The following is a 288,358-nucleotide window of genomic DNA, read 5'->3' as shown; positions in this document are numbered from 1 at the left end:
AGGTGCAGGAGGGATAGGCTGTCGTGAGGTGGATGGCTGTTGGGTGGGTGGGTGGCTGCGTTTGTGTGGTGTGGAAGAGGGGGTGACAGACACAGTGGGAGAGGACACAGGGGACGTGTAAATGGCAGTGGGGGTGGTGACTGCACGTGTGCGGACTGGAGTGGAGGGTGTGCTGGTGATGGAAACACTGGCTGATGGTGAGGTGAATGGAGGTGTGAGTGTAGACGTCACAGGGAGGGAGGAGGGAGACGAGGAGGTGGGGGTCACAGAGGTGGTAGTGACTGTTGGCATGTCTGCATCGGAATGTTGCGTGTGTGAATGTCTGCGTGATCTGTGGTGCCTATGTTTGGATGAGCTTCTCTTGGGTGTTGAGGTGTGTGCAGGCTGGTCTGATGGTGTGGGTGGGACAGGCAGAGGAACAGGAGACTGGGAGGAGGGAGTTAGTAGAGGCAGGCAGGAGACAGGGACAATGGCTGCCGTCAGTGCTGAGGCCAGAGCCTGGAACGATCGCTGATGGGCAGCCTGACCCGAATGAATGCCCTCCAGGTACGCATTGCTGCGATGAACCTCCCTCTCCACCCCCTGGATGGCATTCAAAAGGGTAGTCTGCCCAACAATGAGCGTTCGGAGGAGGTCAATGACCTCCTCACTGAGGGCAGCGGGGGTAACAGGGGCAGGGCCTGAGGTGCCTGGGGCGAAGGAGATGCCCGGCTTCCTGGCAGAGCGGGCACGGGGCGAACGCGGAGGGGCTGCTGGGAGGGCGGAGATGGTGCGCTGGGTGGCGGCTGTACCTGTAATGGCGGGGGGCACGGATGGTGCCACCCCCGCAAGGGAGCCCCCTTCCGAGGACGTGTCCGTGTCGCTGCAGGCTCCAGTCGTCCCCGTCGTGGAGCTCCCCTCGCCCTCCGTCTCACTGGTCCAGTCTGACTCTGTGGCATGGCCCTCCTGGGCCATGTGAGATGCAGCTCCCTCCTGCCCCGATGCCACTTCTCCTCCGCCTGATGATGCTGATGCACACAAGCACAGAAAGACAAACAAAAAGGGGGGGGGGAGAGAGAAATAAAGGGATATTGAGTACATGGATCTCCGGTACAGTTAGCGGACATGACATACACAGATGCCCCCTGCACTAAGTTGCGCACTTGGGGTACGCTACGCATTCCGTGGAACATGGCCTACACGCCTAGAGTTGACAACTGCACCCATGGATGACACGGCCCAGGGATGGCTGTACTGACAAACTACTGAGGGTGGTGGCTGGGGACACAGGGGCTTACGGGGGTGCCCAGCCTACAGATATCGCCCTGGCCTAGGGGGACCCCCAGCCCTCCTCCCCCACCCAGACACCTCCACTGCGCGACAACAGAGTAGATAATGCTTGTACTCACCCCCTTGTGTCTGCTGTGCTGCCCTCACGCGCCCATCCAATTCAGGGTAGGCCACCGCCAGGATCCGGAACATCAGGGGGCTCAGTTGACGGCAGGCACCCCGCCTACGTTGGGAGGCCATCCCCAGCAGAGACTCGGCGGTCTTCTTGGTCCCGCGGCGGATGTCCTCCCACCTCTTGCGGCAGTGGGTGCCCCGTCGATGGTGGACCCCCAGGGCCCGGACTTCCTTGGCGATGGCACGCCAAATCCCGATCTTCTCATGGGCGCGGACCTATGTGACACGTACAGGGAGGGAGAAATACCACGTTCAAGTTTCTCAGCATTTTCCTTTCCAGTGGCCCAACGCCCCCCATCCCCGCCAGGCCCCCCGCCATGCCCCCCGCCATGCCCAACATGCCCCCCATCCCCGCCAGGCCCCCCGCCATGCCCAACATGCCCCCCATCCCCGCCAGGCCCCCCGCCATGCCCCCCGCCATGCCCAACATGCCCCCGCCATGCCCAACATGCCCCACATCCCCGCCAGGCCCCCCGCCATGCCCAACATGCCCCCCATCCCCGCCAGGCCCCCCGCCATGCCCCCCGCCATGCCCAACATGCCCCCCATCCCCGCCAGGCCCCCCGCCATGCCCCCCGCCATGCCCAACATGCCCCCCATCCCCGCCAGGCCCCCAAGCCAGCCAGTGGCCCCAAATCCATATTGAATTAAACTCACTTGTTGGTCTGGAGGACCGTAGAGTAGCGCATACTGGGGGAGGACCCCATCCACAAGTTTCTCCAACTCCTCTCCAGTGAAGGCAGGGGCCCTTTCCCCAGTCGCAGCAGCCATTGTCCCTTCCAGACCGAGGTCACAGCAACACTTGCAGTATACGTCCTCTCCTGTGAAAGTTCAAGTCGCAAGTGGATAAGTAGATAGAAAATGGCGGTCACGTCCGCGGCGGTGCGTACCGCGGCGGTGCGTCCCGCCACCGCCGGCGCCCTTCGCCATTGGCTCCTGAAACCCATAGGCTTCAATGTTAACCAATGCGGCTTCGCGCCGCGGTCTTCGCCCGCCGCCCGCCGCGGTGTGCCACGCCAGCGCATTGACCTCACATCCCATTGTCACACTTCACAGGTCAGGCAGCCGCCATTTCCAGGGCCCACATGGCTCAATTTCAACTGCGTCACACAGGCCTAGGCCTTGCATAGCCACTCAGACACGCCATTCACTGCATAGAGAATCGTATACTGTGCTAGCTGTGAGTACGTACCTGTGGGTTGCTTGACTGTGTGCTCCATGTTGTCCTTCCTAGGCACCGTCCGCTGGGTTGGGCGAGGAGACGGATGAATCCTCCCGTGTACCGACCGCTGGTGGACCTGTCGACAATGGAAGAACGCCACATTATCCTGACCTACCGTCTTAACCGTGCCACTATCCATGAACTGTGTGCCCGGCTGGAGCCCGACCTGATGTCCCCCATCCGCCAACCCACAGGGATTCCCCCTCTGGTGCAGGTCATGTCAGTACTACATTTCTTGGCAAGTGGGTCATTTCAGACAACCGTGGGAATTGCTTCCGGGATGTCTCAGCCCATGTTTTCGAAGGTGTTATCCAGAGTGTTGTCTGCCCTGATGAAATCAGTGAGGAACTACATCATTTTCCCTGAGGTGGGCGAATTGGCTACAGTGAAGGGTGATTTCTACGCCCTTGGACATATTCCCAACGTAATTGGTGCCATTGATGGGACCCATGTGGCTTTGGTTCCCCCAAGAGACAGGGAGCAGGTGTACAGGAACAGGAAAAATTACCATTCAATGAACATCCAGGTGGTGTGTTTGGCTGACCAGTACATCTCGCATGTAAATGCCAAATTCCCAGGGTCAGTGCATGACGCCTACATCCTCAGGAATAGCAGCATCCCTTACGTGATGGAACAGCTACAGAGACACCGTGTATGGCTAGTGGGGGACTCTGGGTACCCCAACCTGTCGTGGCTACTGACCCCAGTAAGGAATCCCCGGACCAGGGCAGAGGAACGGTACAATGAGGCCCATGGGCGTACTAGGAGGGTGATCGAACGCACCTTTGGCCTCCTAAAGGCCAGGTTTCGCTGCCTGCATATGACCGGTGGATCCCTAATGTACTCACCTAAGAAGGTGTGTCACATCATCGTGGCCTGCTGCATGCTTCACAACCTGGCTTTGCGCCGCCAGGTGCCTTTCCTGCAGGAGGATGGTCGAGACGGTGGTGTTGTGGCAGCGGTGGAACCTGAGGAGAGTGACGAGGAGGAAGACGACGGGGCTGAAACAGACAACAGGGACAGAATCATTGAACAGTACTTCCAATAGGACACAGGTAACATTTCAAAGATAATTTAGTAAATGTTAACTACTCTGCAGCATCTCTGCTGCCTGTCTATTTGCCCCAGTGTATGATGACTGAGTTTTGCCTTTTCCCTCCCTATTTCAGATCTGGGGTCCCCACTACGAGTCCTGTGCTTCGTTTCCCCATGGACTACAGCTTTGTGGCAGCTGTTTGTTGACTTCACCATGTACAAGGACATATTTGCACTGTCATGTCAATTACAATCTATTGAAATCACAGCCAGACTCCTGATATTTTGGTGCAAAATAGGTGTTTATTGAAGTGCTCAAAATGGGATGGGTGGTTTCAAGTGGGTGGGGGCTATGGTGAAGGAAAGTCCATGGCAGAGTCCAGAGTAACAGTCACACAGGTACATTGTCCAGAGGCCTGTGGAGAGATGGAGCATGGGCAGTTCAAGGATGGACAGGGTGACAATGTGGGACAGTGGGATGACATCAGGTGGTATCCATTGCTGGCGGGGGTCTTGACATCCTACTCTGTCTTCTTGCGAGATCTCAGGGCCCTCTTGCGGGGTGGTTCTTCTCCTGCAGGAGGTGGGGGTCTGGTGGGCTGCTGCTGTGCGGGGGCCTCCTGTCCACTAGCGCCGGCGGAGGTGGATGGCTGTTCTTGGTCCAGGCTAGTGGCAGGGGCCCTTGGGTGTTGTTCAGTGTCCGCCCTGCTGTTTACGAGGTCCTGCAGCAGCCCTACCATGGTAACCAGGGTGGTGTTGATGGCTCTGATGTCCTCCCTGTACCCCCGATAGTGTTCCTCCTGCAGCACCTGGATCTCCTGGAACCGGGCCAGTACCGTCGCCATGGTCTCCTGGGAGCGGTTGTATGCTCCCATGATGGTGGTGAGGACCTCGTGGAGAGTGGGTTCCCTGGGCCTCTCCTCCCCCCCCTGTCGCACAGCTGCCCGCCGAGTTGCCCTGTTTCCCTGGGCCTCTGCCCCCTGGCCGGTGTGCCCACTACCACTGCCCCCAGGTCCCTGTTGTTGTTGGGGTGGTGGGTTATCCTGGGTGCCCTGTAGTGGTAGACACACCGCAGATTGACGCGCCCTGGAGACAGAGGCATGGGCCCGCTGGGTGGGAGCTGTGCTGGTGTTCCCAGAGGGGTTAGGGTCTGTAGTGGCCTGTGCCTGTGTGAGGGGAACCGACTGTCCAGAGGTCCCCGATGGTCCGGGCTGGTCATCGGTGTCCAGATCGACAGAGCTGCTGTCATCGCTGACGGCCTCTTGGGTGGGGGGTGTGGATAATTCTGGCCCCTCCGCTGCGGTGTGTTGACGGTCGGGTCCTGCAGGGGTATAGAGGTATGGTTATAGTTTCAATGTGTGGCATATGGGTGTATCTGTGGGTTCTCGTGTCCCCAAGTGCTGGCATTCGTGTGTGGGGGCTTTGGTGAGGGTGGCTTGTGGGGGGGATGTGTATATGCATTGGGCATGCTTTGGTGATGGGTGTCCATGCTTAGTGGACGCATGCAGGCCTAGGTTTTGGGATGTGTGGGTTGTGATGGTGAGACATTGGCGGGAAATAGGTGTGCTGGGGGTGGGGGTGAGGATGGTGGTGGGGGTGAGGATGGTGGTGGGGGTGAGGGTGGGGGTGAGGATGGGGGTGGGGGTGAGGGTGGGGTTCGAGGATGGGGGTGAGGGTTGGGGTCTGATTTGGCATGCAGGTGGGGGGGAAGCAGTATTGGAGCTTCAACTTACCAGTATCCATTCCTCCGCCGACTCCTGCGAGGCCGTCAGGATGCAGGATGTTCAAGACTTCCTCCTCCCATGATGTGAATTGTGGGGGTTGAGGTGGGGGTCCTCCGCCAGTCTTCTGCACGGCGATGTTGTGCCTGGATACCATGGAACGCACCTTCCCCCGTAGGTCGTTCCATCGCTTCCTGATGTCTTCCCGATTTCTGGGGTGCTGTCCCACTGCGTTCACCCTGTCGACAATCCTCTGCCATAGCTCCGTCCTCCGGGCAATACTGGTGTATTGTATCTGTGTGCCGAACAGCTGGGGCTCTACCCGAACGATTTCCTCCACCATGACCCTGAGTTCTTCGTCTGTGAAGCGGGGTTGTCTTTGGGGTGCCATGGGGTGGTGTATATGATGTGTGGGGTGGAGTATGTGTATTTCAGTGAGTTGAGTGTGGTGGTGTGTGTTGTTTTGTGTGTGGATAGTGTGTGGGTGATGGTGTTGAGTGGCTGTGGCTGTTATGTTTCGGATGCTGGTGTCTCGCTCTTGTCTTCTTTACGAATTTTTAAGCGTAGGGGTTTGTGGGTGATGTGGGTGTGTGTTTTATATTGTATTGTGTGTGTGGGAGTGGTGTGTGTATGTGTATCAGGTGTGTGGGATTCAAATCGTCCAATGTGGCTGAGTTTTGTTTGTTTGTGTGTATTCTGACCGCGCCGGTGTGTCCCGCCAATGGAATACCGCGTTTGAATGACCGCCGCGTGGATTCGTGGGTCGTAATGGGATGGGCGTATTTCTGTTGGCGTGGCGGTGGAGGTTTGCTCACCTCCACCTTTCCGCCGACCGCTGGTCTGGCGGTCTGTTGTGGCGGTCGGATTTTCGGAGGTTTGCCTTCTGCGGGTCAGAATGACCGTGGCGGGTTTCCGCGACCGCGGCGGGATTATGGAGGATTTCTGACCGGCGGTAGGCGCCTTTTACCGCCGAGGTCAGAATGAGGGCCTGTATATGCTATTTTGATTATTCAAAGTTCCTGAAGTACCTACCTGCAATACCTTTCATTTAAAGTATTACATGTAAAATTTGAACCTGTGGTTCTTAAAATAAACTAAGAAAATATATTTTTCTATACAAAAACCTATTGGCCTGGAATTGTCTCTGAGTGTGTGTTCCTCATTTATTGCCTGTGTGTGTACAACAAATGCTTAACACTACTCCTTTGATAAGCCTACTGCTCGACCACACTACCACAAAATAGAGCATTAGAATTATCTCGTTTTGCCACTATCTTACCTCTAAGGGAAACCCTTGGACTCTGTGCATACTATTCCTTACTTTGAAATAGTGCATACAGAGCCAACTTCCTACAAGGACCATCCTGGCTGTGACTGATTCTGCATTCTCATAAAAAATAAAACTCTGTGTCAACCCTAAATCTATGTGTGTGCCACTTCCCAGTCCTGCAGTACCTCAGCATTAAGCCTCCAGCTCCCCACTCTACCAAGTCGGTCTCCAAGCCGCGAGAGTGGTCAGACAGCACCCCTGCCAGATATTCAGCTTGCGCCATAGTCCCAACTTCTCCAGCCAGGGTAAAAATGTAATCCAGGCAGCAAAATACAGTACGAGCCCCTGAAAAATAAGAGTACTATCCATTATTGGGTTGGGCTCGTTGCCAACGATCTGATAAGCCACGAGATGTGGCAAAGCAAGCAAGCTGGGTGGGGTGACCAGAAGCTACAGAGGTCCCAGACCTGTCCCGCTCTGGGGACATGTCATCACTGAAGTCCCCGCCTAAGACGTGTAGTGGGGAATCAGCTTCCAGCAGAATCCCTGCCAGCTTCTCCAACGTGGGAGATGGAACATAGGCGCTAACCAGCATAAGTTCTCTGCATTCCCAGAGTCAGTGTACTCCTGTGTATCTACTGCTGGGGTCAGTCCATTGCCTCACCACTCAGAAGGAAGGGTTTTTCTGAATCAAGATGCCACCCCTTAGATCCAGCGGTGAATCCGGCATGTGCCAGGGTGACAAAAGCTCCACTTCTCAGAAATTTACATTGGGTCTCTGTTATAAATGGGGTCTCTATTTGCAATGGTTTGTACTCTGTCCAAGTAGGGACCATCACTCTAGTCAGGGTAAGGGAGTCAAACAGCTAAGATAACACATGCTCACCCCCTTGATAGCTTTGCATGAGTAGTCAGGTTTATCTCAGAGGCAATGTGTAACGTATTTGTACACACACACACACACACACACAGTAACACAATGAAACATCACAAGAGTACCCCAAACTAGTTTAGAAAAATATCCAATATTTATCTGAGTAAAACAAGACCAAAACGATAAAAAATCCAACGTACACAAGCTAAGATACATATTTTTAAAGATTAAATATAGTGTAGCACTGAGAAACACAATAGCTCCAACTGGGGCTATCAGAACGTATTGACAGAGTAGTTTTCAACAGTCCGACTCTTCTTGATAGGGACTGTGGGCCGGTCATGGAGTTGCACGGACCCCAGGTACAGTACCTTGGAGAATGATGAGGAAAAAAAGATGTTGCACAGAGTCGAGGAGGTGAGGCATCACTGGAGCCAGTGTGGCGTCGGTTCATCACTGCTACCTGGGAGAAGTGGCATTGGTTCCTTACTGCAAGGGAGGTGAGACGTCGGTTCCCTACGGTTGCAGGGTAGGTCATGTGGCATCGGAGGTGAGGCGTTGGTGGTTCTTATGACAAGATGGGGTTCATGAATCCAGCGATCACACCACAGGGCCACAGGTGCTGCGCAGAGTTGGAGTGGGGTGCCTCGGATGTCAGTGATACAGCATTCTGGACTCTTGCTCTGACGGGAATTCAGATGCTCTGCAATGGCGTTGTGCCTGCGGCGTTGGTTGCAGTCATTGAACTCAGCGTGGATCATTGTTCTGGTGCAGGCAGCGACCAGGAGTCAGACACCGGTGCCGGTTCCGAAGTTGCTCTGGAGTCTATGTGCTTGGTTTCTTCTTGGCTGCACCAGAACTCATTCCGAAGGGCCCAGGAACTCGATTAGGCACCAGGTGGATAGTCAGGACTCTCAGGTGCTGGCAGATGAAGTCTCTGATGTCTCCGAGACTTCTTGACAGGACGAAAGCTCAGTCCAAGCCCTTGGAGAACCTTTGAAAGCAGGATGTATAAAGCAAAGTCCAGTCCTTTCACTCCCAGGACAGGATCAGCAGGCCAGCACAGCAAAGTAATAGGCAAAGTGGCAGTCCCTCCCATAGTATCAAGCTCTTGTTCCTGGCAGAATGTCCTCAGTCCAGAAGTATTTTAACTATGTGTTGTCAGAGGTCCATTACTTATACCCATTCCTGTCTTTGAAGTAGGCAAACTTCAAAGAGAAGTCTTTGTAGTGCAAAAGACCCTGCCTTTCCCTGCCCTAGCCCCAGACATATTCCAGGGGGTTGAAGATTGCTTTGTTCAAGGACAGGCACAGCCCTATTCAGGTGCTAGTGTCAGCTCCTCCCATCACTCTAGCTCAGGAAGACTCATCAGGAAATGCAGGGCACACCTCAGCTGCCTTTGTGTGACTGTCTAGAATGAATTCACAATCAGCCCAACTGCCATCCTGACCCAAACGTGAATTCCACAGATAGGCAGAGGCACAGATTGGTTAAGTGAGAAAATGCCCACTTTCTAGAAGTGGCATTTTAAAACCTACAATTCAAAAACTACACCAAAAGATGTTTATTTACATTGCCAGTTCAGAGACCCCAAACTCCAGATCTCCATCTGCCCTCAATGGCAGTTATGCTTAAAAGGTATTTCAAGGGAATCCCCGTGTTATCCCATGGGAGAGACAGGTCTTGCAATAGTGAAAACCAAATTTAGCAGTACTTCACTATCAGGTACATGTGAAACACACCAGTACATGCCCTACCTTTTAAATACACTGCACCCTGTCCATGGGCTGCCTTGCGCCTACCATAGGTGTGACTTACATGTAGTAAAAGGGAAAGTTTGGGCCTGGCAAGTGAGTGCACGTGCCAGGTCAAAATGGCAGTTTGAAACTGCCCACACAGACACTGCAGTGGCAGGTCTGAGACATGTTTACAGGGCTACTCAAGTGGGTAGCACAATCAGTGCTGCAGGCCCACTAGTAGCATTTGACTTACAGGCCCTGGGCACACATGGTGTACTATAGAAGGGACTTAGGGCTACATGTACAAAGCATTTTTCTAGTTACAAACGGGCCGACTCGCAGAAAGCCCAAACTGTGATTCTGTAGCTTGTTACTGAATCGCAGTTTGGGTTTTGCGATTCGCTATTAGGAAGGAGTGTGTCCAGGGTATTGCTTCTTAATACTGAATCTAAATTGTATGTATGATTGTTTTGTGACTGTAAATGTGGTCGCAAAACAATCGCAGTTAGCACCAATTTCAAATTGGTGCTAACCCATTCACAAAGGGGAAAGAGTCCCTAGGGGACCCCTTCCCCTTTGTGAATGCATGCAAAAACGTTTAAGAGCAGAAAGAGGTCCCACGGACCACTGCCTTCTCTTAAAAAATGAAACTGGAACATTTCATTTTTTTCTTTTTAAACACAGCCTGTTTTCCTTTAATGAAAAGGTAGCTGTGTTTAAAAAAAAAAAAAAAAAAAAGATTGCTTTATTGAAAAGCAGTCACAGTCATGGTAGTCTGCTGACACCAGGAGACCACCACCCCTGTGATTTTTGCGATTCCCGGTAGTTCGCAATTTGCGACCTACCTCATTAATACTGATGAGGCAGATCTATTTGCAACCCACTGGGAATCGCAAAAGGAACTCAATGGAGTTTCTTACATTTGGAACTGTGATTCCCTAATTGCGATTTGCATGGAATCGCAATTAGGGAATCGCAATTCCAAATATTCGTACTTGTGGCCCTAACTAGTGAATAAAATATGCCAATCATGGATAAACTAATCGCCAATACAATGTAGACAGAGAGCACAATCACTTTAGCACAGGTCAGCAATAGTAAAGTCCCCAGAGCCCTGAAGCCAGCCAAGATGAATTTCAGCACAGGATCAAAAACAGGAGGTCAAGGCAAAAAGACAGGGGAAACCACGCCAATAGCTGACAGGTCTAACAGTCCCTTTTAGGTGTGTTTCTCGCAGGAGCGCCACATCAGGATGAATTCTCTTAAGATATTGGTGTACCAGCCCCTCTTCACTTTATTCCTCAAGCCATTCACATTCCAATAAAGGACCATAAGAGGCCTAGTTTCCACAATGGGGGTGATCCCCTCATCTCTTGTAGTGGTCATTTAGAAATTGGGGAAGGAGGGTCTATCTGAGCCACTACTGAGAAAGGCACAGGTGCCCGTGGGAGGACATGGAGTTTACGGAGGACCCCTAATGAGGCTACCACAAATATCGGAGGGGAGGGGGAGTAGGGAACATGATGTCCAACAAAGGAATCCAACCTGACCTATTTGTCTGCTTTGTAACTCTCAAAACTATTAAACCAATACAAGCAAGAAACCTCCAAATATGCATTAGTCTCACCCAACCTCCCTCCACCCCCACCAAAGACCCTGTGAGCATGAAACCCCAAAACTCCTTGGCAGGGGGCCGAGAGGTCTGTAGCCCACCACCCTCACCCAATCCCTGAACTTTCCGATCAACAAAACACAGTCAGAGTCAAATGCTCCTGGTAGCAGAGACCCTTAGCACAGTAGCAAAGGGAAGTATTGCTCCAACACCACTAGTCTCCCATGAATGGACAAGGAGAACCTCTGCCCATTTTCTGTGGCCTCCGGATCAGAGTGCCTAACCCAGCCTTCCATTATCATCATCAAAATTGAAAGCTGTTGCCAATGGAGGGAATTAATCCTGTTCTTGCTCCAGGTGAGCAAGGGCAACTGTCAAAGGATGAGTTATTTCTGATTCAGTATCTCTGTCCTCGTCAGTGCCACCCTGTGTCGAGAATGACTTCCCTTGGAACGGCACTTTCAATTTGTCTGGGAAAAGAAGCATATATTGGAGTTTAACTTCCTGTGATTTGGCTTTGACCAAATCAAAGGTTCATTGATGCTTCTGAGCTTCCTGGTTGTAAACAGGAAAGACAAGAAATCTAGAGTTCTCGTAGCAAACTTCCGCTAGTATTAGTACCGCGCAATCACTGGTCTTGGGGGGTGCCGGTGGGGGCGTACCTTCTATGGCTCGATCGGCACGCTCAATTACAAATCAGGGTGACAGTTTCTCTGCTGGCATAATAAGGCGGAGCTGGAATTCTAGAAATCACAGCATATCTGTGCCCTCAACCCCGCAGGAAATCCAACAAAACGCAGATTGTTCCATCTGGCCCCGTTTTTTGCATCCTCAAGCTGCCAGAGCACATCCTTGGGGGTAGTCTCTACATCAGCGCATTACGGAGATCCCACCTCATGTCTTCCATGTCCGATATTCGAGATTCTGCCAAACATAACCCTTTCTGCCACATTATGGAGACCTTGTCTTAAAAGTGAGACCTCCAAGCACACCTTTCCCAGCTTCCCCTCCAGAGCTTCTCTGGAGGAGTGTATTGCCAAAAGGAGGGTGGTGTTGTCCAGCATCACTGGGGGGGCAGGCTCTGGCAGGGGTAGGGGTTACCTCCTTCATGTATCGCTCCATCTTGCCCTGACAAGGGGGCTTTAGATCTTTATCTTTTGCCATTGCACTGTCCCTGACCTCAACCCCTGTGTTCATGTCAGTTCAGTCAAGGGATATTAGAACCATGGCACTAACAAGCCGTAAGGTCCATGTCTCTGAGGTAAAAAGTGGCTCAGGGAGAGGCACTGTTCCAGATAATAATCGCCTTTCCCTCCCACAGCACCGGTGCCTTATCAACTATGTGAATAGCCAACTTCAGCAGCCGAAACACCTTCAGTGCACCAGTAGGCATGTCTATGCACTTTATCCACTTTTATGTGTGAAGAGCAGGGGGGCACTTCCACTCGTCTTTATTTACCAGGTGTTACATTTCCCTCTGGAGGGAACCCACTCAGCGTGACCTGATGTTGACTTGGGATACCCCACTGATCTGGTTTGCCGGACAGCTCCTCGCTTTAGTCACGCCAGAAGCTCTAAGAGGAGGCCTTGTGTCTCAATAATATACAGGTAGTGGTTTACGAGTCTGGCTGCAGTACTTCACTTGCTTACTTCATCCCCTGCTTTGTGACTCTCAGTTTTCTTGTGCAATCACCTGGCCAGGACCAGGGACAGAACCTCTCCTGGGATGGATGCGACTCCGCCCAGCAGCTGGTTGATCTCCTTGTTGGTGCAGGCGGTCAGCCTCAAATGCCAGGGCACAGTCCAGGCCCTAGAGTCATTTCAAACATGCCAGGGCCTGGCTTCCACCCGCACATCCTGCATGCTTTGGGAGTGTGGGAGAGGCAATGCACTCACTGTTACGGGGGGGGCACAGACCACCGCTTCTGGCGCAATGTCACCAGTGATCCTAAAGCAGTGAGCAGGCAGGATCACCAACATAAGCACAAGACCTTGATCACCTTCTCCGGCACCTATATCCTCTCCTAAGCTGCTCTCCCATCTGAGAACACAGCCCAGGCACCAGCCTGCAACCCCTACTTAGGCCCCAAGCATAAGCGGAGGCTGCTGTGTGGTTGGCATCCTAAATGGCAGTCGGACGCAATATGTGGGCCGTACTGGTCGAGTCACAGGCCTCCGCTCACAGTTCTTCCCCTGCGTGTCATCAGTTCATCCCAGCAAGGCAGCTCCTTTTTACAACAGGGGAGAAATCGCGTGTGTAGGTCAAGCATCCCTTTGCACCCGACCGGAGGCCCGCCATCTCCTCAGGCCAAGCGGCTGGCACTCTGTGGTGTTCCTTTCCTTTGAGGGGCAACAAATACCCCTGCAGCAGGAGTCTGGTAAGAAACAAGGACCTTTGGCAAGTGTCCAGCTGATTAATTATGAGTTAGGCGTGGATAAAAGTAGGATTTCAGAATGGGCCGACATGGAGCTCCCTCAAAGAGTGTCCAAGGCCACCTCCATCTTGGCTCGGCCCCGGACCACTCAGATTTTGCCCCTTTTTAAACAGATTTCTCAAAGGTTGCACAACAAGAGCATAATCATGTATAAAACTGAAATAATATTCGCACAGACCCAAAAAAGGAACGCAATGTGTTCTTACTCTGAGGAAGAACAGTGTCTTGAATGGCCTAAACTAAAGACAATTTTTGTTTTATGCCTTGTTCTGAAACACAGTGACCCAATAGTCTGTTTGACAATGAATTTACACTTCTATTTTCTTAAAGTGATACCAACTTTTTGAATACTGTAAGCACTCCTTCCAGAACAAACTTGTGTTCTTTTGGCAAATATACATACATCATCTTGAAAGACCTGCACCCCTGGAATGCCCATTAGTATGTTGTCCTAGAAGTTTTGAAACATGCATTCTGCAGAGGCTAATCCTAAAGGTATGCTCCAAAGGGAGTAATGAGTAATGAAAGTACCTGCGCATGCTCTGGTACCCCAGAAGTGTTGCAGAGTGGCACAGGACGGGATTCTGCTCAGCGAGGTGCTGAGAGCTTGCATTACAGAGACACAACAAGTGAGTGGCACACCCTGGCCAGCCTGGGCACCCCCCTGCACAGACACTGCCCTGACTGCAGAAACCAGGCCTCCTGCTGACCCACAACTCCCTGAGCAGCAGCTCTCCAGCAACCGTAGCACTGTGAATCACAGAGAGGCGCTACCAAGGCCGGACCTGGCTGTGCGGGTACGACCCGAGGGACCTGAAATATAGCGAGAAAGGAACCAGGTCAACAAAATTAACAGGATAAAAGGGAAAGTGCGTTTTTGGAGCTCGTTGGAGGAGGGGAAGGGCCGGGATCCCCTTTAAGACTACGCCCGCACTCCTGCTTCGTGGGAATCGCGTTTTTGGAGCTCATTGAAGGAGGAGCAGGGCCGGGAGCCCCTTTAAGACTACGCCCGCGCTCCCGCTTCCCGGGACGTGCGTTTTTGGAGCTCGCTGGAGGAGGGGCAGGGCTGGGAGCCCCTTTAAGACTACACCCGCGCTCCCGCTTCGCAGGACGCACGTGGGCAGTGCCCGAGCGAAGGGCGGGCCAGTCCTTCGCCCGTCATCGCCAGGAAGAGGCTGGGCTGGGCCCCCCCTGACATTTCCTCTGTGACTGGGGGACCTGGAAGTGGGTGGTCGTTAGGAATTTAGACAGGTTCTTTTATCCATCACTTTTTGTTGTTGAGTGAATACCTGTGTATTATTACAGGCATTCCTGCTAACAGACTCCTTGTACTTTGATAAGGTTATTTCATCCTTGTATTGCCATAAGATCATTATAGATTGTCCTATTCGTGCTAGCTTTCCCAATTCTAGTTATTAGCCAGAAGTGCTTTAGAGCAACATTGGCTGAATCTCTTAGCACAATATAATTAGTTAAAAATGGGCAAGAGGAAGCAACTAAGCGCAAAAGATATTATTTCTCATAAAGATCACTCTTCAATACTAAAATTTATTTCAGGAGCAATGGGTGCTATTGATAAACAGATTACTAACGTTGAGGAAAGGATATTAACTTAGAAGTTCCCGTCGGGATCTTCACTTGATCCTAATAATCCTCTTCTGCCAGCATCATCCTCCCCAAAATCGACAAAGTTGTTGGAAAGCGGGATTCAAATAAAAGGTTTAAATGGATGTATCCACTATCTAAATGAGTCTATCTCAGATGCTGATGAGAATTCACCTTCACCTAAATGCACAAGGAAACCTAAGCTAGTTAGAAAGGGTAGAACCCCCCGGAACAAGCTCAAACTAATTTTGACAACACAAAACTTGGCCATAAGCCTAAACAATCTATAGCTAAAGTAAAAACTAACACCTTAGACACTATTAATGCTTTGGAACATCTAGTTAGGTCTTCCTTTGAGTTAATGATAAAGCGTTTAACCCAAGTGGAGGAAAATGTAGAGTCAATGCTCAACTTAATGAAGGCTCAGTCTTTAGGTCCAACACCTGTAATTACTCAACATTGTGGTGACACAGACTTAACCCGAAATGTAAACTCCCCCAAAGAGCGTCAACATCCACCAATTATTCCCTAGGTCACCCGACATATAGATCCTTGTTTCTCCCCAACCAGTACTAGAAGTCTCCAACATTTAAAAGTGAACAGACTGAAACCTCCCCTGGATACTTCACCAACATTAAGAGATACATTGGATCTTCCTCCCGTGGCAACTCCTTACATGGTAGTTCTTGCAAACGTCCCTACCCTACCTGTGGATAATAGGGAAACATGGACAGCTCTGAGAAATAAATCCCTGAATTGGATAGGGACTCGTATGGAACCTGGTATGACAGATTTACTCTTTGAAGATATTAAAATGGCCAGAAGGGTAAAATGGGTGGGCAGGAACCACAAAACACTAAGAGGCGACTGTGTGGTACTTTCGTTTAAAGCCCCAAAATTGGTTGAAGACATTTTGAGAAATTTAAGTCTGTGACAGATCTCCGATCATGGTATTTCACTGCTCCCCCTAGGTTTTTTTTTAAACAATTTTAATGCAAGGCATGATCGACCTAGCCTTAATTTTGTAAAACAGCAAAGTAGATCTGAGAGAAATTACATGGTCCCTACTAAAACAGATTTCATGCACTTTCCCTGGAAGAAGTTGATTGACTGTCAAAAGATCAGGTTGCGGGCAGGACTAGGCTTATACTGACGAGCTGTGCGCCTGATCTACTGAAGGGTGGTGACGGTCTGGTGGGGAGTATGGGAGACGAAAGGATGGAAATTGAAAATTCACCTAGACAGGATGTTATTGATAAAACTCCAGTAGATGGAGTTCCTGTTCAACTGGCCACTTCCACATCAACTCCCATATTTCACATAGAGAGGGAGACTAATATCTCCTCACCAACAAGGAAAGTAACACAACATGCACCCGTGGGATCGGGCATAAACACATTGGGAGACAATCTTTTATTCTGGAATGTGGCGGGTTTGCGTACTAAAATCGAGAATGAGGATTGGCTAGAATTCATCAGATCTTTTTCATGTGTGTGTTTACAAGAGACTTGGTCCGTGGATCCCATCCACGTAAATGGTTTTAGGACATTTCATACCCCTGCAGTTTCTTGTTCACGGGGCAGGGCGAAATGTGGACTGTGCACATTTATCTCCAATAAGTTTGATTTAAGAAAGGATATTAGTTCAATTACTGAATTAAAAAATAAAGCACAATTGGTGATTATTAATTTTCATAATAATGCCCCCAACAAAGATTTTCATCTATACTTAGGCTATTGCAGGAAGATCTGGACTGTGTATGTAATTTCTCACATAAAGAGACCTTTATCGTGTGGGGGGTGATTTTAATACTCATCTGTGCCCTCAAACGAGAAACGCTGTTCTTTTGGCACAGGTAGAAATGATGACTTATTTCATTTTACACACAACCATTATGGTAATTTGCTGAACAACGTATTATTTAAATTTGACCTCTTTTTCTGTACTAGTCTAAATGATAGTAACTCACAGATAAAACCTACCTTTAATGGTAGATGCGCTAATACAATAATTGATTTTATATTGGTGTCTAATAATTGTGTTTTTTGCACATCTGAGTATAAAATTCACGACATCGTGCTCAGTGACCACTATCCCCAAAGGTTTAAGCCTTGTACTGCCTCAAGCTATAAATAAACATAAGGGTTCAGCAGAGAAGGTTGTGACTATTGAACTGGGCGCAAGGAATGGTTACACTATTCGGTGGTCACAGATTGAACCTATAGGCTTTATGAAACAACTGTGAGTAAATACACTAATGAGTTTGAAACTTGCCTCTCAGATAACACCAGATCACAGGGGTGTATTAAAACATTCACTGCAATCACTACTGGAATAAAACAGTCTCTCACAGCAAGCATGGGTAAACCTAGATCACAGGGGAGACAAAGGGTGGTTTGATAGGGAATGTACACAAGCCCATAAGAGACTTAAACAGTACCTACAAAGTCAAAATCCTGACAAACATGAAATTACTTTTCTCAGGAAAGAGTGTAAAAAGGCCATAAAAAAATAGGAAACAGAACTTAAAAAATGAGGCATGGCATTCTCTTTACAATGCAAGTCTTCAGAATGACAACGTCAAATTCTGGAGATTAGTGAACTCCCCCCTCCTGTGTGATGGAACGTCACCAACTATTGAAATAGCCATCACGGAAGAGGAGTGGGTTACTTATTTTTCCGGAATATACTCCTCAAAAAACCTAGTCCCAGACTCAAACGTCCATACATTGGCTTTTCACCCGATCACTCCACCATTTAGTTTAATTGAGGTCACTGATGCTATCAACGCTAGTAAGAGTGAGAAAGCACCAGGCCCAGATGGAGCCCCAATTGATATTTATAAGTCCAATGTCTTATTGTGGGGCCCATTATTGACACAGGTCCTACGAGCCTGTTGTGCCACAGCCTTTATTCCAACCTGGGCAGAGTCCATCATTGTCCCAATATTTAAAAAAGGAGATCGCCAAAATCCAGCATGTTATCGACCAATTTCACTGCTTGATACCCTCGCAAAGATTGCAGGACGCATTGTCCTAAATAGGTTGCAGGAATGGACGGAAGTCAATAATTCTCTTTCGGACCTACAATATGGCTTTAGGGCTGAGATAGGGACTGTGGAACAGGCCCTGAATTTAGATATTATAATTGGTAAATATACGAAGGCCAAGTCAGGAGCCCTATATCTTGTATTTGTGGATCTGACTTCAGCGTTTGACTGTGTAATTCACAGCAAACTTTGGTCCATTTTACTGGATATGGGGGTAGATACTACAATAGTTCATTTTATTAGGGAATTATATTCTGGAGCCAAAGCTAGGGTGCGCTATGGGTATCAGGGGGAATGCACCACAGCCTTTCCTTTAAAGCGGGGGGTACGTCAAGGCTGTGTTTTAGCTCCCCTATTGTTTGCTTTATATATTAATAAATTAGAGGATGTTCTATCTACTGCTTGTAGAGATCTCCCACAAGTTGGTCCCCGAAAGATCCCAGCACTCATGTACGCAGACAATGCTGTTTTGATGGCACGTACTCCAGTAGCTCTGCAGCGATTGTTAACAACTTTTGATAACTACATGGAAGACTTAGGTCTTAGAATTAATTACTCTAAAACCTTTTCAATGACCTGTGGCATAAAATCTACAAAACAATCTCAAGTCATTATAAAAAGGCATGAAACTAGATGACACAGAAACCTTTTCATATCTAGGTATTATGTTTGATAATACAGGTACTTGGTTGCAAGCCATGAAGTCTAGAAAACTACTATTTACGAAAACTATTATGGCTGTAAAAAAAAAAATCCAAAAAGGTCGGTAGGGCTACTCCTAAAGACATGATGGCAATCTATAACGCAAAATGTGTTTCTGTTGCATTGTATGGGGTAGGCCTCTGGGAATATAGGAAATGTAATGCCCTACAGCTAGGGGAAAATGATTTTCTAAAGTCTATCTTAAGTGTGCCAAAATCTACCTCAACTTTGGTGTGTCATACAGAAATGGGGGCAACATACATCACAGATTTAATAAGCATGCAACCAATTTTACTTTGGCACAACGTATTGACCTCTGACTCTGCTAAGCTGAATAGGGCTATCATAGAAGATGCTCAATTATTAACCCATGCGCCGCAAATCCCATGGCTGAACTATATAAAGAACTTTCTCACGGACCTGGGCCACCCTGAGCTATATTTTACTCCAGATAACATGGAAACATTCTCTAGGAAAGATTTGAAAAACATCTGTCTTACCTATCTGGCTGACTCGAGGGGGGCCATTGAGTCAAAGAAATCTAGTGTAAGGAGGAATCTCCTATTGCAGCAAGTAGATGGCATGGAACCATATTTATTTAAAATATGTATTGAACTCAAGGCATCGATATGTCCTGACACGCCTAAGACTAGAGAATTTTCATCGTCTCGTCAGTTTTCCGCTTACTAACGACTGGACTCCAGGTCTGAAAAAATGCCCTTGTGATTCAGTGTCTGACCAAAGTACAATGCATATAGGGGGTCATTACAACCCTGGCGGACGGTGTTAAAGCTGCGGAAATACCACAAACAGGCCGGTGGACAAAAAAAAGGAATTATGACCCTGGCGGAAACCGCCAACAAACACAGCCACTTTAACACACCACCCGCCACTGCGGTACAGACGAGCAGCGCAGCGGTTAGCGCCAACAGACAGACGGGAGACAATGTACCGCCCACAGTATTACAACCCGCCAATCCGCCACCTTTTCCGGGGCGGATACACTGTGGCTAAAAACACGGCGGAAACAGCTTTTGCTATGGGAAAACGCTCACCTGAACACATCCCACGAAGAAGAAGGCCACCATGGAGCCGGAATTACAAATACTCCCTGCCCTTGTCATTCTGCTCCTCTATGACCAACAGCTACGTAGGCGCCGAAGACACCGGTGAGTACTGCACCTACGACACGGGGGAGGGGGAGGCAAAAGTTAGGGGGACACCCACCAAACACCCCCACCCCTACCTTCGTATATTACAACATACACAGCAATGCATTCACAAAAATCACAAGAACAACCCACAATCCCCCCGGAAGAATGAATAGACAATGCGAAATTCGGTCAAACATTATAATGTGCCAATATACATGTCATAAAAAAATATACAGATATATATTTCAAAATCACTCATAATTATATATACAATACGAGAAGTAGTGCAGATATGTACACAACAATGTCCGTGCACCAACAGTCCAAAAATGCATGGGCGAGGCCCACAAACGATACCTGAGCACAATCGGAGAGAACACTGCCGGGGCATCAGATAGAAATACTACAGGCACCTCAAGGGGAAGGGAAGGGGGGGCACCTCAGCCAGATGAATGCGAAGCCAGATCCACAACGGGGCTCCATGCCCATTGATGTATCCTGGGGAGTGCAAAGCCACAGTCTCACAAGTCTCTACCGTGGGTGGTTTGCCCACTGTGCCATCCTGGGGAGTGCAAAGCCACAGTCTCACAAGTCTCTACAGTGGGTGGGTTGCCCACTGTGCCATCCTGGGGAGTGCAAAGCCACAGTCTCACAAGTCTCTACAGTGGGTGGGTTGCCCACTGTGCCATCCTGAGGAGTGCAAAGCCACAGTCTCACAAGTCTCTACAGTGGGTGGGTTGCCCACTGTGCCATCCTGGGGAGTGCAAAGCCACAGTATCACAAGTCTCTACACTGGGTGGGTTGCCTACTGTGCCATCCTGGGGAGTGCAAAGCCACAGTCTCACAAGTCTCTACAGTGGGTGGGTTGCCCACTGTGCCATCCTGGGGAGTGCAAAGCCACAGTCTCTCAAGTAGATGCAGTTCTCTACTGGTACTGGGTGGGACTGGTGCCCAGACTGGATGAGTCTCCCCGTGAAAGTTCATGTCCTGTCACTGTCCCAGCGGCACATGGGATAAGGATGCCTGATGTGGCGGCCTTTTCATTCCTACACGGTGCTTGCCCTGTTCAGCGGTCTTCACCATGGCGGTCTTTGCCCTGTTCAGCGGTCTTCACCATTGCGGTCTTTGCCCTGTTCAGCGGTGCTTTGCCATGGCGGTCTTTGCCCTGTTCAGCGGTGCTTTGCCATGGCGGTTCAGGACTGTTCAGCGGTGCTTTGCCATGGCGGTTCTGATACGGACATTGGTGTGTGGCATGACGATCTCTACACTGGGCATTGGTGTGTGGCATGACGTTCTCTACACTGGGCATTGGTGTGTGGCATGACGTTCCATCATTGCCCAGCGGGGCTGTGGCAGCCGGGGCCCTCCTGGGCTGTGACTCCGGCGGTGGTCTCCTGACCAGTGACGATACCTGGGGCCTCCTGGGCTGTGACTCTGGCGGTGGTCTCTGGACCAGTGACGATACTTGGGCCCTCCTGGGCACTGACTCTGGCGGTGGTCTCCTGACCAGTGACGATACTTGGGCCCTCCTGGGCTGTGACTCTGGCAGTGGTCTCCTGACCAGTGACGATACTTGGGCCTTCCTGGGCTGTGACTCTGGCGGTGGTCTCCTGACCAGTGACGATACTTGGGCCCTCCTGGGCTGTGACTCTGGCGGTGGTCTCCTGACCAGTGACGATACTTGGGTCCTCCTGGGCTGTGACTCTGGCGGTGGTCTCTGGACCAGTGACGATACTTGGGCCCTCCTGGGCTGTGACTCCGGCGGTGGTCTCCTGACCAGTGACGACGGTGCTGGCGGTTGTGTCTGGACCGCCGGAAATGATGGCGCACTTCTCCGCCGTGACACTCACAACAGGCTGGGCAGACTTCCTCTGGACCTTCCCCACCTTTGTTGGAGTCACAGCTGACTCACCAATCCCCTTCGAACCCATGTCAGTTGTTGTCCCACCAGGAGTCTTAACACGGTCCCGTCGTCCACTCTCCAATTTTAGAGCCTTTACAGGGGGTGGGCTGCCAGTGCCTTGGCTCCGGGTCCTACTGCCTGCCCTAGTAGCCGGTGCAAACCACAAGCCTTGAACACGCACCACTGGTATTGGAGGCTTTTTGGCTGAGGCGCTACGATGGGACTGATGAATTGGAGGGGGGGGTGGGGGCAAAAAGGTCAATTTTACAGAGGGACAGTTTCTGACGAACACTGGGATGGGTAGCTGGAGGGGGTCTGGGAGTGGAGGAAGAGGAGGTGGTTGTCAGAGGTGTCACTTTAGGTGTTTTGGGTGCAGGTGCAGGTGCAGGTACTGGAGGCTGTCGTGAGGTGGATGGATGTTGGATGAGTGATTGCCGGCGTTTGTGTACTTTGGGAGGGGGCGTCACAGACACACTGGGAGAGGACACAGGGGACGTGTAAATGGCAGTGGAGGTGGTGAGTGCAGGTGAGCGGCATGGGGTGCTGGGTCTCCTTGTGCGACTCATGGTGCCTGTAGATGTGGTGCATGCAGGTGTGTGTGTAGACGAGACTGGGAACAAGACTGGGAGGATGAGGGGGACACAGTGGAGACAGTGGATGTTGCTCTGTCTGTATGGGTGTGATGCTTGTGTGAGTGCCTGTGGGATGTGTGGTGCCTATGTTTGCTTGAGCTACTTTTGTGTGTTGACTTGTGTGCATGCTGGTCTGTAGGTGTGCTTGGGATGGGCTGGGGTACAGGGGAATGGGTCTGGTTGGAGGAAGTTGGAGGGGGGAGGCTAGACACAGGGACAATGGCTGTCATCAGTGCTGAGGCCAGAGATTGCAGGGTTCGCTGAAGGACAGCCTGACCAGAATGAATGCCCTCCAGGAATGCATTACCGTGTTGCAACTCTCGTTCTACACCCTGGATGGCATTCACAATGGTGGACTGCCCAACAGTGAGTGACCTGAGGAGGTCAATGGCCTCCTCACTGAGGGCAGCAGGGGTGACTGGGGCAGGGCCTGAGGTGCCTGCGGCGAAGGTGATGCCCACCCTCCTGGGTGAGCGGGCACGGGGCGAACGCTGAGGGGCTGCTGGGAGGGCGGTGCTGGTAGGGGAGGTGGCGGCTGTACCTGTTGAAGTGGGGGGCACAGATGGTGCCGCCACCACAGGGGAGCTCCCATCGGCGGACGAATCCGTGTCGCTGGTTGGTGATCCGGTGGCCGACGTGAAGCTCCCCTCGCCCTCCGTCCCACTGGTGCATTCAGAGTCCGTGGTGTGGCCCTCCATGGCCATGTGGGATGCAGCTCCCTCGTGCTCCGGTGCCACTGTACCTCCGCCTGTTGATGCTGATGTACAAAAGGACAGGGAGAGCAGGAAAAGGGGGGGGGGACAGAAGAAAGAGAGTTTTAGTGCATGGCATTCCGCTACCGTTGGCGGACAAGACAGACGCAGCAGCCCCCTGCATAACGCCGTGCTCCTGCACTCTGCACACACAATTTCTGGGTTATGGCCTACATGGCAATGGTGGACATCTGCGCACATGGATGCCACAGGGGCAACTATACCTCGACTTGGAATTCTGCTGAGGTGGGGTTGAGTGCCACATGGCCTACATTACGGAGGGGCCTTGCCTACCTAACTTGCCCTGGCCTAGGGACACCCACAGCCAACCTCCCTCACCTAGACACCTCCACTGCACGCAAAGTCCGCAGAATGAGGTTGTACTCACCCCCTTGTGTCTGCTGTGATGTCCTCAAGCACCCATCCATCTCCGGGTAGGCCACCGCCAGGATCCGGAACATCAGGGGGGTCATGGTGCGACGGGCACCCCTCCCACGTTGGGAGGCCATCCCCAGCTGAGCCTCCGCCGTCTTCTTGCTGCAGCGGCGAATGTCCTCCCATCTCTTCCGGCAGTGGGTGCCCCGTCTCTGGTGGGCCCCCAGGGTCCGGACCTCCTTGGCGATGGCATGCCAAATGTCCCTCTTCTGGTGGGCGCTGACCTACATGACATGCACAAGGGAAGAGGAACAGTCATTACCAACTGCACTGTCAATGTGAGTGGCCCCCTCCCTACTCTGGCCATGTGGCCCATTCATTCCCATGCATTATTGTTCTGTGAACTCTGCCCCCTTCCCTCTTCCACCCAGCCCTCTCCACCCAGGCCTAGCCCATACAACGTGCTCCCTGTGTACTAACCTGTTGGTCTGGAGGACCGTAGAGTAGCGTGTACTGGGGGAGGACCCCATCCACAAGTTTCTCCAACTCCTGTGCAGTGAAGGCAGGGGCCCTTTCCCCAGACGCAGCAGCCATCGTCGCTTCCAGACCGAGGTCACAGCAGTACTAGCAGTACTAGCAGTGTAGGTCCTCTCCTGTTGAAGGTCAGGTATCTAGTGATTGAACAGATAGAAAATGGTGGTGACGTCCGTGGCGGTGCGCATCATCACCGCCAGCGCACCTGTTCATTGGCTCCTGGGACCCATAGGGTCCAATGTTAACCAATGCAGCACTACGACCGCCTACCGCAACGGTGTGCAACGCCAGCGCAGTTACCCCACAATCCCATTGTCCCAGTTTAGAGGTCAGGCAGCCGCCATTTCAGGGGCCCACATGGCTTCATTTACGACTGCGTCACACATAGCTAGGCCTACACTCAACACACATACAGGAAGGGTTTTGTGTCCGGTGTAGTCTTGTGTGTAACTGTGGGTATATACCTGGAGGAATAGTGACTGGTTCTTCGCTGTTGTCCTTCGTAGGCACCGTCAGCTGGGACATATGAGAAGAGTGCGGAATCCTCCGGTGCACCAGCGGGTGGACCTGTTGACAATGGAAGAAAGACATGTCATCGTCACCTACCGGTTTGACTGTGCCACTATCCAGGAACTATGTACCCAGTTGGAGCCAGACCTGATGTCACCAATCCGCCATCCCACTGGAATCCCCCCTGACGTGCAGGTGCTGTCAGTGCTCCATTTCCTTGCAAGTGGGTCATTTCAGACTACTGTGGCCATGGCATCAGGGATGTCCCAGCCTATGTTTTCCAACGTCTTGTCCAGAGTGTTGTCTCCCCTGCTGAAACACGTAAGGAGATACATCATTTTCCCTCAGGTGGAGGATTTGCCTACAGTGAAAGGTGACTTTTATGCCCTTGGACATATCCCCAACGTCATAGGTGCCATTGATGGGACCCATGTAGCTCTGGTCCCCCCCCACAGGAGTGAACAGGTGTACAGGAACAGGAAGAGTTATCATTCCATGAATGTCCAGATGGTCTGTTTGGCAGACCAGTACATCTCGCAGGTAAATGCTATGTTCCCTGGCTCTGTGCATGACGCCTACGTCCTGCGGAATAGCAGCATCCCTGATATGATGGGTCAACTCCAGAGGCACCGTGTATGGCTATTGGGGGGCTCTGGTTGCCCCAACCTTTCCTGGCTATTGACCCCAGTGAGGAATCCCAGGACCAGGGCAGAGGAACGCTACAATGAGGCCCATGGGCCGACTAGGAGGGTGATCGAACGCACCTTTGGCCTCCTGAAGGCCAGGTTCAGGTGCCTCCATATGACAGGTGGATCCCTATTCTACTCACTGAAGAAGGTGTGCGACATCATCATCGCCTGCTCCATGCTCCATAATTTGGCTTTGCGACGCCAGGTGCCTTTTCTGCAGGAGGATGATCCAGATGACGGTGTTGTAGCAGCTGTGGAGCCTGTGGACAGTGATGAGGCTGAAGCTGAGGAAGAAGAAAACGACAACTGGGAGTCAGTCATACAGCAATATTTCCAGTGACACACAGGTGAGAACATTTTCTGGTTTAACATTACATTAACTTTCACACGTCTACCTCTATCCTGTTCCTCCATTTCAATCACTATTTGTTAACTGAGTTGTACCCTTCCATTTCAATTTCAGAGGTGTGGTAACCTACGTGTCAACTGTTTGCATCCTTCATGGGCTTGTGATGTGTGACATAGGTATGTTAGCCTCACAATGGCACAGCCATTATGACACTGTCATTGATAATACAAAGTACCAAATCATAGACTGACTCCAGATTGTTTTGTGTTTCAAGGGTGTTTATTTAAGTGCTCAAAAAATGAAGGGGGGTTGTAAAATGATAATGGTGGATGGTGGAGGAATGTCCATGGCAGAGTCCAGTCTATTAGTCTCACAGGTGCACTGCCCATCTGGGCATAGGAGGTGGAGGTGGGGCAGTTCGAATATGGACAGGGTAACAAAGTGGGACAGTGGGAGGACAATCAGGGTGGTCTTATTTCCTGGCGGGGGTCTTGCCATCTTGCTCTGTCCTGTTCCTGGATCTCAGGGACCGCTTGCGTGGTGGTTGTCCGTCTGCAGGGTATGGGGTGCTGGTGTGGTGGTCCTGTGGCGGGGCGTCCTGTCCACTAGCGCCGGCGGAGGTGGTGGGCAGTTCATCGTCGTGGCTAGTGTCAGGGGCCCCTTGGAGTGGCACGGTGTCCCTCAAGGTCTGCTGTATGTCCTTCAGCACCCCTACGATGGTGCCCAGGGTGGAGCCGATGGTCCTGAGCTCCTCCCCGAACCCCAAATACTGCTCCTCCAGGGTCTCCTGCAACTTGTCCAGAACCGTCGCCATCATCTCCTGGGAGTGGTGGTACGCTCCCATGATGGAGGATAGGGCCTCGTGGAGAGTGGGTTCCCTTGGCCTGTCCTCCCTCTGTCGCACAGCAGCCCTCCCAGTTCCCCTATGTTCCTGTGCCTCCGTCCCCTGGACCGTGTGCCCACTACCATTGCCCCCAGGTCCCTGTTGTTGGGGTGGTGGGTTACCCTGGGTGCCCTGTAGTGGTGGACACACCGCTGATTGACCTGTCCTGGGTAGGGAGGTTTGGGCCCGCTGGGTGGGTGCTATGCTGGTGTTACCAGAGGGTGGAAGGTCGGTGTTGGGCTGTGCCTGTGCAAGGGGAACCGACTGTACTGAGGCCCACGATGGTCTGGGCTGGTCATCAAGATCCAGTAGGGCAGAGCGGCTCTCGTCACTGTGGGCCTCTTCTGTGGGTGGAGTGGTGTTGTCTGAACCCTCTGGTGTGGTGACGGTCCTTCGGGTTCCTGCAGGGGCATAAGTGCATGATTATTGCATGTGTGTGTGTAATGGTGTGCAATGGGTGGGTGTGCGTGAACCCCAGTGCAAGCATTCCAGTGTGGGGGCTTGTGTGATGATGGTTGGGGGGGTGTTCTGGGTATGTGCAGTGATCATGCTTTAGTGAGGGGTGACCGTGCTTAGTTGTGTCATGCAGGGCTTGGTGTTGGAATGGGTGGTTTGTGTTATGGGTACATTAGTGAGGAGTTGGAGTGATAGGGGAGGGGGTGAGGGTGGGGGTGTGTGATAGCATGCAGGTAGGGTGGGGGATATGATAGTTAAGATTTGACTTACCAGTGTCCCATCCTCCACAGACTCCTCCGAGGCCCTCAGGATGCAAGATGGTCAAGACTTGCTCCTCCCATGTTGTTAGTTGTGGGGGAGGAGGTGGGGGTCCACCGCCAGTCCGCTGCACCGCGATGTTGTGCCTGGAGACCGTGGAACGCACCTTCCCCCGTAGGTCGTTCCACCTCTTCCTGATGTCCTCCCTATTTCTTGGGTGCTGTCCCACGGCGTTAACCCTGTCCACTATTCTGCGCCATAACTCCATCTTCCTGGCTATTGATGTGTGCTGTACCTGTGAGCCAAATAGCTGTGGCTCTACCCGGACGATTTCCTCCACCATGACCCTGAGCTCCTCCTCTGAGAAGCGGGGGTGTCTTTGGCGTGCCATGGGGTGGTGTGGGTGAGGTGTGGGTTGGTGTATGTGGTGATGAGTGTGGTGAGTGTAGTGGTGTGTGGTGTTTTGTGCGTGGATGTTGTGTGGGTGATGGTTTTGTGTGCCTCTGTGTGATGGGGTTGTCAATTGCTGTGCTGTCTCTCTGGCCTTCTTTCAAAATTTCTGGTCATAGGGGTTTGTGGGTGATGTGCGTGTGTATTTTATATTGTGTTGGGTGTGTGGGAGTGGTGTTTGTATGTGTATCAGGTGTGTGTATTTGGAATTGCCCAATGTGGTGGTGTTTTGTAGATGTATGTGTGTATTTTGAGCGCGGCGGTGTGTACTGCGTGGATTCGTGGGTCGTGATAGCATGGGCGTGTTTCTGTTGGCGAGGAGGTGGAGGATTTGTTTCCGCATTTTTATCACTGACCTTTGGTGTGGCGGTGTTGTGTGGGTGTCTGAATTTCGTCGGATTCCGAGATGTGTGTCATAATAGCTGTGGCGGTCTACCGCAGCTGCGGCAGTGTATTGGCGGTCTTCTGCACGGTGGTAAGCGCCTTTTACCGCCAATGTTGTAATGACCCCCATAGTCTTTTTTTGCAAATTTTATTGTGAGTTAAGGAAAGTGTTTGTGACTCCACTTTTAAATTCCATGCATTTTAAACAATGTCGCCCAGCTTTTATTTATTTGCTGTCCCTTCCATCAATCATGATTTGCAATGGATTAGCTCTATAATTATGTGCAGTAATGAAGGCCAGATCACACCATTAGGCAAATCAGGGAGGTCTCTTACTTCTATATCTTTTCAGTCAGGTTAATAGTTCTCGTTTTTAAATACACTATCTTATTGATTTTATATTGTTTTTTATAAATATATAAGAACTTAGCTTCTTGCAGTGAATTATATTATATGGTATCAATTGTTGTATGTTTTGATCTATTTTATTTATCTATTTTATGTGATTGCTGATTGGTGCTATTTGTATGTATTACCTGCTTTTATGATTGTGAGATACAATCGAATAAAGAATTTGATGAGTAATGAAAGTAGTGAGATCTTGAATCTCTACAGCAACCAATATCTGATGGTATGCAGATTTAAGATTCATTAAAGAGAACATTTTGGATCTGCAAAGATTTGCCAATGCCTATTGCACCTTAAGGTAAAGGATGATAATCAATGATAATGTTCTTATTTAAGGTGCGTAAGTCTACATACTCACCTGTTTTTTTAAGTACTATCACCATTAGACTTACCCATTCGGACGAGTCGGTGGTCTGAATCACACTTTCTGCACATAGTTTATCTAACAATTGTTTAAGCTCAGGCCTGACACTCAAGGATTCTGATCTGATTTTATGTACAACGGGGACTGTACCTTCCTTGAGTTTAAATGCTCAAATTTTTATATGTTCGCCATGTTGTTATTAAAAACTTCTGTAAACTTGTTGAGTACATTTTCTAGTTTCACATCTTTGCCATAGTCAACCAACAAAATTGAATTGTCAAGCAACACCACAGGGTCAGAGCCCAGGACTAACATCATGCCAAGCCTTGATGGATCTTGCTAACCAATGATGTTCCTGTTTTTACTGGCTACATACATTTTTGTTACAATTTATTTTCAAAAGCTGGTGAGTAAATCGATGAAGTAACCTAGCACTTCTATATCCTGGTCTCGAAAAGCTTTCGGATGGATGTCAATGCATCTTATTGAAATTCTGCTCCATTTCTCATTGCGTAGTATGTTTGAAATGATGCTAATAGGTGATCCGGAATCTGCTATAATAGTTATTGCCACATTTTCAATAAATGCTTTACACCAAGGACCTTTAACTTTTTCTATACTGTTGTAGCCTGAAATAATGGTTAGAACCACTCTAGACAAATCCTCGGATAAGTGTTCTGACTCTAACTCAATGTTGCTAACTCTTACTTGTGACTTCTTGATTTTGCATGGTCCTTGAAAATGACCAATTTTCCACATTTATTACAATGCTTGTTGGTCGATGGGCAATGTGGATTGTTGCCTAATTGTGACCTGGAACCACATCTATAACATGTATTAGAAAACTGTCTTTGAGCAGACTTAGCTTCCTTATTCTTGAGAGTTATTGGTTCTACTGCCTCAGATTCTGACTCCAAACACACAGCTGTCACTTCCTGTGTTAAAGAATCTGCTGCCATAAGTTCACTTGACACAATCAAGCTTTCAATACCTTTTGCAACGTGAACTACTTCAGTTAAAGTCGTGTCTCAATAGTCACTACCTTAACTGTAGTTAAAGTAGTGACTACACAATAGTCACTACTTTATTAGTAGTCTCTCATGTATATATTTAGAAGCGCAACTGTATACAAATTGGTCTCTTCTGTATGTCTCCAGATAGTTTCTGAAATTATATGAAGAAGCCAGATGTCTTCATTTTGATATGTACTCTTCAAATGATTTCTCAATACTCTGTTTGCATCTAAAAAAGTTAAAACACTCTAATAAGGCACTTGGGGCCACATGTACAAAGCTTTTTTTCTTGTTGCACACAGCCCGATTCGTAGAATCAGGCCGTTTGCAACAAGAAAAAAACATTTTGCGATGCACAACCCCAATTTTGTGATTAAGTAACCTCTTTACAGAATCGCAATAGGAGTTTGCAAATCACAATTAAGAAGGGGCATGCCCTTTATTTAAAAGCAGTCACAGACAAGGTGGTCTGCTGAACCCAGCAGGCCACCATCCCTTTGAGTGCTGCCATTCCCGATGGGGGTCACAAATTGTGACCTACCTCATGAATATTAATGAGGTGGGTCATTTGCGACCCCACTGGGAATCGCAAACACCGTCAGTTACACTGCTGTGCATTTGGTGCTGCGACTCGCAATGTTTCGCAAACTTGCAAGTCGCAATACAGAACGGCTCTACATCTGGCCCTTGGTTCCTCTAAAAACTTGTTGGCAAGCTTGGCAAAAGCTTCCACATACTAATTCCATTTATAAGAAAATGATCATTGGGTGAGTCAACCTCAGGGAGATTATCAAAAAGTTGCTGGCCTTCCTGACCTTGATTACCAAATAGAAGAGCCACTTTTATTTTTTAATCAAACTAGGTGGCATGAATCACAACCATGTGGTTTTCAAAAGTACAAAACCACTGTTTCCACTGTATTGTTTTTTTTTTTGCGGTTTTATACAGCGCAAACTCAACCCGGAAGTATTGGAGCACTTTACATAAGCACCAGTTACATTACACAAGGACACATTCATTTTTGGTATGCACTGGGAGATTATGGCCCTCATTACAACCCTGGCGATAAATGCCACCAACCACCGTGCTGACAGCCACCAACATACCGTGACCGCGGCGGAAATCCACTACGGGTATTATAACCCACACAGAGAAATCCAGCACTATACAGACACCCACACAAGACTGCCAGGCCAAAGGTCAGTGATAAACTGGCAGTACCAAAACCAAGACCGTTACGCCAACAGGAACACGCCCACAGTATCACAACGCACGAATCACCGCAGCAGTCTTTCAAATGTGGTAAACCATTGGCGGCACACACCGCCGCACTCAAAATACACACACATTTACAAAACACCACCACATTGGACAATTCAAACTACACACACTCACACCACTATAAAACACACACCCACTTTACCCACAACCCTTTCAAACAAGATAGCAAACAGAGAGAGGCAAACCACGAGCACCCACTCAATCAGAGGCACAGAACACCATCACCCATACACCATCCACGCACCTCACACCACATCACCCCAAACATCACTCCACACATCCTCACACCTACCACTCACACCACACCCATGGCACCCCAAAGACACCCCAGGTTTTTTGAGGAGGAGCTAAGGGTCATGGTGGAGGAAATCATCTGGGTAGAGCCACAGCTATTCGGATCACAGGTGCAGCAGACGTCCATTGCAAGGAAGATGGAGCTATGGCAGAGACTCGTGGACAGGGTCAACGCCGTGGGACAGCACCCCAGAACAAGGGATGACATCAGGAAGAGGTGGAACGACCTACAGGAGAAGGTGCGTTCCGTGGTTGCAAGATACCAGGTAGCAGTACAGAGAACTGGCGGTGGACCACCACCTCCTCCCCCGCAACTAACAACATGAGAGGACCAAGTCTTGGCAATCATGCATCCTGAGGGCTTTGCAGGAGTAGCAGGAGGACTGGACTCTGTTAAGTCAAATCTTCACTACTTTATCCCCCACCCTACCTGCATGCTATCACAAACCCCTACCCCTACCCTCACCCCATTTCTCCACCACCTTACATATACCCCACCATCACAACCCACCCATCCCAATACCAAGCCCTGCATGCAACACCTATGCATGGATACCCATCACAGACCTTCATGGACACCCATCACCACAGCATGTTCATCACAGAGATTCACCCAGCCCACAAAACCACCACGAACACAAGGCCAAGCTGACGGTGAAATCACAATCATACAGGGAAACACACCCATGCACAAGATGGCACACGCAGGTACACTAACACTGCATTCCATCCCCAAAGGACCTCTGCTCAATGTCACCGGAGAGGAGGTGCCAGCTACAACCAGTCCACCCCCTGAAGAGGCCCACATTGATGACAGCAGCTCTGCACGCCTGGATCACGATGACTAACCTGGCTGGACAGTTGGTTCCCCTTCCACAGTCCCAAACCCACCACAGAGCCTTCACCCTCAGGAAACACCAGCACAGCACCTACCCAGCGGGCCTAACCCTCTGTCCCCAGGACACGTCAATCAGCAGTGTCTCCACCACTACAGGGACCCCAGGCAACCCCACATACACAGGAAGATCAGGGACCTGGGGTCAGTGGCAGTGGGCACACAGTTCAGGGGACAGAGGCACAGGACAACAGGGAAGCTGGGAGGACTACTGTGCGACAGGGGGAGGACAGGCCCAGGGAACCCACTCTCCACGAGGCTATCTCGAACATTCTGGAAGCATACCACCATTCCCAGGAGACCATGGGCCAGATGCTGTCCAAGCTGCAGGAGACCCAGCTGCTGCAGGAGGGACAGTACCTAGGGCTCAGGGATGACCTAACAAACATCTACACCATCCTGGTCACCATTGCAGGGGTGCTGGGTGACATGGACAAGACCATGAGGGAGGCAGTGGCACAACAACGGGCCCCTGACACTAGCCACACAGATGAACAGCCCTCCACCTCCGCCGGCGCTAGTGGACAGGAGGCACCACCACAGGACCGACAGGCCACCAGCACCCCACTCCCTGCAGAAGGAGAACCACCCCGCAAACGGTCCCTGAGATCCAGGCAGAAGACAGAGAACATTGCCAAGACCCCCGCCAGGAAATAAGACTCTCCTGATTGTCACCCTTCTGTCCCACTATGTCACCCTGTCCACCTTGAACTGCCATTGCTCCCCTTCCTATGCCCCCTTGGACAATGCACCTGTGATAGCAAGAGACTGGACTCTAACTGCCACCATCACCCTTCCCATTGCACATCCCCCTCTACTTATGAGCAGTGAAATAAACACCCTTTGATCAAATACAAGTGCAGAGTCTGTTAATTGATTGGAATATGTATTAGATTAACAAGCTGTAAACATTTCAATCCATATGTCCAGTTATATATACATTGGTATGACCTGTAGTGCGCAGCAGTACACATAGCAGGAACCAGAGTGGGGCACAGGGATCTGAAAATAGACATGGCAAAGGGTAAAGTCAGTGGCCAGAAACATAGGGTAAGAGGCTGTCTTGTACAATGTCCAACAGTTAACTGAAATGTAACATGAACGTACAGTGCCTTACGTGTGTGTCACTGGAAGTATTGCAGAATAATGCTGCTCCTGTTGTCAATATTGTCTTCCTCTGCTTCCTCTTCCTCACTGTCCACAGGCTCCACCGCTGCCACAAGACCATCATCAGGCTCACTCTCCTGCAGAAAAGACACCTGGCGTCTCAAGGCCAGGTTGTGCAACATGCAACAGGCAACGATGATCTGGCACACCTTCTTGGGTGAGTATTACAGGGATCCAGCATTCAGATGGAGGCACCGGAATCTGGACTTCAGGAGGCCGAAGGTCCGTTCGATAATCCTCCTTGTACGCCCATGTGCCTCATTGTAACATTCCTCTGCCCTTGTCCTGGCATTCCTGTCTGAGGTCAGTAGTCATGAGAGGTTGAGGTAACCAGAGTCACCTGCAAATATCGAGGGATACCTGTTAGATACACACTAACCCAGTGGTTCCCAAACTTTTTCGACCGGCGGCTCCCTTCACCTACATTGGCCATTGCCCGCGGCTCCCCATTATGTAACTTTTTTTTTTCGGGTGGGCGATGTAAGCCCAGCCTCAGGAGTACTTCAAATTTTCTCCCTGCAAATAATTGGGATGTAGGCGATGAAGGTATTATCATATTGGTAACAAAATAAAAATACAAGTTGTTTACTCTTTTTTTTATTCAGTTAAGTCAGAAACAATACAATATCAAGAGCCAAAAATGTTTCCACGAATTAGCAACCTTTTTTGAACACATGTAAGATTAACCACACAACAAAGTTCTGTAGTAAATGTTCTTTAATTAACAAGAAAAACCAGGGAGTCTGAATGTGAACAAAATAGAAAGGCCTATGTTTGGAAAATCCTAGTGAGATGGATGTGCTTGTTTTTCTTTACAAAGCCCCTCAAATCTTGGTGTTATTTTTGAGATCGCAACACGCATTTCTTTTTCAAGGTGAATTTTTGCCCTATATTTTGACTTTATCACTGCAACTGCTGAGAAACCAGCTTCACAAAGGTAGGAAGTAGCAAACGGGATCAAAACACGCAGGGCAATCTTGCTAATCACTGGGTATTCATCTTGAGTTTAGCACCAAAACTCAAGCAGTGACAGAGACTGGAATTGTACTTTCAATGTTGAGTCACTTGAAATGTCAATGAGCTGTTCTGCTTCCTCGTTATTTAAATGTTGAGGTATCTCAGCATTGAAGGGATCTCTCACCCATTTTATTGGCTTCACTTCATCCTCTGGGAAATATTTCTGAAAATGCAGTTGTGACAAATACAGAATAAAAACTGTCCTCAGTTCCTCCTTTAATGCCATCTCATTGTCTTGCAGAAACTTGTCCAATGAAGGAAATCATTTATAGTCTCCTTTGCTTACACTGCCTTTCCAAAGGATTACTTTTTTCTTAAACCCTGAAACCTTGTCTGAGAGCTGCAAGATGTTAGTATTATTACCTTGCAAGGACTTGTTCAGTGTGTTCAGTTTTTCAAAAAGATCCGAAAGAAAAGCCATTTGTATTAGAAAGTGTGCATCAATAAATTTGTCAGCAAAACAATGTTCATCATCGTGTAGATATGAGTATATTTCATTCCTAAGCTCATACACCCTAAGCAGGGAGTTACCGAGAGACAGCCATCAAGAACTGCTGTAGAACAAGAGGCATGAGTGTTCGGCACCCATGTCTTCACACAGCTTAGCAAAAAATCTTGCTTTCATTGGTCTTGTTTTAATAAAATTTATCACTTTGGTGACTATTTTCAGAATATTATGCAGTTCTTCACTGAGGTTTCCTGCTGCTAGTGCTTCTCTGTGTATTATACAGTGTGTCCAAATAGCATTAGGTGCTTTAGACCGTGGTAGCATCCAGCCATTGAACGACCCCCGTCTGTACAAACTCCAACACATCTCTCCCAGTCAATCTGATTCTGTACCATAAAATCATCCACAACCGCAAACAAATCTTGACCGGTAGTTCCACCTTTCATTTCCTTACAGAACAACAAATCCTCAACTATTTTTTTTTTATTAACAAACCTGACATAGCAAATAAGATGGGTGTCTTTTTGGTTGTCTGTTGCCTCGTCCAGTTGGAGTGCAAAGTCTTTGCCTTTTAAGTTACAGATGAGCTGATCGTTAATATCGTCAGCCATATCGTTTATCCTCCGGCTGATAGTATTATTAGAAAGAGGCACTTTGAGCAGCTGTTTACCAGCATCTTCGCCAAGCATGATGGTTACCATATCAACAGCAGCAGGCAAAATCAGCTCTTCTGCAATTGTGTTTTTTACACTGTGCAACACAATAGGCCACTTTGTAAGAAGACAAGAGGGCGTTACTGGTAACTTTGGCTTGTTTTGAGAAAGTGGTCTTTTGTAACTTGGCTTCTGTTAGTTTTCTTTGGAAAAATTCCCTTGGCTTTCCAACCACATTTGGGTGAAGACTTTCAAGATGACGCTTTAGTTTACTTGGAAGCATGGATTCTAAAGCCAAAACTTTTAAACAGATTACACATTGAGGACGCTCCTCATTATTAACCTGTATACATGTGAAACCATAATCTAGATACCTGTCATCATACTTTCTGTACTTGGTTTTTCGCTTCCCATCCTCTTTTTTCTCTGAAGAACCTGAGACTTCACTTTGCTCAGACGAACTTGAACTCGGTATTAAAAATCTCTTCATTGTCAATCATAAAGATGCCAATCAGTTCACACGTAGAAGAGAAGAGAAGAAAGGGAAAGACTGAGGAAGAGAAAAACGAAATAGTGTCACAATGGTAGAAAACAGAAAGCTGCAAGAGTGAGCTGAAGGGGAAGGAAGTGGTTTTAAAATCATTGAAGAGGCCTGAGATGGATTTAGTATGACACTGCCTCAGTATTCCGTTTTCCCACATTTAATTTCAGCAGCCCATGTTTAAGAGGAGGACCTTGGGCACTGGCACATTCTATATTTACAAATTGAGCACTGAGGTTCACACTCCCATTCTGCAGTTTCTTGAGAAAAGGGGTGGTTTCTGCAGGGTGCAATTCTTAACATCAAGATAGGACAGATCGGGGAAGGCATTAACAACTATGGTGCAAGGCAAAGTTGTTACCCCCTTAACAACAAACGCAAAAAAACACAAACACAATACTAAAAATCACAGCATACTGCCCAATTACAAACTACAAACCATGTTTACCGCTCGAGCAGCTCCACTACTTATCCACCAACACCACCACCAGAATTAACTTAAAATGTAAGACTTAAATGAACGGCATTTAGTATTCTAAAATACGCTGCAGTATAAAGAGTGCAGCTATTTCTTCATGAAAAAATGTACATTTTGGAGTTTCAGAAATATAGTGAGGATCGAGCTTTTCTGCCATATAGTGGATCTCTCTGGAAGCCTCTTAAGGCCACTGTGCTCATACAGCACACCCACATATTGAGGTGCACTATGTATCTCAAATGCAGTCCTTATTTCAGTCAGCTATACATACTTCTGAAGTAAACATATTGGTATATCCTCAGCTCGGTAATAAAATAAGAGCTCTTGTTTCCTTAGCCTCCCTATAACAGAAACTATTGAAAATTATAGATATCCATTTTCATTGTGAAATGTATTATCTTCAAAGTTTCCTAGGAGCAGTCACCTTGTTTATATTCTGACCCGAGGCCAGGATTAGTGCTAATATGTGGTATTTGTACAGTGCCCGAGTTTAGAGAGATGGCCGCATTCTGAGAGTAGGCATAGATCGTGACCTTGATATAATCATTGTAATTCTTCAAATATGTGTGTCTTTAGCTGTTTCCTAATTTGAAGGAGGGTTCTAGTGCCGATACAGGAATGTTGTTCCACATTCTGTTTGCATTGGTGGAGAAAGTCTGTTTCCTTTCCTTTTTTCCTTTTTTAATGAATTTTTAACCAATTCACTCATTAATTTATTAATTTTACTGTATATTAACCTGCTTTTAATGTTAGACAGGAGTCATCAAGAAATGAAACTCAATATACATCAGCGATTCTGTGGCCACTCAGAAATTACAGAATTCTAGATGGTAAGGCGGTAATGAAGAAAAATAAGTTAGACGTTGAAGATCCTGTTAATGCCAATGAACAATAATAACACAAATTATTATACTTTGTGGAAAAAAGATTGCCGGTGATAATAATTACCTAACGAGCTGAAATTCAACAAGGAATGGCAACGCTGAGGATCGCAGGGGCAATAACACCCCAGTCCCAGTGCTCTCTTCTGAATTGCCGCGCAGTAAATGCCGAAGGTTCGAAGAACGTAATCACGCTGGGACCGGGTGAAACCATATGCAAGACGTTGGCAGGTGGGGCTCATGTAATCCCCCCCCACATGAAATGCTGCTAATCATGCTTTACTCGGGCGGAAAATAATTTTTATGCGCACGTAAGGTAACGTCCGCGCGCATAAATATTTTTTGAAGTGCGGCATTTCATGTTGTCCAAAATGCGTGTGGCGTCCCTGGCAACTTGTAACGGCGCACCGGGGTGCAGCGACGCACAGTTTGGGAACCACTGCACTAACCCTTAGGGACAACCCCATACCCAGACACCTACTCATAATGTGTGAGGACTTTGGGCTCACCTATTAGCCACACCCGGTGCCTCTGGAGTTGGCCCATCACACATGCTATTCATCAAAATAAAGGCGTCATGGACAGAGCCAGGGTATTTGGCATTCACATGAGATGTACTGGTCCGGCAAACACACCATCTACTCATTTAGAGAGTGATAGCTTTTTCTGTTCCTCAAAACTTACTCATTTCTGCGGGGGGGGCCAAATGCCACATGTGTACCATCAATGGCACCTATGATGTTGGGGATATGTCAAAGGGCATAAAAGTCAGCTTTCACTGTGGCCAAATCCTCCACCTGGGGGAACACGATGTAGCAGCGCATGCATTACAGCAGGGCTGACCACACTCTGGTCAACATGTTAGAGAACATTGGCTGAGACATCCCTGATGCCATGGCCACTGTTGTTTGGAAGGAACCACTTGCAAGGAAATGGAGCACTGACAGGACTTGAACTAGAGGGGGGATACTAGTGGGCTGCCGTATAGCTGAAATCAGGTCTGGCTCCAATTGGGCACAGAGTTCTTGGATTGTGGCACGATAAAGTCTGTAGTTAATGATAACGTGTCCTCCATTGTTGCAAGGTCCACCAGGGGTCTGTATACCGGAGGATGCCGCCATCTCATATGCAGGCTCAGCGGGTGGAGCCTATGGAAGAGAACGGTCAACAGAGGGTCACATTCCCACATCTATTACACTAATGCTGTTTTTTTTTACTTTACAGAAACAAAACTTGAATCCTAGAATCAGTTGCCGTGCCAATGTCTGCTGCGACGCAGTTAGGTGCCATGCCCTGTGGCCCCCTGAAATGGCGGGTGCCTGACCTGTGAGGAGGGACAAGTGGAAATGAGGTAATTGCGCTGGCGTTGTGCGCCATCACGGTAGGCGGTCGATGACCGCCGCGCAACTTTGCATTGGTTATCATTGGGCCCTATGGGTTCCAGGAGCCAAAGGCGATGTACGCCGGCAGTGACGGTACGCACCGCCATGGACATGACCGCCATTTTCTATCTCATCCCTCACTTGCTACCTGACCTTCAACAGGAGAGGACCTACACTGCAAGTGCTGCTGTGACCTGTGTCTGGAAGCGACAATGGCTCATGTGTCTGGGAAAAGTGGCCCTGCCTTCTCTGGGGAGGAGTTGGAGAAACTGGTGGATGGGGTCCTACCCCAGTTCACATTTCTCTACGGTCCTCCAGACAAACAGGTGAGTACACTGTGAGCATGATGCATGGGCCATGAATGTATGGAGTGCTGTGGATGTAAGCCACTTGTTGGGGGTGCTGAGGCGTCCTGGCCAGAGTGCAGCATATAAAGTGATCATTGTATGTGCATCAGGGGATAGGTGGGAACTGGTGGCCAATGAGTTTGACGGTCCGGACGGGTGAATTATTCCCTTTTCTGCTGTCTTTTCCATCCAGGTCAGCGCCCACCAGGAAAAGGGTATTTGGTGTGCCATCGCCAAGGAGCTGCGGACCCTGGGGGTCTTTCACAGAAGGAGCACCCAATGCGCAAGAGATGGGAGGACCTGCGCCGCTGATCAAAGAAGACGGTGAGGCACAGCTGGGGCTGGCCTCCCAACGAGGAAGGGGTGCCCGTCACACCATGACCCCCCTGATGTTCCGCATCCTGGCGGTGACCTATCCGGAGTTGGATGGACGCTTGAGGGTATCACAGCAGACACAAGGGGGTAAGTACAGATTCTGAAAGCTGACTTTGCGTGTGTTAGGAGGTACCTGGGTGGGGGATGTGGGCTATGGGTGCCCCTAGGCCAGGGCGAACATGGCAGGGTAGGTACCTTGTGGGGCAGGCTCTGGCGCACTCCTACCCCAATAGTGTAAGTGGCCATCTACTACTGGGCAGGGTCCTGTGGGTTTCTGGTGTGCAGATGCTGGCGTTAAGCATTGTACCCCATGGGCTGGTGACTGTCTTAGGAAATGGGTGGGCATGGCCTAGTGCATAGGGCTGCTCCCTGTGTGTCGTGTACGCCAACGGTAGTGGTGTTGCTGGCATTGACCAAGTGTATCCTCTTTCTCTTCCCCTCCATTTTGTTTTGTCACCCTGTCCTTGTGTGCATTAGCATCATCTGGCTGAGGAGCAGAGGCACCGGCGACGGAGGGAGCTGTATCCCACATGGGCCTAGTGGCCGAATGCACCGAGGGTGAGGGCACCAGTGGTACGGTGGGTGAGGGGGAGCACCACGACGGGGACAGGAGGGGAGACCACAGACAGCGACTCCTCCTCGGATGGAAGCTCCCTGGCGGTGGCGGACACCTCTGTGCCCACCCCAACAACAGTTACAGACACCACCCCACCCACCAGCACTGCTCTCCCAGCAGCCCCTCAGCGTGTTTCCCATGCCCACTCACCCAGGAGGGTGGGCATCTCCTTTGCCCAGGCACCACAGGCCCTGGCCCAGTTAGCCCTGCTGCCCTCAGTGAGGAGGCTAATGACCTCCAGAGATCCCTCACTGTTGGGCAGTCAACCATACTGAATGTCATCCACGGTGTAGCAGAGCATTTGCAACAAACAAATGCATACCTGCAGGGCATTCATTCTGGTGTGGCGGCACAACAGAGAGCATTTCAGGCTCTGGCCTCAGCACCAATGGCAGCCATTGTCCCTATGTCTAGCCTCCCCCCTCCAACTTCCTCTACCCAGACCCAATCCCCTCAACCCCAGCCCATCCCAAGCACACCTTCAGACCAGCATTCACCCAAATCACCACACAAAAGTGGCTCAGGAAAACATATGCACCACACTTCATCTCACAGGCACTCACACAAGCACCATACCCATGCAAACACACCAACATCCACTGCCTCCACTGTGCCCCCTCCTCCTCCTCATCCACCTCCCTCCCAGTAGCGTCTACACTCACACCTGAATGCACTACATCTTCCTCCACTACCTCCATCACCAGCACGCCCATCACAACACACCCCTCACGAGCAGTCACCACCCCCACAACCATGCACATGTCCCCTGTGTCCTCTCCCAGTGTATCTGTGACCCCTCCTCCCAAAGTACACAAATGCAAGCACCCACCCACCCAACAGCCATCCACCTCACAACAGCATCCAGCCCATGCACCTTCACCCAAACTCAGCAGACAGACACCTCCTACAATCACTCCCTCTTCCTCCACTCCCAAACCCTCTCCATCTTCCCGTCCCAGTGTGTCTAAAAACCTTTTCCTGGCAAACATTGACCTGTTCCCTACCCCTCCCCCCACCTTTCCCCTCAAACCAGGGTGTCCAGATCCCAGGCCAGGACCTCAGCCACCAAGTCGGCATCCGCTGTGGTACCTGCAACTCCCAGAGGATCAAAGGGGGCACCCGTCAGGCCAGGCAGTGTGCCACCGACCCCTGCAAAGGACTAAACCATTCCGCCACCTGCCAAGGTGAACAAGGGGCCAGCACGCAGCAAAGCCAAGGCGCAAGACCCATCCAGCAAGGCCTCCTCCAAAACTCCAGCTGCCAGAGCCAAGGTCCCAGCAGCATCTGCCAAGGTGAGGAAGGGGTAGAAAAGCCAAGGCAAGGCACTTCAGGCCTCGGAGGCTCCAGGTGAGGGTCTGGAGCCCACCATCAGAACCAACAGCCCCGCCACCTGTACCGTGGCCAGCACTGCCACAAGCACCACCACCTGCACCGCCACTGCCACCACTCCTGTCAGCAGCAGCATCCCCAGTGGGCAGCCATCCGAGGCTGCAGGAGACGGGCTGGTGCCTCCCTCCACCACTGGCAGCACCAGCACCTGCACCACGGACAGCACCACCAGCATCCTTGCCGCAAACACCGCCACAAGCACCGCCACCTGCACTGCTGACAGTAGGACCACTACCAGCAGCAGCAGCCCCAGTGTGCATCCGTCCGAGGCTACAGGAGATGGCCTGGAGCCACCCACCACCACTGGAAACACCCCCACCAGCACCAGCACTACCACCAGTTTGCACCCTTAGTTGCCACAGGATGGAGTCTGGTCCTGCCTCCATGGAGTATCATGCTACCTCGTCCATGCGAATCTCGTGCCTCAGACACCCAGGTGAGGGAAAGTGAACTGCCACACCCCAAGTGCTGCATCACTGGGCACAAAGCCACCTCCAGAACCAGTGGAGAACTGCATCCACTCACCCTATCCTTGGCAGGATGAAGCACACTGGGCACACGGCCTCCTCCAGAACCAGTAATGAACTGCATCCACTCACCCTATCCTTGGCAGGATGAAGCACACTGGGCACAAGGCCCCCTACAGAACCAGTGGAGAACTGAATCCACTCACCCTATCCTTGGCAGGATGCAGCATACTGGGCACAAGGCCCCCTCCTGAACGAGTGGAGAATTGTATCCACTTACCCTATCCTTGGCAGGATGAAGCACACTGGGCACAAGGCCCCCTCCAGTACCAGTGGGCAACCCACCCACTTGAGAGACTTGGGAGTCTGTGGCTTTGCACTCCCCAGGACCAAGCAGTGGGCAAACCACCCACTAGAGAGACTGTGGCCTTGCACTCCCCAGGACCAAGCAGTGGGCAAACCAACCACTAGAGAGACTGTGGCCTTGCACTCCCCAGGACCAAGCAGTGGGCAAACCACCCACTAGAGAGACTGTGGCCTTGCACTCCCCAGGACATCGCTGTGGGCATGGAGCCCCCTCGAGGAGCAGTGGCGTAGTACCATCTTCCGGCTGAGCCGCCTCCCCTTCCCTTTCCCCCTGAGGTGCCTGTGTGTTTACGCCATGATGCCCCTGCAGTGTTCTCTCTGTATTGAGGCAGGAGTCAAGTGTGGGCTTGGCCCATGATTTTTGACCCAATGGGCCATGGAAATTTGCAAAGGACAGTGTACTGCCTTCTGTACATAGTGTAAATATTTGCATATACTGCTTTTCTATTCGTTACGTGTATCTGCATATTTCAAAAATATCACTTATTTAACTCAATCCCTTTTGTCCTTGCGTTCTTCCAGGGGGTAACGGGGTGTAAATATACTGTTGTTGCATGTGTTTGTGTATGGTGTTGTGGGTGAGGGTAGGGGTGGGGGTGTTGCGTGTTGCGTGTGTGTCACTCTCTTTTTTTCCTCCTCCCATCCCCTGTGTGCTAGGTGCAGTACTCCATGTGGTGGTCGTCACCGCCTTTGATATTCCTCGTGTATGAGGAGGTAGACCAGCATCGGCAGGACCTGCAGCTTGGGCTCCATGGCGTCCTGGTTCTTCGTTTAGTGTCGAGCGGTGAGTGGTTTCCCTTCCGTAGACTGTTTCCGGCATGTTTTTGATGGCGTTTGTACCTCCCTGGAAAAGCTTGCAGATTGGCGGGTTGTGATGTGGTGGGCGGTACATTTTCCTCCGCCTGTCTGTTGGCAGTGACCTCTGCGGTGTTTGTTGCTACCGCCGTGGCGGTCGGAGTGTTAAAGTGGCTGTCTGTGTTGGCGGTTTCCGCCGTGGTCGTGATCCCATTTTTTTTCCTGCTGGCCTGTTGGCGGTATTACCTCCGCTTTAACACCGACCGCCAGGGTTGTAATGAGGGCCTAAGTGATTTGCCCAGAACCACAGGATGTTCACCTGATACCGAGGCTCAAGCCTGGTTCCCCAGCTCCAAGGTCGCATCTCTAGCTGTTACGCCATATCCTCTCCTCATGTTTGCCTGGTTTTTTTTTTCAAAGAAAGGTTTCATTTGTACCAGGTTGGGTGTTCATGCTCATTGGGAAAAAAATGAGTAAAACAGCACAAAACACTTAGGCCCATTTTTATACTCCCTTTGCACCGGATTAGCATCATTTTTTTTTTTTACGTTAATTCAGTGCAAACTTAACACCATATTTAAACTTTGACGGTAGACCCGTCTAACATCAAAATATCCCAGTGTGCGCCATTTTCAGGATATGTGAAACCACCTTGCGTCAATGAGTTGCAAGGCAGGCGTTCCCGTCTAACAAATGACTTAAACACCTGTGTGCCATATTTATCCAACCGCGCAAAAATGGTGCACGCCTGGTAGACGGAGCCGTAAAATGGCACAAATCCCGATTTGCGACAAAATTTAACGCCTGGGTCAGGCGTTAAAATGGGGCAAACACACCACTACTTAAGGAAAACTCACAGAAGCAACATCATAGCTCGAAAAGGAAGACATGGAGGTGCTATTCATTCAGCATGTACGAAGACGCAGAGCACAGGAGCAACAGCAGCAGCTACCATCACACCAACAGGGACCCCAAAGGCAACGCAGAAGGCAGGAGAGGATATTCAGAACCAGGACAGCTCTTCAGGGCCTCAGGTAACGTGACATCATTCAGAGGTACAGACTAAACTGGCAAGCCATACAGCATCTGCTGCGCCACATTGAGCCACAGTTGGCACCCAGCTTGCAGACACCCCACATCATTCCACCGGAGACCAAGCCGCTAGCTGTCCTGCACAAGTTGCAAAGTGGCTCTTTTCAAACCACAGGTGCCCTGGTTGCAGGAATCTCACAGCCCTCATTCTCTGCCTTCCTTCCCAAGGTACTAGATGCCATCATCTCCCTCACACCCCACCACATCAGCTTCCCCAACACACAGCAGAAGCAGCAGGAGACCAAACAAGAGTTTTATCAAATGAATGGCTTCCCGCACATGCTTGGTGCCATTGACTGCACACATGTACGGATTGTGCCACCTGCTGCAACAGAGCATCTATACTGCAACAGGAAGCACACACACTCCATCAATGTGCAGGCCATTGTGGATCACTGTTGTTTGTTCACCAACATCATGGCAAAGTATCCTGGGAGTGTACATGATTCATTCATCTTCCGCCACAGCACCACCAATCAGCACTTCCAGGATGGATGATACGGCAATGGCCTACTTTTTGGTAAGTACAGAAACCTGGTTATTTACACACAGCACAGCAACCCTGTAGGACCCACAACACATACACCACCACATTGACACGTGGCCTGGAAGACACTGAGGTGTGACACTGGTATTCATGTTTGATATCCTGACCCAATGGGATTCACACCTATGGACAAATGACAGATGCAAATAACAAGAGATACCACTCTAGAGCCACACAGGACCAATTTAAAACCACAAAGTGACAATGACATGCCCTAACTGGCTGTACAACTTGGAAGATGAACCTCTCGATATCACATCAATCCCACACCCTTCCAAGCAATACGTCCTGTGTAAGGGGTGTGTAATGTGTTTTGCTGCGGGTCAAACACCATGGGACACAAAGCATGATGACACTGACTCTAATGACGGTGACATGGAATCATTGAGGCAGTACCAAGATCTCACATCACTCCTGGGGTGACGTTGCCAGCTAGCAATAAGGAAGTGGACTGTGCTCTGAAAACATGCAGATGTGACCCTAATGCAAAGTGCATACTGCTACACATACGGATTGAGACAATTCCCCATATACATAACAGATGTACAGGCAGATGGACCTTCTGACAATAAAACCTTCATCCCCACAACCAAGTTAGCCAGCTTACCTGGAGCAACTACAGTAGTGTAGGTACACGTTTGCACATGAGCCAACTCGGTGAGGACACAAAAATAGGTTTGCATAGAACTTGTCACACATGGGATAATTGTGCATTGTCAATTGTGAAAACTTCAGTGCTGCCAACTTTTGGAGATGTGTTGTGCATTGCCACCTAGCCAAATCAAAGGGCCTCACTGTTGGATTTCACCTGCAATCATATATGTCAAATTGGATGGGATGTTCAGGCCATATAGTGCAATCGTGTTACCACACAGTGGAATTGATTGTGTGTGTGGAAGTATCATGTCACCTCCAGTGAAGGCACACTGACACATCCTTCACATTACATAGCACATGGGAGATACACACTGAACTGCAAGTTTCTAAATATACCACTGATATCATGTCATTCAGCCAAACATCAGTTTTGATAGTTAAACAAACAAATCGAACATCACAGAAGCCTAGGATCCCACACAATACCTCAAACACTGATGAGTCACAGACAACACAAGATAACAACTGCCATGCAAAGTGACAATCACTGTGCAACCAACAATAAAATACTTACCCTCATTTTCTCTTTCAGCTTAGCAGGGTTATGGGATCCAGCCATGGATCATGACCCCAATTGCCAAGCCAAGCACAGCAGCAGAGCTTGCCTACAATGAGGCACATCGTTGCTCATGCACCATAGTTGAGAGGACTTTTGGCATCCTAAATTCCAGATTCAGGTGTATGGACATCACCGGAGGCAGCTTCCTATATTCCCCTGAAATGGTCTGCAAGATCATTTTGACCTGTGCCATCCTGAACAACATGTGTGTGAGTAGGAACATTCCCCTCTATGAACCAGATCGTCAAATGCCTGAAGAGGAGGAAAAGGAGGATGCTGTCCATAAAAATGAGGTGGAACATCCAAACACAGCTGCAGGATTGCGTAGGAGACAACACATCTTCTAATTATAGTCACCATCGCCACTTTGTTAGCATATGTAATTAAACACCTCACTTCGTCACTCAATCGTGCTCTGGGTAATTATTTATGCATCACATGATCCCTAGGAATCATAATCAGATTTTAGCCTCATAGAGCACTGCAGAAATACAGATTAGGATACTGAAAAAGCCACATCACATTTGATGGGTATGAATGTACAGCAAACATCACACACAGTGTAAATGACATATATCCTGTCTATTTCACATTTCAAGGGCAATATCAGAGGACCACGGATATGAGACACATCCATGTTGCCAACATGGTCCATTGCAGCAAATGACACACAACTAAGACACCATCAATCATAAGGTAAAAAAGTGTTTCATACATGAGGCAGTGGATGTGCTATTGTTTTGGTTACAGGAATGTATGACCAGACCCTTGACAGCAGTACGTGTGACATCAGCTATCTCTGCAAGGAGCATGTGTGACAAGAAGTCCATCTAAGCTGAAAACGGATAGCACGAGTGCCCCAGGTATGACGAGCATTGCTCACAAGACATGCCCTGCGCAGTCCATCCCAGGTAATAAGTCCTGCCACTGCCATGTTTTCAGTCTCTGCCCACCCTTCTCTAGCGGGACCTGTAAATGGACTATCTGTACCCTGAGATTCTTCATCTACACACACCCAGACTCCCATTCTGGCCCCTGTGTGCTTCCCTCTTCAGTATGGCATGCCATAGACATAGTTCATCAGTCTGCATGGACTTCAGGTCCGATAATGCCCTGCCTGGTAGTCGCTAGGACCTGTAATCAGCTGTCCATTGCTTCCCATGTGAAAGGTCCAGTTGGCCCTTTGAACTTGATTCTCAACTCCAGGACTTGTGAGAGACTGAAGGTGCACACACCTGTGAGCACTTCATGCAGACCAGCCATCTGAACCTGCCCTGCCCTTGCTGCTGCCTGAAACTGGTTAGAAGCTGCCACTTTCTGAATCTCCTTGTTGTGCATTGGCGTACAAATCACTTGTGTACCAGAGCCCTTGGGGGATTGTGTAACATTGCAAACCACAGCACAAAAACAGTTTTTAGTTCCCACAGTGTTGCTCCTGCTTTTCCCAGTCAGAGTCTGCTCACTGTGTATTTGCCTTGTTCACGTTTGTTCCTGACAGAGCCTGCATCCTGTTAGCCTGACTGGTTCCTGTCTTTGTGTTAACCATAGAGGTTACCTGTGGCTACATTTGTCTCATAGTTGTTTTCCATGCCCTCTATTTTCTCCTGGGGTATTGTGTCTGGTAGGTCTACGATGAATCCTCAAATGTATAGTATAGTTTAATCAGTTTACTTATCGTATTCTGTACTGGAACATGTATTCAAATGGCCTAATCCAGCCCCCATCCCTTGTCTGGTTTTGCATGTATTTATTAGTGCCAAACAGTGACAGTGTGCTTTGGCTGTATGCATGGATTTGGTACTGTGCCTCCAGCACAACAAACAAGGGTTGCTAATGTGTATGTAAGGACAAAACATGTTTTTGCCCTGACGGTCCACACACAGATTCACTTCTGCCGCCACCTTTTGATGGGGCTTGCGTGGTGACTAGCTGTGAGATTAATCAGCACAGAGGCACTGATGTTCCCTGTTGCAGTAGGAGTTTTAGAGCCCACCCTGGGTACAAATGTTGTGATGAAACCTGCCTGTTTCCTATTACTGATCCATAAAGTTTTTGAGCACACCAAGGTTACCCTGTCGTCAGCCTTATAAAAGTTCAGCAGTGCCATAGATGGACTATCCCCATGTGTGTTGTTAGTTGACCTTTGGCTTTAGGTCAATTCTGCTTTGAAGGATTCTCTGTTAATTCAGGGATTGGCTCCACAGGCTCATAACTAGGCCTGAACGTAACTGTGACAACATGGAGGCCAATACTGTCACAGGGTACACATGGCCACACACTTGAACTGGACACCTTTGTGCAATGAACCACTAGAAATATGTGAACACATGCAGCATGGTCTGCTGGTCCTCCACAGCCACAGGAGAAACATATGTCATTTACATGACTCAAACTGTGGTGTACTTAACAATTTTAGGATTGGATTTGAGACTCTGTGTCATTAGCATGGTACCTACTTACCATGTTCAAATGCTAGACTCATGGGTGTAGTATACACACAAGTGACCATGAGGTGGTATTTAAGATTTCATTAAATGTGATGGGTTACAAGTCTGACATGGCCATTATCAACCGTCCTCTATCTATCCTGTGCATAGTTCGTCATGGGAAATGTTTTGTCCCCAAAGTCAAGGAAGAACACACAGCATAAGACGCAACAGATATGACACATATCATGACTGATGTATCTCAATGAATGGCATCTAATGGTTATACTCTATTATAATACATTCCTACATGCACATTACACCAAACTTTTCTTGTGATGTTCACACAGAGGCACAACAACAATTTAAAGAGCCAATTCATAGACATAAACACACAGGCCATGAGTCCATTTGTTTAGTTGCGTAGCCTTGCTATCCTCTATTGATGCAACACCTGCTCAAACTAGGAAATACCTATTTTATTTCAAATGTTTGTGTTGCTGTTGCGTCAGTTAAGAGAGCTAATCCGCCACAACAACATGAGTACTATGGTCTGCAGTAGTGTGGTCTGCCACATGTGCCCAAACACTAGAACACACACTGCAGGTCATACCATCCTACCTTTGTATAGTTATAGGCTGCATGCATGTAAAAAAATGAAAAATAACACAAACACTGTTTAAGACATATTTGTTGAAGCAAAAACATAAAAAAAGACACATATGTGGCAAAATATAACACATATGCATTAAAAAATGATGCTCACACCCATAATACATTGATTGGTCCCAACACCGCACCCCATGAAATCAGCTATCCATTAAAAATGTATTGATCCTTGAATGTGGGGGAATTTTCATGCATATGCGTCAAAAAATATTGATGCGAACCCCGTAAGCGTCATAAAATTTCAGGCAATACAAAAAAAATGCCCGCAATTGAGACAGGAAGTGATGTAATAGGATATCCTGTTTACAGAAATGGTACAGTGGGTGTACTTTCACTTTCACTTTGCAGTCTGTGATTATTCTAGACTATGTGGCTGTGTATTGAGTTGTTTCTGTGAATCTTGTGCTTTTGTCTCCTGTGTGCTATTGCTATTGTATTCTGTTTTTTTGTAAGTGTCTGTGTTAATCAGTGGAAGTGTGTTTTTGTCATTTATTGTGATTAGATTTGTCTTTGTACTGTTGGGAGTGTGTTAGTGGGTATTGTTAGTTGGGGTATTGTTGGGCTGTCTGTAGGTTATTTAAGTTTTCTTTCCATACCTCCTTTCCCATTTTTCCTGTTTTTCCCACTTTACCATTTCCTATCCTCATTTTTTTGAGATGTTGGGAAGGCCACGTCTTGGGAGAATGGGTGAGGAGGAGCTAGGAACTTTTGTGTGGCTGGTGTGCCACTTCTTCCCCCTGATGTTGGAGGCTGGGGGCCGGGTGATACAGGGGTATCGCACGGAGGCAAGGAGGCTCAGGTGGGCAAAGGTGCTATTCCACCTAAGAAGAATCTTCAACAGCCAGCGCAACGACCACCAATTGAAACATCGCTGGGCTGACCTGGTAGCCCGACAGCAGGACCTGAGGGACCACCTGGGTGGGGTGATTGGTGGCCCTGCTGGAGAGTACAAATTTGACTAATGGGTACACTACAGTGCTCTGGAGTGGCAGTAGCAGATTTTGTGACATGCTGCATGCAATCTTTGTGGACATGGGGAATGCAAGTTGGACAAACAGTGGCCATGATTTATAGCATTTTTGCAATGCTTTACCGTCATTTGTTGATGAAAAAGCTGCACAAACTTACAAAAGACAACTTTATTTTGTAAATTAGTGCTGCTTTGGCGTCAAGAGATGATGGTAATGCGGCACAAACCAATTTATGATTCAGGGCCTGTGAGTGTACCAGGAATGGGATGTATTTCACATGATAATACAAGGAATGAGGTACTGGGTTTTTCAGAACCGGTACTGATCCAGTAACCCAGCGGTGCCAGGGTACACCCAAAGACCTCGGGTACTTTCCTGATTCAGACCACAGAAACTCAGAGTCTTCTAGGTGAAGTCAAAGATCGAATTTATTGGCTGCAGCCAAGTGACAAGCGTCCTAGAAGTACAACAGCACGGTTTGTATGTTCTCAGGAGACTGTGTTTCAATGCAAAGTCAGGTTTCCTTATATACAGTTTTTTAAGCTTCAGGCAAACATTCTTGACATTTTGGTTGGTCATTCACATGTTTTCACTACAAAGGAAAAAACAGTGTCATGATGAAACCTCATATTTCATGTCATCCAACCCATAATAAATTACCCGGCAAGGCCTAGTATTTTACATCAGATAAGTGTGGACCCCCAATAAAAACGGGCACCTCCCCCTCCTAAAGTAAGAGGAAGAAAAGAGCAGGTGCAGGTGTGAGCAAGATTAGGTAGGGTGTGTGAGCGATAATAAGGGTTTTATGGCATGGTGTGCCTTGATGCTATCTGATTCGGCCACTGGGAGAGGGACTGACCAAACAGGTTTGGCCTGAGGCAATGGTTCCAGCTTGCCCAGGTCAGAGAAAAGTCAATCAAGGTGTACGTGTCCTTGGAATCAAATCTGACTGTATTATAAGCCTATGTGAGGGCAACTTTTAAAATGGCTGCCGTGTATAAAATGGGAGCCACGAGTGCAGGACGAAAATGGCGATTTAGAGGTGAAAACGCTGCTGGAATTGAGCGAAAATGCTCATGCTTAGTGTACTAGTCATTATCGGTCTTTTGATACTAAAATCGTACTGCTGTGGCAAAGTAAATTACATGGGTCCAGAATTTTTAGAACCACAAACCCTCCTTTTGCCCTTACATAGGCAATAAACCTATTCTCATGCTAATCTGAGTCCAGGTCTATGTTTATAAGGCCATGGAGATGTTGCTGGAGCAAAATTCTAGTACTTGGTAACTCTCTCTGGACAGGTCTCCTCGAACATGAAGTAGCACAAAAGGCCACATATGGCAGGACAAAATAAGGAATACCTCTATCTGCAGTAGGTGGCATAAGATCACACACCCAACAATTAGTGATGTTCACTACTAACTAGTGTTGATGCAGAAGCTGTACAAAAGAATTGCTTACAAATTCTAATCTTCTAACCTGCTCATGTTCAGGAAAAGGGTGAAAAGAGTGCAAAGAAACAATAGTAGGAAAAGACATAGGTTGGGAAGTGGGTGCAGAAGTCAATTGAGTAGAGAAAAACAATCCCACCCATAAATGACAACGTCATGTTTAACAGACACTAGAAAACACGTTATTAAGAACATATAGACAACGGGAGAAAGTAGTGACCACTATTTACAAATGAAATAATAATTTTTCACAACCCTAACCAAAAAGCAAATCCTAAAATTATCTAGTAACATTTTTAGGGCTCCTCTGCATTTCAGTAATTTTTGTATGTTCAGGTGGAACAGTGGTGACTCTCATCAATGCTCTAAGGTGAAAAGGGGGTACTCTTTCCACAGAAAATGGACTTTATTCTGCTTTTACTAAACAGAATAGTACTTTAAAACAATGCCAGCAAAACAATCAGTCTCCTAACACCTAGTCTATACAATCACACGGAAACCTCTTGTGAAACCAACTATGCCCAGAGTCCGTTCAAAAAGCCTCTCTGGCAGGCTTCTATTGTCCATCAAATTTTCTTTTGTTGTTTTCTTTCACATGGGCCTCTCAATTCAGGCCTCTTCGTGAGAAAAGTACTGCTTTAGTTGGAGTGCCCTCCTGGCAAACACCCACAGCTCACTCGAAAGTCTCAATGTCTTAAAGCAATGCACCAGTGTCTCTCCTCTGTGGCAGATACTACAAACAATGTGCTCTTCATTGATCAAGGGCACAAATCATCTCGTGCAGACCCAAGCACCATTAATTGGGAAATATCTCAAGCTCAGCAGCACTTTCAGACTCCAACACTCATTATTTAGTGTCAGAGGACGCTCAAGCTGCTCTTTCATGGGCACCAAAATATAGTGCCTTTTTCCAAACTTGAAATCTCCGGTGCACTGCCCTTCTTCCGTTGGAGCAAAGAAAAGGGGGGGTGTGGCCAAAACTCAGGCGAAGGGCCTCAAGGGATTGCACACTGTCAGAGGTTACCAGCACATGACAGGTAGAGAAATGAAACCTCAAAACAGCTCTGCCATCAACAACAGGAATCCTTCTCTTTAGCTCTTTTACACTGAAACTTTGGTTTTGTGATGTCCAACGCCGTCTGATGGAGCAAGTACGATACCATGCGCTGGCGATCGCTGTCCAGCTTTGCTACTTCCTGGGTGCTGAGACTGTAGGGCCAAGACGTCCGTCTTTCATCTGTAGCTGTCACTGATGGGAATTAGGCTTAAATCAATGTCCTGCAGGTTATTATGACTTGATACCCGCAGAATCTAGTGACGTAGGAAGTGTGCCACAGCTGTTAGTTTCCTTCAGTTTAGTACAAAAACAGTTCATGGTTTTTAACAAGGGGACTGCAAGCAGGTGGTCTGCAATCTTCAAAGGAGTAGCCATACACCATGGGCATAAAATACAAAGACAAAGGCAGAAGGGCAAAACAGGGTCTGTAGCATCTTTAATTCAGTTCTCTCCATTATTCTCTGCCATCTATAGCTACATGCGAATTCTATCTGAATGGATTTCCTCACACAGTGGCATTGTCTAATGGGGTAAACACATATTTTCCTCAATGATTAAGTCTAGGTGTTCCTCCTTACCTTAGAACATCTCAATAGAGAAATCACATGATACCGATTATCAGGGACATGTAGAAACCTTCCTTTAAAAACTGTGCATCAGGTGCACTATGCAATACACAGGCTAATAGTCAAATGTGCAAACAAAAAGACAAGAACTAGAGGGTCCTGATATTTGCATGATTAGGACACATCTGATCCCACCAAAAATTAAAGTAGCAGGAACAGAAGGGAACCGAAAACCAAATTAAAATAGACATTGAAAATTCGTCATGTTCAAAAAGGTAAACATAAGATATCTCCTATTGAAATGGAAAACTTGTCTTACTATAATATTGAGTAAGTTAACCAGTCTATCGCTACCCTGACAGTCAGGCTGGAAAACATTGAAGCAGGCAAATTCTTGAAAACCAGTCTGGTCATACCAAAGGGAATGATACATAACATGTGGGTCCTGGTACATCACTGCAGTCTGGAAATGTGAACCTGAACAATACATGAATAATAATAAAGGGGCTGACTGGTGAAAGGAATTAAAAAGAGAAATGGGACTAGGACATAGCTAAAATCTCAATAACTAAGCATGATGCGACATTGGTCAGGGGAAGTAACAAAAGAAAAAAAAATCCATAGGAAGAACAAAAAAAATTATTTGGGTGATAGTCAGGCATGTGACACAACACCGAGAGTACGGGTGATACACAAAGGCCAAAGTTACACAAATTTTAACTCTACCGTTGGCGACTACACCATATACGGTTCTCCTAGCTAATGTTTCAGTTAATTCTTCAGGAAAAAATGAAAACCTGGTTTTCTTTTAAGGAACGAAAGCCATATGCTACTTAGGAAACAGACCATCATTAACTAATGTAATATAGAAATTAGGCCACCTTGAGTCACAGATCTATAATTTCATCCTGAGGTCCAATCAAGGATACATAAATGTAGGGCTGCCTGTTCCTTTAAGGGAAGGGGCAGTAACGTGACTAACTGCAGGTGACACACTTTGATCCTGTATATCTCTTTTTATTTTCCTTCAATACCATTATAGCCAAATAGACATGCACTGGTGAAGTGTTATCTTTTATGTTCACAGCATGAAATATCATTATCTGTGGAATTTAGTAACCAGAACAAGTTCAACCAACTGTTGCGTAGCGATGGGCATCGTCATGACCATCCCCTCACAACACAGGGGAGCTTGTAATAGTATCAAAAGCAGCAACAAACATGCAAAAAACAAATAAAAAAAATAATAAAAACGCACAAAACGTCAAGCCATCAGATATACTTGCTGTGTATCAAGCACAAAAAGCATAGACAAAACAATAGCATGTGTGAATAAGCGGTGACACACAACACCATGTCATGTACTTTATGCACTGTAAACCTGCGGCCCAAAACCCAATATTTGGGCCTGTTTAATTTGTCAGGTTTAAAATCCTTACCCTCCTTTTGACAGTAGATCACCAGGCAATGGAAATCTGCTGTCAAATATAACTTTACTGTTTCTCTTCTATCATACAGGACCAGCAAGAACAATTCATGATAGGACCAAATACATGAAAATAAATGTCCATTACTTAACTGTTACCCTCTTGTCAGTTACTTCGCAACATCAAGCCACCTTAGTTTTACCTTTCTAAAAGTAAAAATTGTTACACTGACACTCCATATTAATTTGGCACCTACAATTTCCACTGTGAAAAATAAGTCTTAATTGGCAAATCGTTCTCATTAAGGCATGTAGCCTTCAAATTTTTAGAAAAGGGCTGCATCTTATTTTCTGTCTAAGACTTAATGCAACACTTCGTTTTCTGTCAAATAAAAGCAACTAGCAGGCATCATTTTATTTTTTTAGAGCGGAGACACAAATGTATCCGTTCTGCAGAGCATTTAACATGATGTTGGGACTTTCGAAGAAACCCCCTTTTTTTTATATTTTCCCTTTGGAATTAAGTTCTTTAATTATATTGATGTTCTTCTGGAGAAACCAGAAATCCCACTTTTAGAGGCCCGTAGGGTCATTCTGCATTTCACAGAGACAAGGCCCTAATTTAAAAGGTCACAAGTGTCAACACGACAGCCTCCTCCATTGTTTATGGGAAAACTAAAGATAGCATCTCAGCAGCATGACTTGAGCCAACCTCTGTAGCTCTCCTAGCTTCTGCCTCTCTGAATCTGTCAAAGACAGTAGGCCTTCCTATTTTCCTTCTAACCTGCAATAATTCACTCTATTTTAAAAAATTTTTTTTTTCCTTTTTAGGCGCTAAAAAAATGTATCTCTATTTCCAGATTATTAAACTACATTTACTGTGAATAATTCACAAACCTTAATAACACACATACCAGTTGTTAGAATAAATGCTTGTTGCAATCCCATGCAATGGTACATATTTCATCAACCTCGAATGAATGAACGTCTCAGTAGGCCCAGCTGAAGTTAGAACCTTCAACCTTGATATTAAAACAAGCCTTTGTACTGGCACATTGACTCATTGAATCATAAGAAGGCACAACCTGCAAATATATATCAAACCTAAATGTATGCATTTACTGAAGCCTGAGACACTTTAAAAAGTACTCTGAATGAAAGAAAATGCAGTTTAAACAGTGCTTTTGCCCAAAATCGACTTTGATATTTTAGGCATTAAAAAATCAATATCCTACAATTTTCTTGCATAATATGCATTACCAGAATGTCTATTACACAATCCATGAGTCAGCCATTGAAAATATTAACTTATACTTTATAGAAATGAGCTTGTTTGCTCCTGCGCCAAGGGAAAATTGCACATACAAATGTCATTTTAGCGGTGCAACATAACTTAAATTAAATTTTAATGTTAGGAGGTCATAGTATAGGTTTTAAGCTTTATAAATATTAAAAAACGATTTTGAAAGGCACTTATTTTTTAAATAATTTTTCCATAATTAATAATTTTCTTTTTTTTAAAAACAAAATAAAAACCCAATATTCTTTTTTTTGTGATAATTCCACATATAAAAGCAAGCTGCATCCCTTGCCTATTATTTGGGAACATTAACTCACAAGCCTAAGCGCATAAGCCTAACTTGAAATGCGTCACATTTTTGCGCCACTTTCATTTAAAAGGAAGGTTATGCAAAATTCCACCCATGTTTAACTGGGAAAGTGCTGGCTGAATTGAACATTCCTATCAAATAGACTGCAGCTGAAAAGTTTGCCTGTGAACATCTAATACAATGCATCTAAGAAAAATGCTGTAAATGTATTTATTTTTTTGCAAAAATAGATAATTTCGTTTTTTTTTTTTTTGGGGCCCTATTTATATCTATTGAATGTGTTTTCTAATTTATTAAGCATTTAACAGCAGTTTTGTATATGTGCACAATTGCTCATTCTATAAATTAAAGAGCAACATATAGCTATGTTAGCACATCACATGGTTCATTTCTGGATTTTTTCTAAGTTTCTACTTAATATTAATTAACCAACATTTTACTTAACAAACTGTAAACATCAAGAAGACCCACAAACACACATTGAGCTCATTTCAGATATAAACAGAAAACACTCAGTACACATAATACAGCGCGCTTTAGCCATTTTTCATAAATAGCGCAGTCGCAATTTACTTACAGAACCGTTTGCAGATCCTAGTTGTAAGTCATATTTACAAGAAGAAAAAAAAAAAAGAAAAAAAAACTTTTCTCAATTATTTCTAAGAATAGCGGACCCATACTTTATTAAACGTGATGGGGCCCACTCCGTGCTTCACATATAGTTCATAGGTTGGAGTTCCAATCGGAGGAACCGGACATGAGTCCTCCAACCGGGAGTCCCTTTTACAACCAAGACAAAACAAATTTCCAAGTCTGCTAAGACCAGGCATCTTCGCTCACTAGTCTAGCTTCAAACTTCAAAGGATTATCGTTTACGATAGTCTCGTGAATACACGAGTCCTTCGGCTTTGGTACTTGCAAGTTCCAAATCAAAGTGATCCCAAAGGGATACCAAACCAAATGTCCAACTAAGGACCAAACCAAGTGTCCAACTAAGGACCAAACCAAGTGTCCAACTAAGGACCAAACCAAGTGTCCAACTAAGGACTGGGAGACGCTCCACTTATACTTAACTGAAAATATCAATGACGTCACCAGAAGACTCGTCTTATCGTTTCGCTCTACCAAACATCAAGGGTCCAAATCAGGGCGATAGCCAGGGCAGCAGTCCTTCGTAGCCGGTGGGAAGCGGGGAACCTCGCAGCAAAGACTTTCGGACCACGTCGACATGCAGGGGTCGATGAAGTGGCGGCCTTCCTCCAGAATTTTCACACGAAGCTCCCCACGGACCTCAGGCTTGGACCAGTACCGCTGGTATCGCCCCACGTTGGGCGCCAACTGAGGTACTGGGTTTTTCAGAACCGGTACTGATCCGGTAACCCAGCGGTGCCAGGGTACACCCAAAGACCTCGGGTACTTTCCTGATTCAGACCACAGAAACTCAGAGTCTTCTAGGTGAAGTCAAAGATCGAATTTATTGGCTGCAGCCAAGTGACAAGCGTCCTAGAAGTACAACAGCACGGTTTGTATGTTCTCAGGAGACTGTGTTTCAATGCAAAGTCAGGTTTCCTTATATACAGTTTTTTAAGCTTCAGGCAAACATTCTTGACATTTTGGTTGGTCATTCACATGTTTTCACTACAAAGGAAAAAACAGTGTCATGATGAAACCTCATATTTCATGTCATCCAACCCATAATAAATTACCCGGCAAGGCCTAGTATTTTACATCAGATAAGTGTGGACCCCCAATAAAAACGGGCACCTCCCCCTCGTAAAGTAAGAGGAAGAAAAGAGCAGGTGCAGGTGTGAGCAAGATTAGGTAGGGTGTGTGAGCGATAATAAGGGTTTTATGGCATGGTGTGCCTTGATGCTATCTGATTCGGCCACTGGGAGAGGGACTGACCAAACAGGTTTGGCCTGAGGCAATGGTTCCAGCTTGCCCAGGTCAGAGAAAAGTCAATCAAGGTGTACGTGTCCTTGGAATCAAATCTGACTGTATTATAAGCCTATGTGAGGGCAACTTTTAAAATGGCTGCCGTGTATAAAATGGGAGCCACGAGTGCAGGACGAAAATGGCGATTTCGAGGTGAAAACGCTGCTGGAATTGAGCGAAAATGCTCATGCTTAGTGTACTAGTCATTATCGGTCTTTTGATACTAAAATCGTACTGCTGTGGCAAAGTAAATTACATGGGTCCAGAATTTTTAGAACCACAGGAACCAATGAAGTCCCCATTTTTTTAAACCATGTCTGAACAGTATTCATGGCCATATGTGCAAGGATCTTCCTAACCTCTGCTAATATCTTAGGCAGATAATTCTACTTTGTTTGTGCAGCATTTGCATGATTTCTGGATGCCAAAGGATAGCACACTTGCTATAATCATTTGTTTGCGCTCATTTCCATAGCTGTAGCATAAACAAATGAAGCAAATGCTTTATAAAAAAAAGACACGTCTGGCCCTAAGTGAATTGTTTCTGTGTGTTTACGTCTGGACAGAAAATCTTTCACATGGCCAAACCTAATTGTGCCCGGATGCTACAAGATTGCACTAGCACAAAACAGGTTCATCTCGTGACTTTTTGGAGTAGGCATTGAAATACTGCCATTGAGTAGCATGGCCCAACAACATTTTTATCCTTGCGCACAATTGCTGGTACAGAGCTGGTGTAGTTACCATCTGTGTCACTTTATGGCCAAACAATTTTGTAAAGAGAATGGCTCATCATGGGATCCCTGCTCTTTGTGAATTCATGGTCACAAACTATTTTTTTGCATAATGCTGTGCAAGGGACCACTGACTGCTTCCATTATACATTTTAAGTAACAAAATAGTTTGTTATTTCACTTTTGGTGCACTCCTGTTGATATAATGCAGTGTGTGTACAATTATTAACTTCTCAGTATAAAGGCTATCTAAGACATGGTGGTATGCTAAGATCAGCAGGCCAGCATTCCTGGGAGTGCCACCATTCCCAAGGTGCTTTCAAATAGAGACCTACCTCATCAAGATTGCAGAAGTAGAACATTTGCTAACCCATGTTTTAATTAGCGGACAGTGTCAGTTCGGTGGTATTACCACAGATCACCCATCTTGGCAATTTTAAGTTAATGAATGTGGCAAAGTGTGATTTACAATACCTGATATAGGTACACAGGGCCCAGAGTATCACTTTTCAGGTGCAATGACTACACCTGTGCCCATGCATTCTGTCACAGATTATCAAATTAGACACTGTCAGCATACATCTTTTTGTTGTTTTGAATCAGATAAATGGCAATCCATGTTTAGCTTAACATTGTCATCAAGTAACACACAGGATCCCTGCCATCATGTTGTCATGAGGGGCATATACGGCTCTGGGTACACTGCCAATGTGGTATACGTAACCTACATACAACACTGGCACACATATAATGGACCATTGGAAGCACAATAATTCCTGAACGAAACTCAACCCACATGAGCATCACACAGTAACTCCTTGTCCCTTGATGCACAAACCACAATACCTGAGACACTGCTATTGCAGTGCACCAGGAATGTGGCATTGCATGTCTCTCATGATAACACATGATGAAATGGAGTACCCTCTAGAATTAATTAAGCACAAAATTGATTAATCATGTTTGGCACCTCATGATTGTTAGGGCCAGTGCATGTGTGCATATGTGTGTCTATCATTCACTTACCGCCGTGCAGAACACCGCCAACACACCGCTGCGCCTACAGAAATCCGCCACATCTATTATGACCCACAGCACAGAATCCGCCAAAACGCAGACACCCACACAAGTCCGCCACACCAAAGGTCAGTGATAAACTGGCGATAACAAAACCTCCACAGTCACGCCAACAGAAATTTGCCCACACTATCACGAACCACGAATCAACGCAGCAGTGTTTCAACCGCGGTATTCCATTGGCGGTACACACCGCCGCGCTCAAAATACACATACATTTACAAAACACAGCCACATTGGACAAATCGAAATATACACACACCTGATACACATACACACACACCACTTCCACACACCCAATACTATATAAAACACACACCCACATCACCCACAAACCCCTATGTCAAGAATCACCGAGAGAAGGCCAGAGAGAGACACCACCATCAACAAACTAGCATCCACCAGCACACAACACCATCACCCACATAACTTCCACGCACCTCACACTACACACCACTACATATCAGCACACTTATCACCACACACACCACCCCACACATCACCCACACCACCCCATGGCATGGCAAAGACACCCCAGGTTCTTGGAGGACGAGCTCAGGTTCATGGTGGAGGAAATCGTCCGCTGTGAGCCACAGCTATTCGGATCACAGGTGCAGCACACTTCCATTGCTAGGAAGATGGAGCTATGGTGAAGAATAGTGGACAGGGTCAACGCAGTGGGACAGCACCCAAGAAATCGGGATGACATCAGGAAGAGGTGGAAAGACCTACGGGGAAGGTGCATTCCGTGGTCTCAAGACACCACCTTGCGGTTCAGCAGACTGACGGCGGACCCCCACCTCCTCCCCCACAACTAACAACATGGGAGGAGCAGGTCTTGGCGATTCTGCATCCTGAGGGCCTCGCAGGAGTAGCAGGAGGAATGGACTCTGGTAAGTCAAATCTCTCACTATTTCATCCCCCACCCAACCTGCATGCCATCACATACCCCCACCCCCACCCTCACCCTCACCACCATCACTCAAACTCCACACAAACGTCCCAATATCACAAACCACACATCCCAACACCAAGCCCTGCATGCAACAACAAAGCATGGACAACCAACACCAAAGCATGCCCACTGCACAAACCCATACACCCCCCTAAACCATCCTCACACAAGGTCCCACACAGGAATGCATGCACTGGGGTACACGGTCAACAACCCATTGCACACCATGGCAACACAGATGCAATAATCATGCTTTTACACCCCTGCAGGACCCCTACCCAATGTCACCGCACAGGACGGCCCAGACATGTCCACACCCCCAACAGAAGAGGCCCACAGTGATGATAGCAGCTCTGTCCAACTGGATCTAGACAACCAGCCTGGTCCATCGGGAACCTCGGGACAGTCGGTTCCCATCACACAGTCACAGGCCACTACAGAGCTTCCCCCCTCCGGAAACACCAGCACAGTACCCACCCAGCGGGCCCATACCTCTGTTCCCAGGACACGTCAATCAGCAGTGTGTCCACCACTACAGGGAACCCAGGCTAACCCACCACCCCAACAACAACAGGGACCTAGAGGCAGTGGCAGTGGGCACACCGTTCAAGGGACAGAGGCACAGGAACACAGGGGAACTGGGAGAGCTGCTGTGCGACAGGGGGAGGACAGGCCAAGGGAACCTACTCTCCACGAGGCCCTCTCCAACATCATGGGAGCCTACCACCACTCCCAGGAGACGATGGCAACGGTACTGGCCAAGTTTCAGGAGACCCAGCGGCTGCAGGAGGAACAGTATCTGGGCTTCAGGGAGGAACTCAGAGCCATCAATTCCACCCTGGGCACCATCGTAGGGGTGCTGAAGGAAGTACTCAACACCAGGAGGGACACTGTGTAACAACAAGGGGCCCCTGACACTAGCCTGGATGATAAACTGCCCACCACCTCCGCCAGCGCTAGTGGACAGGAGGCACTGCCACAGGACCACCACACCAGCACCCCACCCCCTGCAGATGGAGAACCACCACGCAGATGGTCCCTGAGATCCAGGACAAAGACAGAGAACAATGCCAAGACCCCCGCCAAGAAATGAGACCACCCTGAATGTCACCTTTCTGTCCCACTTTGTCACCCTGTCCATCCTCAAACTGCCCCAGCTCCACTTCCTATGCCCATTTGGGCAATGCACCTGTGAGACCAATAGACTGGACTCTGCCATGGACATACCTCCACCATCACCCCTCCCCATTTTGCAACCCCCTCCAATATTGAGCACTTAAATAAACACCCTTGAAGCAAAACAATCTGGAGTCAGTCTGTGATTTTGAATTAGTGTATTATCAATTACTGTGGCAAAAAGCTCTTACAATCGTAATGTCAACATACCTATGTCACACAGCTCTAGTCTGTAGGAGGCTGGACTGGCTTGTAGTGAGTACCAAGGGGTACTTGCACCTTGCACCAGGCCCAGTTATCCCTTATTAGTGTATAGGGTGTCTAGCAGCTTAGGCTGATAGATAATGGTAGCTTAGCAGAGCAGCTTAGGCTGAACTAGGAGACGTGTGAAGCTACTACAGTACCACTTAGTGTCATATGCACAATATCATAAGAAAACACAATATACAGTTATACTAAAAATAAAGGTACTTTATTTTTATGACAATATGCCAAAGTATCTTAGAGTGTACCCTCAGTGAGAGGATAGGAAATATACACAAGATATATATACACAATAGCAAAAATATGCAGTATAGTCTTAGAAAACAGTGCAAACAATGTATAGTTACAATAGGATGCAATGGGGAAACATAGGGATAGGGGCAACACAAACCATATACTCCAAAAGTGGAATGCCAACCACGAATGGACCCCAAACCTATGTGACCTTGTAGAGGGTCGCTGGGACTATTAGAAAATAGTGAGAGTTAGAAAAATAACCCTCCCCAAGACCCTGAAAAGTGAGTGCAAAGTGCACTAAAGTTCCCCTAAGGACAAAGAAGTCGTGTTAGAGGAATAATGCAGGAAAGACACAAACCAGCAATGCAACAACTGTGGATTTCCAATCTAGGGTACCTGTGGAACAAGGGGACCAAGTCCAAAAGTCACAAGCAAGTCGGAGATGGGCAAATGCCCAGGAAATGCCAGCTGCGGGTGCAAAGAAGCTTCTACTGTACAGAAGAAGCTGAGGTTTCTGCAGGAACGAAAAGGGCTAGAGACTTCCCCTTTGGTGGACGGATCCCTCTTGCCGTGGAGAGTCGTGCAGAAGTGTTTTCCCGCCGAAAGAACGCCAACAAGCCTTGCTAGCTGCAAATCGTGCGGTTAGCGTTTTTGGACGCTGCTGAGGCCCAGGAGGGACCAGGAGGTCGCAAATTGGACCAGCAGAGAGAGGGGACGTCGAGCAGGACAAGGAGACCTCTCTGAAGCTGGTAGCACCCGGAGAAGTGCCAGAAACAGGCACTACGAGGATGCGTGAAATGGTGCTCGCCGAAGTTGCACAAAGGAGTCCCACGTCGCCGGAGACCACCTTAGAAAGTCGTGCAATGCAGGTTAGAGTGCCGTGGACCCAGGCTTGGCTGTGCACAAAGGATTTCTGCCGGAAGTGCACAGGGGCCGGAGTAGCTGCAAAGTCGCGGTTCCCAGCAATGCAGCCCAGCGAGGTGAGGCAAGGACTTACCTCCACCAAACTTGGACTGAAGAGTCACTGGACTGTGGGGGTCACTTGGACAGAGTCGCTGGATTCGAGGGACCTCGCTCGTCGTGCTGAGAGGAGACCCAAGGGACCGGTAATGCAGCTTTTTGGTGCCTGCGGTTGCAGGGGGAAGATTCCGTCGACCCACTGGAGATTTCTTCGGAGCTTCTGGTGCAGAGAGGAGGCAGACTACCCCCACAGCATGCACAAGCAGGAAAACAGTCGAGAAGGCGGCAGGATCAGCGTTACAGAGTTGCAGTAGTCGTCTTTGCTACTATGTTGCAGGTTTGCAGGCTTCCAGCGCAGTCAGCAGTCGATTCCTTATCAGAAGGTGAAGAGAGAGATGCAGAGGAACTCGGATGAGCTCTTGCATTCGTTATCTAAAGTTTCCCCAGAGACAGAGACCCTAAATAGCCAGAAAAGAGGGTTTGGCTACCTGGGAGAGAGGATAGGCTAGCAACACCTGAAGGAGCCTATCACAAGGAGTCTCTGACGTCACCTGGTGGCACTGGCCACTCAGAGCAGTCCAGTGTGCCAGCAGCACCTCTGTTTCCAAGATGGCAGAGGTCTGGAGCACACTGGAGGAGCTCTGGACACCTCCCAGGGGAGTGGTCACTCCCCTTTCCTTTGTCCAGTTTCGCGCCAGAGCAGGGCTAAGGGGTCCCCTGAACCGGTGTAGACTGGCTTATGCAGAATTGGGCACATCTGTGCCCAACAAAGCATTTTCAGAGGCTGGGGGAGGCTACTCCTCCCCTGCCTTCACACCATTTTCCAAAGGAAGAGGGTGTCACACCCTCTCTCAGAGGAAGTTCTTTGTTCCGCCATCCTGGGCCAGGCCTGGCTGGACCCCAGGAGGGCAGATGCCTGTCTGAGGGGTTGGCAGCAGCAGCAGCTGCAGTGAAACCCTAGGAAGGGCAGTTTGGCAGTACCAGGGTCTGTGCTACAGACCACTGGGATCATGGGATTGTGCCAACTATGCCAGGATGGCATAGAGGGGGCAATTCCATGATCATAGACATGTTACATGGCCATATTCGGAGTTACCATTGTGAAGCTACATATAGGTAGTGACCTATATGTAGTGCACGCGTGTAATGGTGTCCCCGCAATCACAAAGTTCAGGGAATTGGCTCTGAACAATGTGGGGGCACCTTGGCTAGTGCCAGGGTGCCCTCACACTAAGTAACTTTGCACCTAACCTTTACCAGGTAAAGGTTAGACATATAGGTGACTTATAAGTTACTTAAGTGCAGTGTAAAATGGCTGTGAAATAACGTGGACGTTATTTCACTCAGGCTGCAGTGGCAGGCCTGTGTAAGAATTGTCAGAGCTCCCTATGGGTGGCAAAAGAAATGCTGCAGCCCATAGGGATCTCCTGGAACCCCAATACCCTGGGTACCTCAGTACCATATACTAGGGAATTATAAGGGTGTTCCAGTAAGCCAATGTAAATTGGTAAAATTGGTCACTAGCCTGTTAGTGACAATTTGAAATAAATGAGAGAGCATAACCACTGAGGTTCTGGTTAGCAGAGCCTCAGTGAGACAGTTAGGCACCACATAGGGAACACATACATATAGGCCACAAACTTATGAGCACTGGGGTCCTGACTAGCAGGGTCCCAGTGACACATAACAACCATACTGAAAACATAGGGTTTTCACTATGAGCACTGGGCCCTGGCTAGCAGGATCCCAGCGAGACAGTGAAAACACCCTGACATACACTCACAAACAGGCCAAAAGTGGGGGTAACAAGGCTAGAAAGAGGCTACTTTCTCACATAGTCCATGAGGAATTAAAGCAGATGTCACACAGTGGGACCCACATCTGTGAAATTGTAAGGGAAAGTGACAACTCAGTGACCATACACTGGCTGAAAACGACAGACTTCACTGTCCACAGGCTCCACAGCTGCAACAACACCGCCATCTGGACCATCCTCCTGCAGAAAAGGCACCTGTCGTCGCAAAGCTAAGTTGTGAAGCATACAGCATGCCAGGATGATCTGGCACACCTTCTTTGGTGAGTAGAATAGGGATCCACCTGTCATATGGAGGCACCGGAACCTGGCCTTCAGGAGGCCGAAGGTCCGCTCGATTATCCGCCGTGTTCGCCCATGGGCCTCATTGTAGCATTCCTCTGCCCTTATCCTGGGATTCCTCACTCGGGTCAGTAGCCATGACAGGTTGGGGTAACCCTGCAAATGGCGAGGGACAACTGTTAGACACACACTAACCTGTAGGGATATCCCCAGACCCCAGACAACCATTCCCACTGACTTGCTTCCAGGTGCTCACCTAATAGCCACACACGGTGCCTCCGGAGTTGACCCATCACATAAGGGATGCTGCTATTCCGCAGGATGTAGGCGTCATGCACTGAGCCAGGGAACTTGGCATTAACATGGGAGATGTACTGGTGGCCAAACATACCATCTGCACATTCATGGAATGATAACTCTTCCGGTTTCTGTACACCTGTTCACTCCTGCGGGGAGGACCAAAGCCACATTTGTCCCATCAATGGCACCTATGACGTTGGGGATATGTCCCAGGGCATAGAAATCACCTTTCACTGTATGAAAATCCTCCACCTGAGGGAAAACGATGTAGCTCCGCATGTGTTTCAGCAGGGCAGACAACACGTTGGAAAACATAGGCTGGGACATCCCTGATGCTATGGCCACTGTTGTTTGAAATGACCCACTTGCAAGGAAATGGAGTACTGATAGCACCTGCACTTGAGTGGGGATTCCTGTGGGATAGCGGATAGCTGACATCAGGTCTGGCTCCAGCTGGGTACACAGTTCATGGATTGTGGCACGGTCAAGCCTGTATGTGATGATCACATGTCTTTCCTCCATTGTCGATAGGTCCACCAGCGGTCTGTACACCAGAGGATGCCGCCATCTCCTCACATGTCCCAGCGGACGGTGTCTATGAAGGACAACAGCGAGCACAGAGTCAACCAACTCAGAGGTGCGTACCCACAGCTTACATAGAACACGAATCATAATCCGAAAAGTGGCCTGTATGTGTGTTGAGTCTAGGCCTAGGTATGTGTGACGCAGTTAAAATTTAAGCCATGTGGGCCCCTGAAATGGCGGCTGCCTGACCTCTAAAGTGGGACAATGGGATGTGATGTAACTGCGCTGGCGTTGTACACCGTCGCAGTAGGCGGTCGAAGACCGCGGCGCAATGCTGCATTGGTTAACATTGGACCCTATGGGTCCCAGGAGCCAATGATGATGTACACCGGCGGTGACGGTACGCACCGCCGCAGACGTGACCGCCATTTTCTATCTGTTCAATCACTCGATACCTGATCTTCGACAGGAGATGACCTACACTGCAAGTGCTGCTGTGACCTCGGTCTGGAAGAGACAATGGCTCGAGTGTCTGGGGAAAGTGCCCCTGCCTTCACATTGGAGGAGTTGGAGAAACTCGTGGATGGGGTCCTCCCCCAGTACACGCTACTCTACGGTCCTCCAGACAAACAGGTAAGTACACTGGGAGCATGCTGTATGGGCTATGCCTATGTGGGAAGGGGTGGATGCAAGAAGGATGCAAGAAGGAAGGGGGGAGAGTGCGCCGTGCATGAAACGACGGTGAGTGCATGTGCCACATGCCAAGGGTAGGGATGGGGCCAATGACTGTGACGGTGCAGTTGGTAATAAGTTTCTCTTCCCCCTGTACAAATCATGTAGGTCAGCGCCCACCAGGAAAAAGATATTCCAGACCCTGGGAGTCTACCACAGATGGAGCACCTACTTCCGGAAAAGATGGGAGGACACTCGCCGCTGGAGCCAGAAGACGGCAGAGGCTCAGCTGGGGATGGCCTCCCAACGTGGGAGGGGTGCCCGTCGCACCATGACCCCCCTGATGTTCAGGATCCTGGCGGTGGCGTACCCTGAGTTGGATGGGCGCTTGAGGGCATCACAGTAGCCACAAGGGGGTGAGTACACTCTCATCCTGCTGATTTAGCGCGTAGTGGAGGTGTCTGGGTGGGGGAGGTGGGCTGTTGGTTTCTCTAGGCCAGGGCGAGTTTAGTAGGCAAGGTCCCTCCGTAAGGCAGGCCATGTGGCACCCCACCTCTGTAGAGTGCCAAGTACACCTAGTCATGCCCCTGTGTCATCCATGTGTGCAGATACCATCCATAGCCTAGTAGGCCATGTCCCAGGGATTGAATAGTGGAGCCCAAGAGCGCGGCGTAATGCAGGAGGCTTCTGTGTCTGTTGTGTCCGCCAACAGTAGCGGTAATGCATGCACTCAACATGTCTTTCTTCTGTTGTCCCCCCCTTTTTGTGGTCTCCCTGTTCTTGTGTGCATTAGCATCATCAGGCGGAGGAGCAGTGGCACCAGAGCACGAGGGAGCTGCAGCCCACATGTCCATGGACGGCGAAACTACGGACTCGGAGTTGACCATTGGGACGGAGGGCAAGGGGAGCCCCATGGCGGGGACAGTAGCTGACACCAGCGACACGGACTCGTCCTCTGATGGGTGCTCCCTTGTGGTGGCGGCAACATCTGTGCCCCCCGCATCTACAGGTACAGCCACCACCCCCCCTACCAGCACTGCCCTCCCAGCAGCCCCTCAGCCTTTGCCCCGTGCCCGCTCACCCAGGAGGGTGAGCATCACCTTCGCCCCAGGCCCCTCAGGCCCTGCCCCAGTCACCCCTGCTGCCCTCAGTGAGGAGGCCATTGACCTCCTCAGGTCCCTCACTGCTGGGCAGTCTACCATTTTGAATGCCATCCAGGGTGTAGAAAGGCAGTTGCAACAAACAAATGCATTCCTGGAGGGCATTCATTCTTGTCAGGCGACCCTTCAGCGAGCTTTTCAGACTCTGGCCTCAGCACTGATGGCAGCCATTGTCCCCGTCTCTAGCCTCCCCCCTCCAACTTCCTCCACCCAGACTCAATCCCCTGTACCCCAGCCTATCCCAAGCACACCTTCAGACCAGCATGCGCACACGTCAACACACAAGGGAAACTCAGGCAAACTTAAGCACCACACATCCCACAGGCACTCACGCAAGCATCACACACATGCAGACACACCAACATCCACTGCCTCCACTGTGTCCCCCTCCTCCTCGTCTCCCTACTCCCTCCCAATCTCGTCTACACTCACACCTGCATGCACTACATCTACAGCCACTACTGCCATCACCAGCACACACACCACCACACCCCGCTCATGTGCAGTCACCACCCCCACTACCATCCACACGTCCCCTGTGTCCTCTCCCAGTGTGTCTGTGACGCCGCCTCCCAAGATACACAAACGCAGGCACACCCACCCAACAGCCATCCACCTCACGACAGCCTCCACCGCATGCACCTTCACCCAAAGTCACCAAACGAACACCTCCTACAACCACAACCTCTTCCTCCACTCCCAAACCCCCTCCAGCTACCGTCCCAGTGTCTCCAAATATCTTTTCCTGTCCAACCTTGACCTCTTTCCCACACCTCCTCCACCCCGTCCGTCTCCTAGGTCCCAACTCTCCAGGTCCCAACCTAGCACCTCAGCCACAACATCTCCGGGACCAGTGGTCACCGGAATATGGAGTGCACCGGCCACCAGGGCAACCAGTGTGGCACGGAGCCACAGCACGGACAGTCCCCCCACCTGTCAAGCATCAGAAGTTGGCCAGTGCCCGGCGGGAGATGGGGAAGACTCCAGCCACGAAAGCCGCTCCCAGGGGTCCTGGTGGGAGTGTGGAGTCAGCTGCGACACCTTCAAAGGTGGGGAAGGGCCACAAGAAATCCGGCAAGTCTGGGAAGAGCAGCACGGCGGAGGAGACCGCCATCATCCCCGCTGCCCAGGAGGCCACCCCCATCATCCCCGCTGGGCCAGAGAGGATCGCCAGCACAAGCCCCGCTGGGCAAGAGAGGACCCCCAGCAGAAGCCCCACTGGGCCAGAGAGGACCGCCAGCGCAAGCCCCGCTGGGCCAGAGAGGACCGCCAGCAGCTGAGTTGCTGCAAAGGAGCCCGCCGCCTCAAGCACCGCTGAACAGGGCACAGCCACTCCAAGCTACTGAACAGGGCACCGCCGCCCCAAGCACCGCTGAACAGGGCACCGCTGAACAGGGCACCGCCGCCCCAAGCACCGCTGAACAGGGCACCGCCGCTCCAAGCACCTCTGAACAGGGCACCGCCACTCCAAGCACCGCTGAACAGGGCACCGTCGCTCCAAGCACCGCTGAACAGGGCACCGCCGCCTCAAGCACCGCTGAACAGGGCACCGCCGCTGAACAGGGGACCGCCGCTCCAAGCACCGCTTACGAGGGCACCGCCGCTCCAAGCACCGCTGGCCCATGAGCGCCAAGGGCTCTGACGCTACTGAGTCAGTCAAGAGCAGGATGAGGCACTCTGGGCACCAGGCCCAGTCCAGAACCAGTGGAGATTGTCATCCACTACCTCTGTCCTTAGCAGGATGAAGCACTCTGACTCTGAGCACCAGGCCCCCTCCAGAACCAGTGGAGACTGTTATCCACTTGAGAGACTGTGGCTTTGCACTCCCCAGGATGCAGCAGTGGGCAAGCCACCCACTGTAGAGACTTGAGAGACTGTGGCTTTGTACTCCCCAGGATGGAACAGTGGGCAAGCCACCCACTGTAGAGACTTGAGAGACTGTGGCTTTGCACTCCCCAGGATGGAACAGTGTGCATGTGGACCCCTCGTGGATTTGGCGTTGTGCACTCAACCGGCTGAGGTGCCCCCCCCCCTTTCCCTCCCTCTGAGGTGCCTGTTTTCTTGCTCTCTGATGCCCCTGCAGTGTTCTCTCCATCATGGTCGGGGATCTTGTGTGGGCCTCGCCCATACCGTGTGGGCCCAGTGTTCCACGGACTTCATTGGAGCACTACCTGGACTGCTAAGATTGGTGTATATTTTGTTTATGGTGTATATATATATATTTTGGCGTACTTGATTTTAATATATTACAATGGTTACACTCATTTCCTTTTGTCTTTGCATTCTTCCGGGGGGTTAGGGGGTGTAACTATAATGTATAAATATGTATTTGTATGTGTGTTGTAGTGGGTGAGAGTGGGGGTGGGGGTGTTGTGTGAATGTGTGTGTCACTGTTTTTTCCCTCCGCCCTCCCCTGTGTCGTAGGTGCACTACTCACCGTTGTCTTCGCCGCCGGCGTTCATGCTACTGGTAGAGGAGCAAGAACATGAGGGCTGGAAAAATGTGCAGCTCTGGTTCCATGGCGTCCGGATTCCTCGTGGGGTGTGCAGAGGTGAGCGTTTTCCCTTCGAAGTCCTGTTTCCGCCGTGTTTTTGTCCACAGTGAATCCGCCCCGGAAAAGGTGGCGGATTGGTTGGTTGTGATACTGTGGCCGGTACATTGACTTCCGCCTGTCTGTTGGCGGTGACTGCCAAGCTGTTTGTCTGTACTGCCATGGCGGTCGGAGTGTTAAAGTGGCTGTCTTTGTTGGCGGTTTCCGCCACGGTCGTAATTCCAATTTTTTTACCACTGGCCTGTTGGCAGTCTTACCGCCGCTTTAACACCAGCCGCCAGGGTTGTAATGACCACCTATGTCTGTTGGTGTGTCTACATGCATGATGTGCAGCTCTATCATATAAAATGTCACACACAGTAATTTGTTTTTCCAAGTTTTGTACAGTGAGCAGACATTGAGCACATAACACCCTTCCATGTTTTACAGGTGGACCCGGCCCATGTACAATTGATGAACTGGTTCGATTTGCGGACCCAGACGTATCCAGTAAGTGTTAATATGTTTGTACTGTGTTGTGTTTGCAGCTGTTGTGTGATTGACTTGTGTGTGTTGGACTCATTGCAAGGTATGATGTGCTGGCACGTGATCTAATATGTGACTTGACTGGAGGTTGACATTTTGTTCCATGTTCGAGTTGGACATTCTGTGGCGGAGAGTCATATATTGGGGGTCGAGTGCTGCGCTGTAGGCATGGGAAGGTGAACAGGGCGATTTGTTGCTACATGTATGCCAATAATTAATTTGGAGGTGGCCTGTGTCATGATTTAGTCAGCAAGTCATACCCTGATTCACACAGACCAGTGATGCATAGGTTTTACCCACAGACTTGAGCATCCCTGTTAAGTAATGAACATGTAGGACTGTATGGTTTGTCCTTCCAGCAGCATCTAGCTCCACATGCTGTACTCCATTTATGGGGCACTTGAGTGAAATGTCATAGGCGTGCATGCAGGTCAAGGCCAGATGGGTGCTTGCATCAATGTGCTTGATTTTGGAAAGGTGTCAGTGAGATGTAATGAAGTTGACAATTGTCCACAATTAGAAAAATTAGTGTTGATGTGATTGTCCAATGTTTGAGTCAATCCTAGTTGGCAGCCCACCTTACCTGCGGTGGACTGACTAAACCCATGGACAGTTGCCCAAAGCTTCCTGGCTTTCCTTGATGTTTGAAAGTATGTGTTGTATGTCCATCCCCCCCGGAGGCACAGGGTTAGGGCTAGAAAATATGTGTACCTAGGTATGATGATCCCAGTGTAGATGACAGACATGTAATTCAAACATTCATGAGTTCTAAACTACAATTCCCCCTCATGATTACCAACTGCATATCGTCCAGCCAGTTCCATTTACAAATCACAGGTCTTGTATGCCTTGATCGTCATCCTCAAGATACTTATTAGTTGGCCTGGCACATGTGGAGTACTTGCAGCATTTGTTATGTGACTAATAGCAGTACAAAGATGCACAGATCATTTAATTAAGTACACACCTTGTTGTGCATTGCTGTGCTGTTAGATAGTTGATGGGAAGGCTGCATTGGCATGTAATTGCTCTGGGACATTCTATCATCTGTTCTGGGATTTGGACTATATGTGCTATTTTTGATGAAGTGTTAGATGTATTGCACAATGATGTCACTAATGTTTGGTTTTCTCTATTTTTACAGCTGCCAACATGAATGCACAGGAGATAACAGGAATTCCAGAGGCGGGCAGTGTGTTACGTCACATACTCGATGTGGAGGCTGGGTTCCACAATATGGCACGTCGATATCGCCATGAGAGAGCCACAGGGGTATGGAGGGGATTTGCCCAAGGGGGGCCAGCATTGCCCACAACTGCCACCACCACCACAGCTCAGACCACAGTGCCCCCAGGATGACAGCCACTGAGCAGGTCCCTCGACTTCGTCTGCTCCGGGTCCACAAGCAGCACCTCCTGCACCTCCCCCTCCAACCACGGCACCAGCACCAGCAATGGCATCTACAAGTGGTATCCAGGCAACCCCAGCTGCTGTGATAGACAATCAGGATTTACAGACACTGAAACGTGACATGCAATGAATGTTGCGCAGGATGGACAGGATGCAGCAGGGGGTGTCCCGCAATAGCAGGAGACTGCAGGGTATCAAAAAGATCCTGCAAAGGGCCAATTTGCAAATGTTGGATCCTCACCCATGATTCCCTCCCCTCCCTCCTCTTTGCTCGTTTTTTTCTTTAGTGAGTTTAGGGGGCTTAGTGTTGGGTTAGAGTAGGCTGTTAGTTTAGTTAGTATAAGTAGGTTGGGGGTGGAGGGTGTTATATTATTACATGTTTGTGGGTGGGTAGGTGGGGGATGATGTTGGGGTTCATGTGATATAAAAATAAAAATAAAATATATATATATATTTGTTTAGGATAAGTTAGTATGTGTTTAGGTTAGTATATGTTGTCCTACATGTGTCCTATCTTATAAGGGGGGTGGGGGGTTGATGTTTAGAGTGTTTAGTTAAATGTGGTAAGTAAGTTTAGCTTAGGGTAGTTAGGGCCAGTTGTGGGTAATGTATAGTTAGGACAGGTTAGGTTAGTTAAGGTGTTTCCCCTAGTATACGTTTCCTTTATTACTGTAAAGTAAAGTTTTAGGTACTCCTTTACAGTATGTGTCATATGGTTGGGGATCAGGGCCTTGGCATGGGTGTACAGTGTCAATTTAGTATTTGCATTTGTGTTCCATCTTGCATCAGAATCCCATTATTAACATGGTTATTCCCTGTTCCAAAGCTACTTCTCTATGCATCTGTCATCCATTGCACCCACCAGTCAAGGTTACTATGGTTCCCAATGTGTTATAAATGTTGCTGTGTTTTTAAATCTATCATCGTTTGAGTCTGCCACTGTGGGGCGTCTGCCTGCAGCCTGATGTTCATGTGATGCCCTGGTAAACTGGGTGATGTTATAATCTTATGAAGTTCTGTATACATAACTCACACCTATCATTTATTACATTGCACTCCCAGGTTACATAATTGTCCATACACTCGTACACATCCATTCCTGATGTATGATGTGTGTGTGTGTGTGATTAAAGTTTATAGTCAGATGTCACCTAAATAAAGATTGTCTTGAAGGGAATGTTGGCCACATTGAGTTTCATCTTATACATACTTTGGAGCAGACAGTTTCAGTTCTACACAGCATTATACTGTTTGTTCTCATTTAACTTCAGAAATAAGACTAAGGAAGCACAGATTATGATAACTATGCACTGGGGTCTCGAATTTATCAGCCCACATTCTTTCTACACTGTTGTATTGATATTCTATGGCCACTGACATGTTACCTACATCACAAATCTCCTACACAGTTGATGTGTCATATTGCACAGAGACAAAGTGGTTGTGTAAGTGCTATTTATTTTAAAGTGCTGTAGTGCAATATTTACATAGTCCAGGATTTTAAGTCCATTAGTGTGATGCCTTCTATTGTGATGCAACACAAGTGCAATGGTGAGGGACATGTCATTGGACATGCTGGGGTGAATTGTCATTCAGTGCAGAGGAACATGAATTGCCAATGAGGTAGTAAGAGGCAATTGCAGTGCATAGTGATAAGGTAAACAGTGTGCTGGAGAACAGTGCATGTTACCAACTGTAGCAAGAAATGGCACGTTAACAAGCACAGGACCTAGGAAATCAATGCCAATGTGGCATGAACTTTTGCTACCGGCTACTCCTACGGGTGTAGGTGATCTGCGCCACGTCTTCTTCTTCTGATGTGTGCGTTGTCTTCTCTGCCCTTGGTGGTGGTGGGTTTGAAGGGGCAACACACACTTCAGTGTTTGAAGATGTGGAGTCAGAATTCCAAGTAGCTGCCAACTGTGGGGCTATTAAGGGCATTACTGCAACAAGGAGGAGCTGCTAAATCACTGTGGTAGGCAGCCAGGTTGGCCCTGAGGTGGTCATGGTTGCCTTCGTGCACGCAGTGAAAGGTTTGGGATGCCAGGTATTGTGGCAACTCTCTAACTGCTGTGGTGAAATTCCTCACACATTGTTGTAGTCCTTGCTGCTGCCTGGTCTGCAGATCACATCACGCACATGCGCATCCCCTCAAGGCTAGATGCCATATTTTGCATCCCCACCCTCACCTCCTTGGCCACCTCCCGCTGTACTCCCACTACTGTCCTCTCAAAGGTGGTACCAGTGTCCTCAGAGTCCTCAGCTGGGTTGGAGCTGGCAGGTCGTACTATTGGGGTGGTGGGTGGGTCCTCTGTAATGGCTGCTGCATCTGTATTCCACCTTGTGACTAAATGTGGGGTCTGGAGGGTTCCAAGGACATTTTGGAGGGTCTGCTGGCTAATGTTTGTCAGCCATGTCATCAGGGAAGTCCAGGACAGGCATATCCACAAGAGAGCCATCGTCCTCTGCAATGAGATATTGTACAATTAGTGTGTCTGTGTTGTGGCAGTTGTAATGTGATGTTAGTGACTTCCTATTAGTGAGACATTGTAATCTTGGTTCCTGTTCATTGTCCCTGTCATTAATATTAGCATTCTCACAGGCCTATGCCCCACCTGCATGCCACATGCAGTGTGGGCAGTTTGGGGAATTTTCTGCGTCACATCCTCTAGGTGTAGGTTCTGTCCAAATTGTATGTTGCCACCTTCTTGTGCTGCTCAACCCTCTGTGTACTTCCATTAGCATGGTGAGGCCTTGTAATGGCTGTGGGTCTTCTGATGCCACTTGCACCACACTTAACAATATGGGCCTGACCCAGTGTCTGATATTTCACATACACCTATATGTTGCTTAGACCAAGCACATACTATGTATAGCATTTACATGGCACGATACAGGTGTCAGCATTGGTAGTGTGTCATATTGATGTTGGGGCATGTGTGCTACATTGGATTGCCCTGATGGGCCTGACAGTGTTCCATTTCCTCTTATGACTGTGCAGGTGTGTTTAACTAGCTAGACACATATGTCCTCCCCCTCAATGCTGTTGTCTTTGCAGTATGACATTTGGGATGTTGCAAGGTGGTATTGCAGCTATTGTAACACAGGCACAGGGTAGACCCTGGAATGTGCAGCATGGGTATGACATTACTGCTGGGTACTTCATAATGTAAGTAACAGTACCTGATGTTTATTGCGCCTACAGACATGAGCATTTGGCAGGGTTTACACTTTGTTAGGAATTACAGGGGATTGATACTGAACCATCTATTTTGGGTGTGTTTGATCCATGGGCACCTAACTGCCATTTGCTACTTGACCAGCACACACAGCACAGGTGGTAGTGGCAACTGTTGTCAATGGTAAATGCCACTTGTGGATATGGCCTGAGACTGGAAATTGAGCCCTGGTTCATGTTGTGACAATACCAGCTGTCGTGTGACAGTGAAGCATAATCCTCACCTCCATGTCCATAATAGAATCTAAAATTCTTGACGTGTCTGCTAGAAAGTTTTGAATTCTATGGCAGGACCCGAGGCTCAGATTATGCTAGTTTAAATTTGATCCACCACATTAGAGGCTACATCCATAATCGGTTTGTGGTAAAACACTTTAAATGTGGAATCAGAAGACCAGTCTGCCCCTGCCATGATGTCCTCTAATCGGGTACCAATAGCAAAGGATTTGGATGCCATTGACAGAATGTGCCCCAAAGAGGCTGACGTCAATACCAACTTCACCTAATAACCACCTAACCCACCAGGCTTAAGTTGCAGAAGTGACTGGGTGGAGGTTTTCTGTAACAATAGGAGTAATTGACCTGATACATCGGGCCGTATTTATACTCCGTTTGCGCCGAATTTGCGTCGTTTTTTTCGACGCAAATTCGACGCTAAACTAACGCCAACTAACGCCATATTTATACTATGGCGTTAGAGGCGTATAGCGCCAAAGTTCCCGGAATGTGCGTCATTTTTTAGCGTGAACCCCTTCCTTGCGTTAATGATATGCAAGGGAGGCGTTCCCGTCTAAAAAATGACTCCCAGGCCTTAACGTGGTATTTATACTCCCGGGCAAAAGAGACGCCCGGGAGTGGGCGTGGCTAAAAACGGCGCATTTGCGCCGCTTTTTAACGCCTGGGTCAGGCATGGCGTTAAGGGACAAGTGGGCTCAAAATGAGCCCAGAGTGCCCTCCCCTGCCCCCAGGGACCCCCCCTGCCATCCTTGCCCACCCCAGGAGGACACCCAAGGCTGGAGGGACCCACCCCAGGGACATTCAGGTAAGTTCAGGTAAGTATTTTTTTATTTTTTTTTAATAATTTTTTTTGGCATAGGGGGGCCTGATTTGTGCCCCCCTACATGCCACTATTCCCAATGACCATGCCCAGGGGACAGAAGTCCCCTGGGCATGGCCATTGGGCAAGGGGGCATGACTCCTATCTTTACAATGATAGGAGTCATGTTGATGGGGGATGGGCGTCGTTAAAAAATGGCGCAAGTCGGGTTAAGACGATTTTTTTGCCTCAACCTGACTTGCCCCATTTTAAGACGCCCTAACGTCATTTTTGCCCAACGCCGGCGCTGCCTGGTCTACGTGGTTTTTTTCCACGCACACCAGGCAGCGCCGGTCTGCTTGCGCCGGCTAACGCCATTCCATAAATACGGCGCCCGCATGGCGCTTCAGAATGGCGTTAGCCGGCGCAAATTTTTTTGACGCTAAACTGCGTTAGCGCAGTTTAGCGTCAAAAAGTATAAATATGGGCCATCATGTCTAAACTCTCTAGTACAAACTTCAAAGGCCTTTAAACAATGAACAACAGACCATTTCTGATTATAAGGAAATGAGGGGTACGAAACAGTACAGGAAGCCATTTTAGTACGTCTAGAAATAGTAAATGATCCCCCTGAAGGAGTAAATACTCTACCTGGGATATCCAGGGCCCAAACATCCGAAACCCTCCAACAGGAGATTAAACATAGGAGTAGTGTCAACTTAGCTGACAATTGCTTGCAGGATAAATCCTCATTGGAAGGCCAGGATCGAAGAAAATGCAAAACTACATTGACATCCCACAGGATTAAATATTTTGGTTGAGATAATTTGACCATCCGGACACCTCTAAACAATTTAAAAATCACTGGATGTTCCCTAAAAGGTTTACCTTCACTGTGGGAATGTCCTGCAGATATGGCAGACCTGATATTATTCACCGTCCTATAAGCAAAACCTTCGGACAGCATTCGGAAAGCATTTGCAAACATCTCCCAAAAGATGCCATCCCACGAGTGGCATTAACCTCTGCAAAATTAATGGGTGTGGACTGCCCATCGGATCCTACAGCAGGGATGGGAAGGTTCGAATGAGAGCCGGTCTGTTGCAAGATAAGGACATTGCGCCTGGAAACCAAGGCTGTGCCTTCCAAAGGGGTGTTACTAAGTTCACCTCCAACTTCTGCCTGCGGAGCTGCGCTAAAACTCTCTGGATCATGGAGAAGGAAGGGGAGCGCATAAAGGAGCCCCTTTGGCAAAGTTTAGAGAAATGCATCTGAGGCCAGAGGATCCGGTCTCCAGCTGAAAAAGGTCAAGATCTGAGCATTCAGTCTCAATGCATAAAGGACCACCTGGCATGGCCCCCATCTGCGATCCATTGCCCAAAAGATCAAGGGATGAAGCTTCCAATTGCTGTAATTGTGAAGAAAACACGAGTTCCAGTCCACTGTCACATTGGCAGTGCCCGGTATTTATTCTGCCACCACCGAAAAGCTGATGTTCCAGGCGATAGTGCCAGAACTCCTTGGCGATCTATGCCAATAGATGGGATCTTGTCCTTCCCAATCTGTTGATGTATCTGACTGCTGAAATGTTGTCCATTCTCAGAAGGCTATAACACTTCACCCTTCTGGGGGGAAAGGAACCAAAATCGCAAAAGCCCCCACCAGTAATTCTAGGCAACTGATGTGATACCGCTGACCATCGCCCCAAACGACTGGCATCCGTGTCGATGACAATCTCCAGGATAGATGCAAAGATTGCTTTGCCGTTCCATGTATCCATGTATCCATATGTTCCAACTACCATGCGATCTCTGTTTTGGCCTCGTTTGAGAGCGGAATCTTCTCTGAATAGGCCAAACCTTTCCGTAGGTGTAGAATCTTGAGGCGTTGAAGGCCCTGTAGTGCAAGGGACCGGATAAGTTCGCCTGAATCGAGGGCGCTAATAGTCCCACCAAACAAGGAAGATTTTTCAAGGATATAGTTAGAAAGACAAGGGCTCTCCTCAACTCTTTCTTGGTCAAAATGCGTTTGGAAAGAGAAAGCTTCAACATGGCATGGACTGAATCGATCTGAAATCCTAAGAATTCGATAATTTGGGATGGGATCAATTGAGACTTGTCCTGGTTGAGAACAAAACCCAGATCTTGAATCAGTTGGATGGTCCACAAGAGATACACCAAAACAACTTATTTTCTCGGGCCCATAAGGAGAATGTCATCCAAATATATAATTGGCCGAATGTCTCTCTCCATAAGATAATGGACTACGGGGCGCAGAAGTTTGGTAAAACACCAAGGAGCAGAAGAAAGACAGAAGAGAAGAGTTGAGAACTTATAGTGTCTTTGTCCCTGTTGAAACTGGAGAAAACGGCAATGTGGTGGAAATATCTGCACTGATGGGGGGAAGTGTCTTTGAGGTTCAGACGCACCAACCAGTCCTGCTCCTGAAGAATGTCTATCATTGTCAGTGTATGCCCTCCATTTTGAAATGGCGGTACATAAACCAGTGGTTGAACTGTTTTGGGTTCTTCTTCTGGACCAGGAAAATCATACTGAGAAGGCCTTGTGGAAGTGGAGAAGTCTCCACAATCGCTCCTTTTAGTAATAGGGATTTGATTTCTGCATCTATGAATTGTCATTTGAACTGGGAAAAATTGAGGGGACTGGGGACTCGAGTTCGAGTCAGGGAGGAGTAGAATTCCAGATGAAAACCCTGAACAGTTTGTAATACCCAGGGGTCCTGCATGATGGAAGCCCAATTGCTCTGGAAGTGTTGAATCCACCCCCCCTCAAAACCATGTTGGATAAATGAACGAAATTTACCTGTAAAGATTGTGTCGGCAGCATTGTTCCCACCTCATTATCCTCCTCGAAAGGCTCTACCTTGACCACCTTTAGATCTGGTAGGGAAGAAATTGGATCTTGCAGATCCTCCTCTGGCTCGGGTGGAATAGCCCCTGGAGGTCAACCTCTAAATCGCCTGGCCCTAGCAAAAAGGGGGGAGGTTGAACACTTTCTTCAGTGAGGTTTGAGCATTGTCAAGGGCTGACAACATAGCCACATATCTCCATAGCACCTTGACGAACTTGTCCCCAAAGAGCATTCCGTTAGCCAAGGAACCTGCTTCGTTAGAGGCTAGCTCCGCAAGCTTGGGATAGATTTGCATTAGGAAGGACTTACGCCTCTCAGTTGACATCTAGGGTTAAGTTCTGGGGTGCCTGCCACTTTCCCAAGGAGGGACAGGCCCAGGCATTCTGAACGGAGCGTGCTGCAGACATCGCGTTTGAACCCTTTGAGCAACATTAGTTGGACATAATATGCTACCTCAGTGCATGGAATCCACTCGGTGGAACTGTTGTCTAGCCATTTTAGTTCTATCTCTATACACGTTATTTTAGCAAACTAGGCCTGCCGCTGTGCCCTTTAACCTAGATATATTTTGTTCAGCTTTGTTTATTATTTTAACAATAGCCACATTTGCGGTCTTGTTTTATTTCTCTCTATCTAGCTGTTCTTTGCCTAGGTCACCACTGCGTTCCTAAACAAGACATTTCTTTCACTCTGTGCTTTTCTAAAGGCTGCAGTAAGGTAGGTTGCCGGTAAACGTGATAATGCTTTGTCTCTAGTGTTCATAGAAACATACACACTCTTACGTAGGTATCCTTTCTTGGAACATCAGCTGTTTTAAAAATAAAATAAAACATACTTATCTGTCCCATACAAGTTAGAGGGAAATTCCAGCCAGATGACCACGAATGTATGCTGATAGCTGAACGCTTCGCTACAGCTGTTTATGTAGACCATAGGCCTCTGGCTCAGATATGAGGGATGATGTCTTCCCAGGGGAACCTGAAGGGCAGAAATAGAGCTTAACATGCCGTGCTCTAACATAGCCTAGGTAAGAATTATTTTAATGATTTTAGAGACAATGGGGGTCATTCCATTAAAAGATAGTGGCATGGGCAGTGCAGGGGCCCCAGGACACCCCTTACCGCCAGCCTCTTCTTGGTGGGGAAAACCGCCAGAAACAGGCTGGCGGTAAGGGGGTCATAATCCCCAGGGCAGCCCTGCTTGCAGCGCTGCCCAGGCGGATTTTCACCGCCGGTGCAGAAATGGCGGAAAACCGCCGGCCCCGGTGGTGCGACCGCGGCTCTACCGCCGCGGTTGGAATAGGGAAGGAAGCACCGCCAGCCTGTTGGCGGTGCTTCCGTCATTCTTGCCCTGGCGGTCTCGGACCGCCAGGGTCAGAATGACCCCCAATATGTTGGCGTTATTTCTATGCTTTACTCTCCTTGTCACTATTCTAATCCTGTCATGTTTTATCATCCTGGTTATTGCAGTACATGCATTTTTATCTAAGATGCAGTTGCTTCATTAAAACATTATTGAAACAAATACTGCTTCTGATTGTCCTTGTATATGCCAGACTAATGTAAATGAGAGAAACGGATCCGATCTCAGTGACCATGATTTCCCTGCGGAGTCAATTGTGTCATGCGCTCAGCAGCCCAATCATCCCTGCCCTTGGGTAGAGATGAGGCACTGCTAGTTAGCTGGAGCAAAACCCGGATTAGGCAGGAATTACAACAGTTCCATGACGATAACGCTTCTGCCAGTGCTGCCTCCTTAGCAAAGGTTGGTGATCTAGTGTGTGAAACGGTTGCTGTAAAAAGGAGTTTGGTCCTTCCTATTGTGCACCGGTACCAGTTCTGGGAATCCACGGTACCAGAACTGTTATTCTACCACCGCTGCCTGGTTCTAAAGAAAACCGCTTTGTCTCCATCTACAATGTCGAGTTACACCATGTGGCTGATCCTGCACAGCAGACCAAGAGGAACAACCATTAGTACCCGAATCCCTCTCACTAATTGTCAAGATGTCCCTCTACATGTTTTGAGCAGCAACACTGACACCTCTCCGAGCTTGGGGTGGGTGGAAAATGATCTTGCATTAGTTCCACTAACATCATTTGCAACAAGTAACACAGAAATTGCTGATTCATTTGATCCAACCTCTACACAAACGTAAGGCGTCATTTACAGTGAACCACTGCGGTAGACTCCTACCAGTTCTCCTCCTTCAAATACGGCTCCAGTTTTTGCACAAACTGCTTCTGGATACTTTGGCGACATCAATTACACCTTTTTGGACCCATTTGCCCCTTCTACATCTGAACTGCCATAAACACGTAAGCTGATAAATTGGCTTAAAACAAATTACTTTATTATCCCATGAAACTATCTGTGGCTTTCCTTGACTGTATTAGCTTTCCTTCTTTGGATTGGCTTTGTTATTACTTTCTTTCTACAAATACATGGTCATTACCTTCCTCAGAGATCAACGGTTGAACTGGTGGATGAGGTCCTAAAACCCCATTTTTCTTTTCACATGGTCCGCAGAGACTTGTCTTTCGTGAACATTTCCTCTATACCAATTCCTGATGGGATTGTTTGGGATAAAATCACATTTGATATATACGGCCCGACTGAGGTCATTCAAATACTATGGGGGTCCACGGCGGTCGGTGCAATAGTGGAGGTATTACCCCCAACAGGCTGGTGGTACATACCACCACTATTATGATGTTAGCGGTTTGGCCAAAGCCAAGCCGCCAAGTTAAAACACTGACCACCTGGCACTGATAGGGGTCTCCTCCGCCCACCTCCCCAGAGTCCTCCCCCGCCCGACCCCACCACATATACACACATACATACACACGCATACACACATGCATACACACATTCACCCACGCATGCATACATTCATACACACGCACATCAACACTCACGAACATACATCCAGGCACACAAGCAATCACACGACACAACATGCATGTACACACACACCCACTCATTTACATACGCATGCACGCATTCAAACACTGGCACACCCCCCCCCCCCCACACACACACACACACAATACCCCGCAACCCCCCTTCCTGTCAGAGAACTGGACTTAGGGGGTCCTCCGGCAGGAGATGGGACATGGCGCTGCTGCCAGCAGCAGCATCTGCAAGCAAAACACTGCCAGGCGTAGGCAGTGTTTTGCTAGCGTGCCACCGTACCGCTGTCCGCCGCAGTGACCGTAGCCGGAACTCTGCCAGCCTTCTGGCGGAATTCAGGCTACGGTTCTAATTCAACGGACGGTCAGTAGCCATGGCGATGGTATGTTGGTGGCCATCGCCAGGGCGGTGGGCAGCATTTGCCGCCAGTGTCATAATGAGCCCCATATATTTGTTTAAACTTTTTATGAACAATGTAAAAATACCCAGAGTTGTTTCTGATGACTGGGATGTGAAAACTGTTGATTCTATGATGACTGCGTTGCAGTATTTTACTCTATTTGAAAGTGAGGATTTTTATCAATCCAGAGAATTATGGTGACATGTTTTGCTATAATTATTATGGACACCATTTCATTCACAGAGCAAGTACCCCAAAGAGTATATTTAATTACACACAATGGGAACATTGTCCAAATCCACTACAAGGGAGTTCTAAAACATATTCTGAAAAATGTACATATTTCTCTGGGCACAATGTTAAAAATGCTGAGTCATATTATTTCAAATTGCTATTGATGGAAAATGTACATATATTATTGATAGATGCAAAATTCATTTATTCAGATTCCTGTGTTTCCCGGTTAGCTATAGAAGGCTATGAATATTGGTTGACGTTGATTGACTTAAAAAGTTTGTAGGGAACAAAACATTGGCAAATAAGGGGGAAGGAAGCTTTGTTAAGAGCATGCCTGATACCTCTTCAAATTATACTTTTAAATGAAACTGTACAACAGACAAGTTGTTTGGGCTTAGCAAAAATTAAGGATTGGAATGTATGTAGGATTGCAGTATTTCTACCCCTGCAAAATTTTACAAGTGGCAAAAGTATATAAATTCAATTGAAGATCAGCTTGATGAATGGGTCAAAAACGGCACGTTTAATGCTTCACTTTAACGTCCTGGTGGGTAGTTATTGTGGCCAATAGATAACAATGGGTGTCATAAACGTTTTGTTAACTCCACAGGGGGGTTTTAAACAAGTAGGCCTGACCCTCGCTATATGTCATCTGAAAATGTTGGTATAGAAACAACATACAGTGTAGGGAAACTATGCCAGCAATGGTTGAAGAGTTCCTCACTAGATGCTGTTAGAGAACACCTCAGTCTCCTGTCTAATAATACTGACTTACAGGATTTCCTGTTAGGCCCTAGAAAACAACGCAGAAAGTGCTTTTTATATGCAGTCTATAATGAAATTTGGATGCTTTCTCAACAACTAGCTGCTGTCTGGTTAAGGCAAATAGATCAGGAAAACTTACAGAAGGCATTAGCTGTTGTAGATAATGGGATTAATACCCTGTCCGACTAACTATAAACCTTAAACAACATTGTTTCTTCTGCAAAAGACATAATACAAAGTGACATGTCCTCTTTACACCATGGAGAGAGTCAACTAAGGTCCACTATGCAGTTAGGTTGGACACTACAAACACCGAAAGCAGGTCGCGTTCCCTGGCAACACTTTAGCGCAAGGGACATATTTTCCAACAACAATTAATGGCTAAAAAAGAAGCAACTTATGTCATGTTAAACATTGAGAAAGTAGAAAAGTTGCCTTTTACTATGGCTGATATACCATCTGCTGAGTGGTTAATACACAGGGTAATCAATCTTCCTATTTCAACACTTCAATTCACATCCTGCTTAGAACACATTCCAGTGGGCAGATATGAAAGACTAGGAGATAGTTACATCTGTGCGGTGTGGGAGCTACCCTTCTTGTACAGCTTCAGTGGCATGAAAGAGGCCTTTCTTAGCTATAGCCAATGCAAGACTTCTGTCAGCCATTCGATGATTTGTAAACAGCTGTCCTTGTACAGGGTGTGTAACGCTTCAGCAGCGAACTTGGCTTGTTATCTGAAGGGAGTCCCAGTCCCCTTGATTAGACCTGTGTTCCAGGTGCTCTCGAATGGCAGCTATATTCTCCTCCTCAATAGTGAGAGCTGTTGTGGGACGCAAGCCGGAATAGTTTGTCATTTCTGTCTCCAAAATTGTTACGTGCTGTGGGAATGTAATTTTTCCTCCTACACAAAAGAGGAAAGTAGCTGAGATTTGTCTCCATATCACTACTTCAAATGTGAATTTTGACAAGTTGAGCAGACTCAAGGATTTATTGTTTCAAAAACATGTGGCACTTACATCTGCACGTGAGACCTATGCACTTAAAGTTGCGAGGTCATCAGCAGAGATACAGTCCCTTTTAAGTACTAACTTTCCGAGACACTTTGGTGAGCTAGTGGGACGGATATTTAGGCCCATATTTATACTTTTTGACGCTAAACTGCGCTAACGCAGTTTAGCGTCAAAAAGTTTTGCGCCGGCTAACGCCATTCTGAAGCGCCATGCGGGCGCCGTATTTATTGAATGGCGTTAGCCGGCGCAAGCAGACCGGCGCTGCCTGGTGTGCGCGAGAAAAACCACGTACACCAGGCAGCGCCGGCGTAGGGGGAAAATGGCGCATGGGCGTCTTAAAATGGGGCAAGTCAGGTTACGTCGAAAAAATCGTCGTAACCTGACTTGCGCCATTTATTTTCGACGCCCATCCCCCATCAACATGACTCCTATCATTGTAAAGATAGGAGTCATGCCCCCTTGCCCAATGGCCATGCCCAGGGGACTTCTGTCCCCTGGGCATGGTCATTGGGCATAGTGGCATGTAGGGGGGCACAAATCAGGCCCCCCTATGCCACAAAAAATTATTAAAAAAAAATAAAAAAATACTTACCTGAATGTCCCTGGGGTGGGTCCCTCCAGCCTTGGGTGTCCTCCTGGGGTGGGCAAGGGTGGCAGGGGGGGTCCCTGGGGGCAGGGGAGGGCACTCTGGGCTCATTTTGAGCCCACTTGTCCCTTAACGCCATGCCTGACCCAGGCGTTAAAAAGCGGCGCAAATGCGCCGTTTTTAGCCACGCCCACTCCCGGGCGTCTCTTTTGCCCGGGAGTATAAATACCACGTAAAGGCCTGGGAGTCATTTTTTAGACGGGAACGCCTCCCTTGCATATCATTAACGCAAGGAAGGGGTTCACGCTAAAAAATGACGCACATTCCGGGAACTTTGGCGCTATTCGCCTCTAACGCCATAGTATAAATATGGCGTTAGTTGGCGTTAGTTTAGCGTCGAATTTGCGTCGAAAAAAACGACGCAAATTCGGCGCAAACGGAGTATAAATACGGCCCTTAATGCGTCCAGTACTACTAGAATCATTAATTTCTTTAAGGCTGTTGGTTCTGGTTTCGTTCACACCTCCTCTATATTTGGCTTAATACCTTCAGCCATCCACTCCATATTCTCCAGTATTTTCTGAGGTTTTCCAATAACTTTGGCGATAATAGGTGACATCTTGCTATTGCTTCCTTTTCTGCGCAATGGATGTCCCGTTCCAACAAGGAGGACTGAAAGCGCTTCCACCAGCGCAGCTGTGTCGTGAACGCATGATGGAGTACTTTGGAGCATCACTCCTGGAGCAATTGGAGTGTGACTGGTCTCTGTTATTTAGACCGGTTTTGCATTGTGTGCAGCCCGTGTTTCGGTGCCTCTGATGCTCTTTTGAATGTGCACTGAAAGTTTTTCTTTCTACGCAGCGCTTCCTTTCATTGGATGCTGATCTGTTGATGTTCTCGCTGAGGGCTCATTACCAGAAATGCGTATTGAGGGTGCGTTGGCTACGGGAAGCTGTTTATGAGTTGTCCTTTGTGCATCTTGCAGCTTCAAACTCACTGTTGGGCAGACCACGGAATGCTGCTGTCTTGGCTGGAGCTCAGGCTTTAGAACACAAATGTGCCTTGGTTTTCCTTGTCGATGAACTTCCTACTTTTCCAGCTGCCAAAGTGAAAGATTTCCTGTCTTCAGTTGTCCCAGATTCGATTGGCAATTTGACAAATGACTTTGACTTTTGAAAATATGCTTTTCCTGACACCACAATTAATATTTTAAATTGTCCTTTTAATACATGCTCAAGTGTCTTTTAACTTGTCGTTATTGAGATTCCCATATATATACCTTAGGATTAATTTTAGTGGCGTCTATATATGTAATTAGGTTTTGAACCACTTTTGAACCGGCAAGGGGAGAGGGTTGTGTAGCCATTTTAGCTATAGTTTTATACGTGTTATTTTAACAAACTAGGCCTGCTGCTGTGCACTTTAACCTAGATATGTTTTATTCTAGTTCTGTTATATTATTTTAACAACAGCTACTTTTGTGGTCTTGTTTTATTTTCTCTATCTAGCTGTTCTTAGCCTAGGTCAGCACTGCGTTCCTAAAAAAGACATTTTCTTCACTCTGTGCTTTCCTCTCAAGGCTGCAGTAAGATAGGTTGCCAGAAAAAAGTGGCATGCTTAGTCTCCAATGTTCACAGAAACATACACACTCTTATGTGGGGATCCTTTCTTGGAACATCAGCTGTTTTATTATAAAAACACGACTTTGACATGTACGCTAGAGATTCCAGCCAGATGACCATGACTGTATGCTGATGAGCAAGAGGCCTGTTGTCCGGCTAAGGTATGAGGGATGATGTCTCCCCATGGGGAACCTGAAGGGCAGAATTAGAGCCTAACATGCTGTGCTCTAACATAGCCTAGGTAGGAACTCTTCTTAAAAACTGTAGTGACAACATGGTAGCGTCATTTTTGTGTTTTACGCTCCTTGTCACAATCTTAATCCTATTGTGCGTCATCGTCCTAGTTGTTGCAATTCATGCTTTATTATCTAAGATGCAGTTACTTCAATAAAACCTTATGGAACTCTACTCTGCCTCTGATTGTCCTTGCGTATGTGAGACTAATGTAACTGAGAGAAACTGATGAGATCTGAGTGACTGCGATTTCCCTGAGGAGTCATTTGTGTCATGCGCCTGGTCGCCCAAACATCCCTGCTCTTGGGTGGAGATGAGGCACTGCTAGTTAACCAGAACAAAAGCTGGATTAGGCCGACAGGCGTCCGCTTGAGCAGGTTCAGACCCAGTCTCCCAGTACAAGTGATTCTGCCATCCAAATCCAGTGGACTCATGAGGATAATGAGAACCTACGCGACAGGTGCACTACTTTTTTCTTTTGCTTTGACTTGTTTGTTAACTAAGGTCCACTATGCAGTTAGGTTGGACACTACAAACACCGAAGGCAGGTCGCGTTCCCTGGCAACACTTTAGCGCAAGGGACATATTTTCCAACAACAATTAATGGCTAAAAAAGAAGCAACTTATGTCATGTTAAACATTGAGAAAGTAGAAAAGTTGCCTTTTACTATGGCTGATATACCATCTGCTGAGTGGTTAATACACAGGGTAATCAATCTTACTATTTCAACACTTCAATTCACATCCTGCTTAGAACACATTCCAGTGGGCAGATATGAAAGACTAGGAGATAGTTACATCCGTGCGGTGTGGGAGCTACCCTTCTTGTACAGCTTCAGTGGCATGAAAGAGGCCTTTCTTAGCTATAGCGAATGCAAGACTTCTGTCAGCCATTCGATGATTTGTAAACAGCTGTCCTTGTACAGGGTGTGTAACGCTTCAGCAGCGAACTTGGCTTGTTATCTGAAGGGAGTCCCAGTCCCCTTGATTAGACCTGCGTTCCAGGTGCTCTCGAATGGCAGCTATGTTCTCCTCCTCAATAGTGAGAGCTGTTGTGGGACGCAAGCCGGAATAGTTTGTCATTTCTGTCTCCAAAATTGTTACGTGCTGTGGGAATGTAATTTTTCCTCCTACACAAAAGAGGAAAGTAGCTGAGATTGGCTCCATATCGCTACTTCAAATGTGAATTTTGACAAGTTGAGCAGACTCAAGGATTTATTGTTTCAAAAACATGTGGCACTTACATCTGTATGTGAGACCTATGCACTTCAAGTTGCGAGGTCATCGGCAGAGATACAGTCCCTTTTAAGTACTAACTTTCTGAGACACTTTGGTGAGCTAGTGGGACGGATATTTAATGCGTCCAGTACTACTAGAATCATTAATTTCTTTAAGGCTGTTGGTTCTGGTTTTGTTCACACGGGGGGGGGCAAGGGGAGAGGGTTGTGTAGCCATTTGAGCTATAGTTTTATACGTGTTATTTTAACAAACTAGGCCTGCTGCTGTGCACTTTAACCTAGATATGTTTTATTCTAGTTCTGTTATATTATTTTAACAACAGCTACTTTTGCGGTCTTGTTTTATTTTCTCTACCTAGCTGTTCTTAGCCTAGGTCAGCACTGCGTTCCTAAAAAATACATTTTCTTCACTCTGTGCTTTCCTCTCAAGGCTGCAGTAAGATAGGTTGCCAGAAAAAGTGGCATGCTTAGTCTCCAATGTTCACAGAAAGATACACACTCTTATGTGGGGATCCTTTCTTGGAACATCAGCTGTTTTATTATAAAAACACAACTTTGACATGTACGCTAGCGATTCCAGCCAGATGACCATGACTGTAACTTGTTTGTTAATTTCCTGCTCTTGTTCTGCTCTATCTGCAATGGTTTGTTTTGGGGCACTTTGCTTGTGTCCACAAAAAACGCTCAGCTGACGCAAGTTGACAACCATTATGTCGCTGTGTATGCATGTGTAAACAAACCTTAATTCCTGATACACTTTCGGAGCCCACCCGGCTCGGTGCCATGCTTAATGTTTTAGTTTATTGTTCTTTTTCAATAAACTACTCCTTGAAATGAAACTTAAGTTTTATAGTTTTTTTTTAAACTGCTGATGCCGAGAGTCAAACCCTGCTTTCCAGTTCCAAAGTCTGCAGCTCTAAATGTTATGCCATATCCTTCCTCGATGACCAGTGGCATTGTTTTGCGTTGTGTGTAGCAATTGTATAGCTCTTCAATCCCTGGCATCACAGCACCCGGGATAATGTGCTGCATGGTTAAGCACTTATAAGGTCCCAAAAGCGAGACCTACTGGCTATGCCAATGCCTGTTCTATGTCTGCCGTCCTTGTGTAATCAAACCTACACACAACAGAATGGCATCCTATACTCATTAAACTACAAGAGAACGGGATGGCCTGGCTGGTGTTGAAAAGACTGTACCACTTTTTTTTTTTAAATACATTTATTGTTAGCTACAGTTTCACCATTGACATACATATAAGAAGCGTCATTCATTTTATTAACAATTAGCACTGCTACTATTTGCCTGCAGAAACAGCATTAGGTCATTCTTATTGCGCAGTTACTGAGTGACCCTCAGTGAGGGTCGGAGAGACCCCTAACGTGTTTGCTTTCGGGCCCGTCCACCTCAGACTTCACAAATCTAGCTGTAACCATTGGATGTACTCCATGAGGTGAATAACATCTGTGACACTTGAGGCTCTATCGCGATGTACCTGCTTTGCTGGCTCTCACAAGGGGGAGCATTTTGTTTTTTATTTTGCCTGCAGTGCGTTGGGTGAATTCCTTTAACACATAATTTCTCTTAGATAGGACTTTAATTTCAGCGAGTACGGTGCAGAAACATTGAGCAAGGTTTGCCTCTTTCTGCGCCTGAGCTGTGCTACCTGAAAATAAACCAGTAACTCAGAGAAATAAAGGGTTAAATGAATTCGCTTTTTGCACTGCAGGTGAAGAAAACTGGTGCTAGACTCTGCATGGAGCTTGCACAGCCAATCTTGAGAAGACCCCACGTTTCGTGCTTAAAGGGTAAAGGTTGTGTGGCAAATTTCTCCTGTTTGGATGCTCAGCTACATGTTTGGGAGGGGAGAATGTATTTGGGGACAGATTTAAGAGCCCCGAGCGCCACCTTAGCGCCATCATTTTTTTTACGCTAAGGTGGCGCTAATGTGGCATTTTCCCAATGCCATATTTACAAATTGGCGCAATGCATGCATTGCGCCCTTTGTATACCCTTGCACCACATTATGCCTGCTCCAGGCGTAAGGTATGCAAAGGGGGCCTTCTCCCATTAGGGGGGCTGGAAAAATGGCGCAAGAAAACCGAAGTGTTTTCCTTGCATAATTTTTTTCATCACTTTTAATGCAAGCTCAGAGCAGGCGTTAAAGGGGGGCTTCCATTATGTATAATATGCCCCTCTGTAGTTTGCAGGAGTAGCACAGAAATGTTGGCGCTGCTCGTGCAGAGTACATCAATAGCGTAAAAAGATGCTATTACCCCATACCCTGCGCCATATTTTAAATACGGTGAACACATGGTGGCGGTAGGGGAAGCTAAGGGGTGCAAAGAAAGGGGCGCTGCACTAGGTGCAGCGCCACTTTTCTTAAATCTGCCCCTAGGTTTGACGACAGGATGAGAGGAGGGGAGCAACAATTAGAGAAGGGTGTTTATCAATACAGGCTAATATAAGTACCCCAGGCTTAATTTAAAAGTCTTATATGGATGCGCCAAATTTGCCAACAGTACAGACAATTATGTACAATAGCACACTCTGGGGCATATTTACAAGAAAGTGGCGCATCAGCTATGCTGGGCCAGTTTTCTTGGCCCGCCTGCGCCCCCCTAACATCACCATGGCAGCGCTGTATTTACCATACGGCACACCATAGAGCATGTTAGCACAATAGCGTCAAAGCTTTTGGTGCTATTGTGGCGAATTGGTCAACTAGCGCCAAAATTATGGTGCTAGTCCAGCAATGCATGGGGAGGCTCACTGGAAACAATGGGAGCGTCACTTTAACGCCTGCCCAAGGCAGGCATTACAAATGACAGGGAAAATGGTGCAGTGAAATCTTGAAAATTTCACTGCGCCATTTTTCTGGGCGTTGTCACAGGGGAATGCCTTCCTTGCATACATTATGCCTGGCACAGGCATGATGTGGCACAAGGGGTTACAAGGTGGCTGAATGCTTTCCACTCTGTAAATCTGGCGCGGGGAAAGGTCTCTTTGATGCCGCCTTAGCATAAAAAATAAAAAAAATTACGCTAGGGCGGTGCAAGGAGGCACCAGGGGCTTGCATATATGCCCCTCTGTGTGCTCTCTTGACCTAGTGACTCAAAAACACGAGCAAAGTATATTATAGGAGATTTCAGATTCATGTCCCTTATATCTTTGGTCTCTTTGCTGAGGCTTAATTATTTTTTGGTGATGGCTATACCACAGTTTATATTGCAAATGTTATATTGTTCCATACATGTCACTATGCACCCTGACATGGCAGATCAAACAGCTCTCGGTCTTTGGTAAGAATTTAAACGAGCAATTAAGAACTGTCTGCTATCACAAGGAGTGATACTGGTGAGTTGAGTGTTACACCACAGAGCCTTCTGCTGAGAAGGGACCGGAGTGTACACATGCTACCAAAATGCTTACATTGTCATTCACAGACAATCATTTTAGGGGTGGAGAATGCGAGGGTGTCTAACTTTCTCCTTGCAAAACTAAGCACCTTTGGTAAAGCATCACAGACAGTTTTCACATCATTAGCGTCAGCAGTCCTCTCATAATCATAAGAGATTGAACGGAAGACTATAGCCCTAAAACTACTCCTGCTTCAAAGGGAAGAGAGTTCCTATACAGAAACAAAGACAGCTGGGAAATTACAATAAGAAAGCCAGAAGGTCCCTAGTTAAAGCCCAGACATCCAAGTCACTGTTAGTACTGCTTGATTTTACAATGCGATATGAAACAGATAGTGTCCGGGAACTGATAGGATTCTGCAGGGAGTGTTGGGGTCCCTTTTGAAGTTATCAGGGCTGTGGGTTCATACTGATGCTGCCCGAAATGTCTATTTCTTGACTTTGGCATCGTAGGTTCCAGCGTTCTTGTAGGCCCCCACGTAGCCAGTGTTCTCCACCATTGTCTCACGCCCACTCTTGCCTTTCCCCTTGCCACTCTCATCAAAGCGCTCCTTGTGCGAGCCAGTGTACTTGGTGGTATCCGTCAAGCGCTCCACTGTCTTTGCGCTGGTGGCTTTCTGTGGAGAGGCAAACAAACACAAATGAGAAAAAATGCAAGACTTCTATCTTTTTAGTCATGACTCTGCAAACGCATACCTAAGCGAAAACAGTGCATTTGCGATAATGTCATGATTATGGCTTTAAGTGAGCTGAAAAAAAGTGTAGATGATCTCTAAGAGAGACATGGCCTGTGTAATTATTTGAATGACCAAAACACAAACTACATCCCTCTGGTTCCCATAGTGTGCCATGCAACCGGTATTTTGGTCCCTCTCTGAGCTTTCTGTTATTGTCTCCAGATTTGTAACGCAACATCTGACATACACCTAAAACCAGCCAAGGCTATTGGCTTTGTCAATGGTTGTTAGCTGTTTAGGATAAAAGAGGAACAATGACTTGGTTGTAAATAATAATACTGAAAATGTTTCAATTCTTAAATTATGAAACTGTGAATTAAAAACTAGTGAGGCCTGTGGAAGAAGTGGCGGTCTTCATTGTATCTCGGTCACTCCCGTTATGTTCACTATATGTTAGACATGTAGGCCCTTTTTTCTCCACATCTCATCTATCCTCAAATCTTTAATGTCATCTCTTTACTCTTTAGCACTATCTTTTCACTGTCTCCTGAATGCATTTCATCGCACCTCCTTTCACTACCCCAGAACACATAACGCACACACTCACCTGTAAGCACTGCATTTTCTTTTGCATTTGCATTATCAATACTCTTTTGTAAACTGTGTAGATCTTTCACACACAGAATCACGATTGCAACTGGAATACATGACCCCTGCTCTGTGCACTCTACAGAAGGCCAGGGACTGGACGACCATGAATTCTGAACACCTTTCAGACCCACTGTCAGGCACTGTGAGAAACTCGCACTGCCTTCAGCAGGAACTCCAGAGCTCTCAATTGTGGCCCGTAATGAACCTGGAGGCGACTTAGCTCAGAGTATGCAGGATACAAGAGTAATGCAATTAGGGAATGCAAGAGAAAGTAAAATGTGTGAAATAGAAGTAGGAACTAAATGGCGGACATGGATTATTTTATCATTTTTAACATTCATTGATCAAAAAACGATCAGTGTTTTTTCATTAAAGTTGAGGACATTATTATAAAGGACCCAATAGGGACCTGTTTCAGTTTCTATATTTAATTACTACTGCAGAATTATTAATGAAATATTAATGTATACAATGTGATGAAATTGCACAGAAAATATATTTAACATAGAAAAATATTGCCTGCATTTGAAATGTGCTCACGAGAAGTGGCTACCAATATACCGGAAGAGTGACTAATATGCTTATTAGTTATTAAATATTGAGCATTTTATTTTATAAATTTTGTAATACAGCATATTTAGGGTTATAAATTAAATGTTGACTTTATTAATTGAAAGCTTTAACTTAACAAGTCTTGGCCTAGTTGTCTGATCTCCTGATGAACTGCATTTCCTAACGTTTAATAAATTGCTTACTGGAAAATAATTAAACTGTGAAATCTTATTGCTATGAAGTAATGTGCTCGTGACTGCAGACTTTCTCATGAGAACTGCTTACTAAAAGATAATGTTCCTGTTGAATGCAACAGTGTGATTGTAACATGTGCTGGACTAACTTTCTCAGGAGAAAACAATAGAGACACTGACTGGAGTAGGAAATGCAACAATATTGTTACCTGACGAGCTGGACGATGAGGTCATCGCAGACTGGACCAGTCTTTAACATGTGAACTGTGAAATATTAGAAATCACTAAGCGGATGCGTATTATTATTGGATAGAAGTATTAACAGGCGATCTTTGGACCAGTAGGGTTTTGGGAGATAGTTTAGTGGACTTTGATATACCTGCACGGCACAGAGCAGAGACAGCTTATTTTGCCCCATTCCTTGCTTGGCGAAAGGCCAGTATTTTATTTGCATCTTGAAAAGAGACTTTGCTTTACTTTAATGCTAAAGGTTTTGCCTTTCTGAACTTTGCCTGAGATCTTGCTGACCAAGCTGATGTCCTGAAGACGAAGACTGGCTCTGCTTGCTGATCTATTCTGAGGATAGATAATATGAGATAATGCTGACTGTATTTTCTATTTGCTTTTCCTCCTAGGTACCAACCATAATACTTGACAGAGCCATAGTTAGAGACTTTTCAAAATTTGTGTTGACTAAATTGTTTTGCATGAAGCTCGACATGCTAATGCTAATCTGAGGTTAGTTGAGGAGTTCACCAATCAACCTACTAGACGGATTAATAGGTGGAATCTTTTCTTTGCTGACACTAAGGGCCAGATGTAGCAAAGGATTTTACCCATTCTGTGTCTATGGGAAAAAGTGTTCGTACATATGGCCCTAAATGTATAAAATAGCTCTCTCGCAAATACTCTTGTTATTATTTTTCACCATAATAGCGGAATGTGTTGTAATTCAAGCTTTGAATAGATTGTGTTTCTTTAGACCTTTCGGACAACCAGTATTGTTTCTTTATGTGTATCATTTGATTTTGAGATTAACCTATGTGATACTAGCATCATTAATATAGGGAAATACATATTCTAACTTTTAATTCAAGTAGTGTGGTTATTCATGACTGGAAGGTCATGGTGTGTAAATTACTGACTCCTGTTGATTACTAATGTTATTGATTATTGTTGGTAAATGTTTATTGACTATTGATTTGTAATGATTCAGGGCTTATGTGGTGGGAACACCCCAAACGTTTAGGTCAAAAGATTCATCGACCTCATCACGTCCCCTTGTAAGTTTACTTATGAAGATTCTGACGCAACATCATTACCAAGTCTGAGACCCTGAGGGACCCACACCATTTATAGCCTTGGACATGACGACTGGAGGATGAATACAGTGTGGCAGAGAGAGATGAATTCCAACAGCCACAATCATCACATACAGGTATGTATGTATATTTAAGTATATTAGGTGTTAACTCACAACAGCAAGTGAAGATGGTTGGCCAAGGCACTGTGACATCACTACACATAATCCTTCTTTACAAAACAACAAATAATGAGAAAGAAAAAAAAAGTACAAGTAAGCATATATAAGTTCAACTACCTACTGTAAAATCATGGAATAAAAGGACAGCAGCTGTGTTAGTCCAGAACATACTCTTATAGTCTCTTGGGTATGACTACCTTTCTATTACCATAAGTGGTAGTTCGGGAACATTTAGTCATTGTAGGAGAGACCAGTAACTCAGTACCAGTTGTCAATTTACAGTGTCAAAATGGACACTATTACAGGCCAGTGTCCAACATCAAAGACAAGCACACACTTGAAGTTCACATTCCTTGCTGAAGCAGTCTGTGTACATTTATCCTCAACAGAATCATACGAAACATTATCATCATCTTCCTTCCCCTTTGTAATTCCCTCAGTTGGAGCCTTGCCATTCTGTCAAAGTTCCACTACATGCCATTATGTATACACACAGAATTCTTCCACATTTTCATTTCACAGAAGAGGCCTATAAACTCAGATTCTTTTTAGGTATAGTGAGGATTATGAATTTCAGTTATGTAACATAACTTGAAGTTGGGTCGACACAGCTCTTATGTGAATCGTGACATCTGTTTTGACTACTGTTGATGTAGCTGGAGACAGATCTTCTGATCTTCTTGATACATCTATCCCTCTTGTTTTGTTCATACCACAAGGGAATCAATGCTGGGCAAAGTATGGAAGCAGGCAATCTCCCCCATGAAAGGAAAAAAAACAGTTTCTTGTAAGTTACAGAATAATGTGTTGTCTTGTGTGCCCACATCATAGACTGTAAAGCCTCATGCAACTCATAATTATTAGCTAATACCCATTTATACACAATAAAAAAAAAAAAAAAGTATTTCTTTCTGCCTGCTAATTAGCTTATGGATAGTATAATAACATTATTTTATGTTTAAAGCCAGTGGCACTCGGAAAACTTTTCACAGTAGATGACGTGAAACACACCTTTTAAGAATTCCACAACTTTATTGGCGGTTGGCTCCTCTGCAACACTCCACACAAACCATTAAAAAAGTAATCAGTAACAGAAATAATGTACCAATACTCTTTGTCAGGTTTGTTGAACAGTTTCATGAAGTCCATTCCAAATATGTGTCATGCAGAAATTAGCTTATCAAAAGTTTCAAGTGGTGCCTCATGTGCCTGCATAACCTTATCAGTCATACTGCAGATATGAAAAGACCGAACAAATAACTCAACATAATTATCGTGACCAGCCAGAAGAAGCCTTGTCTTAGCCTATGTTTTGTCAACTTACACCCCATATAACTATAATGAGCCTGTACAAAAACACCACATCTTAACTTAGTCCGGGGTATAAATCAGAACATTCTGCAGTGCAAACCAACTCAACTGATATTTCATCTTTGATTTTACAAAAGTGGTGAATGGAAATGCTAAAGGAGTTTTCCCTAGATCATTCATGTTTAACTAACTGCTTTACTTCACATAGTACATTGTTGTTGGCTAATTCTTTAACCCACTCATACTCATTCACATCTCTGCCATTGTCCTCCTCCATGTCCACACTAGCCACAATACAGTCTTGCTTGGCTTCAAATTCTGCCCTATCATTTTCTTTTACAGGTCATCTGGAAAGATATTCTGCGCATGCATTTTTGACACCCAGTATGTAATGCACTTCAAATTGAAACTCGTTTGAACATGATTCAAGTCTGCTTAGTCTACTGGAGGCTTTCAATTGTTTTCCCAATGCAATTGTTTTCCCTCTTTGTGCTGATCTAAGAACATCATAAATATGATTGAATGAACCATTGTTTGCTAGTGTCTATTGTTTTGTTCATGACTGGTTATGTGTGTTTAGTAGAAGGTTTACGCAGTTTTATGATTTAAATGTTTTTTATGACTTATTTTCAGAGTAAAATGGGTTTAATCTAGGAAGATCTGGAGGTGGTCTATGGTTTTCAGAGGGTGTGCTAGTAGACTTTCTGTTTTTCTATTTAGTGGGAAGAGGATCCTTTGTTCTTTGCCTGGCCAGAATACAGTGTTTTTGATATGAGCATCTAAAGCCAGGTCATTGTTTATGATACAGTGTTGCATGTCTAAGAATGTAATATGATTCTAATAATATTGTAAGTACGTTTCTGTGTTCACAAAAATGTAGTTGATTTGGCTGTACATTGCCAATGATATGACTTTGATCTCTTGTCATGCAAATTATTTAAGGGATAAAGTACCCCCTGCTGTACATTATAAGGATATTGCAAGTTACCAAGGAGTTCTGTGAGCATATAAAATAAAGAGGCCAAAGGCCAAGTTCCTTTATAAGGTCATGAATCTCCAATGTGACTTGCAATATAATTTATACATATGGCAGAAGACATTTTTTGTTAAAATAGATAGTCACACCATTACTAATCCCTCTACCTCCTTAAATTTTTGTTATCTTGCTCCTTCATATGAAAGAGATAGAGTAGCTGTAGATATGAAGAATAAAAGCGGAACATGTAGTGCCAAATTATACACACCACAAAGCAGCTAGTATTTTTTAAACCACTTTATTGTTTTTTTTTCTTTTTGCAAACAATCAGTGTTGTTACACCACAATACTAATAGGTTGACTCATATGTTACAGAATACTGTATCCAGTTAACATGTACTAGGCAGAAAGGACGTTACATTTAGTGCATCAAAATTGGTAACATTCGCATTAAAGCATATTACCTATAGAACAACAAACAATTTGGGGTGGCCTGTAAATGAGACTTAGGGCCTGATTACGACCGTGGCGGATGGGATACTCTGGTACAAACATGATTTATACCCCGCCCGCCGTTTATCGAGTTTCATAGGATACATTGGATCTTGTAATATGGCGGATGGGATATCTGTCACATTTGTGACGGAGTATGCAATCCGCCAAGGTCATAATCAGGCCTTTAGTGAGGTAATAGGGTGTGGGTTGCAGCCAGGAAGACAGCCACTGTCATATAATCAATTGTATCAAATCCATGCAATTCAGCACATACAGAGGCTTGCCACTTGAATACAAGCCAGTAGGAGTAGGCATGAGAGAGACTCAAAAGGGATTGTTTGTTATTCAGATCTCTGCTATTCATGAGGGGCATTCATCATCAGAGAAGAGAATCTTATGTTCTTGTACAAGTTCATACCAGAGGGCAGCGAAGCAGTTAGTAAATGGGTGCAAAAAGATATCAGAATCAGTTTAATATATGCCAGATTAAAAAAATGCTGCCGCTCAGAATGTGTAGTAACATACAGAGATATTCTCTTTATTTAATGATTTATAGCCTGCAAAAATAAATGTTACCATAAAAATCTCCTTTCTTCTGATCACTGTTCATTTTTTAAAAAATGATCAAAAGAATGGGGGCATGGGCAGCAAGATGGCCAATTAGCAGTGAATTCCACGGGTTTTGGCTGCCTGACATAAATCCTACCTTAACCCTGCCATCTCTACCACCATCTATTCGTATTAATGTGCCCTGGGCGTCCTGTGCACACATCGGCAGCAATAGGGGGAGAGATTCTGCCCCATTAAGGAGTTGGGAGCTACATGGTAGCTGGCCCCTTGGAAGCTGCAGCTGGGGCCTCTCCCATGATGGATGCTGCCAGGAGGTAAGATCTTCCTCTGGTGGGGGCTGAGCAGTGGCGGGAGGGCAGTAGCAGCTGCTGGACCGATGTTGCTAAGGATCGGGGAGTCACCCTGTTCCCCCCCCTCCATGTTGCAAGCTGGGGAGCAGCCTAACACCCAGAGGGGGTGCACCGTTGTCTCCTCTGGCCCCAGCGGGTGTAGGAGAGTGGAATGGCATCAGCTCAGCAGTGGCCCCAGCACAGAACAATACCGCAGAATTGCAGCATCCGGGGCTGCCTGGGGAGACACAGAAGGGGGGCTCCGGTCAGATGCAACCACCATACCTCACCCCTTTCCAGGCCGCGTATGGATTCCCAAACCAGGGGAGATGTAAACAGTCAAGTGAATGGTACAGGTGGGGCTAGACAGCAGGGACAAACGGCACACTGTCCTCCCTTCCCTTCCATATGGCGTGGTGATGCCAGGGGACCGTAATGGCCCACAAACCGGGGGGGGGGCCTGCTGTGGGACCACAAGAGGTGCAGTACTGATTCACAGGATGTGCCTTAACACCCGAGTGGAGCCTCATTTCTTGGAATGGCGGGAGGACCCACATGGACTGCCAGTGTTAGTGCAACCTGACAACCATTGTAAAAAACACTGAAGGGGAAGGCGGAGGTGATCACCCCAAGCTTGGCAGCCTGTTTTGGGGCGGTCTGCATATGGCTTCTGCCCCTGAGTGGTGGTGATTGGTTGGGGAATGATAAACACACCAGGGCCCCCAGACAGGGGAAAATAGACTGCTACACCGAGGTGGTCTTTCCACCACTGTAGACAGAGGTGAAGTCACTGACCATCCCAGACAATGCAAAACTGCTTTAGGCATTTTAGTCCCCCCGGGAGGGAATGTGGCAGAAAGGATCAATGCAACAGAGACCAGGATCTCTGAACTGAAAGATATAGTCCAGCTGCTCCAGGGAGATGTGGAGGGTGTTCAGGCCACTGACAAAGATGTGATCTGGATGCCGGAAGATGTCGAAAATCATGCACAGTGCAATAACCTACATTTCATGGGGTTTCTCTAAGAGGGTCGAGGGCACAAAAATGGTGGTGTGCCTGGACTGTTGGCTGAACGTGACCCCCCGAAACAGTTCTCTACCTGTTTCATAATAGAATTGGCACACAGAGCGCTGGGCAGGAGGCCATCGCCTGGGGCCGATCACAGCCTGTGATTGCAAGATTCTTGAATTTTCAAGACTGTGACATGATCCTGTGGGAAGTCCGGTGCCAATGAGAAATCTTACATGGAAATGTTAAAAATTGTGGTATTTCAGGACTACACACAAGAAGTCTAAAAACAGCGCTGTACCTTTGACTCAGTACAGACTAAGATGCAGGCACTATAGCTGCAGTATATGCTGCTTTTCCCGGCAAAGCTCAAGATCCTCTACCAGGGAAAATCACTCTTCATTCACTCACCGCAGGAGGCCAAGGCATAGCTGGAGGAGTGCTGCAGCTGTCTGGACGGGGAAGCAGGCAGCCTGGCCTGCGCTCCCACCAGGAAGAGGGTGCTCAGTCAAAAGACAAACTGCCTATGAAGAGAAGGGGCAGCACCATGACGCTGTGCGGTAGAGGGACTCCGCTGCCTGCGTCACTGCACGAGGGGAGGCTGGGTGCATCTCCGACACTAAGGGGAAGCAAGGAATTGCACTGAAAAAGACTATAAAGAGCAGACCTCCAGGGGACCCCTCTCCTTGCTCCTCAGAAGGGGAACAAACATTTGGATCGGATGAACCGTACCCAACTGCTGTAGCAATTGCAACTCTGGAACATGAGCTAGTGCAACGTACATCCTCTGCAGCCGACCCAATCCCAGACCTAGGGGGAGACATATCTGAGATGGCCCCATAGGCTAGAGCAGGGGATGAAAGGGGAGACCTTTTTTCACACCCCCAGAACTCTCAAGAGGAGTTGAGAGTAAACCTTTGAAATGTACTTATAGTTATTGTAGGGGATTGTGTGTGAAGGAGTAGTGGACTACAGACCTTTCATACTCCCCTTGCGAGCAGTTCAATTTAGTAATGTGGTTTTGCATTTGAGGAGGAAATTGAGAGGCGGGGCAGAGGGTGTGGAGCACCTCAGACATACGTCACAGCCCAAACCCCTAGAGGGTAAAGACCTCATGGTCCTGACGTGGAACATGAGAGGCTTGGGTAACAAGGTCAAGTGAGGCCTAGTGACACAATGCATAAAATGATTGTAGCCAGACTCATCTACTGGGGACACACTGCCGTTTCTTGGGGAGGATCGCTTATACTATGCTAGCTCATGTGGGTTATACCTTAGGAACTAGGGGCCAGATGTAGCAAAGGTTTTTCCCCATTCTGTGTCTATGGGAAAAAGTGTTTGTACATATGGCCCTAGATGTGTAGCTATACTGATCAAAAAGAACCCCCCTACTACTGGGGACGAACTTAGATGATGCTAATGAGTGTGTGTGTGTGTGTGTGTGTGTGTGTGTACCACCTAGACTACAGGCACCTACGCTCACAGACATAGGCCCTCATTCTGACCTTGGCGGGCGGCGGAGGCCGCCCGCCAAAGTCCCGCCGTCAGGTTACCGTTCCGCGGTCGAAAGACCGCGGCGGTAATTCTGACATTCCCGCTGGGCTGGCGGGCGGCCGCCTTCAGGCCGCCCGCCAGCCCAGCGGGAAAGAGGCTTCCACGATGAAGCCGGCTCGGAATCGAGCCGGCGGAGTGGAAGCTGTGCGACGGGTGCAGTTGCACCCGTCGCGTATTTCACTGTCTGCGCAGCAGACAGTGAAATACATTTAGGGGCCCTCTTACGGGGGCCCCTGCAGTGCCCATGCCAGTGGCATGGGCACTGCAGGGACCCCCAGGGGCCCCGCGACCCCCCCTACCGCCATCCGGTTCCCGGCGGGCGGACCGCCGGGAACTGGATGGCGGTAGGGGGGGTCGGAATCCCCTCGGCGGCGCAGCTAGCTGCGCCGCCTTGGAGGATTCCAATGGGCGGCGGTACACTGGCGGGAGACCGCCAGTGTTGCCGGTCCGACCGCGGCTTTACCGCCGCGGTCGGAATGCCCATTGGAGCACCGCCGGCCTGTCGGCGGTGCTCCCGCGGTCCTCCAACCCGGCGGTCATGGACCGCCAGGGTTGGAATGACCACCATACTCCTCGAGACAACTTCCTGTTGATGTCATGGCTACAGACCTCAACCGATCTGGAGCCCTGGTTACACCCCATAAGGCCACAACACTTGCTTGATTTGCCAACACAGTAGGTCTGTCTGATCTGTGGAGGCATAAGCACCCAGTGGATAGAAGAAACTCCGACTTTTTTGCGGGCACACAGGTCTTTTCTAAGCTTGATTATGTGTTTGCTCTTGTGGGGGAGGTTAGTGAAATCAAACAGGTCGAGGATATGGAAAGAGGCTTGTCGGATCATTCACCCCTGCTACTTAGGATGGGTCATTGGAAGAGACGAGGGAAAGCTGGGTGGAAACTGAATGCACAGGACCTACGGGACCAGGAGGTGGCCCTGGTACTCTGGGGGACACTGAGCTCTATCTTGCAGTAAATTAGGGATCTGTCACATCAAATACATCACTGTGGGAGACTTACAAAACCGTGTTTCACAAAAGGGCACATAACCTGATTACAAAGAAGAAAACAAGATAAGTTGTAGTACTTGAGGATCTTGAGAACCAGATCTCACAGTTGGAAAGTGCTCCAGGGTCCGTCAAAACCCCCCTCACTCTCAGACAGATCATTGTTCTGTATACTGTAATCTGGCGCAGGAGGGGACAAAGAAACAAATGCTGGCCACGCTGCAACACCTGTACAAAATACGGGATAAAGCGGGCAAGCTCCTAGCATAGATGAGTAGAAGGGAAAATGAGGTATCGTGGGTGAGGAACATTGTACAGCAGGCTGGGGAGTCTTGTAGAACAGATGAGCACAGAGCAGAGGATTTTGCCTGCTATTATAAGTCATTCTGTAGGGCTCAATCCCTACAGGATCCTGCCAGCATTGAACAGTGTTTGGCCACGGTCCCGACTCCAGCGTAGGATGTACAATCCTGTGAGGCCCTTGAGAGACACATCACATTGAGCGAGGTTCATACGGCCATCGTAAAACTGAGGATAGGCAAATATCCGGGGCCCAATGTCATTCCGGCTGAATTTTACAAACGTTTCAATGGACTCTTGGGGCTTCATTTGTTGAACCTGTTTAGGGAGGTGGGGGACCAGGGGGCTTTACCTCTGGATCTCTGACAAGCCACCATCACTGTTATACTCAAAGACAGTAAACCCAAAGAGCAGTGCAAGTCTTACCGCCAATCTAATTACTAAATATTGAAGGCAAAATTCTATCCACAATCTTAGCTACAAGGCTTTTGCAAATCATTACACCTTTGATACACAAGAGACCATTCGGGCTTCATGCCTGGAAGATCAACACAGCTTTAATAGTGGCATACACATTACTGGTTGGCTGAGGTAAGGGGCTGGTAGGTTTCTCATGTCTTTCCCTCATTGGATGCAGAGAAGCTATTCAACACGGTACACTGGCTCTTTCTTGAGCATATGTTATGCAAGTTTGGTTTAGGCCTTAATTACAGGAAATGGGTGGCGGTGTTGTAACAGGCACTAGATGCAGCAGTGAGAGTGAACGGGATGGTGTCATCTGAGTTCCCGATTGGAAGGGGTACCCTACAGGGATATCCCTGTCCCTGCTTTTATTCATGCTTACCACAGAGTCCTGGCATGTACTTTGAGAGCACACACCAGGGTTAAAGGATTTAAATTATCTTGCGCCGATGAAGAGGAGGAGAAAATATTGTTTTATGTGGATGATATCCTGTATATTTCCGATCCTGCAACCACGATCCCGGCGATTATTCAGATCTTTGAGGACTGTGGTGAGCATTCTGACTATAGATATAATTGAGAAAAGATGGTGTTTTATCAACCACAAGGGCAGCTAAACCTGTTTTTACTCCTGCAAATACTAAAAGTGGTATTCCCCACAGGAAATCGAATGGAATCACCAAAGAGCAACTCACTACGACCCTCACCAAATCAACCTCACCGGCGCCGCAAACGCCGCATCACGCAACCTCAACTCCTGGATCACTGAATGTGCGAACTCCTTAGCTCCCCTCGATCAACTTGGTCAAGCGCGTCCCAAAAAAGCGAGCTGGTTCTCCCCCAAACTCCAAGAATCGAAACGCACCTGCAGGTACCTAGACAAAAATTGGAGAAACAGAAACCAGCAAAGACTTTGCCTGTTTCAGAGCCACCATTGCCGCCCATCACCAACGCATCAAGAACGCAAACAAGCTGCACTCTGTGAACGAAACAACACCTCTCCGCATAACAAGAAGAGAACTATTCACAGTAATCAACAAATTCACCAATCCTCCCTCCGAAGCCACCAACATCCCCCCGTTGCAAGACCTCTGCGACAAACTGGCCACTTTCTTCCACTGCAAGATTAAAAACATCTATGACAACTTGCTCCTGCAGAACCCACCCAGCGTCAGAACCCATGACAGACCCAGCACCCCAGAACCCACCCATATCATCCACAGCTGGTCCACACTCACCACAGACTGAAATCATCATGAACAGGATTCACTCTGTAGCTCCAACAGACCCCTGTCCTCACCACATCTACAACAGAGCCAATGTATCCATTGCCCCCGAACTCTGCAAGACACTGAACTGCTCCATCACAACAGGTACCTTCCCTGAAGATTGGAAACAGGCCGAAATCGGACCCCTCCTGAAGAAAACTCCAGCCGACGCATCAGAGCTCAAGAACGTCCGACCCATCTCGCTGCTACCCTACCCTGCCAAATTTGTGCAAAAAGACATAAGCCTGCAGCTGCGACAATTCCTCAAGGACAACAACTTTCTGGATACTTCTCCGTCTGGATTCCACAGCAACCACAGCACAGAGACAGCTCTTCTTGCAGCCACCGATGACATCTGCACACTCTTCGACTGCCGACACAACGCAGCACTCATACTCATTGACCTATTAGCAGCCTTTGACATGGTCTCCCACAGCACCTTATGCACCAGACTCCATGACGCAAGAATCCGCAGAAAAGCCTTGCAATGGATCCACTCCTTCCTCACCGGAAGAACTCAGAGGGTCAGGCTCCCACCCTTCATATCCAAACAAACAGAAGTCAGTTGCGGAGTCCCACAGGGATCCTCCCTGAGTCCAACGCTCTTCAACATATACATGGCCCCGCTGGCAGCCATCATCAGAGACCACGAAATGAACATCATGTCATATGCCGATGACACACAACTCATCATATCCCTCACTGAAGACCTAGACAAAGCCAAGAAGAACTTTCACACCGAGATGAAAGCTGTCGCCGCCTGGATGAGGGAGAGCTACCTCAAGCTCAACTCGTACAAGACCGAGCTCATCATCTTCGGAAACTCCATCTCAGCCTCGGAGGACTCCTGGTGGCCCACATTGCTTAACACACCACCTTCTCCGACTAACCACACCTGCAACCTAGGAATCATCCTCAACACCTCCCAACCAATGACCCGACAGGTAAATGCAGTCACCTCTTCCTGCTGGCACACCCTCTGCCAACTCCGCGAAATCTTCAAATGGATCACGGTCGACTGCCACAAAATAATCACCCACGCCCTAGTCACTAGCAAGCTCGACTATGGCAATGCACTCTACACCGGCACCACATTAAAGAACATCAGGAAACTACAACTGTTTCAAAATGCCGCCGCAAGACTCGTCCAGAACCTCCCCTGGCAAGAACACATCTCCCAAAACCTGAGGACCCTCCATTGGCTCCCAGTAGAGAAGCAAATCAACTTCAGACTACTCACCCACACCTACAAGGCACCGCATAACATGGGACCGGCCTACCTGAACCATTGCATCTCCTTCCGTAACCCTGTTAGACCCCTCCGCTCCTCCCAACAGGTGCTAGCTAATATCCCATGCATCCGGAAGACCACAGCCAGAGGAAGATCCTGCGACAAACTGCCCACGCACCTCAGACAAAGCCCATCTCTCACCATCTTCAGGAAGAACTTCAAAACATGGCTCTTCGAATGAGGCCCAGACCCACCACCAGCACCTTGAGCCCGAGACCGAGACCGAAAACTGATTGATTGATAGATGGTTTTAAATACCTGGAGATCTATGTGATGCTACAGAGAGAGGTGTGTCTCCACAGAAACCTGGTGAGGGTGGCATCGAACTTCCAAGTGGATGCTGAGAGATGGAATAGGCTGCCCATGACCCTTCTGGGGCATGCGCCCATCTGCAAACTGATCACACTCCCTAAGCTGCTCTATGTTTCCTAGAATACATACTATCATATCCCACAGGACATGTTTACCAAATTAGAGGGGAAGGTAACGTCCCTGCTTTGGATGGGGGGGCACCCCAATTTCGCTTAATACACTACAGCGCAGTATATACAACAGGTGGATCACCCTCCCTGATGTTGAGGCATATTATGGGGCAGTTCATTTAATTACTATAAATGATTGGATTTTTGCCCCCCCAGGATCACTCAACCTTTCGGCAGAAGCAAGCAAAGCTAGAGACAAGATCACACCTACATTACCTTTGCAGTGGGAAAGGGACCCAGCAGTTACTACCAACGACCCAAGTGGCCCTGACATCATGGAGTGAAGCTACTAAAACGGTCGTATGGGCATGTAAAATTACTAGGGTAAACACCCCTTTGGGTAGGAACATGGTTTAACCAACTATGGAAATTGCAGGGGTTTGAGGTGTGGGATATATTGGTACCTTCAAAGGGGGAGGGGGACCTGCTGGAGAGTGGAGATATTATGCCCTTTTCCTCTGCCTAGCTGGAGTACCAACTACACCTGAATCCATTTTTTAAATATGCCCAACTGTGACATGCACAGATAGATGTCCTAGGAATATGCACTCCTAGAAGGACAGATATTCACAGAAGAATTGGGAAGGGTGCAATCTCCCTCACTTATAAGACATTAAACAATAATATGCCAGATACCCTAGGTAAGCTTAGAGAGAGATGGAAGCGAGATGTGGGGAAATCGGAAGATATAGACTGGAAAGGGGTAATGATGCACCGTAAGGAAGTGGCTATAAAGTCTTGATTGCAATTGATACAGTTCAAGATCCCACACAGGGTTTATTGTGACCGATACAAGCTACACAGTATGGGGATGGCTGCTACACAGACGTGTGTGCTGTAATGAGGCCTGCAGGATCTTCATACATAGGCTTTGCGACTGCCCACTCATACACATATACTGGGTCACGATTATTCAGAAACTTAGTGCAGTACTCAAGGTCACCATCCCACATGAACTGAAATATGTTCTCGTGGAGATTCCCAATGATGTAGTTGCTCCACATGCTAAACTTCTATTTAGTAGTCTGAGCTTGGTGATGGCAAAAAGGGGTGTGACCAGGCTGTGGGGGGCAACAGAAGACCCAAACATTCAAGAATGGAGGCGGGGGATGGACAGCTGAAAATGCCACCTACCGCAGTAGGGGTTGTCCCGGTAAATTTTACAAGTTCTTGGGGGGTTGGCTCATATACTTTGGGATGCGGGTCATTGGAGGGCAGAATTAGACCTCCATTCAATTCAGTCACTACTCAGAAACATGTGAATCAGGGGATAAATGTTTGCCAACTCAATGGTTTCTTCTTTCGTCAATTGTGCATTGGATGTCCTATGTACTGTGTATAATGATATGGGCACTGTGGTTAACTCCCTTTGAATTTGTACAAATACTGGTGCACAATATTTAAATATTTAAAAAATGAAAACCAGTTCTTGTTTTCGTATGTTAAACTGTATCTGTAACAATGCTCAATGACTTGCCTTTCATTTTAGACGCTAGCTCTAGCAGCAGGCATTATCATGTCATAACTCAATAGTAAGTCATAAGAATGTAATAAAGAAAATCAGGCTTTTATATAGGCATTGTAGGATCACATAATATAGATGGGGTTTCTATCTAGTGTCTGCCATTTGAGTATGTCCATTCTTAGGTTGGATTACAACAATGGTATGTAGTGTGTTAGGTATATATTGCATTTAGATGTCTGATGAAAGCCCATACATGGCTTAGGTGAGCTGCTATGGATGATTGTGGTAAAGGGTGCATTGCAGTCAGTGTAGGTTGTATGCTGGTTTGTATTTAGATTATGAGAGTAGTCAAACTAAAACTATCTAATCTTCCACAGCAGAGTCTGCTTTTACAAATTAGTGTGGGCTGAATAATCAGAGAGAGCAAGACTAAGGAGAGAGTGAGAATTATTTTTGACCAGTAAAACTTCATGGTGGGTCATAATGTCCAGTACTGCAGTCTTATTGGTGGGGCATTATGCATGGATGGTGGGACCTGTCAGGCTGACAAACATGAGACACAAAAGACAAAGGTAGAAGCACCCATTCACATACTTCAAGGTACTGCATTGAGTGCCTTTTTAATCAGTTTCAAAATTGCTGCCGATAGGGGACTGATTTCTGTGAACTATAATATGAATGCTCATCACAAAATAGTAAGTCAGTTCTCTTTGCTGTTTCATGGATTAGGAAAGCTTGAGCCCATGAAAGTGAAATTGTGAAACTGAATATCAAAGAGGACGTTCTTCCTTTTGCTCAAAGACATAGACAAATTGCATTTTATTTATAAGAAGCTATTGAGAAAGAGCTTGTGACATTACTAAAGCATGATATTAGTGAGCAATCTAATGGTCCAGCTCCGTGGGTTTCGCCCAGAGTGCTAGTACCCAAAAAAGGACAGTGAAGTAGCTATGCGCATCTGTGTTGTTATGCGTCAGGCTAACAAGGCAATTGAAAGAGAACATCATTCCGGTCCACACATTGCCGACATGATCACACAGTTAAATGGTGCCAAAGCCTTCTCCCATCCTGATTCCTGATCTGAACAAAGGAATATCATCAATTGGAACTTGAAAAAAATTTCAGGTACCTTACTAACTTTTCTACTCACATTGGTTTGTTCAGATATAAAAGATTAAGTTTCAGTGTGTCATCGGCTGCAGAACATTTTAAAGATGTTATTCAACATATAATACAGACTGTCACGAATTCTTTCAATTACAGAGATGACATATTAGTCATTGTGGCCACATGAAAAAAACATGATAAAGCTCTTACACAGGTTTGTTGACTACTTGCTGATGCAGGTCTAACCATGAGTGCAGGTCAGTGTGAGTTCCACAAAACAAAGCTCAAATTCTGTGCCCATATATTTTCTGTGAGGGTTTGATGCTGGATCCAGCTAAAGTAAAAGCCTTGTCAACCACAATCCCCCAAAAGATGTTATCATGTTACGGTCATTCCTTGGCATGGACAGTTATTGTTCCAGATACATTTGCGACTTTGCCACAGTAAGTGCTCCCTTAAGAGACTTAACAAAAAAAATGTTTCATTTCACTGGTCACCCGAATTTGAAATAGGTTTTTAGAAAATCATGCATGCAATTGTGCAATTGAGAACGCCACTGACATTGCCTAATTTGACCTGAAGTGCTGCATACTGAGTTTGTTGTTTACGTCAGCCTGGTCGGGCTTGATCTTTGCCCAACACAATGGACATCCAAATGCTATACTACATATTGTGGCATAAACCAGCAAAAGTTTGTCACAAACTGAACATGCCTATTCACAACCTAAAGAAGAAAGTTTAGCAGTGGTGTGGGCTGTGAACATTTCCAAGTATTCTTATAAGACAAACCTTTCACTCTTGTAACCGATCATCAAGCATTGCTTACCATCTATGACAATCCAAAAACCAAAATGCCTCCTAGAATTGAACGTCTGGGATTGTTTGTACAGGAGTATGATTACATTATTGTGCACTGAACGACCAGGGAAAGATCAAAACCCTGCTGTCTACTTTTCACGAGTGCCAGTTGAGTGTCATGGTACTCATTCCAAAGTGGCTGAAGTCTACATTAACTTCATTGTAAAGTCCCCTGCCGCTATTTCTTTGGAACACTTGGACTCTCACATGTGACAGCGAATATCAGAAGTTAAAAAATGTAAAAGATGAATTGTCCATTACTCAAGAAGCTATTGTCTTCTGAGGTTCGAGAACTGTCAAACCAGAGAGTCTGTGATTGAAGTGACCCTTAAAGGACATCATGAAATTGTTACCACTAACAAAACTCTCAAATTTGTTTTCCTCATCTTGTTGAGAGAGTTGAAAGAGAGTGTAAGGCCTGTCATTTGTGCTCATCTCCCAAAATCTCTCAAAATACGTTGAACATGTCAGATTTACCAATACATGTATGGGAGGGAATTGCTCATAATTTCCTTGGTCCTCTTGACAATGGACGTCAACTGATGGTGATTATCAATGACTACTCCTGTTTGCACTAGTACAAGATCTCTCATCGATTACTCAAGAAGGAGTCATCAAGAGATTAGATGGCATTTTTGCAATATTGGGTGTTCCTTCAATTTTAAAGTTTGATAATGGTTTGCCTTTCAACAATTTAGAATTTCGAGACTTTCTTAATCATCTCAATGTGAAGCATCAGTAAATCACACCAATTTGGCCAAAAGCATACGCTTTACAAGCACACCTAAAAAGACTGTCCAGTATGCTAAACTGAAAAAACTTAGGGCCTCGTTTACTAAGTTTTGGCATAGGGCAGGGCACAAGCCTTTTTGCTGACCTGCCCTGTGTCAAATTAAAAGGGCTGGAATGTACCATAATTATAACATACAGTGCATTCCTGTCCTTATCCCCTGCTGTGGCGTACAAATTGCTGCCTAGCCCCAACCAGGCACCCTTGCACCATGGTGCAAGAGTTCCTATGTTGCAGGGATGAATGTTTATGTGCAGAAAGGGGCATCTTCCTGCACAAAAACAATAATTAATGATGTTTTCTTTCTTTCTATGTGTGCTGTAGAATGCAGCACAGAGAGGAAAAAACAGGGAAAAATAATGTTATTTCTCCCCATTGCGCCACTTTAATGCCACCCCTGAGGTGGCGTAGGAATCTGATGCATTCCCAACCTTGTAAAGCTGTAAAACATGAGCTCTACAACAGATGCTGAACTTTGTCAAAAAGATTTGTGCCAAGAAGCTTATTTTCAATGAAGGAGATCGAGTATTAGTGCAACAACAGATAAAATGCTAATCTGATCCTCCCTTTAATGCTGAATCCTTCGAAGTTGTGACTAGCAAAGGACACATGGTGAATGCTCACCATTCTAGAAAGTCCATTGCACGAGATATCTCACACTTCAGACATTTGCCAGTTCCTAATGTCAGCGATAAGACTGGTTCAATTGTAGAGAACCCGGACTGCATCTGTCCCTACATCAACAGTGTCAGTCATGGACGCCACGCTTCTCAGCCTCAGAGGACATGATTTGGGCATTTGCTTCGAGCTCCATGATGACTTATAGAAGAGTTGTAATGCATAAATATATATATAAATCCCTGTAAAAAATATTTTTTATTTAACAAAGGGGGAGATGCAGTGTCTTGTGAGTTAGAGATGATGGGACCCTTTTGGTTCCTGATGGACTCTGTAGAACTGTAACGTAAGTGTTCAGGTGTGGTGAATAGATTTCATGTTTAGATTGTTCAGTTTGTGGTTACACGCAGAGGAATAAAGACGTGTAACATGAAGCTCTGTGTGTGGCATATTCAATTATGAGTACCCAGGCTGGGGAGGACGCTACGCACTGGACTTGTACACTTCAGGGTATCCCATCTCTGCAGAGAACTTTTTTCATAACCATGGAATCTTGTTGTGAACATCAAGCGCCATACAATCTTTTGGTGTTCACAAAATCAAGAGTAGTAGGATTCAAAATAACAGAAGAGTGTTATAGTTAAATCCATAGCTTTTACCTCTTTATTTATTGAGTCTATACCTGCATTCTCTTCAAACCTGTTATCTGTCTGGGACACGGAGGGAGGAATAGTCATGTGTATTAATAATTCTACATTTTCTTGGACATTTTTTTCAAGATGTGTCCTCCTCCTTTTGGTTCTGCATTTCTTCCTTCTTGTCTGAATTGACACAACAAATTACCCTCACTTTAAAAATAGGGAAATGATTACATTTCATAGGAAGTAATCCTACCTCATGGTCATTACGAATATCAACAATTTCCAGTTTTGCAGGATAGGGAAATACCTTGTTTATGAACAGCTTTTGCAAAGGTAGGGAAGAGCAAAATCCAGGAGTTTTCATACCAATGTGTTATTTGAATCCCTGCATCCTTGCATCTTGCAGGACATCATTCAAATCCCACTAATTCAGAATCTTGCAATGATGGCTCTCAAAGAAATGTAAGTGTGGGGGGAATAGGGGTTTTATATGACCTTACCACCAAGAAGGCTGTTAAGAAGGGTAAAGTTCTCTGCATGGTTAAAGACGTAAAATAACCTGGGAGGAGAGACATAGGGGTAGTAAGGGTGAAAGGCGCCGCACTTCTAGGCAGTAAGCATATAGTATCTTAATAGGTATAAACGTACAAAGCAAAAAGTCTGGTGCAAACTGGCCCGGTGCCTTACTACCCGATAGGCACCAAACGGGTACTAGGAGTACCCCAGGACAAAATGGGACAAGGAGGCCACAGCACACAGAGTATAATGTCCAACAGTATAGCACGAAAACGTAATCCTGGTGACGTGTTGCAGGTAACAGGAAATATCAAGTTGAAGAAAGTCTCAAGTCCTTTTTTGTGTGGCAGATGATGTCTTTATTAGTAGGTGTTTAGAGATGGTTGTGTCATCATGGAGAAACAGCCAACAAGTGCAGGAATTCGATATGTCTAGTACAATCGGTAATGTGGACCACTAGACGCTCTTGAACTCTCACGAAGCCCGACGCTGCTCCTCTTCCAAGGTTACGACCACGGGCTTATCAGGGCCCGCATTACCGATTGTACTAGACATATCGAATTCCTGCACGCACCGACAGCTGCCTGAGCAGCCATACCACATGCAGATCTACTACTTTCTAATAGCCTTGATGAAGTCACTTGTGTGACGAAACACGTGTTGGCTGTTTCTCCATGATGACACAACCATCTCTAAACACCTACTAATAAAGACATCATCTGCCACACAAAAAAGGACTTGAGACTTTCTTCAACTTGATATTTCCTGTTACCTGCAACACGTCACCAGGATTACGTTTTCGTGCTATACTGTTGGACATTATACTCTGTGTGCTGTGGCCTCCTTGTCCCATGGTTAAAGACGTGTACTAAAGCCCTGAGTGCCCAACTGTACTGCTGTCTGTCTCCTTAATGCTGATTTTTGTTGTAATAGGCAAACAAGGATCATGCATGTGTGCCATGACGCAGGCATGTCTCATGGACTGCAGTCTTGTTAGTCCAGGAGGGGCACCCAAAGCAGTACCCTCATAGTGGTGGTATGCTACCGCCTTCCGTTAAACAGCGCAAGGGAGGTGGTGGCAGCATACTGTGTTGTGCAGCTCCCACATGGTGAGCGTGTGTGCTGGCAGTGAGTGTGTTGCCAAATAGCGCATCCTGCTGCAATACATAAGAGTTACAGTACTGAGCAATGCGCACAGACTGAATGTGTATGCTGAATGTATGTGTGTCTGTAGCGGCGCAATGCATGACGGTCACAGAACTGAAGAGTATGTGTCCTCTGAAAGTACACTAAGTGCAAGTGTGCCTACAGTGGTACATTGCATGGCAGACTCTCGGTTCCATTTTGGGAAGCCCTGGCTTGCCTAGTGAAGGCATGAGAAGTAGAGGAATTCCCTCAGACAGATTTGTGTATTGATGCATTCCTGTGAGCTGGGTGGGATATACACTGGAGGAAATAAGAAAGAGACTCCTCCTTTACACTTCAAAAGGGTGCACTTTGATTCAATGATAGACCACAAGGAAGGGGTCTGGATACATCTCAGGAAGGAAATGGGACTGATAAGGCGATCATGAAGCTTATGGCTAGGAGCCCAGGATTAACATTTTGATACACATATCACTGTTGCTGTCATCCAGGTGTGAACTCTGGTCACTCCCATGAACTGTTTGTGAGTCTAGCAATGTCAGTCTTTCCTGGTGTGACAGAAGGCCTTTCAAGTGCGAAGAGGAGAAGGAAAAATGTACACTTCAAATAAAGCAGAACCCCAATATAAACCTTTAAAGACTGAGGCCCTCATTATGACTTTGGCAGTCTATTCCGTAGACCACTGAAGACACCGCCGCCATATGACCCCCAGTGGTGGCGTTCTGAAGACTGCCATATTATGGCTGCTGACTACTCTCTGCCACTATTTGGCGGGGAAGCCGTCAGAAGCCATACTGGTGGCCTAGTGGAGCTTGTACGGCCGCCACCGCCACGTCACCACAACACCGCCTGCCATATCACAACACTGTATACGGCATGGAGGGTTGCGTGTGTATGTGTGCAAGTGTCTGTGTGCTTGTGTGAATGCCTGTATGAGGGGGATGGGGAGGGTGTTGTTGCTGTGTGTGCATGTGTGTGTGAATGAGTGAGCGTGGATGTGTGTGTGTTATGTATGGAAGTGTGGTGTGTGCGTGGATCGGGGATCAGTACAGGGATCGGGGCAGGGAGATCGGTATGGGGACAGGGGGAGTTGCTGCTTGGGAGGGTGGGGGCCTCCTACATGGAGGGGGGTTTGGGAAGTGCTGTTAGTATTCCTGTCGCCATTATCCTTACCGCCAAGGATTTTATGGTGGGCTGCCATCTGTTAAGCAGCCAGACTGGCTGTGTGAGAAGGTGAAGCTCTGCAAGATTTCTGCCTCTGACCAGGACTGGGGCCAAGGCATGATTGTCTCCCTGCTGGGTGAGGCTACCTTATCCAGCGAAAACAAGACCACATGCCCTGGAGCACCAGCACCTGCCTGGTTGCCAAGACCAGTGTGACATGTGAGGAAGAGAAGAGTGTGAGAAGGAGTGAGGTCCAGAGGGGAGTTCTACAGTGAAGATGCCAGGTGTGAGGATTCTGCTGTGCACCAATCAGGTAGTAACCTATGTGCAGGGTTATTTTCAGCAACACCCATATGCCAGGAGAGGACTGCAGTAGGCTAAGCTGTGCATCAAGCACTGTGCGGGGAGTGGCACAGTGGCCTCATTGCAGTGACCATGTATGCCAAAGGGGGCCACTGTTGAAATAATTGTGTGACCAGAATGTTGGAACTTGTGAATGCCTTAGCAGTGACCTGTACGCCTGAAGAGGCCCCCATGGTGTGGGCAATTGCACTTGAGTCTACGTTGTGTCCTGAGGTTTGTGGCAATCACGTATGCCAGGAGGAGCTGCTCATACTAAGTTGCCAAAGACTTCGGGCCATCACCCGGTACTAAAGTGAGACTGTGAGCAGCGGGTCGAGCCTACACAAGAAGTTCTGCTCTGACTGTCCCCCGAGGACCAGGAGGATGCTGAGGGGACTTCACACCCTCTCTGTACTCCAGTCAGAAGCTCAAGGATAGATTCCCCTCCCCCTGCAGTGTGGTTGCCTGTAATGCCTCTGAGAACAGCGGTTCAGAGATTTGTCTCCAAGATATGGAGACTTTCTGAAAGGAGAACTGCTGTTTCTTAGGGCAGACCCTTTCAATTTTAAAAAGGCACCAGAAAGTGAACTGACCATGTTAGCTTAAGGCTCGGATTCATCTGCCTATTCAAGGAAGGAGAAAAAATAAGGCCAACTGTGTGACCAGCCTTATGGGTTGGCCCTACAACATGTTGAGTTAGGTTAAATTCCTTTTGAAGAGAGAGGAAATGTATAGCCAAAGAGCAGTTAGGATCATCTATGTGCAGGTTAAAGTTACCTAGCAACAGGAAGTTTGAGCGGAGAATCGAAAGTTGACCTGTGAAATCCATTAGTAGGTTAAGTGATTCAGATGAACACTTGAGGGGTCTATAAACTTGTAGCCCTGCAACCGAGAAAGAGGGGTTAAGGGTGATTACAAAAGAGAGGCCCTAAGTGGCACCCATATTTAAAGGTTCAGACATAGAGCACGGGTAAGAGTCTGTATACATTATCGCCAACACCCTGTCTTGTTTAACCATTCTGTTTATATGCTGGATTCGAAAACCAGCTGAGATGGAGAGAGCAATATCTGGAGCAGAGGAGTTTTCAAGCTTCTGTCAGGAAAAGAAGATCACATTTGTTTCCTGAAAGTAGTTTGCTAACTTTGATAGAATGTTTGGGGAGGGACTTGAAATTGATTAAGATGGCTGAAAGTGAGGTTACCCCCCTGATCATTGCTGAGACAAGTAGTCTCTGCCAGGGCTGATTTAAAATCAGGCACATGTGACTCAGTTAAGGAATTGAATTGAAAACAAAGCCACCGGACAGACATTATTGGCAACAGTGGTCAGTAGAGCACTTAAGCCAAATTTGTAGTTACAACAAATCAAAGTTGGCTAATTTTTAATTGCCAGTAGCTCATCTTTAGAATATGCTAATGGAAAAGGTGGCTTGCTTGACACACCAGCAGATTGGCTAGCGCTGGATGCGATCTGCGCGCGGATAGGCCTGACTGTGGCGCTCCAGGGGCATGCCTGCTGCGCATCCACAGCATATCTCACTTTTCACCTGTTAAAGAGCCCTAGATTCCAACCACTAGAACACAGCCTGTCAAAAACGGAACATGTGGTGGAATCGAAGCAAAAACAAAATACACGCCCCCAAAATTGCACAAGCCCAATATTTTAAAAGGAGTAAAGGTTTTTTAGCTGTTCCCAATCCCAGTACCCTCAAAACATTCAAAACAGGAATTTTATGTGTAGGAGTCGCTGTACGTCTGTGGCATATCCCACTGTTTTATCTGTTAAAGATCCCAACATTCCACCCACGAGTTCATGGCCTGTCAAAAATTGTGCCTCTGTGGTGGAATCGAAGTAAAAGATAAATTGCGCAAGCTGTTCCCAGTACTCTTCCATGATTTCATACACTAAGAAAGATGCCAAAGTTTCTAAACATTCAAAAGTGCAGAAGGAGCTGCTCTACATCCACCGCTTATCCTGCTACTAGAGCCTTGACCACAAGGGGATTTTGTTATTGCATATGAATGATGGAATTCATTTGCATGTGTAGAGGTAGAATTACTGTGCACTTTGAGTTATGATACTGTGCACTTTGAGTTATGAGTAGTGTTCACTCACATCTACAGCCCCCATCCCCTGATGCTCGTTCACAGCTATCACTGAGTCAAAGGCACAACGGGTACTTGGCCCAGTTGTTCAGGATCCATAGTAGGTGGACCACAAGACAAAAAAGGAGTAAAAGGCCTCAACCACCCTGTTTTGGTCCAGCAGCCCCCTGCTTGCTCCCATGGCCATCTGAAAGGGGTTCTGACAAAGGCATTCAGCCCTTTAGGTTTCAAGACCAATTCCATACACTTTTTTACAAAGAGATCTACATGCTGGCTCTATGTCTTCCAGAATGCCAAAGAGTCAACATTGTTTTGGAAGAATGGATACTATGCATATTGCACACTCCACTGAAAGAACTGTGAATCATCCACCAAATTCCGAGAACCTTTTAACTGTCCTACATAGTTTCTGGCAACCTGGAGGTCTTGTTCTGTCATTCAGGCCCTCTTTCATTTCATTTTTTATGAAATCTGCATGAGGTAAATTTAAATCAGTGCCTACATGGTTTATTCTGTGTCCATTGCTGGCCTGGAATTTGATCGGGTCATCCACACCACTCTCAGGTAGTTCTCAAGCTCCAATGACACTACAGATTGAGCTCAAAATCTTTGAGGGGCATCTTCTCACCACCCATGTGTGGCTTCTTCAGAAGAGCACATTTGTGGAGGTGGTTAGAGTGTTGTGAATGCATCCCCTTGACCTTGCCAATGATGAGACATCAACACTTGCAATTTGGCCACTTGCTTGCCAGAGTCACCAAAAACAAACACAAAAGAGAGGGATGTGGTCTGTCAGTGCAATCAACTTAGAAGCACCAGGTACTGAGATAATCCATGCCTCAGAGCAAATGTATTCACATAGAGCATGGTCAGATGGTTTTCATCTCAGCAATGTTCCCAGGCAAATAACACACTCACTTGGCATACATTAAAAGCCACCATGAAGAACTCTCTGGCCCTCTTCAGTTGGATTTCCCATAGTATATCATCATCTTCCCATCATCTGCTAAGACAATTTGGCTAAACTTTCCAAATTCTATTGTACCTACTGAGGACATAGAGATGTCCCTACCTGCAGCTCAGCACATTCCGAGGACATAGTATAGGACAATTCAATTGCTGCAGCACAAATAAACTGAGATTGTGTAGTGAATAATACAAATAACAATTTAAGTGATAAAGTCTGCTTTAGGAGGACAGCTCTACAGAAAAAAACAAAACCTTGGCAGAAGACATGCAGTCTAAAGAAATACCCAACTAACAAATACAATAATTTCATGACCTGACATTCCCCCCATAAACCTCCCTACCTTTCCTTTTGTAAGACCAATATGCAAGAGGAACATGTCACCAGTTTTGTCAAATTCCCTGTCTCCTTGCCCCACCTATAACGTGTGCTCTTGTCACTCATCTACATTTTCATGTATGTTTGTCATGTATGTTTTGAGCCATGGTGCAAAGGTGCCTGTGTTGTGGTCAAAATAGTTCTTGTGCAAGAAGGGATACCTTTTTGCACAACAATTATTCTTACAGGCGTATTCCTCTTTGTATGTGTGCTGCAGAATGCAGCACACATGCATTGAGGAAGTATGCAGAAGAAATAAATGTATTTCTCCTCTTCACCTAAGCCTCAGGTAGGCCTGCCTTTTTGGCACAAACCCATGTTCACTGAATATGGTTTTGCATCAAAATACATAGGAGAATGCACAGGAATACCCATGTTCATGCATGTAATACCTCCCAGACGCAGTGCTATGCAAGGTAACGCAAGGCAGGTGCATTACTTATGGGATAAAATCTGATTCAAAGCCACACAAATCTTAATTTTGCATGGCTTGGTAAATCCCAAAGTGAATTTTGAGTCAGGACTGCTCCAAAAGAGTGGTGCAACCCTGATCTAAAATCTTAGTAGATATGGGCCCTAGTATCAGCTACTTCCTTTTATGCCAGAACATCAGTAGAACCATGCCATTAAGGCCTTATATATGTGCACCTTTAAAGGCACTCAACTCCCTGGGGTGATTTATCGACATTTATATTCTCCAGAAAATCTTGTGGCACCTAAGCTTGAGAGAATACAGGAGTAATGTCCTCTTGAGACACCCTTAGTTTGCAAGAATACCAGGTGAGTCTATGACTCATAGCCAGGAGATCCTGCCTCTTTTTTATGTCATCCCATTGACATCTTTGAAAATACCACCACCTTTGTCACTATGCTTCACCTCTACCCTGGAAACCACGTCTCTCTTCACTTGGTCACCAAACTCGAGAACAACAGTACCTACATCTGACTGGTGTCTCCATGTTATATTGCAACAAGGGTTTGGAATCCATCCTTAGCTCATGCTGCAGGGCGCAATACCCCTAACTGCACCAGCCACAGAGACATCATGGATGCAATACTGAATTGCAGTGGAGGAGAACAGCACACCACTTCTCTCAGGCTTTCATGCACAGAAGAGGAGAAGCACTCATAAAACAGCACCCAGTTGTTTGAGTGCCAGTTACTTCATGTCTCAACTACCTCTGACCAAGTATCTTTGGCCTCCAGACTATGTGCTCAGCCCCAAAATGGAACCTGTAGTTAAGCTCACAGGAGTACCTCTGCTCGCTGGCCATGATAGCTCTACTTCCTTAAGATTTCTGTTTACAATTCTTGTTTATTTTAAACATCTAACCCTGCCAACTCTGGTTGACTTATTCTGGATTTGATGGACATGAGCTATGTTTGGTCATCTTGTTCCAACTGGACAACGTACTGTAGGTGTGGGGCCCAGAAGTCACTGCTGTTAGAAATCTTAGCATGCCTACCTCTGCTGGAATTGCCTCCAGAAACTATAATAAACAAAAAATATAGCGAGGACATGGAAAGGGAATGTATTGTGGAAATGTCAGCAAACTCAATGAAGTCTAAGATTAGAGTGTGTGTCAAACGTAGACCTATTTTATATGTAAAGAATTGAGCCCTCAACCACTATTACGTGACACGCTTTATCATGGGTCTTGCTCCTCCTATGTGTTCGGTGATGACACATGTGTACTCAACCTTACTAATAAGGGATTTCTTGCGGGGATTATCACTACACTACCACCTTAATTCTTATAGTGAGAAAATGTGAATGACCTAAAGAGTAAATTAAAACTACCTGGACCTAAAGAGAAAATTAAAACTACCTAGTGATCAAACAATAATTTTATTCAGTCTGCCAGCGGGCAGGGTTTAAAAAAGTAAAAAAGGGGTTAATTGAACACAAGAATTAGGGTGACATGTTTTAGTCCCTGTCTGAAGCCTATGGCAGGCCTGAGGCTTTCTTTGGTCCAACATTCATTGAAAACACAGACTGTGTGAACAATGGATGGGGCCTGTTAAACACAATGTAGGGGAAAGTGATGAAAAAAAGTACCAACAAATTATGTTGCATTATGAAGAATAAAATCAACATCTTCTTATGTCAAGGGTCACCTGGTTAAAACAAAAGACACAACAAAAATGTCAATTAAATTAGGTCATATTATTGTGCTACAATTCACTAGGTAAGTGATTTCCATGTTCCATGAAACAAGGGTGTGTCAAACTTTAATAATAAAGATGACCTTCTAGAAAACGTTTGCCAAATTTAGATTTGGCGGCAGAACCTTTAATACACCCACTCACGTTAACCTCTGTTAAAATAGTGAGAGCACTCTGCTCAGTGAAAGATGGATACATGCTACTAAAGTGTTTTAAATAACAAGACAATTATGTAGTTTTTCTCTGCCAGCAGCTCAGATGGGAGCAGGGCAGCCAATAACCTACATAGATTTATTTTGTCTGGCTTGACAGTACAACTCCCACTTGACCTTTTAACCTATACCAATATCATTCCACACTTTGCTGTTTCCACCCAAATACATATCTATTACCATACTATTGAAAAGTATTGCTCCACATTACATACAACATTCCATGAAAGTCAGACCTAATAGCATTGGGGAAAATGTGCTCCTTTTAAAAGAAGGAAAGGGAGATTCCCTATTTTTGTACTGTGCTTCGCGAAAAAGACTTTTTGGTGCAGGAGGGTCCTGTTTGCTTTGGAGAGTAGATTTGTGGCCCACAGCATTTCAGTGATGAGGCCTGTATTAGTTGACATAGTAAAGGCAGCGCTTGTAAGGCCTTTTGGGAGAGGAATATCCCTTGCATGGTGTGCAGTCATGCTTCACTGTCCTGAGTGCCCCGACTGCTAATATTTGGTGCTCTGGTTTTTTATTTTGGACCCAACCTCAAATTAATCAAGCATGTGTGCAAAGCTCTTGGCCTGTTGCTTGACATGAGTGAGATCCAGGGCCTAACATGTGACCTGGAGGGGTACACCAAGCTTGCTATAATTTTACTGACATCTGACTGCTGTTCCTGTCAATGGTTTAGAATATAGAGTGATAGTAATAGCGTACCATGTTTTGTGAATCCATAGTTGTCACGTTTTAAGCTGTGTCACTGAAGTGGACGCCATCTGGGCTACTTGTGTAAATTTTCCCTCTTTGCACTAATGAGAAAGGACCCCTTTTCGATGAGACTATCTTTTTCTCTCTTCTATGATAACTGTTCAGTGTGGTTTTTGATAGCCAGGTGTAGAAAACTCACACCTCTGTGTGCCTTTGTTGTGGGTGCTCTAGGCCGGAGACTACCCTATTGCAAGGAGCTTCACTTTACAAAAAGGCTTTGTCTGCAGAGAAATCTGGAAAGAACACTTGAAAGAAGAGCCACCCAAACCAGTTCTGAATGTGCAGAGTGAATCTACATCTGCTGTCTGCTTTAGCCAATGACCCACCTGTTACCTTAGTCCCAAATTCTCTTTCACCAAGAAAGGGAGTGCTCGTCAGAATCCTCAGAAGACTGCTGTGCAACCAGAGCTGGTGCCTGCCTGACACCTGGTTTTCTAAAGGTGAGAGGACATCACCTAACACACTGCCTTGCTGGAAGAATCTGTTTCTCTGATCCTAAGTGCCTGGAAACCGACTTGCCAGTTGAGAGAGTGAAGGTGCCCCCACCCATGCAAGTGTTGTGTCTGCCCTGGGAGCACATGAAGCAGCTAGACACAGGTGGTGTCTGCATCCTCCCTAGGAAGCAATCTGCATAATTTCAGGAACATTGGTACAGTCTCCATTCTAACAGTTTTATTCAGGGACTGCAGACAGCCACGGTGGACAAGAACTGTGCACAAGGCATACCATGCCACCAGCACCAGGAATTGTACCTAGGTGGATTGTGCTGCCATGACCAAGACTACACCTGAGGTGAACCCTGCCAGAAAGGTTCTCATCAGGAGTGCCCTAATGCTGTTGTGACACCTGACCTGTTACTGTCCATCTGCTGCAATTTGGCCGGAAAGGACATTGGATGGTGGTCCCCAATGTTGCTGCATTTCTCCGGATTGTGAGACGTGCCTCTGGCCAGCAGATCTTCTCTCAAAAGTGAAGGCAAAGAGAGATGTGTGCTGTAGCTCCCCGCAAGCATCTGAAAAAAGACTCTACTGTCTATACTTTGGTGAGACTGCAAATAGGACTTTTCGATTACCTGGGCTCTACATTTTGAGCTAAAGGGTAATCTGCATCTGAGCCTTGATACCGGCCATTGAGAAACGCTAAACCCCATGTTGAGACGTACACCAGTAGGTTATTTTTACCTGTTATCTCTTCTGTGGAGTATTATGTTTTAAGTGTGTAGATTAAAATTATTTTTGTATACTAATGTAAAGCACTGGATTGGACAATTACTTATTGAACTGCTGGGTGATTGTTAAGTTCTAAGCTTGCAAACCCCCACACTACTTCCCTGAGATGCCCATGTTTGCTCACCGTTGGTGCCAATGAGAGTCAAGTGCTGAAGGGGTTGCACTTGTCCCAGTTTGCAGAACTATAGAAGGACAGATTCTGTGACATATAAGGCTAACAACCCGAGGGCCATGGCGTTGGTCCTGCAGAACCTGCTTGCCACTTGGCCCTCCAGAAGGGGTCTGTCAAGGCCCTTATGTATTCTCAGGAAAGTACAATGTAACAGGCCCTTTTTTTTAAAAGTGGTACTTGCGGTGCGGAAGGTCTGCTTTTTCTTAATTCAAGCTATTTTGTCAAGGACTGTTTAAAGTGGTGCAAAAGCCTACACAGAGATAGCACTTTTTTGTGAAGAACAAAGGTGGAAGATAAGATATTGAATTTGTCTGTAGAAAGAGCTTTGTAGAATCATTTTTGAGAACTACTTCTTTTTTTCTACAAAATAAATCTTGATAAGAATATACGTCTGCATCCTAGGGCCTCACTAATAGTCCTAAACACATAATATTTCCATACATCTGCTGGGATCCTGGAACACTTTAACTTCAAATCTTGAGAAAATAATTTTTAGTACGAGGTAATACCTTAGTTCTCAACTTGTAGAGATACCTCCCAAGGAAATGACAGGCCTGCTTTTTTAACTGATGTTTTGTGTCTTAAAAGTTATTAAGATAATGTAAAAAGAGCACATTGCAGCACCTAACTAGAAGGCACCCATGAGTTTAAATAGTAAAAATGCATTAGAGTAACTGCAGAGACAGAAAATGAAGTAAAAGGGGGCCTGTTAGGTCAAGATTTCTCTGAGTGTAAGGACAAATACACTGTTGTTTAAGGAGCTTGAGCTAGCTAGCTTCCCATCATGCACTGTACTAGCAGTTTGCCTCACAGCTTCAGATCTTTTTTCTGTCTCAGGCTGAGAGGATCTCATAAACACTCTAGGTTATTTAACCCAGTTTATCTCTAGCTTTCAGGCCTGAAAGTAAAAATGTCTACCACATTTGACATCTTTGAGGTTTTCTTATATCTTACACCATTTTTTAACCAGCTGTGGTGATTTTTTTCTTCAGAATGCCTTCACTTTTTGTGAAGTGTCCAGCATTTATGTGAAAAAAAGGCCCCTTCAGACCCATATTCAGTGTGTGTGGTCTGACTACCAGCTTCTCAAACTGTAGAGTGGTGTGCGTTTTGCCAGTTAATGTCAAAGTGAGCCCTAAAAGATAAACAGGGCATCTGATTAAGAAGCAAGCTGGAGAAACTATCTCAAGCGGAAGAAAAGAAAAAAACATAGAAAAAAGACAGAGAAGGGGCTCCTTCTTCTACAGCAAAAATACCTTACTCTAAGGACTCCCATAGATGAAGATCCAGTGGGAAAATACACAAAAAACACTGTCATCATCATCTTTCTGGGCATTTCCTTCACTCATGACTCCGGTTGATGTCGAGACAGCCATCAGCACTGACTTGTTCGCTGTCAAGGAGTACGACAATGTCCCTGCAGTCACCGACAATGTCACCGCCGTCGATTGTGGTGGCAGAGCCGTTGTTGACCTATGGTATCGTCGACTGAACACTTAATATCGAGTCACTACTGGTTGACTTAGAAAGAATCTGTGCCCAGGGTATTGACGTCAAGATCTCCATCAAGACATATGATGGCAAGAAGATCAACATTGAGACAATCAGATATGTCTGTTTTTATCAACCTCTCACTCATTCATTCAGATAACAGAGGATCTTGACCAACTATAATAATTCCTCAAGATGATCCTTTGCACGAACACCTTGCTCCTCTCAACCTACCTCCAAGACCTATTTCACCTGTCAGGCCAATACCTCGTCCTGTAGTACCAGAGCGAAGACCTTCAGCTGCAGCATTTCCTCATACTGAAGAACACTCACATTTTTGCACTCCAAGGAGATGAAAGAGAAGAATACCTTAACAGTCTCCTTCACCATCTAGGAGTTAAGCCTTGGATTCTTACTCCATCTACAGATCTACCTTTCCCGCATCACCACCCTCAAGAACGTCTCCGATTACATTTTCACCTTTCAGGAGGTTTTAATTAGAGGTGCTAACAAATTGGACATTCAGTTACAGACACCTGAGGCTTCAGTCTGTTATTGTGGAAACTCTACAACCCAAGACTTATCCGAGACCTACCTTACCTTTGGTTCCGGGATCTGCAGAGTTTGCGGAAAAAAAATTCCTTACTCCGTTTACCATTGTGAAAGCTGAATTATTTACTACTGAAATTTTGCAATGATTAATGGTTAAGGATTACATGAATTAGGCTAACATAGAAACTAGTGTGCCTTGGAGAAGGTACCCACTTGAGCGGCTACCATAACTTGTACGACAACTAATAAAGAATTCGTACTTAAAGTTTAAATAATGTGCACATGTAGAATAGAATTGTATTAGTGAATCACAATAATGTATTAATATTATGTATTTGTCTAGAATATGAGCATTGATTAACTATGGAGGTTTAGGCCTAAATCGACCAAGCTTCATGTTAAAGTGCATGGCATAAATAAATGTTCATAAATGTTTTATGAAAGCAGAGAATTAATATTGTTCACATGGAGCTGACCAAGCGATTTATAAATGTCTTAAGCCTTTTCATAAAAACTGCTTGATGAAATGTCCTTTGTAATTCAGATGCTTTAGAAGAAGATGTTCCCAGTCCTGGACAATGGCCGCACTGACTACAGCTAGGATTGCAACTAAAAAGCTACCTGACAAAGCTTTCCATGGGAACGGGAGAAGAGGAGCCAATCATCGACATGAGAGAGACTGTTTAATTGCTCTTTAGATTTAGGATGTAGAAGCTATTGGTCCTACTGCGAATGTACAATTTCCTGACCAATGAAGGCGCAAGAAAATGCTTTATGGACTTTAGTATATCCAGACCACACTTGGCTGAAGAGAGTTAGTTGCTTTGACTTTAAAGTCAGTTTTTCATTCTAGTCCTGTTCAGGCTTATTCCCTGTCTTTTGTCAGTCAGTTCAGTAGTTCTAGCCCATTCTATCCTATTCTTGATCTTTAACAGTGCTGTCCGTGGAGCTGAGCAGTTCCTGATGTTCCTTTCCCTCATAACCATCCTTTTAGGGTAATTGTGTTAATGTCAATTTCTTAGCTTGATGACCTTAAAGTTGGTTCAGTTAACTTAGAGCCCAACCGTGGCTGAGCCATTTTCCTTCACTGTCCCGTTGCTGACCAGACAGATGTCCAACTGACGAAGAGAAGAGAAATCTCAGCTTGCTGATCTACTGGGGAGAGGTATAACGAAATGCTATTGCGTCTGCTATAGATGATTGTTCTTTTCTTTTAGATGTCAACATCTATTTTGATAGAGCCCTAGTTAGATGTTTTCTAAATTAACGTTTGCCTAAATTACTTTTGCATGAAGTCCAAACATGGCATTCGAATTGGAGGGTTAGTTAGAGTGTCACGTGATTACAAATGTCATTATCTAAGAAATGTTTTTGTTCACCTGTTGAATCTAGATGTATGCTATCTCTGTGATTCAATTATTGATGCTACTAATTTGTACTGTAATTTTTGAAGGTTTAATCAGTAATGCATTAGTTAAATTGAGATTTTTTCGAAGTTTTGGTCAACCTGTTTTGTTTGTATATGCTTATCGTTTGGTTTTGAGAATAATCTACGTGATATTAGCATTGTTAATATAGGGAAATAAAGCTTCTAATTATACTAAAAGGTGTGGTTATTCATGGCCACATGGGTCATGGTGCGTAAAGTTTATTCACTCCAACATGTTAATGATGTTAAAATGAATATGTTGCTGTATTGCTGATTGAAGTTATGATCTATGGTGGAATCACTCTAAGTGGTCAAAAGGTCCATCAAACCTCTAATGCGTCCCCTTAAAAATAAATTACTTAAGACCAAGGGCCAGATGTAGGTAGATTCCAATTTGCGACTTGCAAATTGGAATGTAGGAAGGTGTAACTGACACCATATGCAACTCGCAAGGGGGTCACAAAGGTCGACCTCATTAATATTCATGAGGTGGGTCACAATTTGCGACCCCCTTGCGAGTGGCGGCATTCACAGGGATCGTGGCCTGCTGCGGACAGCAGACCACCATGTCCGTGACTGCTTTTTAATAAAGCAGGTTTTTTTTTTGTAATGCAGCCCGTTTTCCTTAAAGGAAAACGAGATGCATTACAAAAACGAAAAATTAAACATTTTCGTTTCATTTTTTCAGAGCAGGCAGTGGTCCATAGGACCACTGCCTGCATTGAAAAAATGTTTGCAGTTCCATTCACAAAGGGGAAGGGGCCCCATGGGGACCCCTTCCCTTTTGCAAATGGGTTCCTACCCATTTCAAATGGGTGCAAACTGCGATTGGTTTGCGACCGTGTACGCGGTCACAAAGCAATCTGGCATTGCACTACGACTCGCAATTAGGAAGGGGACTCCCCCAGGTTACCGAATCACAAAATGGATTTTGTGCACTGCAAAGTGCAGTTTTCACATTGCAATCAGCGAAATTCGCTGTTTGCGACGTGCAAACTGTTTCCTACACCTGGCCCCAAATGAGGCCAGTCGTGCTCAGACCATCAAAGCAGAAACTCCTCTATCCTATAAAAAAAATACACAGTGGCTGAGCAAGACCTTTTGTATCTGAGGAAGGACACTAAGCCTCACTCTGTTATTGTTTTTGCGTTAGGAAGAAACATCTTTTGGCTCTAAATACTTTGTTTCCGTCTGAAAAAGAAAGCAAAAGATTCAATGCAGCGGGGAGGAAAATGTGTAATGCTACAGCAGTTACTTACATAAATTCAAGCACATCTGGGCTAATAGCCAGATATGACCGGGCCCTGTGGAAGTCATTGGCTTCCTTTGCTAACGGTCTACCAGCAGACAGAAGACAGGATTTTATCGAGACTGTGCAGGAAGGTCAGACAATTTTCAATCACTCCATCAGTGCAGCAATAGATGAGGCAGATCTGGCAGTTACTCATTTTTGTAATAGAATATCTCCCCATAGACTATCTTTGCTCATACTCACCTCACTTAAATCTGACAGGAAATCAAAGATTATATATCTTCCTTTCACCGGTGCTGTTCTTTTTTGGTCCTCACAATGATGAGGAAATGGAAAGGATGAAAAAAGAAAGCAGAGACCCTAAAAGCAGTGGTATTGGAGGAGAGGAAGAGATTTTATTATCTCCATTACTATCGAAGGGACTAAAGACGTCATTCATGACAGGGGGTTCTAACCTCTCAGTGGCCTTCTCAAATGAAATCCAAAGTACACCAATAACCATATCATCAACAGCAATCCCAGTCTAGGAATAGCCGAGGTAGGGGACAGCAACAACAACATCAAACTGAACAATTCCCCCAAGGCAAGACCGACCTCAAACCAGTGAGGGTCACACACCCTCTTTTCTGTATCCTACCCTTGTAGGAAAAAGTGTCTCTCTTCACTTATCAGAGTTCAAACTGGGGTGGCATGGTGGGCAAAAATCAATGAGTTAAACCCAGATCTTTATGACTGGGGGTGAATGTTTGCCTTATTCAGCATTCCATCCATCATCTATTCTTTTTGCTTATGTTGCCCTAAGTGGGAAGGGTATGACCAGACGTGGATCCTGTGCTCACTGCACCACTGGATTCAAGCTAGCCTGGTTGATGAGGGATGATACTCCAAAACCAATACCAGGATACTTGTTTCCAGTCCAGGGAGATCTGGCTTGGCAGTTTGGGCAGGACTGATCCCATGGGTAAGAGGGTCAAGACTAACTTGAATATGGCTGGGTCCAAACTGGAGTTGGTCTTTTTGGCTAAAAAAGGATTAAACCCAGATCTTTGTGACTGGGGGTGAAGGTTTGCATTGTTCGGCATTCCATCCATCATCTATACTTTTTGGTTTTGTCACCCTAAGTGGGAAGGGTATGCCCAGACGTGGTTCCCATGCTTCCTGCACCACGGGATTCAAGCTAGCCTGGCTACTGAGGGGTGATACCCCAAAACTGGTACCAGGATGCTTGTTTCCAGTCCTGGGAGGACCTGGCTTGGCATTTCGGCCTGCTCTGTTCCCATGGGTAACAGTGTCAAGACTGATTTGCCTATGGCTGGGTCCAACCTGTGATGGTGGATTGTGTGGTAGGCAAAAAAACCAATGGATTAAATCCAGATATTGGTGACTGGGGCGTGAATGTTTGCATTGTTCAGCATTCCGTCCATCACCTATTCATTTTACTATGGTCTACTTAGGGCCTACCCTAGAGGTGACTTATATGTAATAAAAGGGGAGTTTAAGGCTTGGCAAGGGGTTGTAAATGCCAAGTCAACATGGTAGTGGGACACTGCCTTCCGGCTGCAATTGCAGGCCCGGGACAAGTTTTAACGTGCCGCTTAAGTGGGTGGCACAATCAGTGCTGCAGGCCCACTGGTAGCATTTAATTTATGGGCCCTGGGAATATGGTATATCACTATACAAGGGAACTAAATGTAAATTAAATATGCCAATCAGGTATATGCCAATCAAACCATATTTAGGGGCTTGAGCACATGCACTTTACCACTGGTTAGCAGCAGTAAAGTAAGCAGAATCCCTGAGGCCAACAGAGCAAAAATCCAGACAAAATGGAGGTAAGCAGGCAAAATGTTTGGGGGAAGACCACCCTAGGGCTGCCAGGTCGAACACTCCAAAATCGGCAACCAAACACCAGTTACCCGTATTTTATAAAGTTGGTTCAATCCTTACTTTTAAAACTGGCAATGGTGCAGGTGCCTTTTACCTAGAGAGGAAAAACTATCTATTCCAGATATTTTTTGGTACCAAAGAAAGGCAAACAATTTAAATTCAGGCCTATACGTGGCCTAAGGCATGCAGACATGTTTACAAAAAGACAGCTATTCAGAATGCTGGCCCTACATCAAATCTATCCACAATTGGCGAGTGGAGACTGGATGTATTCTGTGGCTCTCCAAGGCGCATTTTTTCACATTCTCATTGTGAAAAAGCACAGGAAATGAAGATTCATAGTAGGGAGATTTTATTACCAGTACAATTTCCTCCCATTGTGCCTAACGTCTGTACCCAGGACATTTTCAAAATCCATGTCAGTAGTAGCAGCTCAACTTCGGAGACTCAAAGTATACATTTACCCTTACCTAAATCATTGGCTGATTAAGGTACATTCCCATCATCAACCACAGTTGGATTTCAACATTACAACCAATCTCTTGAAAAACTTAGGTCTACATATCAACCACCAGCAGTCAATTTCTTCACCTCAACAGATTTTAGATTATCTAGGCAGGCCTCAAAAATCATAAAAATGTTACTAGACCTGCAGGTCAAGTAGCGTGAATAATCTACTCGACCTAACTGTAATGTACTTGACCAGGAAACGGGGTCTCAAATTGTGTGATCCTAGGCAAATATTGTATTTTCCAGTCGCCTTTTTCATTAATTCTCACATATGAGTGCACCTTCAAATATGTGAGTTCAGCAATTCTGCTGTAAAAAAATCCTCTTTTGTTAGATTAAACACACTAAACGTTTACTCCATGTATAATAAATTTAGCCCACATATAGGATACACATGATCCATGCATGATTTGCCTCTTAGTTTACTAATAGCTTTTCCGTCAGGGAAGGAGTGTTTCTCAGTTTATGTTTAAACACTCACTTTTAATAAATATATTAACTACAGCGTAATGTGGTAGTGCTCTGTCATTTACAGACAGTAAATTTCCAAGAAATGTCCAAAAACCTTCCCAATAACTTGCAGCTTTATTGATAAAACTATATAGGGGGTGATTCTAACCCTGGCGGTCGGTGATAAAGCGGCGGCCAACCCGCCAACAGGCCGGCGGTCCAAAAAATGGAATTCTGACCCTGGCGGGAACCGCCAACAGAGACCGCCACTTTAACACTCCGACCGCCACGGCGGTACAAACAAACAGCGCGGCGGTCACCGCCAACAGACAGGCAGCAGACAATGTACCGCCCACCCTATCACAACTCACCAATCCGCCACCTTTTCCGGGGCGGGAGCACCGCCGTTAAAAACACGGCGGAAACAGACTACGAACGGGAAAACGCTCACCTCTATGCACTCCACGAGGACAGAGAACAGCATGGAACCCGAATTAAACATCCTACCTGCTCTCGTCTACCTGCTCATCTACCACGAGTACGAACTCCGGCGCAGACAACAACGGTGAGTACTGCACCTACGACACAGGGGAGGGGGGAGGAGGAAAGGTTACGGCACACACATATGCCCCCCCCCAAACTATGTACACACCAATGCAGAGCAACAAGTCACAGTGACACCACCCAACCCCCCGCGAAAAATGCAAAGACATAATTAAATTGTGAATCAAAATTTATGTAAAAAATAGCCTCTGATAACTCATGGTCAAATAGCAATTAAAAAATCACAAAAAATAAAATAAATATTTTCTTCAATCGAGAAACCGAGGCAATTAGTCCTGCACATTTGATGGCATTCTAAGTGTCCGTGGGCCAAAGTGTATAAACACAAGGGCAAAGCCCACACAGGAGACCTGAGTCCTTTGGAGAGAACACTGCAGGGGCATCTGATGACAAAACTACAGGCACCTCAGGGGGAAGGGAAGGGGGGGCACCACAGCCACATGAGTCCACGACGCCAGATCCACGAAGGGGCCACCATGCCCACTGTTCAATCCTGGGGAGTGCAAAGCCACAGTCTCTCAATGTCTCTACAGTGGGTAGCTTGCCCACTGTTCAATCCTGGGGAGTGCAAAGCCACAGTCTCTCAATGTCTCTACATTGGGTGGCTTGCCCACTGTTCAATCCTGGGGAGTGCAAAGCCACAGTCTCTCATTGTCTCTACAGTGGGTGGCTTGCCCACTGTGCCATCCTGGGGAGTGCAAAGCCACAGTCTCTCAATGTCTCTACAGTGGGTGGCTTGCCCACTGTTCAATCCTGGGGAGTGCAAAGCCACAGTCTCTCAAGTGGATAACAGTCTCCACTGGTCAAGGAGGAGGCATGGTGGGCACAGTGAACCGTGTACAGTAGCTCGACACAGATCCGGCACTGTCATTGTGCCAGTGGTGCTTGACAGGAAGGGCCCAGCGGAGCGGTGCTTGAGACGGCGGGGCCCAGCGGAGCGGTGCTTGACAGGAAGGGCCCAGCGGAGCGGTGCTTGAGACGGCGGGGCCCAGCGGAGCGGTGCTTGACAGGAAGGGCCCAGCGGAGCGGTGCTTGACAGGAAGGGCCCAGCGGAGCGGTGCTTGAGACGGCGGGGCCCAGCGGAGCGGTGCTTGACAGGAAGGGCCCAGCGGAGCGGTGCTTGAGACGGCGGGGCCCAGCGGAGCGGTGCTTGACAGGAAGGGCCCAGCGGAGCGGTGCTTGAGACGGCGGGGCCCAGCGGAGCGGTGCTTGACAGGAAGGGCCCAGCGGAGCGGTGCTTGAGATGGCGGGGCCCAGCGGAGCGGTGCTTGACAGGAAGGGCCCAGCGGAGCGGTGCTTGAGACGGCGGGGCCCAGCGGAGCGGTGCTTGACAGGAAGGGCCCAGCGGAGCGGTGCTTGAGACGACGGGGCCCTGTTCAGCGGTGCCTATCTTCACGGCGGGGCCCTGTTCAGCGGTGCTCTTCTGCACGGCGGGGCCCTGTTCAGCGGTGCTCTTCTGCACGGCAGGGCCCTGTTCAGCGGTGCCTATCTTCACGGCGGGGCCCTGTTTAGCGGTGCTCTTCTGCACGGCGGGGCCCTGTTCAGCGGTGCTCTTCTGCACGGCGGGGCCCTGTTCAGCGGTGCCTATCTTCACGGTGGGGCCCTGTGCAGCGGTGCCTATCTTCACGGCGGGGCCCTGTTCATCGGTGCTCTTCTGCACGGCGGGGCCCTGTTCAGCGGTGCCTATCTTCACGCAGGGCCCTGTTCAGCGGTGCTCTTCTGCACGGCGGGGCCCTGTTCAGCTGTGCTCTTCTGCACCGCGGGGCCCTGTTCAGCAGTGCCTATCTTCACGGCGGGGCCCTGTTCAGCGGTGCTCTTCTGCACGGCGGGGCCCTGTTCAGCGGTGCTCTTCTGCACGGCGGGGCCCTGTTCAGCGGTGCTCTTCTGCACGGCGGGGCCCTGTTCAGCGGTGCCTATCTTCACGGCGGGGCCCTGTTCAGCGGTGCTCTTCTGCACGGCGGGGCCCTGTTCAGCGGTGCTCTTCTGCACGGCGGGGCCCTGTTCAGCGGTGCCTATCTTCACGGCGGGGCCCTGTTCAGCGGTGCCTATCTTCACGGCGTGGCCCTGTTCAGCGGTGCTCTTCTGCACGGCGGGGCCCTGTTCAGCGGTGCCTATCTTCACGGCGGGCCCCTGTTCAGCGGGGCCCTGTTCAGCGGTGCTCTTCTGCACGGCGGGGCCCTGTTCAGCGGTGCCTATCTTCACGGCGGGCCCTGTTCAGCGGTGCTCTTCTGCACGGCGGGGCCCTGTTCAGCGGTGCTCTTCTGCACGGCGGGGCCCTGTTCAGCGGTGCTCTTCTGCATGGCGGGGCCCTGTTCAGCGGTGCACTTCTGCACGGCGGGGCCCTGTTCAGCGGTGCCTATCTTCACGGCGGGGCCCTGTTCAGCGGTGCCTATCTTCACGGCGGGGCCCTGTTCAGCGGTGCTCTTCTGCACGGCGGGGCCCTGTTCAGCGGTGCTCTTCTGCACGGCGGGGCCCTGTTCAGCGCTGCCTATCTTCACGGCGGGGCCCTGTTCAGCGGTGCTCTTCTGCATGGCGGGGCCCTGTTCAGCGGTGCCTATCTTCACGGCGGGGCCCTGTTCAGCGGTGCCTATCCTCACGGCGGGGCCCTGTTCAGCGGTGCTCTTCTGCACGGCGGGGCCCTGTTCAGCGGTGCCTATCTTCACGGCGGGGCCCTGTTCAGCGGTGCCTATCCTCACGGCGGGGCCCTGTTCAGCGGTGCTCTTCTGCACGGCGGGGCCCTGTTCAGTGGTGCTCTTATGCACGGCGGGGCCCTGTTCAGCGGTGCCTATCTTCACGGCGGGGCCCTGTTCAGCGGTGCCTATCTTCACGGCGGGGCCCTGTTCAGCGGTGCTCTTCTGCACCGCGGGGCCCTGTTCAGCGGTGCCTATCTTCACGGCGGGGCCCTGTTCAGCGGTGCTCTTCTGCACGGCGGGGCCCTGTTCAGCGGTGCCTATCTTCACGGCGGGGCCCTGTTCAGCGGTGCTCTTCTGCACGGCGGGGCCCTGTTCAGCGGTGCTTGTCCAGTAATTCAAGGGAGCCAGGCCTGGCCTGGACTCCCTGCTCAGTCGCCCTCCGACCGTGCAGTTGCAGGACCCTTCGGTGACGGAGTCCTGGGCCCTTTGGTGTCCTCCCTTACAGCCGGGATGGGGCTTGTGGGGCCCTCCTGCTCCGCGCTCCTGCTGGCTGACTTCTCCGCCCTGCTGCCCTTTCGCTCCTTAGAAGAGGCTCTCTGGCCCTTGCCTCCCCTGGATGTTGTGGCAGGTGAAGTGGCCGAACTTTGGTCCTTGGGGGCAGCCGTGTCAGTCCTCTCACGGCGGCCCTTGCCTTTCCGGGTCCTCTTGCCTGGGGGGGGGGCTGGCTGTCCCCTTGCTGCTGGTAGAAGTGTCACTGCTGGCAAAGGGTGGACTCCAGAACCCATGCACCACAGTGACACTCGAAGCTGGGCTGGTGGTGGCTGAGGTGCTCTTGGGACTCTTAGCAGATGGAGGGGGTGGGTCAGGGGAGGGAAAGAGGTTAAGATTGGAGAGGTAAAGTTTTTTAGGACCAAGGTAAAGGGTGGGAGTAGTGGTGATGGGAGTGGAGGAAGAGGAGGTGGTTGTAGGAGAGTCAGGTGTGCTGTCCTTGGGTGCAGGTGATTGTGCCGTAGGCTGTCGTGAAGTGGATGGCTGTTGGGTGGGTGGCTGCCTGCGTTTGTGTGTCTTGGAAGAGGGGGTGACAGACACAGTGGGAGAGGACACAGGGGACGTGTACATGGCAGTGGGGGTGGTGACTGCACGTGTGCGGACTGTGGAGGGTGTGCTGGTGATGGAAGCACTGGCTGATGGTGGTGTGCATGCAGGTGTGAGTGTAGATGTCACAGGGAGGGAGGAGGGAGACGAGGAGGAGGGGGACACAGAGGTGGTAGTGACTGTTGGTATGTCTGCATCTGGGTGTTGCTTGGGTGAGTGTTTGTGGGATCTGTGGTGCTTGTGTCTGGATGAGCTGCCCTTGGGTGTTGAGGTGTGTGCAGGCTGGTCTGATGGTGTGGATGGGATAGGCTGAGGAACAGGAGACAGAGACAGGGTGGAGGCAGTTAGAAGAGGGAGGCTGGAAACAGGGACAATGGCTGCCGTCAGTGCTGAGGCCAGAGCATTGAACGATCGTTGATGGGCAGCCTGACCCGAATGAATGCCCTCCCGGTAGGCAATGCTCCGATGCACCTCCCTTTCTACCCCCTGGATGGCATTCAAAAGGGTAGACTGCCCAACAATGAGTGTCCTGAGGAGGTCAATGACCTCCTCACTGAGGGCAGCAGGGGTAACTGGGGCAGGGGCTGAGGTGCCTGGGGCGAAGGAGACGCCTGCCTTCTTGGGCGAGCGGGCACGGAGCGTAGGCTGAGGGGCTGCTGGGAGGGCGGGGCTGGTGCGCTGGGTGGCAGCTGTACCTGTAGAGGCGGGGGGCCCGGATGTTGCCGCCACCGCTAGGGAGCTCCCATCCGAGGACGTGTCGGTGTCGCTGGTGTCACCACCGGTCCCCGTTGTGGTGCTCCCCTCGCCCTCCGTATCACTGGTGCCCTCGGTGTCTGTACCACGGCCCACTGGGGCCTTGTGACTTGCAGCTCCCTCGTGCTCCGATGCAAAATCTCCTCCGCCTGATGATGCTAATGCACACATGCACAAGAAGATGAAGAAACAGGGTGGGGAGAGAAATAAAAACAGGTTGAGTGCATGCATTGTCAACACCGTTGGCGGAGAGGACAGACACAGGAGCCTCATGCACTAAGCCACGCAATCGGGGTACACTACTCAGTACTTCTGACTAGGCCAACAGGTATAGGGACAACAAACGCGCACATGGGTGATGCAGGTCCATGGATAGCTGTACTTGGCACCCTACAAAGGTGGGGGGGCGGGGCACAGGGCCATGCCTAAAGGAGAGGCCTACACTACAGAAAGCGCCCTGGCCTAATGACACCCACAACCCTCCTCCCCCACCCAGACACCTCCACTGCGCATAAAGATAGCAGAATGTGCAGATACTCACCCCCTTGTGTCTGCTGTGATGTCCTCAAGCGTCCATCCAAATCAGGGTAGGCCACCGCCAGGATCCGGGACATCAGGGGGGTCAGGGTACGACTGGCACCCCTCCGAGGTTGGGAGGCCATCCCCAGCAGTGACTCGGCAGTCTTCCTGGTTCCGCGGCGGATGTCCTCCCACCTCTTGCGGCAGTGGGTGCCCCGTCTGATGTGGACCCCCAGGGCCCAGACTTCCTTGGTGATGGCACGCCAAATGTCGACTTTCTGATGGGCGCTGACCTAGTTGACATGTACAGGGTGGGAATTGAAATTCCATCATTTTTCTGCATGTTAGATGTGAATGCCCCCCCCTCCCCAACTTTGCCATGTGGCACATGCTCTCATCTGTCTTGCGTTGCACTCCTCATTCGCTCCCCACCCCACCAACTTACATCCACCCCACTCCACACAGGCATAGCCCATTCAATGTGCACCCAGTGTACTTACCTGTTGGTCTGGAGGACCGTAGAGTAACGCATACTGGGGGAGGACCCCATCCACAAGTTTCTCCAACTCTTCAGACGTGAAGGCAGGGGCCCTTTCCCCAGTCGCAGCAGCCATTGTCACTTCCAGACCGAGGTCACAGCAGCACTTGCAGTATAGGTCCTCTCCTGTGGAAGATCAGGTCTCGAGTGATTAATCAGATAGAAAATGGCGGTCACGCCCGCGGCGGTGCGTACCGCGACCGCCGGCGCACCTCGTCATTGGCTCCTGAAACCCATAGGCTTCAATGTTAACCAATGCGGCTTCGTACAGCGGTCTTCGACCGCCTACCGCCACGGTGTGCCACGCCAGCGCATTGACCTCACATCCCATTGTCCCACTTCACAGGTCAGGCAGCCGCCATTTCAAGGGCCCACATGGCTTAATTTCAACTGCGTCACACAGGCCTAGGCCTTGCATTGCCACACATACACGCCTTTCAATACATAGATAACCGTGTGCTATGCAAGCTGTGGTGAACGTACCTGTGATTTGCTTGACTCTGTACTCCATGTTGTCCTTCCTAGGCACCGTCCGCTGGGACTTGCGAGGAGAAGGATGAATCCTCGCGTGTACCGACCGCTGGTGGACCTGTCGACAATGGAAGAACGCCATATTATACTACGATACCGACTTGACCGAGCCACTATACATGAACTGTGTGCCCAGCTGGAGCCAGCCCTGATGTCCCCCATCCGCCAACCCACAGGGATTCCCCCTTTGGTGCAGGTTCTGTCAGTACTTCAGTTCCTTGCAAGTGGATCATTCCAAACAACAGTGGCCATGTCATCTGGGATGTCTCAGCCTATGTTTTCTAAGGTTTTGTCAAGAGTGTTGTCTGCCCTGACGAAATACATGCGGAGCTACATTGTATTCCCTGAGGAGGTTGATTTGGCCACTGTGAAGGGTGATTTCTATGCCCTTGGACATATCCCCAACATCATTGGTGCCATTGATGGGACCCATGTGGCCTTAGTACCCCCAAAAGACGATGAGCAGGTGTACAGAAACAGGAAAAATTACCATTCTATGAATGTCCAGGTGGTCTGTTTGGCAGACCAGTACATCTCCCATGTAAATGCCAAGTTCCCTGGGTCAGTGCATGACGCGTATGTTATGCGTAATAGCAGCATCCCCTATGTGATGGAACAGCTACAGAGACACCGTGTGTGGCTAATTGGTGACTCTGGTTACCCCAACCTGCCTTGGCTATTGACCCCAGTGAGGAATCCCCGGACCAGGGCAGAGGAACGGTACAATGAGGCCCATGGGCGAACTAGGAGGATCATAGAAAGGACCTTCGGCCTTCTGAAGGCCAGGTTTAGGTGCCTGCATATGACAGGTGGATCCCTGATGTACTCACCAAAGAAGGTGTGCCAGATCATCGTGGCCTGCTGTATGCTTCACAATCTGGCATTGCGACGTCAGGTGCCCTTCCTGCAGGAGGATGGTCCAGATGGTGGTGTTGTAGCAGCTGTGGAGCCTGTGGAGAGTGAAGAGGAGGAAGACGACGGGGACGACACAGACAACAGGGACACAGTTATCCAACAGTATTTTCAGTAGCACACAGGTAGAAATCACCCACGCCATTTCACATTTCCTGAAATCCTCCTGCATCTTTACTTTGTGTATTTCCCCCCAGTTCTTTTAAACTGATGTTTGATTTTCCCTTCCCTTTTCAGTGCTGTATGACCCACTGCGTGACTTCTGCTTGGTTAGCCCATGGACTAATGCTTATTGACATCGGTATGTTTTCATCACAAAGTTGACTGAACATTATTGAACAGTAATGTGTTATACATTTGTAAATAATACAGGCTGACTCCTGAATGATTTCAGTGCAATGAGTGATTTATTTTTAGTGCTAGATAGTGGTACATGATATGAAAACGGTGATGGGTGGGGGTGGAGTAATGTCCATAGCAGAGTCCAGTTCTCGGTCGCACAGGTGCATTGTCCATATGCCTGTGGAAGGATGGAGCAGGGGCAGTTCAAGGTTGGACAGGATGACGATGTGGGACAGTGGAATGACATCCGGGGGGATATTAGGCTGGCGGGGGTGTTGGCATCCTACTCTGTCTTCCTGTGAGATCTCAGGTTCCTCTTGCGGGGTGGTTGTTCTTCAGCAGGAGGTGGGGTTCTGGTGGCCTGTCGTTGTGGTGGGGCCTCCTGTCCACTAGCGCCGGCGGAGGTGGTAGGCTGTTCCTGGTCCTGGCTAGGGACAGGGGCCCTTTAGGGTGCCACATGGTCCCGCAATGTGGTTTCTATCCGGTTGAGGGCCTGGACTATGGTCCCCATAGCGGTAGCGATATTCCGGAGTTCATTGCTGAACCCCATGTAGCGTTCCTCCTGCTGTGCCTGGATCTCGGTGAACCTGGCCAGTACCGTCGCCATCGTCTCTTGGGAGTGGTGGTATGCTCCCATGATGGTGGTGAGGGCCTCTTGGAGAGTGGGTTCCCTGGGCCTGTCCTCCCCCCCCTGTCGCACAGCAGCCCTCCCAGTTGCCCTGTTTCCCCGGGCCTCTGTCCCCTGGACGGTGTGCCCACTACCACTGCCCCCAGGTCCCTGTTGTTGTTGGGGTGTTGGGTCAGCCTGGGTGCCCTGTAGTGGCGGACACACCGCTGATTGACCTGTCCTGGAGACAGAGGCATGGGCCCGCTGGGTGGGAGCTGTGCTGGTGTTCCCAGAGGGGGTTGGGTCTGCTGTGGCCTGTGTCTGTGTGTGGGGAACCCACTGTCCAGAGGTCCCCGATGGTCCGGGCTGGTCATCAGGTTCTAGGTCGACAGAGCTGCTGTCCTCACTGGGTGCCTGTTCTGGGGGTGGGATGGACAAATCTGGACCCTCCGTGGCGGTGTGTTGGCGTTCGGGCCCTGCAGGGGTAAAATAGGGTGGTTATTGTTTTTGTGTGTGCCATGGTGTGCATTTTGAGTGCCCTTGTCCCCCAGTGCTGGCATTCCCTTGTGGGAGGTGTTGTGAGGGTGGTTGAGGGGGGGGGGTGTATGGGTATGTGCAATGGTCATGCTTTGGTGATGGGTGTCTATGGTTTGTGTTGGCATTCAGGGGTTGGTGTTGTTTAGGGTGGGTTGTGCTGGTGAGACATTGGCAGGGAGGATGTGTGCTGGGGGTTTGAGATCGGGGGTGAGGGTGGGGGTGTGGGTTGGCATGCTGGTGGTTGGGGGGGGGGGTGAAGTAGTTGAGATTCGACTTACCAGAGTCCATTCCTCCGTGTACTCCAGCGAGGCCATCAGGATGTTTACTACCTCTTGCTCCCATGCTGTGAATTGGGGTGGAGTGGGTGGGGGTCCGCCGCCAGTCTTCTGCACAGCGATGTTGTGTCGCGACACCATCGAGCGCACCTTCCCCCGTAGGTCGTTCCATCGTTTTCGGATGTCTTCCCGATTTCTGGGATGCTGTCCCACAGCGTTGACCCTGTCTACGATCCTTTGCCATAGCTCAGCCTTCCTTGCTATAGTGGTGTGCTGCACCTGTGTGCCGAAGAGCTGGGGCTCTACCCTTATAATTTCCTCCACCATGACCCTGAGTTCCTGGTCCGAGAACCTGGGGTGTCTTTGGGGTGCCATGGGGTGGTGTGGATGAGGTGTGGGGTGGTGTTTGTGGTGATGTGTGTGGTGATGTGTGGTGATGTGTGCGTAGATGTAGTGTGGGTGATGATGTTGTGTTCCTGTGTGTGTTGTGTTTTGCGTTCCCTGTGCTCTCTCTCAGTGTATTGCGCCTTCTCTCAGATATTTGTGGTTGTAGGGTTTTGTGGGTGAAGTGGGTGGGTGTTTTATAGTTAATTGGGTGTGTGGGAGTGGAGTTCGTATGTGTATCAGGTGTGTGTATTTCAAATTGTCCAATGTGGCTGTGTTTTGGAGCTGTGTGTATATTTTGACCGCGGCGGTGTGTACCGCCAATGGAATACCGCGGTTGAAAGACCGCCGCGTGGATTCGTGGGTCAGAATGGCATGGGCGTGTTTGTGTTGGCGTGGCGGTGGAGGTTTGGTCATCTCCAGTTTATCGCTGCCCGCTGATGAGGCGGCCTTCCGTGGATGTCGGGTTTTTGGCGGTTTCACAGTTGGTGGTCAGAATGACCGTGGCGGTTTCCCGCGGCCGCGGCGGTAGAATGGCGGACTTCTGACCGGCGGTAAGGGCCTTTTACCGCCGAGGTCAGAATGACCCCCATAGTGTATTAACAATAATCTGTGAAAATTGGGTTTCAGAAAACATGTATCATTTGCACATCACCAAGTAAAGTGTTATGACTTTTTTTTTCATTCTATTAAAATATTTTTTTCAGCACACAGAAGTAGAAAAAATGGTCTATCACTGCTACTGAAATATATTTTGAAATGTTTGGAAAGCTGACTTAATTATATAAATGTTGTGTGTTAGGAAATGCCTGATGCCAAAGCCTTTCATTTTCCATAGGTCAGACATTTCACCTTTCAAAATTCTGGAACTCTGCAGTCACAAAGAAATGTATTTACATTGCAAGAAGACAAATTGACTTTTGACCTCTGTCTCTGAACACAGATCTAATGTGACAAGAATAAGATTTAAAGGCATCTTAATTGCTAATTCAGTTTCTGACTGAACAGAACACCTGGCCAAAAGGGTCCAAAGTAATCTAAAACTACCTCCCTCATAAAATAAAACTGCCACAGCCAGTGGTTGAGTAGTTTTTTTAGCCCTGCTAGGGGCCACCTTAGACACAGCAAAAGGAGGAGTGTTTCCTTTTGAAGAGAGAGTGTCTGCTATTTTTTCAGAAATGTTGACTATCACTCCAAATACCTCATCCAACAGCCCAACAGATATTGTCCCTCCTAGGGTCTATGGCGTCTTGCATCCACCTTGTACCGAATGCATGCCTCAGAGACCACAACAGTAGTGCCTGGAGGGCCAATGGTTTCTATGGAAGGACAACTGGGAAGACAAACTATCAATTACAGTACACGCAGCTCAATCTCTGATGTGGTGGTGCAAGACAGACAATTTATTAAAAGGAGTATCTTTCTTTCAAGATCTTCCAAAACAAACAATACTCACAGATGCTTCTCTCACAGGGTGGGTAGCGCATTTGCATGATCTTATGATACAAAGACAATGGTCCCAGAGGGAACAACTGCATCACATAAACATTCTGAAAATTAAAGTGGTCCAACTAGCTCACTCATTATTGACCAACAGGATTTTGATCAGACAGACAACAGCACGACAATGCACTATCTGGGCAAGCAAGCAGGACAAGATCAAGGCAACAGCAAGGATTCTGTTCAAACAAGCACAGTCAATATGGCATTGGTTACTGGTGAGAAACCTTTCGGTCCAAGCAATGCACTTACCAGACGTTCAAAAAGGCCAGGCAAACTAGTTAAGCAGGTAATTCTTGGAAAACCACGAACAGGAACTAAACCACACAATTTTGCTAGACAATTTTCAAGATTGGAGTTTGCTCACATAGATCAATTTGCCACAAAAGAAAACGTGAAATGCCCAAACCTCGCATCTAGAATATTGGAATCAAGTTGGTTGGGAAATGCCATTTTGATCACCTGGTCGAAAAGTTTTCTCTATGCCTTTCCACCTATTCCTCTAATTCCAACAGTAATTCTCAGACTCAAAGCATCAGATGTCCTAGTGATCCTAGTAGCGCCAGAATGGCCTAGACAGTGGTAGTATCCAGAGCTACTTCACCTCTCCATCAATCCCCACAGGAGGTTGCCAGGTGAACACAAATGTCTGTTGAGGATGCAAGGGAAAGTATTTTATCCCAGTGCACAGTCATTGAATTTGGGAGCATGGTTCTTGAAATCATCCAATGCGGCCACCTGAATCTTCCGCCAGACTGTATGACTATTCTCAAGGAGGCTAAGCGACGAAGTATAAGGACATCCTGTTTTTAAATGGAAAACAATTGTCAGTTGACGCTTTCTGAACAATACTGGTCTGATTAAATGCCAAGAAGATGTCATCTCCGGTATCTCCTGCAATTCCTGTACAGTGTCTGCTAGGCAATGATCTGCAGTCCTCAGCATGGACTGAGGTCAAATGAAAGACCCATACAGTTATGCTGCGTATAGCTAAATAGGTGTGAGCGAAAACAAGAGAACAGTGAAAACCCCAGGGTGAAACATTAGAGTTGGAGTCTGGAATAACGGTCCAACATACCAAGAGAAAGGACAAGAAGACTGTGAAACCAGCTTCTAAACAGATACAGATCCGGTCCCCTCTCCTCAGGAGGGAGAAGACCTGTTGGCCCCAGAGGGAACTGAGCCTCAGGAACTTGGTCCATACGCGGCAGAGCTCTTAGGCCCAGGTGGACCCTCTAGGGAAGATCTGTGCCAGGAGCAGAGAACCTGTTCCACTGTTGAAGACTGAGCCAACAAGCAGCTGATCAGGAGAAGGGAGATGTCAGTGGCTCCCACAGGACCTATTGGGAGGAGGGCCAGAGGCTCCAAGGCTGGTGCCACTCAGAGAGTTGCCTTAGAAGTTTAGAGAATTTCTCACATTGAACCTTGACATCACCCTAGCTGGGTATATTGGGCAGGCTGAAACTTGGAGTAGGTTAGTAAACCACTTCTACTGATGAGGTATGTCCCAGTAGGGGAAGGGGTTTTGTAACTCCTGTGCCACATATCAAGCCAGTGGCAAGACAGGTGGCCACCCAAAGGCCCCCTTAATTCCACTTCCAGTGGTTGGAGTTCCTTTTGAGAGGGTAGGGATGGACATTGTTGGTCCTGTAGACCCTCCAACAGCATCAGGAAACCAGTTTATACTGGTTGTAGTGGAACATGCAACCAGGTATCCTGAGGCAATTCCCCTAAGGACTACTACTGCCCCTGCAGTAGCTAGGGCCCTCACTGGTATCTTTACCAGAGTGGGCTTTCCAAAGGAGGTGGTGTGAGACAGAGGTACAAACTTCATGTCTGGCTACCTAAAACCATGTTAATGTGAATGTGGTGTGACCTATAAGTTCACTACCCCATATCACCCACAAACCAATTACCTTGTTGAAAGATTCAACAAGACACTGAAAGGTATGGTTGGTGGACTCCCTGAAAAACTCATAAGGAGAAGGGGTGTCTTATTTCCATGACTGCAGTTTGCTTATAGGGAAGTGCCACAGAAGGGAGTAGGTGTTTTTCCCCCTTTGATCTTATGTATGGGCATCCTGTACGGGTATTGTGGACTATGCGCTTGGCCTTCACTCTAGAATGGCTGGGTACATGGAAAAAGCAGCTAAAAACCATGAGGACAGCCAAGAGCTAAAGAAGCTCTAGTATGACCAAAAGGCTGTACTGGTGGAGTTCCAACCAGGGCAAGAGGTGCGGGTTCTGGAGCCTTTGGTTCCTAGGGCCTTCTAGGAAAAATGGAGTGGACCCTATCCTATCCTAGAAGAAAACGGGAAGTTGCCTACCTGGTGGGCTTTGACTTTTGCAGGAACCCCAAAAGGGTTATCCATGTCAACTGCCTTAAACCCTATCATGACAGAGCTGAGATGACCATGCTCATGGTCACTGATGAGGGACAGAAAGCCGAGAGTAAACCTCTCCAGCAACCCAAAAGATGACTCAGTTGAAGGAGTGGTCTTTTCAGACACTCTCACTGACCAACAGCAGACTGACTGCAAGCAAGACTTACATCAGTATGCCAAGCTCTTCTCTTTAACCCCTGGTCAGACTACCGGGTGTACACTTGGTGTGGACACTGGTGATAGCTTAAAACCTTCAGACAGTCTGATTATGTCAAAGAAAGCACTAAAGCTGAGGTAATCAACATGCTGGCATTGGGAGTCATTGAACACTAAGAGAGCCCCTGAGCCAGCCCAGTTGTCTTAGTCCCCTAGGCGCAAAGAAATTAGGTTTTGTATGGACTACAGGGGCCTCAGTGCTGTAGCCAAAACAGATGCACACCCAATTGCTATGGCAGATTAACTAAATGACATTTTAGGGACAACCAAATACCTCAGAACTGTTGATTTCAAGTCAGGGTACTGGCAAATAGGTCTGAACCCTGGAGAAAAAGAGTAATCAGCATTCTCCACTCCTGATGGGCATTAACAGTTTACGGTTATGCCTTTTGGACTAAAGAATGCCCCTGCCTCCTTCCAAAGGTTGGTGAATAAAGTCCTGGCTGGGTTAGAAGACTTTGGTGCAGCATATCTTGATTATATTGCTCTTTTAGCTCTTTAGTTTAACCTGGCAGGATCACCTGATCCACCTTGGCAAGGTCATAGAGGGTCTGAAAAGTGCAGGCCCCACTATTTAGGCAAGAAAGTGCAGATAGGGGAGGGTCAGGTTGTATACTTAGGTCACCTTGTAGGTGGAGGCTAACTAAGTTCAACCACTAAAACCAAAGATCCAGACAATTCCGGGCTGGGTAGCTCCAACCACCCAGGCCCAAATCAGGGCATTTCTTTGGCTAGACTTGGTACTTCAGGAGGTTCATGAAGGGTTATGGCACATTGTGGCATCTCTCACAGAATAGACCTAAAAAAAAGATGCCAAGAAAGTGAACTGGACAGTGAGCTGTCAAAAGGCCACTGACACACTGAAGGAAGCAATGTGCTCAGCACCTGTTCTAAAAACTGGTCCTATCCCAAATCACACAATCAACCTGCCGCTTTCATTCGCAGGAGATTTTTCCCCAGAGAGCAGCACTGGAGTGCCATTGAGAGGAAAAACTTTGCTGTGGTTTAGGCCCCGGAAGAAGCTGAGGACATGCCTGTTTGACTCTCACTTCCTTGTTCAAACTGACCTCAGGCCTCCCAGATTTCAAATGCAAACGAAAGGTGAAAACCCCAAACTGTTAAGGTAGTCCCTCTCTCTACAGGAAATTGACTTTACAGTTGAACACATACCTGGGACTGCCCATGCCAATGCAGGTGGCCTTTCCAGGTTCTTTCACTCATCCTCTTTCGTTTGAGAGGAGGTCATGTAGGAAAGTGCCTCTTTTTAGCAGAGTTACCCCTTATGATTTGCTTGGTACATGGTGTGAGTTTGACTGACAGTGCACTGGGTTTCGCTAACCAGATCCATGAGGCCAAAGCTTTCTCCCAAAACTGCACAGTTGTTTCCCCAACTGGCAAAACCTTTAGCACCCTCTGAAAGTCCCTAGTAAATGGCACCTCCAGTACCTAGGGCCTGGGGTACTAAAGGAGGTCACTGAGGGCTGCAGCATGAATTGTGCCACACTAAAGTAACCCTCATGAAGTACATGACAGGCTGCCATTGCAAGCTGCATGTCTTGGTGAAAACAAAAGTAAAAACACAGCATGGCACACAGCCTGCTTGCCATGTCCCCTAACACTGCATGCACAATAAGAAAGTCAGTATCTTAGGGGAGCCCCTGGCACCAGGAAAGAAGATCCTAACAACCTAAGAAGACCAAGGACACAGAAGAGCAGCGAAAGCAGAAGAGGAGAAAAAAAGCAGCTGACCTGGTACCAACCCACCAGTCTGTCTGCATCCCGCAACGAAATCTGCACCAAGTCGACTCGCCCTTCAGCTGTGCCTCTAGTAACCCCAGAGGATTGCCTGCCTTCAATAAAGACTCAAGACCCTTTATGAACCGTGGACCAGTTCTCCAGCAAACTCCAAAAAGAAGGGACTCTGAAGCCCTTCGTACCGCCAAAACCCGACACCTGAAGTCACCACTGCACCCACTGTCTCCGACCTGAGTTGAAGGTGCCCACCAGTGCCAACAATGTTCTTGAGCCCTCCAGAGTCCGAGTCCATCATGGTTTCCCCCCTCCTGGACTCCCCAACGATGCCTGCAGCCACAGCATGCAGCCCCCATCTACCGCGACCACTCCAGTTAGAAAAACACAACACCTAAGGACACCTCTGCACCTGAGCCCCGCTGTTGGCTCAGCCCGACTGTCCACCACCCCCAGCCAGAGCATGCAGCCTTTTTTCACAGTGATCACTCCCCATAGGAATGCATTGAGCACCCTACGCTGTTTTGCACTCTGCATCCGGGCACCCCTGTGCTGCTGAGGGTGTAGTGTGGGTGCTGCCTTGGACCTTGTCCACTACTCACCTTAACTCCTGGATATTGGTCCTGTAAGTTGCTATACCCTACCTGTTTAAAGAACTTGTTTTTCCTCACATTCGATAACATTGCAGAACTGCCACTGTGTCCAATTTTAAAAGCGGAAATAATTCCTACTTAAAAATGTACTTACCTGAGCAATTTTCTCTGGTGCCTCCACACATATAAGGGTACTTGCTATTTTTATAAACTGATGTGGATCTCCTTCATTAGTTGTGTGTCTCGTTTATTGACTATTTAGTGTATATTTGTAGATGTCTTGCATTCCTCTGTGTTAAGCCTAAGGCGGCTCGACCACACTACCCCTAAATAGAGTACTTTGGGATTGCAAAGCAAGCCCCATCCACTTACTGGGAAACTTCTGGGCCCCTTTACATGGTATTCACATACCACATAAAGGGTCATCTTCCCACACCTTGGCAAAAGGGGATTTAGAGTGTCGCCAATCTTTAATTATATTGTCCTTGTTGCCAAACCCTATAGGCCAAACAGCAATCCTGAAAGAGGATAAGGTCATACTAGATCGGGTTGACAAGAAGGCGCAGGGCACTTTAAAAAGACCCTATGCAGGTTTCAGCCTTCCCTAGGGAGTGCAGATTTAGGCTGTATACTCCTTAACATCCTGGTTGCTGTGAGCACCTTCTCAGGTAATAGCTTTTGGAAAAGAAATTGAGGCAGCTCTACATAAATTATTTTAAAATCCTAATTATGTACAGCCTTTTTGTCATGAACGCAAAGTTTTGAAAAGATCCAGAAAGCCATTTGAATAGAATTGTAGAAGGAGACACAGTTTCTCAGTCAATATCTCTCTTTTCCAACCTAAAAATGGTCAAGGAGATTCTTCTCCTTCTTCTGATTCCAAAACAAATGCACACCAGCATTAGTGAGTATGTCAAGAACCCAGTTAGGTGTCATCTCACCATATTTCAAGATCTCTGGTACAGTGAGTGTTGGAAACAGTTTGAAAGAGCTCCATGAGAAACATCTTTACACTTCCCCTGGGCACACATTTTCTGCAGAATATTTGGCCTCCCAATGTGACAAAGAAGGCAGATTTCAAATTCAGCATTCAACTGTTATAGCTCTTCTACACAAAAAGGCAAGCAAGGTTTATCCTTATAGGGAAACCCTTCCTATTCTATACCCAACAATAAATGAAGTGGCAGACACATTTCTAACTTTCTAAGTAATCATTTTTTCAGATGCAATTACTACTGCAAAGTGAATTGGAGAATGGGTATTTAGCTCTACCACCATCCAAACTTGAGAATGTTTGATGACAGGATTGTTTTGAGATTTTGTAATGGATGTATTCCCTAAGTCAATTCAGCATTCCACAGTGAACAAGAGGTGATTTTACGGTCGTATTTCCTAATCATTATTCAGATGAAGAATCTAGGTTACATTCTATAGATATAGTGCGAGTCATGACGATCAGTTTACACGTGCTTCTGGAATACTAAAACTTTGACCGTTTTTTTGTTCATTTTGGTTTCGTAAATACAGATATCGCAAACCTTCAATTTCACTGTGAAGTTATTTAAGACTCATATCTAGCCAGTGGCAACTCCTCCATCAGGGCAGAGAAGAGTCGCCCCCTCGCCAGCAGCAGAAGCTGCAAAAACTTTAACAAACGAAACAATGATAACCCATGTTTATTATCATTGCATTTGTTAAAGGGGCGAGGCCACAGGGGTGACGAGCAGTGAGCGGAGTGCACTGTGTACTCCCCTCAGTGTGCATGTATGTTTGGCCAGCCATCTCGGACTGGCCAAACACACATGTGCAGTAGGCTCTCTCCAGCGCAGCAACACAGTTGCCAGGCTGCAAAGAGCATGAACGGGCTCCCAGTCTGTCTGGGACTGCCCTGGCAGGGCTGGATTGGCCGCAGGGCAGGCTGGGAGCCTGTGCCTACCTGCAGCGACAGGAGAAAGAGAAGCGGCACGGCAGATCAGATAAGTATTTATTTTTTTCATTACATTTTGAACACCCCCACCCTACCTCTGCTTGCCACCCCCACCCCTTGTGAGCGAAGCGTGCCGCGGCTGCATTTAACAGGTACAAAACTTTAAAGCTCTTCTCAGGCTCACTCCACTAGGAAGATGACGGTGTCATGGGCAGAATGAGCTAGTATGCCTTTTGTGGCCATTTGCGGGGCAGTGACATGGGCTAGCTCATCTGCTTTCATATCTTTTTTATAGACGAGATACTGCTAAAGTAATGATTTACTATTGTCAACTGTGTTTGCAGGAAATGCTGATCCTTTGAAAGATTTTTTTTTTTTTTTCTAACATGAAATGTCTATAAGAAAATATTTTTATTAGCAGTTTTGTGCTTTATGGTATGACCTGTCTTTGAGATGAGACAGGCCATGTGGATCTATCCTCATGCAGTAAGGAATGCGATGGGGAAGGGGATGAGGAGATAAGGCAGCGATTATTTATCAGTAAACATATTAATCTGATTCTCTGTTCTTCATCCCAGTGCTTATGACACCTCTACTGAACTGCTCTAGTCCTTCACCCTCGATGTGGAGGAAGGCATTTATAGACACTACAGCTGTGGAAGGTGGGAAGGCCTTTTCTGGAGAAGGGAATAGGTGGTCTTGTCAGATAGTAAAACGTCAACATGAGAGAAGCATAGGTAGGGAGCCTAGAGGAGTAGGAAGAGGTCACAATGCATGCAGTAAGCATTGGGTGCAAGAAAGGATCCATCGGAGCAATGGAGATTACTGGTAAGATAAATATTTTTTCCAACATGATCCACCACCTGGGAGTATCCTGATCAGGTTAAGAGAAGATGTGCTATACTTCTCCTTTTCCCATTTTAGCTCACGTGCTTTGAAATGCGCATTAAACACTGCAAAGTACACCCTCTTCAAATACTTCCAAAGTAATACGTATCTCTCTTGTTTGGGGCACATTGCAGGCCGACGACAGCACAGTTAGTGCATGTCTTGCAAGTATGAGCCAAGGGATGACTTTCCTGTAATTACTTACAGTAACGCCAACATTCGTTGGTTCCTTTCCAGCGATGAGCTGGCATATGGCCTCAAAAGCTTCCTCTTTGCTTTTGCCTTTGTACCTCTTTGATGCCAGTTCTTCTAAAGCCGTTTTAAATTCTTCATAGTTGATGACTCGAGCTGTTTTTGCTCTGGAAAAGAATATAAAATGTAATTAGCTGAACATGTTGCCAAGTTGCAAGAACTACCCTAAACCCCAAATGAACCCAAAAGCGTATGAGATGCGTTTTTATTGGCCATTCCATATTGACACCACCTGGTACCTTATAAAACCCATATTTTGAGGATAAGACTAATATTAAGCAAGTCACTAAAGAGAAAATGATCACCACCTTATTTAAATTGTTTGTTGTTCCCAGTGTGTAATATTCTAGCTGCAGCACACCTACAGTATAACCATGAACAAGTATTGGCAAGGGCAATAGGTGTTACTTTTAAAAGACAGTAATAGTATTTTAGCAATTTCTAGTGCTTGTTGTCGGTGCTGAACAGTATTGGCAAAAGAGCAGGTAAACGGTCGCAGTTACGTCCTAAAATATGCACGTACGTGCATTATGACGCAGTGGCAGCAATTTTTGCTTTTCACAATACATGTGATCAAGATTGCGGGCAGTATTTTTGTGGTAAATTGTACAACTCAAAAACAGGCTTTCCAACGAAAGTAGCGGCCCAACTGCAGATTCAGATTTTCGGCTCTACATAAACATTTTTAAAATGTAAAAGCAGACCAGCAGTAGTAGGCAATGGAGCAAGGGGCAGCTAGGTACACAAAGTGAACGATGCGCAACAGCTCCCATCTGGAAGGGGTGGGGAAACAATGAAAGATTTGCGGGAGGAAAGAGTTGAAAAACGGAACAAAAAATACATTGAAAAAAACTAACACGAATGGGGGCAGTGTAGCAACAGAAGAGCTGGGGAAAGAAGCGGTGAGCAGCACATGGAGGAGAGAGGAAGAAAACATGCATTACCATAATGGAGTGTGGATTGAAAAATAAAAAAGTATTTCTTTTAGTGAAAGGATAGAAGTCCAATGAAAACCATTGTAAAAAAGCTGCAAACATAAGAAGAGGAAGGAAAGCCACTGAATAAGAAGCAAGCAATTGAGATGTTAGGTATAGCATGAGAGCAGCACCAGGATTGCATGGGGAGCCTGTGCTGGTGTCCCAGGGACTGCTGGAACACCATCAGAAGAGAGGAGGGTGGCAGCTGTCGACAGCGGCAGGACAGGTCCTTTTTTTTTTATTTATTCATTGTTTCATTATTTCTCAGTTGTCTCTCCCCCTTGAGATTTGCGGCGGCCGCCACTGGTTTATGGGTAATTTTTACAATAAATGGCTCATACCTCTGCATCAGGTAGGAGGCAGCGGGGGCAACCCAACGGTCCTGCCCGTGTATAAGTCTAATTCTGCATGGTGTGAGGTATGTCCTGTGAGTGCAGTTATATTGTATATACTTGAGTCGTGTATTCCAGGATAGCTCATAGGCATACCCTAGGATCCTGGTCCATTCAGTGTCTGCAAGGGTTTTATTCAGGTCTGTCTCCCACCTGGCACACAGAGCACTCAGCGGTCTATCCATAATCCCATTCAGCAATCTGTAGAGCCAAGAGATGAGGTGAGAGCCGCCGCTAATGGTTAACATGGTCTGATAGGCTGTGTGTGTCACAGGTTCTCCATCCATGTCGCCCCATAGATCCCTCATGGCTCTCACCACTGCTTCATATGTTAGAAACTGTCCATGGGGCAAGCCGGTCTGGTCTACCAAATCGCCAAATGGGATCAGGAACCCTTGGCAAGAACAGTCACGTAGTGTTTGTATGCCTGCTTTTGTCCAGTGTGTAAGGTGGCCTGCCGTAAAACAGGAGCATGTGTCACCCAGGAGGTAGGCTGACCAGGGGTTCGCTGGTGCATAAGGCACCTTGGTTTTTGTTTTTTTGAGTGTCCTGTGCCAATTGGTAAGGGCTGCTGCTAGTAAAATGCCCGGTCTGGGGCCCCGGAGGGAGGGCTTCGAAATCTTGGCTAAGAGTCCACTCCTGCTCAGATCGCTGTCTTCGGAGGTTACCTCCACAAGGTCTAACCCACTGATTCACCGTGTAGGCCATTGGAGCTGAGCAGCAAGAAAGTAAAGCTCATAGTCAGGTACCCCGTGTCCTCCCACCTCTGGAGGAAGGTGGAGAGTGGACAGATCCACACGGTGGTGCCCACCATCTCATAGCAGCTCTTTTAGGAGAACATTCAAAACCCGGAACCAAGATGCTGAAAGAGAATTGGGTAAGTTAACAAAGAAATAAAGGAGTCTGGGAAGCATCACCATCTTAGCGAGAGAAATACATGCCATATTAGGCAGGCAGAGAGTTCACCAGAAGGCCACAGATGTATGTAACACCTGGAGTGCTTGCCCCAGGTTGCGCTCGCTCAGGCCAGTTAGCTCATGGTAAATTAAATCATCCAGTATGTCAAGCACCCATGGTAAAATCGTCGCCCCGTCACTAAGGTATATAAGGAGATTGTTTGTGAATAGCGAAACTATCTGGGCTTCCCCCTGGATATACTTCCCAGACCCTACCTTCCCTTCTAAACCGTTCTTCTAGGGGTTTGATGGCTATTGTAAATAGCAGCAGTGATAGCTGACATCCATGTCGGGTCCCTCTTTGAATGTCATAGCTATCTGACATCATTCAGCCCATCCTAACCCTTGCCGTAGGACTTGTGTGCAGCAGCTTAATCCAGTCGACCCAAGTCTTCCCCTGCCCCGTCTGCAACATGACCTTTTCCAGAAAGTCCCAGCATACGGTCTCAAAGCCACCAGTAGTATAATTTCCCCTTGGTGCGGAGGCTGGGCACTATCAGAGAGGAGGGTATAGAGCCTACGGAGATTCTGAGAGGGACTCAAGTAGCAATTTTGTTTATGTTACTAAGTCGCCATGTGGTAACGCACTGTCATTTACAAACAGCAATTTTTCCTTTGAAATGGAAACTAAGGACCTCATTTATGGGACCCTAGTGGCATACTGTGCCATCAGAGCATAATTTTTTTGACACTCTGGTGGACCCAACACCCATGGAACACTAAGGAATCTGACACATTCCCAGATTTACAAGTCTGGAAATGCTTCAGATTCCTATGCCACCTCAGGCGTGGTTTAGAAGTGACGCATGGGGAGAAATGTCTTTATTTCTCCCTGTTTTTCCCTCTTTCTATGTGTGCTGCATTCTGCAGTACGCATAGAAAGAGGAAAACATCTCTCTTGATTGTTTGTGTGCAGGAAGGTGTCCCTTCCTGCACAAGAACAATCTTCCCCACAGCGCAGGCATCCTTGTACCATGGTGCAAAAGTGCCTAAATTGGAGCGTTGCAGCAATGTGTGTGCCAGCACAGGGGGAGAGGACAGAAATGCGCAGTATCTTGTTGATATGGGGCATTTCTGCCCTCACCCGGTGGTGCAGGGCAGCAAGACACTTGCTGCACTGTCCAGTGCCACGGGGCTTGTAAATGAGGCACTAAATTTGCACAGATATATAGTTTTACTGATCAAACTGTATTGCACACAAATAATGATGTGTGGAAATCGGGAATCGGGTTTTATTGAATATTTATCATTTGTGCATCATCAAGTAAAGTGTCTTGATTTGCTTTGGTCCTATTAAAATCTTTATTTCCATTACACTTCAGAATTGCAAAAAATGGGCTTCGTTATTGCTGTCCTAATTGATGAATGTGTACAGTTCAAATGCAGGTATTTACATTTTGTTGTGTTACAAAAAATAACATTTTGCAGCCCTTCTTTCGAATACCTGTAACCCAGCAAGATTGTCACATAATTAACGTTACTTTTCTTTATCTGACTGGAAAGTGGGAGGAGTTTGTAAAAACCAAGCCCCATGTTAAACAAGCATTGGCAAATCCAATATGTCACGCCTATGCAAGAGCTATATTGGCTTTATCAATATGTTTTAGCCGTGTTGTACACCAGAGTGGCTGCTGTTCAGAACCTCTAAAAGCTAGTGGTGTAAAGCAGAGTGTCATGGAGTGGAGTGTCATAAAATGTAATAGAGTGGAGTGGTATGGAGTGTCATAGACGGGAGCTGAGTAGAGCTGAGTGAAGTGGCGTGGCGTGGAGTGGTGTAGAGTGCTGTGGAGTCTCATGGAAAGAACAGAGAGCTTTAAAGTAGAAGGGTGTAGAGTGGAGTAGAGTTTAGTGGAGTACAGTGTCATAGAGTTCAGTGACAAAGTGTTGTGGAGTGGTGTAAAGTGTGTTGCATAGAATGGAGTAGAGTGTTGTAGAGTGGTCTGGAGTGGAGAAGACTGTCGTAGAGTGGAGTGGCACAGCATGGAGTAGTTTAAGGGAATGGAATGGCATAGAGTAGAGTGTTGTGGAATCGAGTGGTCTAGAGTGGAGTGGCACAGAGTATGATTGAGTGGAGCGTAGTGGCATGGAGTCGAGTAGAATGGAGTAGTGTGTTGTAGAATAGAGTGTAGTAAAGTGGCATGGTGTGGCATAGAGGGAGTTAACAGAATGTTGTAGAGTGGAGTAGAGGGAAGAAGAGTGTCATATAGTGGAGTAGAATTTAAAGGAGCAGAGCATCATAGAGTGGAGTATTGTAGAGTGGCGTGTCAGAGTGGAGTAGAGTAACAGAGTGCAGTGGTGTAAAGTACGGTGGTGCAGAGTACATTGGTGGAGAGTGCAGTGGCATAAAGTGCTTTGGCTTTGAGTAAAATGGTGTAGAGTGCAGTGGAGTAGAGTGCAGTGACGTAGAGTGGGGTAGAGTGGATCAGAGTAGATAGCAGTGGCAAAGAGTGCAGTGGTGTAGAATAGATTGTTTCAGAGTAGAGTGAAGTGGCATAGAGTGGAGTAGTGCAGGGTAAATTGGAACACTGCAGGGCAGAGTAGAATGGTGTACAGTGCAGTGGTCTGGAGTGCAGTGGTGCAGAACAGATTAGAGTGGCATGGAGAAATGCAGACTGAAGTGGCGATAAATGCACTGACATAGAGTGCAGTAAAGTGGCTTAGAGTTGAGTGGTGCAGAGTAGCGTGCAATGGTGTAGTGAGCAGTAGAACCTTGCAGAGTTGAGTGCTGTAGAGTGCAGTGGCGCAGAGTAGAATGGTGTAAAGAGCAGAGTAGAGTTGTGCAGAAAGCAGTGTCATAGAGTACAGTCTACTCTGGACCACTCCATACTATGCCACTCCACACTGTGTCACTGCACGTTACTCTACACCACTCCACTCTTTGCCAATTCACTCTATGCCTATCTACTCTTCATCACTCTATGCCACTGCACTCTACCCAACAATACTCTACTATGCACCACTGCACTCTTTGTCACTTCACTTTACACAACTCAAAAAAGTCAGAGAAAAAAGTAAACACAAAACTCTGTGGAAGACAGAGACTTCCATTTGACTTCTGCCTTTGAATGCACATCACATGGACAAGATAAGAACAAGAATTAAAGGCCTGTTTACAGAAATCCAGTACTTGTGAAAGAATACTGTAAATAGGGGTTGGGCAAGGGAAGGAACAAACTAAAGCTGGACAGCTTGAAACAAATAGAGACAGCAAATAAAAAGCAAACGAATGTGAGTTGCAAACCACAAAGCCAGTGGTAAGGAATTGACAGAATGCATTCCGAAGGGAGCTTTCTGAATGTCCCCAAAATGTCATTAGCAAACTGCTCTATCAGGTAGGCTTGGACCTAAAAAAGCTACAATCTGTCCGAAGACGTAGCCTGGCAATTGACCCATGTCTTTAAAACGTGGCCAGTGTGACAAGATACAGAATTTAAAGGCATCTTTATTTATTGCTTGAACTTCCTAGATCTATCAAAAATCACTCAGGAACCACCAGTGGGTCGCGACCCACTGTTTGCAAAACACTCTTCTAGGGCACTGATATGTGAATACATATTCAGTTTTTTGCTAAGGATGAACCCAATTGATTTTGCACTCTCAAAAATACAGGGTTTGCTGGTAAGCAGATTTGTTGCATCTAGCCATTGTTTCACCTTCCAATGTTTTTAAAGCAGTAGTTATGTTTTTCAATAATTCCACGAACGTCTAAACACAATGGAATTTCTGGGACATTGTTCAGTATTGGACAGATGAAGGAGAAACAATATTAATACACCATAGACAGACAATATACTGGTAGCCATGGTGTGTGGGGACAAAATTAAAAGTATCATATATGGGAACACAGACTTGTAAGTGACATGACAAGGTAGACACTTAGTACACTTTCAAATAATGCAACAAACAGTGTACTTATGTAACTATCACAAGACAAAGAGACAGCCATTGTTTGGTAGATGACACTAACTTCTAGGCTAAGCATTTTGCATGCCTCCTGTAAGTACTGACCCCTCTCCTGAGTATAGCTGCTCCACTGTGTAGGTCCTTTTTGTATCTGTCACTGGTTTACACTTCTGTGTGCCTGAACACTCTTTTGTGTTTGGCTTCTCTCTGATTCTAAACAACTCGCTTCTGCGTGCCCCTCTCCACATGTCTGACTACTAGTTTTGCTCGATTAAAATGCCAAGCGTAAAAAATAGCGGTGGGCATAACCCTCGTAATTCCGTGTAGCGGAATCACATGGCACACCCTAAGAATTCCATGAGATTGTGCTTGAATTACGTGAGAAGAAGTAATTCTGCGTTTAGCTTCATTCAATAGTGCAAAAATACCCCCTTGAGTCCAAAATAGATGCAAGACTGCATTTTGCACTAAGAAATCGCACTAAATTCAACAGAACACGAATAGCGAGTAGCAGCTTGTGCTCACGAAATCTGCTCTCAGGGCAGGATCTTTCCCTAACTTACTCCTGCCTATTCTCAGTGCAAAATGCACCTGTGTGCTAAGAACAGCGCTAAATGCAGCAGAACATGAATTGCGAGCGTGAGCAGCCACTCCCTAAATGTGCTCTTGCCATAGGGCTTCCCCCCCATATTACTCTTAATTACGCAAGGAGCACTAATTGCATTATGATTGGTAATTCTGCTTCAAAGAGTACTGCAGAGTTATCAAAATTACTCAGACTACTCCAGCATAATTGAACTTCTGCGCAAACGTAGTAACAATAGTAAAAAACAAAATAGGACAAAAAGTGAAGAGTTAAATGCTTTAGATAATCTTAACCAGTAACCCAGTGTGCCACTTCAGCAAGGGTAAAAAAAAAATGGCTGTAATGTATTCAAATAAAATTGCCAATGGTTTGCCAGGCAATTTCATTTGCAAGCATTCTACCTATCACATTTTGTTGTTTTGATGTGATGCCCTAAGAACGATGAGTAGGCATAGATTTGGGCCCCATGGTCGTAGAGGTTTACAATACAAGCCACACCTCACTGGTGAAGCCCACTAAGGCAGAAATATGTCTGTGGTTACTTGTGTTTCCATTCCAAGGAAATGTGACCTGCCCTTTCAGGGTGGACTGTTCCTAATGGAAGAAGACCAAGACTATTTTGCTCCCTATCTGAAGTGGTGGAGTCTCAATAAGGAAATGGATTTGAATGGCTTGCAAATATTACACCCATCACTTTTTAATATTTTGATCTGAAGCCCTATGCGCAACAGATATCCCTAGATTTGGGTCCCCTGCTCACATATCTAAGCTGCATTCCATGGTGAGGGGCAAAATGAGAAGCAGGTCTGGGGATGCTTATGTTCCTGTTCCTTTGGGACCTCGATTGGCATTTTAGTTTGGACTGTACCTTGCTTTTGGTTGCTGCATATCTGGATTACCATAGTAGCAAAAAAGTGGTGGATAATGGATGCAGTCCAGGGCAGTTGTCACTGGCTGAGACTTTTCTAGCACCAACTTTTGTTGTTCTGAACAGCAGCCACAGTGATACCATACACTTATAACCACCAATGACATCAGAGTATTGAACCTCTGTGCCATCCTTGGTCCGCAAACGTCTCTTAGTTGCTGCTGAGGGGCTATGGAAAGAGCAAGGAGCAGAAATTACAGAAAGTAAAGAGAGTTTCTTTAGCCCTTTTATTTTCTTGTAGTTGCCTTCCTGACCTGAAATCAGGTGGTGCTAACATTTGTATCAACTGGCAAGATAGGGGTAAAGAAGTATACCATATACCCAGGGCCTGTAAATTGAATGATACTAGTGGGCCTGCAGACCAGATTGCACCACCCACAGGAGTAGCCTTTCAAACGTGTCTCAGGCCTTCCACTGCAGAGTCTGCATGTGCAGTTTACTGCCACGCTGACTTGGCAAGTCAAACTACTTGCCAAGGCCTGAACTGCCTTTTTTCTACACCTAAGTCACCCCTAAAGAAAGGCTATCTGAAAGCAAAGTCGTGCTCAGCGCGGCGGTGCCGAAATCAGCACTGCCGTGCCTGACCATGACTTTGACCACCATCAACCGGTCGGGATCCCTGCGGAGGCGGCAGTCTCCTACTATAATGAGGCCCTAAATCTGACCCTCCCAGTGTATGCAATTTCCTCAATGTTTATTAAACTGGAGTTAGAGTAGTATATCTGATCACCCAGCTCACTGCGTGAACTTTCCTCAATATTTGTGACACTGAAGTCAGAATAGAAAATCTAACGTCCCTGCCATCAACATATGTACTTTCCCCAAAGTTTGCTAGACTGGAGTTAGAACAGCATAATTGACCCTGTAATAAACTGTCAGGATTTCTAGGTGTTATCCAACGGGTTCTAATGACAATCCACCTTACTCCACAGAGTATGTCTCTGTCCGTACCAAAGTGTTTGCCTCAAACAGGTTCAAGCACCAGGAGGGTAGGGAAATGAGAGGGGAGTAGGGAAAAGAAAGAGAGAGAAGAGGGGGATGAGAGAGGGAGAGAGAGAACACACCCAGATCTTCTTTAGTGTGTCTCTCGCTGGTGTTACTTCTCTGTTCTCAGTACATATATTCATGGAGACTCCTAGGAGTAATAGCAACCCACTGATCAGAAAGGGTAAAGGTAGAATTTTAGCATTAACCAAAGACATGATTTTCACAATACACATAGAAAGGGTAGTTATACTCACTGGCTTCGGAAAGGAGGGCCACAGTGAACATGAGCCAAGGAGAAGGAAAGTTGGTAAGCCTCAATCTCGGGAAAGGAATAAGGACTGGTCTGAGCAGGGAAAGGGGAAAGCACAACAATACAAGAAAGCTAAAACAGAGTCGAGGTTGCAGGGTCAGCATAGCAGGTAAGGAGGTCAAAGAGCTGTAAAGGAAAATCCACAGTGGAGCGTCACAGCAAAATAGAAATTGAAGAGCAAGGTCAGAGTAAACAAGCAATGAGGTAAAAGCGCCCTAAATGGGAATCAACAGTAGTATACCAACCCCAAACAAAACCCAAACAGCAGGGTCAGGATGAGCAGGCAAGGAGGTCGAGGGAACCGAGGAACCATAACGCGGAAAATAACTAAGGTTAGTGATACGAATGGTGAAAGAACTAGCAGCAATGAAGAACCAATACAACATGAATATGCCAGGTAGCTTCCTAATGCCTTCATGAAGTTTACATACTTCTGCTGAATTTCATGGCCCATAAGTCCAGCCCTTGACCTTGGCAGACTAACTACACATGGCAGCCCAGCCACCATAGGCCACTAGTCCACAATCTTAAAAGGAATATACTTCACCGGTGTTCTTGCAGCAATTCTAAAACCTCGGACACCCTGCTGATTCCTGAAATATATGCATTTTTTTGCTAAACATCTGTCAAACTAAATTTAGAAAAAGTAAATGTGATTCCAATCTTACAAAATGTAAGTCTTTTTTCTGACGTTTACAAAAATGTACTTATAGCTGTGCAGTGTAATAGTTTCTTATTTTTTTAATGTTTTTGGTTTGGAGTTCGCCTACTATTTATTATTTCTTTTAATATTTGTTATACATATTTTGTGTATTCAATTTACAAATAAATATCTGTAAAGTTGTTATATTTATTTTAAACTTTAAGCTATGATTTGTTTTTAAATAGTTTTTTCTTGTCTAACATTCTATAACATATACTAGTTTTAGGTGAATTATCTTTAAAATGTAGGTCAAGTATAGATCTGTGTTTGCCATCAGTGATATCAGTTCTCTCGTGACAATCAGAAAACCAGCTCTTTTGCAGATCTTCATGCTCCAGCCTTTTTATTATGTTGTACTGTGATTCATTAAGCAGACCGAAATTCATGAATTACAGATTTATATACAGTGCCCCACTACATTTCAAGGAAATAACCATCACCTGAGGGTAGACAAACCCTGAAAAGAGGACAATAAATAGAAAGGCACCATTATAAAAAGGAAAGACTCCCCAAGCATACTTTAATACTAAACATATGAAATTCAATTAGCAAGGCTATAAAAATGATATACATCATCAATTACATTACAGATATAAAAATCATCACTTGCACTAAAGATGTAAAAATCGTCAAGTAAGTGTACAAATTCTAGTGGGAACACAGATGGTTGTGAGCAGGCCGGACTATCAAAAAACATTGTCAGACATTTGCCCGTGAATACTGAAGGACGATGCTCTCTACGTAAGCCATTGAAAGAGGGGGTGGGGAGTTCACAGCTCACTCGGTTTAGGGACAAGGACTGAGGAGCAGCTGAACCGAGGCCGGAGGGTAGAACAAAGGTCTTACCTCACAGAAAAGGGTGTTGGATGCTAGATGATGTTTATGCTGATTGGACAGTCATAGTGAGTAATTTCACAGCTTCTAGGACTGGTACGCGAGGAGCTGCCAAGTTGAATAAAGGGCTGAACCTAGCATGGGCGGACCAGACTATTGCCACTGTCACTATGTTGTTTGTTGTTATTAGAAAAGAATGTCAGACAGCATAGTGACTCAAAGGGAAACCATAGGAAACAGGTGAGAGTGCAGATCAGAACGTCAAAGAATGTTAGAACAGATCAGGGGTAAAACAGTAGAAGGAGATGCAATTCCTCAGCCACTCCAAAGAGTGGTGGGGATGGGTAAACCAAAACCTAGTAGCAAACTAGGTCAGCCCTTTGCTAATGAATGGACAGTTTTGTTGTTTACCTTAGTTTCTGCTCCTCATTCAATGACTTTCTTCCATATTCTTGTGTGCAGGGGCGTAGCTATTGGTGGTGCAGCCGATGCAGTGGCACCTAGAACCCAGAAGGGGCCCAGCTTGCCCTGCATCAGTTAGTCATTTTCACAAGTCGACTTCTGAATGTTTTCCTAGTGCCTAACAGTGACCTAGCTCGGAGTTTACCCTTCATGGAGGAGGAGTGTGGAGGGGTGGCACCGTTGTGGGAAAGTGACAGGTATATGGACGGGCTGCTGGTCATCATAAGTCGAGCTCCTTTGTAATTGGATGACTGCAGCGTCAGTCGATGAAATACAAACTAATCTGAGTTTAACAGGCAACCGTAAATGTCCAAATGTCACGTTATTATGGCATTGCAATAAATGGGCTTTGTGCACATTTCATTCTGGAACTAAACATGTAGGCCTTTTTGTTACCTAGCTTTTACAAATGTCTGAATTCTTTTTGTGAGTTTAGTGGTGGGGAGTGAAATTTCGGGGTGGGGGAGGGGTCAATAATTTCCCAGCATTACGTCCTCGTCATCCTTCCTTGTCCACTTCCTAACGTTATGGAGTGAATGTGACCATTAACTCCTCAAGTCACCTTTAGAAAGCTACTTCTTCCCTTTCCATGAAAGGGAAGAAGGACAAGAAGCTTATAGGCCTTCCCGTCCCTAAGAAACCCCTGTTCCTTTTTTGTGCCCACTCGTCACCGATGGGCTTTAGGGGCTGCCCGGGCACCCTTCCGAGCATATGGCGTTAAGGTATGTGTTTTTTCTCTAATATACTTCTCCTATCTTGATGCCGGTGCAGCTGCACAGGTGGCACCATTTTTCGGTTTGTTTATTTTGTGGCTGCTAGGGCGCTACATTTCTGTTTTTCATTATGTGGGGTGTCTGGGCAGGCTGTGTCCTCGGGTGGTTTCCTCCCCGCTGAGACTGGTTCCTTGTAGCCGTCGGCAGAAGGATAACTGCTTGGCATGGTGGCTGCCTCTCCCTGTGCTTGGCTCAGTGGAGTGCTCATGCTCATCTGTGAGGCTGCATTGGTGCCACCTCTATATGCTTCTCTGGGGTTGTTTTGGCTGCTGTTGCGCCATTGTTGCTCCCCCTGAGGCCTTTCACTTTTTAATATTAATGTGTGGGGGTGTCGAGACGGACTGTGCCCTTCCCGCTGGGCATGGTCCCGGTTCCTTGTAGCCCTCAGCAGGAGGATTACCGATTTGCCCGGTGGCTGCCTTTTCCTGTGCTGGGTTCAAAGGAGTGCCCATGCTCATCTGTGTGGCTGTATTGGCGCCGCCTCTGTATGCTTCCCTTAAGTTGTTTTGGCCGATGTGGTGCCGTTGTTGCCCCCCTGAGGTCTTTCATTTTTTTAGCTCCTGTGCTTTGCTCATGTTATACTACTGTGTGACAGGCACAGGTACTGACTTCAGAGGGTAGTCCTTGCCGAGACTAACCCTCAGGTCCTTACTCATGCTGGGCTCTGAAACCACGCAAAGGGGGCCACTAGGCCACACATTTCGGTTTGGTCAGCTGTGTTGGGAGTGGGCTCCATTGGCTTCCTTTTTCTTTCCCAGTGGGGGTGGGGATTACAGTCTGGGACCCTCCTTCTGCCCTGGTCCCTGTGCTTCCCTGCATTCTTGGTGAGTGCACAAGTGCCTTTTTATATTTTTTGGCCACTTACCTAGAGGTTTTCTCTCTCTTCCCCTAGTGACTCCTTGTCTGATGACAGGTTACAGGTTTCCTGCCTCTTGCCAAACCTGTGGTCTTGCAAGAGTCACAAGTGGCCTAATGGTTATGGTCACAAAACCTCACACTGAAAGTTAAGGGTTCTACTTCAGGTGTGTCCATGGTCATTCCCCCTCTTTATATTTGGAAGAGTTTACAGCTTTTGGTGGATGCTTCTGGGGTCCCCTCCTCCTGGTGTTGTCTTATTCTACTGTTGCTTTACATCTTGGGGACTGACATTCGGAAGAGACGCCATCTTTCACTTGCTGTACTCCCTGCAGGGGTTTGTGATGGTGGCATTCGACGTCATCACCCCCTGTTTCTGGCGCGCATGCCCAGGCCATGGTTCATCAGCTGTGGGTCGCATCTGGTTCTGCCTGGTCTGTTTCTTCTCCTTCATCTGTGTCCTCCTAACAGTCTTGTGAATATGTTGAGGATGATCTTTGGGTTGCTGGCTTATGCTTTGGATAAAAAGAAGTATATTCTTAAGGAGATCTTGGCTTCCAATCTGCCACCGCCTATGGTTTTGGAGCAGCCTTGCACTAGTGGGTGAGGTTCCATCAATTCCTGAGTCCTTCTGTCCCCACCCTTCCAGTTATCCCTGCTGTTCACTCTGTGTTGCAGTGTGAATGGTGGGATCATGAGATGGTCTCTGTTCCTATTAATAACAGGTGGAGGCTGTTCTCAAGGATATTGCCTTTGATTCACTTCTGGGTTTGGCTGTGGCCACTGCCAGTTCTGTTTTTGCACGGCATAATCTTCATCTTCGAGTTTGGAAGGTTGTTTCCTCACACTTGCCCTTTGGGGGTTCTAAGCTCTTTGTGGATGCACTGGTGGAGGTCCTCCGGAAGTCTTTTAAAAGTCAGAAACATGTTCATCCCTTTCGTCAGAAGCCTATGTCCCAGGATGGGAGTAGAAGGCACCGATTTAGGGCACTATGGCCTGATTCCCAGGCCACTTGATCCAGGTTTCACCGCAATTGTCCTCTGTCAGGGCGTACCCCCGTGAGTCTGGTGTTAAGGGAGGTCCTAAACATCCTTCCTGACTTGTCCACCCAACCCTTGTGCAGTAGGGTGGCGCCTGTGGCAGTTTTTTCATGTCCGAGAAGTTTAATTCACTGTCTTTTGAGTTCTTCCAGTGGTATCCCAAGGTGTTTTTTTGGATGTTCTCCATAGTTCTGGATCCTGACTTCCTTTGGTCTGCCTGGCCTGGGGATCCTGTGTGGAAGTTGACACTGGCAGATGGTATCGCCTCCCTGGTCTTGCAACAGTCCCTTCTTGCTGTTCCACCTAAGGTGAGGGGTTGTGGTTATTATTGCCGTGTCTTCATGGTCAGGAAGGTCCCAGGAGATTTTCGGTTGATCATCAGCCTGCAATTCCTGAACCGGTATGTCCAGACACTTCACTTCCAGATGACCACTTTGCATCTGGTGGTGTTGCTGGTCTCTCTGGAGGATTTCCTGCCCATGATCAATCTTAAGGATGCCTTTCTCTACATTCCGGTGACTCCTGCACCTCAGAAGCTTCTGAGTTGGCCGTGGGTTTACTACAATGGCAGTTCAGGGTACTTCCTTTTGGCCTGCAGTCCTCCCCCCAGATTTTCACTGAGGTCCTGGCCCCAGCGATGTGACTTCTTCATTCACTGGGTATCTTGGTCCATCAGTATCTCACCGTTATTCTGGTCCATGCCCCTTTTCTGAAGCATTTTCTGGTGGACATGGCCTTCACGGTGGCTCTGTTGCACGACTTTGGTTTCCTGTTTCTTGAAGTCTCGCCTAGCTACCTACTCTGGAACTGAAGTATGTTGGTGCCTTTTCGATAGGGCTCTGGGGACGGTGTCTCTTCCTGCCTCCAAGTGTGCCCAGCTGCTTCTGTCTCTTCGGTATCTGCTGATGGTATGGGAGGCCTCCGTGAAGGAGTGGCTTCCACTTCAAGGTCTAATGGTAAGGTGGGGTTTTTTGTGTGGGTCAACCCTGTTTTTTCCCTTACCTATTTGTTGCTTACCCATGTTGTTAGTTTCTGTTGTGCTTCTTTGTTTCCTCTTTATTTTTCTTTCAGGTGACAACCTTTGGACGTTGTGCCCTGGGCGTGCCTTCACCTGGGTCCGAATGTGCATCATATCCTGCTTCACTGGATCCCTGTCAGTGGCGACTACAAGGCCCTTATTCCTGTTACTGTTTCCATTAGCCTGCTGGTGGTTGCATCTGCCCTCCCTGGCTTTCTTCTGCAATCTCTGGTTCCTCTGGTCCTCACTGCAGATGCCAGCAGCCTGGGCTAAGGAGTGGTCTTGGGGGGATCCTTACTGCTCAGGGTCTCTGGACTCTGGAGGTAAGCTTGCTTTCTTCCCCTTTGAGAAAGCTGCGCGGGGTTGGACTGCCCTCTGTTTTTTTGCTTTCTCACTTCGGGGTCCCTTGGTGGTGGTCAGGTTGGACAACAGGGTGGCGATGTCTTACATCAACCACCTTTTCGGCGCCAGGTCCTGCTTCCTCAACCTCCTTGTCTGCCTCTTTGTCTCTTGGGTTGGGTTAAATCTCCTCAAGTTGCAGGCTGTTTACATTTGGGGGTGCTCACTAGTCTAGCGGTTGTTTCCTTCCTCCCTGGAGTTTGTTCTGGCTCTTTCGCTGTTCATACAGCTTTGCGATCTCTGCAGTGTTCCGATGCTGGATATCCCCACTACTCCCTGAAAGCCTAGGTTTCCCTCTTCTTCTTCAGGTTCCTCGCTCTGGGGACTGATGCCCTGTCCCATCCTTGACCTCCGGGTATTCTTTACTCGTTTCCTATGATTTATCTGGTCCAGCGGTTCCTGACTTATCTGCTGCAGGAGGTGGTGGAGGTGGAAGTAGTGGTGGCCCCTCCTTTCTGGCCTCAGCAGCCTTATTTCCCCCTTCTCTGTGGAGCCGGAGCGTTTTCTTCCTCTGGAACCGTACCCATTGTCCATCCCTCTGCTTACCCTGCAGTCTCTGGTCCAGTTGCGTCTCTTGGTTTGGAGGTTGAAAGGACGGGACCGTCATTTCGGTTCTTTCTCTACGGGTGTCCCGTCCCTACAGTCTTCTAAACAGGTCAACAGTGATTAGGCATAAGCACGTCATTGGAGCTCCTTTGATACTTGGTGTCGGGCGAGGTCTTTGTCTCCTGTTTCTGCCCTTGCCTGCAATTTTTCAGTTTCTTACGGAGGTTTTTGATACTAGAGCTTCAATGGTTCTCTATGGGGACTTTTTGGCCTCCCTGGGATGATTTACCCTCTGATGCGTATCTGGCCGCTCAGTTGTTTGGGGGTTTCCGCCTTCTTTGTCCTTCAATTTGGGGGCCCTTTCCCCCTTGGGACCTTCCCCTTGTGCTTCTCATTTGAAGTCCCCTCTGTAGGAGCCCCTGGAGTCGGTGTCCCTTAAATTCCTGACCTTGAAGTGTTTTTTTTGTGGCCATTACTACTAACAAGCATTTGGGGAAGCATAATAATCTTGTTTGCCATCATCCTTACCTCCGTCATCCTTTCCTTGGATCCTCAGTTCCTCCTGAAGGTGTATCTTTCTTTCTCCGTGAGCAGGACATTTTTCTTCCTGTTTGACCTCAGGAGGCTTCAGTCTTTGATTCTTCTTTGTCTCTTCTGGATGTTGTCCGTGCTTTGAAGATTTTCTGGTTAGGTCTTCCTAGTTTGACCACTCTGTCTGCCTGTTTGTCAACGTTGGTCCTGCCCAGAACAACAAAAAGCCCTCTCCCTCTACTTTGTTTAGTTGGATGTCTGTGATTTGTTTCCACTTCCATTGCCGTGAGCAAGGAGGTTCCGGGTAGAGTTAAGGCCCATTCCACACGTGGTACGCTGCCTTGTGGTCGAAATGGTCTTGTGTTCCACTCCAGGACATTTGCAAGGCTGCCACATGGACCTCTCCCTACATTTTCGTTACCCATTACAGGTTGCATGTGGCTCAGGATTCCGAGTTGTCCTTTGGTTTGGGACTCATGGTGGCTGCTAATTCCTCCTCTTGACTGGGGTCCTTTAGGTTGGGTCTGTTCCCTGTCCCCTGGGGGGAGGGGGGGATCTGTTCCCTGGGTGAGGGTAGTTTATGTTTTACCCTTGGCTTTTGCTCTTTTGGTTCACTAACTTTTGTGTTGCTGTACTTTGTGTTCCTTGTGGTTCCTTGGGGGCTGCTGAAAGTGGTCTTGCTTGCACATTCCTCCATAACGTTATGAATGGGACGAGGAAGGATGATGAGGAGGTAATGCTGGGATTACTTACCGGTAATCTTCATTACTCCAATTATTCATTCCTCAGCTCATTCCGTACATCCTTCCCTCCCTGTTCTTTCATCAGCCGGTGATGTGGTGCTGAGTGATACACACGAAGTTCTTTGGGATGGGAGGGTCTATAAGCTCCTTGTCCTTCTTCCCTTTCATGGAAAGGAAAGAAGTAGGTTTCTAAAGGGGGTGGTGAGGAGTGAAGGGGCACATCACTCCATAATGTTAGGAATGGGATGGGGAAGGAAGAATCAGAGTAATAAAGATTACCAGTAAGTAATCCGAGCATTATACTACATTAATCATCTGTTGATACCAATAGCAGCGATATACCTTGGCAAGTTTTGTAGGACGCACTGTATTGGTCACCCACAACAGCATTTTGAGTTTCAAATATGTTTGAAAGGTCAATTGGTGTGCTTGTAAACACAGCTTCCTTTTTTTCTTTGGTAAATTAATCTTCACAGCCGCATCCATTGTTGCCTGACACAAAATTCCAGTTCAATGTGACTTACACATGCATTTTCATAAATGGTGTAAAGAAATGTAATCTCACAAGGAAAGACAACAACCATGCCCTGTGAGACATGCAGAGTAGAGCCACTGGTATTCAGTAAAGCTGCAAGGCGTTGAGAATTATTTCGGAGGGAAATGTGATGCGCTTGCAATCTTGAGTCAGGTTTGTTGTCATTTATAGTGCACACTGTAAACTGCACTGGGACCTGGCTACATTTCCTGCAAATAAGGGAACCCAGACCAATGGAAGATTATATGTTATACATCGGATCAGAAGATTAGGTTAAGTGTCAAAGGAGTAGCTCTTTTAGACTCTTAAGTCTATACCGTAACTTTTAAGACCACATCTCCTCCAATTGTGTTAGTTATTCATAAACGTTCCTCCCCACTTCCAACTGATATTTTCTTTCCTCCAAAACACTATGAAAGCAAAAATAAAAAAGAGATGCTGTAGCTTTGAAAATTATGCACATCCCCGGGTGTTTCTAAGCACTGTAAAGACCTAGGGACATATTTTTTAACCCCTTGCCCTGCTGGTGCATCATTTTTTGTGATGCAAAGGCGGCACAAACCTTGAACTCATAGCTATGAGGCCTCACAAAGCCTGTTTGCAGGGCTCTGAATGTCCTCATAGATTTGGAGAAAGGCAAGGCAGCGCAAATCACTGAGGTGCCTTACTCAGCGCCAGAGAGGCATTCCATGAACATTGCAGTGGGTGTTCCCATGCAGCACCCATGGATTTTGACGCATACCCAGATTTACAAGAGTTTGTAAACCTGAGAATGCACCAAACCTTATGCCTCCCCAGGGGAGGCACAAAGAGGAGAAATATTTTTATTTCTCCTCATGTTTTCGTCCTTTTATGTGTGCTGCAGCACACATAAAAAGAGGAAAAAGCCTCCCAGGATTGTTTTAGCGCAGAAAGGTACTCCTTTCTGCACAAAAACAATCATTCCTACAACTCAAACACCCTTGCATCATGGTGCAAGGGTGCCTGCATTGGAGCTAAGCAGCCCATTGTGAATTGCTGCACTGCCCTGTGCCAAATCCCCATAAATGTGTTCCCTGTTTTTAAAATTGGCCAATGTATTTATGGTCACTGAGTCATAGGAGATGTGAGCAGCGTATGCTTAACCTGCTGACTCTTCTTGTAGCTTTCACACTCCACACATGCACCGCCTCTCAGATCAAGATGCATAATGGTAGACACGGGTCGGCAGGGGCTCAAAAGGCCGATGGCTGCCCAGCCTCACTTCTATCCACTGCCATTCTTTGGGCTGCTTCCCAACTCGCAATAAAATGATTATATACAAGGTTAGAGTTTACAAAGACATCTTGGCATAGTAAGGCCGTAACGGAGGATGGTGAAGGCTACCTGGCACACTGTATAAAAGGGGGCGGGGCTACAACAAGACAGGGTTGGCATCTCTCCTGTTACATTTAGAGAAAATCTATCTTTCTGAAGCTCATGAAGGCTTTTTGTTTTTCCATTCCCATCTCAGTAAAGGATAGTGCAGTTTGTTTGTGGGTGATGTATGGAGCCTTTGGCGAGTAGGGCTGGATGGAGGGAGGCACATGTGTTTGTCTGTGCTTACACAGTGCTCAACCAACTTGATGCATGCTTCAGAAGAGCAGAAGCGGACTGAATTATAGGGAAACCTTCACTTATCTCTAAACAACTCACATGGCTGAAGCATAGTCCATCTGCATGCTAGACAGAGCCCATTCCTTACTAACACCACGTTAACACTAGCTTGCTAGTAGTCAATTGCGAGTTTCAGTCACGCCAGGCAGCGCACGCATTGTATGAGGCTGTCTGTACTCCAGTCCAACCATTTTCACAGAAGGACCAGCTTGTGTGACAATTTGGACATTTGAGTTAGATGCATGTCAGCTGTAGCCAGACCTCTCATTGACTCTTTAGATGTACCAGTTTGCTGTGACATTTTAATTAAAGATCAGTGCACAAATGCATACCCACAGGTCATTGACAGCCTCTGACCCTAGGAGAAAAGAACAGAACGGATGCATGGATACTTAGGACTTTACCCCAGAGTAGGTCATACTCCCCATTATATTTGCATTAATTAGTTAGAAATGTTTCCATTTATGTTGCTGATAAAGACTTCTAACCGCAACATTCCTCACCTTTTTAATATCCCCAGACATCAGACTGGATCTGGAAACTTTTACATAATAATTCCATAGTGCACTGCTAGGTTGCGTCATGTGACATCCTATTGTGTTGCTTCGTTTCGTCCTATGCAGATGTGATGTTGAGACCAGTAGAATTTGGCCACCCTGCATGTGCTAACATCAGTTCATTTCTTTCTGCATCAACAGACGCCGATCCAGTACTCCAATGGTCATTTGACAGTTTTTGGCAATATTCTCTGAAAATTGTCTTTTTTTGACATAATGTCATCTAAACTGTCAGGGTTTAAGCCATATATGACTTGTAACTGACAGACATTGGCTACAGAGCCACATGACATTTGTCTTTGGTGTCTTGCTGCAGCCCATGATTCTAAGTTGTGTGCCAAAATAAACAGAAAGCCCATTTGCGACTGTGAGACGAAATTAGCAATCACAGAGGAAGTGTAAGACCTGTTCAAGATCGAAATCTGCAGTACGACGAACTTGGTTCAAGGTTTAGAGCGAGGACTTGCTCTTGTTCCAGAGGACGTTCTCACTACTGGACTTCCTACGAGTCAGATAATTTGAGAAAGAGCTATACATTTTTTTGAAAAAGTCAAAAAATTTCTCAACTGCATTGGAATACCTACGCCTTTCAAGGTCGTACACTGGCACCTCTAGGGCTCAAAGTTGTTCCCCTATTGTGGAACCGGCAACAACATCATTCTCTTTGCGGTTTCCTTCGGATCTGGTGGTGACAGCAGACCAGCTCCATCTGCTGCAGTTAGCTCTAGAAAAGGTCTTTGGTACAATTCTGATCGCTCTGGTGTGCCTCTGCGTCCTATGGATCAGAGGAGGCCCCAGCTGAACAATCATTAGCAGACCTGACCTTGTCAGCTGTTCCTGTCAACCTCGACCAGAGGTCAATGCCGATGCCAGATCCGGTGCGGGTGAAACCCTCGGCTCCATCCTCAATGCCACTTTTGACTTCACTTGTGCCTCGTCCTATTATTAGGAACAGTGGTCCCTATGATAAACAACAAAAAAGAAGACAATTCTTTCCTTTTTCACAAAACGTGTTAAATTATTAAAAAGTCTGAATAAAGAAATAAATCCAGTAAATGAAATCCAGTGAGGTGCAGAGGTGCTTGGTGCCTAATCAGTGATATATTTGTGCTTTATAAGACATGTATCAACCCTTATGGGCACTGCCCGCATGAACAGTTGTGAAAAATCAACATCTAGTCTAGTGCCAGATCGTGACGACATTACGATCCCATCACAATTAAGGATCATTATCAGGACTAAGGATAATGGTAGCCTGAGACACAGCAATTCTGCACCACTGCAGGGAAAACCGTGTGGGGAGCTGAACTCCCGGGAAAATGGCGTATCCCAAATTGGGCCAACAGCCATGAGGAGGCACGGGTCAACAGAATAGCCTCTCCCATAAAGAATGGGGCATTTTCCAAAGTAGATCAGGCCATCATAGCAGAATGCTCTGGGCTTCAACTCTGTACATGGCAAACCTCGACATTGGGATATTCCAAATGGCTGCTGTTCAGAGTGATTTGTTCTACAAGACTCATGCGTAAAGACTTGAAGTCCTGAACTGACAATACTTGTATTATAATGCACAAATGTATCACTGAATGAGCACTGTATCACAATGCACAAATGTATCACTGAATGAGAACTGTATCACTGATTCTTTTATATTGTTTAACAAAGGGACCATTGTTCCTAACAATATGTTATGCACCAGGTCCCTACGGAATCGCAGGTTTGTCTTTGTCTCGTATAACACACTCTTGCCTCATCCGGCGCCACTGACACCAGTCGAAGATCTGATCGTATAGTTGGCCTTAGAACATGCTCTTCCACCTGGGCCTAGAGTTTATGCCCAGTCAGAGCCAGGTACAGGCAGGGAGGACTTTTATAGGCAAGTTGCATAATGCAATAGGCCTGCTCCTGAAGATCCTGACTTTTGTTGGAAAATCCAACCCCAGAAAGCCTTGCGGTATGGGTGTCTACGAGTCATACTAACCCATGTGTATTCTGACCTACTTCTCCTGATTTGGAGTTGAAGATAATGGAAGTATATGAAAAAGATGTCTTTCCATCGACCAGTCTGGCCCTTATAACGGTTAACAGGTCATGATTTATGGGATATGATGGCTGATTTGTACCAGCAATGTCTAAAGAAGTCAGGCAGTTGTTGCAACATCTGGCTTAAGTGGGACAGGATGCTGCAAAGTATTCTATTCAATCAGGCTTATACACCAAAGATTGAGATGCCAGTCTTAGATTTGCTCTAAGGGCTTTTCCACAGATGTGCAATTATTCACTGATAGATATGCCCTTTGATGGCTCTAAACTTTTTAGGGCAAAGGCAGACCCAGCCCTTGAAAGTTTCAAGGACAGCAAAGCTACTGCCTGCTGACAGGGCATAACGACACAAACAGCAGTTTCCACAACAACAGCCCATTTTTTGAGGCTTTAGAAGGGGTTTCATGTGAGGCAAAGGCAATATTTGCCTCAGCAACAGCAGACCACACAATCCTTTAGAGAACGAGGTCGGGGAGCAGCTCCATAACTTTCAATCCCTCAAGGGTAATGTTCCAGTTGGCCCTCGGGCCCTCCGGTTGTAGCATAACATCTTTAATTTGGTATTGGTGAACCACATTGGCCTGTGGAAGACCGAATCACCTGTTACCTCTCTGGACGGAGGATCATCACTTCAGATCATTTGGTGCTCCAGATCCTGAAGTAAGAGTACTACCTTCTCTTTCTTCCCTATCCTCAAGACATACCACCCACACCACAGCAACTTCCTAAGGACCACTTGTCTAAATTCCAAGACAAAGTTCTAACTTTCTTGGCAGAGGGAGCAATGGAGTGGATGCCAGTTTCAGAAATCGGGATTGGTTGTTATTCCCATTACTTTCTAATACTGAAAAGTGATACAGGCATTCATCCTATCTTAGATCTTTAACCTCTGAACTTCTTCCCAAGGAAATACAAGTTCATGATGCTCACCCTGGCCCAAGTTCTCACTGCCATGGGTCCAAGAGACTGAATGATAGTGCTGAACTTGCAGGATGCATATTTCTAAATTCCCATCCTTCAGTCCCACAGATGCTACCTGCGGTTTCAGGTGGACCAGGAGCACTTTCAATTTTCTGTGCTTCCCACTGGCCTGTCCCGAGTACCTTGGATGTTCACATAGGTGGTGGTGGTGGTTGTAACCCATCTGCAGAGGTCGTGAATAGCAGTCTTTCAATACCTTGACAACTTGCTTGCCTCAAACAGTCACAAACCACCTCAGGGCGACTTCTGACCTGTTGACATCGCTGCGTTTCTCCATCAGTATGCCATAGTCATACCTTAATCCTTCCTGGCAGCTCTCCTTCATTGGAGCCATCCTGGATTTTGGGTAAGGCTTCCCGCTGTAGCGCTATAACATTTTCTTAACATTTTGCACTTTGCACTTTTTAAGCTCTATGTTAATTTTGTAATCCTTGCATATTTGGTCAGTCTGGGGGGAACATCGACTCTAAAGCCTGTGAATTTTTTCATTAGTGATAACTGATATAAGTTTGTAGGGGTGTGGAGGAGAGAAGGAAGCACTGAATTTTTATTTCTACACTACTGCTAGAACCTCGTTATTAGCAGTGTCAGCGCATCGTACATTCAGTAATTTCCCCAAGTTTTTCTTCAGGCTTCCAGCTGTAGCGCTAAAATGTTTTCTTAACATTTTGCACTTTGCACTTTTAAAGCTCTATTTTAATTTTTTAATCCTTGCATATTTGGTCAGTATGAGGGGGAACATCGACTCTAATGCCTGGGAATTTTTTCATTAGTGAAAAGCGCTATAGGTGTTGCGGGGTGTGAAGGGGGGGAAGGAAGCATTGTATTTTTATTTGTACACTTCTGCTAGAACCTCGGTATTAACGGTGTTAGCGCATTGCACATTCAGTAATTTCACCAGCTCCTGGTTACCTTCGTGGCCATTTTGAAAACACCATCTTGGGAATCTGGCCCTCTGGTTGTTGTTGGCCTACGTCTATTTCAACAGACCTATGGCGCAGATGTGCCTAAGGCAAGCCCGTCTGCGCATGTCCATGAGCCGGATGCAGCCAGGGCCAGCTGTGCTTCCCCTTTGCCAGAAGGTAAGCACTACCTTGACACCACGTTGAAGGATATTTTAAAGATGATACCATATTGCGACAAAATGTTAAAGCTTAGTTACTCAGAGGGCCCGGTTTCCTGTAAGAAACGTAGAATTGTACCATTGACCCTTTGTATGTGTACCGCTTGACACCCCATAGTAAGCGCGCTTTACATGGCGCTCTGGTCAATGGCTGGTCTCTGAGCAAGCACTCCAATGAAATATATGACCTTATTTGTGACCTGAAGCTGGATTTCTTGTTTGTAACCTAAACTTGGCTTAAATACTGGCGCAGCCCAGATATTGCAATAGCACTGCCCCCAGGATACTTAGAGGCATATTTAACAGCCCCTAGCACCATTCTAACACCACATTTGTTTCTTTATATATTCTGTGGCATTAGAAAGCCCAAAACGCGCACCATATTTACAAAGTGGCGCAATGCATACATTGCGGCACTTTGTAACCCTTTGAGCTACACTATGCCTGCGCCAGGCATAATGTATGCAAAGGGGGTGTTCCCCTGTTGGGGGGGTGTGAAATAATGGAGCGAAAAAATCTAACAGATTTCCTTGCGTCATTTTTTTTGCCACTTTTAACACCTGCTCAAAGCAGGTGTTAAAAGGGGGTATGCCACTGAATACAATTGGCCCCTATGTACTCTGCAGGAGTAGGACCAACATTTTGGCACTACTCCTGCAGAGTACATCAACAGCATAAAAACAAAAATTATGCTATTGCCCCCTACCCTGCGGCATATTTTAAATATGGCGCACACTTGGTGGCGGTAGGGGGCATTAAATATTCACCATAATTTCCAGGCAAGACAGACTCAGTCACCTGCGGGGAGGGCTTGCCATCATCTTCAAAGAGTTAATGCAATTTGACTCAGTCAACATTAGCCCTTTTGAAGGCGCGGAGAGACTGGTATTTTGCTTCAGGATAAGCCCATCACTATCCTTTTTAGGCATCCTGATCAATCGTCCTCCAGGGTCAGGTTCTACATTTTTACCGTCACTTGGTGGTAACCTAGCTCCTCTGGTACTCTGATACTCACATTTCACCATCTTAGGTGATTTTAGTTTTCACCTGGAGTGTACAGGGAATCTAGAAATAAATAACTTTCTCGACACTATGAATCTCCTGGGCTTGTGCAATCGGGAAAGGTCCCTCCCATGAGGAAGGCCATTCTTTTCATGGTATCTGTTCAAACAACCCGTTATTTTCCATAAATAAGTAGAGACCTGCAAGTTGGTCAGACCATTTTCTTATCCCTTTTATGCTTGGCTGTGAACCAGATAAGTATATATTATCTGATTCATTCGTGGTGGTTCCTTCATCTCGTAACTGGGGGAAACTGGGATAGAATCCTTTATTTTTACAAGCTCTTGCTGATTCATCACCTCCCCTTACAGGTCCAGTATCAAATAATGTAGAGACCCTCCAGAGATGGATAACTCAAGCAGCAGATCGCTTCTTGTAGGAGGCTGGCCTGGCTTATAGTGGGTACCTGATGGTACTTACTACACCTTGTGCCATGTCCAGTTATCCCTTATTAGTAGATTAGTAGTGTTCCAGCAGCTTAGTCTGATAGCGGTAGCTATAGCAAAGCAGATTAGGCTGAACTAGGAGACATGCAAAGCTCCTACTATACCACTTATATCATATAGCACTATATCATAAGAAACACAATACTCAGAGTTACTAAAAATAAAGGTACTTTATTGTAGTGACAATATGCCAAAAGTATCTCAGAGGATATACTCCCTTAGGAGGTAAGTAAAATACACAAAATATACACACAAACCAAAATCAGGTAAGTAGACAGTTAGAAAAGTAGTGCAAACACTGTAGAACACAATAGAATGCAGTAGGAGACAATAGGCCTAGGGGCAACACAAACTATGTTCTCCAAAAGTGGAATACGAACCACAAATGGACCCCTTGCCTAGTGTAGTGTGTAGAGGGTCGCTGGGAGTGTAAGAAAACACTAAGGGTGTCCAAGATACCCCACCGCAAGACCCTGAAAAGTAGGAGTAAAGTTACTCTACTACCCCAGAAAGACAGTAAAGTCGAGAAAGGGGATTCTGCAAAGGCAACAACTGACTGAAAAGCACTGAAGACGGATTCCTGGACCTGAGGACCTGTAAAGGAAGGGGACCAAGTCCAAGAGTCACGCAAGTGTCCAGGGAGGGGCAGGAGCCCACTAAACCCGGGATGAAGGTGCAAAAGGGCTGCCTCCAGGTGGAAGAAGCCAAAGATTCTGCAACAACGGCAGGTGCAAGGAACTTCTCCTTTGGTCAGAAGATGTCCCACGGAATGCTGGAGGATGCAGAGTTGTTTCCACGCAAAAAAGACCGCAAGCAAGCTTTGCTAGCTGCAAGAGTCGCGGTTGATGATAATGGGTGCTGCCCAGGCCCAGGAAGGACCAGGTTGTCGCCCCTTGGAGGAGGAGACAGAGGGGACGCTCAGGAACAGAAAGAGGCCATGCAGAAGCAGGCAGCACCCGCAGAAGCACTTGAACAGGCGTTCAAGAAATCTGAGCACGGCGGTCGTCTCAACACAACAAAAGAGGGTCCCACGAAGCCGGTAGTCAACTCAGCGTGTTGAGCAATGCAGGACGGAGTGCTGGGGACCTGGGCTGTGCTGTGCATGAAGGAATCCTTGCAAAAGTGCACAGAAGCCCTAGCAGCTGCAGATCACGCAGTACACAGGATTACTGTCTGGCATGGGGAGGGAAGGACTTACCTCCACCAAATTTGGACAGAAGGACCACTAGACTGTTGGGGTCACTTGGATCCAGCTCCTGTGTTCCAGGGACCACGCTCGTCAAGATGAGAGGGGACCCAGAGAACCGGTGATGCAGAAGTTTGGTGCCTGCATTAGCAGGGGGAAGATTCCGTCGACCCACAGGAGATTTCTTCTTGGCTTCCAGTGCAGGGTGAAGGAAGACAGCCCTCAGAGCATGCACCAACAGGAAACAGTTGAGAAAGCCGGCAGGATTAGGTGCTGCAATGTTGCTGGTAGTCTTCTTGCTACTTTGTTGCGGTTTTGCAGGCGTCCTGGAGCAGTCAGCGGTCGATCCTTGGCAGAAGTCGAAGAGGGAGATGCAGAGGAACTCTGGTGAGCTCTTGCATTCGTTGTCTGACGAAAAACCCACAAGAGAGACCCTTAATAGCCCTCAGAGGAGGATTGGCTACCTAACCAGGTAAGAGCCTATCAGGAGGGGTCTCTGACGTCACCTGCTGGCACTGGCCACTCAGAGGTCTCCATTGTGCCCTCACACCTCTGTATTCAAGATGGCAGAGGTCTGGGACACACTGGAGGAGCTCTGGGCACCACCCCTGGGGTGGTGATGGACGGGGAAGTGGTCACTCCCCTTTCCTTCGTCCAGTTTCGCGCCAGAGCAGGTGCTTGGGGATCCCTGAACTGGTGTAGACTGGCTTTTGCAAGGAGGGCACCATCTGTGCCCTTCAAAGCATTTCCAGAGGCTGGGGGAGGCTACTCCTTCCCAGCCCTTAACACCTATTTCCAAAGGGAGAGGGTGTAACACCCTCTCTCAGAGGAAATCCTTTGTTCTGCCTTCCTGGGTCTGGGCTGCCCAGACCCCAGGAGGGCAGAAACCTGTCTGAGGGTTGGCAGCAGCGGTAGCGGCAGAGAAGACCACAGAGAGCTAGTTTGGCAGTATCCGGTGTCCATGCTGAAACCCCGGGGATGCATGGGATTGGCACCCCAATACCAGATTTGGCTTGGTGGGACAATTCCATGATCTTAGACATTTTACGGCCATAGTGCACACGTGTAATGGTGTCCCCTCACTCGCAAAGTCCGGGGAAATTGCCCTGAACAATGTGGGGGCACCTTCCCTAGTGCCAGGGTGCCCTCACACTTAGTAACTTTGCACCTAACCTTCACTAAGTGAGGGTTAGACATTTAGGTGACTTATAAGTTACTTAAGTGCAGTGTAAAATGGCTGTGAAATAAAGTGGACGTTATTTCACTCAGGTTACAATGGCAGTCCTGTGTAAGAATTGTCTGAGCTCCCTATGGGTGGCAAAAGAAATGCTGTAGCCCACAGGGATCTCCTGGAACCCCAATACCCTGGGTACCTAGGTACCATATACTAAGGAATTATAAGGGTGTTCCAGTGTGCCAATCAGAAATGGTGAAAATAGTCACTAGCCTGCAGTGACAATTTTAAAAGCAGAGAGAGCATAAACACTGAGGTTCTGGTTAGCAGAGCCTCAGTGATACAGTTAGGCACCACACAAGGAACACATATAGGCCACAAACTATGAGCACGGGGGTCCTGGATAGCAGGATTCAAGTGACACAGGCAAAAACAAACTGACACACAAGTAAAAATGGTGGTAACATGCCAGGCAAGATGGTACTTTCCTATACTTCTCCTCTGAGGTTCCATCAAAATGAAAATCTAACAGGTGCCTATCAGCCCTTGGTTTGATTCGGCCCTGAGAGTACAACATCTCCCTGTGTGCAGCAGGAGAGAAAGTGGTGAAGGCTTATAACCTTGAGGATTTAGAAATCTTTAGATCACCACTTAAGGACTACCACAAACAGATCAATTATCGAAAAAGAGATACTTTGCTGCACAAATAGAATCAGCTAAAGCTGATAAAAAATAGTTTTTAACATCTCTAGCTTATTTCTTAAACCTAAGGCTATAAATAGTCAGATTCCTCCTTCACAAGCACAATGCGATGAGATTTCGGTCTACTTTACTGAGAAGATACAGAACCTCATTTAAACTGTTCAGTGCTCCAGTTCTCCCCAACATCAGTTCTGAGGCCAAAATCACTCCACCAAGAGACATTAATATGTTGTCAGAATTTCACACAATTTCACCTGACCAATCCTGTCTAGCTATTTTAGCTTGCAAATCTGGCTCTCTCAACGACCCCAGCACGCCGACAGTCCAACACAAATTGGGAGACATAGTTAACCCTGTGATTACCTGGAGTTTGAATAACTCTTTGAGTTCAGCTGAAGTCCCAGAAGTCTGGAAGGTGGCTGTGGTTAAACCTCTTAAGAAACCCTCCCTTAGTGCGACAAACCTATCTTACTTAAGGCCAATTTTTCTTCTGCCCGTATTAAGCAAATCGTGGAAAAGATGATAAACAGCCAATTCATCTCATTCTTAGAGACATCAAAGGCACTTCATGCCTTTCAGTCAGGCTTTCACCTTAAGCACTCAATGGAAACGGGCCTCTTGGAAGAGGCCAATATGTTAAAACTTACATTAGCTGAAGGGGGGAGTGCAGTATTGGTACTTTTGGAGCTATCGGCTGCATTTGATACCATCTCCCATGAAATCATTCTACATCGAATCCAAAAGTGTGGAATTGTTGGATCAATGTATCGCTGGCTGAAATAATTACTTACTGACCGCAGACAGCTGGTGAAATTAGCATCCTATATATCAAATGAAACCATGGTTGCCGCAGGAGTCCTGCAGGGATCATCGTTCAGCCCGGCCCTGTTTAATATTTATATGGCACCATTAATCTCCTTAATATCATCTTTTGGGATTGATACTATTTCTTACGCAGATGACACCCAGCTGATCCTGTCTCTGAACAAATCTTCATTGGGCTCAGAACAGAATTTCTAAAATTGTCTAGGTACTCTAGATGGATGCAGGGCAATCATCTGAAATGTAACACAAGAAAAATTTAGATTATGCTATTCGGCAAAGCCAATGATTTTCCCCTTCAATCTGATGGCCAGACAATATTTCTCCCGCTCCCCCGACAGTAGATGTGGTTAGAAATCTGGGAGTTAAATTTGATTCTCCGCTATAGTTTCTTCTGCATGCTCTAGCAACTGCAAGGATTTGTTTTAACTTAATAAAATCTTTAAAGAAATGTTTTCATCTCCTACCGCTGGCAGCCAGAAAATCAGTATAATATGCCGTAATCACCTCCAGGCTAGACTATTGTAATAGCCTTTTTGCAGGCTTTTCAAAACAAGTACTCCACAGACTTCAGACTGTGCAAAATTCTGCTGCAAGGGCAGTCCTTAAGCTTCCCAAGAGAACTTCAGCCTTAGCAGCTTAAAATTCCTGCGTTGGCTGCCTATCTATATGAGAGTACTCTTCAAAATTATTTTATTCACTTTTAGAGCCCATAGAGGGATTGGCCCTAAATTTCTCTCTGCTAGGTTCAAACACTATCTTAACAACAGGCCTCTAAGATCGTCACAAGCCAATCTAGTGATACCCTTTCACTTCAGACTAAAAACCTTCCTCTAACCTGCCCAGAGTGATGAAGAAGATGAAAAAAGACTGAGCCAAAGTAATCCTAGTAGCTCCAGACTGGGCAAGGGGTGTGTAGTACAGAGAGCTCCTGGCCTTGACCATCTGTCGGCCAAAACCAGTTGCCCCTTCTGGTGGACCTCCTGTTGGAATGACATGGTCTGGCTCTGCACCTGAGCTTGCACAACCTACAGCTCCATGCATGGAGAATGAGCAGCGTCAGTTGATGGCTTTTGATCAGCCAATCTTCCTTCCGAAGTAGTTGGTGCTATCTTGGCAGCTAAATGTCCTTCCATCAAAACTGTTTATGTGGGAAGCTTGGAGAAGTGCATAGGTTTATGTTCCTCCCATCATATTCAGTCCTTAAAGACTTCTCTTTCTGATATTCTCCTGCTTAGTTATCATTGTCCTAGCAAGGTCTTGCAGTGGCCATAGTGAAAGATCACTTATCTGCCCTTTCAGCCTTTCTGTGTTTACCAGATCAACTGTCTCTCTTCAAATCACTTGGTGTGATGCATTTCTTCAATGATTTGAATTACATGTTCCCACATATCTCACCAGTAATGCCACAATGGGATCTGAACTTGAGATTGACCTAGTGTGCTTCCCTTTTGAGCCTTCAGCCTCGTACTTTCTCGACAAGTTCACAAGAACATACATTCCCAAGGCAGTAGCGCTCTTTAATGTAGGAAGATCCATCACATTGTCATCCTTTCATGCTCCGCCTCACCCCTCAAAGGAAGAAGCGCAACTACATCGCCTTAATCTCAAAAGGGCCCTTAGATTTTATATTGAACAACAAGGAAATTGTGTCATGACAAACAGTGATTTATTGTTTTCTCTGGAGTAATAAAAGGCAGGGCTGTACAGAACAGGACTGTTCCTAGAAGGATTGCCTTATGTATTAAGATCTACTACTGGCTAGCCAGCAAGCAATCTCCAGAAAGGCTTGCATGCTCATTCTACCTAGAGGTGGGCGGTAAACTCCACTCTTACAGCACAGTTAGCGGAGTTTGCCCACAGTTTGACAATCATTCTGCCATTGCTGTGTGGCTGAGTTTACGTGTGAGGCAGCGCTCACCCCTACTTATGAGTCTGATGGTTTTCGGGTAGAGTGTTTCCAAATCCGAAAGTATTGTTCACAATCAGTAAACCCGTCTGCAGGAGCCGCAATTAATCTAAGGGTTGTAGCTTGTAGTGTGCCTGACTTCACTGTGGTGACGGCACTGGACATTTTCACACCCGCAAGCAAGTGGTAGTGTTTCACATCCACTCCCAGCAGCAGAAGGCACCTTCATGTAGTAGGGGGAAGTGGGGAAACCCGAGGCCAGAGCAGAGAGTGAACTGGAGCCATCTTGTCCTGGGTGAGCCTCCCGAAGCAATGAAGGTTGTGATTGCACTGGGCTGAACAGGCCAAGAGATCAGAGCTCAAGCAATGACTGGGTTTTGTGTCTTGTAGCAGTCTCCCACGCTTGGCTCTGCTGCTGAGTGCGCAGGGAATAGGGTGCCCTCCATGGGTGAGAGTCCCCGTTCTCCCAAGAAGCCCGGCTTCCCACTCCCTGCTATTGGCAGCCTCCTCCCGCCCAGTGACATGTCTGCTCCAGGTGACAGAACCAGCTCCCCTAGCCCCAGAGCTGCCCTTGTAAACACCCAGGATCTCTGTTCGCGCTTGCCCCATTAGGAGCCCACTTCAACTCCCCTGCTGGGGCCAGGTCTCCCCCCCCCCCCCTTTCTGGTGACAGGCCTTAGCCCCCACCCACCTCCCATGGCAAAGACATTTGACCTGCTGTTCAAGTTGCTACTCATCGGCAACTCAGGGGTGGGCAAAACCTCTGTGCTCTTCCACTGCTCCGATGATACCTTCAACACCGTCTTCACCTCCACCATAGGTGAGCGTTTGAGGGACCTGCGGGTAGACACTGTGGGGGCAATACAGGAGTACCACTCTGCCTTCAGTGCCAGCTTCCTGTGTCATGGGTGGGAGTGGAGATCTGATAATGGTGACTGCATTAGTAATCCCAAAGCACCACTTTCATCTTCACTGTCATTCTATCTGTAGGCGGAGGAAGAATGGGCCTACATGCTACACATTTAAACAAGGTAAGTGGAAAGGCAAATTTTTCTATCATATCTGGTGGTAAAAAATTACTTTCCTCACCGCTAGTCTTTGCTGTTGGTCTTTTTACATTGCTGTGTTGAAAAGAGCTCCAAACCCAATGTCTTGTGGTTTTAACAACATAAAAATATCATTACAATAAGTGACCTGTGGCTTCTGCCATATCCTTAATTTCTTTTTTCTTTGTTCACTCACAGCTAAAGCTGCAGATGGGTCAACTTCATGACATGAAAAATACTCTCGCCGTTGAGTGCCAGGGTGAGTGAGTACCCTACTACTGACCATAGTCAATACATGATGGGTAAGGTCTGCACCACAATACTGTGGAGGGGGGCTTAAGGCCAGCGCCTGACTGCTGTCTCCCTTGCTACACTATTGATCAGTAATGTTCCCAATGCAAGCTCCTAATCCTGTCTTTTCATGAACCCGGCAGGCTCCTGACAATCAAAGTGCAGTAATTAGTGCATAAGAACATCTGTTTAACAGAGCAGCTCTCCGAATGCCAGTGACTTATTTCCTTCCACAGGAGTGATGCTTCTGTTGACATGGCTTTCCAGTGTACTCACCCTTCTTCGCACTGTCTACTCAGGTGTCCACACTGCAATAACCGTGCAGGGCTGACATCAGTAAGGGCCGACACCCTCCCTACACCGGTTGACATAGTGCGTTGTACGTTGCCCTTCCTCAGCAGTTGCTTCTCAACAGGTTACCACAATGCTAAACGAGCAGTGAGTAATAATCAAAGGTGGGTTACTTACATAGAGCCTCTACCAGAAAAGGCGTTACCAAAAGATAGTAACTTGTTTGTCTGGAATCAAATGTGTCATCAATTGTTGCCTCTCCTGTGGATTCCATTATGATTATCATTGGTAGAACGTCAGGGAAACCAATGGGTGTAAGGGGCCTGCTCCATCCAGTGCCATCTTAAATAATAAATATCTTTGAGGGATGGACAAGACATATTTTGGGCTCCCTTATTTGTAACAATTTTGAATTTATTACCCATTTTTTATTACCCATTTTTAAATGAGTTTGAACCCTTCTGAGGTCAAACAATAATGAACTACATGTTAAACTTTCTGAACGAGGACGCACCAAACAAAACACAACAAAACTCCTCCTCTTCTCTCTTCAGATTTATCCGCTAATTTGTTCCTCCTCTGCTCTTTCTAAGTGAGCACTTTTCTGGCTAGACAGTGACCCCTTTCTGCCTCAACTCAGCTGAGAAACAGAAATGGAAGGTGTTGGAAACTGGAGAAGGAGAGAGAGGTAAAACAAATGGCATGGAGGATGAAGTCGAGAGAGAAGGGAGGTAGAGAAAGAGAAGAGGTAGAAAGGGAGGGAGGTCATGATAAGAAATTGAAAAAGATGAGGTAGCTGAAAGAAAGTTAAAGAGATGTACAAGGAGGAAAGGGTAGGTGACATAAGAGTGGTAGAGAGAAAGGTACAGTTTTAGACTGAAGCACAGATAAAAGAGCACGAGAGATAGAGAGGAGGAAATGTACAGAGATTGATTATGGTTGGGTTTGCCAAGTTGTGAGTTAGAAAGAAAGGTAAGATATAAAATGAGATGGTGAGGAATAGAGGTAGTCAGGTGAGGTAGTGGAAGAAGTATAGTAAAATGCAAGGTGGAGGGTGAGTGGTGAAGTAGATGGGGCAAAGCAAGAAGAAGTATGAAAAAGCCAGGTCAGGTAAGAGGAGTAGTGAAGCTGAGATAATGATAGAAAGTGTTGAGGGATAGAAAAGGATGATCTATAATGGAAAAGTGGAGTAGAGAGACAGGTGAGGTAGAGAAAAGGGGTATTTAAATGCAAAGACAGGCAAGAGTTGTGTGGTAGAGAAATGAAGAGAGAATGATGATGCAAATAGGGTAAGCTAAATTAGTGAAGGAGGTGCACAAAGAAATGAGAATGGTGTAATGATAGAGCAAAAGCAGACAAGGTGGAGAAATGGGTAGCAAGGAAGGTCCTGAGAGAGGTGCTGGAGAAGTAACAGGTAGAAAGGGTGAAAGGAGAGGTGAAGGGTGAGGTAGGAAACAGTAAGGTACATTGAGTGGGTAAATAATTAAAGAGAGGTGGAGCACAGAAAGAGAAGAGTTACAGAGAACTGAAGTAGTGAGGTATGTGAGCTAGAATGAACAATGAGTCAGAGGAGACATATGGGGCTGAAAGTAGAGCGAAGTGAGACTTCAAGAGATGGAGAGAAACATACCAAGGTGAGGTAAAGAAAGAGGAGACTGAAAGACTTGAAGTAGATTGAAAAGAAATACAGGGATGTGAGAGAGAAACATAACAGTGCTGTAGGTTAGCGAGAGAGCTGAGAGATATGTAGAAAGAGTGAAAATATACAGAGATGGAAGAGTAGTTAGAAAGACGTGGTAGCAGGAGGTGAGGTAGAGAATGTAAGTAGGCATAGAGATGTTCAGGTAGGCACAGAGAGTGGTAGAGGTGATGTGATGATAGAGAAGTAGAGATAGGTGTACTGAGAGGCAGGGAAGACCGAGTTGAAAGCAAGACACAAGTTAGGTACAAAGAGGTGTAGGGAGAGGTGAAGTAGATGAGGTGGGCTGAACTAAGGACAGATGTATGAGACAGAATTTAATTGCTACCAACTTCCTGAGGGCACAAGATTTACCTTTGTGCAGGTCACACCTACCCAGCTGGCATATTGAAAAGTAATTTTGGCTGAATTTAGAAATTGGTGGATGGGATACTTCATAACAAACGTTATGGATTATGGATATACCATCAACCATTTTACGAGTGCCATAAGATATGTCACTTGATATGTCACTTGTAACATGGCAGATGGGATATCCGTCACATTCTGACGGAGTATCCTGTATGCCAAACTCTACATTAGGAGCTTTGTTATTCTCTACATTGATAATAATGTGGTAATTATGACTGTCCCAATTGTGTTACTGGGAGTCTACCTTTGTTCTTAAATCTGCTGAGCCATGTAAAATCCTTCTCACATTCAGCTCAAATGGCTGGGTTATCAGTGAAAATGTCCTTGAGATGAGCATGAATCTCAGACATGTAGATAGAAGATTTTCCTCCTCTAATGAAGAAACAGTTATATAGTTTTGTCCCTGAGTATGGTAGTTCGGGTTAGGATGACATAGTTGCTGGGTGGGCTTGTATAGAAACCCGTTGCTGTGTGGGAGCTGTTGGTAACCTGTTTCTGGGCTTGGTCGATTAGTGACCTATTGCTGAGCAAGGTGAGATGGCAACCACTCACAATAGGGCATTTTCACAAGAACTCACCATAAAAGCCCTTAGTGAATTGCATTTTATTAGGTATTATTATTCTAAATATTAATTTGGTTTTGCAAAATTTGCACTGACATTTCTCTGTGAAAAAACATTGTATTAGTCACGTCATATTTTTATGATAATATGTATGTGACAAACCTTGTTAGGCTCTTTAGGCTTATATCTTAAAGGTAATTAGTTTGGCTAGTTAATGCGACACCATCCTCAACATTACATATTATTATGTGTCACATATGGATGACACAATAAATGGTGTATAAGTACATTCCTTCTATTTGAAAACTGTACCATACTGCTGCTGTTACAGTTGTAGCAACACAAACATATGATGGATGGAATCCTGAACATTCTTAGACACCTACTCACCCCAGTCACAGATCTGGGTTGAATCCATTGTTTTGTTTTTTTTGCTCACCATGCCACCCCAGTTTGGATCCAGTCATATGCAAGTCAGTCTTGACCCTGCTCCCCATTACAAGATCCACATAGTTTAGAACAAATTCTAATACAGTGCACATTGTCTCCCTCTAGGGTTTGCCAGAAGAAGTAACCAACACCAAAATCAATCTCTAACAAAAGGTAACCTGTGACATTTCCTGTAAATGAATACCTACTTACAGGCTTTAATACAGATTAATAACAATTTCCCCTTAAATGGTTATAGACTTTAAGATATGATTTTCGCAATCAATATGTCAGGCCTACTGAATATATTATAACTTCTCATTATCAGGCCTAAAGCGTTTACTGTTGGCTTGCGCCCATAACCAAAGCAGACCTACTGTGTTGGTTCATCTGCCCTCCGATAAGTCATCCATCAGATAGACCAAAATAAAATTACAAACGTACAAAATACAGTTGTCAGATCAATATAAAATACCTACTAACAGAACATATTACAGATTACCATAGTGCAGATCGTCTTTACCCATGGTTTGTTCAGGGGGTTACCAACATCAAAACCTTTGCCTACAAAAGTAATCTACAAGATTCCATGTAACAAAATATTTGTGCACAGGTTTTAGCACAGTAGGTAAGGACTACTTTCTTTGTCATAACTTTCTTTTATAAACAGATTACACCTAAGGAACTTCACAAACCTTTCCCAGTAAACAAATAATACCTCAAGTCTTTACCTGTGGCTTGACACTATACACAATCCAGGTCTACGGAAGTGTGCATAAGCTGGCAACCATCAAGCACACATTTATACAATTACAACTATGTACAAAGTTACAGCTTTCAAAACAATATATAACACCTCCTAATATGGCCTAGCAAGCATCATCAGAGTGACATTCTACTTCCAGGGTTTGTCGGAGTGCGTGATCAAGACCAAAACCCTTGCCTACTATGGTAACCTTTGAGATTACATGCACCCAAATACCTTTCTATGGCCTGTAACATATTGTAATAATCCACTGTTAGAGGACTATTGGCTTAACCATATCCTTTTCACAATAAATAAGCCAGGCTTACTCACTTTGTCATAACTTTTCATAATAAACAGTACAGACTTATGGAATGCTTGACACTTAAGTATCTTGTGTAAATTACAGGCATGATAATGAAGTGCGACAGCTCACGGCACAAAAAATAATGCACACTGAATATACTATGTCCCTCGGGTGCCCGACTCCCTATTTATTCGGAAGTGATGAAAGGTTTGGTGCCAAAAGCACACTTGACAGCATTGTTTCCCTTACCTCGAACGCTTCCAGTTTGTCTACCGTACTAGTGCGTTTCCTGAGTTTCTGGGGCTAGGTGGAGTGAACATTAGCCCCGCAGGAGGCAGACCTCCCCCGGCAGTACACCGGTGCTCAGCATCTTAGCTGTAAACATGCTTGGAGAAGCCACCATGCTCTCTGTATTAACCTCTACGGTGCCCGGTACGAGCTGCTCTTGTCCTCGTACCCAGTTCCCGTGTGCCGGGGACGAGACCAGCTCGTCCTGGCACTGGGCCAACAGGGGGAGTGCTAGCGTCCCCGTGGGCCTCCCACCCACACCCCCGCCAAGGATGGAAAGGAATCACTTCCCCTTCCACCCAGACCCCCCCAATCCACCCCAGTGACGTCTGAAGACGTCAGCACGCAATCGCATGCTGACCTCATCAGAGATCATCTCCCATTGTGCTGGAAGCACGCTTCCAGCGTGATGCGGAAGAGAAATGCTAAGCATTTCTCTTCCATTCGGGAGGAGGGGGCAGGTAGAGACATCGAAAGAACGGAAAGGCTTTTCCTTTCTTTCGATGTCATTCTGATCGGGCAGCAGAAATGCCCACTAGGCACCAAGGAGTTTTTTTTTTAAATTGCTTACAAAAGAAGGGGAGCGACCCCTTTGGCAAGGGTTGCTCCCCTGTGGCACATTTAATTATTAGGTCTTTTCTGCCCCCCCCCGGGGGCAGATCGACCTATATTGACTTGGCCGATCTGACTCCACGGAGGGCAGAAGACACTATACAACAGGGATTTTTTTTTATTTGTTTACATTGATTAGGGGAGTGACCCCTTAGGCAAGGGTTGCTCCCCTGGGAGGGTTGGGAAACTGTTATTAGGTCAATCTGCCCCAAAGGGGGGCAGAAACCAGGGATTATGTTTTTTGCGCCAATTGCACGCAAGGGGAGCAACCCCTTAGTCAAGAGTCGCTCCCCTGGGGGGGGGGTAAATTGCTTTTAGGCCAATCTGCCCCCAAGGGGAGCAGAAATCCTACCAAACACCAGGAAAGAGTCTTTCAGCTCTCCCCTGCACACTAAAACATGTTATCCCACGGCAAGCAAGAACACATTTGATTATTTTGGGTTTTAGTTTAACATTTGGGCCATGAGAGTTCGGCTAACTCTTAAAATAGTCCCTCTTGGAATGGTGAGGGCTGCACTTTTTGGACTTTGGGGCGCTGACATGTAGAAAAATCCACGAGAGCTAGACACCTCTGAAAACTAAACATTTGGGTGAGTCCAGGGTGGCGTGCTTCACATGCACTCTGCACCATTTTCTTACCCACAATGCCCTGCAAACCCCCAATTTTGCTGGAAATCACACATTGTTCCCACATTTTTGTGATGGAACCTTCCGGAATCTGCAGACATCCACAAAATTACTACCACAGAGCATTGTCGCATCTGTACCGATAAAAACTCTGCCCTACGTGTCAGACTAAAAATATTTTTTTTCAAACTGCCCTTTTAGATCCGCTTTGGTTCCCCCTCAATTTCGACATGTTTTTGACTCTTCCCTGTCAAAGGCACTTGGCCCACCTACACAAGAGAGGTATCATTTTTATCGGGAGACAGAGGGAAACGTTGGGTGGTAGGAAATTTGTCCCAATGCAGTGATCCCACACAGAAATGTGGGGAAAATGTGATTTTCCTTGCTAAATTTGAGCTCTGCTGAGGATTCTGGGTTAAAAAACACTGGGGGATCCATGCGTGTCACACCTCCATGGGCTCCCTCGGTGTCTAATTTTCAGAAATGTTTGGGTTTGATAGGTTTCCCTATATGGCTGCTGAGCCCAGGACCAAAAACGCAGGTGCCCCCGCCAAAAACAGGTAGTTTTGTATTTTATCATTTTGATGTTTCCATAGAGGGTTCTGGGACATTTCCTTATGCGGGCACTATGATTGCCCACATAAGTGAGGTACCATTTTTATCGGGAGATTAGGGGGAACGCTGGGTGGAAGGAAATTTGTGGCTCCTCTCAGATTCCAGAACTTTCTGTTACCGAAATGTGATGAAAAAGCTTTTGTTGGCCAGATTTTGAGGTTTGCAAAGGATTCTGAGTAGCAGAACCTTGTGAGAGCCCCACACGTCACCCCATCTTGGAATTCCCCCTAGGTGTCTAGTTTAAAAAAATGTATAGGTTTGGTAGGTTCCCCCAGGTGCAGGCTGAGTTAGAGGCCAAAATCCACAGCCTGGTACATTGCAAAAAAAGGTCAATTTTGGATGGAAATATGTGATAGGTCCATGTTGTGTTTTGGGGCATTTCCTGTTGTGGGCACTAGGTCTACCCACACAAGTGAGGTACTATTTTTATTGGGAGACTTGGGGGAACGCTGGGTGGAAGGAAATTTGTGGCTCCTCTCAGATTCCAGAACTTTCTGTCACCAAAATGTGAGGAAAAAGTGTTTTTTTTGGCCAAATTTTGAGGTTTGCAAAGGATTCTGGGTAACAAAACCTGGTGAGAGCCCCACAAGTCAACCCATCCTGGATTCACCTAGGTGTCTAATTTTCAAAAATGCACAGGTTTGCTAGGTTTAGGTTCCCGGCTCAGCTAGAGAACAAAATCCACAGCTAGTCACTTTCCAAAAAAACATGTCCGTTTTCAATGTAAAAATGTGATGTGTCCATGTTGCGTTTCCTGTCGCGGGTATGAGGCCTACCCACGCAAGTGAGGTACCATTTTTATCCAGAGACTTGGCGGAACACAGAATAGCAAAACAAGTGTTACTGCCCCTTGTCTGTCTCTACATTTTGTCCTTTCAAATGTAAGACAATGTGTAAAAAAGACATCTATTTGAGAAATGCCCTGTAATTCACATGCTAGTATGGGCACCCCGGAATTCAGAGATGTGCAAATTACCACTGCTTCTCAACACCTTATTGTGTGCCCATTTTGGAAGTACAAAGGTTTCCTTGATACCTATTGTTCACTCTTTATATTTCAGCAAATGAATTCCTGTATACCTGGTATACAATAAAAACCCATTGCAAGCTGCAGCTCATTTATTGGCTCATGGTACCTAGGGCTCTTGGTGAACCTACATGCCCTATATATCCCCGCAACCAGAAGCGTCCAGCAGACATAACAGTATATTGCTTTACAAAATCTGACGTCGCAGAAAAAAGTTACAGAGTAAAACGTGGAGAAAAATGACTCTTTTTTTCATCTCAATTTCAAGATATGTTTTTATTTCAGCTGTTATTTTCTGTAGGAAAACCTTGTAGGATCTACAGAAATGAACCCTTGCTGAATTCAGAATTTTGTGTACTTTTAAGAAATGTTTTGCTTTCCATGATCCAGCATTGGTTTCACACCCATTTCTGTCACTTACTGGAAGGAGGCTAAAAGCACAAAATATAGTAAAAATGGGGTATGTCCCAGTAAAATGCCAAAATTGTGTTGCAAAATGTGGTTTTCTGGTTCAAGTCTGCCTGTTCCTGAAAGCTGGGAAGATGGTGATTTTAGCACCACAAATGCTTTGTTGATGCCATTTTCAGGGACAAAAACCACAAGCCTTCTTCTGCAGCTCTTTTTTCCCATTTTTTTTTAAAAAAAAGAACTTTTGGCAATTTTCCTGGTCACCTTAAGGGGAACCCACAAACTCTGGGTACCTCTAGAATCCCTAGGATGTTGGAAAAAAGGATACACATTTGGCATGGGTAGCTTATGTAAACATAATGTTATGAGGGCCTAAGTGCGAACTGCTCCAAATAGCCAAAGAAAGCTTAGCACCTGAGGGGGAAGAGGCCTGACAGCGAAGGGGTTAAAGCATAAGTAGCTTGCTAGAGCAACGCAACGCAGTATCACGTGTCAAGGTCACGCAGGTCATGTAAAAAAATGAGGTATGCTTTGGGTTTAAAAAGTGTAGCATTCTTCAGTGTATTTATGGCACAGTGAATGAAAAATTCTCATGTCCTACATTAATGATGACACCGCAATTAACTGTTCAGAAGCAAAAAACTATTTTAATCTATGTGATCTGCTTTGGTTTTTGCGATTACAATGCCAGAATCCATGCCAGAAAAGCATTACTAACAGAGAACAGAATGATAGTGGCCGAACCCCTGATCTCTCTCTATGCACAGTGCTCACACCAGCATTTGAAGTAGCTCAATGACCTCTTTTAAAGCCAGACCCCTATTATTACCAGTGATTTTTTACACATTTTGCCACCAGTTTGCAGCTTACATGGACGGAGAGCAGCACTGGGCCTTTCAAGTCCATCTGCAGTCCCTGGTCCTGGTCGTCGCAGGGATGAAAGTCGCCCTTGCTTGCCCTGTCCATGAAGCACACCGCTTAGCTTAGAGGGGCTCACAACCCTTTCTACAAAGTCATTTTCATTTCCATAGCAGACTTAATTCAGGGTGGGCACCAGTAAACTATGCCACAGGGCGGATGTCAGAGTTTCTGCCAAACTCTGCACTCCATGCGTAGCGGGGAGCACCAAAACTCTGCTCACCCCTGGACATTTGCCTTCACACCAATCAAGCCTAGAGCTGTTATCATTGCTTTGGCATCACAACCAGCTGAGGCCTATTGTACTGAGTGTGTTCCCAAAAGGCAACTAGCAGGCATATAGTCACAAAATTGCAAATGTATGCAATATTACAGTTGACAAAGCAAAATGATATCTCTCCTAACAGGGTTTAGCAAGGATTCTCACAGTGCAGATCTTCATACCCATGGTTTATCAGAGACTGTAACCAACACCAAAACTCTTGCCTACTAAGGTAATCTATGCGATTCAAGGTAACAAAAACCTGTCTGTATACTTTAATTCAGAGCAATAACAATCCAACAATGCCTATTGACTAAATTGTGTGTTTTTCACAGTGTCTGTCAGGCATACTGCCTTGATTGTAACTTTCCATGACAAAGAATCAAGCATATAGCCATAACCAACTCGAGCCAAATCAAGCCTGTTGTATTGATCACATGTTTTCCAAAAGGCAACCATAGGGTATACAGTAAAAAAAGTACAAATAGAGACAGAATTACATATGGCAATCAAACTGTTATCTCTCCTAAAATAGCTTAACAAGGATTACTATTGTGCATGTCTATTTCCACAGTTTGGTCAAGTGGATTACCATTACCAGGACCCATGCCCACTATGGTAATCCCATGTAACAAAATACCAGCCTACATGTTTTAGGACAGTGTAATAGTAATCAATTTTTTAAATCTTATTATTTTTAACATATGAGTTTCCCTAAAAGCAGGCCAGAACTACTGACTTTGTCATAATGTTTCATAATACACAGATCAAACTTATGAAATCTGTCATGACTTTCCTCAAAGAACCAATGAAGCCTTTGCCCCTTTAGCATTGGCTTTACGCGTTAGTCACACTGCCCTATTCAAGTGCACATAAACTGGCAACCATCATGCATGTAGTTATAAAATTAAATGTATGTAGAAAACTACAGCTTGCAAAAAAAACAAAAAACCTTTCTACAGGGCCTCACAGGAATCATCACAGTGAAAGCCTCCAGGGTTTCTCATAGTGGGTGGCAGACATAAAAACCCTTGCTTACTATGGCAATCTGTGTGTTTACATGCAATCAAATACCTAGGTATGGCATTTAACACCATGTGAGAACAGCCAACTGCTAAAGGCTTAATGGCTATAAACTTATGTTTTCACAATTAATAAGCTAGACCAACTGCCTTTATCATGTTGCATAATAAACAGACCAGATTTACTGCACTGAATAAAACATTTCCAGTGCACCAAGCAGGCATATATCTTGTCACCATAACCAACACAGGCCTACAGTTTTGAGTGTGAGCTTCTTGCACAAGGCAACCATCAGACATACAGTCATATAATGAAGAAGGTATAGCAATCCACACTTAAATGCCTATTGACTTAAACATCTGCTTTTCACAATAAAAGTCTTAAGACCTGGTGCCTTATCATAACATTTTATAATCGACAGATCAGGCACATAGTTATGATCTTTGACTTGCATAACCAACTCAGTCCTGCTGTATCAAGTATAAACTTTGCCACAAGCCAAACAGTGCAGTACAAGGAGTCTTTTTAGTGGAAGCACAAAAATTTGCCCAATCAACTATTGTACTCAGAGGACTATTATGTCGGTGGAGCCAAAACCTCTCTGTCAGTAGGACTCTGGAAGCTCTTTTCTGTTGATCACATAAGGTCAGGCAACAGTTTCACTCTCGTGCCAGAGCTAAAAATCTATTTACATTAATTTAACCCTGGGCTCTCAGACATAAACCTGCACTCTGAAGGTTAAAGTTAATGGCTGTCCTCCCCATATCTGTGCTACTGCCATAGACAAACTCTGTAAATTATCTAGCTATCTGATACACTTTTATAGCATTCCAATGAGTGTAGGAAGGTGCCCTCTTTCTTGGCATAGTTACCCCCATTTTCTACCTATTGTCAGTGTGTTTGACTGTGTCCATTGGTTATGCTCTCTCCTTCTAACTTGGTAACTGTACCTTTTTCTTCCCATGATTGGCATACTGCCCCCCCCATGTAAGACCCTTGTATCTGGTACCCAGGTACACAGGTCATTGGGGTACTAGGGTTTCCCTATGGGCTGCAGCAGTTATTCTGCCACCTATAGGGAGCCCATGCAAAGCATTCTGCAGGCTTGCCATTGCAGTCTGCGTGAAACGGGTGCATGCACCTATTTTCACTATAGGTCACTGCACTAGGTCACTGTAAGTTACCCCTATGGTAGGCCCTCTCAGGCCAGAGGGCAGGGTGCAGGTACCTGGACTTTGTGAGTGTGGGGACGGCATTTTACACGTACACTAAACATGGGTCACTACCTATGTCCAGCTACGTAATGCTAACTCCGAACCTGGGCATGTTTGGTATCAAACATGTCGGAAACATACCCCGATACTGTTGCAAGTATTGGTAGTATGATTCCATGCACTCTGGGGGCTCCTTAGAGGACCCCTAGCATTGGTACCACCAGTGTTACAGGGTTTGCTGGGCAGCCCAAGCTACTGCCACCCCTCTGACAGGTTTCTGCTCTCCTGCAACTTGATCTGATCAAGTACAGGAACGCAGAACAGAGGATTTACTTTGGGAGCGGGAGGTAACATCCTCTCCCTTGGGAAATAGGTGTGACTAGCTTGGGAGGGGTAGCCACTGATATGCTTTGAAGGGCACATTTGGTGCTCTCCATTCATAAATCAGCCCACACCGGTTCAAGGACCCCCAGTCCCTGCTCTGGCACGAAACTGGATAATGGGAAGGGGAGTGAACACTCCCCTGTCCATCATCCCCCCAAGGGGTGTTGCTGAGAGCTCCTCCAGAGGGTCCCTGGGTTCTGCCATCTTCTTTCCAAGGCTGTTAGAGAACTCTGGGAGCATCTGAGTGGCCAGGCCAGGCAGGTGACATTAGAGCCCCTTCCTGGCTTACCTGGTTAGGTGACCAATCCCCCTTTCAGGTCTATTTAGGGTTTCTATCTTGGATAAGAGCTCAGATTCAGCTTGCACGACTCCAGCAGGATTCCTCTGCAACCTCAACTTTGACTTCTGGCACCTGGAACTGTGACTGACCATCCAGGAACCAACAACGCTGCAATCCACGAAGAAGACTCTTCTGCAACTTTTTTTCGAAGGCTCCTGTCACTTTGCGCATTTCCCCAGCTTTGCATCCTCAGGAGACAGCAACTCTTCAGCCTGCACAAAAAGAAGAAGGAATCTCCCTCAGAGTGAAGGAGTCACTCCCCTGCATCCACAGGCACCTGCTGCAACAACAACCTGCTGTGTGGATCTCCCCTCATCCTGAGCTGCGTGGATCCTGCATCAGGTGTGGTGGTACGGAGTAGTCCTCTTGGTCCTCTCTGCCAGCTGTCCAACTTTGGTGGAGGTAAGCCTTTGCCTTCTCACGAAGGACAGTACCAATGTGCACCGTGTCTCACGCAGCTGCCAAGGCTTGTTTGCATCTCCTCCAAGGGATGTTCAGCCAATGTGTAGCTCCAGTCCCCAGCACTCCTCCCTGCGATGCACAGAAATCTGTGTGGTTCTCCTGCAGAGTGGGATCCCTTTATGTAGTGCTGCATGGGCTACTTCTGCAACTTCTGTGTCCCAATCCCGTGGAACTCGTGTGGGTGCTGCCTCTGCTCCTTCAACTCTCTGCAATGCTGAGGGTCCTCCTGGGCCTTGCTGCTCACCAGCAGCACCCCCTTTCCACTAACAGCAAGCTTGCTTTTGCCAAGGTTTGTTGGTGGAATTCCTGCACCGACACCCATCTGCAATCTTCATTCCAGCGTGGGACATCTTCTGTATCCTTCAGGAACTCTTCTCTGGTTCCACGGCTGCAGTGCTGACCTGACCTTCATCCCTGTCGACCCACTCCTGCAAGTACAGCTGGGTAGGTAGTAGTTCCTACTCTTCCTGGACCCCACCGACACTTCTGAACTTGGTCCCCTCTCTCCACAGGTCTTCGTCTCTAGGAATCCACCGCTGGTTTCTTGCAGTCTTGTCTGGGTGTCTTCTTTTCTTCTTTTTCTTCCTTATAGGTGGTTTGGGGGAATTCCAGTGATTGACTCCTGTTAGCCTGGTCGCAGGTGGGTATTGTGTTACTTACCTCTGCGGTTTTCAAGCACTCCCAGCTTCCCTCTACACCAGTGGTTCCCAACCTGTGGTCCGGGGACCCCTGGGGGTCCGTGAAGCCCCCTCAAGGGGTCCACGACTGCTTAGAAAATTAAATATTATTAACACATTAGCTCCCCAGCTTTCAGTAATGACTCAGTGGGGGGTCCCTGGATTCCACTAATGATTCAGTGGGGGTCCCCCGGTTCCAGGAATAATATGGTGGGGGTCCACAGAAGTCAAAAGGTTGGGAACCACTGCTCTACACATTCCACTTACCTAGGTGGGGGTCCTGTGTTTGCATTTATTTATTTTTAGTATATGGTATGGGCTCCCCGTAGGGTCACTATTGCTAATTGCTATTTGCACTGTTTTCTAACCTTTTCTATGCCCATTTCTGATTACTAGTGTACATATGTAGTGTGTTTACTTACCTCCTAAGGGAGCTTTGGTTTTTTAGTAATTTTGGTATTGAGTCACTAAAATAAAGTTCCTTTATTTTTGTAACACTGTGTGGTTTCTTTCATGTGAGTAAGTGCTGTGTGACTACTGTGGCATTTCACGAACATTGGAAGTTTCCTAGATAAGCGTAGCCAGCTCATCCACAGCTACCTCTAGAGAGCCTGGCTTCTAGACATTGCCTACACTTCACTAAGAGGGGATACCTGGACCTAGTATAAGGTGTGAGTACTTTAGGTACCCACCACACACCAGGTTAGCTTCCTACAGTGAGTGTCACTGAAGGTTAAGCTCAGGCAACTGGATAGATAAACAAAATGATCACAGCTGTGTGGCAGGCAAGCACTTTTTATGGAAGCACACAACTTCATCCTAATTAAAACATTTACTCCTGGCTACCAACATCTGAGCGAAGCCAAAGCCCCCATCTCCTGGTAGACCTTCCTAAAGCCCTTTTTCAGGTTGATCGCTTAACCCCTTCTGTGCCCAGGACGTAATGGTTACGTCCTGAGGCACAGTGCTGCTGTGCCCAGGACGTAACCATTACGTCCTGGGCACAGAGCCCAGAGGGAGCGCTAGCGCTCCCTCTGTGGGGTTCCCCTCCCCCACAGGCAGGGATGATAGGGGAAGCCCTTCCCCTTCCACCCTGACCCCCCACCCCCTGTGACGTCAGCATGCGAACGCGCACTGATTGTCACAGGGCCTCCTCCCATCGCGCTGGAAGCTCAGCTTCCAGTGCGATCGGAAGAGAAATGCAAAGCATTTCTCTTCCGATCACGTGGGGGAGGCCGAGAGAGGCTTCAAAGGGAAGGAAAGTTATTTCCTTCCCTTTGAAGTCTATCTCTGCGTTTCAAAAGCCGGATTGCAAAGCAATCCAGCTTTTGAAACGCCCTCTAGACACCAGGGATTTCTTTTTAAAAATGAAACTGGCATGAGGGAGCGACCCCTTGGGCAAGGGTCGCTCCCAGGGGGGGCTTTTTTTTTTAAGGCCTTTTCTGCCCCCAGGGGGTGCAGAAACCTCTAGGCACCAGGGATAATTTTTTTTGTTTTGTTTTTGTTTTCTTTTTTCTTTTTTCTTTTAGAGGTGGGGAGCGACTCCTTAGGCAAGGGTCGCTCCCATAGGGGGAAAATTATATTTAGGCCATTTCTGCCCCCCTTGGGGGCAGTTTGGCCTATTTTTATGAGGCCAATCCGCCCCAAGGGAGACAGAAACCACTAGACACCAGGGAGTTTTTTTTTTTGTTCATGAATTTCACGTAAGGGGAGCGACCCGTTAGGCAAGGGTCGTTCCCTTGGGGGGCAAATTTATTTTAGGCCATTTCTACCCCCAAGGGGGGCACATCAGCCTATTTTAATTAGGCCGATCTGCCCCCAAGGGGAGCAGAAACCACTAGGCACCGGGGATTTTTGTTGTTGTTGTTTTACAGATGGGGAGCGACCCCTTAAGCAAGGGTCGCTACCCTGGACGGGCAAATTGTATTTAGGCCATTTCTGCCCACTTTAAGGGCAGATCAGCCGATTTTAGGTCAATCTGCCCCCAAGAGGGGCAGAAACCACTAGGCACCAGGGATCTTTTTTTTTGCGCCGTCACGCAAGGGGAGCGACCGTGTAGGCAAGGGTCGCTCCCCGGGGGGTGGGTGGGCAAATTTATTTTAGGCCATTTCTTCCCCCCCTGGGGGCAGATCGGCCTATTGTTATTAGGCCGATCTGCCCCCAGGCGGGGGCAGAAACCTCTAGGCGCCAGGGCTAATTTTGTTTTGTGTTTTTTTGTTGTTGTTGTTGTTTTTTATAGAGATGGGGAGCGACCCCTTAGGCAAGGGTCTCTCCCCTGAAGGGGCAAATTGTATTTGGGCCATTTCTGCCCACTTTGGGGGCTGATCGGCCGATTTTAGGTCAATCTGCCCCCAAGGGGGGCAGAAACCACTAGGCACCAGGGATCTTTTTTTTTGCGCCAACACGCAAGGGGAGCGACCCCATAGGCAAGGGTCGCTCCCCGGGGGGGGGGCAAATTTATTTTAGGCCATTTCTGCCCCCCCTGGGGGCAGATCCGCCTACTGTTATTAGGCTGATCTGCCCCCGGGGGGGGCAGAAACCTCTAGGCGCCAGGGCTAATTGTTTTTTTGTGTTTATTTTTTGTTTGTTTGTTTTTTTAGAGATGGGGAGTGACCCCTTAGGCAAGGGTCGCTCCCCTGGAGGGGCAAATTGTATTTACGCCATTTATGCCTGCTTTGGGGGCAGATCGGCCGATTTTAGGTCAATCTGCCCCCAAGGGGGGGCAGAAACCACTAGGCAGCAGGTATTTTTTAATTTGCGCCGTCACGCAAGGTCAGCGACCCCGTAGGCAAGGGTCGCTCCCCGGGGGGGTGGGGGCAAATTTATTTTAGGCCATTTCTGCCCTCCCTGGGAGCAGATCGGCCTATTGTTATTAGGCCGATCTCCCCCCAGGGGGGGCAGAAACCTCAGGGCGCCAGGGCTAATTTGTTTTTCGTGTTTTTGTTTGTTTGTTTTTTTTTAGAGATGGGGAGCGACCCATTAGGCAAGGGTCGCTCCCCTGGGGGGCAAATTGTATTTAGACCATTTCTGCCCCCCTTGGGGGCAAATTGAACGATTTTAGGTCAATCTGCCCCCAAGGGAGGCAGAAAAAACTAGGTACCGGGGATCTTTTTTTTTGCACCAATGTCACGCAGGGGCGACCCCGTAGGCAAGGGTCGCTCCCCGGGGAAGTTGGGGGGGCAAATTTATTTTAGGCCATTTCTGCCCCCCCCCCGGGCCGGCTGAGCTAGAGGCCAAAATCTACAGGTAGGCACTTTGCAAAAAACACCTCTGTTTTCTGTGAAAAAATGGGATGTGGCCACGTTGTGTTTTGGGGCATTTCCTGTCGCGGGCGCTAGGCCTACCCACACAAGTGAGGTACCATTTTTATCGGGAGACTTGGGGAAACGCTGGGTGGAAGCTCAGAACTTTCTGTCACCGAAATGTGAGGAAAATGTGTTTTTTTAGCTAAATTTTGAGGTTTGCAAAGGATTCTGGGTAACAGAACCTGGTCAGAGCCCCACAAGTCACCCCATCTTGGATTCCCCTAGGTCTCTAGTTTTTAAAAATGCACAGGTTTGGTAGGTTTCCCTAGGTGCCGGCTGAGCTAGTGGCCAAAATCTACAGGTAGGCACTTTGCAGAAAACACCTCTGTTTTCTGTCAAAAAATGGGATGTGTCCACGTTGTGTTTTGGGCCATTCCCTTTCGTGGGCGCTAGGCCTACCCACACAAGTGAGGTACCATTTTTATGGGGAGACTTGGGGGAATGCTGCGTGGAAGGAAATGTGTGGCTCCTCTCAGATTCCAGAACTTTCTGTCACCGAAATGTGAGGAAAATGTGTTTTTGTTAGCCAAATTTTGAGGTTTGCAAAGGATTCTGGGTAACAGAACCTGGTCAGAGCCCCACAAGTCACCCCATCTTGGATTCCCCAAGTCTCTAATTTTCAAAAATGCACAGGTTTGGTAGGTTTCCCAAGGTGCCGGCTGAGCTAGGGGCCAAAATCTACAGGTAGGCACTTTGCAAAAAAACACCTCTGTTTTCTGTCAAAAAATGGGATGTGTCCACGTTGTGTTTTGGGGCATTTCCTGTCGCGGGCGCTAGGCCTACCCCCACAACTGAGATACCATTTTTATCAGGAGACTTGGGGGAATATAGAATAGCAAAACAAGTGTTATTGCCCCTTGTCTTTCTCTACTTTTTTTCCTAAAAGACGTCTATTTGAGAAATGCCCTGTAATTCACATGCTAGTATGGGCACCCCAGAATTCAGAGATGTGCAAATAACCACTGCTCCTCAACACCTTATCGTGTGCCCATTTTGGAAATACAAAGGTTTTCTTGATAGCTATTTTTTTACTCTTTATATTTCAGCAAATGAATTGCTGTATACCCGGTAAGAATGAAAACCCACTGCAGTTTGCAGGTCATTTATTGGCTCTGGGTGCCTAGAGTTCTTGATGAACCTACAAGCCCTATATATCCCCACAATCAGAAGAGTCCAGCAGACGTAACGGTATATTGCTTTAAAAAATCTGACATTGCAGGAAAAAGTTACAGAGTAAAACGTAGAGAACAATTGCAGTTTTTTTCACCTCAATTTAAATATTTTTTTTTCCAGTTTTATTTTCTGTAGGAAACCCTTATAGGATCTACACAAATTACCCCTTGCTGAATTCAGAATTTTGTCTACGTTTAAGGAATGTTTCGGTTTCTGGGATCCAGCATTGGTTTCATGCCCATTTCTGTCACTGACTGGAAGGAGGCTGAAAGCACAAAAAATCGTAAAAATGGGGTATGTCCCAGTAAAATGCCAAAATTGTGTTGAGAAATTGGGTTTTCTGATTCAAGTCTGCCTGTTCCTGAAAGCTGGGAAGCTGGTGATATTAGCACTGCAAACACTTTGTTGATGCCATTTCCAGGGAAAAACCACAAGCCTTCTTCTGCAGCCCCTTTTTCCCATTTGTTTGAAAAAAACTAAATTTTCACTGTATTTTGGCTAATTTCTTGGCCTCCTTCTGGGGAACCTACAAAGTCTGGCTACCTCTAGAATTCCTAGGATGTTGGAAAAAAAGGACGCAAATTTGGCGTGGGTAGCTTATGTGAACAATAAGTTATGAGGGCCTAAGCGCGAACTGCCCCAAACAGCCAAAAAAAGGCTCGGCACAGGAGGGGGAAAAGGCCTGGCAGCGAAGGGGATAATGTCTTGTGACAGCTGCGCTGCTAACGCTGCTAAGACAGACCTAAAGAAGGAGAGCACAAATGTTAAGGAAAAAGGAGGTAAAATAATCTACTAGAAATTTTTGGAAGGTAAAGGAATACAGAAAACTACATCTGACTACAGCACTTAATCAAGAGCAAACGTATTTGGCTAGCTAAGCAGTTCATTAATCTTCAACGTCCAAGATACGGGTGGAATCTGTTGAGTACTAATGTTAGGATTTTACAAGGAGCTAAAAAGCCTTAATTCCAAGTAAAGCTTGCAACATTTGAGCGAAAAGTACATGATACTGGCAAAACAATGCTGAAGCATGTAACAAAGATCTGTAAAAGCAAGACTGAAATTCAAGTCAGGTTAAAGGAATACACACCTGCCACTGGTCCGCGCAATACAACATAAATTTGGAATGCACATTTTCTCAATATTTAGTAATCTTATCCTTATGTACCAACATTTGTGGATTATGTTTTCATTTTTGTGGTTTTGCTGCAGACAGGTTGGACTGCCTCAGACTGCATTGTAATCAATACTTCTTTACTTCTTAAGCCATCATTTTAAGTTCCCTGTGATCTGATTAGGGTGATGCTGGGGTCAGAATTGATGAGTCCATCTTGTTTCTCCACACGAAATAACGGGATTCATACTTAAATTCCTAAAAATCGGAGGATAATCTGCTAGACCCAGAATTATGGGATTGTTTTGTGCAGTTATCCTCCAATTCTAAGACGTTATTTACCACCTGCTTTGAACAGGTGGTAGATATCTCCAAGGGACTGTGTGGGTCAGGCGTTGTTTATCTGGGGTAAGGGAGGGTATGGTGGGGGGTGAATAGGCTGTAAGCTTCCTGGAGGAGCACTGTCTGCTCCCTCTATCCTGCTGTAGGGGCAAGCTGGGCTGTACATCTTCCAGAAGCCACTGCCCCTTTCACCATTAATGTTTTACCAGGTGCAGATTTGCATCTGTTAAAACTAGGTCTGGTGTTTACAGACCTGGAAATCTTAGGTCCAGGAACATAAGACCACTTGGAGTTGCCTGGCGTGGCATCTCACTCTGGGCAGCTCTTAATGCAGGCTTTAGCTTCATTGTTTCCTATGATTAGATGGCTTCTTTGTCTATTTCAGTTTGCTGCCCCTGATGCATAGGCTTTGCCTCGTATTCTCCTGATTGTCCCCTCTCTAGAAGATTTATGTAGCCCCCTTCATTTTTCATTGGATGAATGTATCCTTCCTCTGCTGGCATCAGAGAACTATTTTGTTATCTCATTTGTGATTTTATACATCATTGGAATGCATGGCCTGCTCCTTTGTCTCTTTCGGTTTCTTTTCCTTTCACTCCCCTATTGGGCAGTCACTAATGTTGTTTTCCTCGCTCTTTCACACCCATCTTTAACCCCCATCACTCTCTGGCTCTAACCAGCAGTAATTTTTTGTTTCCTCTAACCCCGAGAACTGCTGCAGGCCAGTTTCGCTATTTCACTCTTTTTTCTCTTACGCTCTCTTCTCCCCCAACACTCTTTCCCTTCCCTGGTCTTTCTCATTCTCCCTACAGTCCCTCTCCTGCCACTGTCTGCTTTCCTCTTACTCACTGGTATTGGCTTTAACAATACCAGATACTTTTAAAATTATGTTAGCACTGCCAAAGTCAGTAGTGCCGGTCAGCCATCATGGCAAGGTATTTTTTATATTTCCAAAATGGTCTCCAAGCTGTTTGATGCAATATGTCTTGATGCAACAAGGCACTCATCTTCTAAATGTGTTTTTATACTGCCAAGATGGCCACCACGTTGCATGATGGTACATGGCATAAAGTAACATGGTGGAAATTTTGGATGTATAAAAAAATACACTTCTAGGATGGCTGACAATTAGCATTATGGCGTGTTGCTTCTCTCAGCTTAGCAGCCATCTTTGAAGTATCAAACATACACTTCTAGGGTAGCCAGCCATGCCATCTAATGGCTTTACAAGAGTAATTGCTTCGCCATTGCTTCAACATTTCTAATTCCTATTTCAAATTACTCTTCTTTCTTCTCAGGACATATTTTGTGCATTTTTAGTTCTACGTGATCCCACTTACTTTACTTTGGAGAACACAATATCCACATCTGTACTTGTAATTGCCTTGCCATCAATAACTTTGCAGTCCTTGCACACTTTAGCCCAGTTCTTTCCATTCATTTCCTGGCCTGTGGCTTTTGTGTCTCCATAGATAGCAAACTTCTTGAAGCTCTCCTCCAAAGAGGCCAGGTCTGCATTTTCGGCCATAGTTAGCTGCAAAAAACACAAGAAAAAGCGGGGCAGTTAATATTTGTCACCTAATCCACTGGATTATAAGGACAAATGTGGCCCTCACCTTCACAATGGAACCTTACACCGAGGTGAACCATAAGGACTGGACAATTTTGCTACTTCTACTTTCATCATTGGGTTAAAGCTGTCCGAATTAGTTATTTGGTTGTTCATTAGCCATTGTGAAATCATTCTCAGTCTGGTTGTCACAATTAAGGAAGGAAGGAACATGGCGGGTCAGTGGAAGGCTTTGTCAAATTGAAGCAGGCAGAACGTTCACTGCTCCCCACATCCACCTCAGCCAAGCCACAAGAAAGGAGGGATGGAAAAGGTTGACAGATAGGAGGAGGCTAAGGTATTCTTTTCCTCTTTTTAATCAGGGCCTTGCATGGAAAAATCTAATAGACAAAAGCCTAACACGCCCACCATGCGACTGCCAAAGGTAGCCATTGTTTTTATGCTATATCTAAAAAGCTCCTACCATATGCCAAGCATTTGCAGTACAACCACAAGTTTAAAAGTGGAGTTAAGGCAGCCTTACAATTCTGAATCAACGGCAATTCGAATTAATATCATGATGTTCTGGATCCTACACCCCTCAGTTGAAATAGTCATAACATTCATTAAAGCATGAGGATGCAATCATTCCTATATTGTGCTTTACAGTCACTCAATTATCTACTGTCTTTAGAGACAGCACAGTGAAGCTGTAATATATCTGTATCCGTGCTCTCCCTGTGTCTCCTATCCATCATTTTTTTCCAGTGTGCTAACAGCAAAGCTTGTAAAATATTGTAATTGACATTTCTCGTACCTCCATTTTATAAAATCAACAGCCACAGACAAATTAACATCATTCTTAGTGGGTTCACAGGGCTAGATGCTAAAAACAAATAACTGGAAACGCTTGACTGCGCCTTGAACTGAGCAAAATGCTGAACCGTGTTTAGACAATATGTAAATCTTGTCATCTGTACATGATTTGCTGATTCTTTCAGCCTACTTATCACTATAAGCAAAGGATTACATTTAGTGACATTTCCTTCATAACAATAACCAACACACATAAAATATAATAATATACAAAGTAAAGATCTTCATTGTGGAAGATGTGTTTGTGGTCAAGTCTTTTTTTAAACTTAAGTGGGTTGTTCCGACACAGTGAGATCACTGAGTGGGCACCACTTCTGGATGAACTGGCATAAACCTTAATGCCTGGAATTTCTGCAAGCAGATACAAGGCACATAATCACCATTGAAGGTTCAATAGGGATGCCAAGTGGCATATCTAACAGCCTTCTTAATATGCGTATTTTCAGAATCTCTAAAATAATTATTAGGCTGCAGAATTAAGGGAGTTGGCCCTTTTAATTTAATGTTGACTATGGTCTATAAATATGTATTAACTGAAGTGTTAATCTTCTGCTGGGAAAATGATAGACATCAAATTTTACTAATAGATTTGTGGCATAGAAGCTAGCATATGGTGACTGATAAACTTTAATTTAAAAGCCTAACAGAGAAAATTAACGTGATAATGTAAATTGTGCACACTTGAATCATAGTGGACAATGTGGCCTCCATTCATATTTGACATCATGTTTTAACATGAAGACATGGTGCACTTATATTTGGATGAAATTATGACATTAATTAATGTTCAAAGTATTATCTTCAAGAAGAAGCAGTAGAACAGAAGAATGTTATGAGTATAAAATGATCACGAATTCATCGTACTTACACTGAATTAAATGAATGTTTCTTAACATAAGTTACATGTGCAGAAAAAGAAATACTGGTCTAATATGTTGTAAATAATCTTTGTAGCAAAATAATTTGCTTTGCATATATGATTCAATTGTAAGGTGTGCAATAGGGTTTAACTTTATTAATTATATTCATGTGCATTTTATGCTTTCTTAGCTGGACTAGGCATGAAGATTTATTCTTGCAACAGTTGAGGAAAATTACTTGCTTGTGCTGTTCCTTCTGACCTGAATTTTTCCGTAGGTTGCTGATGTGATGTTGAATGTCCTGTTGTATTGAAGATGAAGAACATGTTTTAGTGTTAAATATGTGACAGTATTTGTTCTAGCTGTTGAACAAGACAGGAAACTTTTAGAAATTGCATGTGAGAATTGTTTAGTTCATTTTGTGTGTCATGAGAAAGAATTGTGAAGTAACAAACTAAAAAATGTAATTTTTTGGCAAAACTATATGAAGCCATTGAAATGACTATATGCTTTCTCTAAGAAAATCTGGAATAATTGCAAACTTGAGGGTGCCACCAGCTACCATTGGATGCTAAATCCTGTGTGTAAAATGAGCTCACTTGGAGGACCAATCGGATATCTATAATTAGTGAGAGAGCTTGAAACTCTGAGTTAGTCTTTCTTGAACTCTGCCAGAGTCAGTCTACTCCTGCTTGAGTCTGCTGCCATCACTTCTGTCCTTTTTCAAGTCTTCGAATGAGTTTCCTCATAGTCTTAATTGCCCCATTTGATTATGCTGTTCAGTGCTAATATGCCCAAACTAGTTCTGATCTGCTGACCTGTTCTATGTACAGCCTGTGTTCTGCACTGTCCTGATGCTGCTGTACACTGATGTCGAGAGAAAGTGAAAGCTCTTGTGATGACATTTCTTGCCTGATGTCCCATGATGAGAGGTATAATTAAATGTGGTTTCTTGTGTCCTTTTCAGCTTAGATAATTACACCAGCATATTTTTAGAAAGAGTTGCCATAGTTCTATGTTTTTTCTAAATAGTTTTTTGTCTTATCCTTTTTGCTTTACCCACATCTGTAAGCCCATTCCCAGACATGTAACTCCAAATTTGTGTTAGAGATAAAGATGGCCCAGCCTCCAAGAATTGATTTTTAAAAAGTGTATTTTGATGATTTACTGATCTTCTGCTTTGAAATCAGAAATTAATGTGCATATGTTTTTTTTGCTGATTTATGGCATTCTTTTAGAGTTTTTAACAGTATAGAAGTTTAGTAGACTAAGGCCCTCATTTTAACATTGGCGGTAAATGCCGCCTACCGCAGCGGCTACGGACGCCAAAAGACCGTTGCCGCAGTTACCATCCAGTTGCCAAATTATGACCACAGCCGGATTTCCTTCACAAGAAGGGCAAAAATCCGGCTGTGGCCATATTGGCGGATGGTGGTAAGGTGGTGCTGCTACCACCAGCTGCGCCATGCCAGTAGACCGCCACCAGCTGTATTATGAAACATAATACGGCCTGGCGGTGTTCTGCTGGTGGGCGCTGCTGGCTGTAGCAGCGCCCCATCCCCTACCACCCTCGATACTGGTAAGTTGGGTTTCCAACAGGGGAGGGGGTGGGTGGTGTTATGTGTGTGTGTGGGGGGGGTGTTTGCATGTATGTGTGAGTGTTCAACTGAATGCAGTGTGTGTTTAGTGTTGTTTGCGTGCATGTATGCATGTGTGGGGGTGCGTGTATGAATGGAAATGAGAATGCATGTCTGCGTGTATGTCTGTGAATGAGTGTGTGTCTGCATGTGTGTGTACGGGGGGAGGTTGGAAGGGAGGGGGAGCATAGATGAAGGGGGTGGGGGAGTCTGCGGAGTGTTGGGGGGGAAGGGGCCTCCTATCAGTGACAGGGAAGGAATTCCCTGTCACTGATAGGGCCAGCTGTCATGGTTTTCATGGCGTTACGAACGCCACGAAAAGCATGGCAATAGGCAGGGTCATGATACTGCCGCCAGCACAAAAGCGGCTGCCGGGCTGGAGATGGTTTTCCCATGGAGGTCAGAGTGGTACATTGGAAGGTTGGCTTCAGCCAACCCGCCAAATTCATAATGTGGAGGTAAGTATCGCCAGCCTGTTGGCGGTACTACCACCACATTATCTCCGACCGCCGGGGTCATAATGACCCCCTAAATCTTTTTCGATGTTTTGGTCAACCTATGATTTTCATGTATGCTTATAACTTAGTTTTGCGCACCATATATGTTACATTGATTTTGGGATTGTAATAAAGCTTTGAAACTTTATTCAGTTGGCTTCTAGTGGAGGGTTAAAGGTATGGTGTCTCACCAGACCGCTTGTGGTTTCTGAACCCAAGATGGGAAGAACGCCTTAGTGAGCTCACCAGCAGTCCTAGAACATGAAAAGTTCTGTTTTTTCAGATTTTCTACATTATTTAGGAACGCTGCTATAAGGTGAGCCTACCCAAAGGAGTCTTGCACACTGTAAACTCTATTTACCTTAGATTATGAGCTGCAGTCTGCAGTGCCCGGATTTTACCTTAAGATCAGCTGCAGGTGGACAGCTATAAGATCAAAGGCTCTGGGTAGGAACATGCTTTGGCAGTGTGTGTGTGGAAATGAATCCATTTTTTATCATCTGCGTGTACAGAAGGAGTGGAGGAAGACTGCTAGACATGAATGTTTCCTGTAGGAACATTCCTGTGGTCCTCTGAAGTGAATCAGTCTTCTTTGAAAAGTAGGAGGAAGCTGGATATACATTTGATGTGCAAGAACAGTCCTGCATCCTTCCTGCCTCATTCTTCCCAAGAGGTGTTACCCTCAGCAGAGGGGAAGGTAGCTGAGTAAGGAAGCCTCCCACTCTTCTTTGTACTCAGCTTAGTTTCTTTGCTTGGGAATTTCTAGCCCCACGTCTCTTTCCTGCTGATAATAAAGGACCTATATTGTGACTTGTCCAGTCTATAATGATGTCAGGAACTGCTTGAAAGCTGGCACAGTGGATGCACTAATGGAATACACATTGTTGTCTGTAAAATCCAGGTAAATACTGGCTTGAAACACAAGTCAGTGCCCATTGTACTCAAGCACTAGTGACAGTGCTCAATCAGAAGGGTTAGTATGAGCTATTTGAGCACCCAATACAGGATCTATAATTGCTAATATTCTTACCGGTGGGGACAACCTGGGCAGGATTTATGCAAAAGAACTGTGGAGTACCTGGAGAAAAGGAGGGGTTGCCTGCTGGAGAAAATAAATTTTTTTGCTGCATCCCTCAGGTGAAAAGGTTTGCCTTGTAATGCCTTAAACCCAGCTTCCCGATAACTGAGGAGCTGTGCAAGGGACTTTGTCATAAACATGCTGGAGGAATTGAACCTAGCTTGAAAGAATAAGCGACACACTGTTGCAAAGGTTGCTGTTGAAGTACCCTGCAGGAGCACGCTAACTGAAAAAGAGGAGCCCAGTTATACAGGAAGGAACAAGAACTAAGATCAACCTAACTGTGGATGTCAAGAGGTCTCTAGAGGAGTGGGACTGGTGATTAGAACTCCCTCCTAATATAAAACGATGAAAGACCTTGGAGATCTATATACTAGGGACAGAGATGTTTTCATTTCAAAGCACCGTTCATATGTTGCAACACTGGAGGTTCAAGGGTGCCTTAGGGGTCAGAGGCACATGCCATATCATTAAATCTCAGTTGAGATTTGCCTACTACCTGCAAGGAGTCCAGTGCCTGAGCAATATTGCCAGATTTGTTTTTTTGTTGCCATTTTTGATTAGCTGTCTTTATTTATTTTCAAATCCCATAAAACATACCATTGCCTATATTCTAAAATTAACTGTACTACTAAATATCAACCCCCAGAATCTGGCGGTACAAGTATATTGAGGGAAAGAATATAGAAAGGTAAATGCCTATACGGAAGTATTGATTTACTATTCCTCAATTCACATCTATGTACCATAAAGATATGTGTACCCCGTAGGTACATATACGTGAAGTTATATATAGAAAATCTAGGCTTACTTACCTGTCAATATTTTTTCAATATTTTGCCCTTGATACTGTGTGCCATCAATTTTCTGGGGTCGATACTCAGGGTGCACACCCCTACACTTTGGTGACAATCTCTACACATATATAACAAAACCATTTGAGTATCCTAACTAACATTTTCCTCATCCCCACTCTGGTTTAGCTGTGGAGCTGTGATGCGCTTTGTAAGCTCATCAGTAAGGTTCAGGACAGTATGGTTGTCCCCCATTCCCTCGCTTTAAGCACCCTGCCTGTCTCTCTTACTCAAACCTTCTGACCGGGGCTTTTACCCAATGCTTTTGCTGTCGGAAGAATTTTGTTCAGTGCTGAGGTCAGGTGTTTGTCGTGATTCCCATCCTTCATTCGGATTGTCACATATAGAACTGAAGTGGAGGGGTTGTGTTTTAAGACCCATCAGATTGCCATCCATGATTAGGACCACTAGTAACAGAGTTTGTAACTCCAGACAGGATATGGATTGCCCCTGGCTACCATAATATACATACATGATGAGAGAGAGACCAGAATCTAGTAGACTTTGTCCACTGCCCCAATATCTCAGTAGCTGGGCAACAACAGATTTAGGAATTGTTGCGCACAAGGAGCAACCACCGTCCTGCCTCCAGCCGTTGGCAGAAGTAAATATGATAAGGGGGGCTGGAGGCTATTACAATGGAATAAGCATAACAGAATGAGACAAATAAAGAGAGGAGAAAAGGTTGCAATCAAGGTTGGAAGTGGATTTATATATAAGGCACTATGGGCCAGCTGTATCAATCAATTTTGCATTCGCAAGCGGTGCGAATCGCAAATTTCGGCCGTTTGCAAATGCAAAAATGCCTTTCAAGATGTATGAAAGGCATTCGCTGTGCAATTTTAAGGAATCGCAAAAATAGCGATTTCTTAAAATAGCGACCCCATTTAGAGAATCGCAAATTGTGATTCTCTAAATAGGAAAACGCAATTAGGGAATTCCTATTTGCGATTTCCAAAGCACATGTATCAAGCATTTCCTAAATGTGAATTGGGCATTTAGGAAATGCAATTACCACCAAATCCAATTTGGTGGTAAGCATGTGCAATTTTAAAAAGTACATTATAAATGCATTTAAAAAAATGACATGTAGTACACACATGCCCCTAGGGAATGTATGTGCTTCACATGTCCACAAATATTTTTTTGGTGTGCATCAGAGGGGGGCTTAGGCCCCCAGCACCCTGGGGTTTGAATTACCTAACTTGCGAATTACTAACTGGAATTTGCAAATTGGGAAATGCAAAACCACCATAGGGATGAATGGAGTCCCATTCCCTAATTGAGATTCGGTAATAGCGATTGTGGATTGTAAGAAATCGCTATTACTGACTCGCAAATTTCATACGTACCATTTTGCATTTCTTAAATGGCGTTTTCGGAAAATTCGCTATTTAAGAAATGCAAACCAGGAGCTTGATACTTCTGGCTCAATACCCCTTACTATACATTATAAGCACATTACACGTCACAGAGGAATCAATCACTATATGAAGCCAAAAGGCTTCTTTACAAAGTCACAGAACTCTGTTTTGTATCTGTAGTTTTTGTGTGGGGTTCAGTACCCCTTGCGTTTAGTGTTAGGTCAGTGACAGTATTTCCAACTGCAGAAGTTCTCTTTTCACTTATCTGCTTGTAGGAAAGTACCATCTTCCTTGGCATGTTACCCGCATTTTGAACCTGTATGTCAGTATGTTTTTGCCTGTCTCACTGGGATCCTGCTAGTCAGGATCCCAGTGCTCATAGTTTATGGCCTAATGTGTGTGTCTGTGTAGTGCTTAACTGTGTCATTTAGGCTTTGCTAATCAAAACCTCAGTGCTTATGCTCACTCTGCTTTTAAATTTGTCACTGTAGGCTAGTGACTTAATTTGCCAATTTCAATTGGCACACTGGCCCCCCTTTATAAGTCCCTAGTATATGGTACCTAGGTACCCAGGGCATTGGGGTTCAAGGAGATCCATATGGGCTGCAGCATTTCTTTTGCCACCCATAGGGAGCTCAGACAAACCCTTACTAAGGGCTGCTATTGCAGCCTGTGTGAAATAACGCACACGTTATTTCACAGCCGTTTTCACTGCACTTAAGTAACCTATATGTCTAACCTTCATTTGCTGAAGGTTAGGTGCAATTTTACTATGTGTGAGGGCACCCTTGCACTAGCAGAGGTGTCCTGACATAGTTCAGGGCCATTTCCCCAGACTTTGTGAGTGCGGAGACACCATTACATGCGTGCACTACATATAGGTCAATACGTATATGTAACTTCACAATGGTAACTCTGAATACGACCATGTAACATTTCTAAGATCATGGAATTGTCCCCCATTCCAAATCTGGTATTGGGGAGCCAATTCCATGCATCCTGGGGCTCCATCCTGGATCCCCAGTACTGCCAAACCAGCTGTCTGAGGCTTGCACTGCAGCTACACCTGCTGCCACCTCACAGACAGGGTTCTGCCCTCCTGGGGTCTGGGCAGCCTAATCCCAGGAAGGCAGAACAAAGCATTTCCTCTGAGAGCAGGGAGTTACCCCCTTTCCCTTTGAAAATAGGTGTTACAGGTTGGGGAGGGGTAGCCTCCCCCAGCCTCTGGAAATGCTTTGAAGGGCACAGATGGTGACTTCCTTGCATACGCCAGTCTACACTAGTTCAGGGACCCCTTGTCCCATGCTCTGGCACGAAACTGGACAAAGGAAAGGGGAGTGACCACTCCCCTGTCCATCACCGCCCTAGGGGTGGTGCCCAGACCACCTCCAGTATATCCCAGACTTCAGCCATCTTGCTTTGCAAGGTGTGTGGGCACTCTGGAGGCCTGTGAGTGGCCAGTGCCAGCAGGTGACATCAGAGACCCCTCCTGATAGGCCCATACCTGATAAGGTAGCCACTCCCTCTCTGAGGGCCATTTAGGGTCCCTCCTGTGGGTTCTCTTCAGATTCTGCTTGCAAGTTTCCGTCAGGAATGCTCTGCAACAACTTCATCATCCTCTGACTTCGGATCAACCGCAGCCTGCTCCAAGAGCAGCTGTAACTGCAACAAAGTATCCACAAGAGATACTTTTCTTCAGCAACCTCAGCTCCAAGTCAGCAACTGCAACAGTTTCCACGGTGTGCATGCTCTGAGGACTCCCTGTCTTCATCCTGCACCAGAGGGACCAAAGAAATCTCCTGTGGAGTGATGGAGTCACTCCCCTGCTCCAGCAGGCACCTTCCAAGACAATGACCGGTACCCTTGGACTCCTTTCACAGCGACGAGCGTGCTCCTAAGGACACAGAGGGCAGACATCATCAACATAGACTGTCCTGAGGTCCTGCTGACGCAGTTTGCCAGACAGCAACGGTCTGAGGCCTCTGTGCACTATTTGCAAAATTCCTTCGTGCACAGCCTGGCCCAAGTCCCCAGCACTCAATCATGCAACGCTCAACTCGCTGAGTTGTTGTCCGGCGGCGTGGGACCTTCCTTTGTTGTGCTGCATCAGCTGCATTTTGCACCTCCTTTGTCCCCGTGTCCTGGGACCTCCGGGGTGCTGGCTGGCATCCTGAGGGCTCTCTAACGTGCTGAGAGCCCCCTCTTCCTCCTCACACAGAGTTGAGGTCCCCAGGTCCCACCTGGGTCCATCCAGCGCCATTTTGACGCAAAATGCACTTTTGTCGTAGCCAAGGCTTGTTGGCGACTTCCAGCAGGAAATAACGTCTGCAAAGATCTTCACGTCGTGGGTCATCCTTTGCATCATGCAGGAACCCGCTGGCATCTTCCTAGGGTGCATTTCTGCAGGCTTCGACTAACTGTGGACTCTTCTTTTGCACACTCTTCTGGGTTGGAAGGGGCTCCTGTCCTTCCTGGAACTTCTTTCGTGCAGGTCTTCAGGTCCAGGAATCCAGCAGTTGTTCTCTGCAGACTTGGTTGGCTGCTGCAAAATCCCCAAAACAAGATGTAGTGTGTCCTAAGGAAACTTGCAGTACTTTACTCCTGCTTTTCTGGGCTCTGGGATGGGGTAATTTACTTACCTTTACTGTATTCTTACTCTCCCAGTGATTTTGCACACTCTGCACTTGTCTAGGGGGAATTTGTGATTCACATTCCACTTTCTTAGTATATGGTTTGTGTTGCCCCTAGACCTATTTTCTCCCATTGCATTCTATAGCATTTCCTATTGTTTGCATTGTTCTGTGACTAGTTACTTGTCTAATTTTGGTGTCTAGTGTATATATTGTGTATAATACTTACCTCCAGAAGGAACATTGTCTCTAAGATATTTTTGGTACTGTGTCGCTCAAATAAATACCTTTTTTTTTGGTAGCACGGAGTATTGTCTTTATTTGTGTATAAATACTGTGTAACTATAAGTGGTATTGCAGGAGCTTTGCATATCTCCTAGTTCAGCCTAAGCTGCTCTGCTATAGCTACCACTATCAGCCTAAGCTGCTAGAACACTACTACATTTCACTTAAAAGCGATAACTGGACCTGGTATAAGGTGTAAGTACCCAAGGTACCCACTACAAACCAGGCCAGCCTCCTACACTGCGGGTATGCACTTGCTCACAGTGTGCCCCTTCGCATGACTAGGCAAAGTGTTAAATAGTCCAATGCCCAACAGCCCTGCCTCAAGAGCGAATGTGTGTACATGCACAGGGGACCTTCCTCTCCAGGCCAGAGAAAACTATAAGAATGGAAGATACATTGCTGACAAAAGATGCAGGGGACACAGACCTTGCAAAAACTGAGATGAAAGATGTAGTGAGCTGCTATAAATAACAGTATGCTTCTCGCCCTGCTTGTATAGCACAGCAGGCTGAGAGGTCAGCCTACCACTCTTTCTTATGTTAGTACCTACTTGTAATAAGTTATTACTGGTGTGGCTTGGATAGCCAACATGGCAGCTGCTTTTTAGAATAGCTTTGCATTAAACCCCTTATATCCAAAATAAATCCTGACTCATAGCCGCCATTGTGTCCCCCTGAGTGGACCCTGGGGTCGATGCAGCTGGGCTGTCACCTCCTTGCCCATGAGTATCCGAGAAAAATGACACTGATGTCTGCTGGAGCAACAGGGCCCGCCACACAACCTGAGTGTGAGGGGCCGTGGCTCGCACCACGGCATATGGACACAGAATCCCTTGGAAAGTCTAAGTGCTGGGGTTTGGCCTCCTTCTGGTGATTGTGGGGCATCTGTTCTTGGGAGGTGGGGGACCCGGAACAGAGCCGCAGCTGTTGGAGGCAGCTGGAGGTGAGGAGACTGCCAGGGGCTTGGTGGGGACTACCTGTCTGAGCAATGGCCCAAGTGCACGTGGGGGCGATCGGGCCCGCTGCATTGCCTGTGAGCCGAGAATAGTGGCCCACCAACATACTTTGTGCCTGCTGCTCCCCCCTAAAAAAGAAGGAAAGGAAAGCTTGTCTGGGGTGCTTGGACTTTGGGGCTGGGTCTTCTGACATCTGCTATGCTGCCGACCCAGTGAGGTACTAAACCTGTGATGGAGCCGCTGTTGTCCGGAGCATCTGGGGGTAGAGCGGTGGATCGGAGCTCGTGGAAACTGCCCTTTTGCTCTTTTCTCCACTCTGAGCTTGGCGCGCCATGCTGTGGTGACTCTGCAACAGGCTGGTGACGCAGTCCTGGTTTAGACGCGGTCACCTGTTAATATGACGCCGCTGGGAGCTGCGGGGGTTCCCTACATTTGAATGCTGCCAGCCTGAGATACAAGACGGGCCCATGGTGGGTGAGTGTATGGAACAATAAAGAGCATTCCTACACCTCTGGAGTCATAGTACACACTGTGAAAATTTTTGTAGTTGCCTGTGAGGCCTGCATCCCCCCTTATGAAGCTTGGTGTCCCAGGCTAGTGTGATTGCGAGGTCCTTGCTGCTGACCTTTTAAACGGCCATGGTAAATGCCTACATTAGCACTAGTACTGGATTTTGCTTTTTGTTAATGCTGTGGGGAACTCCTCTCTGGGGGCTGATCTCTTGTCTGTGCTCCTACTGAATGTAACACCCGCTCTATGGCCTGTTCTCTTCTGAAGAAGGCCCTTCGGACGTGAGATGATACCCTGAGGTCTTATGGGGTGTGACTGCTCAGGACACCCTATATTGACCCACCTCTCCATCCACTTGATTGAACTGGTGGCCAGGCTGGGCCATTTGCTCGTGTCTTGGTTTTGCTTCCTCCTGCTGCAAACCTTGCCGCTATCCTTCAGGCTATCCAGAAATCTCAGGGCATAGTGGAGGTGAAAATCAGAGTGGAAGGATGGATGTGGCATTACTTCACAGTAGAGGATGATGTCTCAACGGACTCTGCTGACCGACAGGGACCGCAGTTTTTGCCTAATCCTCGCAGGAAATACACTCGATCTCAGAGAAGATGGAGGACTGTCCAATCTGAGTTGCTCTCACAGTCCCCCCAGATGCGACGGCTGCCATCTCCTCATCCTGCTTCATCTCCCACCTCTGAGGGGGGAAATGGATGTAGACAAACCTCCAGGATTTCGGTCTTCCTCACCTGCTGCTCCCCAAACGGACACTGACCTTTCTCACAGTCCCACGATTCAACTGGAATTGGGTTCCCGGTAGCTGCATGAAACTGGGCGCTACCCAGTCTGTTTTTTTTTTTAGATGTGTTTCCTTGAATATTTATCCAGCTGTTCATATGTTCTCCTTTAAGACACTCTTACTAAACAGAATGGCGGCTACCATCTTAATGTTTTACCCTTTATTGTGATGGGGGTTTCACTTTGATATTTCTACACTGTTGTAAATATATTTTCTTAATGATTCCTTTTTTTGGGGTGATAGATGCCTCTGAGGTAGAAGTGTGGGGAGGGGTGGGAGTTGGGAGGGGGTATTTATTTGTAGGTTGTAATTTTTTTCAGTACTGTGTTATGCAGTGTGCTTGTTTACCTTTTTTCAACCTTTTTAGGTTTTGGCACACATTCTCACAACAGCTATGGCAGCAATTTTGGAGTCAAGGCCTTTCCTAGTGCACTACTGACATGCTCTTCACCCAACTGTTGGACCTTTTAGGTCCCTTCTGTACACTGTCCACCATGTATGATCACACACATCTCCCATAACCATGACCTTTTGAATATTGTTTTGGAATGTTCATGGTCTTCTGGACCGCATGAGGAGATCTGTGGTTCTCTCTTGTGCCCATCACTATTTCCCTGAGGTACTACTGCTTCAGGAGACTCATCTTATGGGAGATCACTGTTCCTTCCTGGCTCATAAGTGATATGATAGGGTCTTTCACATGAGGTATTCCCGTGGGTCCCGGGGAGTTGCTATTCTGTTGTGGCGTTCCTTCCCCCTCACTGTTTGCAGTGTGTGACCTGCAGGGCCGCTTCATCGCCCTGACCGGAACATTGGAGGGACAAGTGGTCACTCTGGTGTACGTTTATGCACCGCCCGCATTTCTTAGCTCTTGCCTCCTAGACCTCTGCAGACTTCACTTTAATCCCACAGGGCCTTACGATAACAGAGGAAACTTCAATGCAGTGCCGAAACCAGAGTTTGATACAACTGGGTACCCCACAACCTCTAGATGGACCGGGGCGTGCCTTCTCACTGACTGGACCGGTACTTTCGGCCTTTGGGGCACCTGGAGTACAGGGCACCCAAGACTTCACCAGTTTACACATACCTCAGCAGCCCATCAAACTTACTCACAGAAAGACTTAGGGCCAAATTTTTTAAAAGTGGCGCTGCATCCAATGCAGTTCTGCTTTTCTTGCTCCCCCCGGACTCTCCTAACGCCACCTTGTGTGCGCTGTATTTAAAATACGGCGCACCATGGCAGTAGTTAGAACAACAGCATCAACATTTCTAACGCTATTGTGGCAATTTGCTACACTAGCGTCAATCATTTTGACACTAGTGTAGCAAAGTGGAAGGAGGCCCATTGATTTGAATGGGTGCATCATTTTAATGCCTGCTCTGAGCAGGCGTTGAAATAACAGAAAAAATGGCACAGTGAAATCTTTTACATTTTACTGATCCATTTTTTATATCCTCCTAACGGGGGAACGCCCACCCTTGCATACATTATGCCTGGCACAGGCATAATGTGGCACAAGGGGTTTCAAAGTGGTGCAATGCATGCATTGCGCCACTTTGTAAATATATTGTGGGGAAAAGGCCCCCTTAGTGTAAAAAAAATGATGTTAAGGCTGCGCTAAAGTGGTGCAAGGGGCTCTTAAATCTGTCCCTTGATCTTTTTACCTGCAGCTGTTTTCCCAACTCCAAATACTATCTTGTGGGATTTCGGATCAGTCCCCTCTATTTCTTCATCTTGGACCCCACAAATCTGGCCAATGCCCTAGATGGCGTCTTAATGCCTGGCAACTCCAGTACAGGACATTTCTTCAATTACTTCATACTGAACTTCAAGCTTTGTTCCATGATAATGAGTAGTCGGTCGCAAGAGTTGAACCTCAAGCTTTGTTCCATAACAATGAGTGGTCGGTCGCAAGAGTTGCTACCTTGTGGGCTGCTACTAAGCTAACTATAAGGGGCTTTGCCAAGGGGCGTATTAGGATCCAGGACCGTGATCATTAATCTGATATTAACCAATTAGAAACACGTGTCCTTTGTTTGGAACAATGCCTCATGTCTGATCCCCAGGAGGACATATCTGTCAGTTGGGTCTCCTCCATGAAGAAATCGGTCAATATTCTCTTGAGACCACCAAACACCTTTGGCTGGCCATAACAGCTAGGATTTATGGCTGGGGGGACAAAAATGGGAAGCTATTGTCCTATCATCAGGTGAATAAGATCATACCCGAAATTACCAACTAAAGTAGTTGTCCAAGACATAACGTTCCTGAGATTGCGCAAGCCTTTGCCTACTACTATAGAAGGTTAAATAAGGCTCCAATGGTTGGGGACTCGATTTTCTCCTGGTCACTTTCTTGATGCAGTCCCTCTCCCTAGCCTGTCTCCTATTGAGTCTCACATACTTGATGAACTCTTTACAGCTGAATAGGTTGGAGAGCCGTTGTCCGGTTTGAGTCTGGAAAGACTCCTGACCCGGATCGCTTCCCTATGGAATATTATACCACGTTCCGAGAAATACTAACACCTTATCTTCTGTCTCTGTATAGGGAAGCTTGTCACATTGGCTCCTTTCCCCCGGAACTGGACATGGCCAACATAGTGTTAATTCCTAAGACATAACTTCCCTCCACATCATGTACGGACTATCATCCAAAATCACTCCTTAACAGTTAAGTCAAAAACTTTTCCACTGTAGTGGCTAATAGCCTCAAACATATCTTTGCTACATTAATACACCCAGATCAGCCTGGCTTTATGCCGTCCCAGACACAAGATGCTTCCACCACCAGCTCCATGTGGCCCGAGCCCACAATCATCGATTGCCTCACGATTTAGCACTACTTTTTATTGATTTTGAAAAGCCTTTTGATACAGTGGGTTGGGGCTATCTTCAGTTGGTGCTGACCCCGGCTGGCTTCGGACCTCAATTTCATTGCATGGTTCATACTCTATTCCAACCCTACAACTCGAGCCCAGATCAATGGGGTCCTCTGCAATTTTCCCCATTGGACGTGGGACTAGCAGGGTTTTCCCCTATCCCCACTTCTCTTTGCATTGGCAATTGAACCACTGGCCCAACTCATCCATAAAGAGGCCCAGTTTGCGGGATGGACTTTGGGTGGTGGCCAGGAGGACCTCATAGCTCTTTACACGGACAGTGTCCTTTTATCTCGTGAACCCTGCCAAAAGTGTCCCTGATGTCTTCAACTGCTGAAATGCTTCAAGGCAGCCTCAGGACTTCCGATAAATCCCTCTAAGTCTACTAGTTCCCCATGCCCCATCTAGAGACTGTTTTGACTTCCAGACGAACATTCCCCTCTGACGGCTTAGCTTCAAATACTTAGGCATATGGGTCACTTTACATCCGGAACTCACCTTGACTCTCAATCTCCAGCCTTTAGTCTGGAAGGCTAAAGCTGATCTCATTAGATGGCAACCCCTTTCTTTAAATGTTATGGGGCGTATTGCTCTATACAAGATGATGATTCTCCCACGCTTCCTGTACATTTTCCAGAATTTACTGCTTCACTTGCCTCGGACTTGGTTTTGTGACCTGGATGGAACTGCAACATCATTTCTGTGGCATGGCCTATGATGGAGGCCTGTGAATGACTAATCTTCATCTTTACTAACTGGCTTTTCACCTTGTTGTTATTCACGATTTGTACAACGGGTGGTGGTCCGACCCTGCTTATCCACTATAACTGTACCTGTTGGGTTTTCCTTCTGCTCTATGATTCCCCTGCCTCTACCTTCATGCCTCGGATAACTAGAGGGGTGTTACTAGCCTGGACGGCTGTGCTTGGACATGTGCAATGGGAGGCCAAGCTCACACAACAGACTCCTCTCTGGCATGGCACCTGGTTGAAGGAAGTGGCAGCGCTTCAAGGTTTTAGGGCCTGGGACCTTATTGGTGTCACACAGTTTGGAGATATTTGGTCTGTGGCACATGTACACTCCTTTCAATACCTCCAGGACAACTATGCTCTTGCAGATACCCAATTATATGAATACCTTCAAATTCAACATGCTCTACACACTCATGTCCCAACATCTGGGACTCTCCCAGGGTTTAAATCCCTGGAAACCAAACTTCTTATGGGTGACCTTCGTCCAAGATTTCCCAGGCCCTGATAATCAATTCACCCGCTAAACTGCAGCATTTCAGAACCCGGTGGAAGGGTTGTTTGGGTCCGATTGAAGACGAAGATTGTCGAGATGCCGAGATGCCTTGGCCCCTCAAGAGCTTACTATTTCCTCTGCACTGCGGTTCGTTCAAACGTACTATCTTTATTTTGCATATCTCTATCCGTTCTCAATGTACGGGCAGGCCTTTGCCCTACCCCCTCCTATCCCCGATATGGAATTGACCCAGCAGATTTTTACCACATAGTTTGGTCTTGTTCTGTGGTGATAAAACAATTGACCAGATTGACCCGGGATCTGTCAGATGCCCTTGGGTAGGAGGTTTCTCTTTCTCCCTTGTTGATAGTGCTTGGTGTGTTTGAGGGCTCGGGGGGCACAAGGGCTGAATGGTCATTTCTGGGTACAGCCCTCTTGGTCACTAAACAGGACATTGCTGCACATTAGTAGTCCCCTGCTCCCCCTACCCTGTCGGGATAGAGGCGAGGAGAAGATTGGTGTGTGCACCAGGAGCATGTAGTCTATGAAGCCACAGGCTGTCCCCATAAACATGGATGGGTTTGGGGGAAGTAGTTTGGTCAATTTGCTTGAGCCTGTAACGGACATAGAATGCTGGACAATGTCCAAGAATTATGATGTACTGCTTGAGAGTTGATGGGTTGTACAATCCCAGCCTCTTCATTCGTTTTGTTATGCTTATGTGTCATCTGTTCATCTATGCCCCTTTTTTGTGGTTTAAAATCAATAACATCTGTTTATAAAAAAGAAATAAGTTATTACTTGTGAGCAGCTGTACATTTTTCTTAGAAGAGCTTGCAGTAAGAAAATAACTCACAGCCCCTTAAAAAGCTATTGCGATCACACGTATATCATAGAAATATATATTTTTCAGCAAAATAGAAATAGGGTTGTCTGTATCTAAGGTGAGGCTTCACCCTCATAAATGAGCCCCGTAAAAATAACACCAGACCCTTACAATCGTAGGTGTGTTTTGATTTCCCTTTGCAGCAAATAGAACAAGCGATTCCGTGGCCACCATGCAAAGTTGAACTTTTCCCATAAATTATTCTAAAGATATACAGATACCCTCTAATTGATATACATTTCCAAATGTATATGTATTAGAGTAGATTGTTTCCTTGCCCTAATTTAATGATATGATGTTAGGAATACTGGAACATATTTACAAATATTTTGTGTCAGGGTTGCATCACTTTTGTGGCGCAACCCGAAGCAAAATCATTTTTATTTATTAAGCCATACAAAGCCAGTTTGCGCGGCTTTGCATGGTTTAGCAAATATGAAGTAATACAATGCAGCACACAACGCTTCGTTGCAATATCTTGTGACCGAAAGACATTCCATGGGGGAAGCATGTGCGTTCTCGTACATCCATCCATGGATTTTGACGCACTCCCAGTGTAAACTGGGAATGCATCAAAATGCTACACCTTGCCCAGTGAGGCGTAAAAGGAGAAATATCTTTATTTCTCCTTGTTATTTCATCTTTCCACATGTGCTGCATTTTACAGCACACATAGAAAGAGGAAAAGGCCATTAAGGATTCTACACAACAACAATCCTGCCAATAACACAGACAACGTTTGTTGGCACTGGGCAGTCCACGATGTGCCAGCGCTAGGAGACTGCAGAATTCCACCATATGTTTAAGATGACATATTTATGCTGTCTCCTCTCAACATAGCATAGCACAGCAACTTTGCCCCAAAGGTGAATGAGATAGCTAAAAAAAAAAGTGGCCCATGTTTGCAAATTGGGACATTTTTAAACTTGATAAGACACAATCTGTAGGTGTTTTACAACGTACGGGAGACTCCATGCATGTGTGCTTGCTGCAGGCAATATTTGTGTTAATATCAGGGAAATTAACAGTAAAAACCAGCCCACCCGATCATTAAACAGACCCATAACAGCCAAAAATACGGCCCACGCACTGATCTGTCAGACCAGCCCTTCTTGTACTGCCCAATTTGCCCAGTAGGCCAGTCTGACCCTGGGAGTAGACTGCAAATTTGCTTCAAAGTAGTTATATTATCACAGTGTCACTTGATGAAAGCGACACTTGCGCCTACCCAAATTCAGTGTTTAGATTGGAATCCAAAATCATCCCCAGCATTAAAAAAGAAATGCAATGGCAGTGCCAATAGTTCTGTCTTATGAATGCAATGTTAACCCAGACCTAAAATCCATGTAGGTTAATGAATGCTCTCCTACCACCTGTACTGCTGCCAGAGGAAAACCCCATAAATTATCTAGTTATCTAAGGCACTTTTATAGCATTACAGCGCCATGTAGATGCCCCTGAAAGTTCAATCTCAGCCATCTGGCTAAAAAAACAAAATGATCACAGCTGTGTGGAAGACAGGCACTTTTTAATGGAAGCACACACTGTCTGTCCAATCAAAACATGTACTTCTGGCTCCCAACATATGGGCAGAGCCAAAGCCCTACTCTAGTGATGCTCACATAATTGTCTGGTGACAGCTGCGCTGTCAACCCTGACCATAAAAAGTGACTGATGTTTAGGAATCCAAACCTTTTGCACCACATTGAAAAGTTTGAGCCAGGGTGGAGGGGATGCTGAAGGAGAGTAATTATAGCAGTAATGGATGTTAACAGTCTGATGACAGGGAAGGCAACAGTCAAGTTGATGCACAGAACAGCCGAGGGTGTGCTAAGCACGACTGACAGGCTACAGGGAATGAGTGAGAGAGCGTGTTTCATGGTGTCAGTCACTTTTCATTACTTATGTGGACAAGTATTACCGGTGTTAGAAATGGGGTCTTTGGTTGGCAGTCAGGTTACCCCAGGTCCAAGCAAGGATCCTGACTGTAGTCAGGGTAAGTCACACACAATCCACATTATCCTGAGCCCGCCCTCTGGTAGCTTGGCACTGAGCAGTCAGGCTTAACTTAGAAGGCAATGTGTAAAGTATTTGTGCAATAAATCATACAATACCACAATATAACACCACAAAAATACACCACATAGTGTTTAGAAAAAAATATAATATTTATCTGGATAAATGCAGGCCAAAACGATTAAAGATAAAATAAGCAAATGTAGGGATATCACTGAAAGTGATATGAAATGTCTTAGAGTTGAAATATTACTGTAAAAGCAATAAAAAGTGTCTTCAGTTCTCCTAGAAACAACAAGTGTCTCTTGCAAGACAAAGTACCTGGTTTGCGTTGAAAAATCCTCGCAAGGGACGACAGAGGAGGAGGTGCGTGGAAAATGGTGAGTGTGCGTCAGTTTCACCCCTTCGCACATGGACTTGCGTCGTTATTTTCTATGTGGGCAAGATGTTGCGTCGATTTCCAGCACGCAGACTTGGATCCTCTTTGGGTTGCAGGGTTTTGAGGCACCCCAGGGACGATGCGTGGAATCCTGGGCTTGCGGAGCAAAGTCACAGGGGCTGCGTCGATTCCAGTAGGCGATGCATGGAATTTTCTTCCGCATGGCAGGCGCTGCGTCGCTTCCTCTCAGGAAGTCGGGCGGCGTCATTCTGAGTCGGCTCACGTCGATCCATTAGGGCCGCGCGTCGAAGCTCTGGTCGTGTCGCTGGCCTTGCATCGGTCTTCTGTCGCGAAGTCAGGGTTATGTCGTTCCGGTCTCGGCGTGCAGTGAATTTTTCAGCGTGAGCAGGCTGTGCGTCGTTCTTAGCAGGCGGTGCGTCGAATTTTCACCGCATGGGGATTTCAGCTGAAGGATGAAGTCTTTTTGGTCCCGAGACTTCAGGGAACCGGAGGCAAGCTCTATCCAAGCCCTTGGAGAGCACCTCTGCAGCACAGCAAGACAGCAGGGCAACAGCAAGGCAGCAGTCCTCTTCAGAAAGCAGTCAGGTGAGTCCTTTAGGCTGCCAGGCAGTTCTTCTTGTCATGGTGCAGGTTCTGGTTCTGGTTCAGGTTTCTTCTCCAGGAAGTGTCTGAGGTGGTAGGGCAGAGGCCCTGTTTTTATACCCAAATGTGCCTTTATAGTGGGGGAGACTTTAAAGAGTGGCTTAGAAGTGCACCAGGTCCCCTTTCAGTTCAATCTTGTCTGCCGGGGTCCCAGTAGGGGGTGTGGCAGTCCTTTGTGTGAGAGCAGGCCCTCCACCATCCCAGCCCAGGAAGACCCATTCAAAATGCAGATGAATGCAAGTGAGGCAGAGTATCCTGTGTGTGGGGTGTGTGTGAATGAATGCACAAGGAGCTGTCAACTAAACCCAGCCAGATGTGGATTGTAAGGCACAGAAAGATTTAAGTGCAGAGAAATGCTCACTTTCTAAAAGTGGCATTTCTAAAATAGTAATATTAAATCCAACTTCACCAGTCAGCAGGAGTTTGTAATACCATTCTGGCCATACTAAATATGACCTTCCTACTCCTTGCAGATCAGCAGCTACCACTCAAACAATGTATGAGGGCAGCCCCAATGTTAGCCTATGAAGGAAGCAGGCCTTGCAGTAGTGTAAAAACAAATGTAGGGGTTTTACACTACCAGGGCATGTACACTACACAGGTACGTGTCCCACCTTTTACCTACACAGCACCCTGCCCTAGGGGTTACCTAGGGCACACCTTAGGGGTGACTTATATGTAGAAAAAAGGGAGTTTTAGGTTTGGCAAGTAGTTTTAAATGCCAAGTCGTATTGGCAGTGAAACTGTACACACAGGCCTTGCAATGGCAGGCCTGAGACAAGGTTAAGGGGCTACTTATGTGGGTGGCAAAATCAGTGATGCAGGCCCACTAGTAGCTGTTAATCTATAGGCCCTGGGCACATATAGTGCACTCTACTAGGGACTTATAAGTAAATTAAATAGCCCAATTGGGTGTGATCCAATGTTACCATGTCCTATGCACTTTAGCACTGGTTAGCAGTGGTAAAGTGTGCAGAGTCTAAAAACCAGCAAAAACAGTATCCCAAAAGTGGAGGAAGGCAAGCAAAAATTTAGGGATGACCACCCTAAGGCTGTCAGTTCTAACAACCAGTCTTTTGTTTTTGTTAGCTTTAACCCTGTACACAGTATGGTTAAAATAAGAAAAGAAACACTCTTTTTTACCTATATATTGCCTCATTAGAGTGGGTTTTTAGTTTTTTAATTTTTAATATTTACTTAGATACATACTGGTAATCATACTTCAGCAGACCTGAGAACTAACAACTTAATCGTCCTGGGTCAGCCGCAGGCTTCCGGCCGATGGGCTATTTCGGCAAGTTGAAGTGCATAATACATCAGTGCACCTTCTTGGCTGACAGTTTAAATTATCACAGGATAATGATGCTGAGATTCAGTGTAAACATTACATACAGTAACACACAAACAAACCATACCCTTATCTGGCATAAAATAGCCAACGACCACAACACAAAATTGTGGTATAACATCAGAGCAGAGGAACAACAGGTATCTGCCCAAACCATCAAACTCTCCTATCCAGCACTACCAGCATGGGGAATGAAGGCACCTACAAGCGGGAGGCTAAGAAAATAGGACAAAAGAAAAGGCGTGCTTCTTCAATATCCAAGACGCTCTTCGGCAGCGCCTCCTGTACTGCTTGTCAGCGGACAGGGGCCATGCACGTGGTTTAGGATGCTTCACAGCCATCCCGCAGCCCGCCAACCCGCCCATATCCCCATACACACACACCACCCTGCGGGGGGAAAGAGGGGAGCATCCGCGGGACAACTAATCCATGGGAAAAGCAAGCAAAACCATTGGGTGCAGCATAGCCTCAAGCGTGTGGCACAGCCTTAGCAGGCAGCTCTCTATAACTACGACCATGAAAATCAGAGAGCTGAACAAGTAACATCTTGGCTAGTTTAAATCACATCATCCATCGCCTGCGGTGTCACAGCAGGAAGGGCCACAGATCCGGAATCTGAAAGGTTTCCGCCAAATGAGTCATCATCAGCAACAGAATCATTAAGTTCTTTTTCAGTGTCAGAGGTAGTTATTGGCTCTCTGATGGCTGCTGCAGTCCGTAATGTGCAGCACAGCTCCTGCATAATCTGCTCCAGGTTGGGGACCTGGTCTAATCTCACCCACAAGGCTTTGGGTTCCACTGTTCTCTCTGGGGTGCTGACACCTCCTACTGGGTAACCAGACCCTCCGACTCCATCCATTCCCAAGCGGAAGTTTTGAAAACCCTTGTCATTCTTTGGGTTACCACCCGGACCCTGGCGGGGAATAGGAGGGAATATTTCAAATCAAGGGCTCTCAATTTGCATTTTACTGATAAGAAGGAGCTTCTCTGCCGCTGTACCACAATAGTATAGTCTGGAAACAACTTTAGCCCTATTGACCTATAGGACCGGAAGTGATCTCACCACCCGTAAGATGGCATCTCTGTCTGTGAAACGCAGTAGACGAAACAGAAAGGGTTGCGGATCCTCGTCTGGTGGCATAGGCCTTATCAGGACACGGTGAGCACGCTCCACTGTGAAGAATGATGTGAGTCACCCTTCGGGCACCAGCTCTCAGATCCATGTCTCCACATAAGCAACAGCATTGGCTCCTTCCGTTCCCTCCAGAAGGCCCACCAAAGGTATGTTATTTCTTCTGATGCACCCCCGCAACTTCTGTCCTGCACTCCACCTTCGCGACCCTGTCGGTTAGCCGCTGCAAAAAATCATCCAAATGGCTGGGTGTGGGGGGCGATATCTTGCAAGGTGTCCTCCAGCAGGTGGGTCCTGTCTGCTAGTTTACGGTGATCAGAGTGGAGTACAGTGAGATCACTAGCCACCTTGTCAATTTTGCCATACAGCAAGGACCCCGTCTGGTCAAGAGAGGTGCCTATACGCCTCAATGCCACCAGCACTGCATCTAATTTGTAGCTATTTAAAGATGAGGCTTCATTTCTCGGCATCTGCAAGCTGCTCCTTGTCCCAGGGCGGAGTCGGGCCATCTCAGCAGTCGCAAGGTACTGACTGCTCCAGCCCCTATAGACTGGTTATGAATAGTATGTCTGTATGTCCTCAGTTTGCTATGACTGTGGGTATGATAACCCCCGCACCACCAGACCTGTGTTAGCGGCCTCCGTCCAGTTATGAGCATTGTCACACAGAGCTTCTCACCTGCGTGTACTTGCCAGATCCAAGTTGGGTCCAATGTCTCAGGGGGTCATGGGTGCAGGGGGCGCACTTACATGCGCGGCTTGGTCTCCATTGGGTGTAGCAGCACAAGCAGCCTCCCTCTCGCAGCCCCCTCTTCAGGCCTGCTCTATCTGCCTTGTGCCAACTTGCCTCATCCAGAAGGTATCCAGGATGGCAGACCCACCAGTTCCTGTATAGTCCCTAGCAGCGGTCTCTGCACTCAGGAACAGTTGAACACGAGAGCCCCCAGCCAAGACCAGGCCTCAGTCCTCCACGGAGTCTGCAGGTCGGGAGGCCCAGTTTCTTGCACGCTGTAGTCTCCGAAAAGTGCAGCACCATGAGCAGCCCCCCACTGCAGCAACTATAACCTTCTGTTGGGCATCGTATGCTGCGCAGGGCCCCTTGAACCTGCGCAGAAACAGTCAGGAACCCTGCAGGCCCTCTCATACACCTCCATCATCTGTTGACTGAAGAGCAGCCAGCAAGGGGGGGGGAGATCAGGCATGGCCGACATTAGGCCCCAACCACGTGCACGTCACCCCTGACCTGGCCCAAAATACAGCGTGGGCCTCACCACCTCAGGCACGAGGGCCCCTCTTCACTCTAGTAATCCGGAGCTAAGTGGGGTCTGGGGTGGGGCGCCTTTGGCTGCACACAGACCAGGAGGCTCCCCTCAATGCCAGGAGATGACCAGAATTTTGGCCTCCCCAGGCCGCCCACCCTCACCACCACGCATTCCCCAGATGGCCCGCTTACTGCTGCCTGCCCGTCCACAGGCCGCCCCGGCTCTCCTCTCAGTGTCGGATCCCGGCCGAGGGGAACACGGGTTCAAGGTCAGCCACCTCCTCATGCAGGCCCCCCGGCGCGGCCTGCAGTGCGTTCCTCGGCCTACACATAGCTTCTGTGCTCAGCAATTGCGCTGGGCCGTCTGCTGCCCCAGTTAACACTAACTATATAAATACAATTGTATATCATATATATGCCTATACATTTTAACATCTTTAAAACAATATTTTAACAATGAAAAATAATACAATATTAACAGTAACTAAAAATGTAAATTAAAAACATATATACCAATTAAATTAATACAAAACATCATAAAATGATTCTAAACAAAAAGGTACATTAAATCTATACACATATATGTATATATATATATATATATATGTATATATATATATTTAAATACAAAAATAAAAACAATAAAAAATAAACACCAGTAGCAAAAATCATTAATATAACTCCAATTTACACAAAAATAGTAGAAACGTTAACCCTTGGATAAATTACATATACTATGCCCACGCCAGCATAACTAAAAACAGGAAAAGTGTTGGACTTTAGAGAAGTTAGATTTACTATTCCCACTCCAGTCTAATCAACAGAAGGAAAAATGTTGGACTTCAGAGGGGTTCGCTTTATTATTCCCACTTGAGTCTAAGTAACAGTAGGGAAAGTGTTGGATTTTGGGGGCATTAGATTTACTATTATCACTCCAACCCAAGCAGCAGTACGTTTGAGAGTCCTTTGAGCCCAATTTTACAAAAATGGAGTGTTATGATTGCCCCAAGGAGCTTTTTTTCCTTTGGGCCAATTCACTCCCAAGAGAGACACCAATGATGTCAATTGAGATGTCAGCTGTGATGTCATAAATGATGTTATAGAACATGTCATTAGTTATGTAATAAGCTTAACTTATGTTATAAGCAGTGCATGGCTGGGGCGCAAGGTGTACTATAACTGGTAAAATGTTGTTGTTCAAAATTTTACATTGATACTGAAATTTTCACCTACCTAGAACATCACTTTAACACATGTATATATTACCTAGTGGCAGTCACTCCTAGGTGGTTATAGTTAGGACCATGTTTCCATTGAAAATGTGTTTTTTGACTTGCCTATATCTTTGGCACCATTTGATGAATCTTCGTGAAAGTTTAAAAAAAAAGTGGCCCAGTGATTCTTGTTGCATACAGAATTTCAGGGTGATCCTTCAAGTGGGGTCCAAGAAAAAGGGGGGGAGGTAAAAAAAAGTTGTGTTGCCCATTTTAATTCACACGGAACCTTTAGATACCACTGCAGCCCAAACCCCTAGACAGAATTACACCAAATTTGATCAAAAGCTAGCTTTCAGTATGCAGATTACGCTATCGCTTATATGATGTAAATCTGTCCCATCGTTTTTGAGACATTAAAGGGAAAATAAAATTGTATATCTAGGGCTGCGGATCCTTTGTGACGATTCGCAAAAAAAGATGAGCTCATGCAGGGAAATGCACAGCTCTGATTGACTGCCAACACTTCAAACCAGGAAGTGAAAATGCAAAAAAAAGAAAAAGGGCTAGGGAAGGGACACCCTGACCCCTTAGCTCTGGGGGTGGGACCCCGCCAGAGCAAAAAAGCATTTTTTTTTTAAATATTGCAAATTTGTGACAACTTTTTAACAACCTACGGGATACTGTGGTTGTTTTTTATAAAGCAAAGCCCCCAGGTGGGCCAGGTCCCGGGGGCATTTATAATTTTTAATGTGGGGGAGCCCCCCATAGCCCCGGGCCGTGTGCCCCCCATGCCTCAGGATCACCACCTCCCTGGGGTACCAGGCCAAAACAGATTGTTGGAGGGTGGCGGCGCAGCCCCCCTCATGGAGCCACTGATGGCCCTGGAGATGGCCAGGGCCGGCTCCTGCAATGTCCTGGGGTGGCCACCCCTAGGACATAGCTGTTTGCTTTTGCTTGGTGGGAGCTGAGAGGTGCCAGCAAGCAAAAGCAAACAAAGTCCGCTTTCTGACAGCAGGCTCTATCAAACAGGTCCGGCTGCCAGAAATCTGAGTTTTCATCTGTGTTTCCTTGGAAGACAGATGAATACATTGCACCAGAATGCAGCTTCTTGCTTGCTTACGGGCTCACGCAGGAGGCGGGAGCCAGCTGGGACCGCAGGGGAGACCTTAAGGCTCCCTAAACGGGCCCAAATAGCATGTAAAGGGCAAAAAATGAAGAAAGATAAAAACAAACGGCAGGGACCAAGGGGGAGGCCTTGATGCTCCCCTGCAGTCCTAGGTAGGCCGTGAAGGGCAAAAAAATGGTACCAAAAAAACCAAATAACATGGAGTAATGGTTAAGGTCTCAGATCTTCACACTAAAAGTTGGGGGATCTACTCCAGGTGTATCTGTGGTCATTTCCCTCTTTTAATTACTTTTAAACTTCAAAAGTTTAAGGCTCATACTGAAAAGTGATATCTCTCTTTTAAATTGACAAATATTTTTTTTTTCTTTTCGATTTGTCCAGAAATATATCATTTTAAGTATATCATCCATCAAAGCCTCAAAAACTCTCTCTCTCTCCCTCTTTTTCAACCTCTTTCTCCCACTTACACACCCACTCAAACCCTTACACGCACACTCACAGACACACTCAGTCACTCATGCCCCCACTCACAGACCCACTCAGACCCTCATGAACCCACTCACAACCCCACTCAGATCCTCTCGCACCCATTCGGAGACCCATTCAGACGCTCATGCACCCACTCACAGACCCACTCAGACTCACACACATCCACTTACACACTCACTGACACCCTCATGCACCAAGTCACAGACCTGCACAGACACTGACACACCCACTAAGACTCTGATACACGCACCCTCACACCCAGACAGGGACTCTCACAGCCACTGTTATCCCCAGATACATCCTCTCACACCTATTCTCACAGCCAGAGAGACATGCTGTGTCCAACTCCTGCCACAGACGACCAAAAGGCTGTACACTGTGTAGGGTTGGGTGGTTATGGGGGTTGGCCGCAGGGTCTGGCTGCAGGCCAGGCCTTGTGGGCAATCCCTGGTGCACATGGGTAAAGGACGTGTACGGTTGGGTGCCTATAGGGGGTCCACATCGCGCGGCTCAGTGCAATCTTCTATGTTAATCAGCAATAGATCCATGGATCCAAAAATAAGAAATAAAATAAAACACTCCCACTAAAATACCAAAACCCGCTGCACACAGCCAAATGCCGTGCGTGGTGTCAGGTTTGGGTGCATGCTGGGGGGTTGTTCGCAGGGCCTGGCCTGCGGTCAACCAGCCCCCCAGGCACAGCCAAAGGATGTGTGCGATGACAGTTGTATTAATGTGCGTTAAGTATTTATTACTTTACAGTTAAAAAAATAAATACATATTCACTGAGAAACCATACAAAACCATAGAAATTCAGCAGTTATAGTTATACTTACGTGAAGAAGCTATAACGCACAACGGAAAGTAACTTTAGGCTACACGTTATAGTTTCTTAACATAAGTATAACTATAAATGTTGAAATTCAATGGTTTTGTACAGGTAAAACGTCAACCTAACTAAAACATCCCTTTTACCTTTGGTTTCCTCAGTGAAAAGCTGTCTGTAATGCTATTCTTAAAAATAAAGCGATTCTTGATATGCTACAAACCACTACAATAACACCCATTTCAATTAGGGGCTAGATATTAATACTGCTCAAAAACAACAGGGCCCGGTCTTAGCATTGTGAACACAATTTTAGACGGGCTGGGTTAGAGAGCCATCTCACCTTCCTAAAGCACGTACTTGACTAGCACTTTGGTGCATTAATGCGGCAACACTGTTTCATAGAAGCTAAGTGATGTCCCATTGAGAGTCATATGTCTTCCAGCTGTCATGTTAAAAGTAAACAGCCCAGGCTGCTCTCAGGCAGCATTCCAGATGTCATGGTTAATGTAGAGCAAGGCGAATTCGCAGGTCACTCACTTTCGGAGGTCGGTGGCACTGGAGTTATTTGCGTTATTGCAAGAACTAAGACATCAGACCAGAACTCTCCTTGAAGACGCATCATCGGGTAGTACCCTACAGGGGCGGAACCTGGGCAGTTCGTGCAGCTGTATTTCAGGGATAAGTGGGAAATTCTTGATTCAGGTACCAGAAAATATACCATGAAAGGCCACCTTGGCAATCGCTCTGCGCTGCAGAAATCTTCACAAAGCACAAAACCTCATCTTGGAAGTTATGAGCTTGATCCATTCAATCTTCTCATGAGGAGGCATTTTTGCAAGTGGTTGGTGTTCCACTTGCTTTCATTTCACCCAAATCGTTGTGCCAATTATTTTTGATGTCAAAGGATTCGATAGTAAACTTAACCTTAAAGAGGGAATTATTTTACTTTTTTAACAACTTTTAATGCATGTACGAGTCAGAAGCAAGTTAATAAACAGTGAATGCTAATAAGCTCAAGCTAACAGTTTCTAAAATCCAGGGGCAGGTTTGCTGTGAATAGATTAATAGTCACATTTTGGAAGTAGCATCTTAATTGCCACCACTGGGTGCTTGTTTTCGGCACGTGCAGATTCCTTGACCTTGAAATTCAATGGATTTCTCTAATAGATGTCAACCCCTCGAAAAAGTCTGCTCATAATGTGAAATTCGCATTAGCAAAAATACATTCCGTTGCTTCTGTCTAACAATGTTTAAACTGTTTGCTGGATTTCTTTTCCAAACTTTTAATCTAAATATTATCAACGTTTTCCCTAAGTATTTTTATCACACAGGCTTCACTCTACTTTGTGACCTTCAATCAACAATACAACTGAATATAGCATAAGAGGGCGAGGGCAGTTGTAGGCTTCAGTGGCTCTGCTGCGCACTTTCTAATGAAAGGTCTGTGCACTTGATAATCACGCTCTTCGTTTTGTTGGCTTCCCTTTTTGACGCTTTTATCACTGCACTGACTTGTACACATTTGATGCTAATCTACTCATAGTGCTTAAGGCCTGATTACGATCTTGGCGGATGTGATTCTTCCTCACAAACGTGATGGATATCCAGTCCGCAGAATTACAAGTTCCGTATGATATAATGGAATTGGTAATAGGGCAAACAGGAGTATCCCATCCGCCAAGCTCATAATCAGGCCCTTATTTTGTAAAAGAATAAGCACCTAGTCGAAACAGTTGCTCAGAATCCCGGGGACAGGTGCTACTGAAGGTCGGGGTAACTAATACCAAGGCGGCACAGTCTTGATTTCACGTCTTGATTTTAATCTGATTTTCTCTCTCTGTCACTGTTCTAACATCTTTCTCGTCCTCCCCCCCTCTTTTGTGTTTTTCTCTCTCTTGCTCTAGAACAAAGTCTGTTGATGAATAATAAGTGACATTGAAAAAACAAGAGTGCCAGGGTCTGCCCCTGAGTACCTCAAAATGACAATCAGGGACCCTGTTATCCGTGTCATAAAGATCAAGCAGCTCAGCTCTGCTTCTGGCACCCTTGTATAATGGCTCGGCTATGTAAGTGTTCATTCCCGACATCTGCTGTGACCTTCAAGCCCAGCATGGCCTACTCAGCCTTCTACCCTTCTGATAGCAAGAAATTAAATTCCTAATTATAACACCTACTATTTAGCAGTCAAATCCTGCAATATGAAGCAAGTCTTACAAATACAAATTATTCATTTCAAGATTGCCACATTTGGGAAAGAGGCCTTAGGGTACAGATGACACATACCTGGTATGACCTCCCTGCTCTTCTGAGACAGTGAACCATTTGTTTTTAATAGATTGAAAACCTTCTCTTTGAACGATCTTCCAAGCCAACCTCTTCCTTTGTCAATTTGCACTGTGTATGCCCTTTCCTTGTGTACAAAATAAAGACCATCCGTTGCTCTCACAAGTTATTACCGCGGTACTACTACCGATGACTACTAGTATTACTGTTAGTACTTCTATTATTGAGCTTCTTACTACTAGTACCACTTCTTTTGTGGTACTACTACAACCAGTATCACTACAAGTATGACAACTACTACCACTGTAATTTATCCTCCTTTTACTGCCCTAGCTATTACTACTGATAGTAAGAGTGGTCCTTCTACTAATGATGTGTACTGACACGTGAAATATAAGGCCCTTATTCAGAAACCTATGTTGAATGAAAAAGTGTGATTCACTCAAAGACCGGGAAATTCAGCAGTAAATAGCACCTACGTGAGGAGTAAGACTCGGCTACTCAAAGAAAAGCTTCTGAATTTAGTCTTAAATTTTTTGGAATAAGGAGCGTAAACAAAAGTCACTTAAAGCAGCATGTATTGCTGCATAATATAACATAGGAGGTACAGCATCGCAGAACATTCACATTTAATGTAACCCTGAATTTGCCACAAGACTTACTATCAGGAGCGTAGCTTGGTCAGTAAGACGTTGGTGAACTTCAGATTTTGTGACAATCATGCTGACGTTTAATGTTAAAAAACATTATATGACAAGCAGGGACCATGAGAGGGGCTTAAGTGGCGGTGGAAAAGGAGAGCAGTGCACTACTGGTTTAGTAGGAGTACTAAAGGGCACACTTATAGGAAATTGGCGCATTGGTCCCAATGTGCCACTTTTCCTGCGCCCTCCTGCACACGCCTAACGACATCATGGTTGCGACGTATTTACAATATGGTGCACCATGGCGTTTTTTTGGCGCTGTTGTGGCGCTTTAAAGCACGTAGAGGCCCATAGGCCAATACTGGAGCATCGCTTTAACGGCTGCCTTGGGCAGGCAATAAAAATGACAGAAAAACTGGTGCAGTGAAAGCTTGTAAAGTTCACTGCACCAATTTTTCGTGCCTCCCTGTGTGGGAACAGCCCCTCTTGCAAACATGATGCCTGGTGCAGGCATAACGTGGTACAAGGGGTTAGAAAGTGACACATATGCATTGCACCACTTTGTAAATATGGGGAACGGCCTTCTTAGTGCTGCCTTAGCGTAAAACAAAAATGACGCTAAGGTGACTCTAAGAGACGCTAGACAATTATAAATATGTCCCTAAGTGAATGAAATAGAATATTTTGTAAAATAACATTTTTAGGGCTTTCAAAACAGAGATGAAAGAGAGTGTGTGTGTATTTGTCAATGTGTGCATGCATAAATCCTCGTAAAAATGACAGATACGTCACCATACCCAAGTGAAAGCACCTGTGCCCAACTATTCATCAGAAAATGCATTTATTAGAGGAGTGTAGCACCCCTAACACCGTCTCTGAAGCTACTCCCCTGCTTACTGTAGTCTAGAATCAGATACTTGGCTCCAGAATACAGTCAGAGGTACTGCATCACATCTCCGTGTTACTTCAGATTTGGATTTGGACACAGCTTCCACGCAATATGAAAATGAAATTGCTTCGCTATGAATGTATTGCACCTCATTAAGACTTCTTAATAATTTCCACTTAAGAAGCGACTGTACAGATGTTGCAAGTCATTCAATTTGCTTTCATGCTACTGTGTGTGGGAGGGCGCCATCAAGCCAATTATGGTGTTCTTGATAAGATAAAGGTATCTCTAAATATGCATATGCCCTGTATTGTCCAGGAACATTCGCAATAGTGTAATCATGAAAAGTGTGTGTACCCCCATCAACTGCTGGAAATACGACCCAAGAATAAAAAAGCTCTGTTCTATAGGCTGCATGGGCGTCCACCACAAACGTGACCGGACCCCCCTGGTTCGTCAGACCATGCGCTATCAGATGTCCCGTGAGTGGTTGTCGCATATTAAACGCGATGTTCACTACTTGAGGATTCGCCATTATGAAAACAGCACTAGGTCAGAGAAGGCACACCAATATCGGGGTTTTCCTTTCAGTGCCGAGGACGGGGGGAATTTCATGCATGCCATTGTTAAAAGAAGATTATAAAGCCTTCCATATCAGTCTGTGAAGACTGGTGATGATCAACGCAGGAGCATTTGTTCTTTCTTAGGCATGCACTCTTCAAAACTGCGGAGCTTGCAAATTCTGACCTGCGGAAGGTGCTTGTTGCTGTCATGCTGTGTACAAGAGAGTCCTCCTAAAATGAAAGACAGGGACTGATGCCACTGCGTCACCAGGAGTCCAGTGCCGTGACCAGGTGCCTTATAGTGTTCGACTGGTGAACCTTCCTTAGAATTAGGTCTTCAATAACTCAGGCACTGGAAAACTCACTGCATGTCAGCTTTTCCGTGAAAGCAGCAGTGGTTTCTCCACCACTCTGTCTCTCAAGTAGAATATGCACAATAACCCACAGAACCACACAGACTAACTAACAGCTAAGTCACACTAGGGCTCGTATGTCTGGCAGTTGATTCACATAGACAGAAATGGCAACACCCGTTTGATACATGAGGCCCTGGGTTCAGATTCTCAAGAGGAAAGGGATTGTGTCAGTTACTCGCCAGAGGGCGGCGTGCAAGGCCTGAAGCTTCCTCTTGCTTTCCTCCTTGACCGAGGCAGCCATGCTCTTCACCTCCATCAGCTGCTGAAAGCATGAAAGCCAACCAGTCCAGCAGGGGGGCAGCGGTGGGCCCATGCTCCTTACAATCATTGCCATTCCAGAGGATTCTCTGACTGTCCCCCCTCCTCTCCATCCAAAGATTTCAAATGAGCTGGCTTCTCGTTATGAAAGCCAGGGCACTAGGCTGCCTGGGTAGGCAGTAAACTCAGTCATGGGGCAGAGTGGGAGTTTTAACCGAATTCCATGTTCCAAGCTGAGCATGGAATGACAAACACTTTGTGAGCTCCATAGGTGAGCAGAGCAGTAGAAGGCCCTTCTGTACTCTGGCCCGTAGGATTCCTGTCTTGTCTATGACGTGCCCCCATGAGCCACTGAATTTAGGCTCCCAGATTTGGAGCTTCCATGCCCTCTGCGGAGGGAGGTAGCTGTAACCTACGCAGTACAAAAGTAAAACAAAATTCCCTTTTGTGCTCACAGCCTAGTTAGAAAACAAACTTGAGGGTTATTTGTCTTGCAAAGGAATGATAAAAAAGCCAAAAACATTTTTTTTAAACTATATATGTCCTAACAAACTAACACATACTCTTCAGTTATAAAAACATATATAAACTGTATTTATTTAACAGAATACAAACAGTTAAAACTCCCATAAAAAAAAAACAATGTACACGTGGTGCACTTTTCTTTTTCATGTTCTACACCATTGGGTTCAAAAGTATTCACTTTTCCATAAATATCCCACATACATAATCATTTAAACAAAAACATATAAATACAAATAATAATGCTTAAAAAGCTATCAAGATGTTATCCCACAAAATGTTAACACAGCATTTTGGTGATCTAAATGATGGTTTACAGCACTCTCTTCTGGACATAATAAGGTGCAAATAAAGCATTTATCTGCCACTTCTAATACTAAAGAAAACGACCGAAGTGGTAGACTGTACGAGCCTTATTTCCAACCTTCATAGAATACAGAGCTCTTTGAAAACTGGAGTCTCGGTTTTCTTTAACCTGGTAGTGAGGGAGTGCAAATTTTCTAAAATACCTATAAGTTGGGACTCAGTGTGACGTAGCCTCATCAGCACCCATGTATTCCATTCTTTTTTCAAAAGAGATACTTTGTTTCCCACTGTGATCTTCAGATGGAGCCTTGTGTATAAAGTGCTACTAATCCGTCCCATCTAATATTCATTATGGTCAGCCTTACAGCAACTTCAGTGTGTCCTCTGAACTTTGAGATCACCACTGGTAGAGGGGCCATGCCCGGAGGGGGACTTCTGGCCGGCATGTGCACATTCCCCTGCCTACATTGGTAAGAGGCTGGTCGGGTCTACCAGGCCCCAGAGCTAGGATTTGGCATAGGTGGTGGCTTTCGTTCTCTCAGTTCCCTCTGTTCCTTCAGGCGGGACATCCCTTCTAGGTTCTCAGCTTGGTTTTCGAGGAGCTGCACTTGGTTCCTAGAGCGCAGGAGCTGGGCTGCATGCTTCTCCAGCTTGAAGGCCATGTCTAGGAGTATAGTGGTATGGTGGTTCACTTGTTCCCTTAGTTTTCTCTGAGCACTCCCAGGACTAAAGTCACTGTGTCATATTTGAGCTCTGAAATAGATTGTGAGTCATGGATCTCCGCACATATCAAGACAAAGGCATGGGGCCTTCAGCCTCCGATGCAGGGCCTGAAAAGCATATGGTAAAGTCAATATGTATTTACGGGTAGACTGTTATTTCTTTGTATTAAAGCCTGTAAAGTTGATATATTTTTAAGCCTGCAGACAGGAATTTTGTTATATGAAATATCTGAGAATAGCTTTCTAGGGAATGATTTTGGTGTTGGTTACCATGTCTGACAAATCCTAGGGGTAGAAGATTTGTACTGAAATAATTCTTGCTAGAATCTCTTCTTAGCTGTCTGCTAGGATCTTGTAATAAAATAAAAAGTAATGCGTACATCCATAAATATAAATGTATATTGATAAACATCTGTTCTGCCATTGATCTGTCCGAGTGTCATTTACACTCTGCTTCCATCCATGACAGCATGCTGCATTGGGTAATAGTTAAGTCCACATCATTCATTGGCTTTGTTGCCCTGTGAATGGTTACATTTTCTGATCTTATGTGTATATACACCTGAAAATGAGTGTGCTTCTGTGTCAGAGTGTTTGGCCAGTCTGTTAGTTTTTCATTTTCTCCTTCTATAGTTCCCTTTCATTTCTTTACCCCTTGTCTTTTTATTTTAATGTTTCATAAAAAGGATACTGCAGCTCTCCAACCAATGGTAATGAGTAACGTTCTTGATGTTCGTTTCGTCTACAGTGCCCCACATCTACTTCCTCTAAAGCAGGAGATCTCAGAACCAGAAAAACAGTATGGAATGTTGTTGTCATTAGTGTATCATTGTTTTACATTGGTTCAAAATTTGGCGGCCACACTGGAACTTTAAAACAACAACAGACTATTTAGAATACCTCTGCAAGATGGACATCCGCTTCTATGTTTAGTTTCTTTATTACAGGCACATGCCCACCGTGTTTAGATGGCAGCACTAGTTTTCTTTTTTCTGATAGTATTTTTTTAAGGTCGAGGGCACGCAAGCGTTCTGGACCATGCAGTAATCTCTCTGTGGGCTTCTAACCACATCCATGTCACGCCCGTCACTTTCATTAGTTTGTGGGCTTGCCTTTAAAAAATCGATTGATTCCATTTCTGAAAGGCATGCATATGTCATGCCTTTTCTGGTATTTAGCCCTCCTCGAGCACACTGGTAAACTACTGAAAACATACAAGGCTCCATGTTTTCAGCTGGTTTCTGGACTACTTTATCTTTTCATTTCCTGCACGGTGCGATCTCGCTGGGCAGAAGTCAAGCACTTCGCATGACATCAACCCTGTTACATGAATAATTGCACTTTTGCCGGTAACATGGATAATTGCACTTTTGCCAATTAGTTTCACTGGGAGCAAACGTCTGTTTCCTTTTCTGTGTCTCCTTCACGCTCATGGCAACCATCAGCTCGCATATGTGAAACTGTTTTACTTTTCATTATTAGTTTATGTGGCAAGAAATGTCCTGTTAGGAGTTTACAAAACTAATAGTTCAAAAGTGAGCAAATGCAAGACCTATTGCATTGCAAATGCTTGTTTAACTTATCTTGAATATTTTGTTCACTTTGTGTGTGTATTATTGCAGTTGTGCTAGAGGGTGAATGCAGAAATCTCTCAGTGGATGAATAAATGGATGCATTAATCTAAAGATGAGTGGCACAGTGCATGTATGATGACCTAATCCCATCAGTGATGCAAGAGCACTTTCATTTATAAGCCTGACCTATTGGTATGCCCAGTGTTGTTTTTACAGGGACCTTTTCTATGCAGCACGGCTATGTTGTGTGCCTTTCTGTTGGTTTCTGTCCTGTTTTTGCTCTTTTTCCAGATGTCACACAACGTATGTAAATGCAGCGACAGTGGATTAATCCTCAAACCACAAGCCCCTCGATCTGAATATCTCATAAAAGCAAAATAGGCTATTTCTGAGCCGACCTCAAGGCACCCAAGTGTCTATCTTCTTCCTGCTACTATTCTACTTTTAACTGCCCTGCAAATTACTGGTGAGAGTACTGAGATGTCCCCAACTTTGAGCAGCAAGACATGGACATAACTGAGCAGGGGGGTCTTGAAAGTTCACCGATCTCTAAGCTATCAAACACCAAGGTGGCTGAGAATGTAAGCCAACCAATTTGTCAAGATATTATCATTAACTGCACTGCATTGGCGACTGAACAAGAGGAACAACAGAGATCAGGAACCACGTAGAGAATGTCTGCAGCAGATTTAGAATCCAGGTCCTGGTGATTCTGTGGAGGTCCACCTGCTGCTGCACCAAACACCAGCCCCTCTGAACCCAAGGAAGAGTAGGGCCGGGCAAAGTTTTGGCCAGACCCACTTAATGGGAACTCTCATGAGAAGTAACCTGTTGGTGAGAAAGGATTATTTAACATATCAAGTATACCAATGCATAGGATGCACTGTGCTGTCATGCAGTGTCAGTAAAGCTGTAACATGTCTCTATTGTCATTTATTTTACATAAAAAGTGATATAGGCATGATGCAGTCAAGTATGTTTAAATGAGGACTTCAAGTGTAATCGTAGATTCCAGACAGAGACTTCTTGCTGCAGATTTCTTACATCAGACTGGATACAGAAACGTTTTTTTCCTAGTACTTAGGTGAGGAGAAGGTGATGCTGTGCAGCTCATCAGACACTGTTCCATCCTAGAAGTGATGTGCGGGGACCTATTAAGGTGCCACGCTTGTGCACTGCTATCAGTTCCTTTCTTTCCATGCCACCAAAGGCAGGTCCAGGCTTCTTTTGTCTCTTAAACTCTTCTTCTTCTTAGAGATTTTCTTCAAACTTTATACAGTTTATCAGTTTACAAGGGATGTCACTCCCTGAGGAAACAGGTTTTAAACTCTTTAAGGACTGATTTAAGCAGATGTATTCGACAGACCCCACAAGGTTTGCTTGTAGTGTTTGGAACCAGGCCACAACTGCAGAGACTGCACATGCATGAACCCAAAGGCCGTCAGGAAACACGAGTCAAGACTTTATGTCGCAAAGCACAAGGAGGCGCAGCATAGGGACAGCTCCATGTCCCACTCCAAATTCAAGGTAATTTCCATCCTGCTCTCGTTCCTGGAGATGTTGGAGCTGCGCTAGAGGCTGGTCTTTGTCAAGCTCCAAGTCCTTCGCTAAGCACAAAAACACAAGAAGTCATTGCAGAGTTATGCTCGTTAGTACCATTCCCATTCCCACTCCCCTGATGATGAGTGTGGGCAGCGCCATCTGTCCTGCTCTTAAACTTGGACAACTTCAGAGCCACTTCTGCAGATGATTCTGGCACAATCTGAATTTCCTGGGCCTTCAACCATGCCACACTAGACCGAATAGTTCTGCACAGCTGTATTATGGCTCTTTGGGTCTATACCAACTCCCTTGGTGAGCCTTCGGGCCCCACGGAGCAGATAGTCCCTCAACCTGGACTACCGCTGGTGGGTTGAGCCTCTGCACCAGCTGGACCCTCTAAGCCCCTTCTGCCATTGGCTCTAGTTCCGATGCCACCCTTGGTGCAGAAAACCATGCCAATGCTGGATGCATCGACACAGATGCCAATCTTGCCACCCAAAGTGGTGACCCAATTGTACTTTCCGACACTAAGTCAATGACAGTCTGACTTCGACCAACATCGTGTTCGGATTCGCCTGAGACATTACCTCAAAGCTGACAACATTCTTTGCATTTCCTTTTTGAGACTGACTCTAATAACAACTATGGCCAGGGTGATGAGTTTGCTCAGCCCTATGCAGATGAAAATTGGTATAAGGACTTGCTTGAGGCTAGTGAACAGGATACCTCCTGAGACACTGCCCTCTTCTCCCCTCCTGGACCAGTCACAGAAGAATCTTCCTACTACCCTATGGTCACGCATAGAGAGGCTGAAGTCCTTGATCTCCGCCTCCCTACAATGTAGTTAAAAACTAATATACTGACTGAGGTCCTCCAACCAGGCCTGACTGCTTTGTGGTGGGAGAAGAGCATTTTCAGTTTGCTCTGATCCCCTTTGATTTTACCAGCACCCTTCAGGTGTTCACGAAAGTGATGGCACTGGTGGCAGAAAACCTTTGGAGGTGAGCGGTGCCAGCCTTCCCTTACCTCAATGGCTGGCAGTTGAAGATGGACTTGACCCAGGCAGTCATCAACCACCTCCAGAATATGTTGAACATCCTGTCATCTTTGAGGCTGCCTATCAATGTGCTGTAGTCACACCTGACTCCTTCTGGATTGTTTCACCTTCATCAGAGCCATTCTGGTCATGGTTCAGTTTCATTCCTCCCCCACCCCCCCAGTCCAGGACATTCAGGCTATGATTCTGCTCTTTCATCCTCAGTCCTGGATTTCAGTAAGGTTGACTCTGAGGCTGCAGGGACTGATGGCCTATGGAATCCTGCTGGTCGAGCAAGCCAGGTAGTATATGTGGCCCTGCACAGGGATTTGAAAACACAGGGGGCTCAACATCAAAGAGATCTTTCTGACCACATTCAGATTTCAAAGGAGACTTTGAAAGATCTGCTGTGGTGGCGAGAGGACTGCAATAGGGTCAGCAGCAGATCCCTCTCTCTTCCCCACCCACAGTTGAAAATGGTGATCAATACATTACTTCTGGGCTGGAGCTGCCACCTGGGAGAAGTGGAGATCAGAGGTCTCTGGCAGAGTCCTGCTCCATGTTAATTTTCTGGAGCTGAGTGCCATTTTCTAGACGTTGAAAGCCTTCTTGCCGTCCATCAAGCGGAGTCTGCTACAGGTGCACATGGACAACACCACTGGCATATGGTACTGCAGCAATATGGGCAAGGTTAAGCCATGGACCCTGTGCCAGAAGGCTTTGCACCTTTGAAAATGGCTAGACCACCAAGATATTTTCCTGGTGACAAACCATCTGGCCAGTTCACTGATCGTCAAAGCAGATAAACCCAGCCATCAGCGCCTAGCGGATCAAAAGTGGCAGACACATCCAGAAGTGGAGCAAGGTCTCTTCCACAAATGAGGAGAACCTTTTTTTAAAAAAATGTTATTAGAATTTTCAGCAACAAAGCAAACAGAACATGAGCGCTTGTCCCAACAGATGTTTAAAATACAATATTATACATAACATTTGCAGTTATTTATGTATGCTATGGTCTTATGTGACGCATAATCTATTATACTGACAACAAGAAACAACACCTATCCCATAGAGACTCGAATCTGTCCCCAAGCCAATGCTCATTAAGAGTTCTCCCCTCCTCCACCAGACTGTCGTTCACAGTATGATGGTTGTTCTTTCTTTGGCGTAAGTATGAGATAAAGGGTTCCCATATGGCCGTAGTTCGGGAGCGAGTCGGCATCAGTTCCCAAGAATCAGCTAGTTGTTCTTGCAGTAAGTCTCATCCACTAGCCACACCTTTGTAGAGAGAGCTGGTTTCCTGCCGCAGTGCATAGCCACTTTGCGTTTGGCCAGCAAAAGCAGCATAGCAATGAGTTTATGCATCTGCAACATAGCCAAGCAGACTGACCAAAGGGCTATGCTGGAGCATCACACCTAAGATATTATGTATAATATCATGTCCATGCAGTAGAGTGCCACTGGGAGACCTTTCCAGGCTAAGTGAAGGAAGGTGGCTTGTGGCACATTACATTGAATGCATTTAGGCCCTCATTTCAACCTTGGCGGTCTTTTTCCAAGACGGCCGAGGTACCGCTGTGCTGAAGACTGCCAGTGCAGGCGGTTTTCCGAGCAGCGAATCATGACTGCTGGCAGCCCTACGTCCTTTTTCGGACGGAGAGCCGCCAGCAGCCATACTAGCGGTCGGTGGGTAAGTGGAGGCTGCTCCACCTCCACCACCCCGTCATCAGAACACCGCCCACCAAATCCCAACCCAGGATTCGGTGTGGCGGTGTTCTGGTGACGGGGAGCTGGCGGCGGAGGAGCCCCCATGGATCCCGTCCCCTCCCGGAGGATCACTGGACAAGGTAAGGTGATTGTCCATTAGGGGAGAGGGGTGGGGGGTGCTGTGTGCGTGCATGGGGGTGTGCATGTGAGTATGTAGAGGGGGTGTGTGGGAGCGTGTATGCATGCGGGGGGTGTGGTCTTTTTGCATGTCTGTTTCTTTGTGTGCGGGTGTGTGTTGTAGGGTATGTGTGCATGTAGGGGGTGTGTATGTTGATGTTGGGGGGTGTGTATGTTGATGTTGATGTTGGGGGTGGGGAGGGGGGTCCTGCCACCTTTGTGACGTGGTAGGGGGGTCGGGTGTGGGGGGAGGATTCTGGGGTGGGGGAGACCCCTATCAGTGCCAGGGAAGGAATTCCCTGGCACTGATAGTGCCTACCGCCAAGGATTTCGTGATGGTTCCAAACCACCCCAAATCCATGGCAGTATGCAGGGTCCTGATACCGCCGGAGGTCTGGTGACAGCCGCCGGGCTGGAGACCAAAGTCTCCAGCCCAGCGGTCATCACCGCCCTGGCAGTCGGAGTAGAGAAGTGGCGGATGACCATGGCGGTAACCGCCATGGCCATAATTCCATTTTTTTTCCGCTGGCCTGTTGGCGGTATTACCGCCACTCCTCCCCCGCCCGCCAGGGTCGTAATGAGGGCCTTAGTGTCCGATGAAAGTCCCATCTTAAAGAGTTGAATTGGGGTATCATATAGCTGATGCAGGAATTTCAAGTGTATGAGTCACAGTCTATAACTGGGTGTTAGCATTTTAGTTAGTTCCAACAGTAAATCCACATTGCCTTGGCTAAAGGAAAATCTAGATCCGCACCCCATGCTTCCAGTGATATTGGGGTAATCAGAGGAAACTGGGCCTGCATGTGATTATAGAGTCTGGTGATTAGTTTACAACAGGAGGGAGATGTAAATAGATGTTCTAGTGCAAGGAAGGCTGGCGGGGGATTTCTGAAACATGCTATGCATTGCTTTACATGTGGCTCGTAACTGAAAATATAGGAGGGTATCTGAAAAGGTGAGTTGTGCCCCTGGTATGTCCATGACGGGTGATAAGAACTGATTGCCTGGGTATAGATATAAAACTGTAGTAATATTCCACTATCTGGCACGTGAGATAGCCCCCTGTTTCTGTAATGGAGGGAACGTGGGGTTGGGGGCTAATGGGTCAGAGGATGCATAGGGAGGGTTAGACATGTGCGTTTGCGCATTCCCCCCCAAGCCCACTGGACACATGCAACAGTGTCAATTTCGTGGATGTTCACAAGGGCAGGGTAGTGTGGAATCTGTGAGTGGGAAGAGTGTGGGTTTGGACCAGTTTACAGGGATTCCAGAGTAGCCACCTCAGGGGTGAGTGGCTTAAGATTGTCCTTGGGGTTGCACATATACAGAGTTATGTCATAGGCATATATGGTGACCATGATTCTCCTAGAGCTGAATCCTATGCTCCTGTTTACATGGTGTTGGCAGAGTCTTGCAGCCAAGGTCTCCATTGCGATAGTGAATAGAAGGGGAGATATTGGGCAGCCTTGCCATGTACCGTGGGTGATGGGGAATGTCTCTGAGAGGAGTCCATTTAGACGTATTCTAGAGCAGGGAGTGTGTAAAAGAATCAAACTTGCTTTATAAATTGCAGGATCATTCCTATGCATGTGAGGAGTGAGAAAAGGTAATCCCATTCTAGGGAGTCGAATGCCTTGTGCACCAAGCAAGGCTGCCAGCGCTGAGATGGTGCATGATGGCAAATGTGGTGCGGAGATTGCGCGAGGTGGAGCGTCTTGGAATAAAGCCCGATTGATCCGAGCGGGCAATTAGTGGCAACAGAGGGGACAGAAGATTTGCCAGTAGATTAGCATATATCTCATTATCAACATTAGTGAGTGAGAGGGGTCTGGAGGAGTCACAATGTTCAGCTGGTTTGTCTCAGTAACGGTTTGTCTTAGTGTGGGAGATAGCATCCTGGGTGCCAGAGAGTCTTGATACATGGCCAACAGATGTGGGGCAAGGAGGGGGGCAAATTCTTTACAAGAGGCGGTGGTCAGGCCATCTAGTCCTGGCACTTTATCACCCATTAGGCCAATGAGGGGAACCTTAGCTCAGTCTATTCACCACAACCGAGAATGCGCAATGTCAGCACTTTTTTGCGTTGGAGTTCCCAAAGCGTCTCTCGCATCTTGGAGCTGTGTTCCACCTCGAGTGGAACTCAGGACTCCTGTATTCCTTTCTGCCGATACCACTCCTGCCCCAAGTTCTCAAGAAGATTAGGACAGACCAGGCCCAAGTCATCCTAGTAGGTCCAGATTGACCACAGAAGGTATGGTATCCATCACTACTTGCCTTGAGCATATATTCTCTGATCAGGCTACCTCTCTGGGAGGTCCTGCTGTCATTGCAATGGGGCAGGGTTCTGCACCTGGTCCTTCACAACCTCCATCTTCATGTATGGAGATTGAGCAGCTACAGCTGAACTCCTTTGACCTTCTTCTGAATGGGTTGATGCTATCTTGGCAGCCAGATGTCCCTTGACAAAAACGTATACGCCTGTCACTGGAATGAATTTGTGGTTTGGTGCAGCCCTCATCAGGTTGACTCTCTCCATGCCAAACTGTTTGACGTTTTGTTATTTGTTCTGGCTCTTGCCTGGCAAGGCCTTGCTTTGGGCACAGTTACGCGTCATCTTTCGCCCTTCTCAGCCTTGTTAAGATCCTTTTGTCATGCACCAATGGGACCTCAGTGTCATCCTTACTTACCTGATGTGCACTCTATTTGAGCCGCTCCACATCTCTTCCGCTGGCCCCTTACGATGAACACAATGTTCTTATTGCTTCCACCTCAGCACAGTGGGTGAGCAAGCTTCAGGCTCTCTGTGTCATTTCGCCTTACACAACCTGGTTCTGTGGACTCGGACATCCTTCATGCTGAAAGCTGTAGCACCGTTCCACATTGGCCACACCGTCATCCTTTCACCATTCTGCAGCATTCTGTGCTCTGGCTCACCCTTCGAAGGAGCAGGACAGACTCCATTGCTTGAACCCCAAGAGAGCTATCAGCTTCTACATCGATCATACCAAAGACAACCGGGTAGACAATCAGCTCTTTGTGGGGTTCGCAAGAGCGAAGAAAGGAAGGCTGTATGAATCATCCCATCTCATGCTGGTTTATGCTCTGCATTAAAATCTACTATGCTTTTTCAAAGAAGCAGCTTCCAGATGGTTTGCAAGCCCATTTCACCAGGGCCAAGGCTACTACCATTGCGTTAGCATGCGGAGTCCCTGTCCTAGACATATGCCAGGCAGTTACATTGCTGTCCCTCCATGCAATCACTAAGCACTATTTTCTGGATAGCTAAGCTCACCAAGAGGGGCATTTTGCCTGCTCGGTACCGCAGGACTTTCTGGTTCCGGCCTGTTCCCAGACCAGCGTCCCATGGGTACTTTGGTATTTTTTTAAAAGGTGAGGAATATGTGGCTAGATGTCTCTATCAGAAGAACAACTTACTTAGCTTCAGTAACACTCTTTCTAATAGAGACTCCGTATAGCTGCAGATTCCTCACTGACCCTCCCTTCCTGTCTGTTCTGTGAATTAAATCTATCCATTAATAAAATCCCAAGTTTAGGAATCTGCACACTGGTCTACCATTTCACATTTGGGGCTCCACGTCTGGATGCATGGGCAGTCTTAAATGCAAATGACTTCAGCATGAGGGAGTGGCACCCTTATAGGCTCCGCACATCACTTCCAGTGCGGAATGGCATCAGTGCGGAGCCGCATGGCACCACATGCTGGCACACAGAAGTACTAGGATAAACGTTTCACATTGTAGCCTCATGCTTTGGGTATATTCAAAAGGTGAGGAGGTTAGATAAAGTCTCTACCAGAAAGACTGTTATATGAGGTAAATAATTTGTTCATATGGAACAAGCACAAAAAGGAATTAACACATGGTCAGAATAAGTGAACCAATTGTACTTTCAATCGCTGAAAGTTTATCCCCTTATAAGTGATTTAAACAACTGATGCAGACAGGAGATACAACTCCAGAGTAGGCCAGAGTGTTCACTAAACCCTGTTACATCTGTGACAACGGGGCAATTGTGACTTCCACCTTAGCAATGTTGGATGGACCATTCATGGTATATTGTAATGTGTAAGATAGAAGTGCAAAATGTGCATAATCACTCTATATTTTAATTCATACAATACCATGCACAACTAAACTGATTGGTCTATCTTTCCCTCTCTGTCTCATGCTTTCTTTCTCTCTATCTCTCTCTGGCTCACTCTCTTCAGAGTGGACAGCACCAATACAAACAATACAAAGGAGGGACAATGGGAACTGGGAATAAAGATTGAGGACCTCATCTGTAAGAGATCTTCCTCCTCTGTAGGTGAGGCAGTGCTCCCCTCAACCCCAAAACCACACAAGAGTGTCAACCAAATGCCTACCAGAGACAAGTGCAGAAAAGTAAGAAATGGGGAATTTGGATACCACACTTGACAGGGGAACAGTGGAGAATATTACTCTTAGGCAAGGATGACCCAGTGGTCTAAGCATCAGACAACTACTATACCAGACCCTGAGCCTGCCTCTCTTGTCTTTCCTCTTCCCATGATCAGTGTCCATGTATCAGAATATCAGGTGCAGAGAGTACATTTTGTGGTAGCCACCTCTGAACCCTTTTGTGTCTATACCTCTCTGGAGCAAGATTATGATACATGAACATCAAGTTTTTAGTATTTTGGTGCAATAAAATTCTCACCAAATGTTTGTGCTGACAAAAATAAGTGGGTCAAAATATCAGAGGAAAGTATATCATTTTTTCCTTTAGTAAATATTATAGTTTGTCAAAATGTAGAGTACAGAAATGTTCTTTCCTCAATATTTCAATAGTGAAATGCTTATTGATAAATAGTTAAGATAATATTTACCTATTGTGGTAGATAAAATAAGACAAGCATTTGTTATGCAATAGCTCTTGCATTTGTGAGAGTTAGAGGTATTGGCCTTGTAAATGACAATGTATTTTAGCCATGTGTTTTGGTTTGAAGTGTAGTGGATGTATGCCAGGTGCCACAGCAACCCTCCCAGGCCTACTGCTGCAGGAGAGAGGACACAACAAGGTCTCCATCTTAGGAGTGTTTTTGCCTCATTCCGACAGACTGTTTGTGATACCCTAGAGATGCAACCCTTTCTAGTGTGTTTACCTAAACCTTTATAGCACCAAACATCCACAAGAGGGCACCTTTGTGGCATTTAACCTGTAAAATTAGGGGGGTCAAAAGAGTTAGGAGCAAAGAAAAGGGGGCAACAATATATTTCTCTGTGTTAACCTTTTAAAGGAATTTCCCTCTACATTGGCAATACCAGCCTAACATTTTAAAAAATGTACTGCATACATAGAGAATAACAGAAGAGGCAGTTTAACTGCAAATTAATTATAGAGATGTTAAGAATGGCACTTGCTTTGCAGCACCATGAAATGGCACAACTCGTATTACCAAGAGCTATATAAAAAAAAGTTATTCCCAGAGTGCGAGACAAAGACCCTAGGGGAGAGGATATAGTGTAAGACCCAGAGCTGCCGACTTTTGGAGCTGGGGAATACGTTTTGAGTCTTGGCGCCAGCTCAACAAGATCAGTACTTGCGTCTTGTCTGTGTTCAGCTGCAAGCAGTTGTTCTTCATCCAGTCAGTGATGCTTGTCATGCATCTGTGGAGGTTGGTTTTGGTGGTGGAGTGGTCATCGGTTTGTGAGAGGATGAGTTGGGTGTTTGCATAGGAAATTATGTTGAGACCGTGGGATCTGACGATGTTGGCCAGCAGGCTCATATATGCGGTGAAGAGTGTGGATCTGAGGGATGAGTCCTGTGGGACACTACAGGTGATCTTCTTGGTTTCAGAGGTGAAAGGTAGGGGGTGGATCCTCTGGGTTCTTCCAGTGAGGAAGGAGGTGATCCATCTGAACGTGGCCCCTTGGATGCCGATTTGGTGGAGTCTTTTGATCAGCATGTGGTGGGATACAGTGTTGAAGGCTACCGAGAGGTCGAGGAGGATCAAAGCTGCTTTTTCTCCTCGGACGATAAGGGTTTGGATGTCTTCGGTGGCTGCGCTCAGGGCAGGTTTGGTGCTGTGATTGCTGTGGAAAAAGGATTGGGAGGAGTCAAGTAGCTGGTTCTACTCCAGGTACGTCATGATTTAGTTGTTCATGATCTCTTCCATTACCTTTGCTGGGAATGGGAGCAGGTAGATTGGCTGCAGACAACATGCTTTTAGTGTTCTGACACATTCCTTCACTCTGATTAAGTGGCAATAGTCAATCAGATTTTAGGAAGTGAACTGGAATGTGTTGGTCTATCTGCTAAAAGACTTCTCGTATAAGCATGCTGGCTGAGGAAAGGAAATGCAATTGTGTGTGTATGTCTAAGGATTCCAATAAAGTGTGTTTTTTGTTTCCACTGGCCTACCCTGAAAGCTCTGATCAATTTGGGGATAGACATGGGTCTAAATCAACACTTCCAAGACAAGGCAATACAAATGTATCCTAAACTTTCTTTATTTACACTTGTATGTATATCAGATCAAAGGTTTTCTGTCTGATGCTGGCATTAGCAGTGAAAGCTGTTTTTTAATTTCCTTTGAATTTACAGCTTTAAGGCATGCGTCATAATTACACTGTCCCCTAAGCACTTCACGGCAGAGCGATACAAGCACTAAACTCTACATATTCCAGTAACTACCAAGCTTTTTAGCCTGTTAAATTCAGCCAGGTTCAAACTCCTGGGAATTATTAGGGTATGAAACAATTATTGCACCCGGTAATTACCAGCTGTAATATTTGCAGAATTTATAATCCCGACCCCCCATGAAAACAAGCGTGTGTGCAAGGTTCAGAAAACAATGTGTAACTTTTAATGAGGGCCGGTGCCTGCATGGTCTGTAATTTTTCTCCATAAAACACCATGTTGCATACTTGTACCTCCATTTAGCTATTGTCTGAATTTTCTGCACATTTAGCACTTCTTTGCATCTAAGGAAAAACTTAACATGGTATTGCTAGGTTCCAATGTGATAATAAAATAATTGTAAATCACTTAGACCACACTACAGCATAGGAAATCTGCGTCCTTAAGAACAAGAATGTAAATTCCATACTCAGAATCATAGAAAAAAACTAAATTAAACATTTGGCCAAGTGAACAAAAATCTAGAATTTTGATTTCCTAATTGCAATTCTCGCAATCAGGTAACTTTAATTTCTGATGTAAGAAAACATACACCTTCTAAATAGAGATTTCTAGTGGGTCACAAATCAACTTACCTCATGATTATTAATGAGGTAGGTTGCATCATGCAACCCATTAGGAATTGCAGCCATCACAGGTGTAGTGGCCTGCTTAGGTCAGCCGACCACTATATGTGTGATTGCTTTTTAATAAAGCAATCTTTTTTTTTAAATGCAGCCCGTTTTCCTTAAAGTACATTGGGATGTGTTTGAAAAAAGAAAATTAAACTTTTCAGTTTTATTTTTTAAGCGTAGGTACCTGCTCTTAAAAAATATTTGCATGAATCTTTTTTATTGTTTGTTTGTCTACATTAACAGAACATTACATTACATTAATGTCGTTCCTCATAACATGACAGCACATTAGTCGCATATCTCATGAGTCACATGAGATTCTCAATGGGTGGTATAATAAACAGCGCCTAGAATGAGGAACTGTTATGATGGCTACCAAATCGTGTGAACTGCACATTATAACCAGTAGTGTCTGTGGAGGCTTTAGTAATGAAAACGTATGCATTGATTGATTGACTACATGCGTTCAAATATATATTGAAGTGTCTAGCAACTCTGTGGCTCTACTAAGTGGCAGTTAGTGTGATTATGGATTTGTGTATAAGTGCAAATTCTAGGGCAATGTTAAGCAAAACAGTAAAATACAATAACAAGAAAATTCAATGGAATAGAATATGGAGCCCGAGACAGTCACCTCAATACCCCGCCATGCAAGGAGTTCTCTGGCATGGTTACAGGAATGCCCATACATAGATTAATTAGCTTGTGTTGAATCATAAATTGTCACCAATAAACCATTCTGGATCCTCGTATTGAAGTGCAATGAGTGAGTAAATGACCAATGACACCCCCAACCCACTAAATAATTCTATGGCTGCTGAGCTGCTGTGGGTAATTGAGATGTCGTAGTGGTGTCAGTCTCTGCCTCCAGACCACGGAAAGATGACAACATCGCCCGCAGCTGTCAGATAAGGGATATTTACGTAGGCCAAGTGCATCCTCTCACATCAGCGCCACCCCTTCAGCCTCCGCCCATGTCAGAAAGGAGTGTTTCCAGGGCAGCGCAAATGGTGCTTCAGCGGCTTTCCATCTTCGGGTTATCAACCGTTTGGCTGTTAAAAGCCCGAGGTCTAGGAATTTGGTGGTAGCCTTGCAGTCCGTGCTTCTAGGAAATGGGCCTAGCACACAGGTTTCCCATTTGTGTGGCAGTGCACGCGATGTGCATGATGACAAACATGTCACGATAGTGCCCCAATAGATATGTAGAGGGGCAAGACCACAACATGTGGAGGACATCCACATTTATTTGTTTGCAACAGGGCCAGGCTGCATCAGTACGGTAGAAGTATCTATTAATGCAGACCGGGGTTAGGTATGCTTTATGAATAATATAATATTGGATGAGTCAGAATCTGGAGTTGCGGGGGATAGTTGTATGGCTGGACAGGGCTGATCTCCACTGTGCATCTGTAAAAGGAACACCGGAGTACCCCTCCCATTCAGCGTGCAGCGTACTGTGATCGTGTTGTGTGTGAGTTCGAAGCGCATCTGCGAAGCGCATCTGTGAACCATCTAATCAGATGCCTTCCCTGTCCCATAACCTGCACATATTGTATTAGTAAATGAGTTGGAGGTGCAGTTGTCAGGTCCCCACACCCGTTCCATAATGACCTCAACAACGAGTTATATAACAGGAAGTGTCCCATAGGGAGGCCCGTTTTCAGCCACCAGTGCAGGAAATGGAGGCAGTTTGTTATCGTTATAGAGATCCCCCAACGTGTATAAGTCCACAGCATGCCACGGCCTGAGTTCAATGGCAGATATGACTCCCGGGCCACGAGGTGTACCCAGCAGGGCCAATGCCGGGGCAAATGGGATGGTCCCCTTCGTAAGATGTAGGCACCTGCGGTAGCAGCAATAGGCTACATTAAGCAAGAGCTCCCCAGGTGGCGCTGAGTGCTCAAATGGGTGGAAAAGGTGTGTTAGTTGTGCAAGTGACAAGGGCTTGGAGGTGGTCGCAGTGTCATAAAGATGAAGTTCTACCAGCCATCAGGACACCCACTGAAGCTGTGAGGCCAGATAGTATTGCTCCAGGTTCGGCACCGAAAGGCTGACATGCTCCAAAGGTAAGTAGAGTTTTTTCAGTGCTACTCTGCAACGACCCTTATTCCAGATAAATTCACGTAATCTGGGCTCCAGTTCCCTAAAAAAACTAACTGGGATGTGATATGGCAGATTAGAGAAATAGTATAATAATTGCGGTAGCACTATCATCTTCAGGAGGGCAACTCGGCCTGCAACTGAAAGTGGCAGCGATTGGCAAAAGGTCATTTGGAAGCGGATGGATGCCACTGCCCTTCTAAGATTTCCGTCATATAGATCCTCCCTCCGATGGCATATTTGGATGCCTAGATATCGGAACGTCCGTGGCTGCCAAAGGACATCAGCACCAAAAAGACACAGCTCTGGATTCGGAAGCTCCAGGTCGAAGGGGAAGAGGCATGATTTTGCCCAGTTGACTCGCAGGCCTGAGGGAGCTGCAAAGCACTGTAGGATGATCCCAATCACTGAAGGGATATGATTGATGTCTCTGAAATACAACAGGAGGTCGTCGGCATACAGTGATACGGTATACAGACCATCACCCAGCAATAGTGTATACCCCGACTGCGAAGCTCTGCGGCCAGTGGTTCCATTGTCAGGGAGAAGAGTAACAGGGAAAAGGGGCAGCCCTGTCTTGTGCCCCTGTATACTCCAACTGGGTCCAAGATGTTCCCACCCATGTTGACCCAAATCCTAGGGCAGGTGTATAAGAGTTTCACCATTCGCAAGAAATATGGGCCAATGCCAAACTGCAGTAAAGATTCAAAGAGATACGGCCATTCCAGTGAGTTAAAGGCCTTCTCTAGGTCAAGGACCAGGCATCCCTTTCACGGCCAGTCTCACGTTGAGTATCTCATGATACGGAATAGGCGCCTGATATTGTGAGAAGTGTCTTGCATGGGTACGAATCCATTTTGATCAATGTAAACCAGTTGTGAGACCAAGGGTGCTAAACGTGTCGCCAGAGCCTTAGCTAGAATTTTATAATCATATAATCAGTATTGAGCATCGCCAGTGGTCTGTAGGAGCCAAGTTCTGATGGGTCCCTGCCAGGTTTAGGGAGCGATACCAACAGTGCCTCTCTTTGCAATGCCGAAAGGGATGCCCCTTGTATGGATTCCTCGTATACTGAAGGAGGTGAGGTGTAAGGGTTGCAGAGAAGGTCTTCTAGAAGTCAGCCTGTAGGCCATCCGGACCAGGGGCTCTGCTTGCAGATAGGGCATGAATACCTCCATGGATCTCAGAAAGCGTTAGCGGCTCCTCCAGCTCCTCCCGTTGGGCGTCCATCAAGCAGGGCAGAGTAATTGATGAGAAAAAACCTTCACAGGCCTGCTGGTTCAATGGTACAGTAGAGCTATAGAGTGTAACCTCAGAATGGATCTCTGTGGGAGTGTGAAGTACACTCCTTGTCACTGAGCGAAGCTCCACAACCGGGACCTGGTCTTACTCCCTCTGGGTCAGCCAGGCTAAAAGCTTGCCCGACTTGTCAGCAGAAGCATATGTGGGCGCTGAGTGGGCCGCATAGTTTAAGCAGTGTAGCCTCTCCAGAAGGGACATATGCTCAACCCGGGCTGATGATAATCGTGCCATTCCTGCAGAATTTTTTGTAGCATTCTGTTCAAGTTGCAACAAAGTAATTTCCACCTTTGTGAGAGCACTGTCAATAGAGTGACGCAGATTCCACTGCATACCCATACAGTGGCCCCTACTGAAGACCTTAAATGCATCCCCCTCAACCAAATCGGAGGATGCCGTGCCTAATTTATTTTCGAAGTATTCGGGGATCGCTCCATCCAACGACGCCCTAAATGCTGCATCCTCCAGGAGCTCAGGCTGTAGCCTCCAGGTGGGAATACGTGAGGGAGAGATGTCCCATCCCAGTCGCAAGAGTTGTAGGTTGTGATCCAAATGAGTACGACCTAAATAGTCCATATCCAACATTGCAGGATATAAATTAGTTGTGCATAGAAGTCTATCAAGATGAACATGCAAGTGATGTGGGGCGGAGTAGTATGAGTGGACTCTGGCGGTAGCGTTATGGTGGTGCCAAATATCTAGCAGACACCAATTCTGGAGCCAGGCGTTCAGCACACGCGCAGCAACCATGGTAGGTGCTGTGGACAATGCAGGGAAGGATCGGTCTAAGTTGGGATCCAGCACACTATTAAAGTCCCCCCAATAACCAAGAGCAGCCACTCCATCTTGAAAGCTGACTGGACAGTGAGTGGAAGAAGGAGGCTTGATCCGTGTTTGGTGCGTATATGGAGCCCAAAACCAGGGCTCGACCTGCAAGTCATCCCCGCACCAAGACATAGCGTCCCTGTTCGTCAATAATTTGATCTTCTTCCACAAAGGGGGTGCCTGGCCTAATCCAAACTAAGGCACCTCTGGTGTAGGAAGAATAACCTGTCGCGTAGAGTTGTCCCCTCCATCGTCGCCGCAAACAAAGCACTTCAGGCTGCGCCAGGTATGTGTATTGAGTGTCTCTTAAGATATGAGTATATGGAATTCTTGCGTGCAGGCGTGAGTATGCCATGCACATTCCACGTAAGAACGGAATAGGGGTTCTTGGTGGATCATTGTAACGATAGCGACTAATCGGCTGAGTGCCGCATATATGAGAAATGGTATTGACAACAGAGGGGCTCCGGCAGAACGGTAGGTTGAAAGGTGCCAGACTCCATTCCAAAACTAACAAAAAAAATACCATTAGAGCAGAGGGACAACCGGTATCTGCCCAAACTGAGCAACTTGTAGAGTTAACAGAACAGCTGTGAACAACAGGTCTCCATTATTAGGAGAGTGGGGAAGGCAAGGTGAGTTGTTGGTGATTGTAAGGTAGAGCAGGTTCCCCGGGTAATATGAATGTAGGGGGCCAATGGGGGTGAAGCGGAGAAGTGTGTGAGGAGAACAGGAGTGCGAAGCAGCCCACAGGAAGCCATCGCCAGCGCCCAGAAACGTTGAAGACTGTTCCATGGCAGGCATAGTCTGAATCGGGTCGTGAAGTAGGTAGCATGGGCATCACTTCCATCTATAGAATCTACAACAGTTGAGGGGGAAGCAATCTCCCGATGACACCGTCTGGGAGCGATATCAGCAGGCAAAGGTCAATGTATAGACGTTAGAGCAGATCATCTGCCGTCTGGAGCGTCACCTCCAGGTAAGCCGGGGATCCCAACTCAGATGAGTTCTCAAGAGAGGAAGGTACCTCACCGTTGGACTGTGAGAGTTCTGTCTTCACTTCCGAAACAACCGGGAGTACATTAATAGCCGCCGCCGACGACTGCAAAACGCAGCAATGCTCCTGTAGGATCTGCTCCAGATCGGGAACACGCTTCACCTTCCTCGGGGTGGCTGCCTGATTTCTGCAGTTTTGCCTCTTGCGGGAGCGGCGGCCCTGCGTTGTTGGGGGATCTGTTACTGTGTCCCGCCCACTGATGCAAGCAGTAGATTCTAGCCACTCCCATGCTGATTCTGGTGTGGTAAAAAAGTGGGACTGGTACTCGGCTGGAAATAGGAGGGAGTAAGTGAGATTAAGGGCCCGGAGCTTAGGTTTTAAAGGCAGATATGAGACGCGTTGCCTTTGTACAGCAAGCGTATAATCGGGAAACAGCATGACTTGGGCATTGTTCACTCGGATCGGGGGCAACAACCTGACCACTCGGGGGATAATGTCTCTATCTGCATAATGACGTAGACTGAGCAGAAAGGGACGTGGACCGGTCCCCGGTGGCCACGCCCTGGTAGGGGCCCTATGCGCACGCTGCACCGAGAATAAAGGCATCAAGAACCGCTCCAGCACTAGCCCCCGAAGCCAGGACTTAGAGTAGGAGACCGCATCCAGGCCTTCCATACCTTCCGGTAGGCCTATGACCCGAATATTATTTCTCCTGGTGCGACCTTCAGCATCCTCAACACGATATTCCAGCTCGCCTATTTGGGTCAGAGTGTCGTGCATCAAAGAATCTAGCTGAGACTTTGCAGGTGCCAGTTCATCAAGCCTACCCTCGAGAGTGCATGTTCTGTCTGCCAGTTTGCGATGATCTGCATGAAGCAAGGTAAGGTCGCTGGTCACCTTATCTATTTTGCCCTCAAGAGATGTGCGGGCCTGTTCCAAAGAAGCTCCTATGCGCTCCACTGCCGCCAACACAGCGTCCAACTTGTGACTGTCCAGATGTAACGCTTCTGATCAGGACCAGTCCCAGATAGAGGCGGACAGTGCCCACCATGTCTGCACCAAGGAAAATGTGTATGCTGCTACAAGTAGTCGCTGCAGGCACCAGTCGGATCAAGGCAAACGTGGGCAGGGAGGCCAGCTTGCACGTGCCGTCTGAAAGCGAGACGCAGGAGCACGAGCAGGCCCCTCCTCTGTCTCACCTGAACCACAAGAAAGGTCAAACCGTGCACGGGCCCGTAGGAGGCAGGTAAGGCGACCCGTCAACGCAGCTGATCCGGGTGCCTCCAGAAGGAAGTAACTCCTCCGTTCTCTAGGCCTTGAAGCAACAGTAGGCAGGGAGGAGGTCAAACAGGAGCCCCCTCCGTGCAGGGCACAGCCATCAACAGGGTCAGGCGTTGGTTCATGAGCGACAAGTGCACGAGCAGGATAGGCCTGCTTGTATGTGCACCAGAGTCAATGGGGCGCAGCAGCACAAGCAGCCTCTCTGCTCATCACGGCACTGTCCCAATGGGTGTCCATGCAGGGCGGTCCAGGGCCAGGCAGCCGTGGCGCGCGGTCGCACCAGCACTCACCAGTAGCCGCAGTGAGCCCACGCTCCTCCAGTCTGCACGCGTAGTCACAACAAGTTCCAGGCCTGTTGCAGAACATCAAAGGTCGGCGAGCAGCAGAGGCGCGTTGGCACCTCTAGTCTAATCTGGCACCTAAACAGCACCACCAGCACTCGCCTATACACAGCTGTCTCCACAGGCTGCGCGCGGCCGCAGCTCCTCCCTCCAGCAAGGTCTGCTCTCCCAGTCCTCACCAGGGAGGCCGCCTCCAGCAGCCCCACACGCGGCGCAACAGCTCCGGCAGAATTCCCACAGTCAGAGCCATCGACCCACCGGAGGCTCTGCTTAGCAATGTGCAGGGTGGGCGGCAGTCATCAGCCCCCCGTGCCGCTGTTCAGATGGATAAACTGGGGTTGACAGCGGAGCTCGGTCAAATCCCGCCCGCCATCTTGGCTCGCTGACCATGCCCCCACTCTTAAAAAATATTTGTTTCAACATTCACAGAAGGGAAGGGGATCCCTTCTCAATTGCGGATGATTGCCACCTCCTTTGAGGTCTTGCTAAGGTATGTATGTTTTGGGACCATAATTCGGTCACAAAACATTCATACAAACCTCTGTGTTTCTGTGTTTGGAAGGGACTCCCAAAACCCACCCCTTCCAAATACCGAATCCCTAAACACAATTGACGATTCGGTAACGTTGCTGAATCCCAATTTGTGCTTTGTACGTATAAAAAAACATTTTTGCGGTCGGAAATGACCCTATTCTTCAAATCAGGTGATTTCGGACCGAAAAAATGCTTTCTACAAATGGCCCATCGTTTCTGCAAGTTATTTTCATGCAAAGGCAAACTAACAGCAAATGCGCGAAGCAACCCAGCTCAATATTCCAGTAATTATTGTAAATTCTAATTAAAAATCTAAACGAGGGCATTAGTAAACATGGCTGTTTTATATTTATGTCATTGTTACATTATATGTTGGGAGGCAAAAATAATAAGATAGTGAAAGTAGTTACAGACTTGAATTGCTAAAGAATATAAATACGCCTGATACAAAACAGCTTTAGTGATACAACCCGCAGATGGCAAGAAACACCCAGGCAAAAAGCCAGAATAATTATCCAATTCTCTAAGGAAATATAGCAAAATCGGTGTTGATGTTTATTAATTTGGTGAACAAATGTCAGAATATGGATGGAAAATCTCAAAACACAAAGATGTACTCTTTGACGAAAGAACTACAAAACATTTCTCCATTTAATAAGAAACATAATTACATTGTGGTGATTGTATGACTGCAGACTTATTAGAAATTCAGACTAAAATGCTTCTCAACAAGTTATGTCAAACAATACTGTTACAAACCAGAACGAAGAGGTAAAAACACAGTTTAGATGCATTGTGGTTTCATGAATAATGCCAATATGGACACAAGGAGGTTAACTTAATCTGTTTACATTCTCTCTGATGACAATGTTTACTTTAAATACAATATGAGCAAATTAAATACAGGTACTCCCTGAGCAATTGATGCTCCTGGCTGATATGATGGTATTTATTTCTATTAAACCTGCAATCAGTTCCGTGTTAGAATATCCCTCTGTCAAAGCCTTGCTCTTTCTGATTTGTAATGCAATTGAGGTCATCTGAGGAGCTGAAATTATGTTGCAGGACAGGAAGTTTAGTCCGGCCAGAAATGTGCAGACCTCAAGGAAAGCAAAAAATACATCTCTCACTGCAAACAGCGTCACCGGATGAAAATCTCAGCTCCATTAAAAAACGAAAAAAGATAAGGATAAACATGTATTGCCCTTCCTCCAAGTGTTGATTTACTACTGCGTGTAGAGACCTCTACATCCTCCAAATTACAATACTTCTCACCAAGTAGGAGCGGACAAAAATGCACTTTACCTAAGTACCTAATAAAATTTGTTGTACTGCATTGAATTCTCGACACACAAACGAACACACACAAGCATACACATTCTCACCCACTTGCATTCACTCTCCTCTGTCTTATACCAGCATGTTCTATACAGAAGCTTGTCTTTATAGCCTTAGAGCATGCCGCACTGGGCTATACCTGCTATTAAAGGACCGAGTCAAAGGAAAGGGCCTTTAAAAAGGAAGCAGAACTTTAATGGCCGGTCCAGCCCAGCTACAAAGGGCTATAACTATTCTAGTGCTGGGTGATTCTGAGGAGTGTATATGGCGCTGTCTGTCAATCCACTAAAGTATCTATTGGTGTTCTGTACTCATAGTACTAGTGATGGTGCACCTAACAGAAGATCACCCAAAACTCCCTATACTCAGTGATCATAAATCACTGATATCAACATTGCTATATATATATAGGGCACACATCAAATAAAAAATCCATTTGAACTCATTTTTCTTGTTAAGTTTAGCATCTTAACCATCAATACTTGGGGTCCCATATAAACTATGATGTTTTGATGTAGGCTACTTGACAGCGGGTTGAAAGTTTTCCGGTACGCCGATATGTTAAGAACACAGCGATTTACATATTATACACAATCTGGTATGCGTTATGAAATCGCGGGGTTTGGAACTTCGATACTCTGTCTATTGACATTGGAACGATTAGGTATTGAGGTTTATTTTTGTTAATATATATTGTAGATTCATTTGGCAAGATATAAAGCATGGGGGTGATACTCGTGGGCACCCAAGACTAATAAATAAGTTAACGAGGTACTGGAGTTCACACAGCTATTGATGTAACTTTTGGTGAAAAGCTGTTCTGAGTAGAAAAAAAAGGGAAAAGAAGATAAAAAGGCATTCAACTATACTATAACAAGGGGAGCTTACCAATGTGGTTTATTCACAGACGATAAAGATACACTATATAACGAAGTCCCACTTTGGTTGAAATACAGGGGAAAAAACAAAATCCGGAAACCACAGAATATAAGGAAACATATGGAGAAATAGTTGGAAGGAAGCTATAGGTACTTTAATATGGTGAAGGGATGACTTACATACCTATTCGTTATAGCGTTATCGACAGGACTGCACATGTATACGCCTGCACAATCAATAATACTTTATGAGTAAACACATTTTGGATTAAGATATTTTTTCATGTGTGCATTTTAAACACTGCTTGTTTATAGGGTTCTTTATTTATTCACTATTCAATGGTCACTTACTATATGATTTTTTGTATACTATCATTATGGCACTTTTTTATTTGGGCTGAATGGTATGAATTATTAATAATATCAGTATCCCACTCTTTGCACAAGAGGTGTAATTGGGTGCTTATTATGTTTTTTTTTTTTTTTTTTTTAAATGAATGGACAACTTTATGTAATTGCAACCCTGATGAAGTCACGGGGTACCCCCCGGACGAAACACGTGTTGGCGGCAAGTGGCAAGTAAAGATTGAGACTTACGGCTGAAAATCAAAATCCAAAGAATAAAAGACAAGAAAACTGACTTCAAATTGACTTTTTACTTGATGCATGCCCTATATATATAGCTACAAAAGCCTATAAGGCTGTTAAACCATTCTGCCACTAGAGGGCATAATGTTCTGATGAAATAAAGGTCTAAGGGAGCCTGAGGTGATTGAAATCGCTTTGGACTCCCTGAGGCCTTTGTTCATAGCTGTTGCTGTGAACAAAGAACATTAGAATGTTGAGGCTCGATTTTACCAGCCATTAGAAGCCTGGAGCACTCCATTGTCTCAAATGGAGCTCCCAACATTCCAATGTTCTAATATAAGATAGACTAATAAAATGCAGCCCACTGTCTAAATTCTGATTGTCTGTTGCTAACTAATTAGTGTAAAATGGTGTTTAAAAACACTGAAAGTGTATTGTGATGACTGAGAGATGAGAAATGAGAATGACTGATGAAGAGTGGGGGATAAGAATTAGAATGAGGAATACGAATGAGTAACAGGGAATAAGAAGGCAGGATAGGATGCAGGATGAGGGATACCCATGAGGGAGGAGGAATAAGGACTAGAAAAGAGGTTTCAGGAATGGTGAATGAGGAATTACAATGAGGGCTGAGGGACAGGGAATAAATAAGATTGTTGGATGAAGATTATGAGATGAAGGGTGACGGGAAAAGAATCAGAAAGATAGATTAGGAATAAGATTGGGGATGAGCAATATGAATGAGTGATGAAGAATAAAAAATAGGAATGATGCATGATAATCAATAAGGAATAGGTATAAAAGATAATGAATAATGAATGAGGAGTAAGAGTCAAGGTTGAAGAATGAGATTTGATTGATAAGAAGTAAATAATGAGTGACGAGGAGTGATGGATGAGTGTTGAGACTCAGGGATCAGAAATGTGGAGTGATGACAATTGATGAGGGATGATGGGCTAGAGGTAGGGATGAGGAGTGATGGATGATCGATGAGAAGTTAATAATGAGGTATGAGAGTGATGGAAGAGGGATGGTTATTAGAAGTAAGAATGAGAAGTGAGAATTCAGGAGTGATGTTAGGTGGGCAAGAAGTAGGGATGAAGAATTCCTGGATAAGAGATGAGAAGTGAGAAATGGGGTATGAGAGCGATGGAAGAGGGTTGAAACATAGGCATAAGAAATGAGGAGTGATGATGATTGATGATGGACTAGAAGTAGGGCTGAGGAGTGATAATAAGAGATCGGAAATGAGGACTGAGGTTTGAGAATGATGGAAGAGGAATGATTATTAGAAGTAGGAATGAGAAGTTAGGAATGAGGAATGAGGAGTGATGGTTGATGGATGAGAAGTAGGAATGAGGAGTTATTGATAAGATATGAGAACCGAGAAATGAGGTATGAGTTTTATGGAAGAGGGATGATTATTAGAAGTAGGAATGAGAAGTGAGCAATGATGAGTGATGGTTGAGGGACGGGAGGTGGGAATGAGGAATGATGGATGAGAGATGAGAAGTGAGAAATGGGATATGAGAGTGATGGAAGAGGGTTGAAATTTCAGTGTAAGAAATGAGGAGTGATACGATGGATGAGGGATGCTGGACGAAAAGTAGGGGTGAGGAGTGATGGATGAAAGATGAGAAGTGAGGGATGAGGTTTAAGAGTAATAGAAGAGGGATGATTATTAGAAGTAGGAATGAGGAGTGATGGTTGATGGATGAGAAGTAGAGAGGAGGAGCAATTGATGAGAAAAAGCGAAAATTAGGTATGAGAGTGATCGAAGAAGGATGATTATTAGAAGTAGGATTGCGAAGAGAGGAATGAGGAGTGATGGTTGATGGACGAGAAATAGGAATGAGGAGTGATAGTTGAAAGATTAAAAGTGAGAAATGAGGCATGAGAGTGATGAAAGAGGGATGATTAGAAGTAGGACTGCAAAGTGAGGAATGAGGACTGATGAAAGAGAGATGAGAAGAGAGAAATGGGGTATAAGAGTGATGGAAGAGGGATAATTAGAAGTAGGAATGAGAAGAGTTGATTGAGGGATAATAAGCAGGAATGGGGGGTGGGGAATGCAGGATGATTGGCGGGGGATGATGGCTAGGAGGTGTGGATAAGAAGTGAGGGATGAAGGATGAGAAACGAGGAATGCATATATCCTGTATGATTGCTGTACACTATGCCGGTATTATTATGGCTGCATGGATGGTGTGTATGTTTCCTTGTTTAGAAAGCGTTAATCGTGATATAACAGAAAATGTGAACGTATTACAAATGATTTTCCTTCACTATTAAATGCGAATACCCTCAAATGTATCTTGTATAAACTCTGGACCGATGTAACTGTCCATTATGCATGTGTTCATTATAGTAATTCTCTCATTCAGAAATGTGCCTTGTCTATAACTATGTTACCGCCCCGCCCCCCTCCCCCCGGTCAAATCACCCGCGCGAGCGGGCTACCAGCACAGTAATCATGCCAATGTTGTGTTCTCCGGTTACCCCAGCAACACAGTGATGTGAGGCCCAGACCGCTGATCTCACTGCGGGATCAAGCGGGGGATAGAGGGGGGCTTACATGTGAATGGGATGCTGAAGTTCAGGACAGCAATCCTGAATGCAGTACTCCTGGGAAAAAGGCTGCACCTCGAGATTCCCCTGTTGTTATGCAATGTTATTTATGTTTTAGAGAGGTATTAAAACATCGTTATGTCGTAGTGTTCAGTCACGATGCAGTATGTTAGGCTGGTAATGCGTCAGCATCCTACCAAGTTGCTTCTGGGGCGCAGGTGGCGCTGACTGCTGGGGGCCAACAGAGCGGCTGACAAGGGGAGTGTTGCCAAGTTATTTCTTTATATAGCGCTGTTACCAGCTAGTGGGGTAACTGTTGAGTACGGCATAAAGGGTACAGATACAAGGAGCAGTGTATTTTTATGGGACGCTACTGAATGCCCTAAGCACTTGAGCTTTAGAATTTTGAAAGGTGGCAGACCGGGGGAGTTGGAGACTAACTTTCTCCATGACAGTATAACCTTGTCAGGCGAAGGCTCGGAGTAAATCAAATGTGCAGAGATTCTGGCTGGCCGGAGTTACTGTTCAGGCGGCTCTGCCATTTTACTCCTATTATGAGTTAACTTCTCTTGGAATGGGTGATAGCCGTGCAGCTGCGGAATCACCCTGCGGTATTCTGCGTGCCGTTCTCTTTACCGAGGGGTTTAACGCAAACATGTACCACCTGCTGAAGGGCCTCACGCAGTCTTTGTGGTGCAAGCTCCACACGGCCTGAGTCTAAACGACTCACGCAGTCTGCGCCCAAAGCAATCTCCGCGCTGTCTAGGTGCCTAAATTCCGCAAACACTGTCTGCGTCCCGGCTCTTCGCAGTGCATGTGCCCCAAGAAGCTCCTTGCACGCTACACAATCTCTCTGCCCAAGCTCGTTACACAGTCTTGGTGTCCGAAAGGAACTCCTCGGTCTGTGAGTCCTAACTTCAGCCGCAATACCTGCCCAGCTCCTCTCGGTGTACATTCTCTCGAGCCGAGCCCGTACGCCCAAGCAGCGCTTTCAGATTCAGCCTGTTACCGATCCAATGTGGATGAAACGAGGGGCGTTGAGCTGATGTGCGGGGAGCGAGGCGACCGTGCGCCCGCCTCTCTGTGTATATGACCCCGCCAGCAAATTGATGTTATTAATATCCCCGGCTCGAAGCTCCTCGGAAACCATGACTGAATTATCCGCAGACCGGAACGTGGACGCCCAGCACGTTATTTACATTTTAGCATTCGCAGTTGTTTCCATTACAGCTATTTCAAACCCAACTCTTGTCTGTACAGAAAAACACCCCTTGAATAATTGTGCAAGTGCTCACTCCCACCTCATCGGTCACCAGTACAGAAGTCTCTTGCCTGCTCCACGCCAGGATACTGGTCTCACGCCTGGAGAGTCTCGTCAGGACCGCATGTGCAAGACACTGACATTTCCTTCCAAAGGCCCCAGCCAAATAACTGACCAGCTCGTTCTGAGCCCAACAGGACAGCGCTTTAACGACAGCAACGTGTTCTTTGTAGAGATTTTACCTCCAGTATTTTGTTTGCAGATCCACTAAAACAAGTATTAATTTGCCGAGGTTATTACTGAGATTTAAAACTGAGATCGGAAGGGTTAATCTCAGACATCTGCAGCCGATTCATTATCTCATTGAGCAAGTGCCTTAAAACATTAAAAAAGACTGGGAAACACTGCTCACCCTGTAGTAGCGCCTACCTCTGATTCCCTCGGAGGGACGGCACTGAGCAGTGGAAGCCTGTGTGGCTCTTACCTCTCTGTCGCTGTGCGAATCTCAGCAGCCCAGCCCTGCTCCCGCCTAGTCTCCAGAATGAACGGCTGCTATAAACGCTGCGGGGCTATTATCTTCTGTTTATGCCTGTATCCATAGAGACATCCTGTTAAACATCTAGGGAGTGCACCATCAGCGATCTAACGCAGTGAGAGTAGCCAAGGTCATTGACCAAGCCCAAATCTTGTAGCCTCCTCGCCAGAGACCTGAGGGATGTGCCTTGTTATTGCTTCCCGACCAAGTAATGCTGCTGCGCTTCAACGAGGGGCTGCGAGAAGCTTCTCTTCGCCCTCCTACATTCTGTAACCCTTCCCTGCCTGCAGCAGTTGCCGGCCATACACACTGAGTGATGGTGACTGCTGATCTGAGGCACACAGACTGCACAATGTTGTGTTTTTGTGCGTCAACGATAGGTGCTACTGCACCCACCTTGAACCAAACATTTTGGGATTTGAAGATAGGACATGAGGGCTTACCAGGAGGTGCTCCACCATCTGGCATATCTTGATGACTCTTCCTGCAGTGGACCTTCAAAGAGAACAGAATCCCGCTCTTACCCCTGGTCTAGCTGTCTTCTGCCTTCAAGGTGTTCAGATTGTCTGGAGGGAAAAAGCGAGGTGATGTGGAATGCTGTTTTTAGGGGGAGCAGGTTATTGTGCAGAGAACAAGAACACAGGCTATGGAAAGAGGAACTCAAGTCTTCGAATTTTGTGAAATCACAGCTCCAACCATTTCCCTCATAAAACTGTCAACCAATAAGGCCTGCTTACGAACTGTACGGAACAAACCAGTCATGTGGAATTCACTCTGCCCAATCACAAACAGCGCAGTGTTTTTGCACTGGAGTTTTCTGCGTGCAGGAACACCAGACCCCATTTTACCTGCTGGACGTTCTATTTTTAATTTTTGCAGTTTTTGTAGCATGGATTAATCCCGAAGGCATCAAAGCGCTTTGCAACAGTAGGAAGATACATGGGTTACAGCAAGCTCCAATTACAATATTAAACAGGGACGTTTACATCAGTAGATGCGTGCAAACGTTACATCATAAGACAATCACAGCAGCTGGTCAAAGGTCGTACAAAGTTAAAGCATCAATTTAGATGGTGGGGGTCACATAAATAAGGATCTGGTGGATAGAGTACTTAAGTATTGTCACAGGTGATTAACTCAGATGTCTGTCAAATAGGAGGAGCCTGTGGTCCGTTTTGAAGATGGCTTGGCAACTGGAGAGGCAGAGAGTTCAACATTTTTGTGGCACTACCAGAGAATGACTGGCTCATGTATCATTCTCGAGTGAAGGTGGGGGGTTCCAGGAGCAAGGAATGGGCATTTCTGGAACTCATATTTGCTCCAGAGATTTTCAGTTTCTCCTTTAGAGAGGAGGGTGAAGAAGTGTGCAGCACCCTGTGAATAATGAAGGCGGTTTTGAATTGGACTCACACCTAAATGGGAAGCTGCAACATAGCTTGATGCTTTGGCTGCATAAACAGCCAAGTCTCATCCTCCAGTCCCAGCTGTCCGTTTTTCTCTGGTGAGGAAGAAGCATTCCCTTTTCTTTCTCATCCCTTGTTCTTCTTTGCCCTCTAGACCCTCCTTCCCTTGCTGAAACTTTTCTTCTCTTTCCGTCCCATGCTTTCTTGGCCCTCCTCAATTGAGGGCACCATCTACTCAGAGCAGGTGGTAAATGTGTGCAATAAGCCACTTGGAATGGGGAATACAACATGGAATATCACATGATAATTCTGTGTTTACACTGTTATTCCCCATTCTGAAGGATCACTTGAGGCTTCAGCAGCAGTAGCACTCAGGCCTCTGCCCCAAACTGCTCCCATGTTTTTTCTAAGGCACGGGGTATCCTCCCCCCACAGGATACTTCTTCTCATTTCCCCTTCCACTTACAATCTTCCAATGCCCCTACCCTGCAAAGAAGACTCTTCTCCTATTTACCACTGCTTAGTGCAGGCAGAGGCAGCTCCTTTGCAATGACGAAGGAGCGTTGCTCCCTGGCTAAGCCAGGAGCTGAAAGATAAAATTATATTTATCATTTTATCTTTCAGCTGCTGGCTCACCCAGCAGGGAGAGGTGGGTCTGGGCCACAGGAGGTGGGAGGGGGATGAAGAGAGAGTGCACCTAAGTGTGCATGTGTGTTTGGCTGGCCATCTTAGGCCGATCAAACACACATGAACACTTAGGTTTCTCCAGCCAGGCTGTGTTTAACAGCCGGGCTGGAGAAAATTCACAGACTCCAGGGTTGTGTCTGAGTGACAATCTAAGTCGCAGAGGCCAATCCTGGCGCTGCCTTCATGCTAGGTTTACCATGAAAGCAGCACCAGGATTGCTGGAGAGACTATGCTGATGTCCCAGTAGATGGGACAGAAGGGGGTCAAGGCGGCAGGAGGTGGCGGCGGTGGTGATGGTAGTAGGTAAGGTAAATTATTTTTTATTCCTCCTGTCCCTCCCTCGCTCCACCCCACCCCTTGAGATTTGTGGCGGCTGCCGCTGAGTACATATAGTAATAGGAGTGTTAGATTCTAGCAAATTGGGAATTCTGTGCCAGAGTTACCTCTCCCTCCCCATTGGGCTCTTTGTCCAAGGTGTTGGGGGTGGGTGCAAAGTGGGTATTTCTCTCCTAATGTCCACACAAGACATCTGGAATCCAGCAGGAGGAGAAACAATGTTCAAATTTCAACCAGACCCCCATTGGCCTCTGCTCCCAATGAGGTGGTTGTCTAACTCCCCCCAGCTTGTGCACCATATGTATTAGTTTTAGCCAATGTACTACCATTGAACCAGGTTGAAATAGAATCTTGCAGCCAAGCTGAAAACAAGGTGGTCCACTGGCTAGCAGGGAGATTTCCCAATCTTCATTTCCAGAAGCTATTTGATGTAAAAATTATGATGAGGAGAAGAGTTTGGATTGGGAACAGCCCCAAAGCTATGGGTGTTGACTGCATTGTGGTCAACTTTGATCAACCCCTTGAGAGTGAGCTCTATTTTGAGAGAACTCTCATCCCTCCATTTCTCGCCTGGCGTAATCTCTGTGCTTCCACTTGGCTTTTTTTATAAACCCCCAGTGGTAAGGGAGGGGTTCGCCATAAAGAAACATTTTTTTCAGAGGATGGGTAGCAAGTTATAATTCTGCCAAGCTGCAGAGCCATACCATCCCCTTGCACAATCGTTTTCAAGCATTGATGGGCTGAACATACAAAAGTGACTGGGATCTGATTGAGTTGACCCTGCCCTGGCCAGTGCAAATGATAGCAGGACCTCTAGACTGTTAAAAGTCCTGAGCGGGAATATAGCGGGGATCCAGGGTAAATCAGGGGACCTTGAATTAATGAGTTTTCTCAAATCCCACATCATTAATCTACAGGAGACGTGGGACATCAAAGCAGAACTCTTTAGTATAAAGGGCATTCCATCCCCAAGTGGCAGAGCTGGAGGGGGTCTAGTGACACGTGTGAATTTGGATCTGGTTTGCAACCTCAAGATGATTCCCACCAATTCCCTCCACTGTCTAGCAGTTCTATTGAACTTTGGCCATCATTTAACCGTTCTTTGCATCAATGTATATAATCCTATTAATTGGAAAGAGAATTTAGAGATTTTGGAGGAAGCGGGCAGGTTTTTTTAATGCTTTCTTTCTTTCTCCTCCCATCCAACAGATTGAGCTAATTGTGCCTGGGGACTTTAATTTACATCTGTGCAGGGATTTCTTCCTATACGACCCCAAGGACACAGAGGGTCTCCCTGTTGTACAGGTTCATGTTGAGAATTCTCCCCAGGGTTATATCCTAAATGATGTGACTGCTAATTTTAATTTACTTAACCTTCTGTCTATAAGTGCATTTATATGGCTGGATGGTGTCCCCACTTTTAAGGCCCATGAAGTGGAGACCATTATTGATAATATCCTGTATCCCAGGGGCGTTTTTCTTTTTTCTCACGTTTTTTTGCATGGGAGAAGCAGTTCTCGGGCATAAGCGATCTATAAAAAACTTTAGTCACCACCAAAGACAGAGGGTGTAGGTTTACATTAGGAGATGTTATTCCCTGAGGAATTCAATGGCAATATGTTGTCGTCATGCCAGGAGGAGTTTAAAATTTGCCTAATGATGAGGCTTCAGATATTTAAATTCTCAAAGCCTTTGACTCAATCTGCGAGTATATTAAACAGACACGTATTAACTTCGGATGAGCAGGCCAGTCCAAGCCCTGTAGGTGGGTTGATTAAAATTGCACCAGAGAAAAGGAGCCCTTTATATCACTCAAAAGTACCCCACGAGATAGGGATGAGGTTAAAAGTTATAGATCAGCATACAGTATAAAGCAGCTGTTGATAATGGGAAACTGCAGCTTTAGAAAGAATTGTGGGCTGAGCTGGTAGTGGCTAGCGCATTAAAGGATAGCAGCAAGTGCTGGGAGGTCCTGAATCACTCCTTCTTTAAGGAAGATTGGCTGCCAGATCAGGCAGTCTCTGTCACGGGCTTAGGCCTTAGTAAACCATTTCTCATCCCTCTACGGCTCTGAGAGATCCGAGCCTCTGCCGCACCCTTACAACAACACTGATATACTTACTATCCACCTGTCAGATGTTAAACAGGCAAAGTCATGTTTACCGCAGGGTAAGGCCCCAGGTGCCAATGGGGTCCCGGGCAACTTGCTAAAATCTCTAGTGAACCTCTGAGCCCCAGTTTTAACTTTACATAAATGCGGCCATCAGAGATCTTCATCTATTGCCCTTAAAACAATCAGTAATATTCCCTATATTAAAAAAAAGAGACAGAACGGACCCCGCATGCTATAGGCCAATTTCCCTGATCAACATCAAAGTGAAGATTATGGGCAAAGTGATTTTGGAGAGACTTACTACCTGGGCTAATGAAAAGGGAATCCTCTGTGACCTGCAATATGGGTTTAGACCCGAGAGAGGTACAGCCAAGCAGACCTTACATTTGCATCTTTTGACATCTAAATACACCAGGGCTAAAGGGGGTTCTGTCCACTTGCCTTTATGGACCTCAGCTCAGCTTTTGACTGTGTTTACAGTGATAAACTCTGGACTGAGCTGGGGTTCTTGGGGGTGGAGTAGGCACTCGTTTCCTTTATGAGAGACCTACTTAGTGGTCTAACAGGGGTGGTTAGAAACAGACCTGATAGGGAGTATTCCTAGTCCTTTGAACTTTAAAAAGGTGTCCGCCTGGGCTGCACTCTTGCCCTTTCTTTGTTTATCATGTATATAAGTCGGCTAGAGTAGGTGCTAATTGACACTGGATCCTATGTCCCCAGAATTGGTGGAAGAGGAGGGCCTTTACATGCTGAAGATGCCGTTCTAATTGCTTGTACAGCTATCAGCCTCCAACGACTTTTAGACACATTTAGCGATTTTATGATTAGTTTGGACTTATCCACAAATTTTAAGAAGCAACATTTTATAATGGTAGGCCCCAAGAGTGCAAAATCTTGCAATCTTTCAGCACAGGGTCAGGTTTTACCTAGAGTGGAAAAGTTCTCTTATCTGGGTCTGTTACTTAATCCGGGTCTCAGTTGGAAACCTCTACTCATGAAAAACGGATGGAATCTACAAAGAGCCATCTCAGGGCTATAAAACTTTGCCAGACACATTGGGTATAAGCCCCCCAACCATTTATTAGATGCATACAAGGCTAAATGCATCCTGATGGCTACCTGTGGCTGTGAAATCTGGGGGTATGCTAATATCAACCACGTCCAGGTGATTGAAATAAGTTCTTGAGAAATCTACTGGCCGTTGGCCAGGGAACTCCCACCAAAATTATGCACAAAGATATGTCCTTCATTACAGATTTTATTCATGTTTGTCCACTTTTACTATGGTGTTCTGTGTGGCATAAGGAGAATTTACATTTTATTAGGCTCATACTCCAGGATTGTTTGCTTTTAGAGAATGCAGCCCAAATCCCATGGCTACAACATGGTAAGAAACCTTTTCATGAATTAGGGCAACCAGGTCTTTTTAGCAACCTTAGGGACATAGTGAAAAGTGATCTTGCGTGGGTCTAATGGGCTTTCTCTCAGAGTGTGACAGCTGAACAGAAAAATTCTGCTGTGACAAAGCAGACCATGCACAAGTATGTCTTGGTCACATCTGTCAGGTGGATAGACCACTATTTGCTCCTGAACATGCGTAGTAGGCAATATTGCTGCCTGATATTTCTTAGGTTGAACATTTTTCACCAGCTCTTGTTTCCGAAGGGGGTTTGGTGGAAACCTTCCAACTTGCTTGTTTGCAACTGTGGCATCTCGATTTGTGACACCATGCATGTATTGCTTGCCTGCCAGACTTTTTTGATGGAAACTGATTTTATTACATTTTCCACATAATCTGGCCAGCAGGCCGTCAGGATACAGAAGGCATTATGCAGTAATAAAATCAAAACATTAACATAAATCAGGCAAAAACAATCACCAACCCTCCCCACTCATCTCCCGGTCCCTGAATTCCCAAAATGAACAGTATACAGCAGATGGTCCTGGTCTTGTTACGTGGCACAGTAATTCCTGGCCTCTCCTTCCAAGCAGGAATGATAAGCACAGACAGGTCCCAGAGGTTCCAGCACTATGCCGCTGTGGATGGCCCACTTCTGCCAAATTTATGTGGGCATCCCTTCGCCTAGAACACTGCGATTTCAAGCCTATTGCTACAGTCAAGGCCCTGCTTCCACACTGTTGAGGAGGGTGCACAATCTGACTTTCATGCCTGTGCTATGTTCCTTTTAGCTACAGTTAGGCCCAGGAAAAGGAGTGCGCATTTCTGTCTATTGCCACTGAGTCTGTCAGTGATATGTAGTATAGTCAGTCTGGCGTCCTGTGGAATGGTCCAGAAAAGTACCTCACCGAGGCAGCCAATGACTTCCCGCCAAAAGCGATCCAGTACATGCAGTCCCACACAGTATGTTTGAAAGTGTCATCCACCGTCTAACACCATAGGCATAAAGGGGAATGCCTTCATGCGTCATAGGCGATGTCTCAATTAATTGGTCCTGTGAAGGTACTTGAATTGAATAATGCATTTAAACATGCGCTTACACTGCCCCTGACCAATCATCATCGTCTAGGGTGTCTATGCCCGCCTCCCAGGATTGCCTGAGTGCAGTGAGTGTATGTGTGCTATTTATAACCAAGGATCAATATATTTTGGAGATTTTGTGGTCCCATAAGTCTCCTAACCGGAGTTTGCCCTCTAGTGGATTGAACTCTGGGACTGTGTCAAGGTATTTGTTGATTTGTTGTACGGAGCAATGGTGTGTCTAAGCTGTAAGTAACAATGAAATTGGCTGCAGTGCAATTGTCAGTGTTGTTGGAGTTCCTGGAAGAATTTCAGGATTGTGCCGTTCACAACATCACCAAGAGTCGCACCTCCCAAACCCCTCCAGGTGAGCCACCTGCCACAAAGCTGTACCATGCCATATTGGAATCCATTCATTAACTTTGCCCCACCATCCCATGTGTCCTAATGAGCCTCGCCAGGTGTTGAGGACTACCCGTGTTGCTGAGGGAAGACGATTGATTTTGACATTGCCAGACAGATAGTTCAACAATGGGGTGTTGTCAATGGCCCATTTCTCAGTCACGTATGCCGGGTCTCCATGGTGGTCATGCCACCACTGATTAATTATCAATAGTTGGGAAGCTGCATAGTAGGAGTACATGCCAGCAAAGGCAATGCTTCCAATATAGGTGGATTGATAGCGGTTCCCCCATTCCAGAGGAACTCTGAAAGACTGGAGTTGATATGCCAGGACCAGTCTCAGGAAATGGCGAATGGATAATTTTGTACATTAAACAACAGTCTGGGAAGAGAGACCATCTTAAAAATGGCTGATCGACCCATCAGGGATAAGGGAAGGAGCGACCATGTTTTAACTTCGTCCTTTACCCGCATAACTGCCAGTTCTATATTTCTGGCCTGTGACCAACCCACGCCAGGTGACAAGTGAACCCCCAAGTATTTGATGCCCTCCCCTCCAACCATTTTCTAGCGCCAGTGCAAAAGGCCCCATGTACCCATTCAAGCTGCAGTATTGATGATTTAGAGTTGTTCATGAAGGGACCCTATGTTTCGCAGAAGATTTGTATAATTTAAAGAATACGACGACTCATAGATTCCTGGTCTGTAATGAAAAACAATATGTCATCCGCATACAGTGTAATCCTATTTGAGCAATCTGGGCTCCAGTCAAAGCCCCGTACCTGAGCGTCCATTCTGACCCACACGGTTAGGGCTCGACCACTAGCGCAAATAACAACAGAGAGATAGGGCATCTTAAGTGTGTACCACGCTAGATCAGGAAGGTCCCCAAAACACAACCTGCAATGCGTACTGCATCTGTCAGATTAGTATACAGCAATCGGACATAAGAAACAAATCTGGGCCCAAAGTTCAATCTTCGCAGCATAATGAACAGGAAGTCCCAATATACAGAGTCAAATGTCCTGTCCATATCAGCCGAGATTATAGCCGCAGGCTGTCCCAAGCGGCCTGCGAGACCATGGGCGTTCAAGACCCACCGGATATTCTGTCACAGGGCATGACCCAGCATAAAGCAAGCCTGATCAGGGTGCAGTCTGTTTGGTAGGGCCTTGGCCAGGAGATAGGCCTTCATATTCAAAAGGGATATCAAAAGGGATATCAGGCAGGGAGTGTGATGAAAGAGGGAGTGAGGAAGAGAAGGGAGTAACGCGTGAGGGAAGAGAGGGCCGACTAGGAGGGGAAGAGGTCAGATGTTAGAGAAAGTACCGGGAAGAAGAAATGAACCACGTTTCAGTGGAAAGAGAATCTGTTAAGAGGAAGGCCGCAGAGCAGACTGAGCACTCGTTGAATCAACATACGAGAGGGGATTAATGTAAGGAGAGAGCTGGCAGGAGCCCCAGGTCGCCGTCAGATCACCGCCCCTCCCGCGCCGTTCCCGGCTAACCCCAGGGCGGCACAGGAACTGCAGCCATCACCTGTGGCGTCGCGTGCTTTGGAGAAGCCCAAACACCTGATGCACCTGTCTTGCTTGTACTTGTTCTACGGCTGCGCTGTGTGCCTGCCGGGAGAAGGAGCCTTACGGGCAGGAGCCCTTTAAACTTTCTCCGCGCTCCCGCCGTCGCGGGAAGCGCTGTGTGCCTGCCGGGAGGAGGAGCCTTACGGGCAGGAGCCCTTTAAACTTTCTTCGCGCTCCCGCCGTCGCGGGAAGCGCTGTGTGCCTGCCGGGAGGAGGAGCCTTACGGGCAGGAGCCCTTTAAACTTTCTCCGCGCTCCCGCCGTCGCGGGAAGCGCTGTGTGCCTGCCGGGAGGAGGAGCCTTACGGGCAGGCGCCCTTTAAACTTTCTTTGCGCTCCCGCAGCGCGGGCGGCGCCAGGGCGAAGCCCGGGCCAAAGGCGGGCCAGTCCTGCGCCCGTCAGCGACCGGAGGAGGCCGGGCTGGGCCACACCATTTTTATCCCGACTCCTGAGGTGGGTGACCAGCGGATGATCATACTTTACCTACCGTCACCTTCCTAATATAGGTGAGCAGTTCTTCAGGCCCTTCTGGCGTCTCAGCTTTTTTTTAATAAAAGCCCTAATAGAGCAAAATTAGGGTGGGAAAAGGAGAAGAAAAACACCCACGGAAACAGACTGTCAAACTCTGGGGCTGGACCTAAGAGTCTTACCAAAACAAGATGGGCAGACGGAAGGGGGGGATGCCTTTGGAAAAAGCTGGTAACAACAAGACTCTAGATGGCTTCCTCCAAAAAGCGGTAGGGGCATTAGAAAAAGAAATTGAATTGGTGGAGCGCCGATTGACTGCTCCCCCACCAACGAATGCTTCATCGAAAACCCCACCACAACATTTTTACCCACCAGTTTTCCAGCCTACACTGGCAACCCCACCACCAAATACCCAAATTACCCGAATGCCCCTCGCAGAGCCCCTGGACAAAGCCATACATTCTTTAGAAACTTCACAGCCTATGCCAGATAGGCCTGTACCCTCCCCAAAGCACAGTTCAAAGGGCAAAAGGAAATGTGGGGAGGTGAACCTAAAGAATAAACGGGCCCGTGTTCTGAACTCCCCCAATCATGCCGTGCCTACTCGGACCAAGGACTGCACACCTGCCCAAGCTACAAATAACGGCAGCCTAGACATAGCTTTCATAATAGATTTGATAAAAGACGAGCTCTCCAAAAAATTAAACCCTATAACAACTCGCCTATCAGATATTGAGGAGAAACTCGACGTTCTCATCAAACTCAATCAGCCAACCACCGCTACCTCATCGGATTTACAATATTCGCAACAACATCTTCCCCCATGCCCTCCAGCCAACAGTGCCAGCAGCCCTCTTCTACCACCAAGCACGGTTCACAACCCTCAATCACTTTGCCCTGATTCTTCGCATCAACCAGTGAAGACTTCTACTGATAGATTGGCCAACTCCCCTAAAACTTGGCACTCAAAGAGTGACCCTCTCTTCCCAAGGCGGACTGATGAAATTGCTTCTTCCATAAACATGGACACAAAACTGTGCAAGGACTATACCAACCCTCCAGCAGACCGGATGCATAGGGATCTAGGATCCAATATGAGAACCTTACACCTACCACCGGAAGCTTGTCCTTATGTGCTTGTTATCACGAATGTTCCTAGACTTAAGCCTAATATCCCCGAATCATTTACAGAACTGAAAAATAAGGCCATTCACTGGCTACACAAATATGCTAGATTTCCTTTCCATATGATACCCTCAATATTAATGGTGAGGCGGGTGGGTTGGGTGGGTCCACTCAAAAACCCCGGTACAGGGGACTGTATTGTTATTAACTTCAATGCGCCTTTCCTTGTCCAACAGCTTTCCTTGAATGTGTGTTACTCCAACCCTCAAGGGGGAGCAACCTCACTTTGTAGGCTCCAGGCTTTTTACCCTCATATAGCTGTACCAACTACTAAGGGGGCAACAATGTCACTCAGAGGTCCCACTAGGGCACAGATGCAATCCGACTCTCAGCCGAGATGTAGCCCTTTTTCGCTCTCGCTCTCTGAAAATGATTGACTAAAAAACAGCACTGAGTACAGCTCACTTCAGCCTCAAGGTTCAAACACTTGGGATAAAAAGCACCCTATAGTCGGAAATAATGAAACTCACGAAATAGGGCAAGGCAACCCTGAGGTCCAACAAACCCCTACTGTAGACGGCAGAGACCCTACGCCAATTTTCGTACCTGCTCTGCCAGATCTTTCTAAGTGTTTTGAAAACTGTATTGGGGGTGCAAATAAGAAGTGCAAGGTGATTGAGACCAATTTAGCCACAGATTTATCAGATCTTAGCAAACTTGGATATCCACCAACATTTCAGACACTCGAACTGCTCACGCCACCCCCCGATCTAGACGGGGCAAGAAATACATTAGGCAATACAGTAGTGGGAAACCCAAACCTGACTGGCATAGTTACGATTGAAAAGGGTATAAAACTTCTCCAAGGTACCCCATTGGCAAGAGAGAACCCTGTGGCCGAAGCTCCCCATGACAAAATAGATGGCCTAGATACCATCCTTAGTTGGAATATTGCAGGGTTGGAGAATAAAATGAACAACCCTGAATGGGGCAAATTCATAGACGAACACAAAATATGTCTTTTCCAAGAAACATGGGCATTGGAGCCCAAATACAGAATTGGTTATAAAAGTTATTGGATCCCAGCCACTAAGGTGAATTCAGGGAGACCCTCAGGTGGCCTGCTTATATGGCTCAGCTGCTCCTTTAAATGTCGGATTGAAACAATTGACTTGGGCTGCCCTGATTTAATGGGCTTATCAATACCATCCCTTAGCGAGAAACCACTCTTAATAATCAATATTTATAATAGGAGCCTGGGTAGCAAAAACGAGTCCGACACACTGACTATTTTGGACAGCTTTCTTTCTTGTAAATCACCTTCCCACTTTATTCTTATTGCTGGAGATTTCAATACCACTTTTGAACCCTACTTGCTGGCCCAGGAATTATACAAAGATGAAGATGCTTACTGGGGTATACCTCAATTGGTATCAAGCAAAAGACCAAAAATAAATAGATTAACACACCAGGTTGTGGACATTACATTGGCACATGGACTGCGGGCTTGCAATGGTCGCTCCCGCTCGGACCCTAATCTTCACCACACATTTAGACGCGGGGCACAGAAGAGCCAGATAGACTATATTTTGCTTGATGTCCGCCTGTGGGGCTATATGGCTGACATGAATATTGTAGAACATGAGGAAAGTGACCATGAACCACTGATTTTATCTCTTAGGAACCTATTACCCCTACTTGAAGTTTCCTGTTCCAAGACCCACGAACACCAGCTTGCATTGACCAATAATAGACGAAATGTTAGATGGGAATCCCCGAACACCGATACAGCCACCTTGGCATCTGCGTACAGGCAGCTGGCTGATCACATGGATTGTATATCTCAGCCTCTAGAAGACAGTGGTGGGCTTATAGCAGCCCACACACGTTTCTTTAATTCTCTAAAAAACCTTTTTACCAAAGAGTCTGTAAAAGAAGTTAAAGAGAAGTGCAATGCAAGGTGGTTCAACGCCGCATGCAGGGAAGCACAGCACAAACTGCTGAGAGCTTTAAGAGGAGGCCAGTCAGATCACATAAGGGAAGCCAGGAAAGATTATAAACAGGAACAAGGCAGAGCCCGCAGGACATGGGATGAATCTAGATGTATTTCCCTCCTGGAGTCTGCTAAAACAAATGACACCTCAAAATTTTGGAAATTGGTGGCTGATGCCAACAAAGAACCTAATCGTTCGCCTGGTACCTCAATACTCCCTGCAGAGTGGACAGATCATTTTTCCCGATTATATTCTGCGATCACTGGTGTTACTCCTAGGGAATTGACCCATATCATGATTACTGAGACCCCCAAAATAGAATTTACGTTGGCAGAAACTAAAGCTGCGATTGCTTCATTGAAATGGGGGAAGGCCCCCGGCCTTGATAAAATACCTGGTGATTTATACAAGACAAACCCAGATATATGGGCCCCATATCTGAACCTTATTTCCAATGCGGTAAATGCAGGAGCACCTGTCCCGAGCTCCTGGATGGGAGCAGAGATAGTTCCCATCTTTAAGAAAGGTAACCCCTCTAACCCTGTTAACTACCGTCCTATCTCCTTAATCGACAACTTCCAAAAACTTTTTCCAAAGCAAATTTTGTCCCGTCTAGAAGAATGGATTCTGGAAACCAATGCTATCTCTGATTTGCAAGCAGGGTTTAGGCCAGCAGTTAGTACCATAGATCAGGTGCTAAGATTCTTAACAATAAAATGGAAGACTGTGGTAGTAGGAGGTGGCAATCTTTTTGTAGTTTTTATTGATCTTAGAGCTGCGTTTGACTTGGTCCCAAGAAACCAGCTATGGCTGACACTAGCCAATATGGGTGTCCCACACGGCCTTTTGAAACTCATCACACGACTACATGAGAATACTTATGCTCAAATTAGGAGCAGCAAGAATGGTGATCTAACAGAACCAGTCGCTATTGAGAGGGGAGTCAGACAGGGGTGCGTTTTGGCCCCAACTCTTTTCCTTCTATATATTAATAATTGTATTAAGTATTTAGCAAATTGCACTAATGATTCCCCAAAGCTGGCCGGGACCAAAGTCCCATGCTTACTTTATGCAGATGACACTATCCTCCTGTCCAAATCATCCATGGGAATCCAGAATCTGGTTAATCAGTTCGGTGTATTCTGCAGAGATTACGGGTTAGACATAAATCTCAAGAAAACTAAACTCATGATATATAGTCCCCCGAACAAGAAGCTCAGAGCAAATATAAAGATAAATTCAATTCCTCTGGAGAGGGTAATTGAATACGATTATTTGGGCATCAGACTATCCGATAAGGGCAGCTGGGATGCAGCTATAAGGAAAGGGGCACTAACAATCAGCCAAAGATGTGGAGTGATAGGACGCAAAGCTAGCACTGCAACAAGTCCCCCTCTGACCCTCATCTCTGAAATATACAAAGTCCAAATCCGCGCCGCGGCCCTATATGGAGCGGATTTTTGGGGATCTTACAGACAAATGGATACTCTTCAAGTTAAAGAAAATAATTTCCTTAGACACATATCTAGACTAGGGAAGGGTACGCCGATGCTCCCCCTAAGACTGGACCTGGGTCTAAATAGTATTAAAGACACAGCATACTTAAGACCACTTCTGTACTGGGTCAGACTATGGAAAATGGATGAACTCGAACCTTTCAGGTTAGCAGTTAAAGAATTATTGCCACCTTGCTATGGATGGGAAAAAGTACGATGGCTAAGGGAGATGAAAGCAGCCTGGGTTAAACTGAATCTATCCCATTATTGGGAGAATCCCGAGATGATTCCTGGTAACGCTAAACGCTTGATCAAAGACCGTTATTGGGAAAAGATCCATGAGGAATCTCTCGGCTTAAATGGATTAGGTCGGCTGACAGCAGAGTTCCTGCTGGTTAAGCACGAACCTCTGCCTGAAAGCTTCCTGGATCTCCCTATACCAGCCCGTGCTCGTTCTCTATTACTTCAGTTCAGATATGGAACATTGGCACTCAACAGCTTCACGGCCTGCTGGTCGACCAATAGTTCCTTATCTGACAAATGCACAAACTGCCATCTATGCAAGGAAACTTCTGAGCATGTCCTATTTTTCTGTCCTTTGTACAAATGCCCCCGAGGGAAGTGGATTACCCCTCTGTGTAAAACACTGTCAATACAAAATCGTAACAGTGCATATAGAATATGTAAATATGATACTTCCATTCTGATAGTGAGTTCTGTTTCTAAATATTTGGCAGCAGCATGGAAAATCCGCAGTAGGATCACTCCAGATCTTAATCCACCGGTTGAAGTACAGTCTAGAAGTTAGCGAACTAGCACCGTGTTTACAAATGGTAAGATGCAATCTACTTGATCAACTCATTCAATAGAACTGATTAACTTAGGGCATCATTTTCCACTGGTTGATTTTTTTTTAACTTTTGCTAACAGGAGCTATTGTATGTAGTTTTTAGGTCTTATTTTTATTGTATAAACCCGTTTTAAAATGCCTTTTATGCTTTTAACAACTGATCAGTATCATTTTAGCATTTAGCGTCTTCCATAGGGTAGGATCTAGAGACTATTTTGTGAGTCTTGTCTTAACTATTTTTTAAACCTTTTATGTAATTTTATGAACTTTTTTCCTGTATTAATTGTCAATGTCCTTTTTATATATATTACTTTTTACTTTTCAAATGGTCCAAATTTGGACTGAATAAACTATTGATTGATTGATGAACTATTGATTGATATCAGTCAATACAATACGAAGTCCTCTGGGGGAAGGCCCGGTTTGGGGGAAAACCACTATTTCTGCATGGCAGTAATCTGCCTGAAGCATCCCTGTGTCTGCGGAGGTATGAACTGTCTGAAGAAAGTACTTCCCTATTTTAGGCATAAATACTTTGAGAAATTCTCCCGGAAGCCCATTCACGCCTGGGGCCCTACCCGACTGGATTCACCCCAATGCCAACTAAATCTTAGCCTCTGTGGGCCCCTGATGAAGTTGTACATGTGCTTCATTCGAGAACGTCCTTAGAGGTAATTAGTCGACAAAATCGGCAATCTAGTCATGGGGTAACAACCATACAGCTAGCAAAATAAAGGTGGATGCACAGTTCCACGGTAAGTGCGACTCCTCACTACCAATTCGGGGAGGAGTCAACTGGTCCCTATATGTGTTAAAAATTGGGAACAGGAGCCCTCACTCACTTTTCGGTGACGTGCTTCATCATCGGGCTTTTCTCCTCGTCAGGCCGGAACTGCAGTATGTGACTTTGCTGGAGATCTTTTAGAAATCTTTGCCGGTGATGAGTGTGATAATGTGGGATTGGTGAAACTAAAGTGCTAAAATTGACTAGGAGAAACCATAGGACAGACCTTTATTAAGAATGTGGACACCTGTCAAGGTTAAAAACAACCAAGGTGGAGGAAAAAAGAGTGTAATGACCGGATTCCCCTACTTTTATATTGAGTTGTGTGTCATATGCCCTACACTTATAGGGAGTCACACGTACTGTGTAACCGTGCATCCACCTTTATTTTGCTAGCTGTATGGGAGTATAGTGCACAGGTCTGTTAGAAATGGGGTTTCTGGTTGGCTAGGGTATGCACCTCAGCCAGGCAGAACTTACCCACTCTAGTCAGGGCAAGGGAGTTACACGACCAAGATAACCCCTGCTCACCCCTTAGTAGCTTGGCACGAGCAGTCAGGCTTAACCCGGAGGCAATGTGTAAAGCGTTTGCACAACACACACGACACATGTGACGCAATATCCCCACCACAAAGGAAACACAACACCAGATTATATGAAAATATACTGTATTGTACACAACGTAATTATCAGACCAAACATCACATATCAGTACTATCCTGCTACCTTAGCAGTTGTCAGAACGTTACACATTAATTACTCTGCAAACTAGCAGTAGTCACACATAACACACAGGTTACTTAGTATTCTGCAACATAAGCAGTAGTCAGGAAACACGTTATCACATTAGAACACTTGTCATAAGAATATCATAAAATGCCCATAGTAGGAACATTAGAAAACATATGGCAAGTTAGGGAAACATATTAGCAAGTCATGCCCATAAAAAGAACATTTGCATACACATATGTAAAAACATCAAACGCAGGTAGGTAATATATTAATCAAACAAAAGTCTGTAGAAAGAACTTTAGATTGCAACTATATTGGTCCTTTAAACAATACCTGGTTGGATGAAGGCACCTCCAGTGCCTGAAGGCGAACAATGGGGCCCCCGGCGCTCCTATGTGCAAAACGGGGGCCTCCCTTATACTCTGGGGTCCGAGGAGGGCGACATGCACCTCCTCTCTTTTATAGACAGGCCCCACCGGGGACCGTGATTACTGGGGGCCCCCCAGGGCCTCAACCGGCCCTCACGAGGGGGGCCAAAGCCAGCAAAAACAACTTAGGGCAGGAGGGGGGCACCACGCACCCCCTCCGGTTTAATGACAGGCCCCTCCCGGGAGCCGCGATCTCTGGGGGACCCCCCGGGCCTCCACTGGCCCTTCCACCAAGGGGGGGGCCCGCAATAATGCCTGTTTTACCTAACAGCAGAAAGGGAGCGTCCTGCTCCTAATGCAGAGGCCAGGGGTAAGGGGGCACTCCCCGCGCCTTCCCCTGGTCCTGCCGTGAAGCCACAAGAAGATCAGACCCCTCCCGGGGCCCGAGCAGACACTCCCCTGCACCCGATGCAGTGCGCAAGTGTTCTTCCAGCTTCCCGGGCCGCTGCGGTGATCTTATTTAAAGGGGCACAATGCAGCAAGGAGCCTACGAGCTCCCAAGGCTCCATAAGCGCGCTGGAATCAGCGCTATGGCAGCCGCAACCACAGAGAAGCACCCCTCGTGAAGAAATGGATGCAGGGGTCAGGGGCCACAGCACCCTGCCCCTGGGGAGCAGAATCTTAAGACAAGGTCCTCAGGTGGAGGGTCCAGCTACAGGCCAGCACAAGGGACAGGCAGCAAGTGGCAAGTCCTTCACAGTGGCCAGGCAGGTCACAGGTCAGCACAGCAGCAGCAGTCCATGGCGGTTCCTGGTGAGTCCTTTCAGCCTTTGGTGTCCAGTTCCAAGATGATTCCAAGAGTCTCCAAATTGTGGTGAAAATTCCCCTGTACTTATAGTCAGTTCTTACAGTGTTTTACAATGGTAGGGAGAGGAGGTTCCAGCCAGTTACAACTGGTTCTGGGAGTGCCCCCTCTCTCCTTTCAGCACAGGCTCCAAACATCAGTGGGGGGGTTAACGACCCTATTGTGTGAGGCCAGGGCACAGTCTTTACAAATGCAGGTGTGCCCCGCCTCTCCCTTCTCTCAGCCCAGGAAGACTATTCAGTATGCAGATGCACCTCTGTGACACCTCCACCCTCCCTGTGTACAGGCTGTCTGAAAAGTATTCACAAAGCCCCAACTGTCACTTTGCCCCGACGTGGATTGGAGTCAAGCTGCAAAACACCAGAGTCATAAGCACAGATAAATGCGCACTTTCTAGAAGTGGCATTTCTGTGATAGTAATAAAAAATACACCCACACCAGTAAGCAGCATTTATTATCACCATCACAACCATACCAGGCACGCCTACGCTACCCCTCATAAATCAGACAATACCCCTTACACACAAGGCAGGGCATTTCTAATGCAATCATATGAGAAGGCAGCACTCACAGCAGTAAGACACCAAGTTAGGCTGTTTGTCACTACTAGGACAGGCCATGCAATATGGCACATGTCCTGCCTTTCTACATACATGGCACCCTGCCCATAGGGCTAGCTACGGCATACCTTAGGGGTGACTTACATGTAGTAAAAGGGGAGTTCTGGGCCTGGCAAGTAAATTTAGATGCCAGGTCCCTGTGGTAGAAAACTGCGCACACACGAACACAGGCCCTGCGCTAGCAGGCCTGAGACAGGTCTGAAAGTCTACTTCAGTGGGTGGCGCAAGCAGCGCTGCAACCCACTAGTAGTATTTAATTTACAGGCCCTGGGTATAGAGATACCACTGTACAAGGGACTTATAGGTAAATTAAATATGCCAATTAGGTATAAGCCAATCAAACCAACTTTAGATGGGAGAGCACCTGCACTTTAGCACTGGTCAGCAGTGATAAAGTGCTCAGAGTCCTAGAGCCAACAGCAAGAGGTCAGAAAAACCAGGAGGAAGGAGGCAAAAAGACTAGGGATGACCTTGCGTAAGGCAAAAAGTCTAACACAACCCCCTACCAGCCAAAAGCCAGGGGAGAACAATCAATACCTTGATGTACTTCCCTGATTGGGGCGATAGAACAAGGCCCCAGGCCCACAACAGCAGAGGCATTTTCCAGTTCTATGCCTTCCTGACTCCACTTGGATCTCTCTGTCAATGCTTCCCAGGCAGCCTAGACCAACCCACGGGGGTTCTCTAGCTGCCAATGGCCAGAACCAGGCCCCAGGCCATCTAGGAGCCTCTGGTCTCTGAAACCATAACGATTGGGGGGCGGTAGCCCCAGGTGCAAAGCAGCCTGTCTCCACTCCATTTCCAATCAGTTCAGGGGCTCTACCCTGCCACTGATCCACCAACCTAGGGTCCGCACCCATAGGTTCTACAGGGGCTAGAGGCGATGCTCTCCTCCCTCTACCCCTCCCTCTAGGATCCCGCCCTCCTCTCCTAGGAGGGGTATCACCAGAATCCACACTTGCCAGGGTGCTGGGTACAGCAGCCGTGCACAACTCTCTTGCCAGCCCAGGATCACTACCTGGCGACTGACCACCCAACCTAGGGATGACACCCTTGGGTTGCACCGGGGTCCGGGGTGGGCTTCCCCCTCCCCGAACCCCACTTCCAGAGTCCTGCGTCTGCCCACCTCGGGGGAAGCCACCAGAAGTTTCTCACGGGGTGAGCACACTAACCGCCCCCCCCCCAACCAGGTCAGAGTTTACCCCCTGAACCTGTCTATCTAGTCCAGGGACGACACCCTTAGACTGGACCACTGCCCAGCGAACCAGGACTTCCTCGGAGCACACCTACCCCCTACCAGATCAGAGCTTACCCTCTGAATCTGGCAATCCAACCCAGAGTCACTACCCTGCGGTTGAACCACTGCCTGGCGCACCAGGACTTCCTGGGGGGCACACCTACCCCCCACCAGGGAAACACATTCCCCAAGGGCCACACAAGAGTCTGGCTGGCGCAGGTCTCCTTACCTCTGCCCATCTGACAGAGTCTGGATTCCCCCCAGACCAGAAATGGTCTCACCAAGGTCATTCCTGGGGGGCTCTGCTCTCAGAGCTTACACCTGACCCTCCAGATTCTCCACTGGGGCCCGCAGCCCCCTCTCAACCCTATGCCTGGATTTCCGCCTCCTCTGCTGTAGAGCGAGACTACCAGACACCAGGACCGGCAGAATGCTATCACCAGCCACCTGTCCAAATCCTAATGACAAAATGGGATCCTTCTGAACAGCTGGTCCTACGGCACAGGCTAGGCTCACCTCCTGGCGTTCACTCATGGAACCCTCCAGGACCTGGGACTGGAGCTCGGGTACCCTGGGCCTCAGCCCAACCTCATTCCCTCTCCTCTGAGACTGGACATGGGGTGCCTTACCCGCCCCAATACACTGAGACCTACCTGGGACACAAGCCTTTCCCACCACACCTGGTTGGGAAACACCTAGATCACTCTCATTAGGAACACCCCCTAATGCCACACCAGACCCTCTGGTACGCAACCAGAAGTCTGCCTCCTTTGCAAGCTCCCTGGGGTCAGAGAGCTCACACACTGACAAGTGTTGGCGTAACTCTGAAAAACAACAACGAAGCAGGTGCTCTCTGACAATCAGATTAAACAGCCCTTCAAAATTGTTTACTGTGCTACCCTTCACCCATCTATCTAGTGCAATGCAGCAATCCTCCACTAACTCCTCCCAAGACTGGTGGGACAGTTTCTTACCACCCCTAAACCTTTTTCTGTATTCCTCAGGGGAAAAAACATACTTCACAATCAGTGCATTCTTTACAGCGGAGTACCCCTCCCTGTCACTCTCTTCTAGTGTCAGTAGGGCATCCCTCCCCTCCTCAGGAATAAAGCTCCCTAGGCCAGTTCCCCAATCCTTCTCAGGGATCCTGCGCTCTACCAGAGCCCTCTCATATTCCTTTAACCACTGACGTATGTCACCCCCCTCTTGGAACCTAGGTACCAGATCTATGGGTATGTGAGGAACATCTTTGCTACAGCACTGTACATTGCTGCCACCACTGGACTCCACCTGCAGCGCTGGTGAGTCCAAAACCTTCAGACTGCGCTCTAGAGGGAGTCTTTCTCTGGCAAAGGCCCTCTCTGCCTCTGCCATTCTCTCCTGTACTAAGGCCTTCTCTACCTCAGCCCTTCTCTCCTCAACAGCTAGGCGCGCTAACTGTAACTTCAGGTCCCTCTCTTCCTGCCTATCTCTTAGCTCACAAGGCATCAAGGAATGAGAGGTAGCCCTGCCTCTTACACTGGACCCAGCAAGGGACTCCCTATCACTGGTGCCTTCCCTGTCAACTGGTGTCCCCAACCGGTCATTCTCACCCTCCTGATCAGTCTCTCTACCACTCTCTAGGGATGAGGTCTGGGAGCCCTCCGATTGGGAACCCTCGCTACACTCAGGATCCTCTGGGTACCCCCTAAGCACACTCCCTCCCTGGGTATATGTCACAAACCTTTCAAAGAAATTCAGAGATCTCCTGAGGTCCCCTTCTACAGGCAGCCCTCTCTCTCTACAGAACCCCTCTAATTCCTCCTGCGTGTAAAATGGCAGGTCCTCTAAATCAAAGGTAAGCCCCATCTTGAAAAAGTACAAATAACTCAAATGTGACAACCACAATACCCAAGCGTGAGAACTGAAAACAGTAAAAATGACCAAAGAGAGAAAGTTAAGAGAAGCCAAACATGTGATGGTCTAAACGCAATCCTTGTAGTGAAATAATGAGTCACAATGGTATTGTGCAAGCGCAAGTCCTATCCCACCGCTCCCACCAATGTTAGAAATGGGTTTTTTTGTTGGCTAGGGTATGCACCTCAGCCAGGCAGAACTTACCCACTCTAGTCAGGGCAAGCGAGTTACACGTCCAAGATAACCCCAGCTCACCCCCTTAGTAGCTTGGCACGAGCAGTCAGACTTAACCCGGAGGCAACGTGTAAAGCGTTTGCACAACACACACAACACGTGACGCAATATCCCCACCACAAAGGAAACACAACACCAGATTATATGAAAATATACTGTATTGTACACAACGTAATTATCAGACCAAACATCACATATCAGTACTATCCTGCTACCTTAGCAGTTGTCAGAACGTTACACATTAGTTACTCTGCAAACTAGCAGTAGTCACACATAACACACAGGTTACTTAGTATTCTGCAACATAAGCAGTAGTCAGGAAACACGTTATCACATTAGAACACTTGTCATAAGAATATCATAAAACACCAATAGTACGAACATTAGAAAACATATGGCAAGTTAGGGAAACATATTAGCAAGTCATGCCCATAAAAGGAACATTTGCATACACATATGTAAAAACATCAAACGCAGGTAGGTAATATATGAATCAAACAAAAGTCTGTAGAAAGAACTTTGGATTGCAACTATATTGGTCCTTTAAACAGTACCTGGTTGATGAAGGCACCTCCAGTGCTTAGAAGGCGAACAATGGGGCCCCTGGCGCCCCTATGCGCAAAACGGGGGCCTCCCTTATACTCTGGGGTCAGAGGAGGACGACATGCACCTCCTCTCTTTTATAGACAGGCCCCTCCGGGGACCGTGATTACTGGGGGCCCCGCAGGGCCTCAACCGGCCCTCACGAGGGGG

The 288,358-nt window shown here is 46.6% G+C and overlaps 1 protein-coding gene across 4 annotated transcripts; it reads right to left on the bottom strand.

Annotated features, from left to right (window-relative positions):
- Positions 1-90,170: 90,170 nt before the first annotated feature.
- TPPP3 (tubulin polymerization promoting protein family member 3) lies at positions 90,171-266,150 on the bottom strand. Of its 4 annotated transcripts, none has more exons than XM_069217666.1 (4): positions 265,817-266,150; positions 203,438-203,631; positions 150,360-150,513; positions 90,171-93,007 (listed from the first exon to the last, which is right to left on the bottom strand). In XM_069217666.1, the coding sequence occupies exons 2-4, from the start codon at positions 203,623-203,625 to the stop codon at positions 92,819-92,821; spliced, it is 531 nt and encodes a 176-aa protein (XP_069073767.1). In that variant the 5' UTR covers positions 203,626-203,631; positions 265,817-266,150; the 3' UTR covers positions 90,171-92,818. The 4 variants fall into 4 exon arrangements, with proteins under 4 accessions (XP_069073767.1, XP_069073768.1, XP_069073766.1 ...); XM_069217667.1 differs by having other exon boundaries at positions 265,834-266,150; XM_069217665.1 differs by having other exon boundaries at positions 265,889-266,149.
- Positions 266,151-288,358: the final 22,208 nt, after the last annotated feature.

The sequence above is a fragment of the Pleurodeles waltl genome, chromosome 12, assembly GCF_031143425.1.
Source record: "Pleurodeles waltl isolate 20211129_DDA chromosome 12, aPleWal1.hap1.20221129, whole genome shotgun sequence".
NCBI lineage: Eukaryota > Metazoa > Chordata > Amphibia > Caudata > Salamandridae > Pleurodeles > Pleurodeles waltl.
Note: the sequence above shows the minus strand (reverse complement) of the source record. Positions and strands in the feature narration are given on the sequence as shown.

Coding starts and splice junctions, on each gene's coding strand:
- TPPP3 (XM_069217666.1), bottom strand. CDS start 203,625: ATGGCCGAAAATGCAGACCTGGCCTCTTTGGAGGAGAGCTTCAAGAAG. Junction 150,514..203,437: donor ATTGTGTTCTCCAAAGTAAA/GTAAGTGGGATC, acceptor ATTCTTTTCCAG/AGCAAAAACAGCTCGAGTCA. Junction 93,008..150,359: donor CAACGAATGTTGGCGTTACT/GTAAGTAATTAC, acceptor GCCTCTCCACAG/AAAGCCACCAGCGCAAAGAC.